Source organism: Pituophis catenifer, unplaced genomic scaffold, assembly GCF_029215685.1.
Source record: "Pituophis catenifer annectens isolate HBS135680 unplaced genomic scaffold, rPitCat1.0.hap2 SCAF_8, whole genome shotgun sequence".
Lineage (NCBI taxonomy): Eukaryota > Metazoa > Chordata > Lepidosauria > Squamata > Colubridae > Pituophis > Pituophis catenifer.
Window position 1 is genome coordinate 34,188,650 of NW_027256888.1, and position 261,750 is coordinate 34,450,399.

Here is a 261,750-nt window from a genome sequence, read left to right on the forward strand (position 1 = left end):
AGCAAATATAAAGATATTAAGATTAAGAATGAATTGTTAAACTTTAAAGAATAAAAGAGAACAAATATGAATAAATAGCAATAATTAGAATTTAGAAACACACATACAAACATGCAATGTATTTTCTTTGAACAGAATATTTGGCTGGTTCACAAATTTAAACAGCGTTTAGTCATTTCAATTAAATTTACAATTTCTATATTTCCTTTTTGCCATATTTATTCCTCATCTATTTTTTTAAAAAAACAATATTACCCTTCATCCTCATCTCTAATCTTAATCAAATTCAATTTTTCCCTTCTATTCTATATTATACCCCTTCCCATTGTCATCTATTTTTATATCCATCCTCACATTGGTTAATTATGTAATTATGTAATACAGTTGTTTAATACAAATTCAACATTTTAATATAAATCAATTAGTTATATAACTATATTTTTTTGTATATTAATCAATATGAACATGAATATTCCAATTATTTCCATGCAATCCAATTTCTTACAAATCAATTAATTATATTTACCAATAATAATAAACCAAATAATTTCCCCCATATATTCCTCCAAACCACAACTTAACCATTTCTGCTTTCAACACAATATACAATTATTAATAGTATCTCAATTATTACAATTCCCTAGTTAAATAGAGCTTTTTTTCTTTTGTGTTTTAAAATCTTGAACTCTCCTCTTTTGCCCAAAATTTCCCATTGGTTGCAGTTTTGTACCTACCTTTTTTGGTGAGGAAAAAGAAAAAGAAAAAGAAAGAAATCTCTCTCTGCCTCATTTTGTCACGTTGCAGGTTTAGTTTCGCTTTCGCCTTTGTTTCAGTATAGCTGGGGGGGGGGGGAAATCTGCTCCAGGAACTTTTTGCAGCTTTTTGCAGCTAATTAACCTAGCGGAAGCTGTTAACAGGGGCTGTTTTTTCTATTTTTGCAGGCATGGGTCTATTCATTTTTTTTTTTAACACTGATCAGCTGTAGGTCGGCCCTTTGAAGCCCCGCGGCAAGAGTTTAAAGAGTTTTTTTTTCCCTCTAGCCATCAGCGGGGATTCAGGAGGCAGAATGAAAAATCGGGACTTTTTTAAAACGCCGCGGGACGCGGGACAAATTGCTCAAAAGCGGGACTGTCCCGCCAAAAGCGGGACGTCTGGTCACCTTAAAAAAGATCCAAAGACTTGGCTGTGCAGTATTATGCTCAGAAAGTTTCACTTTCATGTTGTACTGCTTGTCTGCTTGCCCCTTCCTCCTCACACTTAGTTTCACTTTCTTCTTGTGCAGATCTATTCCACTCCAAACAATCAGAAAAATATTGTTTCTATTCTATTTACTGAACTTCTTGAAACTTAGCACTGAAGGGATTGATTCTGTATTCATAGGTTTGTAGAACAATAGGATTAAGGTCTTTTTCTCAACTCTGTTCATGTTATAACATTTTTGCTGTGAAGAAGAGGCATGTGATCTCTGCTGAGTCAAATTCAGTTTTGAGAACTACAAAAGTAAACCAAGCATCTGTGATAATATCTTGTAGGCAGAGAAACTGCCCAATAATCTTACAAAAACCTCTGGAAGAGCATGACATTGTGAATGGATTAATGGAATTTATTTACCAAAAAAATTAAACACATACAGCCTTATTCTACATAATTAAAAAACTAATCTTTATTTCATGATGGAATAATCTTTGGATGGTAATATATTTTCCTCAAAAAGCATTTTATTTAAAAAAATCCGATTTAAATCAAAAAAATCCAATTTAAATAAAAAAAATCCGATTTAAATAAAAAAAATCTGATTTTTTTTTATTTTTTTAAAAAAATTATTGATTTTTATCCACCCAACATTGCTGTGAAGGTTTTTTTGGTATTAATTTATTCTGCTTGATATAAACACATGGACCTAATTAGTATACTACAATGAATAATTACTGAAATGATAGTTGGAAATGGAATTCAGGTTCTGGAAGCAGTCCTCATCCATTAGTGAACAGGACAAATTATCTTCACCGGCACCTGGATGAAGCTATCTATCTAGACCTGTACCAGTCGGGCTTCAGGCAGGGGTACAGCACAGAAACGGCATTGGTCGCGTTGGTGGATGATCTCTGGAGGGCTCGGGACAGGGGTTGCTCCTCTGTCCTAGTCCTATTAGATCTCTCAGCGGCTTTTGATACCATTGACCATGGTATCATGCTGCAGCGGTTGAGGGGGTTAGGAATAGGGGGCACTGTTTTGCGGTAGTTCTCCTCCTTCCTCTCCGACCACTCGCAGTTCGTGTTGGCAGGGGGACAGAGATCGACCTCGAGGCGTCTCGCATGGGGAGTGCCGCAAGGGTCGGTCCTCTCGCCTCTTCTGTTCAACATTTATGTGAAGCCGCTGGGTGAGATCATCCGTGGTTTTGGGGTGAAGTGCCATCTGTACGCTGATGATACTCAGCTGTACATCTCCACCCTAGACCACCCCAACGATGCCCTTGATGTGATGTCTCGCTGCCTGGAGGCCATGCGGGTTTGGATGGAGAGGAACAGGCTCAGACTCAACCCCTCCAAGAGTGAGTGGCTGTGGCTCCTGGCGCCCCGATATAGTCAGCAGGTACCATCGCTGACTATTGGGGGTGAATCTTTGTCCCCCACGGAGAGGGCTCGCAATCTGGGTGTCCTCCTGGCACGCGGCTGTTTTTAGAAGAGCATATGACGGCCGTGGCCAGGGGGGCCTTTTATCAGGTTCGCCTGATTCGCCAGTTGCAGCCCTTTCTGGATCGGGACGCCCTGCGCACGGTCACTCATGCCCTTGTTACTTCCTGGTTGGACTATTGTAATGCTCTCTACATGGGGCTCCCCTTGAAGAGCACTCGGAGGCTCCAACTGGTCCAGAATGCGGCCGCGCGGGTGGTTATGGGCGCAACCCGTTGTGCCCATGTGACACCCCTCCTGCGCGAGCTGCACTGGCTCCCAGTGGTCTTCCAGGTGCAATTCAAGGTGTTGGTCACCACCTTTAAAGCGCTCCATGGCATAGGACCCGGGTACCTCCGAGACTGTCTTCTGCCACCAATAGCCTCCCACCGACCAGTCCGTTCCCACAGAGAGGGTCTCCTCAGGGTGCCATCAGCCAAGTTATGTCGGCTGGCAACGCCCAGGGGGAGGGCCTTCTCTGTGGGAGCCCCAGCCCTGTGGAATGAACTGCCCCCGGAAATTCGTAAGATCTCCGACCTCCAGGTGTTTCGCTGCGCATTGAAGACCCTGTTGTTCCGCCAGGCCGGACTATCAACACAATAGTTTTAAATTGGGGTATTTAAATTTATTGGGGTTTTAAATCTGAGCCACTTTATTTAATTTTTTTAAATTTTATATTGTTGTTTTGTCTGTGTTTTTAAATAGGCTGTACACCGCCCTGAGTCCTTTGGGAGAAGGGCGGTATAGAAATAAAATTATTATTATTATTATTATTATTATTATTATTATTATTATTATTATTATTATTATTATTATTAATATTTATTGGTTAATCTTTAGTGAGATTCACAGCCTTTGAGGCTGGTTAATAGTTCAGCAGCTCGAGTCCTAACCAAGGACCTAGGAACTGTTAAGGTATCGTCGGAGGATGTAAGCTGTTCCGAGTAAGGTGGTTTTTTGTAGAGTCAAAATGTTCAAGTCCGGCAAATTTAGAATTTCTAAATAGCGGGGTAGCCCTTTGGGTATTGCTCCGAGGGCTCCAATTACAATCGGGACAACACACGATTTCTTTTTCCACAGTCGCTCAACTTCAATTTGTAAGTCCCGGTACTTTGTGATTTTTTCTTGCTGCTTATCTTCAATTCGTGCATCACCAGGTATTGCAATGTCAATGAACCATACTTTTTTCTTTTCAACTATTGTTATGTCAGGTGTGTTGTGGACCAAGTGCCTGTCAGTCTGAATCCTAAAGTCCCACAAGATCTTGAGTTTCTCATTCTCTAAAACTTTCTCAACCTGATGTTCCCAGTGGTTTTTGCTGTACTCAAATCCAAACTTCTGGCACAATTTCCAGTGAATGATTTTAGCAACACGGTCATGGCGTTGTAGGTAGTCAGTTTGTGAAATTTTGCTGCACCCACTGATCAGGTGGTCGACTGTCTCATCTTTCTCATTGCAGAGGCGGCATTTGCTGTTGGTGGTAACATGTTGAATTTTTGCCTTCATACAGTTTGTGGCTAGGGCTTGTTCTTGAGCTGCCAAAATAAAGCTTTCAGTTTCTTTTTTCAGTACTCCTGATCTTAACCAGTTCCAAGTTAGTTTCTGGTCAGCTTTGCCTTCAATACTTTTCAAGTATTGGCCAGGCCAGTTATTATTATTATTATTATTATTATTATTATTATTATTATTATTATTATTATTATTATTATTATTATTATTACTATTATCTGCCAGTATTTAGCATTTCTTTTTTAGTTACTTGATAGGCAAAGTAAGTATGTGCTTCTGTGTCTAAGCCAAAACTAAATACAATGTTTTAGATTTGATAAAGTTGTAGAACACATAAAAATTTTAAAAGGGTACAGTGTCTTTCAAATGCAATACACATACATTTTAAATAAATCCAGTTAACAGAAGATTTTAGGTTTCAAAAACTTCAGATTTTTAACCCATCATTTTAAGCACTTTGAAAAGGAAGGTAGCACTGTTAGCACTTAAGGGGTGTGAGAGGGTCTGTCAGCTTTGGAAGCCATATTAGCAATGGAAGCTTCCACACTGCCACTTTCTTATGTGTGGGAAAGTAGGAGGGGGGATTTAGTAGAGGGAATGTAGTTAGACAAAATAGCATTCTTCTTTTCAGTCAAGGTCATGACAGTCCTGTATCTGGAGAAGAAGTGGTTGGAGTGATATCTCGAGATGGGACGGATGATGATTGGACAATGTGATGGACTGATGGGTGCAGGGGATGGATTTGGGGATTTTGATTTACCTACTCTAATAAATGGAACTTTGAGAAAATGCTTGCCTCGGAGGTTTTAATTGGAGTTGGGGTTTTCTAGAATGCCAACAGGGTGAAGTGTGACTGAAAACAAAAATTAGGGTATCCAAATTCTATTTCAGATGGAATCTAGGACAAAAAAAATAGGTACTAAATGAATTATAAGCATTTTTTTGAGAAGATGTAATAAGCCTCTTGCAATTAATCCAAGTAACAGGTAATGAAATAAAACTTTGTATCAGCAAAAAAAGGGGGGTTGTGATGCATAAATTGTCCTTCGGGGTGTTTTGTATCACTCTCACGTTCAGACCTATGATGCTCCCACAAAGGTTGATTTCATTACCCGTTACTTGAATTAGTAACAAGTAATACATGTTCTTGATGCACAAAAGTGCTACTTGTTAGTTACACAGGAATGCTTAGGAGGGATTTGGGGATATTGCATTGAAAGTCAGCATGTGCAAAAAAACCCACTCTTTTTAACCAAATATTTTTTAAAAAAATCCATCTCAGCTTGGGCAACTCATTCCAAAGTTTTATGGAGGACAGTTGATTTTTGATTTTCCTCCAAAGAGCCTGGAGGAAAGCCTATTTCTGGATTGAAAGAATTTATTTTTTTTTCCTTTGGAAGGGTTATATTTAATTACCTTTAGCTAATGTTGTCTATTCATAGTGTAGTAAGATCTGTTAGAAACTGGTTCCCTGGTTCCCCAAAGGAAATATTGTTCTCAAGAAAATAGTATAATTAAATTGCTAGGATGTTTTTTTCTTTTAAAATCTCTATCGTTTGCCTGTATTGTCTAAAATAAATGTTAGAGTTTTGGAGCTTACTGTGAAATCTCAAGTCTTTGAGTTGATATTCCAATTAACTCCTTATTATCATGATATTTAAATGATTTTGACCTATTGAATTTGAATCCTTTCCATATGTATTTGTTAATTTTTTAATACATTCTGATCTTGCTAATCCAATGTTAGGTAAATAAAATGTTAGATAAATAAAGATTTTGTTCTATGTTCCAGGTAAAATTATGGGTCCTGTAAAAGTGCTCCCAACAACCAACATGATGAATGATGGCCAGCTTTTGGAGTTTGGTTTTAAAAGGGCCTTTTAGAATTAAAAAATTGGCCTTTTGAAGAAATTATTAATAACTTCAATTTTGGTATCAAAGAGAGATAAAACCTGAGTTGACAAGGTAACTAAGTTATTTAGAATCACTTAGGAAAGGTATACAGGAATACGGCAAATACAGTAAATAAATTTCACAGTTTTATTCCTGAGTTTTCACTTTTGGTATTAATAATAATCTATTTAAAGTATTATATTACACTGTAACCAAATGCTGTTCATGAACTTAGATTCATGAACAGCATGAATCCCAGTGTTTTGTATTTATATTTGTTTGTTTTTGTTCACCCTATTCTTTTATTACTCTTCTCTCTTTTTTTTTAACACTTGTCATTGACTAAAAGAGTGGTTTGATTACATTTTTAAAGCACTGGTCTTTGACTGAAATAGAGCAATTTAATTTGATTATTTCAAGAAGAAGCTTGCTAAAGGTTGATGTTATAAACACTCAGAAATAGCATTAACAGTGGTACAGTACAAATGACTGTTACAAATCCAGAATGAGCAAACTGTTTAGGCATGAACTCAGTTGATATCTTTGGTGTCTAAAGGTTGTAAAAGACATGGCAGTGATGTCAGTGAAGAGATGAGACCAGAATATTCAGCCTGATTCCAGTCTTCCTCCCTTTCAGATGTTGACTTAAAAAAAAACATAGAACCTATTTTATTTTAATTTTTCTCTATAATTTGATACTATTCTATTGAATTTCTGCAGTGTCAGAAGATAAAACACTGCCTTCTGCATGGGTTGCCTGTTACATGCTTCTGACATTTAAATGAATAAAGAATTATATCTTGAATATATCTTGAGTTATATATTTCATTTGCTCTTATTTTCACAGTTAAGATGAATAATGTAATCATAATATCCCTGAAAAAAATTCTCAGGTAAGGATATAACAATTTATAATATCACTTCTGTGATATCTGTCTAATCTAATCTAATCTAATCTAATCTAATCTAATCTAATCTAATCTAATCTGTGATATCTTTGACAAATAAGAACTTCTTCAGAAAAAAAAGGAGAAATGAAACACAGACAATCAATAACTACACAAAGTACACAAGTGTATTTATTACATTTTTGCAAGCACTTGGTTCTACAGTTCAAAAACGCCACCATCAAGCTGTTGGCACATTTATGTACAAAACAGATTAATTATAATGCCTGCTACAAAGCATTCTTTGTGAAAATACAAACTCTAATACAGAGAAAAGCCAAAAGCATCAACATCATTACATGAGTTTAAAAGACATTTTAAAAAGCATCACAAACTGTTTTAAACACAAAACTGAAACACTACAATATAGAATAGAAAGAAGTTAATAATACCTCTGCAGAACTGTAAATACTGGTACTGCACATTTTGGAATGTTGACCTCTTATAAGACAGTAAAGTGTAAAAAATAAAATAAAATCAAAACAAAACAAATTTAAAAAATGCAAAATGAACTAATACAACTTGATGCATAAACATGCCACAAGTAACTATTGAATTACCCTCTACTTACTACAAGAATTGGTAAAAATTACTGATGATGCATGACTAGTAATTGTACAAAGAGTTTTACTCAAGAATTTTTATTAGAAATGCACTTACACTGAGAAAGAATTCACAATGATCCAATAAGTGCACAAACTAGCTAGGTTTTTTTAAAAACACTGACAAAAATGTCTTGTCAGAATACATCACTTTAAAAGACACTTTACAGCATTCTTGTAGCATTAGAAATAGGCAAAATAAAAATAAAAACACCAAATTTGGTCCAATAATACTTTTTTTCATTTTTTGTAGTTTTTATGTGTTTTTGTTTGTTTTTAGACAGGTACTTCTTTCAGATTAACATGACTGACTTTTCTCTTAATACTTTCTTACTGAAAATAAAGGTTCAAATATATTACTAACATTTCCAAACAATAGCTCCAGTAGCAGCCATTAACTCAACTTTAACATTATACAGGTAAACCAGTATGTGTGTAGGAAAGCTACAAGCCAAGCTATTACAATTATGGAAGCCTCCTCAAAAAAGATCACATACATTCTATGTATAGTTCAGACAGGTGCAATCCACTTAATTGTTTAAAGCAGGTAAAAAGACTCTGGCTCTTAAGATTGCTGTATTATAGATATAGCATTTTTATAAATATAGCTAAGCGAAAATTGCGCAGATCAGCACATGAACAGCTCCAGTTTAGCATAGCCATTTTGGGATTACAGAGGTCATTCTGTAGAAACCTATACATAACTCTATGTAATATTTGTCTATACACTGCAAATCTTGAAGGTAACTGTGGTCATCATACGCTTTGAAAAAGACGCATGGCCATGCATAACAAGCACCACGGTCTGCATGCTCACAATATAAACAGGAATAGCTATCAATGAAACTTTAAAATAGTGAATACTCCATTAAGTACATCAAGAATAATACAATGTTAACAAAGATAAGAAGCACTTCTTTTTGTTTTTTACCTACTCTTACAAATTTAGAAATTGCACCTTTGATTGTTTTTAAAATGTTCTCAGGACCCTCCATCAAGATGCCCACTGGTCCATCTGGCAAGATTTCCAAATCTGAAGGAATGTCAGCAGTGTGCCTCCTCAAAAAATTGTACATGGTGTACGACTGGTCCCTTAGAAGTATACCTGTAGTTAAAGTACTTACTAAAATCCAAACTAAAAAGTATAAAAAGCCATTTGTTCTTTTTCAAAAACATATAAGAAAAAAAGTGTTATGCATAACACATATGAAGTGGTTTTTAAAAAAACACATCTCTATCTGACAATAGTTAGTATTCTGGATCTAACAGAAAATCATTTTAGGATGCAGGAAAGGCTGTTTCAGGAGCTTTGTAGTAGAAACTGATCACATAAGCTATTAACTAATTAAGAAACCAAGTGCTGGACAACCAAGAATTATTATAGGGGCAATGTACAAGTCACCCTACTATGTTTTGTGTGAAGCACTTTTTCATTTTGATTTTAAAAATGGAAAGATGGGTGGCCTTTAGTTAAACAACAAAGCAAATAATGGTAGAAAGTAAGACAAGGTTTCCCTTATGTGTAGGCATTAAGCCGCTCTTTGGAGCGGGTAGAATGAATATCATGTAATTCTTGCTCTTCCTTTGATTTAATATCTTCATACTTCTGCATTCTGCAAGCATCTTTCACATAGGCCCAGTTAGCAGACAGAACCATAAGATAGTGGACCTGAGAAGGAAGGAAGGAAGTTTGTGGTTTTATTCACATTATTTAATATTACATTTTATCATACCCACTTGAATACTTTTAGAATGTGTGTACTTTAAAAGCTGTTTACTAAAATAATCAGGAATTTTAAAAAAATTACATTCTTAAAATAAGTCATGGCAAACAAAAAAACAAATAAAAAATACTAATTTGCTTGCTATTCTTAATTTTGCAATTATTCCTTTTCTCTATGGTTTTTGGCTTGTTGGAAATATGTTCACACATATTCCTGTTTATGTTTTTTTTTAGTTGTTCAGCAATTATTTAGCCTTTTGGCTATGCTCTAGCTCATTTATTCACTTTATTCCTATTGACTATGAAAACCCAGAAATGAAGATTTGTTTAAACTGCAAAACGTTTGTTGAACCGGTTGTTAAGCCAGGAGGATCCCACCACTGACTTACACTGGTGGTCTCATTTGTACCTGTTACTGGCATCATTCAAATATAGTAACATTGTTTTTAATGTAGAGTTTGAAAGTTATTCTTATTGGCAATTCTTTTCTGTTCATAATCATTTGAAAATCTACAATACTTCTATGTGCCAAATAACTTTCTATGATATGAAAGATGTTTATTGTGTTTACTATATGAAGCAGTGAAAATTTTATCTTAGGTGTAAAATTTTATCGTTGTGAACATTCTAACTATAACTGTTTTAGCAGGAATTGTTTTTATACAGCCAAGAGTAAAAGAAGTACAAAATTATAATATAAAATAATTAAATGTATTATATAGTGAACAAAATTGTTTACCTGGCACTCTTAAAAATTAAGCTACTTTAAAGAATCATTCCTGTTCTAGTCTGAAAAATATAATAATAACAACCACCAAATTTGGTAGTTGTGCATGGAGTGTACCCCCAAACATTAGCAATTCAAAACCCCAAAATATTAGCCCTTTTGGGGAGTGTTAGGAAGATTTGGGAAGAGGTTTAAGGATTGAAAGGAATATACTATGTCTCAGAAGGTTTAAGGCAGCTACTCTCACTCTTGATTTTGCTAAAAAATATAAAGAAAACCTTTTGTTGGCCAATTTTGGTAATGTTGCCATTCAATTTTGGTGTTGTGATATCAGTTTGTTCTGGAACTACACGAGGTCCATAAAACACTCAAATTTGAATTGGGAAATTGTTGAAATTAGTAAATATTTGTTGCCTATTTCAAAAGAGCCAAGAAGGAATAATTAAAATAAAAAAAAAAGTTTAAGGTTTGTAGGATCAAATGACTATTATATGCTAAAATTATTACTAAAATGTTTTTATATCTTTGATTTTGTGTATATAATTCTTTGAGTGCTTAAAACTGCATTCCAAGCAATCATCAATGAATTGTAGGATAACTGAATAGGGTGTTATTATTTGGACTAATAATTACAATGTTTACTAGAGGATATTGGGCTAATTCCCTATTGTGTTCATATTCCCTTTCTCTTTAGACATGTATTTCCACTCATTTTTACCTGATGGAGCCTCAAAATTCCTGTGATTAGCTTTAATGTTATAACGATCCCGAGGATGTAGATTACAGTTTATTATAAAGGCAAAGTTATCTAAATCTTACCATAGCAATGACTGCTGCTCCAGCCCCAGCAAGGGCTACAATAAACAAATGGAATGTCATGTTCAGCTACAAAAGGAAGAAAAAAAATTACAAACTAAGAACACCAACTGAACCTATACTATGCAAATATCACAGTGCACACACAAATAGTCATATTGTTAAAGTTTTTAAATACATCGATTTCTTCAATTCACTACTATTATTCATTATTTTCTTTACAGCACCTTTGAAAATTGGAAAAAGCTGTCTTACTTTCATTGATAGCAAAGCTATCAGTGCAAAAACAAAGCATATTTTAGTAAGTAAACAGGGGTTGAACTTTTTTCCTCAGTATTTTCCTGCTGCCTTTTGTTCTCTCTTTTTCCCAGATGGAAACAAAACTACATTTATCTGAAGAAGAGAAAGATAGCTATGTCTGTACTGGATAAACTATGAGCTAATCAAAAGTGCAATCCAGTCAAAATGTTATTTCTCCTCTTCTCTTCTTAAATAAAAAAAATATGAAAAGCTAATATATGATTTAACTGGAGCAGATGAGATGGGGTATACACAGCAATATAATTTTAATCTTCCCAATCATGGCTTGGAAATTAAAGATAATTATGTCTTAACTGGCCCTATGGCTAAAGAAATTGCTCCAATGAAAGTTCAGGTTGATACATTTTATTATTTTCTATACCAAGACATGGAAAGTGTTTGACTAAAAGATAGTGGCATGTTGCCCACTGGGTTTCATTTTCAATTGAAAATGAACAATAGTATGTACTTAATTAATGTGTAAATCATTCATAAAATATTTTTTCCTCATATTATTATTAAAACATCACTTTTTGTATTAATCATTCAGTAATTTGTTCAATCAAAAATATGATGGTATTAAAGACTTTATTTATGACCATTCAGATCAACACCTTCGTCAGTTGAAAAGGATTTACAACAAACAGAATAATCAGAATTAACTATTTAACATTTTGCGTTAAATATTAAGGAATTGGAAAAGCATTAGTTATGTCTTTATACAATAACAAAACTTTTCATAGTTTTGTTTACCTCAGTAGATTCACACATCCTGAGGAAATTTTCAGATGCTGTACAAATCTTTTTTTCCTCTCCAATTGTTACAATTCCTGGAATAGATGAAACAGTCAATGATTTTTGATGCATATTTATCATGTATTCATTAGTGAAATTGACAATTAATAAACATAAACATAACTTTATGTATAAGAACAGCCAATTAATTGGTAGCATGACATTTAAAAACAATTCAAAGAATAACCTTGTTTTAGGAATCAGGCGGTTGTTGCTGATTGCAATTTTTTGTACAAAAATGTTTTCTGCTTTCACAAGTTTAATATAATATGGTCATGAAAAGGTTAGTTATATATTCCTTCATAATATTTTTGGCTGCCACATTGTAAAGTTAAATATTTTTTAAACAAGAAAATGAATTAAATTAAATTCAGTAATAATAAAAGCAATTTATAAGTATAAATAGACCAAAATGCAGAATTATCAAAATTAAAAATAGTTTAAGTTTTTAAAGAAACCAGTAAAAATAAGAAATCAGAGTCCTATCTATGACATGGAAAGCTATATAAATTTGGTAAATTATTTTTTTTTAATTGAAAAGTGACAGAAAAAAGGTATGAGGTGTATTTGCTGCTCCCTGAGTTTGGTTCAGAGCACCAAGGACCCCTCAGCTAGAAATATTTTCCTTTTTACCACATATGGGAGAAAAAAGGTACTCAATAAATTCTAGAGATCAATCCACTACTGTGTTTACCAGTCAAAAGTGCTCTTACCCATAGATGATAAGGGTAGAAAGGAGCTGATAAGGACAGGCAAGTGCTCTAAAGAACAAAACTAAACAGATCCATCCAATTTGATATGCAGTAAAATAATATTATTAGTTTAAAACCAGGATCAAAATAAAGATAGCAAAGTCAAAAGCCTGCTGCTAATAAATTTAGTCCGCAGGAGAATGATAGATTTGGAATAATATTTGTATACATCCAAAATTTCAAACAGTGAAATGTGCTTTTTAATTAGTATTTTACTGATGGAATTAATCAATATTTTAATTGCTTACCAAACTGACGGAGATCCAAGCAGAAATTTGCTCCTTCCACCAGGGTGGTGTTTTTACAAATGGTCCACAGGTTGAAATACATGTAAACGGGCAGAGAGGTGAAGGCTGTAACTCCCAGCCAGGCCAACATGAAGATATAAGTCAGCATAATAAACTGTAACAAATATGAACAAATAAGACAAAATCTGGCAAATGTTAAAGCATGCACAGAAGAAAAGTAATATTTTCCACAGAATAAAATATTTATATATCTATCACAATTGGTATAAACAACTAATTTCTTATGAGACAGAAACAAGACTCAAGATGAAATTCATATATTAATCACTAAAGTAATTTAATCCTATATTTAGGCTTCCACAGTTAAAGAGCTATGGGATTCATTAGTAGCAGCTCTGACAAATACAAAATATGCTATAAAATGGAATAGTAACTGTTCTGTTTCTATCTAGCCACTGCATTTTATTGATTCATTATTTTTCTTCTTTAAGGGAAAAAGTTTTAATATTTTAATATTTAATCCATTGAGAGAATTTTGAATGACTTAGAAATACAATATACTATGTAATAAATGCCTGTTCTATGAAAAACACAGAAACAAAATGTGTCTCTGACAAAGCTGTTCTATCACCATTGGGGAAACCATACAAAGAAGACACCATATTTATCCCTTGCTTTATGTTCTGTCAGTGATAGAACTTTACATTAACTTGAAACCTGGACAAAGTATTCTAGCCAAGTTACTTTAATTGCATAAGGAAATGATCATAGCTGCTTCTACATCAATGACTGCCCTCTCTCTATATATATATATTTGCTTTAATTTATATGCCACCCTTCTCCGGAGACTCAGGGCGGCTTACAATGCGTTAAGCAATAGCCTTCATACTTTTGTATATTTATACAAAGTCAGCTTATTGCCCCCACAATCTGGGTCCTCATTTCACCTACCTTTGAAAGGATGGAAGGCTGAGTCAACCTTGAGCCTGGTGAGATTTGAACTTGCAGTAATTGCAAGCAGCAGATGTTAATAACAGTGCTTTAGTCCACTGTACTACAGGCTCTTGCTATCTTGTTATTATCTTGCTGGAGAATAGAATACATTGAAATCACCAATATTTAATCCCCACATACGGTGATGTGAGACAGAATTGGATCCCTGGTTTGGGGCTACATCTTTCAAACTGCATGAAGACATTTAGGCATTACAAAAAGGCAATTTCATAAGAACACTCCATCTTACAAACACTGCTCTCATAAAATAAAGGCAATCTTATACACATTAATACAATTTTTTATATTTTATTTTGGGGTTTTTAAATCAAATCCATGAAAGTAGCTGGAGAATCAAAGGGTTGCACCTCAAGCTAGTAAGCATTACTATATAACTTCTGCAATTGATACCCATGTCTCTGCCATTCATCTCCCTTTGCTGTATATGAACACCTTTGATATCTATAATGTCCCAATCCCATATTTTCCTTCCAATTGTAATAAAGAGTTTCCTACATGTATGTGATGCATTCACTCCACCTGAAAGAATCACAACTTTAAATAATCAGAACCTTTTTTAAAAATAAATCCTTACAGCATCACAAAATGCATGGAGCAGAAAAACCAGAAATCCACAATGGGCTGAATTAAATATTTCATTTAATTTTCAGGAAAGTATATTCAAGTCATTTCAATGATCCTCTCTCAATCCTATTGGGAAAGGTCAAGGCATATCCACTAGTTGAACAACAGGTTTGCATCGCTCATTTTTATCTTTCATTTCATTAAAAGTATGAACTACATTTTAATTCTTGCTATTTTTCTGTGTGTTCTCCTTTCTTCTCTATTCTTTTTCCATGCTGACACAACAATGACAAAGGTGAGCCAGTAGATTATTAATTTATTTGCTTCAGGCAGGTTCCTATAGCTCCTGTTAAAAGACTGATAATAAACTGTTATACAACAATTGAAGATATTAAAAACAGCACTGTGCCCAAAGCCCACCTTGTCTACTTTTCCTTGTCACAATGAGGCTGGGGAGCTCGTATGTATGTAATGTGCTTTCTCTATCCTGGCTAATAAAGTTGTTTATATAGCCCAGGCAATTGCTCCTTTAATAGTTGAATATACAGTAGTAGGTAGAGATCCTGTATGCTATTCTAGTAAGATGCTGCTTTTGCAGCATCTTACTAGAAGGATTAACAGAAAAATAACAATTACCTAAAATTACCCTAAACTTCAACTCAGTGTGATATGTGATATAAGTTATTTTCATCAGGATTTAATACTGCCTTGGGAGCTTAATTAAAATAAAAAAAGTAAATGAACATCTCATTAAAAAAAGATTGAATTTTGTCTTAGCCTTCTTATATCATTTCTGTTTAAGAGCTCCATGACACTATAGCATAATGCAAATAAATAAGGCATTTCTGCCAAATTTAGACACTTTCTCTGCAAAAAGTAGGTGGAAACCAGAACTCATTTTAGAATCTGAGAATATAGAATATAAATAAAAGGCATCATTTGTTCAGCTCAGGAAAGAGATGTAGAACTGGAGATCCTCAGCATACTGATGATAGGATATGATGATTTCTACCAGATGCCAATAGATAACATCACCCAAAAGTTCCAAATAGATTAACATCTATTTAAATAGATTAACAGGAATGGAAAGGGAGTCAGGTCCTGAGGTGATCCACACAGAAAGAGTTTAGGCTAGAGCTCTCCCTGCTACAAGTGGAACTGACATTAGAGGAGAACTACTACAAAATTGTGCCTATCACTCCCAACCTTATAAACCAATCCAAAAGGTTGTCATAATGGTACTCAACATTGCTAAGTGAGGGGAGGACACATTCCATAATATAGTAGTTGTATAATTGTTTTTTTTTCTTTTTAAAATATGATTATTATTTTTTTAAACAAACTAATGTTAAAAACTAACAAAAAGGATTTATAAAGTTATCTAAAGTTAGTGGTAATGACCCAGTAAGGTTTATATCATGCCATGAATTTGAGTCTACCAAGTTCTAATCCACTATCTAAACATTACCTGACGTTAAAGTTCTATCAAACCACTATGCATGATATTTGGGATTACAGGACAATTTTTTTACAATTTACTTTTTTTTCTGCCCATGATCTACTATGTCTGCTGTCTGAGCAATGAAATATTTAAAACTTTAATTTTTTGCTTTCTGAATTCTATATGGTAATATAAAAATTGTTATTGCTATAATTCAAAAATATGATTTAAACCCCATTGGTGTAGTGGTTAAGGCATCAGGCTAGAAACAGGACATTAAATTCAAGTCTGGCCTTAGGAACACAAGTAGCTGGGTGACCTTGGGCCAATCACCTTCTCTCAACCCTAGGAAAGAGGCAATAGCAAATCACTTCTGAAAAAAACTTTTATAGTAAAACTGTAGGGTTCTGTCCAAGCAGTCTCCAAGAATTGGACATAACTGAATGGAACTAAAAATAATAATTACATAAGTATCTTATGTAATAAGCAATACAATAAATTAGACGCAGGATTTTATGTTTAATATTCTTGCCTCAAAACTAACATGCCTTGCAAAGGCTGCATTACGGATGTAAAAAAACCAATATTGATAGGTAACACATTCATTTGAGATTTTTCTCTTGCTAGTACCAATAATAATTTCTCATTACTAATACTAATCTTTTAAAAGTGGAAAAAATATGACCACTGTCCTAGGTAAGGGTCTTACAAAAATAAAATATTATGTACACAGGTAAAATGACAGGAAGCTAACTAAACATGAATGAAAAAAATCAGAGCAGCAACTATTTCATTAGCATAATGAACCAGAAGAACAAATTGGCTCTTTAGTAATTTAATTAGATCCCTTAAGAAAGAACATAAATGAAGTGACAAAAAGAATGCTTATGATATAGCTGCTATTATTATGCAAATAGCAGGGCTTATGATAGTCTATTCTACTGTTAAGCAGTCATTAGGGTGATGGAATAAATCACTAGCTGAAAAAAACACCCTGATCCAATCTAAGTAAACATCATAATTATACATAGTTATCTACCTACAATGTGTTCTACCTGTTAATAGATAAGTAATATTTTTAAAACATAACTATTTCAACAACTTCTACAGGACTAGAGTAGGAAAAGGCTCCTGTACAATACTGCTATAAAAGTAAAAAGGGCCAAGAACAATTGGAAAATATCACATTCTTCTTAACGTTCTTCTCTAGCAGCATTTGTCAATCCCAGAAGTCTCCAACACTGTCAGAGAATTATTTTGGGGTTTTTTTTCACTCTTCTTTCAACTTTTACCAGAAGCACTTGCCAAAGCTGAAAAAATCAGACTCTCATGAAAATACTTACCTCAGACATTTCGTGAAGCACCTGTCAAAGTTGATTTGACTTTGGTGAATGCAATTGGTAAAGTTGAAAGACAAAGCACTTACAAGGCAATGCTCTCTTCATGACATTCTCTTTCAGCACTTACCAAAACAGGAAGATTTGGTGTTTGTAAATTAGAAAGGTAATTGCTATAAATAGCTTCACAATGATGTACAGTAAATTATTCATTGAGGTAAATTTTGAAGTGTTGTCAACCAATATTCTTCATCAAAGCCAATCTAATGCAGTCAGTTATAAGATTCTCTTCATTTTAGTTTCATATGCCAACCAGAATAAATTCTGGATCCGACAGTCAGCCTAAGTATGGACTCATCCTTAAAGAAAAATGCAGCTCTGTTTATCCATATGCTCTTAATCCCCCAAAAGCTTCAATTCAATTTCTACTTCCAGTCTCATCAGTGCACTTGTGACAATTAATTCTAACCCAGCACATGAGTGGCTTCATATAAATATTATATAACACAGGAGATAAGTTGGAGCCTTACAGGATCATTCCTAGAGAACTGAATAAACAATCCTTATATTTTCTAATGATAGTACTTAAAATGGAGGCACCCTTATTTTCTTCAGTTGTTTGAAGAAGATACTATGGTCAGTATTATCAAAAGCTGAGGAATTATGAATTATTGTGGATGGTCACACTAAAACATAATCTAATGGAGATCATCCATCAGGTTAAGGCATTCTCCATGCAAAAGTAGGTTAAAATTCCAAAATGGAAAATAGCTTTAGAGAGTATTTACATTTTTTTTTGAAATAATATAAATAAGGAATATGGGCATCTTAACATAAAATTATTTTAAAAATTGTCTGCTATATTCTGGATATTCCAAATCTCTCAAACAACATAATGCAGAAGAAAAGACAGACTAATCATAGGATAAAATAATATTGAACACAACAAAGCAGTTCTTCTAAATATATTTAAATGTGGAAAGTGTATGGTTATTGTTTTTATGAACTTAAAACTTTTTTTTTTCAAATTTTGCTGAATATTCTAAGGTACAATGTTGTCAAATTTGATCTCTATAACGTACATTATAGCACTGCTTTTTCCTCTCTTTTACCAGAAAGATTGCAATGTTTTTATTTTATTTACTTTGTATTCTTTCAGAAAAAAGTAAATTTATGCATTATAAAAATGGCAAAACTATTTTTTACCTACATATGAAATATTTGCTTGGATTCTGCATTTCATGACAATATTATAGCTTGCCAGTGTTCATGGGTAATATAAATCGCTGATTATAAATCATCGATTAGCTATCTGGAGGTGAAGAATATATCATGACGAAACCAGGAGACAAACATAATCTGAAATTATGGACCCAAACGGTTGGAATTAGACATATCATCATTTTTTAAAAAGCAATTAGGTCCATATACTCTTCTTATTCATTTCTTGATTTTTGGCCTTTATTCCATTTTTACTGTTTTTTAAAAAATATATCCTCAGATTTATATACAGACAGATTTATATACAATTATTATACCAAAGTTATCATTCTTCAAGCCTACCCATACTCTTTTTATATATAAACTGAGTTAGCTCAGGGGTCCCCAACCCCGGGGCCGGGGCCTATTCAGAACCAGTCCGTGTGAGAGGTGGGCTGGCGTGCACATGTGTGCTTGCAGCTGAACTCACATGAGCAGCGAGCCGGCATGCACATGCATGCGCACCAAACTCCACTTGAAGTTGAGCTGAGTGTACATGTCTGTGTGTCCCAGACCACTGCGCATGTGAGTTGGGCTGCATGCACACATATGCACAACTATCACATGGCCTGGTTCCCCTCTCCTCCCAGGCGTGCCGCCAAGCGGCAAAGGTTACCTGATATTTATTTAGATAGCTAAATGTTTTTTAAAAAATCGTAATTTTCCAAGGATTTAATATACCTCATATACTTACAAAAATTCTACAACTGTGAATGCTTCTGATCAGAAAAAGAAAGAAAAAAATCATTTTAGAAAGTCCAAGTCAGAAAATGCAATTCAACAGAATAATTATTCTAGGATCAGTATGTCCTTCAGTTAATAAGTTATATAATTCAGTTATATAATATTCAGGACAAATAGATAATTTATTTTTTTATTTATTTCTATTTCATGTTTCTAGATCACCCATTTCTCTCAAGGGAATTAATAGTTGCAGGAAAATGTATCTGTACTTTTCTGAATGTGCAGAGATATACATATATAGGATAACAAAATTCATGAAGTACAAGTACTAAAATGCATCAGATTATTAAATTGGTATGAGTAGCTCAAAGGAAGATGCTTGCAGCTGATAGAAGAGAGTTTTAATGCCAATATTGCTATCTCATTAATGATTAATAATGCCTGCAAATTTATTACAAAAATCAATAATCAATTTTGTGGTAAAATCAATTTATTGAGAGACTAGGTTGTCACCAAATGCTACTAAAACAGTAAGCCTCACTTTTTTCTGAAACAGACACTATGAATAATGAAAGGATTCTGTTACACAATTAGTCAATTCTGAGCCTCTTGAGAAATTGAAAACCAAAGATAAGAACCAAAAACATAAAATGAAGTAAAGATAAAGTAGAATATATTTGTCGATACGTTTTCTGAATATGGAATGAAAAATAAAATATCTCAGGAAATTTACATGAGGTACAGAAATTGCACAATAAAAACTGGTGTTTATTATCAGATTAAATTTGAAAGACTGACATGTTTTTATACACCAACTGAATTAATGTGGTATTCATACCAAAAATGGAACCAGTTAAAACTTTTTTCTTTTTGAGTTACTTTTTAAAATTAAAACCACATTTATGGCTTCCCGTGCTTGTAAAATTTAGAGATAAATTATTATAAATGTATGGTAAATATCTTGCTCAGTTAATATATATCCCCAAAAGAGAAAATATGAAATCTGATGTTTTTCTGGCCATTGCACTATGTTTGTCCCCTCAGATAGTATAATAACCATAATTAAGACCCAGAGTGTGGTTATTTTTTATTATTTAATTAAACAGACCATCTTGCATTAGTCTTACATACTGTATATCTATTAAATGGACTCTGATAGGCTACTCAAAATATGTTTAGTAGAATGGATAAGCATGGCTCAATCCACCTTCTTGATAAATCAGTTTACTAAAGTTACTTCACAGCATGGGTTTTCCACCCAGTATTTACTATCGACAACCCTCCAAAGGACATTTTTAAGCAGAGTCCTAGATACCAATACGCAAACAGATAGCGAGTTATTAGCAAAAAATAAGTTTTTAAATTGGCTGACTGAGAACAAAACTATTTTCCAAGTCAAAAAATACCTGCCAGTAAGTTTGACACAATTCTTAAGAAGGACCTATTCAAGCACAAGATTTAAGTTGTGGGATTCCATGACAAATATGAGCAGTCTCATCACTTGCCATATCATGAGAGGATGTGTATATGTGGTGCCCTAGTCATTGAAGATATTGCTCATATTTTGTTTGGCTGCCATTTCTATGTCACTTTTAGGCTTAGATATTTAACATCCCTATTTGAAAGAACAACCTACTGGGACCAGAATCATACATTTTCCTATTCCATCCTGTACTGTAAGGCATACATTATGAGTAAAATGCTAAGTTTATGGTCAAGGCAGTTCAGCTAAGAACTCACATATTGAACAGATTGGATTTTCTAGCCAGCAAGTCCCAAGATTGGATAAAAAAGAGCTACAATATATACAATATACAATATAGTTAAAAGTATCAAGTGTGTAAAATTTCTTCTGTAACAAAATACGCTAGTGACAAATAAATATTTCTGATAATGAATAAAAATATTATCACAATTCCAAAGAGCTGTTGATTATAACTTGAAATTTTAATTAAATCTTAAGTATAAGTCTATTTTAGTAGACATGCATTCTGAGAGATACTTGGAGTCTGTCTGACTTTGGATTAAATTAAAGCACATCGATCCTTCTGAAGTTAGCATATTATGACAACTATGTCATAATACATACCCAGGCACTGACACATCTGCCGCAAGTGGTGATTTTGAAATCTCCATAGAGATCCTTGATGGCACCAGTTGTAAAAAATCCTTCCACCATTAACAAAATGCCATAAACAAAGAAGGCAGCTGCTATTCCGTAGATCACATATTTGAAAATATCAATCCTGCAATTAATAGAATTCAATGTTAATGAGGCTTGAATGATATTCAAACAATTTGAATTTATTTAAAAAAATACATTTCTCTAGTTTATACCAATTTTATCATAACAATGCTACATTTATAGGTTTTCACTTATGAATAGCAGAATATGAGGAATATTCTAATCACTAAAAACTATCGTATTTTTCGGCATATAAGACGCACTGGAGTATAAGACATACCTTAGTTTTTGGGGAGGAAAATAAGAAAAAAGCTGATTGGTGAGTGGATCAGCCTCCCGGAATACCCCCAATCAGTTATTTCCAGAGGTGAATTTTAGCAAAAGATTGGTTGGTTGGTTGTGAGCTCTGTGCCTTGCTTTTTTCCCCTGCCTCTGAAATTTCTGAAACTCTGTTTCAGAAAAAACCTTTTTTTCTGCCTCTGAAAGCCTCCGAAACAGAGCTTCAGAAAAAAAGGCTTTTTTTTCTGAAGCTCTGTTTGGAGGCTTTTTTACTGAAGCTTCTTTCAGAGGCTTTTATTCTGAAGGACTATCTCTATTCAATCTCCTTTCTTTGGTATTGGTATGTAGATTAACCTCTTCCGATCTGTTGGTTATTGCGTCATTCTCCAGATTTGTTAGCATAGTTTGGTTAGAACCTTTACTGATTCTTCTTTTGTTGCTTGCCATATTATTTTAGATAAAAACCTTTCAGAGACTTTTTTTCCTGAAACTCTGTTTGGAGGCTTTTTTTCTGAAGCTTCATTTCTGATGCTTCATTTCTGACGCAAACCTCCATTTGCGAGGCTGGGCAGGGCTACATTCGGAGTATAAGACACACCCAGATTTTCACCCTCTTTTGTGGGGGGGGGGGTACAGTATTAAGGCATTTATGCTATAGAATGAGATTGAGTCCATAAAACACCAAACACATAACAATGACATATATGACCAAAACACAACTGACATAATATCAGAGTTTATTCAGAGCAACATGACATTCTTTCAAAATAATCATACCACTGGATATTTATTATTATTATCTGATTATTCTGTTGTTAAAGTGTTCAGTTTTGGTGATAGTTCTGGTCTTTTTAAAGTCAATATCATGTCCTGTGGCTTTAAGGTGTTGGACCAGGGAAGAAGTTGGTTCCTCTTTTCTGACTGAGTTCTTGTGTTCTTCTATGCGTGCACTTATTCGTCTGTTGGTTTGTCCGATGTATGTGGTGGGGCAGGCGGTGCATGGGATTTCATATACTCCTTGATTTTCTAACTCAATTTTGTCTTTGGGGTTCCTTAGGATGGTGGATATTTTTCGGTTTGTGCAGAATATAAACAAACATAACATCAAGACAGCATTCTCAATAATCAGAGAAGCCATCGAGATAGAAAAACGCCCACACAGCATGAACAAATGAGACGATACCTCCTGCCTACCAGCCATTTGGAAACCCGCCCTTATTGACAAATGAGTCCCTAACACGACGAATGACACCAGACCCACACTCACGAGAGCCACACAGGATGTTACCACCACACATCCACGCAGAAAGCAGACTCAAACCCACACTGATAATGAGCCATGACCAAGGACCAGAAGCCAGACCGCAGCTGCATCATTAGCCACTTTAAACCCCTTCAATCCATACATGAAGCAGACTGACACCCACCATGAAGAGCTCGCACGGCCACAAACACGAAGCCAAACAACAACAATGCAGCTCACCAGCTCAAATCCCCCTGCAACTCAGACTAAGCTGAGCACAACCAAGCCCCCACCCAAACAGAACACACCCCCAGCCAATCAGAGCACAACCAACCCCCCATCCAATCAGAGCACAGCCAAGCCCCTAACCAATCAGAACACACCTCCACCCAATCAGAACACAGCCAAGTTCCCACCCAATCAGCTCACACCCCCACTAGCAATTAAAAGGAAGAGACAGCTGCGATCTCACATTGCTCCTGGAAGCACGAAGCCGAGAACACCAGCCTGAAGATGACGAATGAGACTTCGGCGAAACGTCGCCAATACACTTCCAATTTTACGTGGAAGAAGACCCGAATAACCAAAGACCTACACACACACACACATATATATATATATACATATATATATATATATGTTTTCTCAGGTTTTCGCGGGTGTTTGTATGTAGGTCTTTGGCTGGGGTTGTGTTCTGTTTGGGTGGGGGCTTGGTTGTGCTCAGCTTAGTCTGAGTTGCAGGGGGATTTGAGCTGGTGAGCTATGTTGTTGTTGTTTGGCTTCGTGTTTGTGGCCGTGCGAGCTCTTCATGGTGGGTGTCAGTCTGCTTCATGTATGGATTGGAGGGGTTTAAAGTGGCTAATGATGCAGCTGCGGTCTGGCTTCTGGTCCTTGGTCGTGGCTCATTATCAGTGTGGGTTTGAGTCTGCTTTCTGTGTGGATGTGTGGTGGTGACATCCTGTGTGGCTCTCGTGAGTGTGGGTCTGGTGTCATTCATCGTGTTAGGGACTCGTTTGTCAATAAGGGCGGGTTTCCAAATGGCTGCTAGGCGGGAGGTATCGTCTCGTTTGTTCATGCTGTGTGGGCGTTTTTCTATCTCGATGGCTTCTCTGATTATTCTGTTGTTAAAGTGTTCAGTTTTGGCGATAGTTCTGGTCTTTTTAAAGTCAATATCATGTCCTGTGGCTTTAAGGTGTTGGACCAGGGAAGAAGTTGGTTCCTCTTTTCTGACTGAGTTCTTGTGTTCTTGTGTTCTTCTATGCGTGCACTTATTCGTCTGTTGGTTTGTCCGATGTATGTGGTGGGGCAGGCGGTGCATGGGATTTCATATACTCCTTGATTTTCTAACTCAATTTTGTCTTTGGGGTTCCTTAGGATGGTGGGTATTTTTCGGTTTGTGCAGAATATAAACAAACATAACATCAAGACAGCATTCTCAATAATAAATAACTATTAATAATTAATAAATAATAAATAAGGTGAGTTCTTTTACCATATTTCTAGTAATGATTGTGATTTTTAAAAAGACAGATTAGATTATACAGGGTTTACATGTTTACATGTGGCAGCATTTGTGCATACTATCAGAATTTTAGGAATTACACAGATAAGGTGGAGTTGAAAGAGAAACATGAACTGGAAGAACAGGGAATTGAAATGTATTGGTATATGTATGTGCAGATACAAACAAGATATGAAAAAGATATTAAACTACAGGGTTTTTATTTAGAGAAGAGTGAGCTTGATAAGATACTCACGGGAACAGAGGATAAACTAATTAAAAAATGTTACAATTTTTTACTAAACATGGAACTAGAGGAAGAACAAGTAAAAGAAACAATGATAGCCTGTGCAAAAAACTTTGGATACTCAATTGAATTGGATAAATGGCAACAATTATGGGAAAGAAATTATTAATTAACAATGTCCACTGCATATAAGGAAAATCTATATAAAATGTTTTATAGATGGCATACGCCCCCTGAGAAACTGGCAAAAATGTTTAAAGATAAATCAGCTAAATGTTGGAAATGTCACCAGTTACCAGGTTCATATTACCATATGTGGTGGACATGTCCTGAAGTGAAAAACTATTGGAAGAAAATTAAGTTATGGATGGAGGAAATGATACAACAATGTATAGATTTAAAACCAGAGCTATTCCTATTGGGTATCTTACCATAGAAAACTAGTAAAGATAATATATATTTGATTATACATGTAATAACAGCAGCAAGGATTGTTTATGCACAAAAGTGGAAAGCAGAGAATATACCTTCGGGGGGAGCAGTAATTAAAAAAATCTTAGATTGTGCAGAAATGAATAGATTAACTATGATGATAAAGGAAAGATACAGAATATTTTAAGATATGGAATAAATTTTACTATTGGTTAGAAAAGAGATACAAATAAGTTTTTAAAAGAGATTGAAAAAAAATTGGTTGTAATTAGAATAATATATTAATGGAAAATCTTTGTAATGGATTTGGTGAGATTGAAGACAGAAGAGGAGAAGAAATGTTTGAAGATAACACTGAAATGTCACATGGAAGAAATGAATGATGTACTAAATGATTGTTTGTCTTAAAAAATTAAAATTAAAATTAAAAAAAAAGAATTTTAGGAATTACACTGCATAATGTTGGCAAAGGGATGGCCAAATTTCAGTGGTGGATTTTCAGATCTTTTCATGTTTATTTTAAGAGGAAGATTAAAGATTGGAATGGTAACAGTTTGATTCCTTATCTGCTTTCCCAATTTTAACTCTCAATTCTTTTCCACATGTTAACTAGATGTCTCCAGAAGTTTTCAATATTGAGCAGCCATAGGTGGGGCAAAGTGGCACATGACTGTGTGTCATGAAGTTGTGATTTTTGTACTTGTGTTCAGGTATCGCAAGTAAGAATGTAAGGAGTGGGGCTTGCATTGTGATATTATGATGCAGTTTTTGTTGATAACTATGTCCTATCCCAGGACCCTGCTTGTGGGAGGGAAACATTGAAATAAGGTTTTCTATAGCTCCAAAGCATCTGCTGCCTGAAGGATGTCTCTTGTTTTAGTTAATGGGACAGTCAACCCTGATCATGAACATATTTCTGACTCTTAATAAAAGTTTATTTTACTTGTATAAAATTGTATTTTATCCAATTCCATTTTAAATTGTTTTTATCAGATTTTAGTAATAATTTGTATCTGGAACTCTGCACTTTGATATGGCCCAAGGGCTAATCAATAAAGTAAAGTAAAAGTAAATAAAAGTTGCTCTATTAAAATTAATGCTAAAAAAGGCAGGGACTCTTTTCATAGTCCAAATTCACACAATTACTATTACTCTTGAGCTCATATTTCAGCTTTGCTTAAGAATGTGTTAAAGAAAAAATAAGCAAAGATATTGACCTCAGAAATCCATGACTTGAAATGCTAATGGATGATAAGCATAATGAAAACATTTTTCAAGCTCTGTCTGTTTATGTTCATGTCTCTCTTGAGACTTGTATATAATCAAGATATATTCAAGGATTTTATCTTGCAATTCTGCAGCACAACCTGTATGTATATTTAAACAGATTTGTCTTTCCAAGTAAAGAGCATTACAGGATACAATCTTTAATAATTTCATTTTGCTTTTATTGAATAAACAACTGAATGAATACTATTTAGAATAAAAGGATATATTTCTTAGTGGGGCTAATTATTTTTAAATTGCTCTCAAGATTATTCATTCAAGAAACAGTATATTTTCCCAACATCAGCACTGAACCATTTGGCTTGATTATGCTCTAAAGGAGGATTAAAGGCTGAGGGATCCTGACGTTATTAATATTTTATAAGCTTAGAGTTAGGATTTTGTTTTGTTTTTAAATCATAGGGATAGAAAAATAGAGATAGAAAAATAATGAACCAGACAGCATGAAATTAGATAATTTCCTATGAAAGCTGCCTTATGGTAGGTGACAATGTATCATATTCTAAACAAAGGAGCAGATGCCTTATACGACAAAGAACCACATATGCATACACTAAGTAACTGTTGATTACTAACTGTTAATATGGAATAAGAACACAATTGATTGACTACAGCTTCCTACTTTGTGAAGTATAAGAAAGAGGTAACCAGCATTAGAACAATGGAGGCATCGGCCTGAGAGCTAAGCAGTGTATTTCACTGAAGATGCAGTTAACATATTTTCATTTGTATTTTTAAAGTATTAATATTCCTGCCATGCATATGGGTAGTGAGGAATAATACTTCCCTTCCCAATTGTAATTTTCCAGTGTCCAATGGTGGCATCAAAGTGGATGATGATACTGTTTTTCTTATTTAGATTTTTATCTTTCTGTTCCTCCAAAAGCATCAGTTTGCATTCATAGCATTGTTTCCTCTAATTTTATCTCATAACAGGTTGAGTGACTGGTTCTTAGTCACTCAAGAGGTGCCATGGTTAATGACTGATTTGAACTGTTCCAATTGCCTTTGGACACCTTAACTTTCCTGGCATAGAGGAGACCTCTAAGTGTGCCCTTGGCAGAAAGAATCCCCAAACACAGCTAAGCTGGTTTATCACACTTTGAAGGAACTGAAGTAATGCACATTGCTGATTAAGGAAGGAAAGGAACATAATACCAGAGTCTATTCCCCTGCAGTTATAGACTGAAATTAAACTAAACTAAACTAAACTAAACTAAACTAAACTAAACTAAACTAAACTAAACTAAACTAAACTAAACTAAACTAAACTAAACTAAACTAAACTAAACTAAACCCAAACCTACCTACCTATCTATCCATCCACACAAACATACAAGACATACAGAAAGTCCTTAAAGTATGACTACAATTGGACTGAATTTCCAGTCATAAGTTGTTACAGTGGTAAGTTGAGGAACCCACACGACTGGATCTAGTTTTACAACATTTTTTGCAATATTCATTAAGCAAATCACCATGCTCATGAAAGAAACGTTGTGGTTATAAGTGTGAACTGGCAAAAAACTTCAGAAATTGCAGTCATGTGACCACAGGATCTTACAGAATAGTTCAAATGAATTTATATCCATTTCTTTATTTTGAATCAAGTAGTACAGTTCCATAGAACTAATTAACATGTGGCCTACAACAGGGTCATGAGAAGTTCAGATCCCTTGAATGAAACAGCAGCTTATACTTATTAGACCAATCAACATATAAAGAGCATGGTAAGGAGAATTGCTAAAACTTCTATCTCTGCCTATGGGTTGGTAAGAAGGAACAAAAAGAGAAAAGCAGCACCTCAAGCACACCCTGCCTTTGTTGTACATATATGCTGCTAACTCATGAACTTGCCATAACTACAATATTGAATGTTTTTCACGTGCTTCAGCATTGAGCCTGAAACCAGTGGTTTTTCTTCCTAGTCTCCTACAATATGAATCCTTTAGAGTTTATGAAGTTCTTATCAGCTAAAAAGTTCTGCCAGAGGATTTGATTAATTATTTATGATTTACCAATAAAAGTGATTCAAGCAATTTTAATCTGCAGCAAAGTTTTTCCAAAATTATTACAAAAGATTAAATAATATTTGATGTCTGGAAAGACAGAAAACAAAGAGGCAACAAGTCAGATCACATATCATCATATAGAACAGAGGGAAAACAATTTGTGGACATTTTTTGTAAATTAGTCCTGATTAATTAATCCTCATTCTCGCTCACTGAGAATGATATATAACACAATACTATGCAAAACATTTAGGGCCTTCAAATGGAGTTTTGGACAACAAAAATGCTTTTTGTCCTTTTTAGCCATTTTATTTTGCATCAACTTTGTAAAATGAATTCCATTGTGTACAAATAGCCAACCAATGTTGCACAAATCAGTTTCAATTTATATCTCCCCTCACTGGTTGTATTAAAACTTAAATCTTTCCTAGGAAAAGCAACAGAAGAAATGAGAAAGAGTGAATGATGGTCTTTTATATTTTAATGATGAATATAATGTATCACTGATAATTGAGTTATTTATACATTGCTCATGTAACCTATTGTACTAGTCATGATGTGATTAAACAGATTCTTTAAGCAATTGTAGAAGGTGTTTCATGCTGCAAAGAGCAGTGGAAAAATGCCAGCAATTGGAGAGGGCCCAACAATCATTTTATTAAGTTGGCAAGCAACAAATGAGTTATCATTCTTCTACTGTTAAGAATGAAGTATACCTGAGACTGGTCAATGAAGATTGATGATGGATACAGTGTATGAATACATTTGACCACTGAAAAAGAATTGTTTTAAACAGTGAGGAGTACATATATGGGTATGCAGGAAAGAGAATATTACGTAATTCATGGTACTTATAGCCTTTGGGAAAGATGAAGGTCAATCAAGCTTATTATTATTCTAATGGTTTGACCCCACATCATACTTTAAATAGGGAGAGTGGTAAATACTTGTATTGTCAGTATCCTTCCACAAGTGCATTTTGCCTTTAAATTTAAAACACTGCTAATCCTAGTGTATATCTGTTTTTCAGACCAAAAGCCATTAAAAGAAACGATTATATAAAGAGAAGTGTTTGATACTCCTTCTATTTGACAGAATGTAAGATATTATAATTAGCTTGCTTTCTCAACAGATATTCTGGAAGAGGAGAGTCTAGTCATTACATTTATTCTTACAGCAGTATTTAAACAATGTAATAAACGATTAGGCAGAGACTTACATTGTGAAAACATCAAGAGTGTCTCCAGCAGCTCTTGCCATCTCAAAATAGGTTTGCAGAATGTTCACTGTTCCTGAGAGTGCTTCATGTCCACACCCACAAAAGAGAGCAACCCCAGCATACAGCAAGATGGTGGCAATCAGAGAGGCATAGGGAATGCCCCCCAAGCACTTGATACAGCATTCAAAACAACCTGAGGAGAGAAGAATGTACTTAATACATGACAACATTCTTTTGCCTCAAAACAATCTAAAGGTTGTTTTTTCTTTACTTCTGGTATTTCTTTTAAGGCTAGATAGGTGGTATGCCTAGGTTACCTGAAATATTAAGCTTGTGTGAAACCAGATCCCCTCCCCACCAAAAATTGGAAAACTGCATGGCTTGTGGAATGGTTTTCAATCCATTTTCCATCAATGGCCATAAGCGACACCAATATTTTCTGAAGAAAATGAAGAAACATTCTGAATCTGTTTCTGCTACGTTTTCTGCTTTGCCCTCATGTTGCAGCACTGTTTGTGTCTATGTGTGTTCTGGGGAAGCACAGAGTGGATTGCATATATTCTTTTGGATACCTGACCAGGAAAAGAGAGATCAGGTCAAATGAGAAGTCAGGAACATTTCATGGGAATGTCCAACTGCATCTTCCATACGGATACATTGTGTACTTTGCCTTCTTTGTTGACGACCAATTTCATCCCATTGTATTCAGTTTTTAAAATAATATCCAGATGACAGATTTCCCTTTCATATTTTTCCAACATTCCATTCAATTGGAAAAAATGTTCTTATAGTAGACAGTAGCATGCCATTGCAATCATTAAAAATTAATGGATGTGCCCCTGATGCACCATAAGAAGATTTTTAATCTTCTTTAAGAAGATTTTATATTTACACTGCCTAAACCATTAGAATAAACTCAGTAGGAATCTTAAAACGATTATTTCAAACAAACAGCATTTTAAGTTGTCCTGGACACCTAGACTTCTAGTGAAGAAATTATGAACTGAAGACAGCTCCACTAAAAGCAGAGCTCACAGCCATGATGGAATGAAGAACTGCCAAGTAAATTAGCTCTTTGTAATTCCTTTGTGAATAAGGCAAGGACTTGAAGTTACACACAAGTGCTCCAGATAGTTACTCCTCACAAAGAGTTGTCTCCAGCAATAAAGCTCTGACAGATAATAGCCATCTTGCTCAAACTACATGTGGGGCTTTTAATCACTAAATATGGGATCCTTAAACCCACAGTCACTCAAACTTGTCACAATTAAGTTGATTCCATGCAAATTATTAGAAAGGGATCTCTCCCTTAATTATATTGCTTACTGAATTATCCATGACCAGAAAAGTTTAAAAAGTACAGAAAGATTATAAAACAGGCTATCCAACAAACTAATTAAGATAGGATAATCAAGATAGAAAATGAAAATCTAAATATTTTTTCTGTAGAGCAATATTTAAAATATTATACAATCTTTGTAAGGTTATTCCTTATATGAGGTTCATCCTCTTGTGGTGCCAAATGTAATACATGCAGGAAATAAGATATGTCAACTAAACTTGCATTTTAAAATAAATCAAACTAATTCAGAATATAGTAAAATAAGATCATTGAAATAATGTAACATAGGTTCTAAGAGTAATACTTAACATGTCTACAGAATTGAAGTGCATGTTGTATCAATAATACTTAAATTTCTTATAAAATAATATTATTCATTGGGATGAAATCAATGAGAAAATGAAAAGATTCTCAACAAGATTCAAAGAATTTAATTCTACTAAATAGGAAACTACACAAATAATTGGTAATTTTTATAGAATTCCATACCAATTATAAAACTATTGTTACATAAACATTTAAAAATCCGACATCCCTTTAAGTGAAGGAATTTATGTTTATAACATATATGGTCAATGTCATTGATTAATATTACCATCTTTAGAACCAGTGATTTGTCTATAAAAATAGTTCAGCTTAAAACAACTATCATTAGAAATGATGGGCTTGCCTTTTGTAAAGGTATCAAATATTGACTAGCTTAATCATGATGAACAAGTAGGCAAGTCAAAACAAAATGCAGATGTTTATTAAAGGTAGTTGATCACCAGAAACAATGAATAACTGCTCATAAAATTCCTGGTCACGGTGGCTGGAAATTCAGGAAGATATAATCTCAAAAGCTCTAGAGTATGAACATGCTGAAGAGGTTATCACAGACAGTTCCCTGAATGTATAATTAATCAGCTGAGGTATTTTATGAGACAAGAGCTTAGTTGATGAGAATATACACATGGGACATTATTTCTGGAGTTGAATTTGTATTGAATAATAGACAATGTTTGAAGTTTTGATTTACTTCAGTATAAGATATCTTGATTAACTAAGACTATACGATCATAATTAATATTATATTTACGTACTGCTCTTCAAGGAATCACTTTTTCTAAAAGATTTATTGCTAAGTAAATACCCACTTGCTTAAAGTATAATCTGCTTGTAGCATTGTATTTTGACTGCTTATACTACTCAAGGGATTGGGAGAAATAATATGATTCATACTGAATTACAACCATAAAGCAACATAAAGAAGTTTGTGATGTTAGTTGGAAATAAAGAACATAAGTGCATTTTAAAATGCACTAGATATCTTGAGCTGAGATAATGCACATGCCCTTACATTAACTATTGTCCTTCTTTTAAAAAATCAGTACATTCCTCCCACTACCTTTATAAAAAGATGAGAGTGGGTGGGTGGGATGTGATCAAAAATTGTCTGCCTAAGCTTCCATCTAAAAGTAGGGGGGAATCTAGCTTTCTTTCATATTTTACATGTACAGCAAAATTATATTATTGAAAATATTAAGCATATTGCACACATAAATGCCCAATCAATATATTTAGTTTATATATTCTGCTGTCTTACACTTTTCATTCACACAAATACATCAGGTTACAGATTTCAGTGTGCCCTGATAACATAGAAAAATGGCCTTTTACAATATTTTAACAAAATGCATTACATATTACCAAAGTAGAATAACAAGAAAAACAAAAATAATACTTATGCATTCTTTAAATCCCAAGTTACAGATGTTGTTTTTAACAAGTATATAAGCAAACATATTGTAAAATAAGCAAATACTGTAATTCATTTTCCTTTCCACTGAAATCTCATACCAAAGAAGTTTTTTAGTTTTGTTTTTTAAAACAATTTCAATGGCAAAATGTTGTGGTTTGTGCAAAACAAAGTCCCTCACAAGCATCAGTCACCCAACGCATCCCAAATTGCCTATATAAATACCACCATTAATCTAAAAACCATGTGACTCTACAATCATTGATTTTGTAATACTTTGTGAATTTGAATAACTTAATTCAAGTTCCTGGTTTCTTTCTTTCTTTGTTTTTTAATGCTTTCCTTTTTTAAAGTAATTTCTCAGTTTGAAATATTGATATTTTTTATTATTGTACATAATTTCTTTAAGAACTGGTCTATTAAAAATACTGCTATTGGATGTTAATTTTTTTAATCAGTAAAACAAAATATTCACAAATATCTTTTAAGGTGATTTTTTAATTATTTTCATTCCAAACAGTTATGATAGTCCAATGTTAGGATTTGATTCTACGACAAATGTTGGATCTTAAATCAGGTAATCTACTGAAAATCAGACATTTCCAACAAAAATAGTTCCTTAATTTCCAAAAGATAAGATCAGATATGATAACTTTTATTGTCGGGTTTTTTTTTTACTGTGAACACACTGGCCCACAATAAAAATGAAATATTGTTGCCTGCTCTTCAAGGGAAATACATAACACATTATGTACATCCATAACACAGATATAAAACAGAGACGCTTTTGTTTCATAAACATGAATTGTACAAATTTTCCAATGCTGGATCTAAAAAATCATTCTGTGCATTGAGAGGAATTTGAGAAAGCTTTACAATTGAGCCAATATTTATACAATTATTCCTCCTGATTGATGAGAAGATCAGTGCTCTTATTCCCACCATGTGGTCATATGTTGACTGAAATGGAGAAAGATTTAAAAAAGGAGCAGAAATTCAATTGGAGTTCAAGCAATGCAATGGCCTATGGTTGAACCACCTACTGTATATGTTACCACGTAACAAATTTCAATTTCGTTTTTGTTCCTGGGTACAAAAGTGTGTTTTCCTAATTCTTTATGCCTAAATTAAATAGAAAGTAGCTATTGTTCCACCAAAACTGTGCTTCTGTGGTCAGGACAATGATATTTTGAAATTTATCTGTTTTTGATTCACATTCAATGCTGAGGAACTTCCAGAATATTCCAGAACTGTGAGAACTGTCCTGAAGTTTCTAGAATTGGCCAGAATTTTCTAGAACTTTGTAAAATATTTTAGAACTTTCTAACACTTTCTGGGATCATCCAGGAGTATCCATAGAAGTATAACAGTACAAGTGCCTTAAACCAACATTTTAGTGTGTCTAATTGCTCAGTAAGAGAACAGTGAATTTAATTTAGATTGCATCAAGAAGTTGCTTGTACCCAGCAATTGCATTTTGCTACATGTGTGGACAATTTATCAAGACAAGAGTGAAAAAATACTCCATGAAAGCATCTGTTAAGATGTGTGAGGTCTACAAAGCATAATTCAGCATCCCTATCAGGAATCAAGACAACCCCTGGGCACCTCATTTCACATGCAAACACTGCAACAAAACTTGAAGGTAAAGCAAGAAGCAAGTCAGACAGTGAGGAAGGTATTGCAGACACAGATTACAATTTCACAGATGTGGTTGAGGAGAGAAAGCCATACTTCCTCAACCAGAAAGACCTCAACAATCTGATCAGAGAATTTGGTCTTATCAAGTTCTATGCTGAGCTTCTGACATCCAGGCTTAAGGAGTAGAACTTGTTGCACGAAAGTGTACAAGTCACAGCTCAGAGAACATGTCATCAACATTTTTCCAACTTCTTCAGTCGGCAAAATGGGCTGTGTTACTGCAACAATGTGGCCAGTCTATTCAAGGCTATAGGAATACCTGTAACCCAAGTGAATGGCACCTATTCATAGACAGTTCATCCAGGAAACTCAAAGCCATGCTGCTTCATAACAGGAACAAGTTCCCATCTGAATAAAAAAGAATGCTGTGCAGATCTGGATGGGGAGAAACAAGCGCAGACTCAACCCCTCCAAGACCGAGTGGCTGTGGCTTACGGCATCCCGGTATAGTCAGCTGGTACCATCACTGACAATAGGGGATGAGATCTTGCTCCCCACAGAGAGGGCCCACAACTTGGGTGTCCTCCTGGATTCACGGTTATCTTTGGAAGATCATTTGACGGCTGTGGCCAGGGGTGCCTTTTATCAGGTTCGCCTGATCCACCAGTTTCGTCCCTTTCTGGATCGGGATGCCTTGCGCACGGTCACTCATGCCCTAGTTACCTCCCATATGGACTACTGTAATGCTCTCTACATGGGGCTCCCCTTGAAAAGCACCCGGAGGCTCCAACTGGTCCAGAACGTAGCCGTGCGGGTGATTATGGGTGCAGCTCGTTATGCCCATGTAACACCTCTCCTACGCGAGCTGCACTGGCTCCCGGTGGTCTTCCGGGTGCGATTCAAGGTGTTAGTTATCACCTTTAAAGCGCTCCATGGCTTAGGACTTGGGTACCTACGAGACCGTCTTTTGCCACCAATAGCCTCCCACCGACCAGTTCGTTCTCACAGGGAGGGACTACTCAGGGTACCGTCAGTCAAATTATGTCGACTGGCGACTCCCAGGGGGAGGGCCTTCTCTGTGGGGCTCCAACCCTTTGGAATGAACTGCCCCCGGAGATACGGAATATCCCTGATCTCCGTGCTTTCCGCCGTGCTCTCAAGACCCTGATGTTCCAACAGGCGGGGCTAAACATACGAACATGTGAATGATTTTTTAAATGTTATCTAATTCTGGGTTTTATTTAATTGATCAAACTAAGTAATAATTTTAATTAGCAATTTTATGATGTTTGTGTGTCTATATTTTTCTTGACTGTACACCGCCTTGAGTCCTACGGGAGAAAGGCGGTATAGAAATATAATAAATAAATAAATAAATAAAAATGCTTTTTCAATACTTAACCGATAGGCATGGCATAAGTATCAAGATTCCTGCTTTTTATCTTACCTCCCTCTTAGATAATATATGATACCTCTACGATAATTAATCTATGACGGGGTGTCAAACTCGCGTCCATGGGCCAGATGCATCACATGCTGGCCATGCCCACCACCGGTTTAGCAAAGGGGGGGAAAGTTGTGATACGTCACATGATATAGGATGCCACAAAACTAGTCTACTAAATGTCCCTTATAGACTGTATTTATGCTTGTTCAAACATAGGTCCTCTGTATCATATGGCAAATCATTTGTGAACACTGGGATACTTCTGGGATATTTTTCTTTAAGGAAGTTAAACTCTGGTATTTTGAGAATATATAGCTCCCAAAAATGGGCAACATGGATTTCTTTTAGCTTATACTGGTCAATTTCTCGACTGACAATTTCATGCTGAGAACATAGTTGTTAGTAAAACAGTAAAATCACTTTCTACAATGGCACAGAAAAGTACTTTTATATATTTTAGTTTTTAAAATATTTAATATATTCAATGAACACAAACAACAAAAAGAAATGTATCAATATACCCAACAGCTAATTGCAGAGTATATATTTCATTAAACAGAAAACTCTCATTTGTGGCGTATTAATGGTTATGAAATGCAAAGCAAATTGGGTTCTGATTAGCTTTTATATGTTTTCAGTACATTAAGTTTATTGCAATTTAAATGAAACATTCTACTCCCACAACTAATAAACATGAAAGATATTTAGCATTGCCTAGCTGCATGTATGGTAAATTAGTCACAAACCTGCAGACGGACCCTCTAATCTATAAACTACCCTGTGAGTTGGTCTTATTTGTTTCTCTGTCATATCAATCTAAATAAAGAGGATTAATCCTTTTATTCTATAATAATTTCCTTTGTTAGGTAGAACTTTATATTCTATCAATATTCCTGGTAACCACTAATAATTTTGCCACTGCACTGTTAGATTTCTATGAACCAACAATTATTGTTTTGAGACAGGAGACTTGGTCCATTATTTGAAAACTGGATAGCGGTCCTATTCTAATTTAATTTATATCCAGATGGAGAATCAGAAGCAGATATTAAATGTTTTCCTGTGTAAATGTTGCTGAGAAATATGATGGTAAATGGTCCTGAACAATGGTAATTGGAGCTTGCTGCAGGATATCCTGAGGGTATGATTAAGGTGCCAGGTTTTTGTTGTTTGTTTGACCATTTTACTGTTCTATGTTTTAAGTGATTGGTTTTACTGCTATTGTGAGCCACCCAAAGTTGTTTAAGATAGTAATACAAATCTTATAAAGAAATAAACACTGAACACTGATATTTAAAAAAAAATAGAATGTAACTGAAAAACTTACTTGATCCTTAATCAAGTAAAAAAACATCTTTGAGCTAAGCTTCCCTGCTGATGACTTTATTTATTTATTTATTTATTTATTTATTTATTTATTTATTTATTTATTTATTTATTTATTCATTCATTTATTTATTTATTTATTTATTTATTTTGTATACCGCCCTTCTCCCAGAAGGGACTCAGGGCGGTGAACAGCCAAAATTAAAAAACATACAAATGCAAAAGTTAAGATAATTAAAAGAATTAAATCATTGGCTACCCAATTTAAAACCCCAAATCCATAAAACTTAAAATCCCAATTAAAAACCATTTAGGCTAGGCCGGCTTGATGAAATAAAAACGTCTTCAGGGCTTTACGGAAGGTCCGGAGGTCCGGGATCAATCGTATTCCAGGAGACAGCTCATTCCACAGGGCGGGTGCCCCCACAGAGAAGGCTCGCCCCCTGGGGGCCGCCAGCCGACATTGCCTGACCGACGGCATCCCGAGGAGGCCCTCTCTGTGAGAGCGTATTGGCCGGTGGGAGGTTATCGGTAGCAGCAGGCGGTCTCGCAAATACCCTGGCCCTAAGCCATGGAGCGCTTTAAAGATGAGAACCAACACCTTAAAGCGCACCCGGAAGACCACCGGGAGCCAATGCAGCTCGTGCAGGAGAGGTGTTACGTGGGAGCGCCACGTCGCTCCCATAATCACCCGCGCGGCCGCATTCTGCACCAGCTGGAGCCTCCGGGTGCTCCTCAGGGGGAGCCCCATGTAGAGAGCGTTACAGTAGTCCAGGCGTGACGTAACCAAGGCATGAGTGACTGTGCACAAGGAGTCCCGATCCAGAAAGGGGCGCAACTGGCGTATCAGGCGAACCTGATAAAAAGCCCCCCTGGCCACGGCCGTCATATGCTCTTCTAAAGACAGCCGTGTGTCCAGGAGGACGCCCAAGTTACGAGCCCCCTCTGTGGGGGTCAGTGACTCGCCCCCAATAGCCAGTGATGGCACCAGCTGGCTATACTGGGACGCCGGCATCCACAGCCACTCGGTCTTGGAAGGGTTGCACCGAAGCCTGTTCCTCCCCATCCAGACCCGCACGGCCTCCAGACACTGGGACATCACTTCGAGGGCATCATTGGGGTGGTCTGGGGTGGAAATGTACAGCTGAGTGTCATCAGCGTACAGATGGCATCGCACCCCAAAACCACGGATGATCTCACCCAGCGGCTTCACATAAATGTTGAACAGGAGCGGCGAGAGGACCGACCCTTGCGGCACCCCGCAAGCAAGGCACCTCGAGGTCGACCTCTGCCCCCCTGCCAACACAGACTGCGACCGGTCAGAGAGATAGGAGGAGAACCACCGCAGCACGGTGCCTCCCACCCCCAGTCCCTCCAGCCGGCGCAGCATGATACCATGGTTGATGGTATCAAAAGCCGCTGAGAGGTCTAACAGGACCAGAACAGAGGAACAACCCCTGTCCCGAGCCCTCCAGAGATCATCCACCAATGCGACCAATGCCGTCTCCGTGCTGTACCCAGGCCTGAAGCCGGACTGGCACGGATCTAGATAGACAGTTTCATCCAGGAACTGTGGGAGCTGTCGCGCAACCACACTCTCCACAACCTTCGCAACAAAGCGAAGGTTGGAGACCGGACGATAGTTTGCCAAAACGGCCAGGTCCAGAGAAGGCTTCTTGAGGAGGGGCCTCACCACCGCCTCTTTCAAGGCGGGAGGCAAGAAACCCTCTCTCAGAGAAGCATTTATGATCCTCTGGAGCCAGCCTCGTGTTACCTCCCGGGTGGCCAGTACCAGCCAGGAGGGGCACAGGTCCAATAAACATGTGGTTGCGTTTAACCTCCCCAGGATCCTGTCCACGTCCTCAGGAGTCACAGGGTCGAACTCATCCCAGGTAACATTCTCAAGACCAGCCTCAGTCACCCCGCCGGGATCTACCCAGTCAGAGTCCAAGCCTTCCCGAATCTGAGCGATTTTATCATGCAGATACTGTGCAAAATCCTCAGCCTGCCCTTGCAAGGGGTCTTCCCGCGCTCCCTGATATAGGAGGGAGCGGGTCACCCTAAACAAGGCGGCTGGGCGGTTATCTGCTGATGCAATAAGAGCGGAAAAGTGGTTACGCTTTGCCGCTTTTATCGCCACTAGATAGGTCTTAATATGAGACCTAACTAGTGTTCGGTCGGATTCGGAGCGACTAGCCCTCCAACCACTCTCTAGGCGTCTTTTCCGGCGCTTCATCTCCCTCAGCTCCTCGGAAAACCGAGGGGCTGGGCAGGTTCGGCGTCGGGTCAGAGGCCGCAAAGGCACGACTCGGTCCAGAGCATTGGCGGCTGTCCTATCCCAGGCAGCCACCAGATCTTCAGCCGAGTCGTGAGCCAGAGTTTCAGGAACTGGCCCAAGCTCCCTCTGGAACCTATCAGGATCCATCAGGCGACTGGGGCGGAACCACCTGGTCGGTTCCGCCTCCCTGCAGTGGGGTGCAGCGGTCGAAAGGTCCAGTCTCAGGAGAGAATGGTCCGACCATGACAGGGGTTCAATAACTATATCCCCTATATCCAGACCACTCTGCCACTGACCAGAGATAAAAACCAAGTCCAGAGTGTGTCCTCCCACGTGAGTGGGGCCATGAATTAATTGTGTCAGGTCCATGGCTGTCATGGAAGCCATAAACTCCTGAGCCATCCCAGATGTATATCCCAGATATATGATATTTCCACATAATCTTCTTCATAAAGGGGATTGCCATTACTGTATTATTGCAGCTTCAGTCAGGCCAGATCTTTAGACTAAATTGGGCACTGTTATCCACCTATCAAGTCCTTTCCAGGACTTTGCATAGGCAGATGCTATTGTTAAAGGATGTAAACTGTTCGGAGCAAATCTGCCTTTTGCAATTGACTGAGGGTGATTTTGTCAGTGTTATTGTAGCTGATGTTATTATTATAATATTCACAATAATGAAGAAACTCAAGTTAAACAGAATAACAGAGTGGAAATGGATCTTGTAGGTCATGTAGTCCAACCCCCCACCCAAGCAGGAGACCATACACCATTTCTGACAGATGGCAATCTAGTCTCTTCTTGAAAGTTTCCAGTGATGAAGCACCCACAACTTCTGAAGGCAAGCTGTTCCATTCGTTGATTGTTCTCACTGTCAGAAATTTCTCCTTATTTCTAGGTTGAATCTCTCCTTGATCAGTTTCCATTATTTGTGTTGCCTTCAGGTGCTTTGGAAAATAGGTTGAACCCCTCCTCTCTGTGACAGTCCCTCAAATATTGGATCACTGCTGTCATGTCTACCCTGGTCCTTGTCTTCAGTAGACTAGCCATGTTCCTATAACCATTCTTCACGTTATAGTCTCCAGTCCCCTATACATCTTTGTTGCTTTTCTCTGCACTCTTTCTAGACATCTCAACATTTTTTTATAGTTTGGTGACCAAAATTGGATGCAGGATTCTAGATGTGGTCTTACTAAGGCTTTATAGAGTGGTATTAGTAACTCACGTGATCTTGACTGAATTCCTATGTTAATGCAATTTAGGATTGCATTGGATTTTTTGGCTGCCTCCGCACACTGTTACCTCAAATTTAATTGGTTGTCCACTAAGACTCCAAGATCCCTCTCACAGTTATTGCTATTAAGCTAATCTATTTTTTATAATAAGTGATATAAATGGATTGAGAATAGAAAAAAAATTAGATAAAATAGGATTGAATTTAGTTAGAATGTATAGAGTATAAGTGAAATATAGTAATATGTCATGTAAATGGTCAGTTATGCAAAACTTTCTTCTTTTTGTATTTTAATTGTTGAAAATCAATAAAATATTTATTTTAAAAAAATAAGCCAATCTATGTGCGTACTTTTGGTTTTTCTTGCCTAAGTGTAAGACTTTACTTTTCTCTACATTGAATTTTACTTTGTTAGATAGGGCCCAGTGTTCAACTCTGTCAAGATCCATCTGGGATCTTGAGTTTATCGTCTAGGACAGAGGTGTCAAACTCGCAGCCCATGGGCTGGATGCATCATGCACTGGCCATGCTCATGCCCAGTTTAGTGAAATGGGAGAGTCGAGATATGTCATGTGATGACTTTGTTTGACACCCCTGGTCTAGAGTGTTCACTATTCCTGCCAGATTAGTATCATCTGCAAATTTGATAAGTTCCCCTTCTATTCCCTCATCAAAGTTGTTTATGAAGATATTGAAAAGTACTGGCGCGAAGATGGAACCTTGTGGTACACCTTTCCTCCGTCTTCTTGTGATCTTTTCCCTTCCTGCCTTCTTGTGAACTTTATTTATCCCTTTATTTTCTACCTTTATATGTTCCGTACTTGCTATTGTCTACTCGGCTTTGACTTGTTTGCTTTGTGTTCTGTAGTTGTTGTCTTTTTATCCTCTCTTCCTACTTGCTTTTCGCCTGCCACTACCAGATATTCAGCTCTCCCCTCAGTTCTTAAGCTGATGTTGGCATTCCTCCACATCAAGCTCTTCCCAAGAACCTAGGATGTCATAATGTATTATCATTATTATTATTATTATCAACCCCAGTTCCTATCTAAGCAGGACCACCATTACCTATTCTGATATTTGCCACAATTGTCTAAGTGTTATATACCCATGTTGTCAAACTCCTCTAACATGCAAGAAAAACCAAACATGTATAAGCAAATAAATGAAAAGAGCAATAAAAGGATAAATGTCCATATGAATGTAGATAATAGTTATGGCCAAAAGCCGAATGGCTAAAATATTATGTAATGACCAGTTTTCTCAATTTTGATCCTCAAGTTACAAAGCTAAAGCTTTTATTATTTTAGATATATTACTGTATAACTTTCCAACCAGTAAGTAGGATAGCAACTTCTCTGAGAATTATCTAGGGCTGATTTGATCAATCGTAGAACACAAATTTCTGCAAGAGAAATGAATATATTGCTAGAAGTAACTTAATGTATTTAAATCTAGTCATTAAGAACATGCCCTAGAAATCTGTAGAAATATGGATATGGACTGGGGAAAGGTAATGGAGGTGACTCTAGGGATTAATATTGGGAACTGTATTCCTTAAGTGAGCAAAATGGATGAAAACCACCAATTCAAACCCAAATAGTTCAAGCCAAAAATCTGAAGAGTTATACTTTGGGATTTTTCAGTGGGCATATTAAAAAAATTAAAATGGTTTGCCATTTAAAAGAAACTAAAAAGAAAAAAGTCATGAACTGTCCTTTCCCATGTAGCAAGTTCTTTACTGTATTTAGAAAGCATTTTCAAAATTTAAAATACATTTTGTATTCACCTAAAACGACATGCATGGTTCTAATCATCATAATTATTCAGAAATGTGTCTGTATAGGAAACCCAAAATGACCATCTCTTTTCCAGTAATACTTTTTGCACTTATGACTGGTTATACTTATGACTAGGACATCCGCTATAAAACTTAGTCTAACACAGTGTACCCTAACCTCATACTTACTGCCCAGGGGTGGGTTCTACTTACCTTTACTACTGGTGCGCAACGGGGCCACACGCATGGGCGAGTTAATCGAGCATGCACATGTGCTCTTCTGCGCATGCAGAATGATGTGTTCTGCACATTTTAATGATGTCGAGGTTGGTGGGCGAAGACTCCCGCCGGTTTTACTACTGGTTCTATAGAACCGGTGCGAACCAGGGACAACCCACCACTGTTAGTGCCCTAGTATCCTTCAAATGTACTGACTTACACCTCCAATTCATCCATGCCCAACATAATCACTATTTATTTTGATGATGGAAGGCGGGATAAAACTCATCTGAAAAATATCATGTTGAGAAAGGCTGCTTTAAGAAAAGTTCAGTTTGTCCACTTAAGACATAATTGTTTCAGAAATTTCATCATCATTATTATCTGTTTGTAGATAGTTGAAGCCCCAAAAGAATAAAACAAAATTTAATTACTATTATTGTTAACAACATCTGGGAAGAACTAGATAAATGGATAAAATACCAAATCCAGTCTAAATATCTGGTTGACTATTTGCAACAAATCATAATAACAAATATATAGCACACTGACCAATTAGATTGATACATTTTTATAGAAATAGCTAGTTTATATTATTATGAAAAAACAAAAAGTTGTGGTTTGATGTTAATGCTCTATTTTACTGTAACAGAGGGAGTCGGGAGTCAATGTTTCTTTTCCCCAGTCCCTCCTTACCTTTCTTTCCTCCCTTTCCCCCCGCCCCCACTGTGTCTTCCTATTTACTTTTGTATTCTGTATTTTATCTTATAACCTAATAAAATGTTTAAATAAAAAAAAAATATCAGCACACTGAATGCCATACCTAAAAATCTTTAATGGCACTTAAAAATTTCTATCTGCCAATTGCAAAATATTGTTTGTATTTCATAAACACAAGCAAAAAGAGGGAGAATCTATTGATGCATATTGTGCCAAACTGAGAAATATTCTAATTTGCTAATTTGGTGAAGTACTAAATGATACATTAAAATATAAAGCAAGCCATGCACATTTGAAATATAATATTCAAAACAGAGTCCTAACAGTTAATGTTAACTGTTAACAGATTTAACATTTCACACTAAAATTTGAATATCCATGGAAACTGCTCTAGAAATACTATAGAGTTGCAATCAGGAGTGAAAACAAGTATGAATTAGCCTGCAATAAAATACAGAAAGGAAAATTAACTGTTCTGTTGTTATGGCAGAGGTTCACACACTAGAGGTAGAATTCATATTTTTTTACTACCGGTTTTGTGGGCGTGGCTTGGGTGGCATGATGTGGCTTGGGGGGCATGGCAGGGGAAGGATACTGGAAAATCCCCATTCCCACCCCACTCCAGGGAAAGGATACTGCAAAATCCACATTCCCTCTCCACTCTGGGGCCAGCCAGAGGTGGTATTTGCCGGTTCTCCAAACTACTCAAACTTTCTGCTACTGGTTCTCCAGAACCTGTCAGAACCTACTGAATAGCATCCCTGGTTCACACATACCAGCTCATTGCAGATTTAAAAAATAAAACTTTCAAAAAGCTTTTTACTCAAGAAAAAATAATTTGCTAAAAAAATAAACAACCAAGCCACTTGAAAAGAATGTGACAATGTATGCCATGCATGAAGAATCTGATAATCAAAGTGAACCAGCGATAGTGAACCTGGAAATCTATAGTATAAATTATAAAATGATACTAGTAATATCGTTCACACCTAGAAGCAAATTGCAAAGCTGTATTAATGCAGTTGGATACTAGTTCTGCTCTATCAGTTATATCAAACTGAAATTGAGCAGCATTTCAGAGGTGCTAATCTGAAGCCATCAGATCTACAATGGACAAAACTATTATTCTCAGTGGAGATATACATATAGAGTAAATGTAAAAAACAATGAAGTACAAGGTTTTGCCTAGTTAGGAAGGTGCTACTGGATTGCAGATATATATTCAAATAACCCAGATAGAACCAACAGGGAAAACACAACACATTAAATGGATTCACTTGGAACTTTGATTAGGAGAACAACCAGATCTTTAATGCTTTGAAAAAAGCATATAAGGTCAGAGTCATATGAAACTCAGAGGTACATGTTTTTTGAGGGGCAGCTGACACTACAGATAAAGCTTACTTCCCGAGTCCTGCAAGATGGCATTGTTTTAATAAATGGGTCCCAGACTGTGCCTAATCTATCAGTAAGTAGGGCAGAAGTAATTCAGTATAGTCAATCCAGCAAATAAATCAGCCTACGCCACAAAGGGCTTTGGATGTGACCACCATATTCAAATTGGCACTTCAAGTGTATCAAGAACCCAGTTGGGAGCCACTGAAGCTTATGGGTTAGTGATGTAATGTGGATTACCAAGATGTGCTCATAACTACTCAGACTCATGCATTCTGGACTAGTTGCAACTCCAACTGTATCATCCCAACTAGGGCTGCTAATGATAGAGTGAAGCTGCAAGTGGTGGAAGTGATGAAGATGGGATGCGGGCAAGTGGGAAAGAGCAGACCCTGGCTTTGTCTCTAAGGGATGCAACCACCCACAGCCTTCCCTGATCTTGGTTGTTTTGTTTTCTTGGCCTTGCAAGAGGCCTCAGGCAAAGAGGCCTCTTGATGGAGATATAGATGGAGGTAGCAAGAAGATTCCCAAGTCCAATGTAGGATAATGGCCTTCCTTTGGAGTCTGCAGAGCTTTTTCATTAAAATTTCTGGAACCTCTTGCTTGGAGCCAATGTCTTTGATTCTCTTACTCATTTTCAAAGCAAGAAATACCTCCAATGTGAAATGTCAAAGAGCTTTCTTTTGGGGACCATATTTTATAATTAACAGTTATGTTTATGACATAGCATCAGATATGACTCACTAAAGATTTTAGTATCAGTGAAGGTTTCAGACCATACTAATTGTCAGCCGCTCAAGGTAGACCATATCAAGAAAGAGATACCACATAGGCATATAATAACTTTCATTAAAAAGACTATATTAACAGAATCTTGCAAGTCTGAACATTCTTCCTTCCTCCCTCTTTTATCTTCTTGAGAATTAGGGAGGTGTCTCATATGTTTTCATAAATTTTCTTTATATGGATTTAAGCCACATTTATCTGTTTGTAGCCTTGGTAACAGTCATTCCTCTTTCCATGAAAGTTACCCTGTATAATCATTACAGTAATAAAGCAGTCCTCATGAGGATCTTGTGGTAATTTTGAGTATGAGGAAACAACCTGAATCTGATATGTCTTTCTGTACTATGAACCAAATCCAGTAGATTATATGTAATAGATCTAGAACAGCTGGAATAGATTATATGTAACACATCTAGAACAGATGAAATTGCATATGTGTATAAAATTATAAACAAAAATATGCATAGGCTTATGTATACCATGAAGTAGAAACACATGTGTCAAATAATAACTATTTAGTTTTCGGTGATAATTTATACCTTCATGAAACAAATTCAGGAGAGGTGGGCCAGCTTCTCTATCTACTTGTTTTAGGGAATCAATAATAAGAAATAATGCTTGGTATAACAAGAAATAATTTGATATATTGTGATATAGTTTAATAAATTACCCAAGCTTTTTTTTTGCTTGTTAGAAATAATATGGAAATCCATTTGTAGTACACATAAATAGACACACAGACATCTGTGTGTGTGTCTTTAATAAAAGGAAAAGAAGGTAAGGTAAAAGAAAAAACTTAATTTTTCTCTTTATGTCTGGCCTGTAGAAAAAACAACAAACCGACAAAAGAACTATAGTTGGTAATAAAAAACAGTCCTGTTATCCAAGAGGCCAAAGAGTAAATTTAGTAGGAACTCAGGCAGAGTGCCCAGCTATAATAACACTGTTCTCAGTTTAGCAGTGCACAGTGGTTTCTTCAGTTACACAGAAACACAGAAAACCAATTAACAAATAATGGGTTTTTAATGGGCTTTCCCTTGAGAAGAAACAGAAAGATGTTATGCCCAAATATCCACTCATATTTCATAACAGACTTCCAACGTATTTTTTAAAGAAAAAAATAATAGAAGACCATACAGAAAAGAGATCTCAGAATTTTTATCTCAATCCAGTTAATATAATTAAAAATAAAAGAACCATTTTAGAATATGTATTGGGATTGTTTATATTCAGTTTTGGCTTTTGGGATGGCTGGAGGCAAGTCAGCAATGTGAAGTTCAGTATCAGAAAGACATGGAAAAGACACACCCATCAAATTTGAGTTAGGAGTCAGCAGAAATTCAAATCAAGACAAAAAAGCTGCTTACAACAAGTATATATGTATTTTTGAATCATATAAGAGTTACATGATCATGGACAAAGAGACAGTTGTGCTACAGAGTTGCAGACAGATGCAACTTTATATTTTCTGAGGTACTTGTTTTCCTTTGAATCTAGAGGCCTGAAGAGTATGGCAACTTTATGACTTGTGGACTTCTGAGAGTCGAAGTCCACAGATCATAAGTTGCCGCAGTTGCCCACACCTGCTGTTACCTACGCAAGTAGGTACTCTTCCACTGTGAGCTTTTGACCAGAGCTATAGCCTTTGACCATTTTTATTTTTGAAAGAACTTTTGAGGATATATTGTAATTTTCAGGCTAACTTATCACCTGATTTGCAGGAACATGAAGATTTTAGTGTTACCTTGATTTATTTTGTTATTTTGTTTGTATTCTTATTTTCAACAGTTCTGAGCTTGCTGTTTTCAGTGTTGTACACACAGACAAGTGAGATAAAAATAAATGTATATATTATTATAATATTGTCCTATATATTAGTGATAGTGTTAATAATTCATGCATTATTAGACATGCTGTTATGTTTTCTTCCAGTCCACTCCCATGTCTCGTATGTTCTCTAGCCCTTAGTCTTTGTAGTATCACAATGCCTTTAAAGTCTGTAATATACAGATGCCAGGGTAGAAAGTTTAATTCAAATTCTGTTTTCCAAAAATACCTTTTCCACATAAGCTTTTTAATAGATGCACACAATTGATGAAAGGCAATTCTTCTCTTTACTGCCCAATCAAGGATGAATTGAATATCTAAAAAGAAAGACTGGCTTGCATTTGTGCAAAAATAGCCTCTGCAATAAACTCTGAACATGTTCTGAGAACCAAAAGTTTACTGACCCCTACAAGTAATTAATTTAACTGTATTGAATTTATTTGGAATTGGAATTGGAATTTATTTGGATGGTATGGTTGTTGCCTGCCTTTGCTTGTTGTGTCGTTCCTGAATAAACTCTTGTTTATCTCTAAAGATTCATGGGTTTAATAAGGGAATTTCTCATTGAAAACCTTCCATGTGCAACACCACATACCATACTTTTCGGAGTATAAGACGCACTTCCCCCTCCCCGCAAGAGAGGTTGGAAATGTTGGTGTGTCTTACACCGAATATAGCTGAAACCCCACCCCGCACGTCCCATTTTTGCCAAAAACAGGCTTTTTCGCAAAAACACAGCCTGCAGAGGGTTTGGGCGGCCTGCAGAGTGGTGCTGGGAGCCGGAGAGGGCAAAAATGTGACACATGGGGGGTATGGGAGGCCAAAAATGGGGCCGTTTTTCACAAAATGTGTTTGCCCTCCCCAGGCCCTAGGAGCACTTTGCAGGCCACCCAAACCATCTGCAGGTCCCATTTTTGTCCTCCCAAACCCCCTATGCGTCATGTTTTTGCTCTCCCCAGGCCCCAGGAGAACTCTGCAGGCCTCCCAAACACTCTGCACATCCTGTTTTTGCGAATAACAGGACACACAGAGAATTTGGGAGGCCTGCAAAGTGTTCCTGGGGGCCAGGAAGGGCAAAAACTTTTTTTCTTGTTTACCTCTTCAAAATCTTGGTGTGTCTTATACTCTGGTGCGTCTTATAGTCTGAAAAATATGGTAGTTTCAGAGTTATCTTTTAATTATGATTGAAACTTCTGGCAAATTTAGATTCCATGATAAGCTTGGTATATTGAACTAACTAAAGGATAAATGGAACAAATGGGTATTGGTCGGGGTGAAATCCACTTACCTTCACTACCAGTTCACAAATGGGAACGCTCGCGTGAGACACCTCTGTGCATGTGCAGGACCTTCTGTGCATGCGCAGAGCGTCAAAAAAGGGACATGATGACATCCGGGTGAGTGGGCGGAGCCTCCCGCCGCCGGTCCTACCGGTTCAACCGAGCCGGATAGAACTGGCTGCATTTCACCACTGGTATTGGTAGACAGTGAGTATCTGGAGGCATAAAGAGTTTATATAATTTTGATATAGAGAGTCAATTGGTATAGTGAAAGAAAGGAAGGTGCACATTGATTAATTAACATTGCAAGCCCACTATTTCAGCTGAGATCTTGCAGATGCTGTCATTCAGAGATGTTACTGAATTCTAACTCCCCTCATATTTAACCTGTGTGATCAATAATAGGCAACTCTAAGAGCAACATTTCAATATATTTTTTTTTAATTTGATTTATATGCTGCCCTTCTCCGGAGACTCAGGGCGGCTTACAATGCGCTAAGCAATAGCCTTCATCCTTTTTGTATATTTATACAAAGTCAGCTTATTGCCCCCACAACTGGGTCCTCAATTTACCTACCTTAGAAAGGATGGAAGGCTGAGTCAACCTTGAGCCTGGCGAGATTCAAACCTGCAGTAATTGCAGGCAGCTGGTCTTAATAACAAGGTGCTTTAGACCACTGTACTACCAAGGCTCCTCATTTCAATATTTGGGAGGAATAAATGTTGTCCACTGTTGTTCTAAAGAAATAACTATTAAACCAAGCTGCAGTTCATTTTTAACATTCAATATAAATCTTAAGTTTATGTAAAGTTTATATAAAACTAAGGTTTATGTAGAAATTACAATATTCCATGGCCAGAATAGTGTGAATGGTTGTTCTAAACAAAAGTAATTAGTCAAGTGTTTAGTTTGCACAGATTCAATATGGTTGAAACCTACCAGATAGATTTACTTTGCTGTGAATATTCACAGTAGAACAAAGCTACCAGGCAGGTTTCAAAAATATTAATTCTCTTCGGTGCAGCTCTAATCATAGAGTTACCATGTAGAAAGTGAATCTTGTTTATTCAGTCCAAGGCATCAGCTTTCTCTAGTGACACAAAGGTCTTATAACAGTCTGTAGCAACTACTTTTTAATATAATTTTTTTTGCTAGCATGGGCAAATGTATTTCCAGTTTTTATATTTATTTTGAGGGTTTTTAAATGAACAATGTAGATTATTTAATAGCCTTCCTTATCTTGTCCCAAGGAGAAGCTTTGAAAACAAGGACTCTTTAAACAAAATTGTGCCAGGAGCAATAAAATCCATTTCACACTGAATTATATTATACTTCTGCAATCTAACATTTCCATCCTTATTTCAGATAGATATCTTTTTTGTTATCCTTATTTAGCCCAGAAAGTAATATCCAGGTTCTTCTGGCATGAAAGCAAGGTAAATCAAAGACTTTTGGCCTTATTTGATTACAGTTAAGGGAAGTTTGCTTATCTTCAAAGCACTAATTCAACATTTTACAAATCTACAAGCAGCTGATCAGCACTGTATTTTAATTTTTTATCCAAAAATATTTTAGACAAATATGAACAAGATGTTATGTCTATGCATTTCATTTTAATTAAATCTTTCATTTGAAACAAGTATTTAATGGCATCCATTTGTGTCAAGACAAAAATTGCTTGTTTATTGGCATAAAAACAAAACTAAACTACAAGATACCTGCTGTACAGCTAAGCAGTAAGAAATATCACCAGAAGGAAAAATTTCTACTCTGGAAATAATGCATTTGCCCTACTGCCTATTTGTTGACCTGTTAGAATTATTAATGCCCATGCAGCTAAAATGAAAAGGTTGTCTCTTAATTCCACTTGTCCCTGAGGATCCATCTGCAATCCCACTAGATTCCAAGCCTCTACTATTAAACATTATCTGGCAAGATCTAGGAAGTACCTACTCTATGGCACAACCTCCTCCCTCCCCCAAGATATGGCAGTTTCTAATCTTTTTGCTTTCTAGGAAGGCCATTACCATGTAAACTTTCAGTTATATCAGGATGGGAGGTGAGCCTGCATTTTTTGCCTGTGTTTTTCTTGATGTAACGTTATAGTGCAGGTGATATGTTTAGAATTTTAGTCTTGTGTAGCATTAGTATTTCTTTTAGTATTTGTGTACTTGTTCAGTATTTATGAACCTATACATTTTTCAAATAAATAAACAAACAATACATTTTTTTCCCAATCATATCATCTTATCTTTGAAATCATGAAATGGATACTAGAGAAATTGGTGCAACATTATTGTTACAAAGTAAAATAGGTGTAATTTAAAATCTTGCTGGCAGACACTTTTGGTCAAGAATTCCCCAGTAAATATATTTAGAATAGCTAGGCTTTATCTCCTGACACATTTTAATCTCTCTAGCAATTGATTTTTGTTCTTTCTACTAAGGATTTCTTCTTTAGCTCAATCTAAAAAAAACCAAAAGGAAATAGGGATGGCCTTTATTGCCTAAAGACCCAAAATAGAATGTAAACCTTGTACTAATAAGGTGACCAACCGTCCTCCTTTAGGGAGGACAGTCCTTCTTTTCTAAGTTCTGTCCTCTCTTGAAAAGTGTCCTCCTACACGTCCTCCTTTTCGATATTTGAAGACTAATCTGTAAATCTCCATATTCGATCGATGCCATGCCGATCCATTGCGTGTGATGTGACGTATTTGTATTTGACATGAAGATTCAACAAGGCTCAGTACAGTGCAGCGAGACGCAATTATGAGACGCATGCGCTCCGCACAGGAGAATTGTTTTAAGAGAGTGCGCCGTGTGCAAGAGTGTGCCGCGCGCAAATGGCTTTGTTTACTTACTGACACAGAACACACGCACGTGTCCTCCTTCTCATTGTAAAAAAGTTGGTCACCTTAGTACTAATCCTGAATCAAAAGAGATATTTTGTAAGTATAAATTCTCCTCCTCTCTTCCTTGAACACTGTCCTCAGTTTTATAGAATATGAAGGATTCAGGTCCACCATATATGATAATACGTGGCATCATCACATTCGCATCTCCAACACTTAGGTTGCAAACTTGGATACATACAGGCTAACTTTTTGGGATCTAGATGCCATCTATAAAACATTTTATAAAAATTTTCTCTTAGGTTTTGGGCTTGCGTAAACTTTACATTTCTAACCCATATTTTTTCTCACGTTTCCATCATTATTAGTTCTTCAATATTTTGTGCCCACTTTATCATACAGTCCTTAACTAACTCTGTTTCTGAATCTATTTCTACCAATGCATTATACAATCTTTTTATATGCATTTGACTCTAATTTCCTGATTTCGCTTTTGAATAATCTCTTTAATTTGAACTATCTCCTCAGCAATATCTCGAATTGCTCGATATTTCGGTATCCTCAAAAACCGAAATATTTTTTTTCCGTAACAGAGGCTTGTGTTTTAAGGGCTTCCTGCAACATTTCAAGTGTTAATATTGTTGGTATCGTTGGAACAGAGAGAGATTGCAATTTGGACTTTTGAGCTGGCGAGCTCCCAGCATTTTGGGGGACTATAGTCTTTATTTGTTTTGAAGCCATTTTTAGTTTCCAATTTGAATTTATTCAGCAGCCAGAACAATAAATCCACTAAATCCAAAAATTCCCAGTCTTTAAATAATATCAATCCTTTTTTTAAAAAAGATCACTGCTGTAGTCTTTTTAGCCTTTAATCTTCTTCTTCTTTTTTTTTAAAAGCAGAAATCTATAATTTTGAACAGGGGCTGCCAGCGCTAAATGAAACTTTCCTTTTTAACTTTTGCTTTCACGCCCCATTAAAGCTCAATCGCCATCTTGGTTTCACTTTCTCCCCTTAATAAATCAGAAGGAAGTAATACACATTTGGAGTTAAAGTTCAGTACTTGCAAATCTGATCTCTCCTGAGTTTGCTCAGCCTGCTTCCGAATGATGTTTATTCCAAGCGTTGTTTGCAGGGGTGGTCGCGGTGTCTTCTTCTGCTTAAAGCAGAAACATCCCGGATCCAGAGCTCTGTCGGGCTTCCAGGGTGCTCTTACCCTTCGAGCCCCAGAATTGTTCCTGGGGCTCCTTGGGGAGCTCTACCTATGCCCGTCTGCTTTCTTCCTGCCCTTTTCCCGGGGAGAAAGTTTCCAAGCCACTAGACAGCTGATTTGCGCTGTTCTAGCGGCTTTATGAGATCGCGGGGCTGGCGCTCACAAAAGGAGCGTCTTCGGCGCCTGCGGTGCCACCGGAAGTCCCGAATATGAAGGATTCATACACACAATCATTAGTTACCAAAATGCAGGTGGTGTGAACCCCATAGAATACAAACTGGCTACATATGTCTATTGATTCCCAATATGGGATGAAGCAGGCCCTGTACTGCCACCTGTTGGTCAATATAATTGAAATCTATTGCACATGTCAGAAATAATAGGATGTGTCTATAGAATTAAAAATTCCTAATGGGAAAACAATGAAGCATTTTCGGCATAACAAGCTAGTAGTGGAATAAGAACCATAGTAGCTTGAATAAGAGCAATGCAGCTTTTGTCTAAGCAAGGCTATACTTCTGCAGGCTAGAAATAAAAAAAGCAATGTGTTTTCTTAGCTGCTTAACAAATGCAACAAATGAGACATCCAAGGGATCCAAGATGGATGTAGATACATTCAGCAAAAATGCACAAGATGCTGCAAATATGTTCCTTTTAAATAAAACTCCTACTTATACACAGCAGAAATACCACAAGCCAACATTCTTCAATGAGAGGCAATGCAGGCACAATAATGTTCCTTCCTTATGTAGAATAGATCTAATGGAAACAAACCACTTTGTCATTATGTAACCTCACATTCCTTAATAGCTGACATTAGAAGCATCTACGGACATCTCAAATATGACATCACCAAATTTAGAAAAAGAGCTCTATTGCAGAACATTTTCTTAGTCATAAACATCTAGCAATCTTTACTATGTTTGAGTATCATATTGCCAGATTTAGAATTTTCTATAGAGAGATACAGCTGTTATCCTCCCTCCCATCTCTTTCCAATAATCTATTGTACTGAGCTGATTATATATTGTAGGGGCTGAGTTTGCAGAGCTGCCCTAGAGCAACAACTGTAATTACAGAAAGGTCAAAGATTGCATTGTGTTATGCTGCCCTTTTGCAAACACAGAATACTAACAAGCTCCCAGGATGCTACTGTCAGGAACTACCTCAAAGAGCACAGAGAGTTTTTAGGTTTGTGCATGATTGTCCTGTACGATGAGCAACCAAACTATGTATTTATTAGGCTGCCCATCCTCACTCCATGTTCTCACTTCCTGATTTACCTTTCTGGCCTAAACAGAGATAGATGGGAGACCCATTCTATTTTCTTTTCCTAATAAATTGATATTGTATTCAAAGAATACAAATATCATAATCCTTATTTTCAGAGGCTACTTGGAGGATGTTTGAAATAGAGGCTACTGACCAGTGGAAATATGTGTAAGTTACTCTGTTTTACGTGATATCTGCATAATATCAGTATGCAAATAATGCAAGTTGTGTCAATTTATCATCATTTGTGTAAATGATATCAATTTGAAAATGGCATTAATTGCCTCATTTAATGATAACATTACCTAAATGATTTCATCAATGAAGACAATCAGTCCATTCCATATGAAGACCATTGCATGGAGGTCCAGTAAATATGTTTCACTCAAATCAGCACTTTCAAGAATTCTAAACTATTTCTCTCTATGCCAAGAATTCCTAAACTTTTTGCCGTCACACCCCCATTTAGTGTAATCTTAATGTACAAGCCTTAAAAGCATAATGTATGTGCCATAAAAATCCAAACACCAAAATGCACACAAATGAACAACAAAAACAATGTAATGAAAAGTGCACTTATTGTAACCATGTATGACCAAAATTGAGCCCCAAATTTTTGTCGCTTAGCAAGTCAGTTGTTAAGTGACTTTTGTCCCATTTTATGATCTTTCTTGCCACAGTTAAGTGAATCATTGCAGTTGTTAAATTAGTAACATGATTGTAAATCCCCATTGTTTTTGCTTGTCAGAAGGTTGCAAAAGTAATCACATGACCCCAGGGGAATGCAACCATCATAAATATGAACTAGTTAACAAGCTTCTACATTTTGATCATGTGACCATGGGGATGCTGCAACAGTCATAAGTATGAAAAACAGTCATAAGTCACTTTTTTCAGTGCTGTTGTAACTTCGAACGGTCACCAAATGAATGGTTATTGTTACTATTTGTAACTAAAAGGCTCTTCATATCTCTCTTGGACTCCCTTTGTATCTCCACCAAGTGGGGAGATACACCTCACAGTTTGGGAAACATCTGCGTATTCGCTCCCTGAGGCTCTATCACACAGCTACACTCTGCCACATAATTGGCCTATTAGTCTTCTGATAGTATTTTTGCTGTGATGACGCTTTAAATATTGTATCAAGCTTACAGTAGACCTCAGTACTCATCGTTAATTGGTTCTGTGAAGTGTGATGAGTACAAGCTGCATTGGCTTCCAGTGGACTTCCAGGTGCGCTTCAAGGTATTGGTCATCACCTTTAAAGTGCTCCATGGCTTGGGGCCGGGATACTTACGGGACCGCCTTCTGCCACCAATAGCCTCCCACCGGCCAGTTTGCTCCCACAGAGAGGGCCTCCTCAGGGTGCCGTCGGCCAGACAATGCCAGCTGGCGACCCCCAGGAGGAGAGCCTTCTCTGTGGTGGCACCTACCCTTTGGAACAATCTACCCCCAGAGATACGAGTGATCTCCGACCTCAGGACTTTTCGTCGGGCCCTAAAAACTTACTTTTTTCAATTAGCCGGTTTGTCTTGATTTTAGGGTTAGTTTTTAAAATTTTGATACTGATTTTAAATTGACAAATTTTAAATTATGGGCCAAATTTATTAATTATTTTAAATCTGTTTTTAATTGTAATGTTATGTATAAATGTTTTTATTTTGGCTGTTCACCGCCCTGAGTCCGAAAGGAGAAGGGCGGTATAGAAGTTTGAATAATAAATAAATAAATAATAAAAAACAATTAGTACTAAATTTTTCCCATTAGTAGTAATGTAGTGAGTTGCAAAGCAGCCAACACCAACAAGTTCTAGCTTGTGCATTGAGTACCAAACGAACGATGAGTACCGTGACAAAATTTTAGCGTCAAAATGTGTTGAGTTCCAAATTTGATGAGTTTCAAAGCACTTGAGTATCAGAATATCAATAAAACCAAGAAGCAACTGCAGGTTGGCGACTAGTTTTTATTTATTTATTGACATGAACTAATAAACTAAAGAATTCTCTGGCAAGACCCTGTTCATAATAAAATGTGTATGGTAGAGTCTCCAACCTGGTATTTTTCACATTTAGTAAATTTCAATATAAGGCTGTTTTTTAATAACTTTCAAAGATGTGTGTGTGTGTGTGTGTGTGTGTGTGTGTGTGTGTGTGTGTGTGTAGAGATAGTCATCAACTTATCATCAGTCACTTAACAACTGTTTGCAGTTATGGATTTCAAAAAATCTACTTATAATCCATCTTTGATGTTATGATTGCTGTCCTCCTCTAAACATGGGGTCAAATTTAAGTTGCTTGGCAACCAACTCACAACCAAATGTGGCATTCCACCAGCATATGACCACAATATGTGATTTATTTATTTTTTTTACATTTTCCAGCAGAAAATGACTAACCCCACACATTGGATATGTTGGGTTCACTCAATGGTTATGTGATTTGCTTAAAGACTGTGCTTATTCACTTTACAAGCATTGTAAAAACAGTTGTCAAATCACGTCTGGTCATGTGGTGACTCATTTAACAATTGCAATGACTTATGACCAAAATTCTGGGCTAAACTGACATTGAAAATTGAGGATTATTCACCTACAGATACACAGAAAAACATGTAATAGCTTCTTATGGATTCTTAGTATGGGAGCTAGCAATACGTCAAGTATATATTAAACTTTGTTTAGCTATTGTAACAGATAGTACATATATTCTGAGAAAATAACAAAAAGATGCAAGATTGTACAACCTCAGACGGAGCTGGTATGCAATGTGGTGTTTCTCCTGGATTCGCAACTCCTGCTCAAACAGCAGGTGCAGTCATGGTTAGGAGAGTCTTTGCACAACTCCATATTGTGTGCCAATTGCAAACTTTCTTGGATCGCAAGTCCCTGCTTTCAGTCATGCAAGGCCTAGTCATCTCATACCTGGGCTATTGCAATGCACAACATGGGGCTACCTTTGAAATGTATTCTACAACTGAATAAAGTGGCACAGGCAGTTCTTGGGACCCCTAGGGTGACCATGTTACACGAGCTGCATTGGCTGCCAGTTTTCTGGGTGCAATTCAAGATCTTCAAAGCCCTTTGTGGCATAGGTCCAGGTTATCTGAAGAACCATCTCACCCCAATGGGATTGGTCTGCTCTACCCATGCTGGCAGAGGTGACATGATGCAGACCTGTCAATCAAGGAATGTCAACTGACAGGGTCCAGGATAAGCTTTTTCTGCCATGGTTCCTGCCCTTTGGAACATCATATCCTCCTGAGGTGAAAACCACACCCACCCTTTACTTTCCATAAGTGCCTTAAGACCTGGCGCTGCCAAGTGGCCTGGCCCCCAACAGTAGCACACCATTATGGAGGTGGCTATTTGATAAAGAAAGACCCCACCTCTCCCTATGTACTTTGTGTTTCTCTCTTCCCCATCCTTTAACAGTATTTATTACCTTTGTTATTTTTTGCTTTACTATTTTAATTTGTAGTAGTTTTAATGTTTATAAGCCACTCAAAATCATATCCAAACATTATGGGCAGAACATAAAATAAATAAATAAATAAATAAATAAATAAATAAATAAATAAATAAATAAATAAATAAATAAATAAATAAATAAATAAATAAATAAATAAATAAATAAAGTGTGCAATATATTTTTCAGACATTCTCAATGATGACATTCAACCTTGTTAGCAATCTGTACTGACAGATTTTTCTAGTCAAACAATATATAAGGTAATACTGCAGTAACAAGCAGTAAAATCTGGTTACAGGCATCCCTGAATATAGATTACTACATCTGAGGTGGGAAAAAAAAAAAACACCTTCATCTCACTTTCGGTCTCACTGTCGCAGACAACATGTATTTTTAGCTTTTTGACCATTATCAAATATGATGTCATTTTCACTACTGTGTCTTACTTCCATTTCCTTCATTTTAAAATTAAGCATTACCTCATGCAAAGAAACTATATGATCAATGCTAGCAGGTTTCTTGGATGTGAAAAACAGATTATAGAGAAATAATTATGTAATAAACAAACTTATAAAAATTAAAATGTCTGCAGTTCTAAAATGAAACATTCTAACTGAAATATTAATAATTCTGAGCCAGCAGAATTTGAATAATTTATATTCCATTATTCATCCTGAATTATAGGTGAACTGAGGTGGAATAGATCCAACACAATGTAGTAACTGCAATTAGCTGCTACAACAATATTTACTTTTGTTATCAAAACAAGAGTCTCGACATCTATACAAAATACAGATAAATGTTGCTGGGAAATAAAATTGCATGATATTTATTTTAATTTATATATTTAACTTATTAAAAGCCACCTGACTCCAAAATAACTCTGAGCATCTTACAATTTAAAAACCATAAAAATAATAAAGCAAAAAATGTTCCATATTAATGGTCCATGTTAATGTCTCTTCATGTACTAAAATGCATAACAATGAATCGCTGAGCAATATTTTTTCCCAGATGATTCATAAATCACAACTAACACATTTGGATTCTTCCACAAATAAACTTGCTAACTATAGAGTTAATTTCCTCTTGTGTCTGGCTGGGAATGCTAAGAAAATAAAGAAGGATAGCATGATCCCATTTTATCACAAACTTAAACTCTGTCCTTCAGTCTGTTTTCAAAATTTCTGCAGTTGCAAATATGAATTAGAGTGATGTACACAGAACAAATCCAGTAAATTATTCTCTTTTCTTCACTATAGGGATATAAAGCTAATTCACAGAAACATCTGGGTAAATGGTGGCTATAGAAAACATGTTAACCACTGATTTGTTTCTTTATTTAATAGCATTTTTATTCTTTACATCTCGACCACTGCCAAAAAAAAAATCTGAGTAGTTTATCTACTGTTAGTGACATAAATTTAGGATTTGAAAGTCATGATAAAGAAAAAACAAATAGGGTGTGAAGGGACCCTACAAGTTTAGGCACAATCTTAAAATTAAATACATACAGACAATATCCCAGTCAAAGAACTGCCAAACAAGCCAACAGTAAACAGTCCAACTAAAAAGAAAAAAGAAAAAAAACCACATAGATCACCTACTGCCAACATTGACCAAGCCACTAGAATATAAATTGAGACCAAACCCGAATCCCTACTAGCACTGATGACATTATCTAGTTTGGGTAATGGTAATAAACATCTGCAAGAAAACAATCAACCTCAGGAGCATGAAGGATCCTGTAAATACAACTGAGGACAGCTAGTGTTTCTGAAAGCCAAATCACCAAGCTCCATTTTCTTTTTCTTCTCCTTTATGTGAAAATTCAGAATATTGCAGTAGATACTCAAACAATTCTCAACAGTCTTATAACAGTATTTCTCAAATTTGACAACTTGAAGTTGTTAATACTTTAACTTACAGAATTCTCCAGAATTCTGGATGTTGAAGTTCACATATCTTCAAGTTGCCAAGTTTGAGAAACACTAATCTATAATATATATTTTATTTTATTTCTTTTAGATTTTTCTCCAATTTTTCTTGTAGAAGTATCTTTACATAGCATTTCCATAGTATATTCCCATAGCATTCTATATTCCATGAACATCCATAGGAGGGGGTTGAATGGATTCTGAGTCTTCCAATCTCTTAATAATTAATGGTCAGGTCAGTTGTCCTTTATTAGTTTCCTATTTGTATAAATGATTATTATCAACACTTCTACATTGATATAATTCCATAATATATCAGGTGACATACTGCTTTTATAAATCTTCTGTATAAAGGATTTTATTTTGCACAATCAACAGTACAGTTATTGTACACTGTCTATTGAATACTAAATCCATGCAATGGATCATGTATATCATTCAGAAATAAAGAATTACACAAAGAGAGGGCTTGACCCTTTCACTCATAAACTCTTTTGGCTATTGCAGTTATATGTATAACCTTTGAGTTCTTAGAAGTACTGTAAGATAGAATACATTTATAAAAATAATTAAATACTATAAGCTACTATATTGAGAATGGACTTGTATAACTAGAATTGGTCAACAACCCCATTAAAGCACCCATGACAACATCACATGTCATAAACACTGAACTACTCTTCTGATTCATGTTCTACATCCAGCAGCAATCTAAATTTAATGGCAAAATTAGTAAAATATATTGAAGCCAGCCTCCAAAATCTATTAATGTGCTTGGCTCCCTAGCTCAAAATAGTCATTTGTGGCATGTGAATTTCACAGCAGATGTCTATGGAGATTCTCAGTCATCCAGGTCATAGTTGTCCCAAAGGTGCTTTTTCAAGAGGCAACTGGACTTAATTGCTTTCCTTTGAAGACGTTTTGCTTCTCATATGAGAAATTTCTTCAGCTCTGACTGGATGGTGGGGAATGGAAGGATTTATATTCCTTGCAGACAGCTGATCATTTGCATTCTTTTAGAGAGTCATTGAGGCCACCTTGAGGTTTATTTGTGTCATCAGGGTCACCTGAGTAATGTAAATTGGTGTGGAGTCTTCTTGGAACCATTGAAAGGACAGTGTTATGGCTTGGAGATAGATAATGTCATATCCCTCTCCCTTTGTTGAGAGAGGGCTGCTCAATTTTGACATAGATGGCCTCTGTCACCAAACATATCAACTCTGTGGACAAATACATTAAATTCGCATGGGAAGATGTTAGGGAAAATAGTCTACCTTCCTGGACTTGGTAGCACACATTAAGGAAGACAGAAGCCTTAACATTGAAGTTTACAGAAAACTCACACAGAGAGATTAATATTTACATTTTGATTCTCATCACCCACTGGAGCACAAAATGGGAGTTATCAGAACCTTACACCACCAAGCTGAAGGCCTGCCTACCAACAAAGATGGGGAAGAAAAAGAACTAAAACACATCAAGGAAGCCTCAGAATGTGTGGCTATCCCAAGTGGACGTTCATCAAATCTCAAAAGAGACCCAACAGGAGCTCCTCCATAACAGACAAAGAAGAGAACAATAAATGAAGCAACATTGTCATTCCATACATTGCAGGAATATAGGAAAGGCTCAGAAGGATCTTCAGACAACACAACATACATGCACACTTCAAACCCAAGAATACACTAAGGCAGAAGCTTGTCAACCTCCAAGAATAAAGCACCCAGACACAAACTGAACAATGTGGTATATGCAGCACAAGGCAGTGAGCCATGTGCAGATCTGTACATTGGGTAGGTGGGTGGGGGAAGCAACCACTTCATAAACGCATGGCACAACATAGGAGAACAAACCCATCAGGACAAGATTCAGCAGTCCATCTGCATTTAAAAGACAAAGACCACTCTTTTGAAGACAGCAAATTCCACAGTTTGGACAGAGAGGACTGCTGGTTTGAAAGATGGGTCAAAAATGCGATCTATGTCAAAATTGAACAGCCTTCTCTCAACCGGGGGGGGGGGGGGGGGGGGGGGGCGGGGAGAGGATACAACATCATCTACCTCCAGTCTAGAACCACAACAGTTGTAGTTGTGAACAGTTTCAAGAGTTCCAAAAAGGCTCCACATCCATTTGCACTACTCAGGTGACCCTGAGGACACAGATAAATCTCCAAGTGGTGTCAATGATTCTCTAAAAAATGCAAATGAGATGACTGCAAGGAGTATAAATCCTTCATTCCCCACCATCTAGTCAGAGCTGAAGAAGTTTCTTAGATGAGAAGCAAAACATCTTCAAAGAAAAATAAGGAAGTCCAGCTGCCTTTTGAAAAAGCACCTTTGGGACAGTTCACAGTAGATGACATTCACAAGTTTTAAATCATATAATATAAATAGGAAAAAAAAACCCTAAACTCTGAGTTTGCAGAGTTACAGAAATGTTTGCAGGCAGGATGGGTGTGCCATTAGCTAGACTTGCCACCATTTCTTCTGCAATTACAGTCACTTGTATGGGCAAGTAGGACATAAGGAACTTATTATGAGCAGAGAATGGTCATGAATATTTAGCCACATCATTTTAATAATCCTAGTGACTAAATATTGAGTTAACATATGGGTCATCATGATAATTAATATTTTCTGCATCATTTTAATAATCCTAGTGACTAAATATTGAGTTAACATATGGGTCATCATGATAATTAATATTTTCTGCATAATTTTAAATGTGTAGCATTGTTTGAATGCAAAAACAAATCCCATTACCTTTTCAGATATATTTTTAATTTCATTACATCAACTATTGTTTTTACTGATTCCTTCTAAACTGATAAGGTCTTCTTTTCAACTTGTTCCATTCAAATATTTTTAAAGCCAAATATAAATTTAGGTTATTTTAGTTGGGCTAGCAATTCTGCTGCACTAACATATGGACAAGTTACATTAATTTATTTATTTACATTATGTATCTATGAATGGCAATTATTGTGACTCAGCAATGTATTCATTATTTGAGGTAAATCACTCTACTAATTCCATCAAAATGTTTTCCTTTGTCATCAGCAATCTTTAACTCAGGTTCAGCATATTTTACATTCAATTTCAGTAATGTTGAAACAGACTAAATTGGACCATATATGTAATCCTGAAGGTTCTTTTTCAAGAGACTTTCTGGTTTTTCTTTCAAGACATTTCGCTTCTTATTCAAGAAGCCTCTTCGGCTCTGGCTAAATGGTGGGAATGGAAGGATTTATACTCCTTGCAGACAGCTGGTCATTTGCATTCATTTAGAGAGTTGTTGATGCCACCTGGAGATTTATCTGTGTTGTTAGGGTCACCTGAGTAGTGAAAATGAGTGTGGAGCCTTCTTGGAACTGTACACAGAACTGTACATGCAGCCAGAGTTGAGAAAGCTTCTTGGATGAGAAGCGAAACATCTTCAAAGAAAAACCAGGAAGTCCAGTTGCCTCTTGAAAAAGTACCTTTGGGACAACCATGACCTGAATGACTGAGAATCTCCATAGACATTGATCATACTGTAAATGTAGAACTGAAACTGTAAGAAACTCTGCTAATATATCTTCAAATCTGGCAGGTTTTGCTGGTATTATAGTCTGAACAATCTGAGTGAGTAAATTCAGTTATAATATGGCTGTATCTGTCCTGCTGAACATAGATTACATTGTTCTTTGTTATTCTCACAATACACCTTATAAGGGTTTGCAATCATTTATCAGAATGGTCAGATTATTGGTAAGAGAACAGGTAACAGTAGAGCTAAGTATAGGACAGGCAAGTATGTTATTGCTTAATTAATAGACTTCAGAGGTACAGACTGAATTTAGAATGGTGTTAGGTGGAAATGCTAGCAGGATATGGTTTCTATAGCAACTGAACAAGAGATAGTGTGGTACCAGTAACTGAATATATGTAAGCAAATCTGAAAACATGTTCAATTTAAAAAAAAACCTTCTAGAATCTTTCTCTTTGCATGTAATTAATATAAGATGGTCTGATTACTATTATCTTTGTCTTTTGTGTGATTAATATAAGATGGCCTAGTTGTTGTGCTACTGTACATCTGAAATATTCCTGGATGCCAAATCAGCTTTCAAACACCAACAATGGCCCTATTGATTAAATGTGACTGATATCTTCCTCTAAAACCAACAAGACTTCTCACAGATGTCAATTCTGCCTTGTTTGAAATCAGCCTTAATTTTGATAGCTTTACACAGTTGGAACAGCCAGAATAGTAACATTTTCCCTGAAGAATTGAACATTTTATATCACTGTGTATGAAAGGTCATTTTCTCTCCACAAGTTTTCTTTTACAGTGTGTTTCCCTGGACACAACGGCAAGGAAAGCGACGGAGCTTGAAAGGTAAGACCTGCGTCCCGCTTCTCACCCGCCCCACCTGCCATCCCTAAATTGCATCCCTAAAGGGGGCGGGTGGCTAAGCATTTTTTCTAATGCTTTGAAAAGCCTCTGCCGATCAGGCAACTCAGTGGGATCGTCAGAGACTTTTCAAAGCATTTTTTTTATCACCTCTTCGGCCAAGAGGTTGCAGAAAAAAATGCTTTGAAAAGCCTCTTGATGATCCCAGCTGAGCCGCACGATCATCAGAGGGTTTTTTTTTTTACTTTTAAAAGCATTTTTTCGTCAGAAGAGGTTGTAGAAAAAATGCTTTTAAAAGTAAAAAAAAAAAAGCCTGTGATGATCAGTTGGGCATGGGAGGGGGGGTTCAGGGATTTTTGCTACTGGTTCTCTGAACCACTCACCGCCATCGCTACCAGATCAGGCGATCTGGTCCAAACCGGGAGCATTTCACCCCTGGCAGGAGCCCTGCCATGCCCAGCGAGGGGGGAGGAGAAGAGTCGGCAAGAGAACCACGTCTCACTCCACGTGTTTTGTTTCTCCCCCGCCCCACCTGCCACTCCTATCAATAAAGAGATGGCAGGGAAGGGAAACAGCTGACGGAGCTGGAAAGGTAAGACACGTGTCCCACTTCTCACCCACCCTATCTGCTACCCCCAAATTGCATCCCTAAAGGGGGCAGGTGGCTAAGCGAGGGGCAGGAGCCCTGTCATGCCCAGCGAGGGGGAGAGAAGAAATAGCAAGGGAAGCCATGCGTCTCGCTTCTCCAGTGGGGTGGGAAGTGTTGGGCTGCTCGGCCGGCGTGAAGAACAGGGAGGGGAGCTGATGGCAGCGACGGGACATCCAGTCCCATGCTTGCTGCCTCCTGCACCCCCAAAATAATAAGACACCCGCCCCCCCCTCCCCCCTGATAATAAGGCTTATTTGGGCGGTCGAAAGAAAATAAGACCCTGTCTCTTATTTGGGGGCAAACACGGTACTTGATTTATTTCCTAATCAAATCTATTATGCACTACATCTATTACACCAAAGAAAACCTAAATATAGTTATAAAAATACATATGACATAATATGTTCTAAATAACAGGGGGAAATCCATATTATAAATGCAGATTATGTTGTAAAATGAATTCAATCCTAAAATTGCAGATTATACAATATAGTAATGTACTAATACTGTAGATTATACAGAGACATGCTGCATCATTTTCTCATTCTTTGAAGGCTTCAATAAACAAAAAAATGTATTTTTTATACATAAATTTCATGTTTAAATCAGGAGTATGTCATATTTGTTAAGACATGAATTCATTGATTCTCCTAAATTATATATTCACATTCTTTATGTCACAGCACCTCCCACCAGCCAGCTGGTTTTCAGGTCTCTGCCTTGCATGTGTGGGGGGTGGGGCGCATGTGGGAGACACACGCTCATGCGTGGGGGCAGGGCGCATACAAGGGTCATGCATGCATGCATGGGGGTGGGGTGGTCACGCATGCATGCACGGGTGGCGTGGGTGCATGCAGGGGTCACACATGCATGTGTGAGGGTGGGCGCAGGGGAGTCGTGCGCCCATTGCATTATTGTGTATATGCATGCGTGCTTTTGCTACTCGGTGCCGAAAAGGTTAGCCATCACTGCTCTATACCATTCCAGACAAGTGGCTAGCCAGACTCTTTCCTTAATGCCTCCAGTGATGGAGCACCCAAAACTTCTGAAGGCAAGCTGTTCCACTGGTTAATTGTTCTCACTGTCAGGAATTTTTTTTAGTTTTAGGCTGCTTCTCTCCTTGATTAGTTTCCATCCATTTTTTCTTGTCTTGCCTTCTGGTGCTTTGGAAAATAGATTGACCCCCTCTTCTTTGTGGCAGCCCCTCAAATATAGGAACACTGCTATCATGTCAGTCATAGTCCTTCTTTTCATTAGAGTAGACATACCCAATTCCTGCAACTATTCTTCATATGTTTTAGCCTCCAGTCCCCTAATTATCTTTGTTGCTTTTTTTCTGCTTTCCAAAATCTCAACGTCTTTTTTATAATATGGTGACCAAAACTGGAGTATTCTAAGTGTAGTCCTAAGTGTGTACTAAGGCTTTATAAAGTGGTACTAATGCTTCAAGTGATCTTTATTAATGGAACCTACGATTGTGCTGGCTTTTTTAGCTGCTGCACACTGCTGGCTCATATTTAAGTGATTGTCCACTAGGGCTCCAAGATCTCTTTCAGTTACTTCTATTGAACCAGGGTTCATCTAATCTGTACCTGTACAAAGTAAGTAAGCCTTACTTTTCTCTACATTTGAATTTCATTTTGTTAGATAGGGCTCAGTATTCAAGTCTGTCAAGATCCATCTGGATCTTCTAGGGTGTTGGCTATTCCTGCCAGTTTGCTGTTGTCTGCAAATTTGATGAGTTCCCCTTCTATTCCTTCATCTAACTCATTTATGAAGATGTTGAAGAGTACTGGGCCTAAAATGGAACCTTTGGATACCCATGGCTTACTTCACTCCATAGTGAATATAGATGTACGTAACTCCAATAAAGGACTACACATTGAGTATAGTTTGTCAGCCAATTACAAATCCATCTGATACTGTCTATCCCACATTTTTTTTAGTTTACCAAGAAATACTTTGTCAAATGCCTTACTGAAACCTAAGTATAGTATGTCCACTGCATTTCACTGATTCACTAATTCAGTCACTTGCTCAAAGAATGAATAAGATTTATTTGGCATGATCTGTTTTTGACAAGCCCATGTTGGCTTCTAGTTATAACTTTGCTTGTTTCTAGGTGTTCACAGATCTGTTGCTTTATTATCTTTTCCAGGATCTTTCCAGTTATTGATGTCGGGCTGATTGGTCTGTAGTTTCCTGTATCTGGTTCCTCCCTACTTTTTTTTTTTTTTTTTTGGAAGATAGGAACCACATCAGCTCTTTTTCAGTTCTCTGGTTAATTCCCCAGGATCTTTGAAATATATGGTTCAATGATTCTGAGATCACATTTGCCAGCTCCTTCAGAACTCTGCAATGTAATCCATCAGGTTCCAGTGATTTGAACTTGTGTAGAGCGGATAAGTGTTCTCTTATCATATTCTTGCTTATTTTAATTTGTATTCCTAGCCTATTTTTTACAATTATGTTTTTGGTAGGTTGGGCTGTGTTATCTTTTTGCATTAAGACAGATGCAAAGAATGAATTAAGCAACTCTGCTTTATCTCTACTACCTGTTACTTCCTTGCCATCTTCTCTCATTAGTCAATCGATTATTTGCTGGACATTTTTGCCTTGTTTTTTATATGTTGAAAACAACTTTTTATTATTATTTCTGACTTTTGTTGCAATTTTTTCTTCATTCTGAGCCTAAGCATTCTCTTTCCTAATTACAGTAGTTTCTCAGATAGTTCTTTGTGTAACCATGCTGGTTTCTTCCTGGATTTCTTGTTTTTCTTTTTCAACCATATTGAACTGGACTGGGCTTTTATAATCATATTTTTCAAAGTTTCCCAAGCTTCTTGAATTATTTTCCCCATTAAGATTTTTATCCATGGAATCTTTCACAAGCTCTCTCTAAGTTTGGTAAAATCAGCTCTCTTAAAGTCTGAGTCACTGTTTTGGTTATGTTTTATTGTTTGTATTTGCATTATACTGAATTCCAATAAGACATGGTCACTTTCCCCCAACATTCTGGTAATTTTAACTTCCTCTATCATTTCTTCGTTAGTAAGAATTAGGTCCAGTATACCTGTCCCGCTAGTTTCCTTCTCTACCTTCTGGATGACAAAGTTGTCAGCTACCGTAGGTTGGTCAGGAACCAGTTCGATCTCCCACTTGATGCAGAGTTTGTATCTCCAGTTGATGTCAGGGTAGTTAACATCTCCCATGTTTTTGGAATCTGAATTACATTGTATTGATTTTCTTTTCTTTTGTTATATGTGTGTTTGTGTGTGTGTGTGTATGCATGTGTGTGTGTGTGTGTGTATGCATGTGTATGTGTGTGTGTGTGTGTGTGTGTGTGTATCTGTGTGTGTATATACGAATCCAAATAAGGGTATGGCTAGCTGACGAGAGCTAAATAGCTTGAAATAGATTTATACTAGTCTCCCTTTATTTCTTTATCAGCAAATATAAATTTGATATATATATATATAGTTAGCTACCTGGAGTCACAAAGTTGACATGGGCCACCTTATAAATTCTTTAAATAAATAAGGGGGAAAAACTGTAAAAATACTCTACAATGCCACTTCAGAAAGGAGAGGATATGAGCATAAAATTTAAATCTGCCCAATTCACAGCTCTCAAGAATCTATAAAAGGACTCACCCTGAGATCTTAAGAGTATCAGCATGGCTAGCTTTATTCAAATAATTTTGCTGATAACAGACACTTATTCATTTTTCTGATGGAAGCTTATATGTCCTCATTTGAAGTACTTGGAGTCAGCTTTCAATGTGTACATTAAATTTATAAACAAGAGATCCAAAGAAATAATAAACTAAGAACAAGGATTAGGCAATATTATCATTTAAGACATCCTTAATTTAACTGCAAATATATATCATGTTCACTGTATTTTAAAATTAAATTTTAGTCATAATTACAAGCGCCTCACTTTCACTTGAGTTTCCAGGAAATGTCCCAATTTTTCAATCAATATTTCACCATAAATAATGGCAATAGTTTTCCTAGAAAGTACAGTAATTGCCATAATTGCAGTAAATGCCATATTCACTGAAACATGCTCTTTAATTTTCATGCATATCTTCTGTACTGAAACATTCTATAAGATGCTAGAAAACTAGCCAATCAGGCCAGGAAGTCACTGATCCTATCCTATCCTATCCTATCCTATCCTATCCTAGCCTAGCCTAGCCTAGCCTAGCCTAGCCTAGCCTAGCCTAGCCTAGCCTAGCCTATCCATCTACAGTCAAAGAAAGAGTTAACTTATTTCTATCAGGCAGCTTTCTCTGGGAAATTGATAAGAAGAGAGCCTGTATGCTTCTTTGATATGGCTAACTGTATTGGCATCCTCTATGACTGTGAGATAGATAGATGATAGATCGATCGATCGATATTGATTCTTAATTCTTTTAAATACTCTCATGCTTTCAGGAAGGACTTCATTTTTTAGACACTGCCATTCAGTTAACAAATAGTTGTTAATTCTTTGACATTAAGCTATTGCTTGTATATATCACACTATGGACCGCTATGGTTATTATTTTAACTTTCCTTAGCTAGATCCTGATTACAATTAATTAAAAATGTATTGTTCTCTTGTCATTTCCATAGCCATGTAAGATAGGAGTTCTCAAACTTTGTGATACTTTGACCCCTTAAAATGTTAAAATGAATTTGTGTGATTCCCCACCCCCATGAATAAAACTAATGATTTCATGAGAATTGGAATGCAAATAATTATACCATTTTTAATAATTAAAGATTATTTATATGTCAAAATATATAAAGTATAAAAGTAAAAACTATTTAATAGAAATAATAGAAATAAACAAGACTCCAATGAAAATTAAAAGCTTATTTTTAATGGGTAGGATAGGGTTGTTTATATTATATTATACTTTCGTATAATTCCAGAAATCTGAGCTGCACTGTGAATACAGCAACTCTCATTCACCAAGAATTGGAATGGCAAGTGAGGTGAGTGTTTTCTTAAAATGTTGCAACTTGCAAAATGCTGCTTTTGGCAATTTCCCATTGTAACTGTACTGAGATAACGATTACAGTAGGTATCATCCTGCTGTACAGGTTATACAGATAACCTGTCCACAGGGAAACAACAATAAACAAGTAATAAAATATTCATTGCAATGGTGCAACACACACTTATTTATCTATTTATTTGTAATATTATTGCAAAGTATAAACTTGCATTGTAATGTTATCATGTGTATTTTGTTATTTTGGCATTATTGTAGTTTGGACTGGATGCTTGTGAATCATATCTTTGTTTTCTTCTAGCCTTGTGCTTGGTGCTTATAAATCACACCTCCAATTATTCCCCTCCTTGCAATATATTGTCCCACTTCCATTCCCCTCTATATGTATTCCTGCTGCAGAAGTGTCAGGTCAGATGGCCAGAGCATTGTATAAGAACCCCATATAATCCATGCAATGTTACTCCTTATTACATTGAAATATAATGTGGTTTTTTTAAAAAACAAAAGCAAAAATATCACATAAGTTTCTGATAAAAGTTCTGGGGAGCTGTCATTTTGCATTAAGCATACTTTTAGATTAAATTGTTCAGTCTGCTTTAAAAGGACTTGTGCAGCAAGTATCCTTCTATGCAACCCGCTGGTGGCTATGACCACACTTTGGGAAACACTGTTTAAATCAGGGTGTCAAACTTGATTTCATTGAGGGCCACATCAGGGTTGTTTTTGACCTTGGGGGCCTGGGGGTGCATGGCCAGGGTGGGTGTGACCACCTTGACATCACTCATCGAGGCTCCATTTTTGGCTGTGATGGCCTCCTGCAGCCCTCTGCCAATGAAAATGGAGCTTGGGGAGGTAGCGGGCTCTCTTTTTGCTGGCAGAGGCACCGCGGGCCGGTCCTTCGCTGTTTCCGCGGGCCAGATCTAAGTACCCCATGGGCCAGATGCGGGCTGTGGGCTTTTAGTTTGATACCCCTGGTTTAAATGCAGATATATCTGGGTAGTTTGTATATAGTATAATGAACTGAATATGTATGTATGCATGCATGCATGTATCCTCCAAACTTGTGGATATCTATGGTCTCTGAAGCAATCTATGCTTCTGAGAAGGGTAATAGTACATACCTGCCATTTTTTAAAAAAATCAGTGATTTTCACCCATTATTTATGGATTTAATTATTGGATTTATTGTTACTCTAAAGAGCTATATTCAATAATCTTTTAGTACACAAAGCACCACTTTCATTAATACTAATTCATCTCTTCCATAAATTTTATAGCCAGTAAAATTTAACTGAAATTTATATTTACGAAATTATATTGGTGAAATTCACAGCACATTATCTTTTCAAATACTTTTTGTAAACTTTTTGAGCAACTCTGAGCAATACTACAGTAAAGGAAAAAAAATCCCAGCTGTATATCTTGACTCTTAATGCCTTAATATTTTTAAGCAATTTCAACTACTCTCCCATGATTGCCATGCAGCCAGCATCTCCACTGAGTTTATTTGCAGTTAAAGTAAGTAACAGCTTTTTCTTTGTAACAGTGATGACAAAGTCAAGGAAATCTGACAAAATATTCTGATTAAATTTAAGCCAGTTTTTCAGTACCAGTGTTGAGAAATACACACATACATATACACCTCTGCACACATACCGACACACACACATTCTACAGAATTCTCTGTTGATGAAACCTACAGGCCTAAGTGCCTCTATCTGGCTAATGCAGCTAGATTAGAGGTTCCAATTACCAAGTTTTGTCATAAAGTAACCTTCTATTGCTGTTTTGCTTCTATTCTGCATCTTCTCTTTGATTCTATTCTAATAACAAACATGGCAACTTGGTAGCTCTTCCTTCTTCCAATCCTTGTTCCTCTGACGACAACTTCTGCTATTTTTAATCAGTTACAATTATTCAGAATGTGAAGTGGAATAAAATATAATCAATAAAGCTGCTACCTTCTTATATCAGTATTTGCACAGTATCTGCACGATAAAATCGCTCAGATTCGGGAAGACCTGGACTCTGACTGGATAGATTCTGGCGGGGTGGCTGAGGCGGGTCTTGAGAATGTTATCTGGGACGAGTTCAATCCTGTGACTCCTGAGGACGTGGACAGGATTCTGGGGAGTTTAAACGCAACCACATGTTTACTGGACCCGTGTCCCTCCTGGCTGGTACTGGCTACCCGGGAGGTTACGGGAAGCTGATTCCAGAGGATTATAAATGCTTCTTTGGGGGAGGGTTTCCTGCCGCCTGCCTTGAAAGAGGCGGTGGTGAGGCCCCTCCTTAAGAAGCCTTCTCTGGACCCGGCTGTTATGGCTAACTACCGTCCTGTCTCCAACCTTCGCTTTATTGCGAAGGTTGTTGAGAGTGTGGTTGCGCAACAGCTCCCGCAGTACCTGGATGAAACTGTCTATCTAGACTCGTGCCAGACCGGCTTCAGGCCTGGGTACAGCACGGAAACGGCATTGGTCGCATTGGTTGATGATCTCTGGAGGGCTCGGGACAGGATTGCTCCTCTGTTCTGGTCCTATTAGATCTCTCAGCAGCTTTTGATACCATCGACCATGGTATCATGCTGCACCGGCTGGAGGGATTGGGGGTGGGAGGCACTGTGTTGTGATGGTTCTCCTCCTATCTCTCCGACCGGTCGCAGTCTGTGTTGGCAGGGGGGCAGAGGTCAACCTCGAAGCGCCTTGTTTGTGGGGTGCCACAAGGGTCGGTTCTCTCGCCACTCCTGTTCAACATTTATGTGAAGCTGCTGGGTGAGATCATCTGTGGATTTGGGGTGCGGTGCCATCTGTACGCTGATGACACTCAGTTGTACATCTCCATCCCAAACCACCCCAACGATGCCCTTGAAATGATGTCTCAGTGTCTGGAGGCCGTGCAGGTCTGGATGGGGAGGAACAGGCTTCGACTCAACCCTTCCATGACCGAGTGGCTGTGGATGCCAGCATCCCGATATAGCCAGCTGGTGCTATCGCTGGCTATTGGGGGCGAGTCATTGACCCCCACAGAGGGGGCTCGCAACTTGGGCGTCCTCCTGGACACACGGCTGTCTTTAGAAGAGCGCATGATGGCCATGGCCAGGGGGGCTTTTTATCAGGTTCGCCTGATACGCCAGTTGCGCCCCTTTCTGAGTCGGGATTCCTTATACACAGTCACTCATGCTCTCATCACTTCTCACCTGGACTATGGCAACGCTCTCTACATGGGGCTCCCCTTGAGGAGCACCCGGAGGCTCCAACTGGTCCAGAATGCGGCCACGCGGATGATTACACGAGCGACATGGCGCTCCCATATAACATCTCTACTGTGCGAGCTGCACTGGCTCCCGGTGGTCTTCTGGGCGCGCTTCAAGGTGTTGGTTCTCACCTTTAAAGCGCCCCATGGCTTAGGGCCAGGGTATTTACGAGACCGCCTTCTGCTACCGATAACCTCCCACCGGCCAATACGCTCTCACAGAAAGGGCCTCCTCAGGGTGCCATCGGTCAAGCAATGTCGGCTGGCGGCCCCCAAGGGGAGAGCCTTCTCTGTGGGAGTACCTGCCCTCTGGAACGAGCTACCTCCCGGAATATGGCTGATTCCAGATCTCTGCACTTTCCGTAAGGCGTGAAGACGTTTTTATTTCAGCAAGCCGGCCTGGCCTGAATAGGTTTTATGGGTTAGTTTTTTTTTAATTGTATAGCTAGGGGTTTTAAATTGGGAGGCCAATTAATTTATTTTTAATTATCTTAACTTTTATATTGTATGTTATTTTAATTCTCGGCTGTTCACCGCCCTGAATCCCTTCGGGGAGAAGGGTGGGATATAAATTCAATAAATAAATAAATAAATAAATAAAATATCATTGTCCTACTTTCATGCCACATTTCAGGAAATCAATTGAATGCATTTAAATGTATTTCTATTGGCTACATTATATATTCAAACTGTAAACAGAATACAACTAATATTTTTCCCATATACTGAATAAATTATTCATGTCTCATTTATAAATGCTCAGTTTAAATATAGCATGTAAATAAAATGTTAAAAGATAACTCATTTCAATTATTTCACATGAAGAATTTTGTTTCTTTAGCTTTCCCTGCTTTTTGTGCAAATACCCCCCCCCCCAAAAAAAATAGCATTTAATAAATGCTATTATCTTTTCCATTAATTTTACTTTTTTATACTAGGGAAAGGTGATATATACTGCGATTCTCATCTTTTAGTACAATATGAAAGGAGGCCAAGTTCATCCTGTAGCTTCTTTGCTTTATAAAAAAAAAAAAAAGTTCAGCAGTCCTCAAGTGAAGCTCAACCAGTGCTGATTTCATCCAGTTTTATCAAGAGTAAGAAGAGATTTACCATTGCCTTGGTTCTTTTTTTTTTTCCAATTGAAAGTCATGCCTACACCTCTGGTATTCCTTAGAGACATTCTACCTGAGAAGCAATTATGTAAAACTAATTGTATGTGATTTTACTTAGCTTCTAAGCCTAGGCAAGAATGATCACATGCTAAAATATGCTGCAGGTTGAAAGAGACAATATGGCAGCCTCCTCTCCTCCCCAAAAAGTCGTTTGTGATCAAAAAGATACAAGCCCTGTACAATATGGCTAACCTACTAACCAGAATAATTAATATCATGATCCATTGCTGGAGGCTCCTAATCAGATATTCTCCAAACATGTGACTGCAGGACCCAGAATTTCCAACCAGCATCTCCTCTACATTTGTGGTATACCAGGTTTGGAAATTCTCCAGGAGAAACAGCCAAGAAGAAAGCAAATTTAAGCACTTCCTATTGAGTGATGTTGACTGTGTGAACAATCCTGAGACTGATGGGCTGTAGTTTTCTTTATATCTTGTGAAGAAAATAACTGCTATTAGTGGATCAGTGATCACAATAAAATGTACTGTATGTGCGATTGGTGCGACCAGAAAAGTGAAGTTAAAGACCTAGGCAATTCTTTGGCTGATACAGACTTAAATCAAGGACATTAATCTCAAAGTTATGCAGCAAACACTGTACATTAAATGAAATTTTGTGTGCAATTTAAACAAAACTTAGGGTTACACTTGATCTTAGAGTAGGGTGTCTTGTGTCACTTTCCAAAAAAATACACAAGGACACAAATTGAAATTTATTTTATTTACATGCAGGTCTTGAGGATGAAGCATACATAGCTCATGGCTTTAGTGTGGGCAAATCCAGATTAAATAATATGAAGCTAATAAACACAGCAGCATCCTTCAGCCGTTCTGATGATAGTAGGAAGTTTAGCTGTTGAAGGACATACACAAGAGCCAAGTCAAGTTTACAGTACAGAACATCTATGGAATTTTCTAACTATATTGAAGTCATGCTTGTCAAAATCATAACCATAGTCCCCAACTTACAACTGGTTTGCTGGCCAGTTCCTTGTGTAAGATTATTGTTCCTTTTTATTTTGGAAGGAGAAACTATGTTCATAGAAATTAGGCTATGCAAAGCAAGTTTTGTCTTTATGCATATGACAGAAAACCCTATTTGATGAAGAACTAAAAGAGCAAATGTACAGCTTACCTAAACGATGACAAGTGAGATGCATGTTAACCAAGCAGATTTCTTCCTCTCTCCCTGTCCTACTTCCCATATCTGAAAGGTGTAAACACCAAGCAGGCAGAAAAAAAAATAAGTACATGACTAATACAACTGATTTAAATAAACATGGGTGATGGATGGTTTAAATATGGAAAATTCCTGAATCTAAGGAACACTGTTTATTATCTTAATACAAGATCCAACATCAGAGATTTTTTAAAAACCAGTTATACAAAACTGTAAAATAAAGATATTAACAAAGATATATTAATATAGAACTGCACATAAAAATCCAAGTTTAATTCATTTGTAATAAATCTTTCTGTAAAATTTTCTAGTAACCACAATCCTGTTTTATCAAATAATAAAACTGAATAAAAACAAATATGTGAATTCCTCTAAATAATGGATGATAGAACATCTGATTCTAGCTCCCAAAACACAGAAGAATAAATTTAGGGATAATCTGAACCAGTAACACTGAAAAAATTGGAGTAAGTTGTCAACTAGCTAAAAAGGAGATAAACTTACATAAAAGTCTATATATAACATAAGTTTACTGCAATTTTAGCATATAAAATTGTGGTAGAAGGCTGCAGCTATCCTATACGTTATAATTTATATATTTTTGATCAATTTATATATATTTGATAAAGTTAATATCAAATAATAAAAAACAAATACTATAATTTTTAGATAGACAATTATTTAAATGACTATGGAAATATAATTTTATATTTCAGGGTTTGTTTGTTTTTTAATTTCTTATTGCTGTTGAAAAAACTCTTTTATCACATGCCTGAAATCATTTTTGGAGGCTTGGAAACTTTCCTGTAATGAAAGATACATCCGAGCTTCAGCAGTGGGAGGAGAATTATTCAAAATCATACAAATACGTGTCTGATTTTAAGAAATTCTTTTATCAACTTCCAACTGGGGATTCTGTAATAATCCCCAGAATCTCATTTTATCTCTTAAAGATAAGTTTTACTCCTGTAGTCAATTGCACTGGATTAAAGAAACATTTTCCATCATAAATGTCTTTTTATTAATTTATTTTCAGATTTTATACAGATTTTTAAATATCAAAATTAAATTTTGAAGTTAACACTTGTTATACACAAAATAAAACTATGATTTGAACATGTGAAATTAGTATTTTACTGAAAGAGTGTATCATAATTATAGTTCTTTTCATATGCAGAAGTTCCAATGGATTTATGGAATTTTGTATATAGAGTAATCTATCTATATTCTTAGATTTATCGGTAGTACAACATCATTGTACTCTTTTTCCCATATGTAATTTAGAAACATAAAATGTCAACTTCTTTGCTTTCATTTGTGATGCTAGCTTTGGCTCTTTTGCTAATAGTTGTGTATTGTATAATTTAATATTTATTTATTTTGTAATATATATGCTAGTTCTGTGTAATTCTATTGTCATTTAGTTAGCATCTGGTGAGGCTATGCAAATTTTTAAAAAGCTTTTTCCAGTAGTCTCCACATATGTTTACATGCACAGCCACTTTCCTTTACTGGGAAAAAATGAATCAAGTGACTGAATATGCACAGGCATTCAAACACAGTTGGAAACAGTTCACAAAGCAGCTGTGCAACTGTGGAACAAGACATGATTGCTTTAACAGTTCAAAAAAAAGAGTTCCTATGTCTGCCTCTATTGAAGTACTTGTATAGCTTTACAAAAACAAGTGGATCTTAGCATGCAAGGATTGAGGGATCCTAATCTGAATCCTTGGACAAACACCAAAGCATGCAAAAGGAAAAGAGAGAGACAACATTTAACATAGCTACATAACAAATACTGAAACTCATTGAAAAACATTAACAAGTGAGAAAAGATGAAGTGATCCTAGAGAAACTGCAAGAAAATATTACAAAATGAAAATACTACAAAATACCATACTATATGCATAAATGCTACCCATACATATTTCAAGTTCACCTGGTCATAAATTGTCCTTGGTTTTATTGTCACAATTTTCTCATAATAATTGTCTTCAAAATGTATATATGTGTGTGAGTGTGTGTATAATCTAAAACAAGGGTCCCCAATCCCTTTTTCGAGGACCGGCACTAGTTTGTGGCATGCCAGCACCTGGGCCTCACAAACAACTGAAGCCCCATCAATAGGATGCAGGCATCATGTGAAACCATGCCCCTCCGGTCCACGGAAAAACGTCTCTCAACAGAACTGGTGCCCAAAAGATTTGGGGTTGCTGCTCTAAAAGAAAATGTATAACTACATTGAAACACTCAGAAGAATTTTTCACATCATAAGAAAATGATGAATAATTATAGTTTGTTGTGTTGTTGCTTCATCCACACTCTGTATTGATCCCGTATGATTCCAAAGAAAGGACAAGCAGTTATCCAATGATCGGAAGCTTTACTTGATAGCTTCAAGACTGAGAAGTTCAAATGGTAAAGCCACAGAACTAAATAAATATTTTTTGAATTTTTTTTTGAAATATTCCATATTTTTTGAATAGATTAACAGTTCTCCTCTTTTTTCTCTGCTCTCAATTTAATTGAATGTGTTTAACAGCAGAAATTTTACATTTGGTGATGCAATTGAAGGGCCCTAATATATCCATAATTTATTATTCTTTGCTAGTAAACCATGATTGATTTTTCTGTTGGTTCAAAGCCACACTTTTCATCTCTTTGATCTCAGTTCATCAACAATAGACAAACCCTATGAACTACAGGGCATCTATCACCATTAAAATTCTCAAAATTCCAAATTTATCTGTTAATGCTACAACATCATCATTAAAAATCATCATTAAAATTGCATCAACATTAATCAACATCTGTATCAACAAATGTTAGCAAAAATGTATTATATTTTAGTGTTCATAAAAATGACTTCATAAAATTTTAAAAGACAATTTATCTTTCTAAAACATGGAACATTAATTCACATAAACCCAGTGCATATGTTAGATAGGTTCAATTTACTATTTTCTCCTTATAATAGTAAAACTTCTATATTATAAGCATTATTTTTAAAATAGCCCCTGCCACTGTCTGCTTTGGATACTAAATATTATAGCATGTGTAGTTGATATTATACTCAGTATAAATGTAACCAGCAACATAGGTGTGAATTTCCTGTGACAGAGAATAGCAAATTTGATTAATTTTATATTTTGATAATTTTTTGTTCCATATGGGATGTCTCTTTAAACAAGGTGTGGATATCTGGACATAAAATGTGCCTATGTAGATTGAAACTTGAAACATTTGATTCTCACTAAATAATCCATTATTATTAAACCCCCCTCTTGCAAATTATGCATCCATGCTGAAACCAGTTTTTACCTTCTAATTCTAATGCTGCCCTATCAACTCCTGAAATGACAACAGGTTAAATTACGATCTGAAGATTATCAACTTCCATATGTTTTTAAATGTCAGATGAATACATTAAAATTAAAAAGCAGCTTTGCTTTTTCTCAAAAATTATATTAGTAATTTGCTTACCTCTTGTTGCTAGTATCACTATTCTGGAACCAATCAGCACACCAATCCTGACATAAGACCACAGTGAAACTTTTGCACTACTTTTATAGTTTTATCACAAGTGCTGAATGCATTTTGGTGCAACACTTCACTAAAAATTCAGGCTAGAATTAAGAATTAAATACAAGTAGATTGCTTTCCTCAAGGCAGTTATACCATATATGTAAATACTATTTAAAGGCAAGAAATACCCAGTATCTGGTAGAATATAGAATGTAATCTATATGTTTGCATCTGATTTAAAGTTTTACTGATATTTCTTAAGACTTGACTGCTTTAGACAAAGAGTCACGCATCACATAAACATTAGTGGTGGTGTTTTCTTTGATCTAGTAACTTGTCTACTGTGTTTCTCCGAAAATAAGACCCAGTTTTAAATTTTCCTTAACCTTGAAATAAGCACTTGGCCTTATTGCCATGCGCTCAAAAGCCTGATTGGTCTTATTATCAGGGGATGTCTTATTTTGGGGAAAACAGGGTAGAACATTTACATGTTCTGATCTTTAAAATTATGAACTAAAATGTAAACCAGGGATGAAATGCTCGATCCGGTAGTGATGGAGGTGGGTGGTTCGGAGAACCAATAGCAAGAATCCCTGCCCTCCCCCCATTGCTCAGCTGAATCGCGCAATCATCAGAGGCTTTTTTTAAAAAAACATTTTTTCTACAACCTCTTTGGCCGAAAAAATGCTTTTAAAAGTAAAAAAAAAAAAGCCTCTGATGATCGCGCAGCTCAGCTGGGATCACCAGAGCTTTTAAAAGCATTTTTTCTACAACCTCTTAAGCCGAAGAGGTTATAGAAAAAAATGTTTTTAAAAGGAAAAAGAGCCTCTGCCGATCAGGCAAGTCAGCTGGGATTGTCAGAGGCTTAAAAATAATAATAATAATAAAAAGAAATAAAAAAAGCTTCTGCCGATCAGGCAAGTCAGCTGGGATCGTTGAAGAGGTTCAGCCGAAGAGGTTGTAGAAAAAATGGTTTTAAAAGTAAAAAAAAAAAAAAAAAGTTGGCCATCGCCACTCAGTCTATTACCCACCATCACCACCAAGCCACGCCCACAGAACCGGTAGTAACAAATTTTACATTTCACCACTGATGTAAACTCAGTACATTGTGGCTTATTTACTTACCATACTTGAACAACCCATGGATTAGTGCCATATGTGTACCAACTTAAATCATGTGAATTGCCAAATCCTGAGCTTTGTGGATTATAGTGTGTATCACCAATACATGCTGAGTGGATTCTTTGACATCTGACTAGCATTGAGTGAGCAAGAGAAAACTACCTTTCATTTCATCTCACCACCACCCCATACTTAGTTATTTTTCTCCCACAACCCTGTCACCTGTTAGCCAAGCAGCTTGTCAGATGGCTACACTGCTGTTGTAAGTCTATGTCTGGAAAGGTGATTGGTGGCTGTTTCCTTGATAAAAGGTGAAGGTTGTTCAGAGGGGAATCCACCATCCCCTTTCCTTAAGTTGTCCCGCAGTATGGGAAAAAACACAGCACTGCTCATATAGGAATAGTGTATGGCAGGAAAAGGATCTGCAATTATGTAACAAATGCTATGCAGGAGTACTTTTCTTCCAGCCCAAGGAATGGTGGGTAGAAATTTAATTTATCCATGAGAAAGGAGCTCCAGATTAAACTGAATTGATTTTTCTGCACATTGGCCTTTTTGGTTTTTGGTTTGTTTGTTTTAAGCTGCATTAAATAAGGCACTAGAAATTATTATTTTTTTCCCAGAGACAAATAATGTCATATTATTTTAATTAGGTTGTTTTCATCTGCTGTTCATGATGATTTATAGATTGAATTTATTTTGTTTTGTGGTTATGTTTCAGATTCAAAGAAAGCAATTCAACATTAGTTATTTTTCTGTGAGTGGACTTTCTCTCTCCCCCCCCTTTTTTTTTTTTGCCTAGAAGATTGCCATGTTAAAAAACACATCAATTTTTTGGGGGGAAATTGTCTTTTTATATGCTCATTAAAATATTTTTTTCCTTTTAACAATCTATTTTGCAGCATTGAAAAACCATAGGCTGATGATGCCTCTCTGCGGATGTTTAATCGACCACTATGGTTGTCATGCCAACTAGTCAAGAGAATTCTAAGCCTACACTCGGTATTTCAATGCAGTGACCCAATTACTGTCTGTCAACAAATTCACCAGGACAATGAAGTGTAATACATTACTGAGATTACAGCCCAGAGACAGAAACATAAAATGTTTGGAACTAAAATCTTAGTCCATTTCACAAGGCAGAATAATATAAACAGAGTTAACGGCAATGTTTTCTAATCCTTCAAATGTACTACATTCTTTTAGACAACTATATATTTTTTTTAAAAAAAAAAATTCCAATCATGATTTTAGCCTATAGACCTTTTGTGGTCTCTTTCTTGTAAATGTTGCTATATACCTTTGCCCATTTTTGTTGTGAATGCTTCTAACTTGAAAACAGGAAATATGTAATAAACACAAATATTCTTTTATCAATTCCAGCACTAAACACTAAATGAAATGTTACATAAATTCTTTGTGCAGAAATGCTATTATAGCTTTTAATAAAATAGTCAGACATTGTTCCCACCCTTGATAATAAACCAAAGTTATATAAAAGAAAAACAATTATTATATTTCTTAGCAAACACTAGCAAAACAGCTTCTTCAGGATGTAAGATATTCTGCTTTCTTTAATTATTGCTTCACCATTGTTTTCTATTCTACATCTCTATTCTTAACATAAATTGTAGCGTCCCCCACCCCATTGTAGCCAGCAACCCGCGAGTGCTTCTTATTGGCTACAAGGGTGACAGCTCTCCAGGTGGGAAGTACAGGTGCTTGCTATTGGTTCTCCCCTGTTGACAGCTGATATATAAATAGCGGCTCTGTTGAAGTGTTCCAATTCAGATGTTCGGTTATTTGTTAGCTGTTAGCATAATAAATGGAGTTGTTTATTTATTTATTTATTTAATTTGTATGCCGCCCTTCTCCCAGAAGGGACTCAGGGCGGTGAACAGCCAAAATTAAAAAACATACAAATACAAAAGTTAAGATAACTAAAAAGAATTAAATCATTGGCTTCCCAATTTAAAACCCCCAAGTCCATAAAATTTAAAATCCCAATTAAGAGCCATTTAGGCTAGGCCGGCTTGGTGGAATAAATAAGTCTTCAGGGCCTTATGGAAGGTCCAAAGGTCCGGGATCAGTCGTATTCCAGGAGGCAGCTCATTCCACAGGGCGGGTGCCCCCACAGAGAAGGCTCTCCCCCTGGGGGCCACCAGCCGACATTGCCTGATCAATGGCACCCTGAGGAGGCCCTCTCTGTGAGAGCTTATTGGCCGGTGGGAGGTTATCGGTAGCAGCAGGCGGTCTCGCAAATATCCTGGCCCTAAGCCATGGAGCGCTTTAAAGATGAGAACCAATACCTTAAAGCGCACCCAGAAGACCACCAGGAGCCAATGCAGCTCGCGCAGGAGAGGTGTTACATGGTAGCGCCACGTCGCTCCCATAATCATCCGCACGGCCGCATTCTGCATTAGCTGGAGCATATGGGGGCTCCTCAAGGGGAGCCCCATGTAGAGAGCGTTGCAGTAGTCCAGGCGTGATGTGACAAGGGCATGAGTGACCGTGCACAAGGAGTCCCGATCCAGAAAGGGGCGCAACTGGCGTATCAGGCAAACCTGATAAAAAGCCCCCCTGGCCACAGCCGTGATATGCTCTTCTAAAGACAGCCATGTGTCCAGGAGGACACTCAAGTTGCAAGCCCCCTCTGTGGGGGTCAGTGACTCGCCCGCAATAGCCAGCGATGGCACCAGCTGGCTATATCGGGACACCGGTATCCACAGCCATTCGGTCTTGGAAGGGTTGAGTCGAAGCCTGTTCCTCCCCATCCAGACCCGCACGGCCTCCAGACACTGGGACATCACTTCGAGGGCATCATTGGGGTGGTCTGGGGTGGAGATGTACAGCTGAGTGTCATCAGCATACAGATGGCATCGCACCCCAAAACCACGGATGATCTCACCCAGCGGCTTCACATAAATGTTGAACAGGAGCGGCGAGAGGACCGACCCTTGCGGCACCCCACAAGCAAGGCACCTCGAGGTCGACCTCTGCCCCCCTGCCAACACGGACTGCGACCGGTCAGAGAGATAGGAGGAGAATCACCGCAACACGGTGCCTCCCACCCCCAATCCCCCCAGCCGGCGCAGCATGATACCATGATCGATGGTATCAAAAGCCGCTGAGAGGTCTAACAGGACCAGAACAGAGGAGCAATCCTGTCCCGAGCACACGGGCTGCAGCGGCTGCCGGCCTAACAGGTGTCAGTTCGTGGCAAACTAGTGTAGCAGTGGACATCCGCCTTTCTGCCCGCGTTACGATGTCCACCCCGGCCATGTTCGCGCGGTTCAAACCCGCCACGGAGTCCTGGGATGCCTACATGGAGCGTTTTGAATGCTTCCTCCAGGCAAATGACTACGCAGGGCTCTCCAGTGACAGGAAACGAATCCATTTCTTGAACTCATGTGGCCTTGAGATATTTACGACGGCCCGAGCTTTGCTGGCCCCTCAGCTCATTACTACGGTGCCCTGGGACATTCTCTTAGCCAAACTACAGGCACGTTACACACCGGCTCCATCTCGCATATCGCAGCGATTCACTTTCCGCCAAATTCTCCAGAGGGAAGGCGAATCCATTAACCAGTATATGGCTTCCCTCAGATCCGCAGCAATTGAGTGTGAATTCCGCGATTTGGATGACTCCCTTTTAGAGCAACTGGTGTGCAGTGTGAGGGACATCCGGCTGCAATGACGTCTTTTAGCGAGGAGTGATATTAACCTCCAGACCGCAATCGATGAAGCCTGTGCATTGGAGATGTCAAACAAATCGACAACTGAGATGCACCAAACTCCAACAGTGATCCCTTCTATCCGCACCATTGGAGTACATCACAATGAGGAATTCTCAGATGGCACTACCAATGAAGAAACCGAAGTGAGCCGCCTGAAATCATCCCTGCCTGGAAAAAGGGTGCCAGGCAAAAGGACCCTACCATCGATCTGCCTGAGCTGCAGCGACAATCACCCCCGGTCCCTATGCCGTTTTAAATCAGCAATCTGCTGGCGCTGCGGAAAAAAGGGTCACCTTGCTAAAGTCTGCCGAGCATCTGTGCTGGAAACCGTCTCTTCATCAGGCCAACATCCCATCAGGAGAACCCAAAAGGGTCCAGCAAGGCCCCGGGAAGACTGTTTCACAATCTTCCGAGATGACACCCACACTGCGGTGTTGATCAATCATGCTTCCTCAGCCTTCAGGAAAAAAAAATTACCTCATAGTTAAGCTAGAGGGTGTTCCCTGCCAAATGGATGTGGACATGGGCTCTTCTAAGTCTATCATAGCCTGGGACACCCTGCACAAACTATTACCTACCCTACCCAAAAGTCACCTATCTGCCTGCCATACCAGGCTTCATGACTATCAGGGGAATACCATTCCCATTATGGGACGGGCTAAAATTCTGGTGGAAAAGAGTAATTTCTCTGGTCACTCCCATTAATCGTAGTCAAGGGGAACCTTCCCAGTTTGCTTGGGCTGGACTGGTTTGAGGCTTTAGGCCTCACCGTCACTGGCATCCACTCTACCTCCACAGATGATTTTGAGGCCCTGACCACCGAGTTTGCTGAGGCCTTCGATGATATCTTAGGTAAATATACAGGATCCCCTATTTCCCTTAATCTCGACCCACAGGTGGCCTCTATTTGGCTCAAGCCCAGGCGTGTACCATTTGCCCTCCGCCCGAAGGGGGACCAGGAACTGGATAAGTTGGTTGCTCAGGGGGTGCTTGAACCCTCAGACCACTCTCCATGGGAGACTCCCATTGTCATACCAATCAAACCCGATTGGTCTATACATATCTGTGGGGATTTTAAATGCACACTCAATCAGGCCTTACAAGCACACCTGTGTCCAGTTCCTGTGGTCCAGCACCTTCTACATTCCCTGGGTCGGGGCACCATGTTCGCTAAGCTAGACATAGCCCAGGCATACCAGCAACTTCCCGTGGATGATGCCACAGTGGCCACTCAAACAATTGTCACTCACAGAGGGGCCTTTAAATGTCGCAGCCTCCAATTTGAAATCAGTGTGGCCCCAGGCTTATTCCAGAGCCTAATGGAGCACTTATTGCATGGTATACCCAGTGTCATTCCTTATTTCGATGATGTTTTAATTTCTGCGATTAGCGAGGCACAACTACTCCAACGATTACGTCTTGTCCTAACCCATTTCAAGCAGACAGGCCTCAAACTCAAAAAAACAAAATGCAGGTTTGGTGTTCCCAATGTAGAATTCTTAGGGTTTTTAATTGATGCAGATGGCCTGCACCCCACACCCTCTAAGGTGAAGGCTATAAAGAAGGCCCCAACTCCCACATGCAAAGTGGAGCTGCAAGCATTTCTTGGCCTGCTTAACTTTTATAAAGTTTTCCTGCCACATAAGACATCTGTGGCAGAACTGCTCCACAGGTTGCTGGACAGCAAGACACCCTGGTCTTGGGGAAGGTGCAGGCCTCCGCCTTTGCAGCTGTCAAGGATCTCCTTACTTCGAATGCGGTACTTGTCCAGTACTCTGACTGTCCTCCCCTCACACTGGCATGTGACGCCTCTCCCTATGGTGTTGGCGCAGTCCTGAGCCATCTACTGCCAAATGGGATTGAGGCTCCCATAGCTTACTTTTCAAGGACTCTGTCCTCGGCTGAATGTAATTATAGCCAGTTGGATAAAGAGGCCTTGGCTATTGTGACAGCGGTTAAAAAATTCCACGATTACCTCTATGGCCGTTTTTCTCAGCTTTTCACAGACCACCAGCCTCTTCTGGGGTTGTTGTCTGGGGAAAGGCAGACCTCCCAAATTATTCCACCATGTTTGTCTCAGTTGCCGGTGTTCTTGGCCGCCTATAACTACCAACTTATACACCGCCCAGGGAAAGCCCTAAGCAACGTCAACGGCCTCAGCCACTGTCCTTTGCCCTTACCTGTTTCTGACCCAGTCCCTGCTGCACCTGTCTTCTTGGTAGATGAATGGGAAGTCCCTATTACTGCATTAGACATAGCCAAATCCTCGCTGAAGGACCCGACAATAGCCCAAGTCAGACTGGGTATGGCGGGGATGGCCTCCAGGACACATACCCAAGGAATTCCGGCCCTACAAGATGACACAACACAAAATGTCTGTTTTGAGAGGCTGCCTTCTTTGGGGATGCAGGGTATTGGTTCCCCCGGCCTTACAAATACCCATTTTACGTTGCCTTCATGAGGGACATCCGGGCATTGCCAGGATGAAGGCACTGGGTCGCAGCTACGTCTGATGGCCAAACCTAGATAAGTCCATATCTGAGTGGGTAGGAGGGTGCCAGAGTTGCCAACAGTCCGCCCAGCTCCCCCTGTAGCCCCCTCCAGGGAGTGGGAAGCTCCTAGGAGCCCTTGGTCTTGGCTTCATATCAACCTGGTTGGGCCCTTCCAGGGACAGACCATATTAATAGCCGTAGATGCTTATTCTAAGTGGGTAGAGATAGCTCACATGTCATCCACCTCTTCAGAGGCCGTTTTCCGGGTCCTTTGTACTTGGTTCGCAACCCATGGCCTGCCTGACTTGATTGTTTTAGACAACGGCCCACAGTTCACCTCTGCAGCTTTCCAGGTGTTCCTGGCCGAACTGGGCATCTGCCATGCCCCGGTGGCCCCGTTTCATCTAGCCAGTAATGGACTGGCAGAGAGGGCAATTAGATCAGCCAAGGATGTCTTGTCCAGACTGGGGCCGGCCAACTGGGGGGAGAAGATCACAAAGTATCTCCTGGCGCAACACACTACTCCCTGCCCAACGACTAACCGCAGTCCGGCCGAGCTCCTCATGGGCCGCTGCCTCAGAACAACCCTCGACAGGCTACACCCGAACTATGCAACGGATACCTCCCTGGACTCTACTAGTAGGGTCAGGACCTTTAACATAGGAGACCGAGTGTATGCCCGGAATTACTGGGGAGGGGGGGGGAACCTCGCTGGTTGCCAGGTCAAATTTCCCTAATAACAGGGCCCTGTTCTTATAGGGTCCTGCTCGAGGACGAAGTTGGCGCCGACACATTGATCAGATCCGAGGGCGACTGTTTGCCTCCTCTCCTACCTCAGGTGAGTCCGAACCTGGGCTAATTGCAGTGGCAGATTCTGAAAACAACTTCCAAGCCGAAGCCGTGCCCCACACTCCCTCCTTCCTGGTGGCCCCATCGTCTGACACACCTGGTGAGTTGGTTGTTCATCCGCTGGTGGAGTTTCCAGACGAGGCCAGGCTACAGGCACCGAAGGAACCAGGGGATCCTGGACAGCCAACATCGATTCCGCCACGCAACGAGACTCACACTCTGGAACTGCGCCGTTCCAGTAGAACCCGCAGGCACCCAGCATACTTGTCAGACTACGCATGCGCTATCCAAGGGGGAAGGAGTATAGTGTCCTCCGCCTCATTGTAGCCAGCAACCCGCGAGCGCTTCTTATTGGCTACGAGAGTGACAGCTCTCCAGGCGGGAAGTACAGGTGCTTGCTATTGGTTCTCCCCTGTTGACAGCTGATATATAAATAGCGGCTCTGTTGAAGTGTTCCAATTCGGACGTTCGGTTACTTGTTAGCTATTAGCATAATAAATGGAGTTGTTTGAATCCGTCTCGCCTCAGTCAATATCCACGCTCAACTCTCGAATAATAATATAAACAGATGAATCATTTAATATAAATAAGTACAAAATTAATAATAAAGTTGTTATATGAACAAAGATATTTCACTATCATGCAGATAAAATAAATTAACATATCACTGATACAAACCCCTATTAAGAACCAGTGGTGGGATTCAAGTAATTTAACAACCGGTTCTCTGTCATAATGATTTCTTCCAACAACCAGTTTGCCAAACTGCTCAGAAAGTTAACAACTGGTTCTCCCGAAGTGATGTGAACTGGCTGAATCCCACCACTGTTAATAACCCTATCTAATCTAATAATAACTATTTCATGTACTTTATAAAATTATCTGACTCTTACTAAGAGAAGCTTGTGTAGTAAAGCAGCAAACTTAACAATAACAATATAGGAATAATACAATCCTGATCTATCTTACAATAAGAAGATAGGCATACTTTTAAATGCTTTAATCATAATTTAATCACAACTACTGTAATACCAAAATCTGTCTTCCAATGCCCTTCCCCTGTGAAAACAGCTTGTATTCATCTATCTCATATGCATTAAATTTATCTAGAATTTCCTCTGGCTTGAATTTTGCTTTATTGTGGTAGACAATTTTTCCATCTATCCGTCCATCCATCCATCCATTTTCACTATAATGCAGCTTACCTTGAGCCTATCTTCCCAGTACTGAGAAAAATCCATGAAAAAAGTTTTGTTCATGGTATCTAATTTTTGGAAGCCTGAAAACCACAGCAAACCACTGAAAAGCTTGCTGTAAAATAAAAAGCAGGACAGTCACAATGAAACTCTTGCCACCATGTAAGAAGAAAGCAAGAAACCTGCCACATACTTTGGAAATTTAACCTTGTTGTAAAACAAAACAAGGAAACAAATAAGCAAACAAGATCATGAAGATTCTCCATGAAAATTAATGAAGAAAAAATAAGTTTAAAAAGGCATTAAAACCTCTAAAAGTCCTGTTAAAAAAAATGAACTGGGCAACAGGTGATATGAAAAACTTTAATTTGCAACCCTTTTTATAAACTGGATTATACCATCCATGCTTCACATAGTGTCCTCTATACTTATTCTCTCAAGTCAACTACTGTAGACCAATACAAACAGATGAATTCTGTAACATGTCTTGGTACAGATGAGTTTCATTTGCAATATTTAAAATTTTAATTATTTATAATTTTAATTAACACTATTAAATAGCATCTACACATTCTACAGTATGCTGTATATTTTGCAAAGTTAGCATCTTGCACATGGAAAAGGTAACCAAAGAAATGGCTTATTATTTCCTTTTCATCTATGTTCTCTGTGTGAATATTTCTGTTTAATGAATGAATTTGAACTACTGGATCACTCAACCAAGAAATCAGTCAATGCTATTGATATAATTTATTTGGACTTCAGTAAGGCATTTGATAAACTAGACCATAACCTACTACTAGATAAAATAGAAAAATGTGCGTTAGACAGCATCACCACCAGATAGATTCATAACTGTCTGACCAACTCAATGTGTAGTCTTCAATGGAACTGTATCTACTTTGAGGGAAGTATGCAATTAGGTACCCCAAGGCTGTTTTAGGCCCAGTACTCTTCAACATCTTCATCAATGATTTAGACAAGGGGATAGATGGGGAACTCATCAAATTTGCAGATGACATCAAGATGGCAGGAATACTCCAGAAGATAGGCTTAAGATACAGAAGGATCTTGACAGACTTGAACATTGGGCGCTATCTAACAAAATGAAATTCAGTGATGAAAAAAGTAAGGGTCTACATTTAGGCAAGAAAAACAAAATGCACAGGTACAGTGTATGTGGTACCTTGCTCAATAGTAGTAACTGTGAGAGGGATCTTGGAGTCCTAGTGGACAACCATTTAAATATGAGCCAGCAGTGTGCAGCAGCTGCCAAAAAAGCCAACACAGTTCAGGATCACGTGAAGTGTTAATACCACTTTATAATGCCTTGGTAAGGCCACACTTGGAATACTGCATCCAGTTTTGGTTGCCATGATATAAAACAAGATGTTGAGACTCTAGAAAGAGAGCAGAGAAGAGCAACAAAGATGATTAGGGGCCTGGAGGCTAAAACATATGAAGAATGGCTGCAGGAACTGGGTATGTCTAGTTTAATGAAAAGAAGGACTACGTGTGACATAATAGCAGTGTTCCAATATCTCAGAGGCTGCCACAAAGAAGAGGGAGTCAAGTTATTCTCCAAAGCACCTGAGGGCAGGACAAGAAACAATGGGTGGAAACTAATCAAGGAGAGAAGTAACTTAATTTCTCTTAAAGAGAAATTTCCTGATAGTTAGAACAATTAATCAGTGGAACAACTTGCCTCCAGAAGTTGCGAATGCTCCAACACTGGAAGTTTTAGATGTTGGAAAACCATTTGTCTGAAGTGGTGTAGGGTTTCCTGCCTAAGCAGGGGGTTGGACTAGAAGACCTCCTAGGTCCCTTCCAACTCTGTTATTCTGTTTTACCATTATATTTCTCAACTATTTTTTATCAATATAATTATTAGTTAGTGCCAGCTCTCCTCAAGCTGGTATCTCCAGATTTGTTGACATTTCATGACAAGATGAAAAGGTGCTGAGACTGATTACAAATAAACAATAAGCATTTATTTCTTTAGTTTGCTAGAAGAAAATTTTTGGTTTGATCCAGGTTTTCTAGAAAAGCACAGGACAGTTGCTTGAAGTAGAGGTGAATTTTATTCAACAGCATAAGAGTCAATGCAATTGAAATTAATTCAAAGTTAGAGTTTGGAAAGGTTACTTTAACAGAGGAGCCTTTCTATTGTCCTCAGAAAGCATGCAAACTCAGCCTCCGTTCTAGGAATTACTGGAAAGCATTTGTTTATTTTATTTATTTATTTTATTTGATTTCTATATTGCCCTACTCCCGAAGGACTCAGGGCGGTGCACAGCCAAACAATAAAACACATACATACAAAATTTAAAAGTAGAATAAAATCAAATTAAATAATTTTGGCCCCGACAAATTTAAAACCCCAAACTTTTAAAACCAATTTAAAATTGAATGTATAAAATACTAAAAGATATTTAAAAATTAAAAATCTTTTATAAAAGAGGGAGAAAATTAGGCCAGTGAAATAGTAAGGTCTTTAAAGCGTGGCGGAAGGTGCGCAGATCCGGGATCCTCCGTTTCTCTGGGGGGAGCTCGTTCCAGATAATAGGTGCCCCCACAGAGAAGGCTCTCCCCCTGGGGGCCGCCAGTCGGCATTGTTTGGCTGACGGCACCCGGAGGAGCCCCTCTCTATGGGAGCGTACCAGTTGGTGGGAGGCTATTGGTGGTAGTAGGCGGTCCCGTAAATAACCAGGTCCTAAGCCATGGAGCACTTTAAAGGTGGTAACCAAAACCTTGAAGCGCACCCGGAAGACCACCGGGAGCCAGTGCAGCTCGCGCAGGAGGGGTATTACATGGGAACGCCATGTCGCTCCCATTACCACCCGCGCGGCCGCACTCTGCGCCAGTTGGAGCCTCCGGGTGCTCCTCAAGGGGAGCCCCATGTAGAGAGCGTTGCAATAGTCCAGGCGGGAGGTGACAAGGGCATGAGTGACCGTGCATAACGAGTCCCGATCCAGAAAGGGACGCAACTGGCAAATCAGGCGAACCTGATGAAAAATCCTCCCGGTCACGGCTGTCAAGTGCTCTTCTAAAGACAGCCATGAATCCAGGAGGACACCCAAGTTGCGAGCCCTCTCTGTGGGGACCAATGATTCGCCCCCAATAGTCAGTGATGGCGTCAACTGACTATATCGGGACGTCGGAAACCACAGCCACTCGGTCTTGGATGGGTTGAGCCTGAGCCTGTTCCTCCCCATCCAGATCCGTACGGCCTCCAGGCACCGGGACATCACTTCAAGGGCATCGTTGGGGTGATCCGGGGTGGAGATGTACAGCTGGGTGTCGTCAGCGTACTGATGGTACTCCACCCCAAAACCATGGATGATCTCGCCCAGCGGCTTCACATAAATGTTGAACAGGAGAGGCAAGAGGACCGACCCTTGCGGCACCCCGCATATGAGGGGCCTCGGGGTCGACCTCTGTCCCCCTGTCAACACAGACTGCGACCGGTCAGAAAGAAAGGAGGAGAACCACCGCAACACAGTGCCTCCCACCCCTAACTCTTCCAACCGGTGCAGCATGATACCATGGTCGATGGTATCAAAAGCCGCTGAGAGATCTAACAGGACCAGGACAGAGGAGCACCCCCTGTCCCGAGCCCTCCAGAGATCATCAACCAACGCGACCAATGCCGTTTCCATGCTGTACCCAGGCCTGAAACCCAACTGGAACGGATCCAGATACGTCGTTTCATCCAGGTGCTGGGGGAGCTGTTGCGCGACCACACTCTCAACAACCTTCACCACAAAGCGAAGGTTGGAGACCGGACGATAATTTACCAACATTGCCGGGTCCAGGGAAGGCTTCTTGAGGAGAGGCCTCACCACCGCCTCTTTCAAGGCGGCGGGAAAGTCACCCTCACCCAGCGAAGCGTTTATAATCCCCTGGAGCCAGCCTCGTGTCACTTCCCGGGAAGCCAGTACTAACCAGGAAGGACACGGGTCCAATAAACAAGTGGTCGCGTTCAGTCTACCCAGAATCCTGTCCACATCCTCAGGGGTCACAGGATCAAACTCATCCCAGATAACATTCTCAAGACCTGCCCCTGTCTCTCCCCCTGAGACTACCCAGTCGGAGTCCAAATCTTCCCGAATCTGAGTGATTTTGTCATACAGATACTGAACAAAATCCTCGGCTCTACCCTCCAAGGGGTCCTCCCGCGCTTCCTGATGGAGCAGGGAGCGGGTCACCCTAAAGAGGGCGGCTGGGCGATTATCTGATGACGCAATAAGAGCAGCAAAATAGCTACATTTCGCTGCTTTTATCGCCACTAAGTAATTCCTAATGTGGGATCTTACTAGTGTCCGGTCAGATTCAGAAAGACTGGCCCTCCAACTACTCTCTAGGCGTCTTTTCCGGCGCTTCAACTCCCTCAGCTCCTCGGTAAACCAAGGAGCCAATTGAGATCGGCGCTGGGTCAGAGGCCGCAAAGGCACGACCCGATCCAGAGCTCCAGCAGCCACCCTTTCCCAGGCGGCCACCAGGTCTCGTCGAGGCATGTGCCAGAACCTCAGGAAATGGCCCAAGCTCCGTCTGGAATCTGTCATGTTCCATCAGGCGCCTGGGGAGGAACCATCTTACCGGCTCCGCCTCCCTGCGGCGGGGTGCAGCGGTTCGAAAGTCGAGACGAAGGAAAGAGTGATCTGACCATGACAAGGGTTCAGTAACTATATCCCCTATCTCAAGATCCCTCGACCACTGTCCAGAGACAAAAACCAGATCCAGCGTGTTTCCCCCTGTGTGAGTAGGGCCATGAATTAACTGGGTCAGGTCTATAGCTGTCATGGAAGCCATGAACTCCCGAGCCATCTCCGATGTCTCACCCACGGACAGCAGGTTGAAATCCCCCATGACCATAAGCCTAGGGGTATCAACTGCCACCGCGGCGATGATGTTGAGTAGCTCGGGCAGGGCTGTTGCCACGTGGCAGGGAGCCAGGTACGTGATCAGCAAACCCATCTGAACCCCATGACCCCATTTCACAAAAAGGGATTCACAGCCGGCCATCTGAGGAACAGTGGCCTCCCTCGGTCTCAGACCTTCTTTAATGATAACCACTACCCCCCGCCCCTCCCCTGTGACCTCGGCTGATGGAATGCTTGGAAACCTGGCAGGCATATTTCAACGAGGAGAACCCCCCCTCCTGGCCCAACCAGGTCTCCGTAATACCAGGTCCTCACCCCCCTCTTGAACAAGATCACAGATGAGGGGGGCTTTATTTACTACGGACCTGGCATTGTACAGCATCAGCCGAAGGCCTGGGTCCTGAGGGTCTATGCAACCTGAGGAGTGAGTAGAGCCTTGGGGGCCAGAGCACGCCACTGCTCATAGACAGCGAGTGCGCACTCCCCTAACACGATATGGCCCCCTGCTCCCGCCATATCTACCCCTCCCACCTACAGTACTGATGTTCAAAAAACCATCCGGACAAGCTCTAACCCCTCTCTCGACCCCGGGTCCCCCACCCCCCATACCACGCTTCACTGCCAGACCCAACCCTCCCCCTTGTGGGTTATCCCCCATACCCACAACCCGAATTCCAATCTGACCCTCCCCCTCCCTGGGATCCCTTAAAAATTTGACTAAAAATTTCGATAGAAAACCTCTCAATCCCCTAGTTTGCACATGCCACCTCTCTGGGTCCCAAAACCCGTCCTTGAGGTGGGCCCTCGGTAGTGAGGAGGGCCACATCTGCGAGAGGGGGGAATCTCGCAGCGCAAGAAGATCCGCTGTCGTGTACATCTCCAAGATACAGCGATGGAGGCACGGAGCTCAAGCAGGGGACTTCACAAAAGATGTAACACAGCCATTTGTTCATTGATGTACTATTGGTATCTCTACTGTCCTCCCATGACAGTAGGAGGGTCCTGATTATTTCATCCAATGGGAACGGCCTCCGGCCCGCCCTCTCACGGCAGGGCCCCCAGGGGGCTGTAGATCGAAAAAACTTCTCCGACAGACGAGACTCATGATGTAATAAAGGACCCCTCAACAGTTGCATCAATTGGCTGACCCATGGTCAGAGGAAGAGTTTATCAGTCTATCAGTCAGTCAGTGAGTCACTTCAGGGGCAAAGATGGAAAATCCTTGGCATAGTCTTATACTCAAGATCACATCCGAGTAAGTCCCGATGAAAAGTCCCGATGAAAAAAGGGGAGGGAGAAGAAAGGAGGGGGAAGAAGGGAAAAGGGGAAGAAAGGGGGGGAGAGAGAGGACTCACTCAGGGCAAATAATGAGCCCATTTAGGCGGACACAGTACCCGGGAGGGGGAGGAAAAAGGGCTGGTATCCAAACGAGGGAAAACCCTCTGTCACCCACCAGCCCTATTTTCCTCAGTTCTTCCAGACCCCAACCTCCATTAAATGTCACAGGAGGCCTCCAGGTCCTCTGCAGCCACCAGGATATTCAGGATATTCCGAGGGGGGGTCTCTCTTCTCTTCTCCAATCCCAAGACCCGTTTATACTCCTCTCAGTTTCTGAGTGGGTTAGGTGGAAATTCAACGGGCTGCCACCACTCGCTGCCCCAAAGCCATTCTTCCTCCTTCATCTTCTCTGCCAATGCCTCTGGGCTTATCCAGGGGCGAGGGAGGTCTTAAAAAACCCTCGCCCCGAGCTCCACTGACTGAGCCCGCCGCCGCGATGATAAGCCACCATATCTCCGCTCTCTGCGCTGCTCTGCTCTCTTTTCTCACCCTTCTCCACTCCAGCAGCGCTTCCATTCTCAATTCTCCTCTCTCGGTTCTAGCCCGATAAGCCATCATGCCTCAGCTTTCGGCTCTGCTCTCCGCTCCCCTCCAGCAGGGCCTCTGCTCTCGGCTCTCAGCTCTCTCAGCAGCGTCGGCAGCATCGGAGTGGCACAATTTCCACTCTCCCTTGCCGCTTCTGACTCCGGGAACGTCCAGGGGCGAAGAAGATCTCAAAACCCTCGCCCCGGACCCATCTGACTGAACCAGGGGTTGCTGATGGTCGAGCTCCCCTGTAGTACCCCCTAAGGCCCCGAAAAGTCCTCCATCTCACCGCAGCACTTCACCACGCGACCGCCATCTTGCACATGCACATTCTTAATCTTGATTTATTTTACCAGATCTGCTACTAGGGAAAAACATGGCCTGACTCTTTGAGGCATTTGTAATCTTTATCTTTTGTGTGTCAAGGTTGTGACCTTGAGCGATGGGTCCAGGGTTAGGGAATCTTATTGAAAGTATGTGAAAGATTTCCATATCTTCAAGGGATTTTCTTATTTGGTTAATTTGCTGGTATTTGACAATTTCACCTAAGTAAAGATATGCTTTATCAGTTTCAGCCTTGGTGTTAAAAGGCTTCAGTGGTCTTTTGTTTTACTGTCTGGGGTTCACTGGAAGGTCAGATAAACAGCAGAGTCAGGATGATATGGGCGGAGGGTCTTCCTACAATTTTATTACAATCTCATTCATTAGCTATGAATGCACAAAAATCCATAAATTCTTTTAGTTATAAGAACAAACTAAAGGTAACTTATGTAATTATACCTTTTAAAAATACAAAACAGAAATGGATGGCTGTTGAAATGATTCTTTAAATGTGCTTATAGTCTTCTCTCCTAAAATGTATTGATTTGTCATGGCCCAGAATTAAGCTGCTAATAAATAAATAGTTTAGTGCCGTGATGGCAAACCTATGGCACACGTGCCAGAAGTAGCACGCCAGCTGTCGCCCGTTGCTCTTCCAGGTTCCAGCTGGTCTTCACGCACACATGCGCGCCAGAAACTGGAAGACCAGATGACTGGTGCCTATGTGCACACCAGAAACCAGAAGCTCAGCTTCCCAGTATACACATGCGCACCGGGGAGCTGCTCTTCTGGTTTCCGGCGCTCCCCCCCCCCCACGCGTGCATGTGCTTCCATTTTGGCACTCGGTGTCAAAAAGCTTTGCCAACACTGGTTTAGTGTATATTAACTATCTCATAAATATTTAATAGCATCAATAACAGATATTTGCAGTCCATCCTAAAAATATTTAATTTCAAATGTATAACCAGTTCTCACAGCTTAATTTATACTTTCCCTATCAAATTCATGACATTTTTAATCTGCATTTATTTTTTTTTAAAAAATGTTCCTTGGCCGGACTTATTTTCTCACACCATTATCTACAAGATGTTCTACATATGGCTGCTTTTAAAAATCAGTTAAAAGTATTGGTCCAGAATTTAGTGGTCCATGTGCAATCAGTTTTTGGGAACATAAAGTATTATTGCTGTCCTTTGGACCCTGTACTTTATAGGCATGGAATTTAAAATGCTGCCTTTGATCTAGAAAGTTCTGCACCTAGTTATCTTCATGGGCACCTATATTTACTGGAATTGACCTAACCAAAAAGCCACGGTTAATAATTCTTTATTCTATGAACTAAAGAGGACTAAAGCTAAAAAATACTCAGCAGTAGTTTAGTCTTTTGAAACAGAGTTCCAGTGAAAATCAGTCTGGACCACCCCCCCTCTGAATTTATTCCAGAAAATGTTAAAAATGGTAGAGAAGTTGTTATTTGTTCTAGAATTAACATATATATTGATTCAATATCAGGATGCACATTTTTCATATATATGCTTGATTTTCTTGTGGCTTTACCAATTTAGATGTTTTTAATTAGGCATTCTACCTATTTTGTGTTTTCATTATTTTATTTATTTATTAATAAATAAATTTTCTATATGTTTTCTAAATGTCTGAAAGCTGCATTTGATTGCAGTGAGATAATAAATAAATCCCCAGCTGATACTTCCATTATTAATCAGACCTATCCCATCCTTTCAACTATAGATCATATGTTTTCAGATAGCCCCTCTTTAATCCCAACCTTCCATGAAATTAATTTCTAGTTATGGCTTCTGGGTCACATATCTGGAGAGAATCAGGATTATCTATACTGGCTGGTAGAAGGTCTAAGGCTTTCAGATCATAGTTCAGTACAAGATAAGCTTTTGATGATAATGCTTATTATATGTAGTTTTATAAATTAAAATTATGACAGTTTACTAGTTCTTTATTAAATTAAACCTTTTAATCAATTAGCAAATCAAAATATTCCAGTTCTTAGAAAGCTGCCGTCATTCTCTCATAGTTTCAAGGGATTTAAGAAGCCCACATAACCTAGCTATGCAGATAGTCCTCAAATGATGACTGTAATTGAGAGCAGGATTGGCATAGCTAAGTGATCTAGTCATAAGAGCATGACAACACATTGTGGCATTACTTAGCAATGGCAATCCATGCGGTCCTGGTTGCCACTGCAACCCCAAGGCATGCAGGTTATGATCATTAAATGGGAAGCAGAGGAAATCCCAGGTAAGGAGTATAGGATACCATAGAAATATGGGGAAATCCTGGGAGGCTGGGTAAAGACACACACGTTAGAGAATGGGATGCTTGGTGTAATGTAAGTTCAGAAAAGCTGAGGAATGAGGGTGCATTCTGCACAATTGTAGAATGACTGTGAAAAGAGAGGACAGAGTGCATGTGGGCAATCAAAGTCAGGCTATGGAAAGAGGGTGCAGGGGTATATGTGTGTTACAGTATGTGGGCAATCTTAAGGAAACTGTGAAAAGAGGGAGCAGAGTGTATATGTGCATGTAATCGCAGGGAGCCAGAGTAACGGGGTGCACATGTATGCAAGCAAAGGAAGACAAGTAAAAAGAGTGCAGTATGTGTGCAAACACAGGAAAGCTATGGAATAAGATGTGGCATGGTTTTGTGGGTGGGTGTATTGGTTTGCATTTGCACGGATGCCATGGAAGGAGGGCATCAGATACATGAATGTGCAATCACAGTGAGGTTATGGAAAAGAGGATGTAGGAAGTTTGTGTGTGAGCAAAGTGAAGAATGTTGGCAAAAGGCTGGGGATGGGGAAAGGGGACTTATCCCAGCGACTTTTGAATTTCCTTGCTGGTTTCCCATTCTTTCCCATGTTTAGGCTTTCCTGAGGCAAGGAAGGGTGCAAAAGGCAATCCTGTAACCATGGAATGCTGCCAGTTGGTTGCCAGGCAACTGAATTTTAGACTTAAGACACGGTCTTAAGTCTCTTCATGCAGCACAGTTGCAACTTCAAATGGTCACAACTTGAGGACTACCTGTACTGAGCTTACTATGTCTGTTTCACTTTTGTCTCTTGCTTCTATGTAAGTAAAATCTAATACATTTTATGTGCAAACTACAAGACTCATATTTGAAAATAAGCACCCTTGTTTTCATCCATTTTTATTTATTTCCATTATAGGATTCAGCATATGTGTATTCAGCCAGAAAAAAAGGGAATGCTTAATGTAATTCAGATATGTAGTGTGTGTGTGTGTGTGTGTGTGTGTGTGTTGTTGTTGTTTTTTCTGAGGTTTTCGCAGGTGTTTGTATGTAGGTCTTTGGTTATTCGGGTTTTCTCCCGCATAAAATTAGAAGTGTCTTAGCGACGTTTTGACAAAGTCTCATTCGCAGCACGAAGCCGAAAACACCAGCCTGAAGATGACGAATGAGACTTCGTCGAAACGTCGCCAAGACACTTCCAATTTTACACAGGAGAAAGCCCAAATAACCAAAGACTATATATATATATATATATATATATATATATATATATATATATATATATATATAATTACATATGAAGTTTCAAAAATCACTAACTTACTATGTGCCACACAGACAGACCTGTACAAAACGAAAATATCAATGCCATGCTGGAAAATTTCAGAAGGCACCTAAAGGATATTTGAGTTTTGCTCTATATATGTTATTGAACCAACTTAATCAGGAAGAAAAACATGTGGTAACTCTGTCATTATTTAGAAAACTATTGATATACAGTGTATATCTATGCATACTCTGTGCATTGTACATGGTTTACACTCAGAGTCACTTTTATAATCTAACTATTTTACACAAAGATCTATACCTGGCAGTTCATTGTCAACTATATAGAAATAATCTATCCAATGATATAACAGTGTGTAGAACTATTTTTATTATAAGTGCAATTGATTAAATCAAAACAGCTCCATTCTATTAAAACACACACACATGCCTTAAATTAAATACTACTACTACTAGTAGTAGGCATTTTACTAATAAGCATGACAATTTAGCAAAAGTAGCTCTCTTAGCTACTTATATTTGTAACAAGTAACTGTTAACAGGATTTCTGAAATCCATTTTCAGTATTGACTATTAACATATTATTATTGACTATTAACATATTATCAACCTTCTATGTTAATAGTCAATCCTAGGCACTCAGAATAACACAGGAGATATTTCATTGCAGCACTTACTGTTCCATTTCAAAGAAAAGGTAAAAACTGTAATTTAACTTAGATGTAGCCGTGAAATTGGTTCCATTGTACTCTGTAAAGAAAAGTGGATTTTTATTTATGCCAGTCAATTAAGAAGAAAATAACCAAAAAAAGTGATATAAACAGAGTGGAAATGGATAGAATGAAATGCTTCTAGAAATCGGTCAAAACACAGCTCTTCTTAATTAATTAATTGGCACAATGTCATTAAGGTCTGAAATGCTGTCAGTTAGCTGTTTTAATTTCAGTTAACAATAATGTTTGCTATGGTTTCATTATTTTGTAAATAATTTGTTCTGCAAGCCATTTAGTGTCTCAAAATTGATTAGGCTTAAAGGTCTAACTGAATGAACAAATAAAATTTTCAAGTCAACCCAACTCTTGTTGACTTAATGGACATATCCATGTATTATTCTTGGCAAAAATACAGAAGTAATTTGCCATTGCTTCCTAATGAGTTCTATTTTCAACTTCCTAGGCTAGCTTATACCATTCCAATGAGTACTAATTAGCTCTGACCCTGCTTAGCTTCTAGGCCCAGATATGTTGCTAAGTGCTACCCAGGGGTGAAATGTAAAATTTATTACTACCGGTTCTGTGGGCGTGGCTTGGTGGTGGTGGTGGGGGTAATGTGACTGGGTAGGTGTGGCCAACTTTTTTTTTAACTTTTCAAAGCATTTTTTCTAATGCTTTGAAAAGCCTCTGCCGATCAGCTGGGATCGTCAGAGAGGCTTTTAAAAAAATATCTCTCTGCCAATCAGGCAACTCAGCTGGGATCATCAGAGACTTTTCAAAGCATTTTTTTTACCACCTCTTTGACCAACCAAGAGGTTGCAGAAAAAAATGCTTTGAAAAGCCTCTGACAATCCCAGCTGAGCCGTGCAATCATCAGAGGCTTTTTTTTTTTTTACTTTTAAAAGCATTTTTTCATCAGAAGAGGCTGTAGAAAAATGCTTTTAAAAGTAAAAAAAAAAAGCCTCTGATGATCGTGTGGCTCAGCTGGGCATGGTGTATGTGGGGGGGGGGGGGGGCGCAGGGATTTTTGCTACCGGTTCTCCGAACTACCCGCTGCCATCACTACCAGATCAGGCAATCTGATCCGAACCGAGAGCATTTCACTCCTGGTGCTACCACTGTTGGTTCAATTAAAGTCATACTGACATACTAGAACAAAAGCATAGGTTGTTTCTGTCCTGTGCATTTGTAAACAATAAAGTAGGATGGATAATAGTGGCCAAACCCGAGTCACAGATGTCCAATCATAAAAGAGTTAGGGAAAACATGAGCAGTATATAAGGATGCTGTCTGCTGTCAAGTTCAGTTCTAGCATCATGACTGGTGAAATGTCAGCACATTTCTTTATTATCACACACAACACCTGGAAGTTATTGTTACCAATAAATAGCTGTGAAAACCTATATTCTATAATTAAGTAGCACATTATTTCCCACTTTGAACCTGGCTTTAATATTAATATTTAGGAAGTTTCCATTGAAAGGATATGTAATATATTTAATTAATTCTTAGTGACAAGAATTATTCACCCAGCCTGATCAGTTAAAGCCAAAGTCTACTAAAACTGCCCCACAAACTTTCACAGCTCCAGCAAATGGTTCTCCTATTATGTACTTGTATTCCTTCTGTAACTGAAGTCACAAGAAGGCAAGGCATTGGTAGCAATTAGTAGAATAATCGTTCTGCAAAATGTATGTACCCTCATTAAATTACAAAGAAATGCAGAACCCTCTAATTCTTTTTTCAAATGGAATCTGGATTTTTGCAATCTAGTATGGTAGTCTTAAAATATAGTATGAGGCTTTGAACTACCAAGCATTGACTTAAAATCAGTCTACTTGCTTAGTTCAAATCTAACTGGGATGGGGAGGGATGGAGTTTTATGGGTTTATATGTTGTAGATTTTTAATATTGTAAGCCACTGGGAGGCATCTGTTATGATTTGGTCCCCATATAAATTATATGATAAAAAATAAAATTGCATTAGAAATTAGAGCATTATATATCAAAATACTTCCATCTTTAACAGTAATGCAATATAGTAAACTTTCATTTTAACAGATTTTTATTTAGCACCCTATATAACATATAAGCTTTTCATTTATTTCCATCTCTTTTTAACTGGCTAAAATCTATGCAGATACTGTCAGCATCTAAGATTTAAAAATGGGGGGGGGAGGCCTGTTACCACTAGTAACAATGTGGGAGTAACTGATCCAGGAGCTGCTATAAATATGAATAGATTCCTAGATTTAGCAGTAGTTAATCTTATACCAAGACCATATTTCATATGTTCAATTATATGAGCCTCATTTTTCCCTTGTGCATGTATTTATTGCAATGTTTTGGGTTAAACTCCAATAGCAAGAATGGAATATTACAACATAAGATATTTTTTTAGTATAGTATAGTCAACAAAGGATGGGAAAAAATATGAAAGTAATAACTGCCTTGCAGTTTTCAAGAGATCTGGTTCATCAGTAACTGCTTATTTCAGTTCATATAAAGTCATGCTAATACTAGTCATCTTTTCTTTTGTCAACCTCATTTTGTTTGATTTTCTCAAGCATCAGATCTTCTCCAATGATCTGTGCCTTTAAATTATATGTCCAAAATGTCTACACTTCAGTTTCAGTATTAGTGTTCTGCACCAGCAGCATCGTTTCAATTGATATAATATTGAACTATTTTCTTCTTTGGTCCAAAAACATTTCAACAATTTTATTCAGAAACATTAATTCAAAAAGTATTAACTTTTCTTTATTCAAACTTCTGATAGTCCAGCTTTCATAGCTATATGTTGCGACATAATAAATCATAATCTTGATCAGGGCCGGATTTTCCTATAGGCTAACTAGGCTTCAGCCTAGGGCCTCAAGATCAAGAGGGGCCTACATTCAAATTGTTAGCAAAATTAAAATTACACTTTCACTATAGGTGAAAGGGCCTCATAAGTGGAATAGCCTAGGGCCTCTTTTCATCTAAATCCGGCCCTGATCTTGATGATGTCTGCTTTTATTGCCAGTATTTTATTGCCCATCTATTCACCTGGCTTTAATTCCAAATGAAAGCACACAGGTCTGACATGTATTATGGAGACCTGGCTAAGAGACAAAATGAAAGTTCCCTCCCAGCTCTCTCTACTGGATTCCTCTGTGGTGCAATAGACTAGGATTGGAAGATCAAGAGGTAGTAAGACTGTAAGACTATAGTAATAGGACTGTAATAATAGGACTGTAATTATACAATTTTAATATAACTGAGCAGAAATTCCATTTATCACTTTGCCAATTTTGAATATTTGTTACAGTTTTTCAGTGATCAAGACCCTGATGTGCAACTGTTTCTCTGTCCAAATTAACTAACATAAGAATGGGCTCTGGTGAAGCAGCAGACTATCACAAACTTCTGATTAGGATTTGTTCTTTAATATCAGCCATGAGGATCTGTCCCTATTATACTACTAAGCATTATTAGTGGCCCAGACAGCTATTAAAAACTAATTATCCAGAAAAAGGTGTGTGTGTGTGTGTGTATGTACATACATACATACATACATACATACATACATACATACATACATCACAAAGGCAAAAGAAACCTAAAAGAATAAAATTCACAAGGATGTACTAATTGGTTTTTCATGGTAAAGTATATGTGTAATTTGAGATTAACCTGTAAGAGTTTGAAAGCCTAGATTAAAATCTCTGATTAGCGACAGCAATAGCACAGAATTTGTTCTGAAGGATTCTGCACATGGGTCTGCCAAAAGAACAGCATTTTCTGCTCGTGTTGTCAGAGTAATTTTAAATAAGGGAATTATTAGGTTTGAGTACAAGTCCTTATAAAAGAACAGTGAACTAGAACATGAAAGACACACTTGGTATCTCCCAGGGACATGTTTGGCCGTGACTGAAGTGTTTTATTCTGGTGCATAGAATCCAGTAAATTAATCCTTAATGTGGAATGATTTCTTTGGTGAAGCAAACACAAGTTATCTATCTAAAAGGATTGTGTTGTAGACTGGAGATAGATGGTATCATATCCCTTCCCCTCTGCTGAGAGAAGGCTGTTTGAAAGAGGGGTCAAAGAGGCCAGCTATGTCAAAATTGAACAGCTCTCTCTCAACAGAGGGGGAGGGATATGACATCATCTATCCCCAGTCTACAACACAGTCCTTTCAACAGTTCCAAGAAGGCGCCACACTCATTTGCACTACTCAGGTGACCCTGAGGACACAGATAAACCTCCAAGTGGCCTCAAAGACTCTCTAAAAGAATGCAAAGGACCAGCTGTCTGCAAGGTATATAAATCTTTCCATTCCCCACCATCCAGTCAGAGCTGAAAAACTTCTTGGATGATATGCGAAAAGTCTTCACAGAAAAACAAGAAAGCCCAGTTGCCACTTGAAAAAGCACCTTTGGGTATTGCTAGAAAAGAAGATATTATAAAGAAATTTCAAAATGATAAGATATCTGCATAAGAATCACATTTGGAAATTAGGTATGAATTCATATGTATCTGGGTATATAAGCAAGTATCATATTTTTGTAGTGCACATGCACGTGTATATGTGGGTATATTTGTATACACAAACATATATATAAAAAAGTAAAGGTTCCCCTCGCACATATGTGCTAGTCATTCCTGACTCTAGGGGGCAGTGTTCATCTCCGTTTCAAAGTCGAAGAGCCAGCGCTGTCCAAAGATCTCTTCATGGTCATGTGGCCAGCATGACTAAATGCCAAAGGTGCACAGAACACTGTTACCTTCCCACCAAAGGTGGTCCCTATTTTTCTACTTGCATTTTTTACATGCTTTCGAACTGCTAGGTTGGCAGAAGCTGGGACAATGTAAAGTAGGATCACATTATAAAAACCATCAAAGTAAAGATCAGGAAATCCTTATCCTGAAATATGGCTAATCAATCTACTGCAGCAGACAAAGGGCTGCAGGAAATATGAAATATCTGTAAAACTAAGGATGTGTTCCTCAGAAATAAATATTTATGAAATAAATCTACTTATTTCATATTAAAGGGTATACTATATTTTGATCCCACACTTAAATTTACAGGCCCACAATATGTCTTTTAATATAACCTTTTAAATACATTTGCCAAAATTTCTGGCAGATCTTTGCCTCTATCTATGCACACACACACACACACAAAATCACTGACAGATTTTTCACAAGAGGAGAGCTTCAGAAATATCTTAACAAATTAAAAGCAACTTAACAATATACTCAAACATGAACAATTTCCAACATTTTTTTTGCAGTGCCCTTGTGTAATTTAAAAAGAATTGAAACTGATTTGTCCTTATAATGACATATTCAGGAAGCCAGTTGATAGCTAAAGAAGTATGGGTTCTTCTTCAATAGTTTTGCAGATTTATTGTACATTGATAATGAGCAAATAAAGCAAAATGTCGTAAGTATATGTCTAAAATCAATGAACCAGACAATGGTATGCTATGATATTTGCTGGGAAGAACAGTTGTAGCCATAATGGAAGGTGATGTTAGAGACAAAGGAAATTTTACAGATGGCACAAATAGAGCACAGCTGTTTAATGGAAGCAAAAAAAAAAATCCATCTTTCCAAACAAAGGAAAAGGCCTGGAAAAAATATTCCAAATGTCCATGACAGCTTCCATAGTACCTTCAATTTTTAATGATTGTGCCAGATGGGGACAAGTCTATTCTAACTGAACCATTAATAAAAATGCATCTGATCTAAAAGTCCTGTCTGTAATTTAGCTATAATACTTTAGCTACTAAGCAGTAGCCTGGTAAATTCAGAACAAATTATACAAAAGCTGAGCACATTTTGGTTCAAAACATTTTTGGTTCAAAAAAGAGCCTTGATAGTACAGTGGTCTACGCACCCTGTTATTAACACAGCTGCCTGCAATTTACTGCTGGTTCGAATCTCTCCAAGGCTCAAGGTTGACTCAGCCTTCCATCCTTTCTAAGGTAGGTGAAATGAGGACCCAGTTTGTGGGGGCAATAAGCTGACTTTGTATAAATATATACAAAAGTATGAAGGCTATTGCTTAACGCATTGTAAGCCGCTCTGAGTCTCCGGAGAAGGGCGGCATATAAATCAAATTAAAAAAAAAATGTAAAGTATTGTATAAAAAATAACAATATGTTAAATCTCCTTTTAAAAGAAAGATTAGAAATCGAATATGAAGTATGAATTAGCTCCTGTTATTTAATGTCATTTTATTATTTTAACTAACATAAATACTATCCCATATTCATTTTATTTCTGGTCCAATCTATTTGAATTCAATAAACTTGCCTACTATAGGTATCATCATGCTCATGAACAAGTCTTTGGGCTACTCTTTACCCTTACGGAAGTCACATATGTGAATCTCAAGAATAAAGGAGCTACAGAAGTATTTACTTATTTAATTTGTATCCTGTCTTTATTATTTTTACAAATAACTCAAAATGGTGAACATATGCAACACACCTTCCTCCTATTTTTCCCACAACAACCACCCTGTGACATGGGTTGGACCAAGAGAGAGAGAAGTCACCCAGCTGGCTTTTATAGCTAAGGTGGGACTTGAACCCATGGTCTCCTCATTCCTTAACTCCTAGACTAAGCTGATTCTCTAAGAATAGATAATATTGCTTAGCATCTTCTGTGTGATCTAATATTCAATACAAATCTTAATCTCTACCTAGAATAGCATGAGAAAACCTAAATTGCATATGCAATGCAGCTTTGTTGCACATAGCAATAAAAAGTTAAACTCAATAAAGTCATTCAAAACATTTATAAACCTATGATTTAAAGCTCAGGTTCTTTATTTGTCCTTCCACCTTTCTAAGTTAATAAATATTCAGCAATTTCTTTGGTGGCTTAGGCAGTTGCAATGGGCTGGGGGAGGCCCATGGAGGTCCAAATTCAGCATCGGAGGGGCGGATATGCCCCTCAGAAGCTCCATCTTGGCCTGCAATGTGCCAGGCAAGGCCTCTGGAGGCCCGAATGGAGTGCCAGAGGGGCGGAAGCTCCATTTTGGCCAGCAACGTTCAGGACAAATGTTGCCGAGCCTCTGTGGTTTTTCGTAAGGGCGACCAACTGCCATTGTGCTGCAAGATTCTAGTTTCGGGACTAGTTCGCAAATGCTAGGGTTGCTTATCGTGTAACTTTGAACATTCGCTAAGGGAATGCTCGTAACCAGGGGATTACCTGTATAGAGTACCAGATTCTTACCTTTGTAGATAATTATCTTTGTTATAATTAAAGCTATTTAAATCTGCAATCAAGTATCTTATAAAATCAAATCTTCATGTTCCCATGAGAACTTCTTAAGAGCAAGAATTACTGCAGTGGCCTTGGGACAACATTTGACCAACCCCCCCACATCTGTAGCTTTTTATGTAAATCAGGGGTAGTTCAGTAACTACACAAGCATATTTTGCTCATATGGTCCAACTGTGAGAAAGAAAATAAATGGATCTGTGAATAGAACCTATTCACTGAGGTATAACAGCTTTCATTGCACTGCTAGGTCTGCATATGAACATGGAAGACATATAAGGTTGAACATTTCTTTCCTAGCAATGATGTGGTTAACCAACACACCATGATGTAATGTAAATTAACTCTAAAATCTAAAACTGAACAATACTATAGATAGTCCTTGACTTAAAACCATTGATTTAGCTATTCTTCAAAGTTACAATGACAATGAAAATTATGACTTACAATGTCCTCACACTGACGAACACTGCAGCATCCCCATGGTCACATGATCAAAGTTTGGGAATTTGGCAACCAGCATATATTTATGAGAGTTGCAGCATTCTGGGGCATGCAATCGCCATTTCTGACTTACCAGCTGACAAGCAAAGTCAATGGGGGAAGTTGGATTTGCTTAACGATCATGTGATTCACTTAACAACTTCAGTTACTTGTTTATTGATCATGACAAAAAGGATTGTAAAATCAGATGTGACTCAATTTTCTTAGCAATGGAAATTCTGATCCCAACTGTGGTCATAAGTTGAGAACTACCTATACTTCTGTTTCATTTTATTGTAATTATGAAGGCCTTGCAGTTTATATAGCATGTCTACCATTCATATAGTTCATTTCTATTAGGTTTACATAAATGTCATATGAACAGAGGTGCAGAGAGGAACAGATTATTTCAAATTCACTGATTATTTATGAATTATTCATTCTGTTTTGTTCAGCTACATGGATGCAAAACCTACCTGGTCAGATATGGAAGAAACATATCCCACATATTGTTTGGGATATTCAACCTACTGGAACTACATCTGTATAAAAATATGTTTAGAAGGGATTGCAACTGGTTAAGGAACAGGAGCGCACAATACTACCTGTGATATATTATTTAAGAATTTAAGAGATGTAATAGAAGAATCTTTAGTGGATAAAAAAGACAGTGTATGAAAAACACTGCCTGAAAAAAAAAATTCTGAAGAACAAGGCTGTCCCAGATGCATATATGTAAATAGGATCAATGCATAGAAATAGACTGCATATAATTTGCAGAGAAACACAATGGGAACTCTCGCTATGGAAACTGCATTGATTTCACAACTAACGAATGAACTCCAAGGTAAAACTACTTTAGCATCATATAAATTATATGCTTAACTGATCCAGAACATTTTGAAGTGTTGCATTATCAATTTGTATCAGGGTTAACAACAGAATTTTAACTGCTTTGTTACTGAAGATAATAGCAAAACATATTTTCAAGGTAAATGCACAGTGGTGGAAATTAATACTGCATTTTAAAAAGAAATAGAGGCAAGGATGCAAAGAAGAACTGAAAGACAGGTCAGTACGTGGTCATCCACTGACCACTGTCACCATCCGCTGACAGTGGACTTGAATCTGGGCTTCCCCAGTTCCAATCCAACATCATCACTACTACACCTCACTGGCTCATACAGTTCTATATTTCACAATCAGGTGAGTTCAGCTGATAGAGATACCCACCTTAAGTTCTGAATCTGCCTCTCTCAACATCCTATGCAAAATGGACATACTGTAAATCTGGTAACACAGTAAAAATCTAGACTCTTACAAACTGACATTTGAATTGCTTACTCCAACTTTGCTTGCAACAAAAAGAGCCTTTTAAAGATATTATTGGAAAATATGATTTCATCTAGTACCTGTATGTGTACATAGAATATGTAATAGAATACATAGAAAATATGAGTCGGAGGTGTTTTAGTTTTAGAACAAGGAAGTATATATTCAGACTTATTAGCTTTGACTGATGCATTATTATGCATTGAAAAGGGTGATTTATGGTCCTTCATTTTCTTGAAGCATGACTAAAAATATCAGTTTGTTCAAACATCTGGATTTATAGGCAGGAAGTCTGGAGGAATTTTTAGCTTGAGTTTGTTTTGTTTTGTTTTGTTTTTGTTTTCTTTCCAGTGTGAAGAAGAAAGTTATTCTTAGCTAACTTGCTGGCTAGTAGTACACTGGTGATACAGTTTCCAGCTGTTGTATTTTCCTTAGATCCCTGTAAATATGTTGGTTCTAGTCTGGATTTCGGATTGTGGCATGATTGTTTATAAAGAAATAAATAGTCCTTTTCCAAGTTCTTTCTAAAATAGAGAAAAGAACTTCTACATGAGAAGCCATTAAGTCTGATTTTTGTTGAAGCAACACTTTTTTGAAAACACAGTTGGGAATCAAAATGATCCAAAAGGCCGAATTAATAAGCATTGTTCAGTACAAATTCTGCAAACTGAGGGAAGGGAAGAGGGGAGGGGAGGGGAGGGAGGGTTTTTCATTGTGTCAAACATTTGACACAAATATTAACTCAGGCTTACTGAAACCTTTCTATAATCATCAATTTATTTTTGGCCATACTACCACTCTCTGTTAAAAATTTTGCTTTCTTACAACTAGAAAATTTAAAATATTTCAAAGTTTTATTGATAGTATTTTGAAGAACCGTCATGGCAAAGTATATGACAGGACTCAACATATTATATTAATATGAAAATCATTATACTAGCAACTTCCTTTAGTTTTCCAATATCACAATTTTATATCAATTTATTTTTAAGCAGAATAAGAACAACACTAAAAATGAAATTAGATTTGATTGTGGAATTACTATATTGGGTATAAAGATTCTAATCACATAATGGAAGAACTGTAGGCTTTGAATAAGAAATAGAATTTAATTCAAAGTAATCAAATTAATGTTAATCTCCTGGATGAATATCACACTATCTCATGATACTTCTGTTTGAAATAATTGCCTCGGAATCAATGAATGTTATTTGGCAGTCCCTCTTTAACAAGGCTTTCTCAGAAGTAGATGCTATTACATGCCAATATGACTTCATACAAGCAAACATAAAATTATAGGATTTTTGTTAGTTGCAATATTCATGTACCATCTGTTGTTGACAGTCAAAATAAAACTGTAGAAACAGTTCTTGCCCTCAATGTAATGTAATGTTTATTTGTTCCAAAAGTCTAAAGTTGATGATATCATAAATTCATGTTGGTTAAAGCACACTTGCTATGCAATGGTAGTGAATATCTGTTGCTTGGGTATAGGATGAGCGTGGAGGTTCATTCTTTGAGCTTGTGGGTTGGTTTCTGAATGTTTCATTACCAGGCTGGGTAACGTCTTCAGCTGAGTTTAGGGGATCTCAGTGTCAGTGTTCCTCTGTTTATAAGGACTTCTTTCTCTTACTATCTTTTTTGAGGTGGGATTTTTTTTTCTTACTATTTTCAACACTTTTATTTTTTTCTTTTTACATATTATTTATTTGTATTAGGTTTCTTTGTTAGCTTACCTGTTTTATATAATTCTTAATAACATTAATAATAACATTTAATAACATAAAAACATTAAATTCCATAGTTGAAGTAAATACCTAAAATTTAATATTTGAGACCAATGTCTTCATGCCAATGGGAAAAAAAGAAAACCATTTCCAATATATAATATCGATGTTAGTTACAGTAGAACTTGAGACAGATTATTGTTGCCATTGTAGCACCACTCAAGGCAGCCCCAGATGGAATTTGATGTTCTGATATCTTAGGTTTTCTTAGTATACAGATAGTCCTCTCTTTGCTGAGGCAGTTGCTATCATTTTTAGGTGTGACGTTGATTAAAAAAAGTTGCAACCAATGCCTATAGTTATGACATTGACAAGTCTTTAAAGCAAAGGAAAGCTGAAGAAAGATTATAAGCATAGTTTCATTTAGTGACCATTTGGCTTAATGAATAAATTGCTGGTCCCAAATGAAGTCACTAAATAAGGACTACTTGTATTAAGATATTTTTCCCTTTTTTCTCCAGGTTTATACTGGAAACTTATTGATTATTTGTCCTTTAAGTATCTCTCTATAATTTCTTTAATAAAATAGTGCCATTTTGGTATATTCAAGGAAATTAGATAAAAAAATCACCATTAAGGTCAATTCAACATTAATTTGTCCATTGAGATTCATTGAAAACAATGAAGTGCTCAGAATCTTCAAAAGGAAACAACAACATGGACATACTGAAAAGCCCTAAAAATAACTTTGTCGAATTTGGGTATGCAGTTGTTGATGATGATATTAATGATAATACCTTCTCTATAAATCAGCTTTTGGGGGAAAAACACTGGAGAGCTATATTTGAAAAATATATCATATGGAGTCTTTATATTAAATAAGTAAGCAAAGAATAGAAAATTCTATTCTTTTGAAACTGAAAAACTTTTCAGTGGAATAAGCAGAGTATGTGAAAAAAAAGGAAGACTGTGTTATATGCAGAAGGGCATGTGTGATTTAACAGACAGTCATGAAAACTGGTAAGATGAAATTCACAAATGGAGTGCAAACATTGAAGCATTCTATTAAAAATGAATAGACCAGAAAAAATGAAGGAAGGGTGGCATTATATGTGAAGGAAGGACCTCTAGGAATTTAGATGCATGATTTTAAGCATGAGGGTGCAGTCAAATATACCTGGATAAGTAAGGGGAGGGGAAAGGAAATAAAAAAATACTTTTACTTGTCATTGATCTAAAAAAAATACCGATAAAAGACACTGGGACAGATGGTGTGCTGTCAAGTAAACAATATTCCCATGAACCAAATTACACAACTTTAAAGGAGGAGCTTTTACCGATACCATGTTTCCCCAAAAATAAGACCTTGTCTTATATTTTTTGAACTCTGAAATAAACACTTGGCCTTTTTGCCATGAACTCAAAAGCTCGACTAGGCTTATTATAAGGGGATGTCTTATTTTGGGGAAAACAGGGTAGAAATTTGCTGAAGAGCTAACTGAGACAAGATTGCTCAGTGTCTGCATAGTATTGGTTTTTCTATATCTATTCTAATCAACAGAAAAGAATTGGCTAAAGAGACAGGCAATCGACTTACCACCACAATTGACCCCAAGCTTTCTGCTGCTAAATGAGGCGGTTGTTAAATGAATTTCCCCCCATTTTACAACCATTTTTGCCACAGGTGTAAAGTGAATACCTGCAGTTAAATTAGTAACATGGTTGTTAAGTTAATCTGGCTCCCCCACTGACTTTGCTTGTCAGGTTACAAAAGGTGATGACATCATCCTGGGCCACAGCAACTGTCATAAATATGAGCCAGTTACCAAGTATCTGGATTCTGATCAAATGATCATGGAAATGCTGCAACAGTTGTAAGTGTAAAAAATGATCATACATCACTTTTTTCATTGCTGTTGTAACTTTGAATAGTTACTAAATGAACTGATGTAGGTCAAGGACTATCTTTAATGACTGTGTTATCTCAGACTTCAAATACTGGAGAAAGACACAATGGATCATCCTTGTAGATACATAATAGATTTCAGAAGGGTCAATTTCAACAAGCTTAGAGTACACCCATGAAAGATTCATAGACACAAATCTTCAGATCAAAGTAGAGCAAGGTGCTGGGAACTGCTAAAAAATAAGATATTGGAAATACACTTGCACACCATTCTAAGGAGAAAATAAAAGGGGCTAGATGGACAAAGATACCATATTTTTCAGAGTATAAAACATACCTTTTCTCCCCCTAAAAGGGGGTGAAAATTTAGGCGCATCTTATACACTGAATGTAGGCCCAGCCACTCACTGGCCCCCACCCTTTAGTCTCTGCCTCACAGCAGTTACCTCCTTGCAAGCAAACAGCAAGAAAAAACAGCTCCTTTCAGGTTCAGCACAGCCTAATTAGCACAAGTTGATTGGATCGGCCTCCTGACTGTCAGTTGATTTGCTCTCAGCTGTTTTGCGCAGGGCTCTGCTGCTTGCTGCAAAGAGCAGATTTTTTTTCCCCTTGTGCTAATCAAGCTATACTGAAAACGAAAATGAAAGTAAAGCAGGCTGTTTGCTGTTTGCTGCAACGAGGCCAAATTGCTCAGAGGCAGAGGGAGATTTTTTTTTCTTCTTTTCCTCACCAAAAAAGGTAGGTGCATCTTATACTCCGGTGTGTCTTATACTCCGAAAAATATGGTAATTGTAATTGTTTTTAGTAAGAACTAAAAAGAACATATATATGGAAGGTGGGTGTAATAGTAAAGGAGCTAATATTACAGAAAGGAAGTTAGAAAATATTAATGGTAAGAGGAACTTTGACTTGAAATGAGAGTTAAGAGAAACAAAAGAGAAAAATGTAGATGTGCTAGCAGAAGAAGAAGGCCGATAACAACAGAAGATGGGGAAGATAAAGTTCTTTAATTCCGGAGTTTTCTCAGTTATATCCATACACGGAAACTGTATTTATATTGGACCTATGCAAAACAACTGACAAAAGGAGAAATGGCAACCCAGGTAAATAAAGAGATAAATAGGGAGCATCCAGCTTATCAGGAATGAGCTTAAGTCTCCAGAATTAGATCCCATTGAAATTTGAAAAAGCTTGTAGATGATACTTTGTAGCTCCTTTTCTCAAATATTTGAAAAATTATGCAGAACATTTTTGTTGAAATTCCTCTGTGAAACATGTGGTTCCTAGGCTAACTCCAGAATTGTATGAACTCATCTATCTAGGCGTTCCTTTGCTTCAACACACAGAACATGGAATGAACTATTTTGCAGTTATCTAGATATTTTACAATCTATTAATAACAATATCACATTTGGGGCTTCAACCAAAGTAATAATTCCCTAAACACTGACAACCAATATAGAGCGCCTTTCTCTACTTGATCTGAATTAAGTTGTGAACAATTTAATCTATTAATTAATCACCAATAATAAAATAATAAACATAATTACCTCTTTATTGCTAGTTACATAACCTTACTGCCAGACTAGAACTTGGCTTTGAAATTTCACTGACTGATGTAGCCCAGGAACAAAATTAAGGTCAGGACAAAATGTAATGCATTCATCAGAACATAAAGAAAAGCTTTACTATCTTTTGTACAGTTTAAAAATAAACATTATATGCAATGGAAGGCATTGTATTTTGCACTCTACCCTGCGCTTCTAAAGAAGTAGGTAGCCATATGAGTGTAAAAGTGAAATATCTAGCCTTTCTGCTTTGAAAATTGCTAATTTGTTCATTGTGGCTTTATTTTGTATGTGTATCCAGCTTCAATTACTACACATACTAGTTCTTGTAACATTTCTAATTATCTATGAAATACTTCTTACGTCTTTGACTTAACAGCTAACAACAACCCTGGGATACTCTTGCTTGTTCATTTTTCTATGCATTACAAGATAGGCAACAAAGTATCATAAACACTTTCTTTGGATACCCTGCCCTACTAAACTTTACTTTGCTATCTGAATCTGTTTGTGCATGGGACATGCTACAGAGTAAAGCCACATCTTCTAATATAATCTTTATTGGAATTATTTTGGGCTCACACAGATCTCAAACTACATCTTTAGAAATAAAACTGGGGAATAATTGAACCAGTTCTTTGCTAGGAGTAGATTAACCAACCCAGAAGAAAAACAAAGAATACCAAGCTGACAGTGTCTTGTATTACCTAAGAAAAAAGAAGTCAGCCTAGGCCCGTGATGGCAAACCTATGGCATGCGTGACAGAGGTGGCACACAGAGCCCTCTCTGCTGGAATGTGTGCCGTCGCCCCAGGTCAGATCTCCGTGGCGTTTCATTCATGAGCTTCTGTTTTCCTGCAAAGAACGAAACAGAAGCTCCTGAAAGAAAAAGATCTTACCCCTTGCTGCGCTGCCGGTGTTGGGATGCCCATCTCTCACTGGCCAGCAGAGACCCTCTCTGCTGCACATGCACACATGTCAATGCATGCACGCGCTTATGTCTGCACATTTCCCGCTTAAGTCAGCACACATGCGCACTTACGTCTGTGCATATGTCCATGCATGTTTGGGCACTCGGTGTCTAAATCGACCATGGTATCATGCTGCACCGGTTGGAAGAGTTAGGGGTGGGGGGCACCGTGTTGCGGTGGTTCTCCTCCTTTCTCTCCGACCGGTCACAGTCTGTGTTGACGGGGGCAGAGGTCGACCCAGAGGCCCCTTGTATATGAGGTACCACAGGGGTCGGTCCTCTCGCCCCTTCTGTTCAACATTTATGTGAAGTCGCTGGGTGAAATCATCCGTGGTTTCGGGTGAAGTACCATCAGTACTCTGATGACACTCAGCTGTACATCTCCACCCCGGATCACCCCAATGATGCCCTTGAAGTAATGTCCTGGTCCTGGAGGCTGTACGGATCTGGATGGGGAGAAACAGACTCAGGCTCAACCCATCCAAGACCGAGTGGCTGTGGTTTCTGACATCCCAATATAGTCAGTTGGTGCCATCACTGACTATTGGGGACGAGTCATTGGCCCCCACGGAGAGGGCTCACAACTTGGGTGTCCTCCTGGACTCACGGGTGTCTTTAGAAGAGCATTTGACGGATGTGGCCAGGAGGACTTTTTATCAGCCTGATCCGCCAGTTGCGTCCCTTTCTCATTGGGACTCATTACACACGGTCACTCATGCCCTCGTCACTTCCCATCTGGACTACTATAATGCTCTCTACATGGAGCTCCCCTTGAGGAGCACCCGGAGGCTCCAACTGGTCCAGAATGCGGCCACACGGGTGGTTACGGGAACAACGTGGCGCTCCCATGTGACTCCCCTCCTGCGCGAGCTGCACTGGCTCCCGGTGGTCTTCCGGGTGCGCTTCAAGGTCTTTACCACCTTTAGAGCGCTCCATGGCTTAGGACTGGGGTACCTACAAGACCGCCTTCTGCCACCAATAGCCTCTCACCGACCAGTACACTCCCATAGAGAGGGTCTTCTCAGAGTGCCGTTGGTCAAACAATGTTGACTGGCGGCACCCAGGGGGAGAGCCTTCTCTGTGGGGGCACCTGCCATCTGGAATGAGCTCCCCCCGGAGATATGGAGGATCCCAGATTTGTGTACTTTCCGCCGCGCCCTCAAAACATTCTTATTCCAGCAGGCTGGTCTGGGCTAACCTCCCTTTCAAATTGTTTTTAAATTTATTTTATAAATTGGGGTGTTTTAAATTGAGCCAAAGTATTTAATGTATTTTAAATGGTTTTTAACGTTTGTATTATCTGTATTTTACCTTTTTGGCTGTTCACCGCCCTGAGTCCTTCAGGAGTAGGGCGGTATATAAATTTAATTATAAATAAATAAATAAATAAATAAATAAATAAATAAATAAATAAATAAATAAATGGTTCACCATCACTGGCCTATCCTACCCAACGTCATATACCAAAATAACAAGACCTGAGCCCCAACAGAAGCCAAAATCAGTGCAGGCTAGCCCTTGATTCTAGGCTTCTGATCCAGCAAGAATCCTGATGACCACCAGAGTTAGAATTTTCTGTATTCCATTCATTTAACACCAGAACAAGAAGCCATAACATATCTGAACAGCAATTCTCCCAACTTGAATGGTACTTGCTGTGGGTATGATATAGAAGGAAAATGGTTTTGTTAGGGGGAAGAGCACCTTGGGAATAAAATATGCTTGACAGCAGTTGTATTCACTTAGATGCCTTGCAGCTAAATCAGGCTAGTTGAATATCAGTTGTATTGGGGAGGACTGATTTAGCTTTCTTTCGAAACAGCTCAATGTTTAAAGCAGAACATCTTATTTATAACCCTGTGTCAGACTTGGAAGCCATCATTCTACCTTTATGCCTTCAGGCTTCAGGCCTGCCACAAATCCTACTTTGGGAAATTGGGAAGAGGATTGCTTAGAGGGAAGAAGATATGTAGTCACAATAAAATTCTTTATAGAAAGTCAAGGCCATTGTGCCCTGGAGCTGTGCTGAGAGGAATTAGGATGTATCTTCTGTTCCGGACAGTACCTGATTGGAAGTGTGGTGGACATGTGGGAGAGGGGCAAAGTCTTGAATTTTCATTTGGGTGTGGAAAACCCAGAAGCTCTCAGATTCGGGTTTTCCCAGATGTGCCAATATTACATCTCTAATAAAAGTTAGCTTTGAGGAAGCCTTGGAGTTTGATTTCGTTGGGGGTGTTACTTGGAACCCTGACACACTGTATATCCTATATGTATGACGCGTTGGCTCAGTGGCTAAGCTTGTCAATCGAAAGGTCAGCAGTTCAACGTTTGAATCCCTCGTGCTTGTCCCAGCTTCCGCTGGCAGTTCGAAAGCACGTAAAAAATGCAAGTATAAAAATAGGGACAACCTTTGGTGGGAAGGTAACAGCATTCTGTGCATCTTTGGTGTTTAGTCATTCTGGCCACATGACCACAGTGACGTCTGTGGACAGCACTGGCTCTTCGGTTTTGAAACGGAGATGAGCACCACTCCCTAGAGTCGGGAACGATTAGCACATATTTGCGAGGGGAACCTTTACCTTTATATTCTGTTACGTTGCCTTTTGAATCCTAGATACCTGTTAAACTTCCCTGGCTTATTGAGTCTTTACTGCTCTGACCTCAACTTTGCTTCTTCTTCACCCCTCAAAATTCGACTTTGATTTGGATCAATTTGCTTTTGAGTTTCAGATTAATTTGCTGAGTGCAGTTTCTGTACCTTTTTGGCTATTGGTAGTCTCTTGAGAATTAGACTTGGATTGTTTGACTATTCTTATACCTGTCATTTTTCAGAGGGGAGAGGGCTACAAGGCTAGTGAAATTTATATAACAGGCACAATCCAATCATTTTATAACATTCTGTTAAAATTGGTCACAGCCCAGCAAAGTTGCTTGTTTTTCTTTTAGGAATTATTCTAACGAGGAGGCTCAGCCTTTTACACCAAAAGGATCCTGATGGAAAGAGAGAATTCAGAATTTAGTTCTGAGGACAAACATAAGCACATAACCTCAAGCTAAATTCATTCCTCCTCCAGAGATACTATTAGGCAGCAAAATCGGCATTCATTTGCCTCCTACCCTAGAAGCATATGATTACTGTGCATTTGTCTGTCTGTCTGTCTGTCTGTCTGTGTTACAATAAGATGGGTTAAGATGGGGGAATAAACCACACCAAAGGAATTCAAACTATGGTTTATAGAAGATATTTTTCTTTATCTTCAATATTTTCTTGAAAAAATACTTCTGTAACAAAAACCAGGTCTTTGTTCTGAATTGAAAGTTCATGTATTCACCTAATTGAGGCAAATCGTTGAGCAAGTTAATTTTACAGTAGTTTAGAAAAGGCCACGTGGGAAAGAAATGATATCCTCAGTCTCAGTTATGTAGTTTTTAACTTGGTGTAAGAACCACTGTTTTTTTTCTAAAAGAAATGATAGATAAATGAATACACACATTTAATGTACCATTTTCTTTGACTCTGTATCTTGGAAATTATTCTTTTTTTGATGGACTCTGAATCTAGAATGAAAAATGGCATGCAATTTTAATCCCACTTCATCTTCACCCCATCAATATTCACTCATGACTAAGTGTACAAATTAGATTATGCAATCAGAATTCTACCCAATGACTTTTTCTGCTAAAGTTATGCAGCAACTTCAGATCAGATTTCCAAGAGATCTTTGGAAGAATGTGAACACTGCATCTGTCTGCAACAGGTGTCTTTTTTTAAAAAAAAATCTTGCAACTGTTTGATTGCCATGTGATCTATACAACCCTACTTCCTACTATACCTAAAACAGTCATCGTCAAGCTATTGGCCTTCAGATGACAGTTTGCATATGAAAGCCTTTTTCCATCTGGAGAGCACCAGTATATTTGAAGAATACCAGACTGATTCAGGGAACAAGGAAAGGTGAAACTGGTTTCCCTCATTTATATTGTCCCCAGAAGAAGAAGAAATGTGTAATGATGTGAATTGGAGATAATCTAGAACATTGGGTTAGATAAACTGTAGCATCATTCTTCCCTGAAAGACCTGTAAATTTAGACAATTTAGATATTATCTTTGATATTGTTCATTCTGGATGGATAAATGTAAAAGTAATTACTTACTAGAATATTTGAATAATTTCATTTTTCATACAAAAAATAGCATACAAGAAAACAAATATTGTTCTTAAATGACTTTTGCCTATTGATTCGAGCTTGAAGCTCCAAATTCCAAAGTAATTAATTCATGCAATAAAAGACCTTTCGAAAAGAATACTTGTATCATTTAATATTTTTTTTGCAGCACTTGCATTGATTAGTTGAAATTTAGCTATCTTGTATTATCATGCTTTATAAAGAATATCTGAATGATTATTCCCCATATGATAGATTGACCCAACCAAATGAGTTCATAATTTAGAATCTGTATTATGATTCAGTCAAATTGTTGGTTGAATAAGTATATACTTATGCCACTGCTTAAAGGTGTATATATGAGTATGTGTGTCCCACTCACGCCCATATTAGAATTTTAGTGGCCTTGATCCTTATTATTATTATTTACAGTGGTTCATTTCCTGCCTTACATCAGCAAATAATGAGAACACAAATAATGAACCTTTCAAAATAATTATCATTTTACAAGTGTAAAATGATCTATCATTTTGAATATGTATAATATAACAAAAAAAAATAGGAAAACTCAAGAATGTCTGAACTGCAATATTAAGGTCTGATTTTTTTAAAAAAGCCCAGAAAATGACACCATATGTAATGGAACTATGGATAATGAAGTTCTCCTCTACATATCACCATTTTAAACTGATATTTTCTACAGGCAATGGACCCAATGATTAAATATTATTGAAGAAATAGAGAGGCATCTGTCTCACCTGTAAAGTATAAATGTGTGTGTGTGTGTGTGTGTGTGTGTGTGTGTGTGTGTGTGTGTGTGTGCGCATGCTGATAGCAGCTTGATAGCAGTTTGCTGTCTTATGAAGGGGAAGTTCAAAACATTCTGATGATGTAAAGAATGGAGGATTTCACAGTGATGCCATATATAATTGAACTGGTTTGCAAGGAGAAGGGAGAAAACAAATAATTTCAGTGATTATGGAAGCATTTTTTGACAGCCTTTATGGTTCTCTCATCAATAGCAGTGCTTCTATGGAAAACAACAAAATGAGCTATAGTCAAACCACAAAAAATATCATGCAGGCTAAAAAATGATGAATATATCTTGTACATGCTGATATAAGAATTTCTTACAGACACAAGGGTTCAAGATTATTGCCTCTTCTGAGGCAAAGGATTATTTTTAGATTCCAGAGCTTCATAGCCTGTGTTTGCCATAGGAACACCTTCCCAGTTCAGATCATAATGTTTATGTTCCTAATTTTCCGAAGCTGCTCTTTAAACAATGCTAGATTAATGGTCATCTTTCCCTGCTGTCCAGCTAAAACAAAAACAAAAGTATTCTTCCAATGTCTGTGACCACAGCTGGGCTTATGTACAGAGCAAAAGGCTTTCACGCATGGCAAATTTTGTGTGGGAAAAGTCTTAACTGAGGCATCCCAGTATCAATCACAGCATGCAAAATAACAATTGATTATTTCAATTACCTATCATCTGAATAAGGACTTATCTTTGTCTATAACAGGCATTACTTGGTATATGTCTTGTTAATCGTAAATATTTTCAGGGTCTGCTCCCCCTAAGAATATTCCCAATTGGGATTTATACTACTTTTATATTACATGTTCGGAATATGTTTTCATATGAAGAATCAGTAATTGTAATATTGGGCAGAAAAACATGCATATATTTTACAATCTAACAGAATGATCTCAGAAAATGGCATTTACTACCCACACAAATACCCATACACTATGTTCTGTTTCTGATTTTTCATAAAATTTCATGTACACATGTTGCTGTCAAATTTTAAAATTAAAAAAAACATAATTGCATATGTTTATGCTTTAGAATTACAAATAGATTTTGAAAAACATTTGACACTTGGAAACACAAAAACGCACAAAAAAATCAGACTGCTGAAAGAAATGACGATTTTTATATAGGGGCAATACACTGGTCAGAGAGTAGGTAAACAGTGAAAGAATAAATGCAATCTTAGTGGGTCAACTGTAAAGGAAAATCATGACATCTACATGCAGCAAGAAGACTAACATGGACCTAAAAATTAAAACATGGAAGCCACTGTTATATTAGGGTTCTGAAATACTGAGCTGTTTTAAGTAGTTCCTAAAGCAATCTTCTGAAATGGGTTATAATATCTGTTATGTTGCTAAACCAAATCATATTGGGCTTAAATATGTTCCTATTACTAGTGCATTGGATATTCCAAATGTGTTCTTTAGTATATCTAAGGAATCCCACAATGCCCAGGCAACACAAAATGCACTGATGTAATAGCACAAGATTATGAAGGGGATGGGGGTAGGGAGAATTAAACAGAGAAAAATGCAGAATTATCACCTGATATACAAAGCAATAAGCATAGTATGCCATGTAAATGGTGGCACATTTCAGCTACATACAATGCTCATGAGAAATTGCACACAAAATAATACGGGAACACAGTCGGCAGACTATTTTATTCAGGAACAAAAAGATTCATTGTGCATAATCCAATGGAGGGAAAATCGTCAACCTGCAATCTTTCAGCATTTACAACGTTTTTTTCACCATATAACAAAGCCTTCTCAACAGACAGTGAAAGGAAAGGAGAGAGGGAGGGAAAGAAATTAAGACAGCTCTACCAGAAATTTACCAAATATATGTAGACTCTTTGTTTATCCTAGAAAGGAAACCCATTCAGAGGTGTAAATAATGGCCACTTCGTTGGATTCCAAATGCAGCTAACTACAAATGTGTGTGTGAGTGGCTCTCTCTTAATTCACCCTGGGATCCCTTGACCCAGCTAGACAAGCGTGAAAACACGAAATAAATGAAGGTTAACAAAGACTGGTCTGGGAAACAGTACAGATTAAAATGCTCACCACATGAATTATTTTATATATAAGATGGTGTTGTAAATTCCTTCAGCCTGTAAATGTTGAAAGCAATCTGGCAAAATGTTAACCATCTATCTTGTTGCATAAACCACAAATGGAAGAAAAAAGGATCTTCCTCATCATCTATGCACAATTTACACATTAAGGCAGGAATAGCAAGAGCAAATGGAGAAATATTACGCGACTCATTAAAAAACAGAGCTCAAGCAGCTATCACAATACCTTTTTGTGTCTGTCCCTCTTCCATATTTTCTTCCATGGCTACCTTTCTTCACTAAAAACTGTGGCACAGGTTGAGTCAAAAGCTTCCCTCCTATGTTGAGGAAGCTGTGAATTTATTTTCCCCGGGAAGCTCCAAGTGCACCGATTTTAGGCAAGCCTTTAGAGCTTAGCAAAGACTCCTCTCACTCTCCTTGCTTGCTTGGAGACAGGCTGTCAAGTGTAATTTCATTCAAATTACTCTTCCATGAAGATTATCAATTTTTCTTCTCAAAGCTGTCCATTGTACACCACTGTAAGCAGGTATTCAAACGAAAAGCCTGTGAATTTGGGGAGGGGAGAATTTGGTTGGGGTCCCGGTAGCAGTAATGCTGCGATTCATAAGGCTCACTTTGCATATAAAACAGGGAAATAAATTGATGCTTGCATTGAAATCTGTGCTTTAAATTGGAAAAAGGCTGCACTGTGAACAGATGGAGGGGTGTCTCCCTAACATGAAGGAACTGGGAACCTATAATTCCCCCTATTTGCTACCAAAATGGGAAAGCCCAAATGCCTGTAGCTTTAGATGCTGCAATACTGCAATGCTTATTTCTTCCACACTATTAATACTGAATACTAATTTTCATTAACAGTGCTCTATTACCCATTTAAAATAAAATAGTTTTAAATATAAAGCTCTATTCTAAAAGACTGCAAAATATTTTGGAGAGATTTTTGTATGTGCATTCACAAACAAATATACCCTTGCTACTGAACACAATTCTAGTCTTGATTTGTTAAACGTTTGACCAATATGTTTTAAAATAAATTATTCATTCCCATTCCCAAGTAGGTTCCAAACATAGTCTAGATGTGAAAAATCTAATTTGTGAGTTAAATATGCTTCCCATTATCAAATACTTCTTACATGATACAAATAAATGGGGTATCCTTGGAATGGTAGTTACTTCATTGGTAAAATAGGGCTTACTTCAATATGTTGTAAGAAAAGGAGCTATGATGGTATGAACTATGGAGGAAATACAGAGGTTAAGTATCTTATGGGGACAGACACTCCTTTGAAAGACTCTGAAATTGGATTTTGAATGCAAATTGATGGAATACTGCAGTTTGGAGGTAATTTGCATTTCTGTACCTTATGTCATTGAGTAACAGAATTACTCTGATGTTCTATCACAGGGAAAACCTATGATAAGTACCCGCTATATATTTCAATTTCTATTCTACTATTTCTATTTATTAGGGAGCATTATTATCTTCTTATGAAAAACATTTCAAAAACATAGTAAGGACCTGTTTTAATATATTAAAAAGTGGTTTATACCATAAGCTTTTTATGTTCTTTCTTATGGGGAGCAAAGAAGATTATATCACTAGCTTTCTATAGAAATGTTCATGTTTCTGTGAGTACACTTCTATAATGAGAGTTGACACCAAATTAAATTCAGTACTAAATAAATAGTGAATTTATCTTTACAAGCCTGTATCTCATAGACATAGATCATCTTCAAATTACTTCAGTTAAAGTATAAAGGAGCTAACTGTGATTAGTTCTACAACATTCAATGCACTATGATAGTTACCAGGGAGAGACAAATAAGAGCATAGTGATGCATTGACAGAATGGAAAGGCAGGTTACAATATGGCATTTGGCCATGGAACAGGTTTTTTTTCTTGCTTGCTTGTCATGAAAGTAAATACTATTCTAGCATTATGAGGGTTATCTCAAACCCTCATAATGGAAATATGAATATCAGTCTAATAGTCTATCTCAGAAAGATCTAAAATTTCATAATTTACTTTCTACTTTGTTGTGGCTACTGTATAAGTAGTAAACATATGGTGGCACTGCACTAAATGAAGTATGAATGCTGGGAACTGCAGATAAATACAGTCAAAGTGAATATACATTTTCTTCTAACCAATATCCATTCTATGTAATTTCAACCCTGTGAAGTCAAGCACAAATAATGATAACCCCACATTGGCAGGTATTGGTTCATGAAAATATGTGCAACCAGAGTTTTAATTTACAGAGGTAAGACAGTGAAGATACTTGTTGCTTCTCTACACCGGTTTCCCTTCCTAAGGGGGATGACTAAGAAAAGAAACTGATGTTTCTTTCCCATCTGCAAATTAGGGATAAGAAACAAAAGAGATACTAGGGTAGCAACTGCTCTTTGGCTTCTTCTTATATAGTTTTTCTTGAGTATAAATAGTGCAGAGTATTGACATTCTGGGGAGAGAATGGGTTGCAAACCCATGGGACATAAAACATGAAGAAATATTGTACAAGGCTGCTACACACAACTATAAATCAAAGATACCATCTTGCTGAAAGCAAAAAATAATAATAATCTTATTTCAAATGTATTAAAATGCATTATACCACAACAATTAAATAAACTTTCATTTAAATGAGGCAGAGGAGGGAGCGCAGGAATTAAAAGAAATGCTCAAAACTTGCCTATTCAGTTCAATTATTTATTTAGTTCACTGAACTTTCCAGTACAGCCTAATTCTTGTCTGAAATGAACTGTAACCATTTCATCTTCATCCAAGTACTGATAACAGCCAGATACTGTGCAGAATCAATCAACCATATTAGTAAGTCTTGATGCAAAAGTGTCACAGAATTGACATACTGACACAGTGGTCTACAATCAGAATACATAGACCTAAACTGCATGTTTAAATATTATAGTTCTATCTCCATCAATACTTTTGACTAAATCACAAAATCAACCAAGATATATTCTTTTAATAATAAACTAGAGGGATCTGATTGTTCCATTATATTAATTCTTAACTATAAGTATATCTTAAAAGAAGTTACATATCTGAAGTCCTGTTTAACTGTAAGTACTACTTCCTCTAGAAATTTTTCTTTCTTTCTAACGTTGTTTGAGTGTTGATCCATTGGTTGTGAGATGGATTGATCAACCAACTTGTTGCCTGAACAAGATGTCATGGGCTGAGAGAGAGAAAACAACTGGCTCAAGTCACCCAGTCAGCCTTAATGGCTAAGATTACAACTAGATAGAGTTCCCAGTCTCCTAGTTTCTAGCCTGGTGCCTTAACTACTAGGCCAAACTGTTACTTCCTCAAGAATTTCCTGACATATTTTCGTTTCAAGACAAAGTATCAGGAACAAAATGCTACCTACCTTTTTAAAAAATGTTTCCTGCAAGTTTTGATGAATTATTAAGTGAAGCACAAAAACCTAAACTTTTGGGGAAAAGTAGATGGGGACTACCTACTTTTCTATCAAATAAAATGATGAAAGCTGTAGGATGAATTGACTTCCCATACAAAGCCATTTCGCTTTATTTTTACTTGTGTATTTTCATATGTCTGTAATATAATAAACCATATTCTGAAATCAATACCAATAAAAAAATTAAATATTAAAAGATAGACAAATAGATAGACACAAAGAGAAAATTATTACAATTTTTCAGAACACATAAAAAAAACAAAATTAAGCCAAACTTTAAGAATACACTTGAAAAAGAAAAGCTAGCCCAAGGGTTGCCTAGGAATATTGCTGAGTACGTTAATACCACATTACCACAGTGATCTCAAGAGATTCCAGTCTTATTTCAAAAAAGCATTAGTTAAAAAAGAAACCCTGAATCATCTGAAATGTAAATGAAAGTAGTGAATAACATATAGAATATGAAAGATAGCATTTATTTTTCCAAAACATTTCAAAATATGGATCCACCAAGATAGTATGGATCCATGTTACTAAACCATCTTTTGTAAATTGTGTGATAGGTACTTTTTTGTCTTTTAAAAGATTCAGAGATCTTAGAGCTTTCCCAGGGACCTGAGTACAGCAACCAGATCACATATTATTTAAGTAGATTTAAGTACAATTTTTCATTATTACTTATTACTATCATTTACTGGCCTACATTATACAATGACTAGACAGCTAATAACAAACCATAAAACATAGTTAAAATATAACTTCCCTGGCCCCAACAACAGACCAATCATCATCACAGCTCAGTTGCCTCGTCCAGCATTCTAGTCCAATGCTTTGGGGAAGAGTCAGGTCTTCATAACCCTATAGAAGACTAAAATGGTAGGGATATCTTTGTTCTCCAGTGGGAAGCTGGAGTGGGAAAGCATTGGATAGCTATCCTGAAACCATGCCTCCAAGATTCCATCACAAGGCAACATTTAAGGGAGGAGTCCTAGAGTGCATCCATTTTATCTAACCTAGGAGGATAAGCAGCGAGATCATTCCAATAATGCACTGTCCCATATAGGGCTTTCAAAGAGATAACTCGTGTAAAGCACATTGCAGTAATCCAAACGGGAAGTAACTAAGGCACTGTAAGGAAGGCCTCCTACCCCAGGAATGGGTACAAAGTGGTTTCTACAACGGATCCACAGTCAAGGCTGCCACCCGCTCTTCCAGAATGAGCTATGAGTCCAAGATAACCTCCAAATTTTGCATCAGATGTGTGCAGGGGGATGTGATGCTATCCAGGGTCAGAGATGTCCACTCTCCCGACCTGGGGAGTGAGGGGGGGTGACTACAACAATTCTATTTGCTAGATCGAATCACAATTGGTTTCTACCCATGTAGACCATTAAAACCTCTAGACTCTGAGCCAGCATCCCTTCCTTCTCTTTCATTCATACAAGTCTCACAAAGAGAAAAGAAACACGAAAGGAGAAGCTAAAAGCAGCAAAAAATAAAAAAATACTTCATATCAGCCTTCTGGTTGAACTACTCCTGGAAGGGTTAAAAAGATTTGCAAACTAACACACTTCATACATGCTAAACTATTTAGAAAGTCAGCATTAGTGAATTGTGACTATTTACAATTCTTTTTATTGTAGATACACTGTAAAAATCATACATTTTTATATTCTGATATTGCCTAAAGGATAGTTAATCTTTGACTTTGATTTAGTTTGCTTGTGCAATGAAAGTTGTCTAGAATTGCAAGATTGCCTCTGTAGAGTACACAAGTATACAACTTCTGTAGTCTAGTCTACCACTTTATCTAATAATATTACATGTTTCACCAGCTTTCTTGTAGTTATATCTTTAAAATACCTGTGTATTTTAAAAATACTAGTTCTTATATTTTCTTAGAATCATATGTCCAGAAGGGACCTTGGAGGTCTTCTAGTTCAACCCTCAGTCCTTATTCCATCCCAGACAAATAATTGTCCAATTTTTTCATAAAAACCTCCAGTGATGGAGCACCCACAACTCCAGGAAGCCATCTGTTCCACTGACTATTTGTTCTTACTGTCAAGAAATTTCTTATTCGTTCCAGGTTGATGAGTTTCCATTAAAAAAAAACACTCAAGCTTCTCAAGTGCTTTGGAGAATAAATTGACCCACTCTTCTCTGTGTCAGCCCTAAGTATTGGAAAACAGCTATCATGTCACCCCTAAGCCTTCTATTCATTAAGCTAACCATACCAAGTTCCTTAGACATTTCTCACACAGATTAGTCTCCAGACTCCTTATATGTTTTTTGCTTTCCTCTGCACTCTTTTTAGGGCCTCAGCATCTTTTTTATATTGTGGTGACTGGAACTGGTTACAGTATTCCAACTATGGTCTTACTAATGCAATTTAGAATGGTATTATCATGATCTTGATGCTATTTCTCTGTTGATGCAGGCTAGGACTGCATTGGCTTCTCTCTTTTTTGGCAGCTACAGCACATTGCTGGTTCATACTTAAGTAGTGGTCCACTAAGACACCTAGATCTCTCTCACAGGTATTAATGTTAAGCCCACTACTGCCTATTCTGTACTTGTGTGTTTCACTTTTTCTGCCTATGTGCAGGACCCTATTTTTCTCACCATTGAACTGCATCTTGGGCCCAAGTCTCTGAAGATCCTTCTGAATCTTGAGTCTATCTTGCAAAGTGTTAGCAATTCCTTCTAGCTTGGTATCATCTGCAAATTTGATGAGTGCTCCTTCAATCCCCTTATCTATATCATTTATGAAGATATTGAAGAGCCCTGGGCCCAAAATAGAACCTTGAGATACCCCATTGGATACTTCCTTCCATGTAAATGTAGTGTCATTGAGGACCACTTGCTGAGTGTGGCAAGTCAGCCAACTGCATATCCATATGGTGCTGGTACTATCTATTCCATGTTATTCTATTTTACCAAATAAAAGTTGTGGTCTACTTTATGAAATGCCTTACTGAAGTCTAACTAGGCTATATCCACAGCATCTTGCTTGATCCACACCTTATCAGAAAAGGCAATAAGATTTGTTTGGCATGACCTGCTTCTTACAAACCCATGCTGGCTTCCAGTAATCATCTTGTTCATTTATAGATGCTCACAAAGTTGCTGCTTGATTATCTTTTCCAGGATTTCTCTAGATATTGCTATCAAGCTGATTGGTCTGTAGTTTCATGGATCCACATTATTTTTTTGCCCTTTTTGAAGTTTGAAACCACACCAACCCTTTTCTAGTCCTCTGGCAGTCCCCCCCATACTCCAAGAGCTCTGAAATATTTTTTTTCAGTGGATCCAAGATCACATCTGACAACTTCTTCAGTAGCCTGGGATGTAAATCACCTGGTCTCAGTTATCTGGACTCGTCCAAGGGGATAAGTATTATCTAATTTAACATTTTTATTGAGTTATAAAATATTATAGCATACAAAATATAAAAGTAAATAGGCAGTGGGGAGGAAGTGGGGGAAGAGAAGTGAGCAAAGATAAGGGGGAAAAAAGAAGCATTGGGGATAAGTATTCTCTTACCAATTCCTTGCCTATTTTGGTTTGCATTTCTGCTCTATCTTCCATGGTGCTGCTTCCTTATGGCTGTCATTTTCATAAATTTAAATCAAGCCCTAGTTGTCTTCAACTCTGGCAATCTCAATATTATCAGAATAGGCAAAGATATTATAAACCCTCAAGATGCCAACAGGAGTGTCAAAACAGGCATTCAAATAGTACTTCACTCACTGAGTTGTTGCTGCTTCAGAATAACAAAACTCTCCCTACCCAAAATCCAAATAAGAGGATAAAAAGGTTAGTGTAGCCATGTTTCCTCCACACATTCATATTTCTATTTGCTCACCCATTTACAAAAAAAAAAAAAAAAAAAATCCTGGATAGTTTCTATGAGCTTCTGTTTTTATTTAAAAGTCTATGTAAGATATGAAGCCATAGGTATTTTTGGACTGGGTGTTTTTCACAATAGTTCTGACCAAAGTTATTTGTTGCTGTGGTAGGAAAGAGGAGTACAATCCAAACTCAGTGTTTCAACTTGGAGACAGGGAGTTCTAGGTCTGCCTTAGGCATGAAAGCTGGCTGGGTTACTTTGGGCCACTCAGTCTCTCTAAATTAATGAAGCTGGGATAGTAAATAAATAAAAAGGCCAAGTAATTGTTCAGAGATTTAAAAAAATTGTTTAGAGAGACTGGATTTTCCTAAAGAGAAATTTTAAAAAGGCATTTCTGCCTTAATTTTAGAAGCCATGGGACAGAATTAAGCACTTGTTCCTCCTAAAAGGGATAATGGAGTGTCTATTATCTCAGCATTTCAAAGGATCGGCAAAATAAAATATTTGTTTTGCTGTGATTTTAAGTATGTTGCAGGTCAGAAATAACTTCTCATCCTGTGGTGATCAGAGATTGAAAACTACTTTCAGACTGGCACAGAATCTTTCTGCAGAAATGTCCTATGGCTCCTCATCTTCTAGTAAACATTTTTCTATGAAATGTCACCAATTTGGGGAGGGGGAGTCAGTCATGATTGATAATACACTAAGCCTCAGCCAGAAGAAGCAACTTTGCAATAATAAAGGACCACATGGAAGTAGTATTTTTCTCTCTATACATTTCCGTTGTTCTTGAACATTTTATCTCACACCAACACACTTAAGCTCCCATACATGAGTGGAAAACAGGGTGGATAAAAATCAATGATTTTTTTTAAAAAAATCAAAAAAATCGGATTTTTTTTATTTAAATCGGATTTTTTTTATTTAAATCAGATTTTTTTTATTTTTATTGAATTTATTTTAATAAAAAAACTTTTGGGGTAAAAATCTATCGTAAGATAGTTTTCTATTTAAGATACTTAAATAATTTAGTTTATTCAGCATGAAATGGAGCTTAGTTATGTAGCACAAGGCTAGTATTCTGCAACACTGGGACTATCGGTGAGTCAACAGCGGGTCAAAGGAGTAGCAGAGATGACAGTTGCTCTTTAAAAATTATGATTTAAATCGAGTTGATTTAAAACAAGTCTTTTTACTAGTGATTTAAATCATGATTTAAATCGACTCGATTTAAATCAAATCCACCCTGGTGGAAAAGGAGGCTATTCCCAGAGAGATGGTCTAGAGATGAAGAATAGCAGATAAATCCAGACAGGCAGCTGATACTGACTGCAAAACTGTAAAAAGAAATTAAGCTAATACCTTCATGGTGACTCTGGGTTACCAACCCTCTATTTTAAGGATAGGAAAAGGTGAATTTAAAATTAAAAACTATACTTAAAGTTTATATAACTGGAATCCAGGTTTCATAGACAGCATTATTTACTGGAACTTACGGAGGTATATATTTGTCAGGCCCCGCAATATTATATGTAAAATCAACTTGATGTCTTCAAAACTAACAAGTGATTTACTATAGCCAGTGCTATGGCCTCATTCATAGTGAAAAAAGGAATCACAAAGACAAGACAAAAATAATACTCAGCCTGCATAGTCTATTGGGGGGGGGGTTTCCCTTCCTCTTTTCTTAATATATTTAAATTAGGCATCTCTTTGTGCAATATAAGTAGCAGATTTTGTTAATCTGTAAAAGCAAACAACAAATACAGATTTGAGATTAATTTTTAAATGTGTAATTCTTCCGGTATATATAAAGATAAGGACAGAACTGACATACCCAGGAAAAAAAGAGTTAATGGATAGTAGTGTCATTGCAATATGAGCTGCCCATAAATTATCATCTTTAGAGTAGAAATGCTGCAATAACAAAGTGTAATGGTTAATATTAATTTTATAACTCATTTTCTCTAATAGGCTAGCATTTTCCATTAATATTCCTCAGAAATACTGCAATTCATATACATTCTTGTAAGCCTTGTATATAACAGTCTCCGATCATTCACATCTACTTACTTTTCTTAGAAGTTGTAAACAAATAGAATAGAATTCTTTAGAATTAGAATTCTTTATTGGCCAAGTGTGATTGGACACAGAAGGAATTTGCTTCTGGTGCATAAGGTCTCAGTGTACATACAAGCAACAAGTGATAAATCATGATCATAATAATAAAATACAATAACCATAAATCATAAGATACAATACTCAATGATAGTTATAGGATACTAAATAAGCAATCAACATACATCATAAAAACAATCAAGATGAATTATGAGATATAAACAACAAAGTTATAGTTATAAGAAGCTAAGGAAAAAGATGAGAAGGATAATAGTAATACAGCCCTAGTAGGTGACTTGACATCCCAGGGCATAAGACAATATTGTGGGAATTAGTTATTTAGCAGAGTGATGGCAGGGGGAAAAATCTGCCCTTGTGTCTAGTTGTTTTGGCACACAATGCCATATCAACATCTTGAGGAACAAGTTGAAACAGGTTATATCCAGGATATGACAGTCTGTAGATATTTTCACAGCCCTCAACCAGACTGTCAGACCTATCCCAATCTGATTCCTTAGGAAATTAAGATCCTCAACTTCATTTGGTTGAAGCAAATGTTGTTTTACTAGAAGATGTTGGCTGTAGTAGTCATGCTAGATCTGGGTTTCCTGTGCTCAAAAGATACAGAAAGGTTTCCCTTCATCCCAGCACTCCCCCCCCCATGACCAGTCCATCTTTAGCAACTCACCGAACTGTTTTGAGAATGCTGAGATATTTTGGGGAAATCCACATTCTTTCTCAGGTGCCTGTCCTTGGATGCTGGTACAAACTGGTTCTGAGCTTCTCTGGTCTTTTCACCTATCATTCCCCCCTCCCTATTTCCCATCATGTACACACACCTCTTTATTGCCCATCTAGCCTCCCCCCTCCCCCCGCTTCTAGCCTTTGATGGCAGGATGCCTATAAGGCGCAAAGGTGAACTTGGCAGAACTGATACAGTTATAGAGGCGCAAATTACTCAATAATTCTTTTGTAAAACTGTACAGAACTGTATCAGCAGTCCTTGGGCAATCTGAGTTTTCTGACTTGGCGCAGGAGTTCTCAGAATTCTTTGCGGTGCTTTTTTTAATGATATTTTTTATGTTAGATGTCCATTTTAAATCCTGAGATGTTATAGAACCTAAAAACTTGAAGGTCTCTACTGTTGATACTGTGTTGTCTAGTATTGTAAGGTAGACTAGAAGGGCTTCTCCTAAAATCTCCTATCATATCTACAGTTTAGAGTATGTTCAGTTCAAGATTGTTCTGGCTGCACCACAGGGCCAGTTGTTCAACTGCTCATCTGTATCAGAGGTGGGATTCACTTATCTTCCCTATCGGTTCGCAAATGTGAGTACACAGTAGTCACGCATTACATCAGGGCAGGTGGGCAAAGCATCCTGCAGTCACCGCTACTTCGTGTGATCCGGACAGAACCAGCTGAATCCCACCACTGGTCTGTATGCAGATTCATCGTTGTCTTGAATGAGACTAATCACTGTTATATCATCTGTAAACTTCAGTACTTTAACATATCGATCGTTTGAGATGTAGTTGTTGGTATAGAGAGAAAAGAATAATGGAAAGGGCGCACAACCCTGGGGGAGCACCTGTGCTAATTGTACTGGTATCTGATGTGATTTTGCTTAGCTTCACCTGTTGCTTCCTATCTTTTAGAAAGCTTATGATCCATTTACAAATGTGGTCAGGCACAGCTAGCTGAGCCAGTTTAGTGAGAAGAATATCTGGAATGATACAATATTAATCTTCTTTCAAGGACATATAGTATACTTAACTGATGATTATTAAATACATATATATGAGATGTATAATCTGAGGAGAAATTTTGGTAAACATGTTTTTAGTTAGTTTAAAGACATGAGATGTTTTATTCCATATAAGGAATAAAATTTTCTTGTAGTGGTCAAAGTAAACCACCAATAATTACTATTACAACTACTACAACACAGAGAGAATTTTAGCCAAGGAACTGAGAAATGCAATGGGCAATGAAGTAAACTGAAACAAGGGAAAACATTTTAAAATGTTTTAGGAACCTCAAAATATTTCCTATTTTCAACCTGGTCATGAAGGAAATACTCCTCTTTTTTTTTTTTTGCCACTCCAGGACGAGGAAACATCTACAGCATAAAATCATGAAAAAGGAAAAGAGGTAGATAACCACATTCCTCTGAATATGAATAGTTTTTAGTGAATCTAAATAAATGTAGATGCATAAAAATATAGATGAAAGTTCCTGTGGCCAAGATCACTTTCTCACCCTTGGAGGAGTGATTAGTGTTGGACTGAAAAAGGAGGATCTATTACCAAATCCATACCTGAATATGAAATAGGAGACTTCACAACCTTCTATTATCTATAAATTTTTTGGAAACATTTGTGATTTTTGTCAGATATCTACTTGAGAAGCGTGATACCAATATTACAAGGCAAGTGGCAAAATTTGATACACTGGTGAATGATACTGCATAAAAAAGAAAAGAAATTTGGAGAAAAAAGATAAACATGTTCTAGGGATAAGTAGGATAGTATTTTAGCAGCTTAGTACTTTTGTATTTTAGAGTTTTTAGTATCTTAATATCTTAGCTTGTTAGTTTTCCCAATTATTTTAGTATTTAGTATTTGCACTCGTTGTCGAACCCGAAAGTTGGCATGTGTAGCCATTTTAGTTAGCCCTATATTATACTCATTTATTCCTTCTCCTTTTCTTTACTTATGTAAGGGGTTTTTTTCAGGCTTGCCATATTCTTAAGGTTGGGAGGAGGGAATAGATAATGAGGAGTGTTTTGGCTAGGTGACTTTCTTTCCCGTGGGAACAGAGGCTGTCCTTACTGAGAGCTGGAGGTGGAGTTTGAAGACACCGGGCAATGTTGATTTTGCTTTCATTGAGGAATGTGACTTTTGTGGGATGTTTCTAATTTACAATATTTTGTGGTGTAATTCTGGTTTGTTTCAGATCCGGAATTACAACAGACTTTGCCAATTTGATGTCTACCTAAATAAAAGAAATTTGTTTTTGAAGATGGACTTTGCATATTTCTTTTTTGAATGGATTTCATCACTTGGAAACCTGACACTCGTATTTTAAAAAAATCTGATTACTGATTGTATTAAACAATATCCTGATAGATAAAATATTTGTAATTATTGCATTACCTGTATTTAATGCAAATAATGAAATCACATGATATTTTTTAATCCTCGGTGAAGTTCTTAATATACCATTTAATAACTCAGTAGAGCCCATAACTCACAAAAGTTAGATGAATAGGTAATGAAGAAATTATGTAATCATTAATAAGTCCATCACTGTTTTTTGTCTATCTGGCTTCTCATTCCATATCAAATTGTGTGATTGCTTCTTAAAAGATAACAGAATTAACACTTGGCAAGAAAACTACTTTTACTTTTCAAAACTTTCTAATACAAGGCAAGCATATGAATAAAAACTAAGATCTGGTTTGCACCAAATAGTAACTGATATAAAACAATGGAATATTTAATACAGTGAGAAACGTAAAAATATGACCTGGTATGCAAATCTTTGGATAACTACCCAAAATACATGATCCAAGCAACTGTGAAAAAGTGAAGGAAAATGAAAGAAAGTGAAAGAAAAAATGAAATTGAAATGATAGCTTTCACTGAACAGATATTGCTGAATTACCTGTCTTTTTATTTCCTTTCACATTTCAAAGGAAGCTACGTCATCAGTATAATATTGATCACAGCTCTTAAAATCTATCCCCAGAATCCTATCCATCTATATTCAACCAAGCTGTCAGTAACCCTGACTGAATATTCCCTCTGCACAAAGGCCATGGATTATATAATCTTCTATTAATTAATTCAAGGATTGATGTAATTGTCAAACCTAGAAGATTTTCAGAAGAGTACAGCTGGGGAAAATAATGCTCATTTAAAGGGGAGGGGAGTATTAAAAGGTTTAGATTTCCTGCAGTTAATAACATGAGCACACAGCTTCCCATCAAAGGGAACATCAGGTATATTTTATATGCCACCACTACAGAAAGGGGTTTGAAGATAACAAAGGTGAAAGCGACAGGATAGAACTAGAATTCCTTACGACAGGATTTCCTATTCATGCACTGATATATGTGGATCTTGCCAAACTATGAAAACTGAAAAACAGCTACAAACTATGAAAAAGTATATTTTTCCCCATCTTGAGATAAAGTGAAAAGGATGACATAATAGGATTATAATCTAGGATCTCTGGAATATTCTGTATAAAATAAGGAATTGAAACAATGTTTTAATTCTCTATTTTATACAGAATAATCTAGAGATTGAGAGAAAAGGAAACTAAAGTGTGGCATCAAAGTGTAAAGAAGACGGGTCATTTGCTGTGTGTGCATTTATATATTTTTCACAGAATCTGTATTTCTGCATTCAAATATTTTTTTGTCATTACTTCATTCCCAGTGTCTCAGTTACAATTAACCAGAAGATTAAGTATGGGTATTAGACTGTTTGATTGCAAAACTCTGTGACCTATGGGGGAATTCCTTGGTCATTTCCATTCAGGGACTCCAACTTGCTTAGCTGGGCCATATATACCTTTAGGCCAAGCATAGAGTAGTGGAACAGACGTACTATGTTTATTAAAATACTCACTGTAAAATTCTAAGATTTACTGCTATTGAAAAACCAGAAGTAATTTGGAAGTTCAAGAGAATTGACCTTAGCTTCAAAATTCCCCATTAAAAATTTATAAGGATTTATGTAGATGAGATACTAATAAGATACAAATTTTGTATATATGTATATAAATAAATAAAGTGGGTACATTGGTTGTTCTGCTTGCTCCTTTAGTAGGAATCATATACTCTTTGTTGAATAATCATAACGTGAATATAACAGCAAAATAATTTCCATGAATAATCTGTTTGACACTATATATGATTAAAACATGCTGATAAAATAATGTAGCCCATATACTCTAGTAGCTTCAGAGATACATGAAAAAGTGAAAGTTTAAGAGATGTTAATTGAAGCAAAAACAATAATCCAATTTTATATGAAACCAAAAAAAGAGGACAAAGGCAAAAACTAATACTAGAAGCCCTAGCACGTTTCTAGTTATATCTAAATGGACATATATGCTTCTATACGTTATTTGTGATAAGAAACCTAGCCTTATAAGTATTTAGTCAGAAAGTATATATGTGCTTGCAGTTGTATTTGTATATATATATTTAGCTATCATGCTAAACACAATGCCTCTTTTTCTCTCTGTGTGCCTTAAAATAAGTTCCGAATTGAACTTAAAATAGCAATAGCAATAGCATTTAGACTTATATACCGCTTCATAGTGCTTTCCAGCCCTCTCTAAACAGTTTACAGAGTCAGCATATTGCCCCCAACAATCTGGGTCCTCATTTTACCGACCACGGAAGGATGGAAGGCTGAGTCAGCCTTGAGCCTGGTGAGATTCGATCTGCCTAACTGCTGGCAGCCAGTGATCAGAAGAAGTAGCCTGCAGTTCTGCACTCTAACTGCTGCGCCACCACAGCTCTAAAATGTATCTATTAATGGAAAAAGTATATATTCAAGAATGCTCACAACCTGCTAGGAAAGAATGGAAAGGATATTGCTCCTATGGGGGCATTGTGACCTGTTTGCCAGAAATTTTATAGATAACAGCATTCATATTTCTTCATATTATATGCCATTTATTTATTTATTATTTATTATATATCAGTCCGTGATGGCGAACCTATGGCACGTGTGCCCAAAGTGGCACGCGAAACCATGTCGGCCAGCATGCGTGGCCTTGCCTGTTTGTCTTCTGGATTTCTGGCATGCATGTCCTTTGCACGTGCAATAGTGCTGAAAACTGGTGTGCACATGGGCGCTGGCCAGCTGATTGTCAGGTGTGCATGCGTGCCAGAATCCAGAAGTCCAGCTTTTCTGGAGCATGATCCTTTCACATGTGCAGCAGTGGCGAAAACTGGCATGCGCATGAGCGCCGGCCAGCTGATCATCAGGCGTACATGTGCACTAGAATCTGGAAGTTCGGCTTTTCAGGAGCACGGTCCCGACGAGCATATGCGCATGCATGCAACATTTCTGTGCAAAGAAAAGATTCGCCATCACTAAAGATAGAAAACAAAGCAGGTGAACAAGTAGATTATTTTATGTACTGGGGATGTGAAGTATGTATAACTGCTGCAGCACCACAAGTGACATATTGACTGAAAATATGTCCCATGTTTGTAATGGCTATTCCAGCCCGTAAAATGAAAAAAAAATATGATGTACAATATATAGCTGTGATGGCAAACCTATGACACATGTGCCAGAGGTGGCATGCAGCACCTTCTTTGATAGCACATGAGCCGTTGCCCCAGTTCAGTGCTGATGCGCATGTGCATGTGCCTCCCACCAGCCAGCTGGTCTTCAGGTCTCTGCCATGCATGCGTGGGGGTGGGGTGCATGCTGGGGGGCTGTACGCACATGCGTGGGGGTCGGGGCATATGCGGGGGCATGTGCGCATGCGTGGGAGCAGCCCACATGTAGGGGGACATGTGTGAATGCACGGGGTGATGTGCATGTGGTGGCTAAGCGTGCAAGCACGGTGTGGTGTATGCAGGAGCCATGCATGCATGCACAGTGGTGCTTGTGTGAGGTCCATGGCCACATTGCATTTGGGGGGTTCGGGCCCACACTTGGGGCACTTGGTCAGGAAATGGTTAGCCATCACTGATCTAAGTAATAACTTTTGGACAACTGTGATTAATTTCACCCTGTGGAGGCCAAGGACATGAATAGGAATCTCAATAGTGTGAACTTGGACAACTGTAGACTTTGGGCAGCCAAGAAGTGTGTTTGTTTTTCAGAGGCAATTAATGTCTGTCTTGGAGAGGATATGGTACCAGCAGCCTTAAATGAATAATGATGTATCCATTCCTGAAGAACCACATAGTAGGATCTCTGGTCCTACTATATAAGATAGCTTCTATCTTTTTTTTTTTTTTTTTGCTTTAATTTATATGCCGCCCTTCTCCGGAAACTCAGGGCGTCTTACAATGCGTTAAGCAATAGCCTTCATACTTTTGTATATTTATACAAAGTCAGCTTATTGCCCCCACAATCTCATTTCACCTACCTTTGAAAGGATGGAAGGCTGAGTCAACCTTGAGCCTGGTGAGATTTGAACTTGCAGTAATTGCAAGCAGCAGATGTTAATAACAGTGCTTTAGTCCACTGTACTACAGGCTCAGTTCTATTCTATCTATTCTTTAAACACCACTTTTGGGAGAAGATTGTGGAGAAGAATGGTAGAGAAGCAGTTGTCAAAAATCCTAATTATTGCAGATCACTTTCAACAATATTCAGTCCCCTCTGGTATTCCTGAGGATCCTTTGTGAGGATCTTGATTAAATGAATGCAGCTCAGCTGGTCCAATCAGAGCTCTCATTGGCATTCAGTATTATCAACCACTGTCTTCTCTTGGACAGCCTGAGAGGTTAGGAGATAAAAGGTACTGTTTAAGGTGGTTCCTGTTCTGAATAAACAATTATAACTAGAAATAATAGGAGTAGAAGAGTCATGCCTCTCGATGTTCCAATATAAGAAGCCACAGAGCTTGGCTCATTTGCCATGTTATTTAATACAAACATGATGTTGTTAGAATGAGACTGTCATGCCCCCATTGGAGCCTGAATCTGCAGAGGAGGATGAGCCGGAGCTGGAGCTGACAGAGATTGAGGGGGCAGCTGCATTGGCTTCGGAGGAATGTGGGGAGGAGCTGGACGAGGCAGCCAAGGCCCCTCAGGATTGTTAGCAGGCATGGGGCAGAATAATCGAGAGAGGGCAAGCAGTGGAAATGAAGAATGAGAGAGCTCAGGCGATGAGCAAGGACCGCCCCCTCCTGATCCCTTGTTGTGGCCCTGCCCTCTGAGCCTGTCCCATCGGAGGAAGAAAGCTCCGAGCATGAGGAAGAGGAGTCAGCCAGGCCTCCCTCTCCAGGCCCCTCCCCTCTGGCACTGTCTCAGGTGCCGGCCGAGGGAGAGGAGATTAACAGGGAGACAGGTGGCTCGGATGAGAGTGAGGGAGAGACATCATTCCTGGACGCACGCCTCTGAACGCGTGATAAACGATTGCAGCAGCTCAGGAGGCGTGCTAGGGATTAGAACTGAGTCACTGGACCACACCCCAGAGACTATATAATAGAGGGTGGTGGCCAGTGATCCTTGTGACGAACAAAAATAAACCTTGGATAGTCACTAAAGCCTCGTCCGGAACTGCTGAGAGGGATATTTATTGTTGTTGGACTTTTGGACGCTGAGTATATTATCTTTCTGTTTCTGTGGAAATAAAGCACTTGGCAGACGGTGTGTATATCGCTGCCAAGTTGGAGATAAAGACCTGGGTGTGTTCCAAGTGCTTCCTTAACCCTCGGCTGGCTGTGTTTGTGTGTGTGTGTGGACGGGGACAGATCATCCCTGAGCATGGAGAGTGGAGAGAAGGTGAGAACAGCACAGGCTGACCCGATGTCTCGGGAGGAGAGCGCCCTGTCCCTCTTTACAAGGCACACCTGGGGACTAAGATTTAAGGAGATGCCTGTGGGGAGGGATATTTGTTGGGAACAAACACTGAATTTTTGGAGTTTTGTGTGCCATTGCAGATGTCTGGCATTTGCAGGACTGCTTGCTTCTTCCTTGCTTCGTTGACTGAGTGCCTTGTTCCTTGCTTCATGGACTCATTCTGTGTTCCTTGCTTCATGGACTTATTGTTTCTTCCTTGCTTCGTGGACTCATTGCTTCTTCCTTGTTTCGTGGACTCAGTGCCTTGTTCCTTGCTTTGTGGATTCATTTCCCTGTTCCTTTGCTTTGCTGGACTGCTTGCAGCCAGAAGCTGCTGTGTGTGTGTGTGAGTGCACGCTTTGCTCTGGGACTTGCCAAGAATGTGGGAGTATTTGGGGGAAATTTGGAGCATTAAAGGAGAGTTTGAACCAGGGGTGGGTTCTAAACTTTTTACTACCGGTTCTGTGGGCGTGGCATATTTTGTGGGTGTGACTTGGAGGTCATGTGACTAGGTGGGCGTGACTAGCTGGTCACAGTCATTTCTGGAAGGTCCTCACACTTACGACCAGTCCTCGCACTTACGACCCGATTCATTTGTTTGCTTTTAACACTGATCAGCTGTAGGATGGCCCTTTGAAGCCCGGCAGCAAGAATTTAAACAGTTTTTTTCCCTCTAGTCATCAGCTGGGACTCAGGAGGCAGCAATAGATTGGGGGTGGGGCCAAATAAAAGGTAAGAATAACGTGGGGGGGTGGGAGGGCGGGGGGAGAACCGGTTCGGTGACGTCATATCATCACCGCTACCGGCTCGGCCGAACTGGACCGAATCAGGAGGAACCCACCACTGGTTTGAACTCTCAGCTGGCTGTGTGGCCTTCGTGCCTTGTCCTGGATCATCACAGAGACAAAACAAACAAAACCAATGTACTTTTTGAATATAAACAATTTGGTTCCATTATGGTTCTAATGTCGGCTCTGGATATAGTTCTTTTTGACTCACATTTAGGGGGCTAAATTGTGATCAGGTTGCCTTATGTTGCAGGTTTAAGGCTATACTTGATATTTATTATCTGGCTTTTTAAAGTATTTGTTGAAGTATATAGCCATTGTTTCATTGAATATTTATTGTAGTTGCTGAGAACAGTACAGTCTTAAGATATGGTGGTATATAAATTCTTGTGATAAAAAAAAAATTCCTTGTAGGAAAATTGTTTCCTCCAGAGAAGGAAGAAACAATTCTTTTATCCACTGTTTCCATTTTGCCCTGTAGTTTCTTATTGTTTTCTCATATCTTCAGATAACTGGAGTTAACAAGGAATGGTCTTGGAACATCATAAGAAAGAATGGGGATTGTCATCCCTTTAAGGTGTGCCAGGTCAAGAGACATATATGGCAGAGATTCTTGTAGTAAGGTAGGCTAACCGGCTTTCAAAATCATCTTCATGTTTTTCTCTGTCTCATATTACACTAAACAAAATCAAGCTGAGTTTAATTTTGTTTCTTAATCACACTTGTCTCTTTCGCAGGAGTACCGTATGTAATTTTATCCTCAAATACTATCCCCACCCCCAGCTTGGCCATTCTTTCCCTATGGCCAAGGTCAACTCTCCATTTCTTTACAAGGTGAGAGAGATCATTCAAAAGAACAGCATTCAGTTAGTGAAGAAACACTAAGGAATAACAATCATAACTACAGTGACCAAAAATCAATTCAATTTCCATATTTTTCACCCGAATGTGAAAGACAGTGTATTAAGTGATAGTATTTAAATAGTTAAATGACCAAAATAAGAAACAAAAGTGAATTTTTGAAAAATAAATAAATCTAAAAGACAGCTTTCTGAAATAAAGGACTGTCCTTTATAATAAAGTATGTATGATCACTATAATCTTGGCTAAAATGAAGATTAAATGCGATAATACAGATGTGCTGCTACTATACTAGAAATCAGTACATTATGAGCTAGATAAGATACCACAGATTCCAGTTTGCAGGCTGGAACTATTATTAAAAGATAAATAAAGAAAAGGTAAATAACATGCTATTTATTCCTTTAATCTGAAACAGTGTACTACAGGATAAGCAAATGAAGAAAGCCAAGGCCCAAATTATGCTCAGCTAAAGCACCTATGGTAAATTAAGCTAGTTATCACTGTCTAACCACCATGTGCTGGTTATTGACAGGCCACTATGAATGTCCCAATAAACCCAAATTCTTCCAATATTGGTAATTAGACTATCCATTTGGTTGTCTTTCATTCCATCATCAGAAGAGTAGAAAACTGTCCATTAGCATGACACCCAGGCTAGGATTATTCAAAACAATCTATCAACAAAGATAAATTGACAATTTAAACAACAAAATTTGAGAAGAGGTTTCTTATCATAGAATTGGTTTTTCCTACCAAATGTTTTAAATCCAAAATACTGATTGATTTGTATATTTTGAACCTATAACTGAGATATAGCCGTGAACATTTACCTGAAAATATGTACAGCACTATAATGAATAGAAAAGTAAGCATTGTACAGAACTGTTTTGGGTGGTTTGTATACACATATTTAATTTTTTGTAAAATAAACTGCATGACAAAAATATAAAGATATGACAATAAATGTGTCATCTTCTATACCTCAAGGATAAGCTCTATCATACAATCAATTGGAACTCGACATATTAAGATCTTACATCAGTCCTCAATCCTAGGTGTTTATGAGGTTATTATCTGATGTTTATTGATATCAAACAAAAACAAAGGAATATAAAAGTAGAGATTTCTTGTCTCCTTGAATGCAGGGATCCTGCTCAAGTGAATTTACTCCAAGAACCTATAAAATCTTATATAAAAAGCAAACCAAAGCAGATCAACCTACATGAAAATCTCCATTGCCATGACAACAGAGACATAGCATTAAAGGGCCAGAGCATCTTTAGAGAACCTGATTGCCAAAACATAACAATATTGTTTTCAAACGTTATTCTTTGAAAAAGCAAAGCTTATTTCTCAACGTATAGCATGTTGCACAAAAGAATGATGGATAGATAGCTTGCTTTAACACAAAAAACAGTATACATTTTATAGCCTATGTTAGAAATGACCAGCTGTAGTGTGAGTTTCAAAAAATGAGAAAGAAAAAATGAGAAAGAAAAAATAATGTAATATGAAAAAAGCAGAAATACTATTCTTATTGTTAGTAGAATTGGATAAACATTGCAGATGAGGTGTAATGCAGCGCATAAACTATGCCCAGTTTGAAAGATTACCAATAAAGAAATTAAGAGCAGCATTTTTAATAACGTATTTTAAGACAAAATGTAATGAAATGAAATTTGCAATGACAGTAGTCCCTTCTGTCAGAAAATCTGTGCCAATTTGTTGGTACAAAAGAAAGGTGCTCCTAAAGCGGCTTCACATAAATGTTAAACAGGAGGGGCGAGAGGATTGACCCTTGCGGCACCCCACAAGTGAGGAACCTCGGGGTCGACCTCTGCCCCCCCTGTCAATACAGACTGCGTGCAGTCAGAGAGGAAGGAGGAGAACCACCGTAGCACAGTGCCCCCCACTCCCACCCCCTCTAGCCGACGCAGCATGATACCATGATCGATGGTATCAAAAGCCACTGAGAGATCTAGAAGGACCAGGACAGAGGAGCAACCCCTGTCCCGAGCCCTCCAGAGATCATCAACCAATGCGATCAATGCCGTTTCCATGCTGTAACCCGTCCTGAAGCCCAACTGGCATGGATCTAGATAGACAGCTTCATCCAGGAATCGAGGAAGTTGTCTCGCCACCACACTCTCAACAACCTTCGCCGCGAAGCGGAGGTTGGAGACAGGACGATAATTAGCTAATACAGCCGGGTCCAGGGAAGTCTTCTTGAGGAGGGACCTCACCACCGCCTCTTTCAGGGCGGATGGGAAGACACCCTCACTCAGTGAAGCATTGGTAATCTCCTGAAACCAGCGTCATGTAACCTCCCGGGAGGCCAGCACCAACCAGGAGGGACACGGGTCCAGTAAACATGTGGTAGCGTTAAGCCTCCCCAAAATCCTGTCCACGTCCTCAGGAGTCATATGGTCAAACTCCTCCCAGATAACACTCTCAAGACTTACCTCCGTCATCCTGTCCGAGGCTATCCAATCAGAATCCAGGCCGCCCCGAATCTGAACGATTTTATCATGCAGGTATTGTCCAAAATCCTCAGCTCTACCCTGCAAGGGATCCTCCGTCGCTCCCACCTGTAGTAGAGAGCGGGTCACCCTGAACAGGGCGGCTGGGCGGTTCTCTGCAGATGCAATAAGAGTGGAAAAATAGTTAGATTTCGCCACTCTTACTGCCACTAGGTAGGTCTTAATATAAGACCTCACCAGTGTTCGGTCAGATTCGGTGCGGCTGGACCTCCAATCGCTCTCTAGGCATCTTTTCCGGCGCTTCATCTCTCTCAGCTCCTCGGAGAACCAAGGAACCAATTGAGAACGGCACCAAGTCAGAGACCACAAAGGCGCGACGCGGTCCAAGGCTCCGGCAGCCGCCCTGTCCCAGGCGGCTGCCAGTTCCTCAGCCAAGCCGTGAGTCAGAGCCTCTGGGAATGGCCCAAGCTCCGTCAGGAACATCTCGGGGTCCATCAGGCGCCTGGGACAGAACCACCTGGTCGGCTCCGTCTCCCTGCAGCGAGGGGAAGGTCCGAAAGTCCAGCTGAAGGAGCGAATGATCTGTGCATGACAAGGGCTTAATGATTAGGTCCCCTATTGTAAGATCATTCAACCACTGACCAGAGACAAAAATCAAGTCCAACGTGTGTCCCCCAGTGTGGGTGGGGTCATGAACTAACTGGGTCATGTCCATGGCCATCATGGAAGCTATGAACTCCCGAACCGCTTCTGACGTTTCACCAACGGATGGCAAGTTGAAATCCCCCATGACCATAAGCCTGGGGGTATCCACCGCCACCCCGGCTATTATATCGAGCAGTTCAGGCAAGGCAGCTGCTACATGGCAGGGAGCCAGGTACGTAGTCAACAAACCCATCTGCACCCCATGACCCCACTTCACAAAGAGGGACTCACAGCCGGCTATCTGAGGAACAGTGGCCTCCCTCGGACTAAGACTTTCTTTAATAATCACCGCTACCCCTCCGCCCCTCCCCTGGGCCCTCGGCTGATGAAATGCATGAAAGCCTGGTGGGCACATCTCCACGAGGGGGACCCCTCGTGGCCTAACTAGGTCTCCGTGATCCCAGCCAGGTCTGCACCCACCTCCTGAACTAAATCATGAATAAGGGGGGATTTATTAACCACAGACCTGGCATTGCACAGCAGCAGCCGAAGGCCTGGGCCCTGAGACTCTGCACAACCTGGATACAAGAGGCGCCTTGGGGGCTGGAGCACGCCACCACTTGCAAACAGTGAGTGTGTGCTCCCCGAACATGATACAGCCCCCTGCACCCACCATATCTGCCCCTCCCCACTATTTTGATGGAATGGCCCTTCATCTCGCCTCCCGGCTCCCTATCAAACCCCCCTCCCTCTCTCCTCCCACCATGACCCTCAGACCCATTCTGCCGCTCTGCGGTTCTGTGGACCCCCCCAGGTCCTACCACCCCTTCCTAAAACCCCTTAAAAACTTTACATAAGTCTTAGTCAAAAAACCCCTCACTCTCCTTTTTGCTACATGCCACCTCTCGGGGTTCCAAAATCTGTCATCGAGGTAGGCCCTCGATAAAGTGGAGGGCCAAACCTGTGAGAGGGGGGAGTCTCGCAGCCCAAGGAGTTCTACTGTCGAATACATCTGATATCAGGAGTGAAGGATGGGCTATAACCAGGGGGTCAGCCATGATGGTTTAAAAGTCCAACGGAGGAAATATAGAAGTCTTAGGTAGTAGTAAATTGGAAGACACCACTGCCATTCATGGCAGTGGGAGGAGTCTCAGAATAGTCCAAAAACGGTGGAAATGATCAATAATAGCCAAAAAGGCCGACTCCCTCAATACTCATATCCTAAGATAAATCTCTCCTTTCGATTAGGGAGATAATCAACTTATACCATCCCAAACATATTGCTTTATGTAAAAGACAAAAAATGTGGGTTTTTTTGTAGCAGTGGTTGTAACATCAACGTTTGCAGCCTTTCAGAGACATAAATTGTGATGGAAATTGTTAATTTCTAGAGTACAATAAATGTAGGTATTTATTTTTCTGCTTAAAAATTCAATAATAGTAATAATAATACTGAAAGTCAACAATTTTGCAGTTGAACTTTGGTACTCTGGTCTGGCAGATTCTTTCGGGACCAGTAACAAGGTCTAAGGCAAAATGCAGCCAACTTAGTTAAAATTATTTGTGGTCTGAGATGAAATAATCATAGCAATGTAAGTTCTTCAGATAGAACAGACTAAACTATAAAGGAAAACATAAAAAAATAAAGCAGAATAAAATAGTTTAACAAAATATCAAGATCTGTAATCTGTGTAATCTGCAGACAGAGAGCAGAACATAGCTAACTTCATATACATGAAATTAGCTATACATATACAAGATCTTGCAGGGCAGACCTGAGGATTTTGTATAGTTTCTGCAAGATAAAATCGCTCAGATCCGGACTGGGTTGGACTCTGACTGGGCAGAGTCTATCAAGGAGACAAGGGCTCATCTTGAAGGTAACATCTGGGTTGGGTTTGAGCCTGTTTCAGTGGTTGAAGTTGACAGGATTGTGGGTCGGCTCGGTGCCTCCACGTGTTTATCGGACCTTTGTCCCTCCTGGCTTGTTTCTGCAGCCAGAGAGGTGACTGGAGGCTGGATCCAAGCTGTTGTCAATGCTTCTTTAAAGGAAGGGGTCTTCCCCGCCACACTTAAAGAGGCGGTAGTTCGACCCCTCCTTAAGAAACCTACCCTGGATCCAGACTCCCTTAACAACTATCATCCAGTCTCCAACCTTCGCTTTATACCGAAGGTTGTCGAGTCCGTGGTGGCACAACAACACCCTCAATTCCTGGAGGAAACAGACTACCTTGACCCGTACCAATCAGGTTTCAGGTGCGGTCACAGCAGGAAATGGCATTGGTCGCCCTGGTGAATGATCTCTGGCAGGCCCAGGATGGGAGCTGTTCCTCCATCCTGGTCCTACTTGACCTCTCAGCGGCTTTTGATACCATCGACCATGGTATCCTGCTGCAGCGACTCGGGGGGGCTGGAGATAGGAGGCACTGTTTTACGGTGGTTCTCCTCCTACCTCTCAGATTGCTCGCAGTTTGTATGGGTGGGGGGACAGAGATCCTCCCCAAGGCCCCTCACATGTGGGGTGCCTCAGGGGTCAGTTTTCTCCCCCCTGCTCTTTAACATCTATATGAAGCCACTGGGTGAGATCATTCATGGTTTTGGGGTGAGGTATCATCAATATGCTGATGATACTCAGCTTTATATCTCCACCCCAGACCACCCTGGGGATGCCCTTTCCGTGATGTCCCGCTGCCTGGAAGCAATGCGGGCCTGGATGGGAAGAAACAGACTCAGACTCAACCCATCCAAGACCAAGTGGCTGTGGATGCCGGCATCTCTGAATCTAGTTGTTCCGTCACTTGTGATAGGAGGGGAGGTACTTACTCCCTCTGAAAGGGTTAGCAATCTGGGTGTCCTCCTGGATTCACGGCTGTCTTTAGAAGATCACTTGACAGCCGTAACCCGGGGGGCTTTCGCACAGGTACGCCTGGTGCGCAAGTTGCGCCCTTTCCTAGACCGGGATGCCTTCGCCACGGTCACTCATGCCCTTGTTACTTCTTGGTTGGATTACTGTAACACCCTCTACATGGGGCTGCCCTTGGGATGCACCTGAGGCTTCAGCTAGTCCAGAATGCAGCTGCGCGGGTTGTTATGGGAGCCTCTCGTTACTCCCGTGTAACACCTCTCCTGCGCAAGCTGCACTGGCTGCCAGTGGTCCTCCGGGTTCGTTTCAAGGTGCTGGTGTTCACCTATAAAGCCCTACATGGCTTAGGCCCGGGGTACTTGCAGGACCATCTTCTGCCATCCTCCCATTGTCCTGTGCGCTCTCACAGAGCGGGCCTCCTCAGGGTGCCATCAGTCAGACAATGTCGGCTGGCGGCCCCCAGGGGGAGAGCATTCTCTGTGGGAGCACCAACCCTTTGGAACGGTTTGCCCACAAAGTTTAGGACAGCCCCCAACCTCCTCTCCTTCCGCCGCGAACTGAAGACGTGGCTTTTTCATCAAATGGACTGACCCATTGAGGGGGTTTTTACATTGTAATAATTTTAATTAATTTTAATTGGATTTTAACTTATATTTAATTCATATTGTTGAATTTTTTTTTTATCTTGTAAGTCGCCCTGAGTCCCTCGGGAGAAGGGCGGCATATAAATTGCAATAAAATAAAATAAAAATCTGTAATCTGTGTAATCTGCAGATAGAGAGCAGAACATAGCTAACTTCATATACATATATACACAGAGACACATACACACATTCACACACATATATAAAGGGTGTGTCCTTGTTAAGGAAATACAATTGGAAATTTGATTGTTAAGTGAAGCAATTGCTAAGTGAAACCATGACTGCACTTATGATTTTATTTCAACTTTGCTTTGCTTTACAGATCTGCAAAGGTCATAAATATAAGGACTGGTCACAAATTACTTTTTCACAATTATTACTTTGAACTCTCTGTGTATGAATCAGTTACTAAAAAAGGACTATATGCAATCATAATGGCATTAAGAAGTATTGTAAGAAGTGTTGTAAATTGTTAATTGCCTAACAGAAACAATAGTTGTACAAAGCTTAGATAGATCCTACAGGAACTATATCAGCCAAGAGAAATTTTCTTCTCATCAGAATATGCATAACAGTTTAATAATAAAAGGGCTACCAATCTGCATATGTGACTAACAGACTCAAGAATTCCCATCTAATAGGAACATATCAATTCATATTTATTTATTTATTTATTTATTAAATTTTTATACCACCCTCTCTCCCGAAGGACTCAGGGCGGTGAACAGCCAAGATTAAAAAACATACAAAATAAACATTAAAATACATTTAAAACAAAATTAAATCCAAAATGGCTCCCCAATTTAAAACGCCTTACCCATAACCCTATAATTAAAACAAATTTAAAATTTCCACATTAAAAGGGGGAAGATTTAGGCCAGGCCAGCTTGATGAAATAGAAGAGTCTTAAGCGCGCGGCGGAAGGTGCGCAGATCTGGGATCCTCCGTATCTCCGGGGGGAGCTCATTCCAGATCGTAGGTGCCCCCACAGAGAAGGCTCTCCCCCTAGGGGCCGACAGCCGACATTGTTTGGCCGATGGCACCTGGAGGAGCCCCTCTCTATGGGAGCGTACTGACCGGTGGGAGGCTATTGGTGGTAGCAGGCAGTCCCGTAAATAACCAGGTCCTAACCCATGGAGCGCTTTAAAGATGATAACCAGAACCTTGAAGCGCACCCGGAAGACCACCGGGAGCCAGTGCAGCTCGCGCAGGAGAGGTGTTACATGGAAACTCCACGTCACTCCCATAACCACCCGTGCGGCCGCACTCTGCGCCAGCTGGAGCCTCCGAGTACACCTCAAGGGGAGCCCCATGTAGAGAGCATTGCAATAGTCCAGACGAGAGGTAATGAGGGCATGAGTGTCTGTGCGTAGGGAGTCCCGATCTAGAAAGGGACGCAACTGGCGGATCAGGCAAACCTGATGAAAAATCCTCCCGGTCACGGCCGTCAAGTGCTCTTCTAAAGACAGCCGTGAATCCAGGAGGATACCCAAGTTGCGAGCCCTATCCGTGGGGGCCAATGATTCGCCCCCAATAGTCAGCGATGGCACCAGCTGACTATATCGGGACATCGGAAACCACAGCCACTCGATCTTGGATGGGTTGAGCCTGAGCCTGTTCCTCCCCATCCAGATCCGTACGGCCTCCAGGCACTGGGACATCACTTCAAGGGCATCGTTGGGGTGATCTGGGGTGGAGATGTACAGCTGGGTGTCGTCAGTGTACTGATGGTACTTCACCCCGAAACCACGGATGATCTCGCCCAGCGGCTTTACATAAATGTTGAACAAAAGGGGCAAGAGGACCGATCCCTGCGGCACCCCACATATAAGGGGCCTCGGGTCGACCTCTGCCCCCCTGTCAACACAGACTGCGACCGGTCAGAGAGAAAGGAGGAGAACCACCTTAGTACAGTGCCTCCCACCCCCAACTCTTCCAACCGGTGCAGCATGATACCATGGTCGATGGTATCAAAAGCCGCTGAGAGATCTAACAGGACCAGGACAGAGGAGCACCCCAACGCGACCAATGCCGTTTCCGTGCTGTACCCAGGCCTGAAACCGGACTGGAATGGATCCAGATACGACGCTTCATCCAGGTACTGGGGAAGCTGTCCCGCAACCACACTCTCAACAACCTTTGCTACAAAACGAAGGTTGGAGACTGGACGATAATTAGCCAATATTGCCGGGTCCAGAGAAGACACCCTCGCCCAGTGAAGCATTTATAATCCCCTGGAGCCAGCCTTGTGTCACCTCCCGGGAAGCCAGCACTAACCAGGAGGGACACGGGTCCAACAAACATGTGGTCGTGTTCAATCTACCCAGAATCCTGTCCATGTCATCTGGGGTCACAGGATCAAACTCATCCCAGATAACAGTCTCAAGACCTGCCTCCGTCACCCTCACTGGATCTACCCAGTCAGAGTCCAGACCTTCCCGAATCTGAGTGATTTTGTCATGCAGATACTGAACAAAATCCTCGGCTATTCCCTCCAAGGGGTCCTCCCGCGCTTCCTGGTGGAGCAGGGAGCGGGTCACCCTAAACAGGGCGGCCAGGTGATTATCTGATGACGCAATAAGAGCAGTAAAATGAGTGCATTTTGCTGCTTTTATCGCCACTAGGTAGTTCCTAATATGAGATCTTACCAGTGTCCGGTCCGATTCAGAAAGACTAGCCCTCCAACTACTCTCTAGGCGTCTTTTCCGGCGCTTCATCTCCCTCAGCTCCTCAGTGAACCAAGGAGCCAGGCGAGATCGGCGCCAGGTCAGAGGCCGCAAAGGCACGACTCGATCCAGAGCTCCAGCGGCTGCCCTATCCCAGGCGGCCACTAGGTCTCCAGTCGAGGTGTGAGCCAGAACCTCAGGAATTGGCCCAAGTTCCGTCTGGAACCTGTCAGGTTCCATCAGGCGCCTGGGGCGGTACCATCTTATCGGTTCCGCCTCCCTGCAGCGGGGTGCCGCGGTTCGGAGGTCAAGGCGAAGGAGAGAGTGATCCGACCATGACAAGGGCTCGATGACTATATCCCCTATCTCAAGATCACTCAACCACTGTCCAGAGACAAAAACCAAGTCCAGTGTGTTTCCCCCTGTGTGCATAGGGTCATGAATTAGCTAGGTCAGGTCCATGGCCGTCATGGAAGCCATGAACTCCCGAGCCACCTCAGACGCCTCACCCACAGACGGCAGGTTGAAATCCCCCATGACCATAAGTCAGGGGGTATCAACCACCACCGCGGCGATAACGTTGAGTAGCTCGGGCAGGGCTGCTGCCACATGGCAGGGAGACAGGTACGTGATCAGCAAGCCCATCTGAACCCCATGGCCCCACTTCACAAAGAGGGACTCACAACCGGCCGTCTGAGGAACAGTGGTCTCCCTCAGCCTAAGGCCTTCTCTAATAATAACCGCTACTCCCCCGCCCCTCCCCTGTGACCTCAGCTGATGGAATGCGTGGAAGCCTGGTGGGCACAGTTCTACCAGAGGGACTCCTCCCTCCGGGCCCAACCAGGTCTCCGTAATACCCGCCAGGTCCGCTCCCCCCTCCTGAACAAGATCACAGATGAGGGGGGCTTTATTTACTACGGACCTGGCATTGAACAACATCAGACGAAGGCCCAGGCCGTGAGGGTCTGTGCAACCTGGAGAACGGGTGGAGCCTTGGGGGCCGGAGCACCCTACCGCTTGGAGACAGCGGGTGCGTGCTCCCTTAACATGATATGGCCCCCTGCTCCCGCCATATCTACCCCTCCCACTCACAGTACCGATGGTAAAGACACAATCTGGACAATCTCGACCCCCCCCCATTGCCCCCAGATCCCCCACCCGCCCCGCCGCGCATCATGGCCGGGCCCTCCCCTCCCCTTGGTGGGTTATCCCCCAAACCCACGACCCTAGTTCCAATCCCACCCCCTCCCCCTCCCCAAACCCCTTAAAAGATTAGACAAAGACAATTTTAAAAAACCCCGCAACCCCCTCTTTGCGGCATGCCACCTCTCAGGGTTCCAAAGCCCGTCATCGAGGTAGGCCCTCGATAGAGTGGAGGGCCAAGCCTGCGAGAGGGGGGAGTCTCGCAGACCAAGAAGCTCCGCTGCTGAGTACATTTTGATCATAGCGGATAGACATGACCATATCCTGAGGGTCCTTAAAAAGGACAGGGGAGAAGACAGAGAAATGGGGGATCTCAAACATATTCACAGGACCAAGTCCACTGTTCCCTCACAACAGAGGACACAGTCCAAATCCACGACGACCACAATCCAAGGGGGAAAATCGATCCAACCACCCTCTCACGGTGATTAGGTCAACTGGTCTGCCCCCTCTTGTGGTGAGATGGCAGCAATGGAACCAGTGCATACAAACAGCGTCCAGGGATCAGGTCCAAAAACCGCCCTCTCACAGTGGTTGGTCCGATGGTCAGGTCCCCACCGCTGGTAAAGTGCATATGTGTAAACACATCCCGGTTCAGCCCTCAGGAGGCCCCGACACCAGGCCACCCTCTCACGGTGGCCAAACTGGTGTCTAGCCCCCTTAGCCAACGGGATGCAGCTGTGAACCAACCTCCATTTTCAGCTGGAAATAGCCCTCTCCACAGTCAGGGGGTTCAGATGGTAATAAAAAACATAGCGAGAGTGAGTCCCACAGGCTAACCGTTGGTCCGAGTGGGCCCTGTCTTAAAAGGGAACGCTGGAGGGGAGAAGAGTGGGGCGGAAATGGGGCAATTGTCTCAAGTCCCCAACCCCCGCACAACCACAATTTGAGGCCACCCAAGGCCTGGGAAAAAGTCACACCAGGTCCTTTTCACCCCAACCGTGGGGCGAAATATATATATATTCCATATATTGGAATGTTATTATATCAGCCCTCTGTTAGCTTAGAAGCCAAGGAACTTAATCCTCCCAGGGAATGACTTGCTGTGTAGCATGTTCATAGCGTTCATTAGTTAGATACCTGAAATAAATAGTCTGTGGGAGAAATCTCCTCCAAAATAGCTGTAGAAATTACTTGTCCATAAATCGGCATCAAGGCTATTCTGTTCTGTGTTAGCCCCCTCTATCTCTAGAGAGATCACACCAGGGGTGGGTTCTACTTACCTTTACTACCGAGTTGCAACGGGGCCACATGCGCTCGCTCACTTCACTTGTGCGTGTGCTCTTCTGCACATGCGCAGAAGTGTTTTTATGATGTCAGGGTCAGTGGGCAGGGCCTCCCACTGGTTTTATTACCAGTTCTATAGAACCGGTATGAGCCAGGGGCAACCCACCACTGGATCACACAATTATTGAAAGCCACACTGTCTAAGATCAAGACCAATACCTATTGGTCCACTATGGCTTTTAGAAAACCAACAATTTCCCAGGACCCACACCCACTGACCATTTCATAGTTATTCAGTCCTAGGCACAGAATTTAATGAAAATTCAAAAGAACTACGAGGCTAGCCTAAAGGCATGGAAGTGCTAACAGGAGAGCAAACACTGTAGGTCCTGTGTGATGTACCTAAATTGTTGCTCAGTGTGGCTTATCCTCCCTTTTCTCAGCAAAATGCCGAAAAAATGCTGTTCAAAAATCAGCTCCCACCTGCTTATATGTTGCTTCGCCGTCATCTTACACACTGGAATTTGTCTCTTGCTTGTCTTCCGGATTTGTTGCCTGATTGTTTACTTGTCTCAATTCATACCTGACCATATCTGACAATTCATACCTGACTATAGACCATTTGACCATGAGCAGAGTTAGCAACAGCCCTGAAAAACTACTATTTATTTTCTACAAACTATGAAATAGCCCAAGATTACAGCCTACTAATTAATATTAGATAGATAGCCAGCACAGAAAATTAAAATCTTAATCTGCATCATCCAGTCAAACTATTTCCAATACAGATGCTTTATGTACCACTTACTATCTAGAATTAGGAGACCATAGACAGCAGGTGGAAATATCTAACAGCTTTTTATGCAGAAGACTGTCTTTTTAAAAATAGGGCACGTGACCAAACTAATCTGAATGCACATTAGATAATCTAGAAAAGTGTTTCAAAATAATGTTTGATGGCAAAAATGTTTCTCTTTCCATGCTATTTTGGAACTTCCTTTGGAAAAAGAACCATTATTCCACTTGCTTATTTGGACTTTTATATGGTTTAACATTTTCTATTTAGAAAGAGATGGTCAACTTGCTTTTACAATTTGACATCCTTCCTTTCCAGTTTAATTAGTTGGGTGTAGTAAAATATTATATTATTTTATAGGTCTTGCATTATCTTTCTTTTTTTATAACTAAGTTATAGCTTTTTATTACATTTTTTGGCAATTTTTCTCTCATGGAAGAATGCATGGCAAGAACTAACAGTTTAAGGAAGACAGATTCTGACTGACATTTAAGCGAAAAATACTAATAGCAAGATCATTGTGACAGTGGAATTAACTGACTAAAAGATGTACTGGTGGGGGCTGTTCACTGGATACGTTCAAGCAGATGCTAGATAGCCAGGGATGTTTCAAATTATAACTGCACTAAGCAGGAGCTCAGACTTAATGGCCTATATATCCCCTTCAACTCTGATTTTATGTGCCCTTAAGCTGCTTTAAACTCTTGGGGGGGGGGGACAGAGGGAAATGTTTTAAATAGTTCTATATGATAAATATTTTTGAGGAAAACAAAACAATGACAAGCCCTTTTTTAAACCTTTGTTTCTTAATATTCTAGGTCAATACACTCTAGCCTGAGCTCATCAATTCACTGCAGAGACCTCCTAGTTGATGGGACCAAAGAAATACTTTGTTGGTTTACAAACTAATCTTTAGATTAAAGATCCAGTTTAGATAGAAATGCTTGAGTAAAAGCTTCACTCTGGTCATGTTTATGGAATACTGGCCAAAATATTCCTAAACTGAATAAACTGTGTTTGAATTATGGGCTGTTTTGAAATTGAAAGTTGGTTGCTGGATGTAATATCCATTTTTACACCACGTCTTGGCAGTAATTCTTGGCTTTGAAGGCACTTTATTCCATATTCAGAACTGCATGCTTTTCAGAAATGTCTTAAACACCCAAGTTAGATTAGACTTTAACATAGGCCATAAACACAAATTATGATTTGCCAGTCAAAATTTTTGTGTACATCTATGTTCCAGAGTATAAATTCAGAGAAGGGTGGAGATGTTTCATCCTGCTTTGTTTCTGACTATTTGCACCTCAGTTGGTGATCTCCAGCAACTTATACATTGTTATGTAATAATAGGGGATGAGGCTAACCATAGGCAGAGGATAGTGCGCTCTCTGCTAAGTATTTATCTAATATAGCCAATTTACCTTATTAACTATCTTACCAAATATTGAAATAATTTAAGCAGGATGTTAAGGAAGGAAACTACAAAAAGGGAAAGGGATCGAAGTTTATTTGGTATGTACCTGTTTCCAGTAATGAAGAAGAGGCAGTAGGAGAAGAAAGCATTGTGCGCAGACACAGATAAGACATCTAATATAAAAGTAATTAAACAATTAATACAACTTTAAAACAAATGAAGACAATTTATCCCATTGCTGTGGGAGTAACTAAAGTTTTGACAACCATGTCTGAGCAATTCAAAAACCTTAAGAAAATGCTATGAGAAACAGCAGATATAGCCCAGGCTGCCAGCAAAGCTTATGATACGGCTACAAATATCTAAGCAATAGACAAGGCTCAAAAGAATATTTCTGAAATAAAAGTTGAATTGGCAGATTTATAGGATCATAGCAGGAGAAATAAGTTATGGATCAAAGAGTGTCTGTCAGAGAAAACTGGAGCAAGGAATCAGACTACTTATTTCATTTCTAAAATTAGTGGAACATTGATTTGACTTAACACATAAAGATACTGAACATGCCCTCCTAGAAACATATGGAAACCTAGACACATTATGGTTAGATTTCTAAATCCAAATGTAAAAGATAAAATTATGAGAAAAATCTCATGAACTGGAGGAGGTAAGAGAATATTTGCCAAGATATCGGTGTAGCTACATTGAAGTGGAGAAAAAATTCAAACTGCTGACCAAAAACATATCCAGAATTAGATTTAATAAAAGTTGAGATTCCTTTCAAATTAATTGTTTCTACTTTGACTGACATGCATATGTTGTTGGCCCAACTCTCTAACAGGGTATGAGCGCTGGTGGCATAGTGGTTAGAATGTAGTATTGCAAGCTAATTTATTGCTCACTGCCAGGAGTTCGATCCTGATCAGCTCAAGGTTGGTTCAGCCTTCCATCCTTCCAAGGTTGGTAAAATGAGGACCCAGATTGTTGGGGACAATATGCTGACTCTGTAAACCACTTCGGGACAGCTGTAAAGCATTATGAAACAGTAAGTCTAAGTGCTATAGTGCTATTGCTATGAAGGAAGCAATCTATGACTTGTACTTGGAACTGTAGAAAGCAGGGTCAACTACAAAATGAAGATCAGATAAGAATGCTGCATTGAGCTGCAGAATAAAAGAAAGTATTTTAGGTTTAGGTGGTTTAAAGGAAACTTGGGATACTGATACTGTAATCCCATACAGAAAACAATTGGCAGAAATTATGGAAAACAACAGTATTCACTTCAGCTTCAATGTAAGAACTGCACTGGAAGATTATACATTGTTGGCATTTTACTTCTGTTAGTGTGACACATATATAGCAAAATTATCTTTCTAAATGTTGGAGAAATTATCAAAAATGTGGAAGGGGATCATTTCTTCATTGGAGATGGTCAAGGAATAGTTTTTATCAGCTTTACAGTATAAAAGACAAAAGCTCAGTGGAAAAAGAAAACAGCATAAATCTGGTACAGGTAGCCCTGGATTTACAACAGTTCCTTTAGTGACTGTTCAAAGTTACAACATCACTGAAAAAAGTGACTTTATATCAATTACACCACAGATGTGGGCCAACCCTGAAATATTGCAAAGAAGATCTGATAAATAGTTGATCATCTGAACACTTTCACAAAGCTTTTTATTCTGCATATTTACTAAGATCCAAATACTTGGCTTCTACCAGTGGTGGGTTGCTACCGGTTCGCCTGAGATCAGGCAAACTGGTAGCAGTGGCAGCAGAAGGCTCCGCCCACCCGCCCGGATGTCTCTGTGCATGCACAGAAGCGTCACGCACATGTACGTGGCCATGAGCAAATCGGTAGCGAACAAAATTGAAACCAACTACTGGCTTCTACCATACTCACTTAAAACTAGCAAGAGAATTGTTAAATTGCAGCAGGACATAGTTTTAATAAACAAATTGCAAACAAAATATTTAAATACAAGTAGTCTTCAACTTACAACAGTTCATTTAGTGACCAAAGTTACAACGACCCTGAAAAAAGTGACTTGTGACCATTTTTCACACTTACAACCATCCAGCATCCTCTTGGTCACGTCATCAAAATTCAGATGCTTGGCAACTTGTTCTTGTTTAGGATGGTTGCAGTGTCCTGGAGTCATGTGATCAAGTTTTGCGAGCTTCTGACAAAGTCAATGGGGAAGCCAGATTCACTTAACAACCATGTTACTAACTTAACAACTGTGGCAACAAAGGTCATAAAATGGGGGAATATGTCACTTAACAAATGTGTCACTTAGCAACAAGGTGGCACAGTGGTTAGAGTGCAGTACTGCAGCTACTTCAGCTGACTGCTAGTTCAGCAGATCAGCGGATCAAATCTCACCAGCTCAAAGTTGACTCAGCCTTCCATCTTTCCGAGGTGGGTAAAATGAGGACCCAGATTGTTATTTATTTATTTATTTAATTTATTGTTTATATTTATATACCGCCCTTCTCCCGAAGGACTCAGGGCGGTGAACAGCCAACAGATATAACACAAGAAACACAAAATTTAAAAACAGTATTAAAATCCGATTAAATTAATTTGGCCCACAATTAAAAGCACCCCTGTATTAAAACCCATAATTAAACAGTTTAAAAATTAAAACAATTTTAAAAAGTTAGGCCAGCCCGGCTTGTTGGAATAAAAACGTCTTTAGGGCACGGCGAAAGGTGTGTAGATCCGGGATCCGCCGTATCTCCAGGGGCAGCTCATTCCAGAGGGTATGGGGGAAATATGCTATTTAGTATACTGTCTTTGGTGTAAGCCGCCAGAGTCCTCGGAGAGTGGGCGGCATAGAAATATGACTAATAAATAAATAATAAACATAAATTTTGGACTATTTGGACTACCTGTACTCCTTTCAGCCTTCCTTGCTAATCTTTTTGTTCTATATCCAAGGTTACTTAATCATTTGTTTCAAATTCAAGGACTACTTTTGTGTTGCAAGATTTGGGGATCAGCATGGATAGATTTACAACTTCAAAAATAATCTAAGATTGATTTGTTTTTGCATTTCTTCTTTGTGAATTCTTTTTAGATTTCACCTTGCCCAGTGGAAATGAAATCTAAGTCATGTTTTCAAAGCCATTTACCTGAAAATTTGCTTTTTATATTCAAACAAATCTTAACATTTTTGAAACAATTAATATTTGAGGACCCATCCAATTATCCTAATGTCATTTGATTACTGAATTGTATGTACTCAGTGGGACCTTTCAAGTATTTGTGACAAAGCAAGAAGACGACCTTTGGTATTTTCCTTTCACTGAAAAAAAAGACACTTTACATACTTCTAATTTTCTCCCATTTTATCTGTAGTGTTTTCTCCCACATATTCCACTACTTTTTCCCTAGCAAAGCCCTCGGAACAATTTTGAAACTCTAACCTCATATTCCTCTAACTCATTTCCTATTCCAAAGCCGACAAATATTAATTGACCCACATAAATTCTCACTTAAGATAACCTTGTCATTTTTTTCTGTGAACACACTGGCACACATTAAAAGTATAAAATGTGTGCGTGTGTGTGTTACCAAAGGTAACAAAGAAAACCAGGCAAAGAGAGGATGTTAAGTTTCCCTGACAATACTGCAAATCCTGTTCAAGTGATGCTTGAGTCAATAGCATAGTATATGCTATTTCCTCGATAGAAGGAAATACACATTCAATAATCTTTTTTACTGTTCTTATCACTCTCTCCACAGCTTTCCTGTCCAAAACAGTAATACTTCCAACCAAGACACAATATGACAGGATGCTTTCAATAGTCCCTCTATAGAAAGTGGTAAGGACAGGGAAGGATAGTGTGCTTTTCTCATACAATGCAGCCGCTGCTGTGCCCGCTTCACCTGTGTCTCCCTGTGGAGCAACCAAGCTAACTTGCTCATCAACTGCACACCCAGAAACTTGAAGCTAATAATCACTCCACAGCTGAATCGTTTATACACAGAGGTATATGGCTGTGCCTGTCTTTTCCGAAATCAACAGTGATATGTTTTGTTTTGTTTCCAGCTTTCTCTCTGTTAGGATTATTAAAAGATATATTATGGTCCAGTTTGGGGACGTAATTTTAATTTTAATTTTTCTTAAAGGTAGTTTATGGTAAAATAGAGGACTCTGGTAAAACATGGGCACTATTCAACATTAATGACAAAATTTGAGCTTACTCTTACAATTTTAATTATTCCTTTAAGTATGTGGCTACTAAGAAAGATCCATTTATTCTCACATTTATTGTAACATATTGGAGAAATGGGGCAAATGGCACACCATAGAAGTGGTGCTAAGAATGTCTATTAAATATTTAAGAATGTTTGGGAATAAATATTAATATATTTGGGGGCACTTATTTAACCATAATATTTTTGAATGGTATACAAATTAGTATGTATGTTTCTAAGATGCAGAGTAGATGGAATTGCATCACACAGATACATTAAACTGCATTTTCCATTTTTTTCTTTGGTTTGGACATGAAAGTTTGCAATAGACGTGTTAATGTGATTTTTATTTTATTTTCATTTTATGTTTATGTCTTCCCCCCCCCAAAAAAAAACCCCTCGTGCTGCCATTTCACAGATGACAATTAAAACTTTCAGGGGACAATATCCCTGCCTTATCCTAAATCTTACAGCCTTTTTTTTCTTAAATGGCAGTGTTAAATAAATTATAATTCTGAAACTTAAACTAAACTGAGTTTCTTATAATGCAACAATTAATTAGTTGTGGCTTAATAAGTAAGCATTTTGCTTCTGCAGCTTTCCTAAAGTTTCTCATTATTTTTCCCTTAAAGTTAAAAAAAAACATTATTGAAGAATCATACTCAACACTCTAGACCTGAGTGGTAGAAGAGAAATGTTAGTCAAAGAAATAACTTAGGAAAGAGATGGAACACCAAAATATCGCTAAGAAAATTGAACAATCATTACAAACTGTTTACCACAATTTTGGCTAAAAGGTTGAAAATAATTTTACAGGATCTTATTCCTGAAGATCAATGTGGGTTTTTACCTAAAAGACAACTATGAGATAATATTAGAAATGTTTTGAATATCCTGGAGCAACATAATGACCAACAAATTGCACTGATGTTAGTAGATTCTGCGAAAGATTTTGTCAACTTGAAGTGAGGTTTTTTTTTGTTGCTGTTTAGAGTTCTGGAATATATGAATCTTGGAGATAATTTTATTAAATGGGTTTATTATATATCTCAAAAAGGGGGGATTTGCTTTACCACAAATTGTATTTTGTTACTTATTCTTTGGATGATGGTCTGGATGTTGGATGTGGATGTGGATGTTGCTGAGAAACAAGAAACTTACATTTAGAAGATCATGATCTGATGGCATGGATATTTATGGTATTATGGCATTTATGAAATTAATGCTAAGACTTTAATCATTTTACTACATGTGCCATATTGAGAATATGAACCCAGGTTGGGTTTATAAACCCAAAACACCTTTAAGGATCCTAGCTCAAGAAGTATATTATATAAGAGAAATGAAAGATAAATGGTTGACATACTTGGGCCTACTGAAAATTATCAGAAGGAGTTAAAATCAAATCAGGGGAACAATGAAGGATATAGTTGTCAATAGCTTTCCCATTTACACTTATCTGAAAGATTTAAAATTGTTAAAAAGACATGGTATGGAACAAAGTAAGTCAGAATGAGATAAAATAGTGTATTGATGATGAACATGTAATTCCTAAAATACACAGTTAAAATTTGTTTAAAAGGAGGGGTTTTTTTTGGTTTTTTATTCATTTTCACATTTTGGAACCACCTATTTCCCTCAGAGAGTATTAAATAATGTATGGTTATGTGTGCTAAGAATTTTGGTTATAATATGCAGATGGATATATGGAAAGTATGTGGTTAAAAGTATTGAAATTTACCTTGTGTTATGATCTCAAAAATAATTTTTATAAAATGATATGTCATTAGTACATGATGCCAGAGAAATTATCTAGAATGTATAAAAGCACTTCAAGTGTATGTTGGAAATATGAACAATATGAAAGGACATTTTATCATGCATGTAAAACAAAAATAGGATTCAAATACATAATTAGAAGCAGAGGATTTTAAAATCAATATTCATTTGAAGCCATATTTTTTTCTTTTAGGAATGAAACAATAATTAGATTATTTCAATATAATGACTGTGGTGAGATTAATACATACACAGAGATGGACAGATAGTGTACACCAGTGGTAGTCAACCTGGTCCCTACCGCCCACTAGTGGGCGTTCCAGCTTTCATGGTGGGCGGAAGGGGTTTTGTCCGATACTGAAGCACTTTCCTTTTTTTTAATTTAATTGACTTTTTAAAAAAATTTCATAGCATTATTTAAAAACATTTTCATTAGGTTTTCACAAAATTCCCCGTGACAATTTAAATTTCTGAAAATATACTATTTGTATCGCCTGTGCATAATTTAGTTCACGTTACATAAGTGAAACTAAATGGCGCTATAGTGTGACCTCAAACAAAAGAGCCTCATCCCAGATGCTCGCGCATCTCCCCCCCACACCACCCAGCTGTAACAGACAAGCAGAGCTGGTAGCCGGCGACCCCCCCAAAACCCAATCCATGATGCGCGAGAGGCATGCGCAGACGATGATACATGGCACAGGCTCTTTTGTTTGCGGTCACACTGGTCAGTACGCAGTTAGATTTGTGAGAGTGAGCATGTGCCTACAGCTTCAAACAAAATATTGTGAAATATTGTGAGCCCATGTCTCAAAAAAAGAAATACGCTCATGGCTATTTGCCAGAGTATCTGAAGATGGTTTTCATAGAATCAACATCCAATGTGTTTATTGTGTCATAAAACATTATCCAATGAGGCAATGAAGCCAAGTCGATTGCGAGAACATCTTTCTACAAAGCATCCAAATGATAAGGACAAGCCTATTGAATATTTTCAGGAAATATATAAAAAATTTCAAAATCGTTCAACAATCATTGCATCATTTAAGAAACAACATGCTGCAAATGAAGATGGATTAATTGCCGCTTATTGAATTTCACAATTAATTGCAAAAAGTGGTAAAAGCTATAATATTGGAGAAACTGTAATAATACCCTCTATAAAAGAATTTATGTCAACAGCAATGCATCAGGATATACCTGAAATTTTAAAAACATTGCCCCTAAGTGATAGCACAGTAAAGCGACTAATTGAAGAATTGGCAGTTAATGTTGAAAAAAAACTTACAAGTATTCTCCAAAACTCTTCATTTTCCATGCAATTGGACGAGTGTACCATTGCAGATAATAATGCTTTATTGATGGCATAGGTATGTTATTTTGATGAAAACAATACATTACAAGAAATGCTATTCACAATAAATCTCATTACAGATACAAGAGGATTATCTATATTTAATACTGTGAAATCATACTTTACAAAAAATAATATTCCTTTGAATAATATTGTTGCATGCGCTAATGATGGAGCACCATCAATGGTAGGTAGTTATCGTGGATTTGTTGCTTATTTGAAGGAAGACGTGCCAAATGTTTTATGTATTCATTGTGTAGTGTACAGACAACATCTTGTAGGAAAACATCTAAGTACAAGTCTCCATTCATCATTAACTATAATAATTCGAGCCATAAACAAGATCAAATCCAATGCAAAAAAATGATAGAATGTTTCGACAGCTTTGCCAGGACAATAATGAAGATTTTATTATGTTACTTTCGCACACAGAAGTTCGGTGGCTGTCAAAGGGTACATCTTTGGCTCATTTTGTAGCATTATATGATAGTATCATACAATTTTTTGAAAGTAATAATGAGACCAATCTGTGTCAACAGTTAAAAACAGTAAAGAATGATGCCATTTATTTGGCAGATATTTTCAAGAGATTTAATGATGTCAATTTGCAACTTCAAGGAGCTAATAAAACTCTTATAGGTTGTCAAAGTATTGTGTCATTATTTATTGAGAAACTTGAAGATTATACTTTTTTATAATCTATTGAAGAAAGAATTTCATCAGTTTCCTGAATTATCATCTATAAAAGATGATGTAACTCCAGAGGATATTGACAGATTCAGTAGCCACCTCAACGAACTTAAATTGGACATGGAAAAACGATCTGAAGATATTTTGAAATTGAAGGTGTATGACTGAATGAAAAATCCTTTTACTGCAAATATTGAAGAGGCTGATACAACTTGCCAAGAAGAACTGTTAGAAATTAGATATGATGAAGAAAGTAAACATAAATTCGATAGTGGTGGATATGAAAAACTTATGGCAAAATAAAAAAATGCCTGTCTTATATCCAAATATGTGGAAAATGATATTCAATTTATTGATACCTTTCCCTATCTCATATCTTGTGGAATCAGGCTTTAGTGCTATTAATCATATTATGACCAAAGAAAGAAACTGCCTGAATATTTCCGAAAGAGGAGACCTTCGTTTGTTCCTTACAAAAATTGAGCCAGATATCTAGTATTTAGTTTCGCAGCCTCAGCCTCAGGGATCTCATTAATAATTTAATTAATTAAATGTAATTTCATCAGACTTCATGCTTCTATGTATGCAAAGTATAAATAAAAAGATAGATTTAACTACAGTAAGTTGTTTTATAAAGATTTATTCTGCCAAATTTAGCGAAAGTCCGACATAAAGTATTTGGTAAGTAATTATTATTATATGGTTTAACTTGCTGTAACTCTGCTTTATAAATTTTATAAAGTAAAGTTACTTCCGTACTTTGTAAATCACCATTACTGTGGAACCGGTGGGCGCTTAGAAAATTTTACTACTAACAGAGATACAAAAGTGGGCGGTAGGTATAAAAAGGTTGACTACCCCTGGTGTACACTATCTATGTGGAGAATGGTTGGTGAAGTTTATAGTTTTGCTATATATAAATTGACTTATTTGATTAAAGAAAAGACATTATCTACAATTATTGCCTCTATTGTTCAACATTTATGTGAAGCCGCTGGGTGAGATCATCCGTGGTTTTGGGGTGAAGTACCACCAGTACGCTGATGATACTCAGCTGTACATCTCCACCCCAGATCACCCCAACGATGCCCTTGAAGTGATGTCCCAGTGCCTGGAGGCCGTACGGATCTGGATGGGGAGGAACAGGCTCAGGCTCAACCCATCCAAGACCGAGTGGCTGTGGTTTCCGACATCCCGATATAGTCAGTTGGTGCCATCACTGACTATTGGGGGCGAGTCACTGGCCCCCACGGAGAGGGTTCGCAACTTGGGTGTCCTCCTGGACTCACGGCTGTCTTTAGAAGAGCACATGACGGCCGTGGCCAGGGGGACTTTTTATCAGGTCCGCCTGATTCGCCAGTTGCGTCCCTTTCTGGATCGGGACTCGTTAAATACGGTCACTCATGCTCTCGTTACTTCCCGCTTGGACTACTGCAATGCTCTCTACATGGGGCTCCCCTTGAGGAGCACCCGGAGGCTCCAGCTGGTCCAGAATGCGGCCGCGACGTGGCGCTCCCATGTGACCCCCCTCCTGCACGAGCTGCACTGGCTCCCGGTGGTTTTGGTTACCACCTTTAGAGCGCTCCATGGCATCGGACCGGGATATTTACGAGACCGCCTTCTGCTACCAATAGCCTCTCACCGACCAGTACGCTCCCATAGAGAGGGGCTCCTCAGGGTGCCGTCGGCCAAACAGTGTCGACTGGCGGCCCCCAGGGGGAGAGCCTTCTCTGTTGGGGCACCTACCATCTGGAACGAGCTCCCCCCAGAGATACGGAAGATCCCAGACCTGCGCACGTTTCGCCGTGCTCTCAAAACTTTTCTATTTCAGCAAGCTGGCCTGGCCTAACTCCCATCTTTTAAATTTTTAAATTTTTTAATTCGTGATTTTTACAAATTGGGTGTTTTAATCTGTGTTTCGGCCGAAATATTTAATAATTTTAAGGGATTTTTTTTAATATTTGTATTATCTGTATTTTATCTTGGCTGTTCACCGCCCTGAGTCCTTCGGGAGTAGGGCGGTATAGAAATTTGATTAAATAAATAAATAAATAAATAAGGAAGCCTCTTGTGGACTTTTTACATAAAAATGAAAACAATGATTTTGTGATCTATGATTTTGATCATTAAACAGGATTAATTATACAAAAAGCAATATGATGTAAATTTAGAGAGAGAGATTAAAATATATTTGTAGTTATAACTTCTGTGAAGACTATTGGAAGCCGCTACTTTATATCTTTATCTTTAAAACAAAAAATGCAAGAAAAGAAAAAAAGTTGATAGAAAATCAGATAGAAAAAGAAAAATAGAAAATAAAAAAAATCTATTTTCCTTCACCTGTTTTCTTTTCTTGCCCTTTTTGCTTTTTTATTTCTTTTTTCTTTCATTATTTTATATTACTATGTGTTAGTGTTTATCTTGTTTAAAAGTTTTAATAATAATTATATACAAAAAATGGGAAAAGAAGGCTGTCATAGTAAGATAGTAAGACTCTCACCCTGGTCATCACTTCTTTACCGTCCTACCATTGGGAAGGAGATATAGAAGTATAGCCAGCCGCACAAACAGGCTGAAGAACAGTTTTTATCCATGGCTGTCAGACTCCTGAATGAGAAATATCTTCATAACTATGTAGTATGATGGACTGCAGAGCCGGCACAATGTGTAACATGTTCACACTGGTGCAATAGGACTGGGTGTTTTGTTAGTATGATTTATTGGATTAGGGATTTTCTATCTTCACTGTATTGGGGGGGGTGCACTGAGGGAGTTCAACAATCTCATTGTACATATGTTGTGCACTGACAATAAAGATTTGAATTGTTTGAATTGAATTGAATTGAATTGAAGATATAGGAACACATATTCCTATATATAGGATATATATATATAAGATATAGGAACACATATTTGCAGTTGCAAAAACACCAGCTATTAAGCATAACTGGACAGAGGGTATACTAATGGATGCCAAACTGCTTCCCTTCCCATTTTCAACACTCTTCTTTGCACAATATGAATTGCTATTATCAAGTGAGAATTGCTTTTCCAAGTTCTGTTAAAAAAAATTTCAATGTGAGACTCAGGCCCATTTTTTTCATTAATTACAGGATTATCATTAATTACAATGCGAGTTTTGAAGTCCCCAAACATCTGCACTGATAATAAACTGGCTAATTAAAATAAGAGTCTTCATGCCAGCACTTTACCTTTTTTTTTTTTTTTAGATATTAAGAGCGACCTGTTTTAAACATGGGGTGTCTGAATTACAGTCTGTTTTGAATGTATCGTGACTATTGTCATCATGCTATAAATAGAAATCTGCCAAATAAATTTCTTGGTCAGTTGTCAGTAAGGGCCCTTAGGAAAGGGGAAATGTCAAATATGCCCACTTCCAAAATACTATGTCTTTAAGAAGATTTACTGTCTTAATCTGATGTTGCTTCACTGCTTTTTCCAATATTTTTGCTTTAATTTATGATCTCAGATATTTTCATCACGTAAATCATAACTAGTTACACAAAACTAGTATAAACAATTGAGAGTGAAGGCCATATTCAAGAATTTTCATAAGTTTTACTATTGAGAGAACTATTGAGAAAGATAGGATATCCAATTATCCTATTTTTCACTTGGCAAACCTTTTTCTCCTTTTCCAATGCATAATTTAAAAATCATGGAAAAGGCAACCAATGCTTACAATTATAAAGTATATCTGGCTCCATGATAGTAAAAACCTGATAGAATCAAAATTATTCAGTGCAGGCTTAACTGTTTTTGCAGTTTTATTTATTTATTTATTTATTATATTTCTATACCGCCTTTCTCCCGTAGGACTCAAGGCGGTGTACAGTCAAGAAAAATATAGACACACACATCATAGTTTTGATTCTTAGATTATTTTTTATGAAATACCAAAAATGATACAGAATTATCATGAAATTCAGTGATATAACCTGGACAGTTCTCAAGGTATAATATGAGTTTGTGAATCACCTGTAGATTATTTAACCCAGATAGTTAATAAAGAGTGTATTTAATACAACTAAGCCAGCTAGCAATACTTACAAATATACTAATCAACTGTAAACTGACTTTGTCAATTACACAAAAAATCTTACTAATTTCTAATTTATATTTTGACTGCTATGATTTGGTGCTCACTAAATTTAATTTAAAGTGTTCATTTAATTGGACAGCCTAGAGACATTAATTCCAAACTGTACCTTTAAATTCTTCCTGCCCTGTGTTTATATTGACCAAGAATAACCTGTCCAGATTGACACAATTTGGAAATAATCTGTAAAGCTATATATATATTTGGTGGTTCCTTGATTATGCTGTTGTTTATTAGTAGCTTGTTTGACTTGATGGTTCCTTAATTGGGGTATTTCATGGCAACCATATTTTTATATCGCCTGCTGCTACTGTAACTATTACTTTCCATAAGATGGGCAGCAATATATTAACTATCATTGAAATAAAGCCAGATTTTGCATTACAAAATAGTATTAAATTGTGGCAACTGCAGTACTAGACAGTATTTTTGTTTTTTGTCTTAGTAGAGGTTTACATTGGATTTTACTGAATCAGACTAAATCTTGATTTCCATGATATAGAATTGAAGAATCTGAATCAGCCTTTGGCTTCAACGAAGTCTTCATCTTGGTTTGTTTCTCTGGGATGAGGTTCTACAAAGCATAGAACCATTACAATTTTAAAAAAAAAAACCTTTCTAATTTCATGGTTTACATAAAACATGACTGTACTGAGAGGAGAGATGTGTATATTAGATTTCAGTGACTGATAGACCAGCCATCCAAACCTCTACTGATTACATCTATCATGGCATCATCAGTAGTAGAGCTATCCTGAAAATAAGTAGATCCTACACAATTCTACCTCATTGTCATCAAGATCACATCCTTAGAAACTATTTTTTTCTGATATATAGCAAAATTGCTAATTTTATTTAATCCTTAATAGTTCAATGATTCTGAGCCTTTTCTGATTCTCCCCTTCCCCTCCTTCTATTTTCATATTGAGCAAGAGCATATAGAAAACCCAGAAATGATGAAAATCTTATTCCTTACAACTACATTGTATACAATTACAAGTACACATTAAAACATCCTAAAAGTATAGCCCTATATTATCAGTGTCTGTTCTGCAATTGATTATAAAAAGATGCAGTTGCAGTGGCAATAAATACAATAAATAAGTACTTTCAACAACAAAAAAATCATTAAAGATGTATGAGCAATTTGGAGAAGAAAAGTGTCAAAAGGTTAATGCAAATGATGCAGTGAAAAAGGGGCAGACAGATGGCTTAATCTTCCTGTGAGAACTAGTATTCTAAAATTGACACTACTGTATTATGAAGCTATAGTTTGTGCACTTTCTTGCTTTCTTTGTAGTGATATTTACTAAATTAATCTCCAAAAATCTTTCTATAAGGTAATAACTGAGTGACACCCGCACCTTGGTTTTGATCCTCAACGCCCCTCTTTGCTTTGACAAAGACAATTGTGCTCTTTTTAAATGCCAGTGAATTTAACTATGTGCACCAATCTCCTGCTGTCATCAGTGACAACATAACACAGAATAAGAGAATACATTCAAACATTTAATTGGGCCTACCCAGGAATTAAAATGGATTCTGATGCAGGTCTTTTCGTAGAGATCTGAAATAGAGATTCATGAGCATTTGGTTCAACACAAGATAACCAAAATTGTTTTAGCTACTACATGACTTCTAAGAAACACCTTGGTGGCAGGTAGCCACATTTAATGTTTTTTACCGACAATGAAGCCTAACTAGATTAGCTAATCATACACATATGTAGGCCTAAATAACACTCATGGGGAATGCTGAGATCTTTGTGATTTGGATTGTTAGTTGCGATAAAGATCGATTCAATATAACAATTGTAGGGCCCTCAAGAAAATGTTTTTAAAAAAGTATAATGTTGCCTATTTTTAATCCATACCCACTCTTAAAATGGCTTACACTAATTTTAATCAAGATGATACAACCCAGTAATTTAAGATTAAATTTAAGTTTTGTTTCACATGTCACTAATGTATTACACCATTTTAGAGTAAAATTTTAATTATCTTGTTTGGATAATTAAATTAAATTAAATTTAGGACAGGACTAATTAAATAGTGTTCCATGTAACTGTAGATGAGAGAAACAAAGTCAATTTCTCCCACTATTGCTTTTTTATCTGTTTTGTGATTTTATTTTTATTCTGTATTCTGCAAACTCTGTATCTTGAAAAAGCTTGAATACCTCTGAGCTATAATTTAAAAAACCTCTAAAAGAATGCCTTGCTAGCTGGGACAATAAAATAAATGGTAGAGAGAAATGACCACAAGACTAGTACTAGCATTGATACACCATTCAAACCAAGCCTGAGTTGCATACAATTTCCAAAATTAACTTGGATTAAAAACAAACAAGATAAAAACAAACAAGATAAAAATGTTTTCACTCAATGTTTAATTATGTTTAGAAGTTATTAATAAATTTGGCTTATTTTTGTAAATGTTTTTAATTATTCTCTTTTTTAAGAAATTCAAAAATCCAGGTAACAGATAACAACTGTAACAAAGTGATCATAAGTGATTCCAAGTGATTGAGAGAGAGAGAGAGAGAGAGAGAGAGAGAGAGAGAGAGAGAGAGAGAGAGAGAGACACAAACACACCTACCTTGGGGCTCTCTGAGATTGCTGACTTGCTTACAGATATTTCTTCAGCCAACTAAATAACATCATCCATGGGAGTAAGTGTGGTATTCATTTCCTGTTTATATACAATAATTTGCCCTGCCAGTTTTAGTAGGAATATGTTTTTTCCTTGGTAGGGAGAAGTGGGAACAAACCCCACATTCACTTGCACTGCTAATGTTACCTGGTCAGGTAACAAAATGTCAGAGAACTCAGAAAGCAACCAAGATCAGAGAGCATCAACGACTCCACAGTTCAACTATGAGGTACATATATTTCATTTCATTTAAGGAGCCTGGTGGAGCAGTGGACTAAAGCGCTGTTAAATAGCACTTAGCTGCCAGCTGCCTGAAATTACTGCAAGTTCGAATCTCACCAGGCTCAAGGTTGACTCAGCCTTCCATCCTTCCGAGGTAGGTAAAATGAGGACCCGGATTGTGGGGGCAATAAGCTGACTGTATAAAAAAGAACACCGCTTAGGGGGGGCCAAAAGCCCTACTAAGCAGGTATATACAAAAGCAGGTATATACAAAAGTATGAAGGCTATATTGCTTAACGCATTGTAAGCCGCCCTGAGTCTCCGGAGAAGGGCGGCATATAAATCGAATAAATCAAATAAATCGAATAAATCAAATAAATAAATAAATAAATAAATAAATAAATAAATAAATAAATAAATGTCATTATTTGTAGCCCACCTTTATTATTTTTACAAATAACTCAAGATGACAAACATATCTAATGCACCTTCCTTCAATTTTCCCCACAACAAGGGGAGGTGAGTTTGGCTGAGAAAGAGTGACTGGCCAAGATCACCCACCCAGTTTTCATAGCTAAGGCAGAACTTGAACTCATGGTCTCCAGCTTTCTACTTTGGTGCCTCTAAACCAAATTGGCTCTATTGTCTGCTAGAAGACAAAATTTCAAGTTTCAGATGATTAGGCTCAAGAGTGTCAATCCATATTTATCCTCTGTCTTATTTTAAGTCAGAAATAAGCAAAGGACAAGAGTTTTCCAGAAAAGAAAACTGACGGAAAGGGAAAAAAAATATTTTGATGGATTTTTATTTGGGAGAAGGTTGGGAGAATGAAAGAGAAATCAACAGATTAATGACCTGCAGACAGATTTAACATATAGACCACTAATTGGATCCATGCTAAAGGTCAAACTAATAATTATGGATAAAAGGGAATGGACTTGGGACATAACCAACGATCATAAGAAAATGCATAAGACATTTCTCTTTATATATGTATCTCTCTCCAAGTGAACTTGCCTAAACAATTTTATCAAAAATATGGTACAAATAGCAAAACATTTTGTGAAGTATATTGATTTGGATTCTATGGGAAATAAAGCACATCTCAGAATCAGAGAGGGCATTAATTATACAACCACCATTTTAGCTTCCCCACCCCCAAAGTTTTGTTAGCTCCATCTCTGTTAGTATTCAGGAAGTCTCTCAAAACCTGGTTATGTCACCAGCCTGTATACTGCACGAGTCAAAAATAGGGTTGTGGGATTATCTACAGACCCTCACATCCTGCACACCAGAACCACAAGATACAAGGACAGCTTTTTTCCCGAATGTCATCACTCTGCTAAACAACTAATTCCTACAACAGTGTCAAAATAATTACTAGGACTGTAGTTCTTCTCATCCTTACTAGTACCTAACTAAATAAATAAAGCACCCCTCATTTGTGATCTTGTTCAGGAGGGGGGTGCGGACCTGGCAGGTGTTACGGAAACCTGGTTGGGCCAGGAGGGGGGGTCCCCCTCGTTGAAATGTGCCCGCCAGGTTTCCAAGCATTCCATCAGCCGAGGTCACAGGGGAGGGGCGGGGGGGGTAGCGGTTATCATTAAAGAAGGTCTGAGACCGAGGGAGGCCACTGTTCCTCAGACGGCTGGCTGTGAATCCCTCCTTGTAAAATGGGGTCACGGGGTTCAGATGGGTTTGCTGATCATGTACCTGGCGACCTGCCCGAGCTACTCAACATCATCGCCGTGGTGGCGGTTGACACCCCCAGGCTTATGTTCATGGGGGATTTCAACCTGCCGTCCGTGGGTGAGACGTCTGAGGTGGCTCGGGAGTTTATGGCTTCCATGACAGCTATGGACCTGACCCAGTTAATTCATGGCCTTACCCACAAGGGGGGAAACATGCTGGATCTGGTTTTTGTCTCTGGACAGTGGTTGAGTGATCTTGAGATAGGGGATATAGTCACCGAGCCCTTGTCATGGTCAGATCACTCTCTCCTTCATCTCGACTTTCGAACCGCTGCACCCCGCCGCAGGGAGGTGGAGCCGGTAAGATGGTTCCGCCCCAGGCGCCTGATGGAACCTGACAGGTTCCAGATAGAGCTTGGGCCATTTCCTGAGGCTCTGGAACATGCCTCGACTGGAGACCTAGTGGCCGCCTGGGATAGGGCGGCCGCTGGAGCTCTGGATCGGGTCGTGCCTTTGCGGCCTATGACCCGGCGCTGATCTCAATTGGCTCCTTGGTTCACCGAGGAGCTGAGGGAGTTGACGCGCCGGAAAAGACACCTAGAGAGTAGTTGGAGGGCCAGTCTTTCTGAATCTGACTGGACACTAGTAAGATCCCATATTAGAAATTACCTAGTGGTGATAAAAGCAGCGAAATGTAGTTATTTTGCTGCTCTTATTGCATCATCAGATAACTGCCCGGCCGCCCTCTTTAGGGTGACCTGCTCCCTGCTCCACCAGGAAGCGCAGGAGGACACCTTGGAGGGTAGAGCCGAGGATTTTGTTCAGTATCTGTATGACAAAATCACTCAGATTCGGGAAGATCTGGACTCCGACTGGGTAGTCTCAGGGGGAGGGACTGGGGCAGGTCTTGAGAATGTTATCTGGGATGAGTTTGATCCTGTGACCCCGAGGATGTGGACAGGATTCTGGGTAGACTGAACGCGACCACTTGTTTATTGGACCCATGTCCTTCCTGGTTAGTGCCGGCTTCCCGGGAAGTGACACGAGGCTGGCTCCAGGGGATTATAAATGCTTCATTGGGTGAGGGTGACTTTCCCGCCACCTTGAAAGAGGCGGTGGTGAGGCCTCTCCTCAAGAAGCCTTCCCTGGACCCGGCAATGTTGGTAAATTATCATCCTGTCTCCAACCTTTGCTTTGTGGCGAAGGTTGTTGAGAGTGTGATTGTGCAACAGCTCCCCCAGCACCTGGATGAAATGACGTATCTGGATCCATTCCAGTCCGGCTTCAGGCCTGGGCACAGCACGGAAACGGCATTGGTCGTGTTGGTAGATGATCTCTGGAGGGCTCGGAACAGGGGGTGCTCCTCTGTCCTGGTCCTGTTAGATCTCTCAGCGGCTTTTGATACCATCGACCATGGTATCATGCTGCACCGGTTGGAAGAGTTAGGGGTGGGAGGCACTGTGTTGCAGTGGTTCTCCTCCTTTCTCTCTGACCGGTCGCAGTCTGTGTTGACAGGGGGGAAGAGGTCGACCCCGAGGCCGCAAGGGTCGGTCCTCTCGCCCCTCCTGTTCAACATTTATGTGAAGCTGCTGGGCAAGATCATCCGTGGTTTTGGGGTGAAGTCTCATCAGTACGCTGATGACACCCAGCTGTACATCTCCACCCAAGACCACCCCAACGATGCCCTTGAAGTGATGTCCCGGTGCCTAGACGCTGTGCGGATCTGGATGGGGAGGAATAGGCTCAGGCTCAACCCATCCAAGACCGAGTGGCTGTGGTTTCCGACGTCCCGCTATAGTCAGTTGGTGCCATCACTGACTATTGGGGGCTAATCATTGGCCCCCACGGAGAGGGCGCACAACTTGGGCGTCTTCCTGGATTCACGGCTGTCTTTAGAAGAGCACTCCTGGCCGTGACCAGGAGGATTTTTCATCAGGTTCGCCTGATTCGCCAGTTGCGTCCCTTTCTGGATCGGGACTCCTTACGCATGGTCACTCATGCCCTCGTCACCTCTTGCCTGGACTATTGTAATGCTCTCTACATGGGGCTCCCCTTGAGGAGCACCCGAAGGCTCCAACTGGCGCAGAGTGTGGTCGCACGGGTGGTAATGGGAACGACTTGGCGTTCCCATGTAACACCCCTCTTGCACGAGCTGCACTGGCTCCCGGTGGTCTTCTGGGTGCGCTTCAAGGTTTTGGTTACCACCTTTAAAGCGCTCCATGGCTCAGGACCTGGGTACTTGCGGGACCGCCTACTACCACCAATAGCCTCCCACCGGCCGGTACGCTCCCATAGAGAGGGGCTCCTCCGGGTGCCGTCAGCCAAACAATGCTGACTGGCGGCCCCCAGGGGGAGAGCCTTCTCTGTGGGGGCACCTACTATCTGGAACAAGCTGCCCCCGGAGATACGGAGGATCCCGGATCTGCGCACCTTCTGCCGCATTCTAAAGACCTTTTTATTTCACCAGGCGGGCCTGGCCTAATTTTCTCCCTCTTTTATAAAAGAATTTTTAATTTTTAATATTTTTTAGTATTTTATATATTCAAATTTTAAAATTGGTTTTAAATTGATTGGGGTTTTAATTTGTCTGGGCCAAAACTATTTAATTTGATTTTAATTCTGCTTTTTAAATTTTGTATGTATGGATTTTATTGTTGGATGTTCACCGCCCTGAGTCCTTCGGGAGTAGGACTGTATATAAATCAAATAAAAGTAAAGTAAAAGTAAAAAATAACTCTTCCCACTTATGGCTATATCCATGTTGTTTGCATCTTTACAACTTAGATTGGTTTTATTGTTTCCTAGTATGATTTAATTGCTTATTAGTATCCGATGATTATCACTAAGTGTTGTATCTCATGATTCTTGACGAATATATTTTAATTTTTCTTTAGTGAGAGCATATGCACCAAAGACAAATTCCTTGTGCGTCCAATCACACTTGGCCAATAAATTATTCTATTCTATTCTATTCTATTCTATTCTATTCTATTCTATTCTATTCTATTCTATTCTATTCTATTCTATTCTATTCTATTCTATTCTATTCTATTCTATTCTATTCTATTCTATTCTATCCCTATCCCTATCCCTATCCCTATCCCTATCCCTATCCCTATCCCTATCCCTAGTCCTAGTCCTAGTCCTAGTCCTATTCTAGCCTTGAGGGTCCCAGGGAACTGTTGATGTTTTAAGGCAGCTCCCCTATTGTGAATGATATGTGGTTGCTATACTTCTCTCTACATTTGTAATTTATGTGCTTTAATTTTTTTATGGATTTTTGTAATTTTTACTAATGATTGTCTACATATTTTATAATGATTGCTTGTATAATGATTGTTTTTATTTCATTATTATTTATTTTATTGTTGTATGCCACCCAGATTCACTTCTGACGAGATTGGTGGATATATGTCTGTCTGTCTGTCTGTCTGTCTGTCTGTCTGTCTGTCTTTGGTTATTCGGGTTTTCTCCCGCGTAAAATTGGAAGTGTCTTGGGGACATTTCGATGAAGTCTCATTCGTCATCTTCAGGCTGGTGTTTTCGGCTTTGTGCGTCTAGGAGCAATGTGTGATCGCAGCTGTTTCTTCAGCTCACCAGCTCAAATCCCCCTGCAACTCAGATTAACCCAAGCACAACCAAGCCCCCACCCAAACAGAACACACCCCCATCCAATCAGAGCACAGCCAAGCCCCCAACCAATCAGAACACACCTCCACCCAATCAGAACACAGCCAAGCTCCCACCCAATTACTTCACACCCCCACTGGCAGTTAAAAGAAAGAAACAGCTGCGATCACACATTGCTCCTAGAAGCACGAAGCCAAAAGCACCAGCCTGAAGATGATGAATGAGACTTCGTCGAAACGTCCCCAAGACACTTCCAATTTTACGCGGGAGAAAATCCGAATAACCAAAGACCTACATACAAACACCCGCAAAAACCTCAGAAAACGTGTGTGTGTGTGTGTGTGTGTGTGTGTGTGTGTGTGTGTAAAACATATATATATATGTTTTCTGAGGTTTTCGCGGGTGTTTGTATGTAGGTCTTTGGTTATTTGGGTTTTCTCCCGCGTAAAATTGGAAGTGTTTTGGCAACGTTCCTGGACAACTTCCTCACACACCTCAACAGCCTACACCCCAAAATACAGTTCACCATGGAAACAGAAGCTAACAACCAACTTCCCTTCCTGATGTCTTAGTCTACAAGAAATCCAATGGCTCCCTAGGACACACCATCTACCAGAAGAAAACACACACAAACCGCTATCTGCACGCACTCTCACACCACCACCCAGCACAGATCAATTCTGTAGCCAAGACACTCATCTCCAGAACAAAATGCTTAGCTGACAAATAACACCTTAAAACAGAACTACACACTCTCACTAATGTACTAACATCCAACGGATTCCAAAGAAATAATATTACCAACCTAATCCAAAAAGAAATCCCCACTAAAACCCAAGACAGAGAACAAGAAAACGGCAAAGTCCTCCTCCCATACATAAAACGCACCACAGACAGAATCAGCAAGATCCTCCACAAACACAACATAAAGACAGCATTCTGCACAAACCGAAAAATATCCACCATCCTAAGAAATCCCAAAGACAAAATTGAGTTAGAAAATCAAGGAGTATATGCACCCATATGCATCCCATGCACCGCCTGCCCCACCACATACATCGGACAAACCAACAGAAGAATAAGTGCACGCATTGAAGAACACAAGAACTCAGTCAGAAAAGAGGAACCAACTTCTTCCCTGGTCCAACACCTTAAAGCCACAGGACATGAAATTGACTTTAAAAAAAACAGAACTATCGCCAAAACTGAACACTTTAACAGAATAATCAGAGAAGCCATCGAGATAGAAAAACGCCCACACAGCATGAATAAACGAGATGATACCTCCTGCCTACCAGCCATTTGGAAACCCACCCTTATTGACAAACAAGTCCCTAACACAAAGAACGACACCAGACCCACACTCACGAAAGCCACACAGGATGTCACCACCACACATCCACGCAAAAAGCAAACTAAAACCCACACCGATGATGAGGCACAATCACAAACCAGAAGCCAGACCACAGCTGCATCATTAGTCACTTTAAACCCCTCCAATCCATACATGAAGCAAACTGACACCCACCATGAAGATGTGGCACGACCACAAACGTGAAGCCAAACAACAGCAACGCAGCTCACCAGCTCAAATCCCCCTGCAACTCAGACTAACCCGAGCACAACCAAGCCCCCACCCAAACAGAACACACCCCATCCAATCAGAGCACAGCCAACCCCCCCATCCAATCAGAGCACAGCCAGGCCCCCAACCAATCAGAACACACCTCCACCCAATCAGAACACAGCCAAGCTCCCACCCAATCAGTTCACACCCCCACTGGCAGTTAAAAGGAAGAAACAGCTGTGATTACACATTGCTCCTAGAAGCACAAAGCCGAAAACACCAGCCTGAAGATGACGAATGAGACTTCGTCGAAACGTCACCAAGACACTTCCAATTTTACGCGGGAGAAAACCCGAATAACCAAAGACATGGAGAGAGAGAGAGAGAGAGGGAGGGAGGGAGGGAGGGAGAGTATAATTTTATTAAAATTATATCATACAGTAAAACTTATTTAAATACAAAATGAAGAAATACATGTTTAAAAGTAAAATTTTAAAAACAGAAAAAAGAGGAAAAAATAAATAGAAAAAGAAACCTCCTCTTTCGCTCCCAACACATGTAGTCAACATTAATGTCATTATATGTTAAAATACTACCAAACATCAGTCATTCTGTATACCCAGCTCAAAGTGCACAGAAATCCTAATCAACAAGCCATTATACATCCCCCCAAATAGCAGTCTATTATTTTAACCAAGATCAAATAAACCAATTCTGTATTCTTTTTTCTTATTGTGAATGATCTTTACATTCCTCAAAATAAGTTATAATAAAAGAAGTAATGCTTGACTTACAGTAATGTGTTTAGTGACCATTCAAAGTTATAACGACACTGAAAAGTGACCATTTTTCACACTTAAGACCATTGCAGGATCCCCATGGTCACATGATCCAAATTTGTATTTATTTATGACAGTTGCATTGTTCCAGATTATGTGATTGCCATTTGTAGCCTTCCCAGCCGACTTCTAACAAGCGAAATCTATGGAGGAAGCCAATCTAGTTAACAACCACATGGTTCATTTAACAACTGCAGTGATTCACTTAACAACTTTGACAAAAGGGTCATAAAATGAAGTATAACTCACAACAACTGCCTTGTTTAGCAATGAAAATTTTGAGCTCAATTGTGATCATAAACTGAGGACTATCTGTACTGTCTTCTGATACTCTCTTTCTTTACTCTCTTTCATATTTCTCTTCACTCAGAATACTTGCCATCTTTTCTGCCACTGCAACTCCAGCAAATCCTTCTGGTAAACCACCATGAGGATTAATCTGCATCACTCATCCAACATCTTATTTATATATCTTTTTCAATTTATAGTCGTATTTTATTTGTAAATTCATCATTTCTGTCTTTTTCTTGTAAGCTGAATTCTTTAATTCACCTGTAAGGTAGATTCAGAATTTTTTTTTTATTGGGACTCATTCCTCTTCAATAACACCTTCCAATTCTAATGTAGAGTTAAATAGTTCAGAAATCTCCTGTATTCATAAACCAAATGTTTCTTTTAAGATAGCCACGTTGTGCCCTTTAGTGTTCAATATTGAAAGTCATGTCATTGGTTTTAGAGTTTAAACGAAACAAAAATTCCCATGTGAAAGGATCCCTTCAATCAAGTCTTAAATCAAGTCCATTTGAGCCCAATCTGTTTAAAACGTACTAAAGCCAAAAATGATAGTTCTTTTGTTGTATATTTCAAAAAATACAAATCTTTAAAATTATAGTTGAACTTTCTTTAAAAAGAAAAGGATTGAAGGAAGCTTACCTGGTGAATTCAATAAAGCCTGTTAAAAAAGATTGAAAATTCTCAATATTTAAAAAAAGCTAAAGAGGAAAAAATAAGTCTAAAGTGATTAAGAGATGAGTCTCAGTTGAACTTGGAGTCCATATAGGCAACATTAAGAGCTATGAGCACCATGGAATCCCATGACTCCCAGCTAATCCCAAGAAGATCACAAAAAGGCAGTTCCTGGCAAACCCTCTCCTCCTTAAAAAAAACCAAAACCCACAGTTGTACAGAGTATATGGTGAGTACTCTGACAATTTCCTTTTAATTCCAGAGAGATTTCAACAATATGAATCCTGCATTTGGGCACCATTTCAGCCACAATGTGTTCTTCTCTTTTAGAGGGATGTCAGGTCACCATTATAGATCACCAGAAGCAGGTAGGTAGATTGGTAGATTGGTAGATAGGCAGGCAGGCAGACAGACAGACAGACAGACAGATCTGCATCTATTTTTCTCACGCTGCAAAGATAGAGAAACCACTGAATTACCAATTTCCTCAAAGAACTCTGAATCCATTTAAAAGCCCCAAATCAAATTGAAGTTTTGGTCTGAAGTTTCTTTTAGAATCCTTATTTAATCAAATATCCTTAGAAGGGTATTCAATTCAAAGTTTTGCATTGCTTATACAGTAAATCACATAGTTGCAATGTCAGAATTATATATACAGTATATGAATGCACCAAACTTGGCTAAATTCTGTATTAAATACAGGTCACTGCTTTCTCCAAAGATAATGATAGAAACAGTATCGCATCACAAGCTCTGTTCCTTTGGTACACTTTTGTACCATTTAACACTCATAGAAAACTCATTGCTTTCATCAATAGGATCTTCTTTTCCTCTCCTTGTGAATATTTCAGTGTAAGAATATTAAAATTAAGCCACACTCAAACCAACTGTCCTTCAGAAGTGTTTGGTAAGGTAGGTAAGATAAAACTTTATTACAGTTTTTTAGCAACATGTTGCAGAGGTGTTTGATTTCTCTAGTCTGCATGGCCACTGAATGTTCCATTTAAAGAATAAGTTCAAAGTTTGTATAGAAGATACTTATTATGGAAACCTGATATAATTGATCAAAAACAGGATATAATCCTGTTCTCAAGACAATATCAAGAGCAAAAATGAAAAGTATAAAATGCTTATTTAGAATAATATATAATTCATACTGAAAACATCTAAGCCATCAGATGTGGCATTATGTCTTGCCATCATATGTAAGATTTTACATGATGACCAACCTCAAACATGAGACTTAAATAATGTGACATCTCTAGCTCTATGGTCTGAGAGCTTAAGAAATAGACGTGCATTCAATTCCCGATAAAAAATTTGAAAGCTTTAGAGAGATTTGTGGCTACACCTGATGAGTCCCAAGGGGATGAAACTGTCTTCCTGTATTCAATATTACTCAACATTATACTGTGTAGAAGCAGAGAAATTTTATGTATACACTTCCCCCATTTCTCTGGTCTGAGAGCTTAAGAAAAGAAAAGTGGGCTGTATATACCATTTGAAAGATAAATCTTATGTATCATTTCCTGCAACATTATGATATCAGGGTCTGGATAGCTCTTAAAGCTAATGCATTGTATAGAGATAATGAGAGTGCAATGGCCCACAACTTCAATTCCCAATAGAATTTGAATGCCCTAGAAACATTTTTGGCTACATTCTATATAAATGATGAACCTCAAACAGATAAAATGACATTACCCCATATAAAATTACATTATATGTAATTATTGTATTTTGGTAATGATCTTATGGTATTAGCATATTTAAGTTTCTGCCTAATTATAATTAGAGTATATTGTAACCAGAAATAAATACAATGCATGGAACATTTTTGTCATTCTATCCCACTAAATGTTTTACACAACTGGCAGTTAGTTAAAATGTCTGCCAAGCTATCATTTAAACTGAAAAACTGCCAGAGGACCAGGTAGATGAAATAAGATGTAATCAAAGGCAGAAACTATAGAGGAAGTAGTAATTGCCCTCAAACTCAAACTACACTGACATTCAAAGAAATCAAAGAAAGTATCTATCTTAGAATAAGCAGTAGCTTTTTAGGCTAAGCAGCTTGGATTCAACCCTTTTGCAATCTAATCAATCACTCTGGGCTAGAAGAAATATTTAAAAGGAAACTATTCTCCCTTAAGGACCATGTTTCTTCAAATGATACATTTTTATTCAGAACAGCAATCTATTAGAAAGCAAAGCAAAACAGAACAGAAAAGCTGGATCTTTCAAAAAATGAGTATAATTTCACAAAAAATATTCTTTTTGTTTGTACGCTCATCTCCTATATTATGTATTAATCAGTTACTTCACGGCTCTTGTTTTTCAAGAAATAATAAAACAAATTTTAGAAAGCTCATCATTTTAAATTTCCTCGGTTTACATGCAAAGTTATTGATCTAAGAATTATACTTTTAACAAAAGAACGCCAGAGGGATATTGTAATAAAATCTACTGAAGAATTATTATTTTTTTTATAGAAAACTAAATCAAGGCTAACGGGTCTGTAGATCAGTAAAATGAAATCTAGGAAGATTCTATAATTGATATAATATAAATTAGGATGATGTATATGTGATATAATATAAATTATATGTGAGTTCAAATATAGGTAGTGTGCATGTTATGACCAGAATTGAACCCAAAATTTCCATTGCTAAACGAGACATTTTAAAGTGAATTTTGCCCCATTTTACAACTTTCATGCCGCAGTTGTTAAGTGAATCATTGTAGTTGTTAAGTTAGCAACACGTTTGTTAACTGAATCTGATTTCCCCATTGACTTTGCTTGTCGAAGGTCGCAAAAGACAATCACCTGACTCCAGGACACGGCAACCATCATAAATATGAGTCATTTGCCAAGCTTCTGAATTTTTATCAAATGACCATGGGGATGTTGCAGTGGTCGTAAGTATGAAAAACATTCATAAATCACTTTTTTCAGTATCTTTGTAACTTCGAATGGTCACTAAATGAACTGTTGTAAGTTAAGGACTACCTGTACTTCAGATACTTCATCTCCACTGCCTTATAATGTTTGCAAAAATCCAGTGGTGTAAATCAATATTATTACTCTCTTCTAATGGACTCTTCAGGGGAAAAAGGCATACCTAACCAATTTAACAAATCCACAGCACAGATATCACTAAAATTATGTTCTCATGCATACATTACTTATTCTAATCTTTTGGCTACCACAAGATCCTCAGCCACTATATTACAGTAGCTCCTAAACTATGTTGATTTACTTTAAATACTTATATTTCCTTTCATTATACAGCTCAAGATGATGGTCCATAAAACTGAAATAAATGCAGTACAAAAACATAAACTCAGCAACAAAAACTATTCAGAACACCATTGGACAAAATCAACTCAGTTAAAGCTAGGAAAAACAATAAAATCCATCTTTTTAAAACAAAGATCTTCCTGAACAGGAAGATTTTAATAATAGAAAAGAAGGCAAATAGGAAGAGGGGCAAAGTGAATCACAAGTTTCTAAATTTGAGCAAGAGAAAATAGGAAAAAAAAAACACTTTTCAACAAAATATGAGTTTGAAGTAGGGAGAGAGACAGCTTAATAACTCATTTCATGTACTGTATTATATTAAACCATGATTTTACATAGCTTATGGTGAGATAATTAATTCAATGAACTCACCATGGTTTGTGAACCTATTCAGTAAACAGGCTCAAATAAGAAAAGATTATTCTCCAGGTACACCAATCTTACATTAATTTTAAAAATTATTTGTACATATTGAATTGTTGGTGCATTAAAAATATGTGTTGTTAAACATTCCTGTAAAAGGAGAACTACTTTCAATACAAGAGATGGCATTACTGATAAAATAGTAAGAAAATATTGTATGACATCAATAATATTGTATCTGATATATTCTTCGGGGCCAGGTAGGAGATTTAGCACAACTTATTTTAAACAGTATCAGTAACTGACAATAAGAATACGTACTAGAAATATTAAACAAAATTTAGTTTTGAGTATGAATTTAGTGAATTTATTGAGTATGAATAAACAAAATTTAGTATGACCGTGTAATAAGGCATCATTGCTATTCTCATTGCTGTTCAAAAATCCTTATCTTTAGTTCCCAAACACATTCAATGTTTTCGTTAAATATATTTTAATCAAATTAGTTGATATAGTACAAAGATTTTTATACTGCTCCCAACCAATGGTCTGTAGTTGTGGTCAACACCTATATATTCTGCTCCAAAGCTTTTAGCCTCAGTATTTTAATTTATTTTGTTATTTAGTTTATTTAGTAGGTAGGGAGTTCCTATAGCAAAAGGAAGGATATACATGTTTAAAAATAAATAAATAAATAAAAAATATCCTAGAAATTTGTTAGGTCATGGTTCTGTCTTGGTACGGTGTACATTCAGTTATTTAAGTACATAATAAAAGTAAAATATTCATCCTAATATAACACTGATATGGTAATTGTGTTTATCTTTTACTTTTTTTTTCAATTATGCAAAGCATTCAAAAGAAGTTATGTGCAAACCAACTTGACCCATTTGAAAACTTGCATTCTTTGCAAGGCACAAGCAGAAAACTCTTTCTCTGGACTAAAACAGTTTTGCACAATCCTAGTAAATCTTCAGCAGAGGAAATGGCATTATTATAAGAAATAGGGCAACACATGTGGGTTGTTTAAAGAATATCAGGGAGCAGTTTTTAATACTCTCATTTGCAAATTGCCATCTGTTTAATCCTGATCTGGTTGTGCAGCTAGCGTATGTTAACCCTATTCCTGGAAAAGATACGGCCTTTAGGTTCAGCGATCCAGTGGCTAGAAGTCCATCAATGTTCTAAAGAGTTTGCCATATGTTAACTGAACTGTCTTGTGACCTCTGCAATTTTAAACTTGTTCTTTCTCATTCCAGAATTCAGAACATGAAATAATAGGTTTAATTTACATGATGGCAAATTCCAATTTGAATGTCAGGAACAGATTACCTTACAATAAGAGTAGTTGGACTGTGAAACAAATTATACAGAGAAAGATTGGGGGTTGGAGGCTAGATGTATGAATGCATCTGGATTCCTGAAGTGAGCAGGGAAATGGACTATAACTTAAATGCATAATTTCAATGGCCCCTTTGTTGCGTAATTTTAAGGATCAGACTCAATAAATGATTCAAGAATGAAGTATTCAAACATAACACTATTTATTTACAATAGGCATTCTATATTCTCTGAATGATTGTAGATAGAAGCAAGGAGGAGGTGCATACATCCCCTTTTATATTAACAAGGCGGAGTAAAGGATGGGAGTGGTTACATATGAATATATTAAGGGAGGAAGAATAAATTAACCCCTGATACCCCATGTATATACAATTCCCCTATTAGAGAATAAGGCATTTACTTGTGACAAATCCCCCTCTAAATGCCGATTCGATATACAGCAATAATTACATTCAGATTCAGAACAATACAAAACTTGTAATTTAGAAGTTAAATATTTGTGTTGTTTAGATGGCAAAGGCTTAGTCAATATGTCAGCTATTTGTTCTGATGTTTCGCAGTGAACGGCTTTAATAAATCCATCTTGAGATAATTGTCTTACGTGCTTAAATTTGATATCTATATGTCTGGATCTTTGACCAATAGCATCAGATCTAGATATCTCAATAGCAGCTTTGTTATCTTCATGTATGATAAATGGTAATGAAGGATTTTTCCAAATATTTGATAATAAATCATTAAACCATACAAGATTGTTGGAGGCTTTAGACAAACAAACATATTCTGCCTCGGTTGTTGATGTAGCTACTAAATCCTGTTTTCCAGTATACCAGTAGACTGGACAATCGTTAAGAAAAAATATATAACCTGATGTGCTTTTTCTGCATTTAGTATCACCTGCCCAATCCGCATCAGCGTAACAAGTGAGAATGGGCTCTTTAACATTATTAGGTTCCAGTAGTAGGCAGAAGTCTAAGCTGTGCTTTAAGTACCTTAATATTCGTTTAACGGCTTCCCAATGATACATTAACGGTTTGCTAACATACCTGGATAACAGATTGAGGGGTAAAGCAATATCAGGTCTAGTCCAATTAGAAATATACAAAAGGGAACCAATAACTGATCTGTAAAGTGTATTATCTTTAAATTCAGGGGATGATTCATCCATGTTTCTTAAGAAATCTGTCTGCATAGGAGTATCACAAGTCTTAGCATCATTCAGATTACATTTGTTTAGGAGTTCTATAATTTTATCTTTCTGAGAAAGTTTAAATCCTTTTTTGGTTTTACTGATTTGAACTCCAAGATATTTATTTACCTTTCCCAATGATTTTAAAGAAAAATGTTCATTTAGTTTTGTTACAAATGTATCTCTTTTCTCTTTATGTTTACCGATATATAAAATATCATCCACATAAATTAACACAAATTCTAGAGAATCACCCTCTTTTTTGACAAAGAAACAGTTGTCTGCAGTGGTGGCATTGAAATTCATAGTTTTGAGTACGTTGACTAAACATTCATACCAACGTTTGCCAGATTGCTTTAATCCGTACAAACTTTTATTCAATAACCAAGTTTCATTTTTGTTTGTGTATTGGCTATGAGGTGCTCTTACATATATCTCTTTATCAAGTTTTGCGTGTAGATACGCAGTCTGTATGTCATATTGAAATACATCAAGGTTAAGTGCAGATGCTATAACTAAAGCTGTCTTAACACTCTCAGTCCTTACTGTGGGAGAGTATGTGTCTGTGTAATCCTCAGGATATTTTTGAGCATAACCTTGTGCAACTAATCTAGCTTTATATAATGTGTTGCCTTCTTCCAGATTTTTAATTTTGAATATCCACCTGGTGCCTATAATAGTTTTGTCCTTAGGTGCAGGGGTAGGTGTAAATACACTTAATTCTCGTAAACTGTCCATCTCTTTGGCCATGGCTAATTCCCATTTTTTTCTTTCTTCAATGGGGAGCTTTAATACTTCCTCGTATGTGTTTGGTGTTGTTGCTTCATTATTCATGTACATTATGTAATCCTTGTATTTGCTTGGCACTTGATTTCTGTTACATCTGATTGTTTTTTCTGGTTTGCTATCGTTATCGTGTAGGTATCTTGCTTCCTTTTTTGTTAATGAATCTGTTTTTATTCTGTGGTGACTATTTGTCCATGTTTTATTTTTGTTTCCATGTGTGTTGTGATTGAGTTCTTCTCTATCTATTTTATTTTGATGCTCAGTGTCTAAATTTGTGGTTGGGAATATTTCATTAAGATGTATTTTAGACCAATTGGCCTGTTCATGAAATACAGCTGTTCTAGAAATTATGAATTTGTTGTTATTATCAATAAATCTGTACCCTTTTGTGCCTGTTTCGTATCCCATGAATCTAAGTCTTCTGGATACGTTCTCTCCTTTACGCCTCAATTGTTTTGGTATGTGTACATCCGCTGTGACTCCAAATATGTGCATGTGTGCTATTTTGGGTTTTCTATTGTACATTAATTCGTATGGCGTTTTGTTTATGATGCTGGACCAAGTTCTATTTTGTGTATAATTGGAATATAGTAATGCTTCTGACCAGAATTGTTTTCCTAAGCCAGCATCTTCTAATGTACACCTAATCATGGTTTGTAGTGTCGAGTTCTTTCTCTCTACCACTCCATTTTGAAATGCAGAGAAAGGGCTAGATGTGAAGTGTAGCATCCCTTTGTTTTTTAGCCATTGGGAGAATTCTTTTGACATGAATTCAGACCCCCTATCTGTCATGATTTGTTTTATTTTAATATTATGTTGTGTTTCTACACGTTTGTAAAACTCTTTAAATTTTTGAAATGTTTCATCTTTGTGTTTCAAAGTGTAGACAAATCCGTAACGACTATAGTCATCTACAATAGTCAGAAAGTATCGTTTTCTATATGTGATTGATGGTGTTAATGGACCAACCAGATCCATATGTACCAGATCAAAAATTTGATTAGTTGATCTTGTTGCCTTTCTTGGCTTGGGATTAGTTCTGAGTTTTGTGGACTTACATACTGAGCATTCCAAATAATTTTTACAATTTTTTATTTTAACACCTTCAGCATGTTCAATCATTTTTTGTACTACAGGAAAACTAGCATGTCCCAATTTTCTATGTAAAATATGTGCACATTCATCGTGGATTGGTTTTCCAATTGTAGGTTTTTTGTTATTGAATGTGTCATTAATAGATGTGTCTTTGTGGTTATGAATTGTTTCATGTTCCTCATTATCACTATTGCTATTGTCTTCATTTTCTATGTTAGTGTCATCTTCCATGTTAGAATCAATATTGTGTAACCATTTTTCTTTTATGACTAAATATGGTAGACCCCCTTTGATAATCACACTATCCAAGCTTGTTTTGTTTTTCTCTAGTGTTGCTTTTCCTTTTGAGAATACTATATTTATGTCAGAATCTCTACTTAGTTTTATTGCACTAAGTATGTTATGAGGTATTTCTGGTATTAATAATACCCCCTCTATTTTTCCTAGACCGGGTAAATTTACATTTCCTCTACCAATAACTTGAACTTTTTCTTGATTGGCTACCTTAATTACAAATTTATCTTCTATAAAGGAAGATAATATATTCTTGTTATGTGTTGTGTGATTAGTTGCCCCAGAATCAATGAGCCAATCATTATCCCCTGAATGTTGTATGTTAGTTATATTATGTTTATCTAATCCATTTAGTGATCCAGACTTTCTATCTCTCGAATTATCTCTGCCCCCTCTATGCTCTCTATAATTAGGTGAGTTTCTATATCTATATCTATCAATGGATGATTGTCTGTTATGGTATCTGCTTCTATAGTCATGTTTTTGCCTTTCTCTAAGAAATTTAGGACAATCTCTTCTACAATGTTCTTTGGATCCACAATTGTGACATTCAATTGATTCTCGATATTTTTCTTGAAATACTATTCTCTTACTTTGTCTATGTTCTATGTGATTATTATAGCGACTCCTTCTTGAATTATCTTCAGCTATTAGCTTATTTGATAAATTCTCTATGGATAAGTATCCTAAATTAATTGTGTCTAAATGTGATATGTAGTTATCCCACGATGGGTCTAATGAATTAATGATAACACTTTTCATTGTTTGATCTGAAATTATCTCTCCCCTTAAATGTAGCTCTGCTCTGATTTTGTTTAGAGATATCAAATGTTCACTTATAGTAACCCCAGGTTTTATCCTAGCTGAGAAGAAATCTTTAGACATTCTTGTAGTGGTTGCTATACTTTCACTATGAAACAATTTAAACATGCATTGAATAATTTCTGAGACAGTCAAGTTATGCTTAATACTATGGTACATAGCAGGAGATATACTAGATATTAATAAGTAGAATGCTCTGTGGTGCAGGCAGTCCAATTTTAGAGTCCAAGGCCTTTTGGGGGGGTTAGTTATAAAGAATAATAAGTTCTCTTTTAGAAAAACAACCTGAAGTTGTTGACACCATTCCTGCAAATTAATACCATCTATTCTCAGTTTTGGGAAATCATTGGGCAAGTTCCCAATATTATTTGTTCCATTACTTACAACTGGAGGTAGTCCGTGATCTTGCAAATGTTGATAGTTGCAGAATGGTGTGGGTATGCTTGCAATGAGTCTGAATGGTTCTCTCTGCTCTTCATGTCCTCCATAGTTGTCTGCGTGTGTTTGCGCATGCGCGTTGCTCATTTCGCTTCTGAAGCTGTCGGGAGAGGTTCTCGATGCTGCAGCTCCCTCGTAGTGTTCTTCTTCCGATGACTCGGTCTCCGGTTCGATCTTGGGTGTCCAGGTGACGACTGGCGCTTGTTTCTTTTCGCTGAAATAGTTCTTGTTGAGGTCTCTGGTTCCTGGAATCGTCTGTGGCGTGGGGGAGTATTTACAGGGTTCTCTGGGTTCAGGCGTCGGTGCTCTCGTCGTTTGGATAGGAGCGGGTAGATTCTGAGATGTTTGCTTGCTTGCTTGTCTTTTCTTTATTCCTTGATTGCTAGCTTTTGTTGATTCTTTTGTAATTCTTAATTTTGGACTGAATGTTGCAAAGAGAGTTTTCATTGCTGATTCTATTTGCATTTCGATTGAAGTTTCTTCGATGTCTGTGTCAGATTCTTCTGAAGAGTAGATTTTTTCTTTTTTGCTTTTTGCATTATGTAGGGCTTTTCGTGCCAGACATTTTGAATTCTGTTTTCTGATTGGCTCTGCTTCGCTCATCTTAGTGGTCTGTTGAAACCAAGATGGCTGCCATTCAAAATTTTGTGTGGGACCGTTAGTCTTCTTTTTTGTTATATTCTTATCTACAGGCAATTCGCTCACCATTTTTAGTTCTTTAGATTCATCTGTTACGATGTGTTTTTCTCTCGCTGCTCCGCTGTTTTTTATGATGTCTTGGAGGTTCGCGATGAGATTTTCGTCATCCTTTTGGCTTTTCAAAAGTCTCAGTATCTCTGATCTGAGTTCATTGTTTTCTATCTCGTTCTCTTCCTGGTCATCAGTTTCATCGATTATCTCCTCGTTGTCTGTAGTGCAGTCTTCAGATTCTTTTGTTATTATAGTTGTGGATTCATCTATCATTTCTTGATCCGTTTCCATCTCTTTATTGTGTGCCCTGGTGTTGGGTCTTTCTCTTTTGTTTCTGGAGTTTTCTCTCTTAGGCATATCTGATTTTTATTGAGTCAATCCAACCATCCTCTGCTACCAGATTGTTGCGTAATTTTAAGGATCAGACTCAATAAATGATTCAAGAATGAAGTATTCAAACATAACACTATTTATTTACAATAGGCATTCTATATTCTCTGAATGATTGTAGATAGAAGCAAGGAGGAGGTGCATACATCCCCTTTTATATTAACAAGGCGGAGTAAAGGATGGGAGTGGTTACATATGAATATATTAAGGGAGGAAGAATAAATTAACCCCTGATACCCCGTGTATATACAATTCCCCTATTAGAGAATAAGGCATTTACTTGTGACACCCTTTCCCCATTTTTCATTTTATCATTCAATGGGATTCATATCATTTGGCAATAATACAAACTACAAGGAGGCTGGTGTAATTCCATTGAACAAAACAGCTACTAAGGCAGACCCTAACCCTAACCCTTACCATAGCAGAAGCAAAGCTGGCAGTAAGTGGCATGTGCCCCATTTCACAGGTTCCATGAAGACAAAAACATCAAGGTCCCTCACACTTACTCTCACATTTATCTAACAAAACAGTCTCCACCAGAAGATTCCAATATTTGAATTGCCTCATTATTTCATGTGAAAATTGAGGTCAGTTTACAATAAAGTTTAATTCATTTTTAGCATTTCCCTTAATAAAAATAGATAAATTAAAAAGTGACCCAGTATTTCAGGTATATATGTACTCATTTTAGGTCTGGCTATGCTGAACTGCATATGGAAATTGCTTCCTATCCACCAGGGAATAATACATTAACAGCAAGGAGCGCCAAATGAAAGTCCAAAAGGCAGCAAAGCTTATAGTGTGGTATCACATGCCTGCATCACTTAGCAATGACAATCCTGGCAGTCATGATTGTCATCACAATGCCAAGGCAGGGATGAAATCTGACCAGTTCGGGCGAACCAGTAAATAATGCATGCCACCCACTCACCTTTCACCTTGGGTCGGGGGCCGGGGCCCAGGGATGCATCATTCCCCGAGGCCCTGGAGCCGCCGTCCACTCGCCGCCCGCTCACTGCCCACCTTGACTGAATCGGGGAATGCACCATTCTCCAGCTCCAGCCTTGCCCTGGAGCCGCCGTTCGCTGCCCGCCTAAATTGGGTCGGGGAATGCACCATTCCCCGGTTCCAGCTTTGCCCCAGAACAGCCACCCGCTTGCCGTCCACCTTGACTGGGTCGGATAATGCACCATTCCCTGCCTCAGGCCTTGCCCCGTTCTCCGCTGCCTGTTCGCCACCCACTGCCAGCTCTCCCTTTGCCACATGGCACGTCCTTACCTTCCTCCCACAGCTGGCTGCCAGGAAAGGCAAGCCAGAGTTGAGCTGTCACCGCTGGGCTCCCTGCCAGCCCGCATCTTGCCCCCCTTGTCGCAAGATGGCTGCAGCCATGGCCTCTTTTTTTGCTGTGCCTGGAGGTGCTTCTTGTGCCGAAAGATGCAGCAGCTGCAGGCTTCTTGCAGCAAAAGTTACCGGAGCCACTCCCCTTCTTGAATGCACAGCCAGTATCGCTGCCCTGTTCCATGGGCCAGCTGCGCACACGCACATCATTTATTTATTCATTCGTCAGTCATCAGCGGCAGCAAGGCAACGGTGTGCCTGTGAGTGGCCAGCGCATGGAACAGGGCAGCGATGCGGAAGCAAGTTCAAGAAGGGGAGTGGCTCTGGTAACTTTTGCTGCAAGAAGCCTGCAGCCACTGCATCTTTCAATGCAAGAAGGACCTCCAGGCACACCGAAAAAAAGAGGTTGCGGCTGCATGCATCTCACGACAAGGGAAAATAGGCAGAATAGAATTTTTAAAAAATTTCCTAGGGGTTCTGTGGGTGTGGCTTGGTGGGGGGGGTCATGTGACTGAGGGGGCCTGGCTGTGAATGACGTCAAGTTGGCCATGCCCACTCAGTCACAGGACCACCACCACGCCATGCCCACAGAACCGGTATGGAAAAACAAATAATTTCACCACTGCTGCATCCGCTGCATCTTTCGGCACAAGAAGCGCCTCCAGGTGCACCAAAAAAGACTGCGGCTCGCAACAAGGGAAAATAGGCAGAATAGAATTTAAAAAAAAATTCCTACGGGTTCTGTGGGCATGGCTTGGTGGGGGTGGGTCCTGTGATTGAGTGGGCATGGCTATGAGTGACGTTGTTGGCCATGCCCACTAAGTTACAGGACCTCCCCTCACCAAGCCACACCCACAGAACTGGTAGGGAATTTTTTTTAATTTTACCACTGTGCCAAGGCATATAGGTTAGTGAAAGAGAAATTGTGAGAATCCTATGTAAGGAGTACGAGGGAGCTGTAGGAGGGAGGGACAAGGAGGAGGGAAGAAAGCTGGGATGATTTACTGGAGCAGCTTGCAACCTTTCCTGCTGGTTTCCCCATTGACTCTGCTTGTGAGAAGCCAGCAGAAAAGGTTCAGAACTGTGACTCCCTATGACATAATAATCACAAGCTGGATCACAAGTGCTCATATTACAATCATGTGACCACAGAATGCTGGATAGCCAGAACTTCAAGGATTAATCATATGTCCATCTTTTCAGTACTGCATAACTTAAATGAATGAACGTAAACTGAAGAATACCTGTAAAAGATACCACATCACAACCATAACACATTCAGAAAATAATTTTATTTTTACTCTCTTTAAACAATACTCTCGCTGAAAAAGAATTTTATTTTCATATACTAAAAATTATTATTTATTTTATTTATTTATTTATTTGTTTTAATTTGTATACCGCCCTTCTCCAGAAGGACTCAGGGCGGTGAACAGCCAGAATAAAACAGAACATACAAAATTTAAAAACAGTTTAAAAATAATTAAATATTTTTGGCCACAATTTAAAACAACCCAATTAAAATCAATTAAATTTAACCAAAAACTGTGGGATCAAGCCAGCCCAGCTAGGTGAAATAAATAGGTTTTCAGGGCCCGACGAAAAGTCCGTAGGTCTGATATTGTACGTATCTCTGGGGGGAGGTTGTTCCAGAGGGCGGGCGCCACCACAGAGAAGGCTCTCCCCCTGGGGGTCGCCAGCCGACACTGTCTGGCGGACAGTACCCTGAGGAGGCCCTCTCTGTGCTAGTGTACTGGCCGGTGGGAGGCTATTGGTGGCAGAAGGCAGTCTCATAAATACCCCGGCCCTAAGCCATGGAGCGCTTTAAAGGTGGTCACCAAAACCTTGAAGCGCACCCAGAAGACCACCGGGAGCCAGTGCAGCTCGCGCAGGAGAGGTATCACATGGGAGCGCCCCGTCGCTCCCATAATCCCCGGCGTGGCCGCATTCTGGACCAGCTGGAGCCTCCGGGAGCACCCCAGGGGGAGCCCCATGTAGAGAGCATTGCAGTAGCCCAGGCGGCAGGTGACGAGTGTCTGAGTGACTGTGCGTAGGGAGTCCCGATCTAGAAAGGGACGCAACTGGCGTATCAGGCGGACCTGATAAAAAGCCCCTCTGGCCACGGCCATCATATGCTCTTCTAAAGACAGCCGTGCATCCAGAAGGACACCCAAGTTGCGAGCCCTCTCCGTGGGGGCCAGTGATTCGCCCCCAATAACCAGCGATGGCGCCAGCTGGCTATATCGGGACGCCGGAAGCCACAGCCACTCGGTCTTGGAAGGGTTGAGTCAGAGCCTGTTTCTACCCATCCAGGTCCGCATGGCCTCCAGGCACTGGGACATCACTTCAAGGGCATCGTTGGGGTGGCCTGGGGTGGAGATATACAGCTGGGTGTCATCAGCGTACTGATGGAACTCCACCCCAAAGCCACGGATGATCTCACCCAACGGCTTTACGTAAATGTTGAACAGAAGGGGCGAGAGGACCGACCCTTGCGGCACCCCACAAGCAAGGCACCTCGGGGTCGACCGCTGCCCCCGTCAACACAGATTGTAACCGATCAGAGGTAGTAGGAGACCCACCGCAAAACGGTGCCCCCCCACCGCCAACCCCTCCAATTGGCGCAACATGATACCATGGTTGATGGTATCAAAAGCCGCTGAGAGATCTAATAGGACCAGGATAGAGGAGCAACCCCTATCCCGAGCCCTCCAGAGATCATCCACCAATGCGAGCAATGCCGTTTCCATGCTGTGTTCAGGCCTGAAGCCGGACTGGAGCGGATCTAGATAGACAGCTTCATCCAGGTACTGTGGCGGCTGCCGTGCCACCACACTCTCAACAACCTTCGCAATAAAGCGAAGGTTGGAGACTGGACGATAGTTAGCCAAAATAGCCAGATCCAGAGAGGGCTTCTTGAGGAGGGGCCTCACCACCGCCTCTTTCAAGGAGGCCGGCAGGACAACCTCTCTCAAGGAAGCGTTCATAATCCTCTGGAGCTAGCCTCGTGTATCCTCCCGGGAAGCCAGCACCAATCAGGAGGGACACGGGTCCAATAAACATGTGGTCGCGTTCAGCCGTCCCAGAATCCTGTCCACGTCCTCGGGAGCCACAGGATCGAACTCCTCCCAGATAACGCTCTCAAGACCTGCCTCAATCATCCCGTCCGGACATACCCAATCAGTGGCCAGCCCTTCCCGAATCTGAGCAATTTTATCATGCAGATACTGCACAAAATCCTCAGCTCGACCTTGCAAGGGGTCATCCCGCGCTCCCAGATGGAGGAGGGAGCAGGTCACCCTAAACAGGGCGGCTGGGCGATTATCTGATGATGCAATAAGAGCGGAAAAATAGCTAGATTTTGCTGCTTTTATCACCACTAGGTAGGCCTTAATATGAGACCTCACCAGTGTTCGGTCAGATTCAGAACGTCTGGTCCTCCAACTGCTCTCCAGGAATCTTTTCTGGCGCTTCATCTCCCTCAGCTCCTCGGAAAACCAAGGAGCTGGTTGAGTTCGGTGCTGGATCAGAGGCCGCAAAGGCACAACTCGGTCCAAGGCCCCGGTGGCCGCACTATCCCAGGCGGCCACCAGGTCCTCAGCCGAGTCATGAGCCAGAGTCTCAGGGATTGGCCCAAGCTTCATCTGGAACCTGTCAGGATCCATCAGGCCCTGGGGCAGAACCACCTAGTTGGTTCCGCCTCCCTGCGGCGGGGTGTAGCGGTTAGAAAATCTAGTCGAAGGAGTGAGTGGTCAGACCATGACAAGGGTTCAATGACTATATCCCCTATATCAAGGCCACTCGACCACTGACCAGAGATAAAAATTAAGTCCAGAGTATGCCCGCCTATGTGAGTGGGGCCATGAATTAACTGAGTCAGGTCCATGGCCATCATGGAAGCCATGAACTCCCGGGCCACCTCAGACGTTTCGCCGATGGATGGCAGGTTAAAATCCCCCATGACCAAAAGCCTGGGGGTATCAACCGCCACCCCGGCTATGACGTTGAGATTGTATTCTCTATTAAATTAATAGAGAATTAATAGAGAATTAATTGTATTCTCTATTAAAGCAGTTTTTTATTAAATATTTACTAAACATTAAACAAACTCTTTTACATTAGAGCATCCCATTCTTTTAGAACTGGGGGCATCTTCTACTTTTTGAGATTAAATCATTGGCATTCAAAGTGATTGCTTTAGTAAATATGGCCACAAACCAAATATCCACTTGCCAAAGGAAAACTACTGAGCTTGTTTCCCATCCAAAGCTCTCTGGTCTCCCAGGATGCTGAAATTCTTCAATTTGTTTCTGCATTTTTTATAAAAAGGAAGATGGCATTCTCCTAAAATAAAGCATCAGTCTGCAGCCACTATCATGGATTTCAATAAATAAGTTAAATACAAAACTCAGAAGCATTTTCAGAGAGATTTTCCTAGAAGCTAGAAAGCTGTATACATACCTGGTTACATCATTGCAGTTAAAGAGTAAAATTTAGTCAGGTGTCTGCCATATGGTAACATAAATGTCTGATCCTTGGCAAACAGTATTGTTAAGAATATTCTTGGCTCATAATCAATGTTGTGGGTTATTGAGCAGAGTACCCTTTGAGTAAACGCATGAAAAGTAACTGGGAGTGGTTGTGAACAATCACAGTTAACATACAAACACACTGAGTTGTTGTAGTCTTTTACTTTTAGAAAAAAGTAAAGCAAAGTCCAAAAACAATCCAAGTCATACACAGATAAGACGAGAGTTAAAAAAATCAATCCAGGGATATTTCAAATACAAACTCTTCTTACAGTTGTAGTCATACACAATAAAACAGTTCTTCTTGAGTTTCAAAACAGGAACAAGTTCAATATAAAACATTCAATAAATAATAGAAAGCAACATTTAGCTATGATCAAACAGTGATCATGCAGAGAGATCAGGTAGAGAGTTACAGCAAATAAGCAGGTAAAATGGTGTAGTATCCACACAAGCCATGATCCTGACTTCCCTTAAGTACATTGGCTACAGAGCTTAGCCAATCAGGATACAGGATGATGCAATACAGTCTTAAAGCAATATAATACCTTTCTGACTGCAAACATACAGTGTTGGTTTATATATTGCCTAACCAACTAGTTAGACAAATAACCATTTCCTAACAAGTATGTATGCATCTTGTTGGATGCATACATATTCTAGATTATAATGGCATGTTACTTGCAACAACAATCTGATTATTTAAAATCTGCTGAATTTGCAAAATAGAAAAATTATAATCAGTTACGGGCATGAGCCATTTTTCTTCAGCCACTTTTATCCGATAATGCAATTCAAGCACCTTAAACAGATGGGAACCAAGAAATGCCAAGTTTGTAGACTAGCCTTGAAGTTGCAAAAGAATCCCACAAAAGGCAGTGCCCAGTACAAGCTTGAGTTGGAGAACCTACAGAAGAATGCTGAGGTGGTATTTTACTTTGGATAATATAGCACATTAATCAGAAGAATGATTACATAGATGCAGTGTCTGGAAGAATACCATTTAATTTTTAAAAATTAGTTTTTTAATTAAGTTACAAAATACAAGTCAGTTTACAATCAAACTACAAAGCATTGTGATTATGCTGTAAAAACACCTCTCCTGGATCAGTATCAAAATATTAACAGTCAAAAATGCAAATGACACATTTTAATGAGGTATTCTATTAGTATATATAGAGTTATTCAAGAAAAAATATTTATTTTTAGGATAAAACACTATAGTTCACATTATTGAACAATAAATTATTTACATTTTCAACTCTCTGTGCAAGTTAAAAGTCAACATTTAGATATCACTGTTGGTTAGTGTACATTGTTCAAACTATCCCATGAAATAGTAGTAATAGTAGAAATAGTATGGGTTCATCATTGCTTTACTTCATGTTACACACAAATTTCAAAATGTGATTTGTCGTACATAAGCATCTTCCAGTGGCAATCCCAAACTGAATTCTTGACAACAATTCTCACAAACAATTACAAATTGATCCATTATCCCCAGGATATGCCAAAAGTACTCCCTTACCCTTACTTTAAAAATCACTGTTCTACAGAGTTTGGTGGCTTTACCACTTAAGGAATCCCACAAGATATTTGAAGCAAGGTGGGTGGGGCTTGGATTCTATGGTATTTCCTCCACAAACAAGTTTAGGGTGGGAAATTATAAAGCTAGTTCTTGACTTACAGCCATTAAGTTAGCAGCCATCCAAAGTTAAAAAGGCGCTGAAAAAAGTAATTTATGACCTATAATCCTACATAAAGTAATAACATAGTAAATAAATTCCAGCAGTTTTGTGAATGTGTAAACAAAACCAAATAAGCAATTGTCCAATAGTCCAAATAAAGTAGCACAATCTGCAAAGATGACACATAGATGGCAATGCTAAATCAGCTATTTTTGTGCCAAACAGTTGATGAATATTTTCAATTTTGGATACTCCTGTTCAAATTCTTACTACACATTTACCCTAGGTGGCTAAACCTCTTCATGGTATTCTTATAGTAACTATGATTTGTCTTAAATTAAACATAACAAAAGCGCCTCCAGGCGCCTCTTCTTCCTAAATCTTGCACTATTAACCAAAATGAAGAAGGAATTGAACATATTCTATTAATAGAATAATTTACATTCATTACATTGTCACTGTGGCTACTCTGTTATAGGAACTTCATAAATGGGCAGTTAACTCTTCTATGAATATTACACCAATCACCACCATCACCACCACTATCCTATCCCATCTTGTGCTACAATTTCAAGCATGTTTTTACACACACAGACACACACAAATCACCATCATAGATTTTAAGCACCAATAGATAGATGTCACATATTAATTTTATTTTTTATTCACTTTATAGGATGTTCTATTAGTTCAGGTTTTGTGATAATAAAATACTAAAGAACAAAGCTGCAAGTTGTTTGTGACTTAAGATACCCAAGGAATTAATTTTATGCTGGCATATAGTGTACTGTAATTAGAAATGGCTCTCTGCATTGTGATTAACCTAGTAACTATAGTAACCAAAGCAGAAGAAAATGAGCAAAGTAAGACTAAGCTAGCAAAAATCCTTTATTAATTTATTTCAATATATGCAGAAATATATCTTTGGATTTATATATAATATTAGACATTATTGTTAGTATTATGGTTTGTCACACAGTCAGTTAGCCAGATGGATTTTTCATTTTTATGCATCTATCAAGTCCCCAAGGATCTGGGATAGACAGATGTTGTTGTTTGATGTGTTAAAGATATGGTCCCAAGATGTAAGCTGTTCCAAGCCATCCTCATCAAGTTCTTCCCAAGAACCTAGAATATTGTAATGCATTGTTGTAATATATGTGTGAATCCAAGCAATGTGGCCTTTTGCAATTCAGATGGAATTTTTGTCAAAGAGCAGATTTTCTAAGTGCCGTCCAAGATTTTTTTGTATGGACTCATTATGGTTTGGTCACAGAGTCAGCCAGGTATTTAGATTGGATTTAGCGTTTTTGTCTATCTGTCAAGTCCTTCTGAAGAGACCTGGGATAGACATTGTATAATTATTTGAAGGATTTGAAAGAAAAAAGAAAACAGATTGTTCCTGCATATTAAGGTAACCATTGCAAGGTTTATATCAGAACATGTCAACCCTAAACATGTCTAAAATGTTATAAGTATACTACCTTTTAATTAAAAATGCCACATTATTTTTTGTAGTTTTCAAAGAGCAAAATAGACATTGGACCAAGGGCCCTCTCATTTGTCAAAAAAGAATATTTGCTGTTGCTATATTTTCTACAGAAATATGTTAAAATAAAGAACTGAAATATAGTATAATATGAGAATTCCATATGAGTGTGTGGTAGTTTTGAAGGGGAAGGGGATAAAATTATAACCAGCTACCTGAAAATAATCTTTGCAAATCTGAATTATATATTTGTATATAAATTCAACTTTAAACAACATGAAGGATTTATGAAATAGCTATGAGTATCTGTTAATAGATAGGATGTTGATTTATTTGAAAAAAAAAATCGTGAGAATTATAGAGAAATTAAATGTATGGATGAAAACTTTGAAAGTTTGGATGAAAACTTTGAAACTTTGAAAGCTGGTGTTACAGGAAATGGTTACCGAAATGCCATCTTTGTTTTTTCAAAAGCAAAAGTATTTGGGCATGCCATAGAAATATTTGTTGGTTCATCAAGAACATTTCTTCATTTATGTGAGAACAAGTTTTATGTCTTAAAATTTAATCAAATGCAGACATAATTAGCTTGTTTTAATTAAAAACAGTATTATTCAAGGTTATCCCAAGTACCCTAGGAACTTGTATATATGTCAAATTGAGATGCACATTGATTTCCCAAAGCAAGCGTATTCTCATTCTCTCGTTCTTCTCTTTCTCCCTCTGGAATGGGAAGCAAACCTTTAAAAGAGACTTATTGCTTGCTTCTTATCTTCTCAGAGGACTTGAGGAATGCTGGACAAAAATCTCAATGGTATTTCACCTAGTAGTGCTGAACTTAGAATTAGTAAGCAGCAGTCTGAGCTACATACTCAGCTAAGCATTTCAATGAATCAAATATGTTGAATGACTCTTTAATTATTGCATCATACCTGCTGAGTAGCTTATAGAGAATGAAGGCCATATAGAAGGAAAAGTATCCATCCACATTTGAAAAGGTCGACCTTTTAAGAAGTTCCATTGTAGGAGCAAGGGGATATTGCTGAAGGAGTAGACTCAGGTCAAATATACAAATCCTTGTATATTAATCAGAAACACACACACATATACATATACATATATACATACGTATGTATGTATGTATGTATGTATGTATGTATGTATATGATAAAAGATACATGATCAGTATATTATAAAGGTTGTTATTGGAGGAAAGTGCTCCCCGAAGTGATATATTCAGATATGCATATTGTTCTTTTTATTTTTTTTTATTGTAACCAATTTGGAAATTGGATGAAATGTAAGACTGGAATATGAAGAAGTAAGTGAAACTAAAAATGCCAATTTTGTCTTGGTTTAGAAGTTAGTTTTTCTTAATTCCTATTCTAATAAGTGATGCTGCAACTAGTTAGGCAAGACAGCCTTATGGTTCCCAATTTAATTCATTTTTGTACCTGGATATTTGACTCTATTGTTTTAAAATGGATTTTGAAATATTCATACTAAACCTCCTTAACATGTAAGGCTGCATGGTTGCTAAGCTACACCTTCTGTTCTTAAGATGTTCACAGTGTATTGTTAAATTCTGTGTTTTTTATTTTAGTTTAGCTTTAGGCAAGAGAAAATAAATTTCTCTTCAAGATAAGTTAAAGAGAAGCGGCTTTAGAGAGATAGGTTTTCTAAGGTTGCTAACATACTTAATCAAATATTAGAGTAAATCCCGAAATTGAAAAGAAATGTTGGGTAAGCATCCAAATGAGCATATGCGTTGTAATAATAAATAGATTCAATTAGACTCACTTAGATTGGAAGAAAGCAAGCCAGGGTAACTAAAAAACAAAAACCAATATGACAGGGACGGTGCACAGTAGCAGCAGCAGGGGGAGGGAATGGGTTCACGCACTCAACCTAATCCCGTGCATGCACAAATGTATGCATTTGCCAGCATGTCAGCGTTCTGAGTAACACACCCAAAGAAATCAGAACTCCGAGGCAGGTAAGTGCCTCAAGGAACATGTTTATCGGATACATCATATCGGCATGGCAAGTGAAACCAACTCTGAGGTTTCCCACGTTAATAGCATAATTAAAAGAGTAACTATTTCCCTCCCCAAGTGTCCCAAGTCACATTGTCCAATTAAAACAGTTGGTGGGCTCCCTGGTCACTCTTCTCCTCCTTCAACTGCCACCTGCTGGGATGAGCTTGATTCTCATGGGAAAGCTCATTGTTTTTTCTATGAGTCTACCTACTTCCCCTGCCCCAGAGTAAGTGGCAACTATGAAGCAGCAAAAGATGGCTTCAGCCAGGTTCGATTCAGAATTGACACAGCACTTGCATGGTCCAGTTCCCAATGGGCTGCACCCCGGTAGCAATCCGTGGCCTAGGGGTTGGGGACCCCTACTCTGTGTGATTGTAATTTTATAATGGAGAAGAACAGGCTCTAGTCTTATATCCCTTACTGCTGATTTTTGCCCATTCATGCGTTGTTGGGGATATTTATGTAAGGAAAGCAATTTTGTATGTGTGGATGTCTCTGAGGTTTGGAAACCTAACTATATATCTGTATGTGATGGAATGCAATAAGGAGTGAGATTCCCATGAATGTATTCCAAAGGAGAAAGAGGCACCTTAGTCATAGCAAGAAAGAGGGTGTATGTATGACAGAATGGACGTTGTCTTACCTGAACGTCCCTTTTCTGGGCACTGTGTACACTATCCAGGAATGGGTTAATGCTTCAGCCTTTGGCAAACAACTGAGTGTTAAAAAAATACTAAAAATAAGGACTTCCCCTTTCCCCTCTGCCTAGCCACACCCCCACTCCCATGATTCCCCAGTCTGAGCGAAGGTGTGGCGAAAAGGACAACCAGTGACACGACCATGATGAATTAATAACCATAACTTTATTAACAACAAGTTTCAACATGTTCAAACTGAGAAACGGGGAAAAAAATTCCCACCGGGCAGGAAGCCCAAAATATACGGGCGGGACTGGATAGTGTACGCAGCGCCCAGAAAAGGGACGTTCAGGTAAGACAACGTCCATTTTCCTGTGCGCTGCTCCCACTATCCAGGAATGGGATATACCCAAGCTTAAATCTCCTGGGCGGGGGGCTGACTGCCCGCTGGGTCCATTCCAGTCACGACCCGCTGGAGCACTCGGCGACCGAATGCCGCCTCGGCTGAATCATAGGTGTCAATCTTGTAGTGCCGGATGAAGGGCGACACGGAGGACCAGGTTGCTGCTCTGCAGATATCAGCAACAGAGGCCTGAGTAGCCCAGGCTGCCGAGGTGGCCGCGCTCCTAGTTGAGTGGGAAAGAATGTTGCCTGGTAGAGGCTTGGAGTTCAAGTCATAAGACAGCTCGATGCAAGCTCTGATCCATCTGCTAACCGTGGGGGCTGAGATCTTCTGGCCCATGGACGCCGGGTTGAAAGAGACCAGGAGGGCTTCTGTTCGACGGAAGGCTGCCGTTCTGCTTATGTACGTCTGGATCGCTCGCCGGACATCAAGGGTGTGCCAGCGTTTCTCCCTGTGGTCCTTTGGTGATGGGCAGAAGTCCGGCAGAATGAGTTCCTGGGCTCGGTGGAACCATGAGTTCACTTTGGGGATAAAGGTCGGGTCCAGCCGGAGGACCACCAAGGAGGTTTTGAAAATGCAGAGGTCTTTACGCACGGAAAGTGCTGCTAATTCTGAGACTCGTCTTGCTGAGGTGATCGCTAGGAGGAAAGTCACCTTGAGAGTCAGGTGTTTGAGGGTGGCTAAGTCTAGTGGTTCGAAGGGAGGGCCTGTCAGGGCCTGTAGGACTAGAGACAGATCCCAAGAAGGGTAACGGTGTACCGTTGGTGGGTGCAAGTTTGTTGCCCCGTGCAGGAACTCCCTGATACGCGGGTGATGTGATAGAGTCCGGTATGGAGCGCAGGAAACGACCGTCGATAGGGCTGCGGTCTGACGCCTTAGGGTCGCTGGGGCCAGCCCTTTGTCTAACCCAGACTGTAGGAACAATAGAATGTCTTGAATCATGGCCCTGGTGGGATCCACATGGTGCACGGCACTCCAGCTGCAGAAGGCCCTCCAGGAGGCCTCGTAGATACGAGTTGTTGATGGGCGTCTGGCCGCCTGAATAGTGCTGACGATGCTGTCAGGTAGATTGTCCTTCTTTAAGATGACCCGCTCAAGTGCCAGACGGCTAATTGGAGCCACTGAGGCTCTGGGTGGTTGACCTCGCCTTGGCATAGTACAATCTGATGGGGTGGAATCACCCATGGTTGCTCCACCGACAGTGCCACTAGGTCGGCGAACCACGGCCTTCGAGGCCAGTTTGGAGCCACCAGGAACAGGTCGGCCTTCTCCGCCAGTAACTTTCGGATCAGGCGAGGGATCAACGGTACCGGAGGGAAGGCATACAGAAGGCCCGCCGGCCACTTGCAATGGAGGGCATCGTGGTCCTCTGCTTGTGGTGTCGGGTAACGAGACACGAAACGAGGGAGTTGGGCGTTGGTTGGGGACGCAAACAGGTCCACCCCGGTCTCCCGAATCTGGAGGCTAGCTTCCTGAAGAGGTGGGGGTGGAGCTGCCATTCCGCCTGGTCTATCGTTGTTCGGCTTAGCCAATCTGCTCTCGCATTGGCTGACCCTGAAATGTGGTCTGCCCTGATCGAGAGCAGATGCCCTTCCGCCCACTCGAATAGGGCCTCGGACGCTAGCATCAGGCTGCGAGATCTCGTGCCTCCCTCTCTGTTCACATGCGCCTTGGCCGAGATGTTGTCTGTCAGGACCAGAACGTGTTGGTCCTGAACTGTGGCCTGGAAGTGGCACAGGGCTAATCTGATCGCCCGGAGCTCCAGCAGGTTGATGCTGCTGTGTTGTTCGCTTCTGGACCACTGACCTTGTGCCACCCCATTGAGGTTGGCTCCCCACCCCCGAAGACTTGCGTCCGTGGTGAGGACCAGTCTGTCCGGTTCCAAAAAGTCTGAGCCCTTGAGGATTGAGGTGGAAGTCCACCATCTGAGGGAGAGACGCACCCTGGTGGGGAGTTGAACCTTGCGTTTGGAGTTGGACCTCCCCGAGCGTTGGAACGGAAGGAGAAACCACTGGAGGGCCCTCGAGTGTTTGCGTGCCCACGGAACGATGCCGAAGCAGGAGACCATCTTCCCCAGTAGGCACGATAGTTGCAGAAGAGAGGCCTTCCTTCCTGACAGAATCTGAAGGGTCAGTTGCTGGAGGCTCTGGACCCTGTCCGGGGATAAGAAGACCTGGCCCCTGGAAGAGTCTATCACTGCGCCTAGGTGGAGGATCCGCGTGGATGGTTGAAGGTGACCCTTCTCGAGGTTGATTGTAAAACCGTGGTTTCGAAAAGCTTCGAGGACTAGGTGTGAGTCCCTGGCCGCTTGGTCGTGAGACGATGAGAGTATCAGGATGTCGTCCAAGTAACAGAGGATTCGGACTGGGATGGTTCGAAGCCTGGCTGCCACCACCGCCACCAGCTTGGTGAAGGTGCGGGGAGCCGACGATAGTCCGAAGGGCATGGCCCGGTACTGGAAGTGTTGGCCTCCGTATTCGAACCTCAGGTACTGTCTGTGGTCCGGGTGGATAGGGACGTGGAGGTAGGCTTCTCGAAGGTCAACTGACTGGAGAAGGTCCCCCCGTCTCACCCCCATTAGAATAGACTGGAGCGAGTGCATTTTGAACCTGTGATAGCTCACAGACAGGTTCAACTTCTTCAGGTTCAGAATGACCCTCCATCCCCCCGAGTTCTTGGGGACTAAGAACAGGCTTGAATAGAACCCGGAGCCTTGGTGGGCTGGTGGTACTGTCTCTATGGCTCTGATGTCTCGCAGATGCTTTAATTCTTGGGACATTAGAGCTTGTAGCTCGGAGGACTGTGGGACCGGGCACCGCACGAAGCGCTGAGGCGGCAGCCCTGCAAATTCTATTGATAATCCTAATGAGATGGTGCGCCTTACCCACGAGTCCGATGTCAACCGGGCCCATTGTTGGTGAAAGAGATGTAGTCTTCCCCCTATGGGCCCCTCGGTCTTGGAGTCACTTCCCCCTTCTGGCGGGTTTGAAGCCTGCCCCCCGGAAGGGTCTTCTGGAATGTTGGTTCCTGCCCCGGTCTCGGAACTGCTGTCTGTCGTGTGATCTGTCGCCTCCCATGTAATTGGAGCGGTGCGGGAAGGACCCCCTGGGCCCTGGGCCAGGCCGAAAGGGCTGTTGGACTGGATACTCCGTTCTTGGCGGCGGTAAGCCGACGGCAGTACCTTCCTCTTGTCCTTGTCTTCCACGAGGACAGGATCCAGGGCTGCTCCAAAAAGATTCGGTGCTTTGTAGGGAGCTGAGGCCAGCTTCCATTTAGCTTTAAGGTCCGCTTTCCAGGGCCTGAGCCAGAACAGCCTCCTAGTCGTGACGGTAGAGGCTAGGGCCCTTGACGTGAACTTCGCCGAGTTCAGGAAGGCATCAGAGGCGTACTCGGTGGCCGCAATGATCTTGTTGATATCCTGTTGCAGCCTGGTGTCTTCTGGAGGAAGCCTTTCTTGCATCTGGCGTAACCAGATGAGGGCCGCTCTATTGAAAAAGGAGGTGGCTGTGGCTGTTCTGATCGCCCAGGCCACTGCCTGGTGTGTTTTACGAAAGGCCCACTCCGTCCTCTTCTCCTCCGCTTTGAGCCCGTCCAGTGCCTCTGTGGAAACTGGTGATGGGGATAAGAGCGCTGCGACCGGCTGGTCCACCATCGGGAGAAGTAACAGATCCTCTAGCTCCGGGGCTGAGCAGTAGAGTTTCTTGTCCAGGCTGCTCGGTGTAGTCTGAGAAGCCCGTTGCCCCCAGGCGTTTTGGATGACTTCAGAAAACAGCTGTGGACAGGGGATGCTGTCCTTTTCCTGTTTGGATGACTTGAAAAGGGCATCGTGGGGCCCCGCAGCAGGAGGTGGAGCTGGGTTCACGTCCCCTGGCACCCCCAGGTTAGTTGTAAGGCGTGCCTTGTGCAGGAGTGACCGAAACAGTGCCGGTCGGAAAAGCCCGGTGAAAGCGGGGGTGTCTGGGTTTAGCCCTTCATCCTCAGAGAACTCGATATCCTCTGGAGCGTCATCTGCTTGATCTGATTCCTCAGAAGAGGACTCGCGTGCTGGTTGGGCAGATGGCTTGTTTTGAACTCGATGATGATGAGACCCCTGGGCCTGTGCTGGAGGCATCGTCTGCTGCCAGCTGGCGGCTAAAAAGGATGAGAGGGCTGTGGAGAACATGGCTTGAAAGTCCATATGTGGTGGTGGTGGGGCCCCCTGCGTTTCAGCGCCCGGTGCTGGGCTGCGTGATGAGGCTGCAGGTGAGATAGGTGTCTCACTCCGGGTCGGAGCTGGAGTTCCGTCCATCTGGGGCCCCTTCTCTGTTAATACTGGGGTCACCGGGGTCTGCATTAAGTCAGTCCAGGTGGCCATCGCTGAGTCTGACTCCCTAGGCGTGGGCGGAGCAGTGCTTTGTGGTCTTAGGCCCCTGTTGGGAGACATAGCCAGCGCTTTTTGAGCCTTGGCGCACTGTCTCTTGAGCGCCTGGTGGCGTCTTTGGGCATCCTTGTCTTGGAAGGTCAGCCCCGTCCCTGATTTTGACCTGTGGCTGGACGCATCAGACCGTTTTTTAGTACTCTTTTTGGATGATTTGGCCCCCTTGCGAGGTGGGCTCAGCTCCAGATCAGGGTCTGATGAAAAGGGGAAGTCAGACATGATGACTGAAGGGAACCGGGCCACCCCCTTTCCTCTCTTGCCTTGTGATGGAGTGCTGGCTCTGAAGGTACTCCGATCAATCCGCCCCGGAAGGAGGGATAAGAGTAGCTGAGAGCCCGGAAGTCTCACCAGCTAACACTTATGGTAACAGGCACCGCTCTTAGGAGATTGCTGGACTGGGCTTCTAAGTGGCGATGCAAATTTAGGCCCCAAGATGGCGGCCCGCGTGGCTTCAAGATGGCGGGCGCCACGTGGTGCGGGGCTGGTGCCTGTTGGAGGCGACGGGCTTATGCTGGAGGCCCGAGGGTCCAGCCAGCTGCCGTGCCTTGCTTCCGCTTGCCGCGGATCCCTTGTTGGCCCGTGGGAGTTCCTGTAGCGCAGCGGCGGCTGGCAGAGCAAGCCGGGCGAACCGCGGCTGCTCGCTGCTCTTCCGGAGCGATCGGCGTGAATCCGAGCCGATCGCTCTCCTCTTCGCCCCACGCGGCCGCTGTTATTGAATTCCGGGGCTTCAAGCACTTTTGAAAGTGGCGCCGCCGCGGTGAGCAAGGGAGAAGCACTGTGTGGGCGGCTCGGCTTTCCGAACCCGACGCCCAGCTGATCAGCGCTGCCGCTGCAGGCGGCGATAGAAAAAAAAGAGGAACAAAAAGAAAAAGGAAGGCAGAAACCAAAAACAACACCGGGGAAAGGAAATAATCAAAAATAAAGTAAAGTCCTATGCGCCCCTGTGGCAGGGGATGAGAAAGAAAGGAAAAATAAAGAAATCCAGGAGACAAATACCTTTAAAAAAGCAGGAGCTCCCAAGACACACGTCAGCGTTTGCCAAGCAACTGAGCGAAGACTGGGGAATCATGGGAGTGGGGGTGTGGCTAGGCAGAGGGGAAAGGGGAAGTCCTTATTTTTAGTATTTTTTTAACACTCAGTTGTTTGCCAAAGGCTGAAGCATTAACCCATTCCTGGATAGTGGGAGCAGCGCACAGGAAAAAGAGGCCTCTTTCTGTCTTCACTTCCTGACAGTTCAGAATATATTGTAGATGCAGATAGCAGTGTTCAGTCTGGCAAAATTTTGTCTATAGGTATGAAACAATAAAAAAACCCAGCTTGAAAGAATCACCACTTGTATTTGTTGGTTTGGGTTTGGGGCTGACCAGAGAGAGAGAGACAGAGACAGAGACAGAGACACAGAGAGAGATAGTTATATAGATACAGTTATAATTTTATATATAGTTATATATAGAATCAATCTCTCTCTCTCTCTCCGTTCTTCCCTCCCTCTCCCTCTCCCTCCCTCTGTTTCCAAATGCATGAGATGAGAAAGTTGGAGACAGAAAGATACAGCACCACAACATATCATTTTAACATGAATGGAATCACACCAAAGTAATAGATTGGTTCTTTCTGTTAGTGGGTGTGTTATAGTTGTTTTCAAATTATTTGAAGTAGCTTCTATGTCCAATTATTATTTGACAGGGGTGAATCTATTTTATAATACTTTTTCATATAGGACTTGTACTTACTCTATATGTAACCATAGTTTCCTTCATTCTTTTCTTTCATGCCGACTTTTCTCACAATCTAATATTGACACTACTAAATAATTGTCTGTCCCACATTTAGAATTTCTCATTATCATTGTCCAACAATCAAATCAAGTTATTCTTTTCAATTTAAAATCATTCTCATGCCTGATTATGCATAAAAATACTTAAACCCACATTTTCACTGAATACATTATTCCACAATATTTGACCACCTTTATTTAGGTCCACTACATCCTTCCCTTTTTTTCTCAGATTCACAATAATAAAACATACCCATTTTTTTCTTTGATTTCATGTGGCAATTCAATTTCCGTATCATTTTTTTCCCTTACATTTCAAGTTGCAAATGTCCACATGCCATAGTTACTGAACTCTACAGATATTGAACTCTGCTTGCCATCATAGATTTGGTCAATTTATTCTTTCATAAAAGTCTTGTAATAAAATAGAGATATAAATTGATTTTAGTCATATCAGTGCCACTTGCTATATTCCCTTCTAACAATTTTGCATATTAACAGAATAGCAGAGTTGGAAGGAACCTTGGAGGTCTTCTAGTCCTAGCCCCTGCTCAAGCAGGAGACCCTATACCACTCCAGACAAGTGGCTGTTCAATCTCTTTTTAAAAGCTTCCAGTGATAGAATCACCCACAACTTCTAAGGCCAAGGTGTTACATTGGTTGATTGTTCTCACTGTAATTTTTCCTTAGTTCTAGGATGCTTTTCTCCTTGATTAGTTTCCATCCATTGCTGTTTGTCTTGCCTGCTGGTGCTTTGGAAAATAGGTTGATCCCCTCTTCTTTGTGGAGTCTCTGCAGATTTTACTCTGCTAGTCGTCGTCAACTCTACAGGGTGGTGCTCATTTCTGTTTGAAGACCATTGAGCCAGTGCTGCTCAAAGATATTTCTGTAGTCTGTAGGCATGACATCACGGGGTGTTGTTACCTTTCCATTGAAATAGTACCTATTGATCTACTTACATTTGCATGCTTTCAAACCGCTAGGTTGGCAGGAGTTAGGGTGAGGACAGAAAATCACCTCGCTGCATGGAATTCAGGTCTCAAACCTGGGCTAAAGGCTTTCCAGCCAATAAGCCCAGTATCTTAACTGCTGACGCTCTACGCCATATCTTCTTTGTGGCCAACCCTCAAATATTGGAGGCAGCCCCTTAAATATTGGAATTCATTACAAATATTGAAATACAAGTACAACCAAAATCCAGCTTTATGCTAAGCATGCTGACATTATTCTATACAAGTTAGGATCTCTCAGTCAATGCCAGTTAGGAAAAATAGCCTTAATATGACCTTATGTCTTTTAATATGGATGAAGTGAAAGGCAACATACTTTAAAACTCATAGACTCTCTCAAAGGATGTTACCAAATTATTGTCAATTAGGTGAGTGAAGCAAGAAGTTATGCATTTTGCTTCTCAGTCATAAAATTACATAGTATTTCATTCATATGGCCAAGTTAGAAAAAGGAGATGGAACAAAGTGACAAGGAGGTATCAGGAAATGATTTGACAGCTGGTTTAAGCTAACACTGAAATCATTATTTGTCTATTATTTATAATATTGATATTGTAGTGTGATTAGAAAACATACTACAGCTCCTTTTTATATATTATTATTGACTCAGCCTTCCATCCTTCCAAGGTCAGTAAAATGAGGACCCAGATTGCTGGAAGCAATATGCTGACTCTGTAAACCACTTAAAGAGGGCTGTAAAGCACTGTGAAGTGATATATAAGTCTAAGTGCTAATGCTATGAAATAGTTTTATTATGACTTATCTATAGAGTCAGAATCCTTGATGACACCAGAGGTTTTTCTTATCTAATGCCCTAGGAATATAGTCATTATCCCATTGATGGGCCAATTATCCAGGTCGTAAGTATCTAAATGTGCTTGGAACAAACAAATTAAATTACTTTTGCCCTTGAACCTATGCTACTTAATATAGCAAAAACTAATTAATTCATGGGTAACAAAACCTTAGCATGGGATAAAGGAACCCCATGATGAAAAGCCAAAACAGATGAAATTCAACTTTTGTTTCCCCAACATGTTTTTCCTCATATAAACCCATTTATATTAAGGCACAATTGATGAAAACTAGATTGTGACTTTATAATTCTATCAAAGATGCTAGTTAAATCTAGAATATCATGGATGGACCATTGATCTTAATAAGGGAAGGCAACTGTTAGCTCACACATACAGAAAATTTAATTAATTTAATTTAATTTAATTAATTAAATTTATATGCCGCCCCTCTCCGAAGACTCAGGGTGGCTCACAATACAAGTGTATTATGAGAAAAGTGAGAGTGAAGGTTGTTTAGCAATTAAGAGAAAACCCAATTCTACTACACTTTCATCACCAGAGCTCATTGGATTACTCCTTTTCAGCCCAACCTACCTCACAAGGTAATTGTGAGAAAAAAATTGGAGAAGGGAGTTCTATGTAAATGAATTTGTTCCTGGAAATGCAGAAAATAAATCTAATAAATAGCTAATTAAACTGAACTAAAAGGGAAAAGGCCTGGCTGCTACTATCCATGCAGGAAATCCAGATTATGTCTCTCTAGCCATCTCCTCTGCAACAAATGTGTGTTTCTCCTTTTTCAGTGAGAAAACAGACAATTAGTTGAGCTTATGCTGATTGCATTTGGAATTATCTGTGAAAAAGGATTTCCTTACTATGTTTCCCTGTACTTCTCTTTTTTTTTTTGTATCTATAGATTTGACATTATTAGTTTATGAGGAACTTTCTAATTATATGCTTCTCTATAGTCAAGATTCCTTAGCTACATAGCTACCTATTGTGTTCTAAGATTAACACAACGTTTTCTTAACTTCTATACCTACCGTGTTTTCCTGAAAATAAGACATGTCCGGATAATAAGACCAATTGGGCTTTTGAGCACACATGCTATAATAAGCCCCCCTGAAAATAAGCCCCCCAAAATACTTAGACGCCTGCGCAGCTGCCGTGAAAAGAGTATGAGGTAAGGAGGTGAGGCGGGGGGGGGCAAACAGTGGGGGAACATGCCCCACGTGCACCGGCCATCCACCTGGAACAGCCTCGCAGAAGCTAGCAAACCCTAGCTCACACACCCCTTCTCTTAGTGACAGCCGCAAAGAGCAGCTGCAATCAAACTCTTGTCAGCCTTAGCCCTGTTGACCTGGGGGGAGGGATACTGGCGCCAGAGCTCCGAGCAGTGCAAGTGTGGGCTGTCTGCGCAGCCATGAAGTGGGATCGGCATGGTCGGTTCTTGCCCGTAGCATTGCCGGCGAGGATTGGGTCAGAGCCGTTGCCGCTCAAGATCAGGCCAGATTCGGTGAGCCGGATGTACCACTGCCACTCGGGAGAAGAAGAAAGAGAGGAGACGCTGTGAGAGAGCCCATTTCTGACATTGTTCTCCTTCTGGGTGGCAGCAGCATGTTCAGTTCCCCAAATCAGGCTTTCCAATCTCGGCTAGCGAGGGAGAGTGGCAGATGGAGAGGGGTGGGGAGGCAGAGAAGCAAGACGCATGGAGTACTGTCTCTTCACCCCTCCCTTGCCAGCCATGGCAGGAGCTGGAAGTCAGGTAAGACACAGCGGAGAAGTGAGATGCAATCCAAAGTACTTCATTGTAATACACCATTCCCATCCCCTGTATACAAACCCCAACTTAAGTGGCAAGCTAAAAATGAAAATAAAAAACCTGAATGTTTTAGGCAACAGCTCACCCAAAGGAAGCTGCTATGCGTTTTGAGTTTCCGAGCCCACCAAGTGCTGGAATTTATTGCAGCGAGTAAAAACAGACAGCTGACATTAAAATCCTGCAGGTTCTAGCCAGTAAAATTATTTATCAAGCTAACAAGGAAGGACTTTTTCATGCAGCAACAGCCCGATGCAGGGAGGGCATGTCTTTATATTTCACCTTTGGGCTGAAGCCCTGTCTCGTTCCATGCCTTTGCTTCTCCGCTTTATCAAGCTAACAAGGAAAGGACAGGCTTGCCGATCTCGGCCAGCAAGGGGGAGTGGCAGGTGGGGAGGGGTGGGGAGGCAGAGAAGCAAGAGGCATGGAACGAGATGGGGCTTCAACCCAAAGGTGAAACATAAAGGCATGCCTTCCTGGGAAGCAAATTAAAAGCTGCCACAACTGCTGGAGGCAATGGCCTGAACAGCACCAGCGAAGCAGCTGGTCAGCGCTCTGGCACCAGTCACCGTGCAGTGGGCCAATGTTTCGAAACCTCAAAAATAATAAGACACCCCCCCCCCAATAATAAGGCTAAGGCCATATTTCAGAAGTCAAAAGAAAATACCCTGTCTTATTTTCGGGGAAACACAGTATTTCTCTATTTTCTTAGAGTGCGATGGATGGTAAATCTTTGTTCTCAGAAATTCACAAAGCACAGAAAGCAACAGAAAGCATTTCAATAACAATTGCATATGTTTATTGATTCAAACTTCCAATATAAATGTTCCTATCGCACACTTCTCTATTCCAGTACAAACATCTGAGGGATATCTTCAACTGATCATCACACTGTTTTCTCAGTGGAATAAACAGGAAGGTATGTGTCCTTATTGTGTTTACTAGCTATCTTCCCTTTTCAGGAAGGCAATATGCTCAGACTAATAGAGAAGATGAGCACTGAAAATCAACTCAGGTTGACAAATGGAACAGAATTATTGATCCTCAGTCATCATCTATCACCCATTCATGCCTTTTGTCCTGATATTACTCCTATTTGTGTAGTGCTTGAATGAAAATAAGTGAACTGGAAGAACAGGCCACTCTTGTTTCTTGAATTATTACACTGGATAGTCAGTGTGGATAAGCCACCACTAAAATTTGAGCAGAACTTCAAGGAGATTCTCTCACATGAAGCACATTTATTTATATAGTTACTCTGGGAAGCTTAGTGTTTGAAAACAATAAAACAGTTAAAACAAAAACAATAAGCAGCCAAGATAGGTAACCAACTAAAGTTAAGAAATAGTACCCTTAACATATTCCAGGCCCCATGGTATAGTGAAGTTTTTAGAGCCTTGTGAAAGGCCAAGAAGGATGGGGCCGTTCTAATATCTGAGGGAAGAATAGTCCACAAACAGGGGCTATAGGATAGAAGGTCTGTCTTCTAGTTCCTGCCAATCGACACTCCTTGGTTGACAGGATCTGCAACATGCCCAATCTGCTGGATCAAAGTGGATGAGTGGCAGCCTGTTGTTATTAACATTTTTTACTGGAGAAACCTTCAGGAAGGGTCTGCCAGAGAGCTTGTCATTTATTCTCCCCTAGTTACCAACATTAATTTGTTGCCAGTATTGTTTTGCCCTTCGGCATGACCACCAGAGATGATAATATGTCCCTTTCTGTGATTTACATTTCCAGCACATTGGAGACGTATTTGGGAACATCTTGGCTAGGCGCGCCGGTGGGAGGTGCCATCGGTAGAACATTTTGTAAAGGTTTTCCTTATAGGGTATAGACAATGTCATCTTATAATTTATCTTCCACAAATTTTCCCACTTATCCAATTCAATAGTATATCCTATATTTTTGGCCCATGTTATCATATTCTCTTTGACAACCTCCTCTTCTAATTTGTATTTTAGTAGGTACTTATAAATTTTGGTAATCATTTTCTCATCTGTACTTTGTAATATTTTATCCAATTCATTTGGTTCATTTTGGAATCCGAATTGTGCCCGATCAGTTTTGTATCTTGATTCTATTTGCATGTATGGCCACCAACCAATGTCTATACCCTGATTTTGTAATTCTTGTCTTGTTTGTAATTCTCCTTCACTGTTCAGTAGTTCTTTATAAGTCCTCATTTTCTCTATATCCATGGCATTGGGATATATTAGTGCTTCCATTATCGATAGCCATCGTGGAATCTTGGTATAGTGTTTTCTAATCTCTTGCCATGATTTGTACAATGATTCTCTGATAATATGTTGCTGGAAATATCCATGGTGCTTGTCCTTTCCCTCCCACAAAAAGGCGTGCCATCCGCGTTGTAATTCAAAGCCCTCTAGTAATAGCATTCTTTTATTCTTGAGGTCTATCCAATCCCTTATCCAGTTTAGCGATGCTGCTTTGTAATATAACTCCCAGTCCGGTAGGCCTAAACCTCCTTTTTCCCGAGTATCTTGCATACACTTTATTTTGATTCTGGCCCTTTTCCCATTCCAAATAAATTTTGTTATTATTTTATTAAGGTCCTTAAAAAAGTTCTTTCCTGGCCAGATTGGGGTTACTTGAAAAAGGTAGAGTAATCTAGGCAGTATATTCATTTTTATGGATGCAATTTTCCCTAGAAATGACAGTTGTAATTTGTTCCATGTTTCCAGATCTTTTCTAATTTGTTTCATTAATTTGTTATAATTGTCTTCTCTAATTGTTATTGCTTTAGCAGTAAGCCAGATTCCTAGATACTTTATTCTCTTTACAATTTGTATTCCTAATTTGTCTTCTAGTTTTGTCTCCTGTACCTTTGTCAAATTCTTTGTTAATGCTTTAGTTTTTTGTTTGTTAATTTTAAGCCCTGCGACTCTTCCATATTCCTCTATCTTCGCTAAAAGTTTTGGTTCCTGTTATTTCCGGTTGCTCCATTATAAATACCACATCGTCAGCGAAGGCTTGCAATTTGTACTCTTCTTTCCGTGTTCTCAAACCTTTTATTTCCGCATCTTTCCTAACTTCATTTAGTAATATTTCCAATGAAATTATGAACAGTAGTGGGGATAAAGGGCAACCCTGTCTCACACCCTTTTGTATATCCAGATTTTCAGTCATATCTCCATTAATCATAATTTTGGCCGTTTGGAGGGAGTATACTTTTCTAATCATATGTAAAAATTTGACACCGAAGTCCATGGTTTCTAGTTGCAATATGAGAAAATTCCAATTTAGATTGTCAAATGCCTTTTGTGCGTCTAAAAAGATTAAGGCTACTTGTTTATCAACTCTTTTCTCATAATATTCCAGGACGTTGATAATTGTTCTTATGTTGTTTTTGATCTGTCTTCTTGGGACAAAACCGTTCTGATCTGTATGTATGTATTTATAAATAATTGTTTTCAGTCTTTGCGTTATAACCAACATGAAGAGTTTATAATCTACATTGAGCAATGAGATCGGCCTATAATTTTTAACTTGTGTGGGGTCCGTGTCTTCTTTGGGGATGAGTGTAATAATGGTTTCAGTCCAGGATTTGGGAATTTCTGCTTCTAATAATGCAAACAGGGGCTTTTCATTTGAAATAAAATTATTTATTTTATTTCATTCATCTACCATCCCAATTATATACTGTATACTGGGCAATCCACATTCATCATAAAAACCTAAGAATAAAATGTAAGAAGCAAAAAAGGTGCTGAGCAAGAAGCAGTTTATTTGGGCCAACAATCCAGCTTCCAAACGCTCTACCGAAAGCCTTCCTAACTTCAGCAGGAAACTGCTCCACAGGGTCAAGGCCAACACAGAGAAGGTCTACTTCCAGACCCTGGACTCACTCCTTTCATAAAGAAAGTTAATACTTAGCAAATCATCCTGGCTTGCATGCACAGAATGGGTATATGCCACATGAAAGGGAGTATCCAATAGGACTGTGATGGCAAACCTATGGCATGCGTACCGGAAGTGGCACCCAGAGCCATCTCTCCAGGCACACCAGCCATCGCCCATTGCTCTTCTGGGTTCTGGCACACACATGTGTGCTGGCCAGCTGGTCTTTGCGTGTACATGCGTGTCAGAAACCAGACGACCAGGTGACCGGCACGCATGCGCATGCAGGAAACCAGAAGCTCAGCTCTTCTGGTTTCTGGCACTCCCACGCATGCATGCCAGGGAGCTGCTCTTCCAGTTTCTGGCGGTCCCCCACCCGCACCTGCGCACTCTCATTTTGGCACTCGGTGCCAAAAAGGTTCGTCAACACTGCAATAGGAGATGAGCCATCAAGGACTTTTAGGTAATGACAAATATTTTGCACTGTTCTTTGGAAAACTATTGTTTATCAATGCAATGTCTGCATCGCAGGTGTGCTTCCGCTATAACTACATTTGCCCAATAGCAGCCTTACCTACCAACACAGTTTCAGAATAGTTGTCCAAGAAATCTCCTGATAGAATGTACTATTAGTAAACTTTTTAAGAAGCAACTGGACTTTCTTTGGTTTTTCTTTGAAGACATTTCGTTTCTCATCTCATCCAAGAAGCTTCTTCAGATTCAAAGCTTCAAAAATGTCTTCAAATAAAAACCAGAAAGTGCAGCTGCCTCTTGAAAAAGCACCTTTGGGACAACCATGACTTGGATGACTGAGAATCTCTATAGATACTATAAGCAAACTTCATATGATAGTTAAGGTATTTTCAGCAAAGCCTGTTTTTAGCTTGGGAATCACTCCTCTGAAGCTATATTAGAATGAAAAGGTTCATCAATATTTTCGGATCAATTCCTAGCCACAGAATCTATGAATACTTCTTGATCCCAAAAGAAGCATTAGAGAGAAATATGTCACACAATCACTGTTTTTATAAATCTATATTTTATCTGAAGTAGGATTTCTACTTTTTTTATTCCAAAAACCTAAGCAATAGTGTCCACAGGGGATGGTAGGGGAGGGTGTCAAAACAAGTAAGATGATGGTCACAGAATCATGATTGAAGCTCCATCCCTTTTGCATGTATACCAACATAACCCAAGTGTAGAAAATGACAAGGCTTCCTTATAATGCCAATAACCACCATCTTCTATGGATTCTATTTGCCACATCCTGTAGCAATGACAAAAAGTCATGATGCAAAATTAATTGAATCAAACTTGAAATGGATTTAAAGAAAATGATCCCTTAGTATTGTTACCTTAAAAGCAAAAAAAAAATGACAAACTGTTTTTAAATCATGCAACTCCAGAATATGTAATTAGTAGGTAAATATATACTGCCCCCTACTGGCTGGAATGTATATATTTTTGCTTTATTATTACAACCAACATCTAAACATCTATAGAAAACATAAACTATTAAAAGAATTTCTAACCATTTTCTAGACTTATTTAATAATCACCTAGAAGTCAAATATAAGGAGAAGAGAACATGACTCACTATCTTTACCCTAAGAAGCCAGTTGTATTGTAGCATGCTTTATTAGATATACCATATTTACTAACATCAATTGGTTATTCTTGATTTACATTTTCATTGGCTTAGACAAATAAATTAAGTAGAATTTAGTGCTTCTTTCTGCTGTCTTCAATGGCCATTGGTAGAAATAGTAGTAGGCATGAAAAATGGAAAGTTGAGATTTTTACTCTTTATTATTTACAGACTTTACAGTTGGTATTATTAGCAACAGCAATAACAGAAAATCATGGCATTGCAATTGAATATAGAATAGAATAGAATAGAATAGAATAGAATAGAATAGAATAGAATAGAATAGAATAGAATAGAATAGAATAGAATAGAATAGAATTTTTATTGGCCAAGTGTGATTGGACACAGAAGGAATTTGTCTTGATGCATATGCTCTCAGTATACATATAAGAAAAGATACGTCCATCAAGAATCATAAGGTACAACACTTAATGATAATCATAGGGTAAAAATAAGCAATCAGGAAACAATATAAATATAAATTGTAAGGATACAAGCAACAAAATTACAGTCATACAGTCATAAGTGGAAGGAGATGGATGGTGGGAACGATGAGAAGATTAATAGTAGTGCAGACTTAGTAAATAGTTTGACAGTGTTGAGGGAATTATTAGTTTAGCAGAGTGATGGCATTCGGGAAAAAACTGTTCTTGTGTCTAGTTGTTCTGATGTGCAGTGCTCTATAGCATCATTTTGAGGGTAGGAGTTTAAACAGTTTATGTCCAGGATGTGAAGGGTCTGTAAATATTTTCACAGCCCTCTTTTTGACTCATGCAGTATACAGGTCCTCAATGGAAGGCAGGTTGATAGCAATTGTTTTTTCTGCAGTTCTAATTATCCTCTGAAGTCTGTATCTGTCTTGTTGGGTTGCAGAGCCAAACCAGACAGTTATAGAGGTGCAGATGACAGACTCAATAATTCCTCTGTAGAACTGTATCAGCATGTTGAGGCCCTAGAAAATGTCCCTATTTATTAGTGATTTATATGTATTTATAAAAACAGCAAGTGGTAAAATTGAGGAAGGACACTTTTATAGTATTAAGGAAAAGTATTTAATCTCAATTTTATCTCATCAGAAACAAATTAAAAATTTAGCAGAATTGGAATGTAGCATAATTGGAATGAAACATGATATATGATCTTCAAAAAATACACTAAAGAGGACATATAAATAATGGAACTACTTTATTCCCATTGGCTTTTTTCTCTGATGAGCCTTGCCTCCTGCAAAGGCTAGCCAAATTACACCTTGAAAGACTCAAAACAGGATAGGATCAAATAAACAGAATGTAACGTGTCTGTGGGCTAGTCTGTGAAGTGAAATAAAAAACAAAACACTCCTGGAAAATTCTAAATTGTTCTAAGGAGATTTGATTTGATAAATTAAACACAAAGGAGCCATGCTTTATCAGTAATGGTGCAAGTTATATTTCCTATAATCTTGATTTTAAATTTTATTTCCAGCCAAAGTAATAAAAAAAACTATACTATTAATACTTGTGAAGATCTCGTAATATTTTCAGCCAATAATATGCAAAAACTTGGGGGGGCTGGGCGTGTGTGACCAGGGGGGGCATGGCCAGCATGACATCATTCATGTCAGGGGGCACCGGTTGTGGCCCAAGCGCTCAAGCCAAGTGGACTTGCAAGCTCCGTTTTCGGCTGGGATGGCCTCCTACAACCCTCTGCCAGCGAAAATAGAGCTTGGGGGTGCTTGCACGATCTTCAGGAGCTCTGTTTTTGGCTGGGATGGCCTCCTGTAACTCTCTGCCAGTAAAAATGGAGCTTGGGGGGATGTGCACATTCCTCACACGCTCTTTTTGGCTGGGATGGCCTTTTGCAAATTTCTGCCAGTGAAAACAGAGCTCGGAGGGCCCTTGCGAGGGCCGCGAGCACACGCAGCCCTCGCGAGCTCCATTTTCGGCTGGGATGGCCTGTCAAGCCCAGTGTGCTCGACACTGACGGGATGGGAAAGAGGAACGGTGAAGGATACAAACCACAGGGACACCTCTGGCGGGGCAACAAAATCCCATATCAGTGGAGGTGGCATTAGGTGTAGGCGACATGGTTCCGGGTGGTGGAGTGTCAGGAATAGGTCTGCAATACAAGAAAGCCGCTGTACGCGGAGGAGAAAACGCTGGAATACCAGGAGCGGAGCCCCGGAGCAAGCTTCCACAGCTGATGGGCAGCCGCCCGATCATTACAGGAGGGGCAGGGCACCGAGATAAAAAGCGCTAAGAGGCGGATGCTCGTAGCGCCAAGTTTGAAAGGCTTTGTAGTTCAGCGTTGTCTCGTATCTGACGAAAGCATTAAACCAGCATTCAACCTCTGTTAGATGTGTCCAGCTGCGTTCTTTTGCTGTCTCCGTGCTGTGCGGGATAAGGAGCTGAGAGGGCCTCCTGCAGGCCTCTGCCAGTGAAACGGAGCTCTTGCAAGCTCCATTTTTGCTGGCAGAGGCACCAAGGGCCAGCCCTTCACTGTTTCCAGGGCAGACCCATGGGCCAAATCTAAGCACCCCATGGGCCGGATCTGGCCCCCGGGCCTTGAGTTTGACACCCTTGCTCTAAACAACATGTTGCTGTGTTGTACAAGGAATTCCCACCTATCGTAGTTTAAGATATCCCAAGATCAAAATTAGTTACACATAAAAGACAAGCAGAGTAATTGGCATTACCTTAACCATCAACCTTCAAAGAAGTAACCAATACCTTCCAATGGGACTCATCAGGCCCCAATGCATTTACTACAGAGCAGTGGTTCTCAACCTTCCTAATGCAGCAACCCTTTAATACAGTTCCTCATGTTGTGGTGACCCCCAACCATAAAATTATTCCTAAAACCATTGAAAATAAGTGTTTTCCGATGGTCTTAGGTGACCCCTGTGAAAGGGTCGTTCGACCCCCAAAGGGGTCATGACCCACAGGTTGAGAACCACTGCTATAGAGTCTTTGTATGAGTCCCGATTTCCTACACATTGGAGCAAATTTTATAGGTTAATCATACTAAACATGCATGACTTGAAACTTTATTCTTTATGTAAAATAACTATAGTTATTTTATAGTTATTAACTATAATATCTCATCTAAGACACGTAGACTCTTTTATGGTCATTCGCAGTTTTTAGAATTTTATGTGTCTTTTTATTTGTATCCTATAAATAATCTATGAGAGAGATCAATCCAGCCAAATGATAAACATGTAACTGGTAAATGGATTCAAATCAAAATAATTTGTATTTTTTTCTTTAAATATCTTGCCATTAATTCATAAATAGGCATATACGGTATATTTACTATTTTTGTGGTGAACCCAGGACCTGTTTTGGCACACACCTTTGTGAAATCCTCTGGTATATTTTTCTAACAAGATCTCTAGGCTTTACATAGTTAGGGCTCCATCAGGTCTAAATTAGGCACTGGACTGTTTTCTCCCAATTACTCTTAAAGCAGCTATTTCCCATTCCCAGTGATAGGATTTAGGTTGACTTCCAGGTGAACTTTTAATCCTAAAGGACACATTCTTTTGCTGATTTTTTATCTTCTGGCAAATTCTCTCATGCTTTGGGTTTTTTAAAAAAATAAATCTCCTAAAATTAAAAGAAAGCTATGATCTAATCTGTAATTTTTTAGATTGATTCATAACAAAATGGAAGTGTTGTGAGGGCTGAAACTGGCAAATCAGATTTTCAACACTATAGCTGAGATCAGGCAGAACCATTACCAAACATGGGACGTGTTTTTACATACAAAGCAGGAGTGGGCTCTACTTACCTTTACTACTGGTTCGCAACGGGATTGCGCATGCGTGGTTGCTTCACTCGTGCACGCACCTTGCTTCTGCACATGTGCAGAAGCTTCTGCACATGCACAGAAGCTTCTGCACATGCGCAGATCACTGATGACACCATCCGGGGTGGTGGGCGGGGCCTCCCACCGGTTTTACTACCAGTTCTTGTAAACTGGTCCGAACCGGGCGCAACCAACCACTGATACAAAGCCAAAAAATGAGTGGCAAGAAGTCAATCACCATGTAAAAGTCAGAAACAGGTGGAAGATTTAAACTCTGCTACTGTTATAGGTAGAGGGCTTGGCTGATTCTTTCTATTGTAGGGCTTACAGTATCTGCAATAATTATAATTTAAAAACCTGATCTCTCTCTGAACAGTATTCTTCATCTACATTGCAAACTCCTAAATATGGTTTTAACTTTCTAGAGAAAGTTGTAATAGTTAGCTCCCACTGCTGGGTGAAGCTCCCACTGATTAAGTCTGAGATAACAGAATAACAGAGTTGGAAGGGACCTTGGAGGTCTTCTAGTCCAACCTCCTGCTCAGGCAGGAAATTCTATACCATTTCAGACAAATGGCTGTCCAATCTCTTCTTGAAAACTTCTAGTGTTGGAACATTCACAACTTCTGGAGGATTGCAACAGTAAAACCAGATCCAAGTCCCAATTCAAACATGGAACTCATTGTCAACTTTCAGTCACTTGCTTTCTCGAAATACAAATGTTTTAAATAGTCACTGCTTAAAATAATAATCATATAGGCTGGACTTGCATAAACCCTTTAACCACAAAAAATTACCTTAATTATTTGGAATCTAATTTACCTTATTGTAGAAATGCATCTACTACTACAATGTGATCCACATATAGCCACAGATTTGAAGTATAAATAAGATGAGGACTATACACCACTTTGAGCTACTCAGAAAAAAGGCAGGATATAAATCTAATAATAAAACAGGACACTATTTAAAAAGGAGAATTCTTCTTTAATGGATACAGCAAATGAAATACTTCTTCTATTACAACATTAAATAAAAATACTACATTATTCCTACAACCAAAAGAGAAAACATATTTTCCTCACCATTCAATCAATTTATATAGTAACCAAGTTTTTTTTTAAAAAAAAGTTAGATTAAGATTAATATACATAACCTGTACATGACATGAGATACGTAACTGAAAATTGTTATATCATTATTTCAAACTACCACCTGATAATTCTGAGAGAGCAATACCAAAGGGAAGGAATTGGCCCTTTTAAATGTACCTGTTTCTTGATTAAAATCTGCCTGTCCCATTAACTCCTGTGAAGAAGAAAAAAAAGTCACATACAGGTAATCCTCGACTTATGACCAGAATTAAGTCTAAAATTTATGTTGCTGAGACCATTCTTAGGTGAGTTTTGCCCCATTTTGTGACCTTTCTTGCGACAGCTGTTAAGTGAATCACTGAAGTTGTTAAGTCAGTAACATAGTGGTTGTTAAGTGAATCTGGCTTCCCCATAGTCTTTGCTTGTCATAAGCTGGCTGGGAAGGTTGCAAATAATTATCAAATGACCCCAGGAGAGTGCAGCTGTCATAAATACAGGCCAGTTGTCAAACATCAAAATTTTGATCACGTTACTGTGAGAATACTACAATGGTCATAAGTGTAAAAATGGTCATAAGTCACTTTTTTCAGTGCTGTTATAACTTTGAATGGTCATTAAATGGAATGGTCATAAGTTGAGGACTACCTATAATATACTTAGTGGTTGGACTATAAAATCTCCAAGTTTCCTTCCAACCCTATGATTCTATGATTATTTACAGTATTTCCATGTTGTCACTAGCATTAACTCAAATTAGTGATTTCCCAAGCCACTATAAAGTAGATAACATGAATCAGGAAATGAGATCATAGTTAAAAAAACCTATCAAGAACCCTTTTGAAGCAATCCAAGTTTATTCTGTTCACACAGTAGGTAAGTTACAAGCAAGACATGACAGCAATAAAACTCTGCAAATCATGTTCCCTGGTAATTTGTATTCAGTATTGCTTTTGATATAGATATTATAAATCTTACATGCCATGTGAAATCTGGTCCTTAAAAACTCTTTGTCACTTCTACAGATTATTATTCATGGAAACCAGAGATTTACGCAGTTATTTATTCAAAGGAGAAGAAAACCGTACACCCTACATAATAAAGTATTAAGAAACACCTTCATCCATTCAAATCAATAGAGTAGCACAATTCTGTAATACTAACCACATATTGGTTATCATATTTTACAATATGTACTCTAGCAACAAGTATTTGACTAGAAATAAACAAAGGAAAGAATTATAACTTAATAAATTGCAATTGGTGTTTTATATCCCTTTCTTTTTTTAATGTGTTTTTGTTGCTGTTCTTTATGGAACCTTCCAGATTCCACAATTTATGAGAACTGTTACATGAGAAAAAGAGGGGTTTTATTGTTTTATTTAGCAGTACTTGTTGCATTTCAGAAATACATTGTGACTAAGGAAATTCTTTGGAAGCAGTGAAGTGTTGCTGTGTTTCCAAAGATGGGTTGTTTATTAGTAGTGGAAAATCAAACCAAGAGAAAAGACATTGTGAAACAGATATGCAAATTATTTATCAAAACCAGCTCTGTTAACCTAAGCAAACGCTTTTTAATGTGAGAGATTCCAATTGTTACTAATACATTAGAAGTATACAGCCATCAAAGAAAACCTAATTATTATCAAGCTAGCCCATTCATACCCAAACTAGACAGAGCAACAGGCAGATTGTGTTTAATCTATGTAATCAGAAAAATAATCTATCTATTGGTAATTCTCAATTTAGAATCATTTGTTTAGTGACTATTCAAAGTTACAACAGTGACACAACTGGTCCTCACACTTACAATCACTGCAGCATCCCAAAGTTCACCTGATCAAACTACTGGAACTCAGCAACTGGCATGCCCTTACAACAGCTGCAGGGTCTCCGGTCAAGAAATTTGCCTTTGTGACTTCCCCAGCCATCTTCTGGCAAGCAAAATCAAGGGGAAGGTTGGATTCACTTAACAACTGTGTGATTCACTTAACAACTGCAGCGATTGGTTGTTTCATTGCTAAAATATTCTTATGTGACATTAGTAAAAGAATACGTCTTTCAAGATCACTGTATACAATTTATTTTTAAGAATACAAACCTCACAAATAAATGAGAAGGCATAAGCTTCATATGGTGAGAAAGCAGTAATTTGAGTAGCCCAACATTTGGGCTATTATATTTATGAGAAGGAAGGATTAACAGTACTAATTATCGGCATTATTATCCACAGTGAGCCAAACAATATAATATAATGGGAAAGAGAATATAATACCACTGTATAATATGCAGTAGTGGACCAAGTGAAACATGCACACAAGGGAAGAATAAAAGATGTATGTAGCAAGGTACATTCCTCAAGTTTCGATCATGCTTCAGTCCAAAATTTATGTTGCTAAGTGAAACATTTGTTAAGTGAGTTTGCCCCATTTTATGACTTTTCTTGCCAGAATTATTAAGTGAATCATTGCATTTGTTAAGTTAGTAACATGGTTGTTAAGTAAATCTGCCTTCCCCACTGACTTTGCTTGCCAGAAAGTTCCAAAAGCTTGAATTGTAAAACATGACCCCAGGACACTGCAACTGTCATAAATATGAACCAGTTGCCAAGTATCTGAATTTTGATCATGTGACCATGGGGATGTTGCAGTGGTCATGTGAAAAATGGTTATAAGTCACTTTTTTCAGTACTCTTGTAACTTTGAAAAGTTTGCTTTGGCCAAACTTTTCAAGTATTATTTTGAGACCAACACAACCTTTGCTGTGAAACCAGAAATCAGAATATGGCACATGGGTTCATCTAAAATAAATTGGTTCCATTATACAAGGAAGTCAGTCATGTCAAACATTTTTTTTTAAAAAACCCTGGCGAATCTTTTCCCAATGTAAAGATGCCACAATTAACTAACTGTAACACTGACTACACTGAAAATGTGGGAGAGGATTTGCCAGTTATCTATACATGCATGTTTCACATTTGTTTCTTATATTTCACTTTTCTTGTAAGAAGCTTTATATATTGGTGAATGATCTCATTTGTTCAGTAACTTCTAACTAACCATAGAAAAGAGCAGATGTTATTTTTTGCCAGGATTTTAAAAATACAAGGCATGAATTGAAATTTATTTAGTGGGGACTTAAACTCAACACTGGTGCCAAAATTGCAACAATGCCTGGGAGAAAAGGAATGTCTTAGCCTGAGGTCAGCCAAAATGACAGCATGTGGGTGCCAGAAGAGCCTCTGCAGGGCGGGGGGGGGGGGCATTCCACCAACAAGTCTTCGCAAAGAGAAAGGCTTCTCCCGGTTTACTTTCCTTGGCAAAGACACCAGGAAGAGAACTTCCAAAGGCATCCAAAACATCCACCCAAGTTCATAAGTAACTTTATCCGTACACCCAGCACAGATAAACCAATCTGGTCTCCAATCCAAACACCAGCAGGTGTTTCTCTCTCAAATGCAACCCAAAGCTTGCTTTAAACCTTCCGAGACTCTTGAAAGGAATCAGATGCAGGAAAAATGAGGCTACACAGCTCCTTTGCAGGTGCAGCTTCGGGATCTCCTCTTCTATTACTCTCCCAAGACCGAAATCCCGCCCTCCGTTTCAGGGGCTCTCCAAACCACCTCCCAACGCTCGGAAAGACGCGAGGCTCTGAACACCCCCCGCCCCCAAATTCACTTAAAGGCGGGCTTGTGGGAAAGAAAGTAGAGCGCCACACCTCCCCCCGCCTTCACTCTCTTCTCCGTCTTCCCCGGCGGTAAAGAAAGAAGCGGGTGGCGTCCCCCAGCTGGGAAACCTCTCCCGCAGGCGAACGGGAGCGGGAGCAAACTCCAGCCCTTGAATACCCATCAAGCGGGATTTTGCCAAGTCGGCGCAAACTCGGCTCGAAGTTTCCATGGAAGTGGACGGAACACGGCCCTAACTAAACGTTACAGCGTCGAACAGACACGGAGCTGCATAGCTTCTTCCCGACTAACTCACCCATGCCGCTGGGCTTCGTTTTCTTCTCCGACGGCCGAGCCGAGAGATGCTGTCCCAAAGAGAAGGAGCAGGAACTCTCCGCCACCCGCCTCTAAAGCCACCGCTTTCTCTACCCGTTTCCCAGGCCGGGCGTCAGCAAAGCGGAGGCGGGTTCAGAAACCCCTCCTCCGTTTGCCTCATCCCACTTGACCCGGGGCTGAGTCCCAGAGCGCTGGGGCGTCAAAAGGCGCCTTTCCCAAGTCGAACAGGAAGGCACGTTCCGCTTGCCCTCGACAGATGGCACATGAACCGTACACTCGTTTAGAAGTTGCGAGTACACCTTTATAAACCCTGCTTAATTTAACTGCCACTTTTACTGCACTGGAAGACCAGCAAGCGGCTATGGGTGCGAGAAGAGGCAACATGCGCCCCTTTCTCCACCTGCCTCGGCGAAGGGGCTGGAGGGGAAGGGAAACCATGCAGCCGCGCCTCCCGTGTCTCTTGTTCGATTCTCGGGACTCTGCAAAAGGAAAATACGGGCTGTGAGCGTTATTTAGATTTGCTACTCCCCTCAGCCGGAGAACAGAACAACTCACGCATGGAAGGAACAGCCACTTCCATCTCTACCTGTTGACTTAAGTTCTCCTTTTGAACAGAGAAACATTAGGATCTTAGCCCTCAGCAAATGGAGTTGGATCCTTCTTGTGATGGTTTCTCTTTGGAAAGTTAAAGGCATCCATTTTCTTCCCAAATCACAAACACCTTAAATCTCCCCAAACAGAGAAAAGGGAATTTTTTTGTACCCACTTGGAGGAGGGGGGGGAGATAGTTTTTGGAAACTGCCAATGAAATACGGTATTTCTACCTTACATACTTGTTACATGTTCATGTCACATATGTACCTGAGGTTAACTGATCTGTAGATTACTCTAGTTCTCTGACACATTGAGCCATACAGTACATACATTCACAATAAGGCTAAATTATAATGTGGATGGCTAGTTGATGGTTTGTCAGGGTATTTGACAAACCCACATAATTGTGCTAATTCAGTAAATCATAGATTCTTAATCACATAAATCGAATTCAATCTCTTAGTACAATTACAAATAATATTTATTAGACTTATAACACTTCAATTATAACACTTCAATTATAATTGACTCAAAGTAATATACTACCATATAAGACCTGGAGTCTTATAATCAGAATCAGGAGAATCAATGCACCATTATGCATTGGTGTATTAAATCAAAAATCTAGTTGATCTAGTAAATGCTATCCCCAATTGTACAGAATTTAAAGCAGGATTTGAAAACTGGGGTTTTGTGTGGTATACAGCAGCAAATAAACTTGAAATGGACCCATCACACATTGTCAGAATCCAGCAATATGGCTAATATGCATTGTTTGCAGCATCCCCATGGTCACATCATCAAAATTCAGACACTTGGCAACTGACTCATTTATGATGGTTGCAGTGTTTCAGGTCACATGATCACCTTTTCTGACCTGACAAGCAAAGTCAATGGAGAAACCAGATTCATTTAACAATCATGTGACTAACTTAACAACTGCAGCGATTCACTTAACAACTATGGCAAGAAAGTTTCTGAAACGGGGCAAAGCTCACTTAACAAATGTCTCACAGAAATTTTGGGCTCAATTGTGGTCGTAAGTCAAAAGGAACCTGTATTAGGTTATTAGATGGATATTTTGTGAATCAAGCCCACTAAACTCACTAAGTCCATTAAACTATTTACAGAATTAAAGTCTGTAAATATCTGTGATAAGTAGTCTAAGCTATTGCTATCTCTAATTACATAATGAAAAAAATATGTTATTACAGCACTGTCATTGATTGCTATAACAGTTATAATAAGTTACTGTTATAACTTTATTGTAACTGCAGCATACAACACTGTTTGGAAGGACAGATTGTTATACATATAATCTACTGCAAAACTGACTAATTAATAACATGCTGAGTGATACGTCGCCCTCCACAAGGCTCTGTAGGGCACCTGCCCTATTTGATTTATACATATCCAATATGCCAGTGAGAAGGGAAAGCAAATTTGGATACACTGATAAATCGGTCACAGCAGTACAAGAAAAACACATGGAGGTGGCTGACAATCTCCTGTCCAAAGATCTTAACATCTTGGGAAAATTCCTCTTGGGGATTCACTCCTACAATTAGCAAAATGGTAACTATATGCTTCCACCTTAACAACAAACTAGCATACGACGCCCCGAAGGTCTACTTAAACAACAACTTACTCCCCTATGATCATCCAAAGTACCTTGAAGTAACATTGGACCGGACTCTCTCATACAAGATACACCTAGAGCAAGGGTGTCAAATTCAAGGCCTGTGGGCTGGATTTAGCCCGCAGGGCCGTCCTGGAAATAACAAAGGTGTCAGTCCTGGAAACCATCTTTTACTTTGGAACTTCAAGGCTGCCACATTTAGTGCTGTGGGAAACAGGGAGGGGGGATTGTATGCAGTTGGAGAGATATCTAGCCATAATAACATTCTTTTCTCTGAGAGTCAAGGACATCCTGCCCTGCACCTGGAGTGGTGTGACTGGGAGGCATCTCCAGTTGGGATGGTGTATTGATTGGACTATGTGATGGACATGTGGGTGCTGGGGCAGGGACTTAGACTTTCTTTTGGGTGGAGAAAACCTGGAAGCTTTTAGATTTGGGTTTTCCTAGATGTGCCAACATGACATCTCTGATAAAATGGAACTTTGAGGAATTTCTAGCCTCAGAATCTTCTTTCGTTGAGGGTGTTACCCTGACAAAAGGACTGGCCCGTGATGCCTCTACTAGCACCCCCCTGTGGCCTGTTTTTAGCCTGTACAGCCTTCTGCAGCACTCTCCCGGCCAAAACGGGAGAGTGGGGGCCTCCAGAGGCCCGTTGCTGGCCAAAATGAAGCTTCCGTGGGCACATCCAACCCTCCGAGGCCTCCACAGGTCTGTTACAGGCCAAAATGGCACCTCCACAGGCGTCCCCTGGCCTGTTATTTCCTGTATAATGAGAGTGAGGGAGGATCTCAGGGAAATCCTACCTTTGCACTTGGCCACCACAGGTACCCCCCACAAGTCCTGTGCCACGCCCACTATGGCCACGCCCCTGGGCATGCCCCAACCACGGCCCTCTGAGGTCAAACACAACCCTGATGCGGTCCTTAATAAAATTGAGTTTGACACCCCTGACCTGGAGAATACAGCAGCAAAAATCAATAGTAGGAATAGGGTTGCCAAGTGTCCACTATTTGAGCGGACAGTCCGCTTTTTTCACATTATGTTCACTATTTTTTTTCACAAAATAGTGGATATTTTTTTTTATTCAAAAGCTTTATGATGAAATGGCACGTAAGTTTTGCGAGTCAGAATTCCATGAAGGTTTGCGCCATGTTCCAACACATTGGTTAAGTTTGTTTAAAGCAGTCGAAAGACTTCTTTTAAACTGGATACCTCTAAAATCGTATTTTATTTCTCTTGGATCTGATGAGTGCCATAAGGTTATCTGGAACCTTATTTCGGATCAGGAAAATGAACTCGCAAAGGACGATGAACCAACAATTTCAGAATTGTATTTATATTTCACGCACTTCTCCATGTCAATAATGCAAGACACCCTACTTCCGGCGATATGGTGTCAAGTGAGTGATCGCTACTCCTCGACACCCTTTATCACCGTGTTTTGGGGATCTCTTTGGGGGCGCGGGACCCGGAGAGCCCTGCGGACAAAAGAGAGAGCCAGGCAAGTGAGAAAGTGGGGCACAACCACTTCTCGCAAGACTGGGCGGCTCTGTCGATCCAACGTGGTGAGCCGGTCATCTGGTGGCGGGCCTGAAGTTGCAATAGCCAGTAAAAAGACGGGAGCTAAGAAGAAGATCGGAGGTGCCGTGTTAGATATGGAATCACGTTCCCCATACCTTGGAGTGATCTAGCATCGAGAGAGGAGGTCGGTGGAGTCGGGAGAGGAGTGCTCGGTGCGGCGAGAGGCGGCGACGGAGAGTGCAGAGCAGATTGCAACGGCGGAGACCCGACAAGCCGACGAGAGATACGGAGGGAGTAGGTCGCTTGTATAAAGAGCTCTGGAGGGCGTGGTGAGAGGGAGAAGAAAATGAATACCGGTGTGGCTGGCGCTATGATTGATAAGCGAGGAGGAAAGTAAGCAGGAGATTGAACTACTGAACGTTTTTTTTTGAGTGCTTCAGCGAAACAGGAAGTGTGGCCATCATTGAATCGAAGGAGTGAGATAGCAGAGGACTGACAAGGAGACGATCTAGCAGCGAGACTCACCATAGAGAAGTGTCGGAATTCATTAGGAGCGGAGAGGAGAAGACTCACGACTTCGCGAACACTATCCTTTATGTCTATATACTCATAACTAAAGGAAAAAAGTAAGAAAAAAGAGAAGAAGAAGAAGACCTCCATACCCTTACTGTATACATAATTTGGATACTCTGATACTCATTCCTCCCCCAACTCTTTTGAGTAATTGGGTTTCTAACACTTGAACTTTGGTTTTTTAAATATTATCATTAATAAGAATTACTAATTGTTAAGGAATATAGAATATAGAAATATAGAAATTAAGTGTTGATTCTACCTTGCTGTCATCAGGCATATTTACATATAAGGATCCAGATTTATAATTAACCAATTAATTAATTAATTATATTTATTCATATTTATCTAGTTATATTTATTTATTTCAGAATATTTATTCTTACGGGTAATATTAATTTACTTATATCAACTTTCTATATTAAGGCTCGAATTTAGCTATATAAGAATTACAGGTAGTACTTATCAACTTATTTATATCAACTTTTTATATTAAGGTTTGAACTTAGCTATACTAGAATCATAATATCTATTGGGATATATAGGTATAAAAATCTTGGTTCTGTAATTATATGTGAGAATTAATTTGGAACCTGGTAATGTGATTTAACCCATAAGCTTTAAACTATTAAGGAAGTTTGAGAACTTTGGTGTGTTATAAGGATTTGATTTAAGAAAGATACTTTGATGAATTGATCCCTTCTAGTGAAGATAGTAAATCTTTTAAATAGGCTTAAGAAGTGGAATTAACAGAGGAAATAGGGGCAAAGCCCCTATTTGGAAAAATATCATTTGGAAAAATATTGAGAAAATTATAAGAGAACAAAAGCTAACTCTGAAAGAAATGGCAACAATGACATCGGCAATCTTGAAATCTGGCAAAAAAGCTCCATCTAATCCTACTTTAACAACGATGTCCCTGGTGATTCAGAAGCCCTTAGAAGGCATACAGAAGTTAGACAAGCCACCAACAACCCCAACTCTTCAAACAGTACAATCTTCTTTATCGTTGATTCAAGAGACCATGTTAGCAATGCAGGAGAAATTGCTAAATAGTCATTCCGAATTAAAAATGGACATTCACGTTTTGGATTCAAAAATGACCGAGATTCAAGCCTCTATTACGAACAATGAGAGAAGAATTCAAAATGTAGAACAAAGGATGGAACAAAGTGAGAAAAAATTAGATATGGTGGACCAGACATTCGCGATACAGAATAAAGGAATCGAAGAGTCTCTGATACAATTGGAAATGGACAAGGCTTCATACTACCTTCACTTCCAAAATATCTGCGAAGAAAAGGAAGAGGATTTAGGCAATAAAATAGCTGAGCTGATAGCGGATGCCCTTCAGCAAGATAAACAAGATATTATTAAAGAACTTGATGAGGTTTACAGGGTCCAAATGAATTATGTGAGAAGAAACAGGCTCCCTAGAGAGGTCCACATGAGGTTCGCCAGAAAGAAAGTGAGGGATATTCTATTCAACATAGCGAGAGAAGAACAGATTGTATTTAAAGGAAAGGAGGTGAATATTCTGAAACAAATACCAAGAAGAGTGAGGGAAGTGAGGAAATATTACAGGTTTCTTGTGAGCCAATTGAACAGAAGAAATATCATATTTAGATGGATCCTGCCAGAGGGGATGCTAGTTTCATGGCAAGGAAGAAAAATCAAAATTGATAGTTTAAGTGTAGCACAAGATTTTTTAGACCAACTAAGAGGAGGGGAAGAAGAACAAATTAGCAAGGAAGAGATCGATACGGTAAACACGGAAGAAGAAACCTCACAAGAGCAAAGCACAAAGGAAGAAATAGAGGAGGAGAAGAAAAAAGAAGAAGCAGAAGAAAAAGGAAAGAAGACTAGACCAGTAAGAGCAGTAACGTTAATGCAAATAAGAACTAAGAACCGGACACAACACAAGAAATGGACGGCTTAAAAATCTTATCCTTAAATGTTAACAGTCTAAACGACCACAAAAAAAAGAAGATAATTCTATCAATATTGGTAAAACAGAACCCAGACATAATTTGTATACAGGAAGTTCATATAAAAAAAGATGAGGCAAATTGTCTAGAATTTACTAAATTTGGCAAATTATTTATGTCATTAGCAGAGAAAAAGAAAAGGGGAGTGGTTATGTATGTGAAGAAAGGAACTGAGGCAGAATTAAAATATAAAGACACCAAAGGGAGAATTTTAATGGTAGAAATCAAGAGAGGTAATTCAAAAATGATGTTGGTGGGGGTATATGCCCCGAATAAAAAACAGGGACAATTTTACAAAAAATTACATGAACAATTAGGAAATTGGGCCCATGTTGAAATATGTATGTTAGGTGACTTTAATGGTATTGTCAACCCAGAGAAAGATTATAAAAGTGGGGAAAGGAAAAAAAATAAAAGGTTACCTCTGCCAAAAAGCTTTTTTGATCTGGTGGATGAAATAAATTTAATTGATATGTGGCGTACACTACACCCGCATGATTCCCAATATACCTTTTACTCAACTTCACAGAACTCTTGGTCCAGAATTGACATGGTATGGACTACTAGAAAACTAGGTCTAGAAATTAAGAAAGTGGATATAAGTACAAATACCTGGGCAGATCATAAATTTCTTGAAGTAAACTGGCATCATACAAATAAGAGAAAGCAACAGAGATGGAGTCTAAGGACTAACCTTTTGAATAAAAAAGAGTTTATAATTAAATTAAATGAAGAAATCAAGCGCTTCTTTATTGAGAATGGCAAGCAAGGCACGGCGAAGGAAATTGTATGGGATACCATGAAAGCGTATGTGAGAGGAGTAGCGATATCACATATGGCGTTCAAAATTAAGGAAAAAAGAAAAGCTAGGGAGGCTTATAATAGGAAGCTAGAAGAAGCAGATAGTAAATTACAACAAAACCCGGGAGACGAGGTGGCTAAACAAAAATGGATGATGGCAAGGCATAATCTCAATATTCTGGATCAGGAGGAGTTGGTGCAAAAAATCAAGAGAATAAAACACTATCATTTTGAGAATGCTAATAAGTCTGGAAGGTGGCTGGCGTATAGATTAAAAAAAGAACAGGAAAAAAATCAAATTCTTACATTAGAAGATTCCAATGGTGATATTTTGACAAAAGAAGAGGATAAATTAGAAAGAGCGAGAGAATTCTATGAAGCCTTATATAAAGATGAAGGGATTGACCCAGACAAAACTGAACAATACCTGATGGAAGCTAACCTGCCACAGATAACAGGAGAAGGAAATGCTAAACAATAAAATCACAATAGAAGAATTTAAATTGGCTCTTACCAAAATTAAAAAAAATAAAACACCAGGCCCAGATGGTCTTCCGGGGGAAATATATATAAAATTTGAGGAAGAACTACAACTAGAATTGTTAGAAATATTTAATGAGGTTTTAGTTGGTACAAGAATCCCAGACTCTTGGAAGGAAACTTACATTACACTCATATTGAAAGAAGGTGCTGACCCAAAACAAATAGCAAATTATAGGCCCATTTCTTTACTAAACTCAGATTACAAATTATTTACAAGTATAATTGTGGAAAAACTAAAAAAAATTCTAAATGGCTGGATTCATAATGATCAGAAGGGATTCCTCCCAGGGAGACAAATGAGAGATAATCTGAGGACTGTAATAAATGTCATAGAATACTATGAGCAGCACCTGGAAAAACAGCTGGCGTTAGTGTTTTTGGACGCCCAAAAGGCGTTCGATAACCTGAACTGGAAATTTATGGTTAACCAAATTGATTTAATGGGATTTGGAACAAATTTTAGAAAGATGATCGAAAATATTTACCATAAACAGAGGGTGAGTATTCTAATAAACGGGGACAAGACGTGGACATTTTGGATACAAAAGGGAGTTAGACAGGGATGCCCCTTGTCCCCTCTACTTTTTATAATGGCGCTGGAAATTTTACTTAGAAAGATCAGAGATAACAAAGAAATTAAAGGACTGCAAATAAAGAAAGAAACATTTAAAACACAAGCCTTTGCAGATGATGTGGCCTTAATAACAGAAGATCCCTTGAAATCTGGCCCCAAATTACTCCAGGAAGTACAACAGTATGGAGAAGTCGCCGGCTTTAAACTTAATAAAACAAAAACTAAAATATTAGTAAGAAACATGACAGAGGCAAATAAGAAAGAGCTAGAAAAGTCCTTAGATCTTCAGATAGTGAAGAAAATAAAATACTTGGGAATATGGATTACTTCAAGATATTCCTCTTTAAAGGAGGATAACTACATCCCATTACTACAAAAAATAAAGCAGGATATAGATAGATGGAAGAAGTTAAAATTATCCTTCACAGGTAAGATCTCAGCAATTAAGATGAACATTCTTCCCAAAATTATATTTTTATTCCAAACTATACCAGTGAATCTCGATAAAAAATATTTCCTGGATCTGAAAAAGAAGGTGCGAGACTTTTTATGGGAAGGGAAGAAGGTGAGGATTGCATATAAGACACTGCAAGGGAAAAGAAACATGGGTGGCTTTGGATTACCTGATTGGGAAGTATATCAGAAGGCGGCTAAACTAGTATGGATCAAAGAATGGGTCACATTACAAAACAAGAGAATCTTGACATTAGAAGCCACGATCTACAGGCAGGCTGGCACGTCTATTTATGGGATTTAAAGAACAAAAAAAAAATCATATTTCCATAAACACAAATTAAGGGAGACCCTTATTCAAACATGGGAAGAAATTAGGCAACGATTTTATGTGAAAGTACCAAATTGGCTTTCAATCATGGAGGCCCTGACCGCCTCAAATAAAAGAGATATTCTAAAATTTGGCACGTATAAAGACATATTAGATGATAACGGTATCCTTAAATCTCGGGAAACATTAAGAAATCAAGGCTTTAATTTAGACTGGTGGAGCTACCTACAGATAAGCTCAAGATATCAAAAAGATAGGGACCAATTTGGTATAGAGGTGAAGTACAATAATTTGGACAAAATTATGTTGGGGATTGAAAAGAAAATGTTAGCGAAATTCTACAACTTTCTACTAGGCAAGGACAGGGCAGAAGGAATAGCCAGAAATCAATTAAATATTTGGGAAAAAAATATTGGTTATAGATTAAATTTCAATGACTGGGAGGAGGCCTGGAACAGAAACTACAATCTGACTAAATCAGCAACCTATAGGGAGAACCATTATAAAATTTTCCATAGATGGTATCTAGCGCCAGCTAGATTAGCAAAAATATTTCCCAGCGCCTCAGCAACATGTTGGAAGTGTGGAAAGGAGGTTGGCACCTTCTATCATATGTGGTGGTCCTGTCCCGAGACAAAAAAGTTCTGGATAAAAATACAAAACTGGTTACAAGAAATAGTGGAAGAAGAAATAGAATTATCTCCCGAAATCTTTTTATTAGGAATGATCGGAGATGGATTTTCTAAAGATAAGATACATCTTATAATACATGTTATAACAGCGGCCAGGTTAATTTTTGCAAAATACTGGAAGGACAAACTAACCCCTCCAGAGGTAATAATAATAAACAAAATTTTAGAATGCGCAGAAATGGCAAAATTAACAAGTGATCTTAACAATGATGTGAACTCAAAATTCAATGCAGTATGGGAAAGGTGGTACAAATGGTGGAATAATAGAATGAGATTGTAAGGTTACGTCTATTTTCAATAATGATAGATTCGAATGTATTCGATATGTATATAATGTATATAAATATGTAATTACACAACACCTCAGATGTTAACAGAGATTTGATGTTTTTTAAAATTTTAAAATCAATAAAGTATATTTAAAAAAAAGACACCCTACTGAAGCTGGAAAGCAAGAAAATTCTTGCATGTGATCTTCACATTATCATGTGTAAGCTGTGTGATTCTTTGCAAAAAAAATATGATGAGCAGTTGAAATGAAAGTTTTATTTGCCTTATGTAAAAAACATTTGCCTGAGATTGCCATGCAAAAGTTCAAGAAAGAAGCCATCAACGTGTATCAAAGAGCCATTGTGTACCTAGAAAAGTGGTATAATTTCACTGATTCAGTATATGAGACGCTAAATTATTTCAATCTAATTGATCGCAATAATCCTCCAACTTTAGAAGAAATGACGAACATCTGGTTATTATCACCATGGCGAGAAGAACTTCCACCCAACACTCTCAATGAAATTTCTGCCTTAGAAGAAGTTTATGTTCATCTGCAGGGCGATTCATCCCTTGATAAGTGGACATACTTTTTCAAGAAAGAGCCAGCTCCGAGTTTACTGAAACTGTTCCAGTATTGTACATCAATTCCGGTATCAAATGCAAACGTTGAACGAATTTTCAGCGTCATGGGAAATTTGTGGACTGACGAACGTAACCAACTGCTTGTACCATCAGTTCAAAGTGAACTTTGTATATTTTTTAATATTTCTCAACATTGTACTGAAATTAAAGAATTATTCCTTAAACACAAAGAATTGATCAAAGCTGCGCAGTCAAATAAAAAATACACACGACAGCAAAATAAAATGTAATTTAATATTTTACATATTATTATAATATATTTGATGTTTTGAATTTTAAGTAAAGTTTTGAAGTGATTATTTTAATAGTGTTAAAATGTTTGTAAGAAAATATATAATTTAATTGTAATTTTTTTTTTTACTACTTAACCCCCCCCTCCCCCCGCTTGTCCGCTATTTTTTGGAAGCAAACCTGGCAACCTAAGTAGGAAAGATATACTCAAGAAATTATGTGAAACTAAATGGGGAACTTCAGTTGTCATCCTCAGGTCATCAGTACTAAAGTTGATCTACTCCACAGTCCCTGTGCACCTGTGTAGCTTAACAGCTTCCGTATTAGGTAAGTAGATGCCAGACACAACAACACCATGAAAATTATAAGTGGATGTATTAAAACCACACCGACTTGCTGGCTTCCTGTTCCAAGCCATATAGCACTGCCATCTTTATGAAGGCAAGATGCACTAGTGAGAGAATACAAAAAAATATGAACAACTCCTTCCTACCAGTGCATGCCAACCTTCCTCACTTATCAGCTGGAAGACTCAAATCCAGGAAGCCCCCACTGGACTTGCACGACACCTGCCCAACAACTTTAACAACTTTCCCAATTGAAAGCCAAATGGGTTGCTGAGTGTTGATATAAGTGACCTCACAAAAAAGGTACCAGGCTTTGAACTACCACATCAGCAATAGACAATCTTGCATAGGATTTGCACCTCACACAGCATTTACCAGGACTCTCTGTATAAATCACCATAGTATCTTCCTTTCAATGTGACTGTGGGGTCCTTTGTCAAACTGTAGATCACACTGTGACCAGCTGTAAGCTATGATGACCCAGGGCGTGGCACAAAAGCAACACAGCCAGAGAACAGGTCTAACTCCCTTTACTGCTCCAACTTTGCCCCCAAATGTCCCCACGTTTACTACAAGTCCTGGAGCAAAGCTCTCACATGAACCTTCAGCAGCCTCTGGCTGCAAGTAGTCCAGTAAGCAAAGTGAGCCAAAAGTAACCAGGGCCAGCAGTCCAATAAGCCAGGTTAGCCAAATAGTAACCAGAGCAAGAAGTTCAGCAAAGCAGGCAAACCAGGCCAGCCCCACAAGACAGAGCACAGTAATATCCAGGCATCGGCAAGTGCACACAAGTCTCCACAGATTCAACACTTTTTCACAACAAATGCCCCTCCCACCAGCACCTCCTTACATCTCAGTTCCCAGGTGTGCCTTGTGAAGGGGGTGGGGCACTCTCCTCCCTTTTTTTTTTTAATAAAAAAGTTTTTATTTTCTGATCAAACAAGTATACAATATAAACAATCATTCATACTATCATCAGAAAAAAAGAAAAAAAAATCAATTTGGTAAACTCAATCTTCAACCCCTCCTCACCACCCCCCACCCCCGACTTCCCAGAACAAAAACAGGGCATAGATTTCACCAAACATTCGCTAAAATAAACTAGCTAACTGCAAGATTTAATAACTCCCAAGACCCCTTAACTCCCCTTTTACAATTTCATCAACCTCCCTTTATATAAACACAAAGTAACATGTAATCCAATAACTCTAAGAATTTTAAAACCATTAACAAATCTTAAACATTCAAACCTAAAAACATTTTTCCCCCTCCTACTTTTCTCAAAGTTCAGATATTTTGAAATCTCATAACAAAAAATAAACCTTAGATATTCACTAATTAAATTTCTACATTTTTATAATTAACCATTAGTACATTAACTAGAAAACCAAAAAAGATTAATCAACCATTAATACATCATATTTAAAAATCAATATTCAACTTTATACTTTTTCCCCCTCAGTAGTTATAAAAAACCAAAAAGGATTAATCAACCATTAGTACATCATATTTAAAAATCAATATTTAACTTTATACTTTTTCCCCCCTCAGTAGTTATAATACCTACAACATAATCATTTTTAACCATGAGTAGAACAACTACAAAGCCAAAAGAAAAGGTTAATCTTCCATTCTTGCTTTCTTTTTATATTTTTTCCAATCTTTCTGCATCCCTCCTACTTCTATTTTGAGGAGGTTTTTCATTTTAATTTGAGGTTGATATAACTGCAAAAATTGTCCCCTTTTTAAAAAGGTTTCCTCTGATTTAGAGCCCCCAAATCGCCTCTTCATGCTTATATAAATCAGTTCATTCCTTCGTCTGTAAAACCAAAGTTTGTCAAGAGTTTGTGAAGAAAAGTTCAATTGTTTCTTTTCTATTAAATGTATAGATGCCACTGACAAGTCTCCTTCATCTTCTGAAACTTCGAAAGTCTGGTCATTTACTACTTTTTTCCAAACCAAGTCATAATTTTGAAGGATTCTATCAATTTTTCCGAAAAGAGCAGAGAGTAAGCTCGAAAATTCTTGAGAAAATTCTTCCACCCTCTCTGCTGCAATATCTCCTGAGTTGTCATCATGCTCCGTAGTTGTTTTGATTTCCTCAGTCATTTCTGTTGTTATCCCTTTAAGAATTGCTATTTGGTTACTTATAGCTGCAGTATGATTATTCATGGCTTCTTTTATAAATTCTATAAGTTCTGCATCAAAATCCTTACAACTCTGTAAATCAGACAACTGTTTCGTTTCTGACACCTCCAAATAGCATCCAGCACTTTCAAGATCTCCTTTCTTAGAAGCCATTTTATTTTAAAGAAATTTTCTTTCTTCCCACAACCATAAAATCATAAAGTCAGAGCCATCCTTTTGAGCAGCATTCAGCAATTTCTTTATAAACAATCTTTTCCCAAACAGCTCTTCAAAATCTATTCCAGCAACTTAAAGCCAGTCTCTGAGCACGAGTCTATTAGCAAAAACTTTTTCTAACTTTCCCTTTTAAAATCGCAACAAAGAAACGCCATCTTAACTTCCAGCTCAGAAAATCCAATTAGAAATATTGTATCCCCGGAGTTAAGTGTTATACTTGCAAAAAGCTTGTCCTCCTGCTTCTGTTCCGCCTGCTTTTTTGAAATCATTTAATCTTCTGTTTGACAGCAGAAATTGGACGCAACACCTAGCTCTGTAAAAAAAAACAGAGTCCCCCCGGATCCGGAGCTTCAGTGGGCTGAACGGGGAGCTCTCACCCTCCTAATCCCTGGAATTAATCCAGGGGTTTTCAGGGAGCTCTACCCTCACCCACCTGCTCTCCTCCCCTTCTTTTCCCGAAGGGGAGATTTTCAAGCCGTTTGACAGCTGATTAACGCTGTCAGAACGGCTCAACGGAATCACGGGGGCGGCGGTCTAAAAAGACCGTCAATGGTGCTGCGGAGCCAACCCGGAAGTCCGGGGCACTCTCCTCCCTTGTAGCCAGCTCAATCTGCGTTGGTCTCGCCTTCTCTCTTCTCTCTGTGCTCTATGATCAGGAGGGAGGTGGTCCTTGCTCTTCGCCTGAGCTCTGTCTTTCCTGCTCCTCCCTGTCTGCAAGCCTTTCTAATCCTGAAAAGCCTTGCCTGGATTGATTTTGCCCTTCCCCAGTTTCCTCCAAGGCCAACGGAGCCACCCTCTTGATCTCTGTCGGCTCTTGTTTCAGCTCATCTTCCCCTGCAGGTTTAGACTCCAACAGGGGCATAACCTGAGGGCATATACTGGTCCAGTGTCTGATTTTTTTAATATAAACCATTCTGCACTTCAATGGTTAGATGACCTAGACATTGGTATTTGAATATAAATCTTTATCACATTTGTATTTTTATTGTGTTCTCTCTAATCTAGATGAAATATTAATATATTTTGCTAGTGCCATGCATGATATGCCTTATGCTAAATAAACTGTGTCCTGTCATACTCAGAAGCAGGCAAATGTCAAAGCATATTGGGTAACATCACAATTCAAATCACATAACTTATATACTTGTTTGTGATATCACAACATGAGTACAAAAGTCAGAGTTTATGCCTTAACATTATTAACATTTCATCATATTTGTATCATGATAGTTTCTACCAGATCTTCATTTCATTTCAATTTATTTGTTTATTTGATTGTTTGTTTGTTTGTTTGCCACTCAACTCTTTGCAAGGCAACACTGGGTAGCTTAAATCATATTCTGAACTTATTATATCCCCCCCATACCCCTGGGCAGTATCCCAGTGGTGGGTTGCCCCCGGTTTGGAACGGTTCTATAGAACCGGTAGAAAAACCAGCGGGAGGCTCTGCCCACTGACCCTGATGTCATCAGAAGCAATCTGCACATGTGCAGAAGCAAGGCGCGTGCGCGCTCCCGTTGCAAACCGGTAGTAAAGGTAAGTAGAACCCACCCCTGCAGTATCCTATGTGCATTGATGTGAGAGCAGTAAGATTACCTAATAGAGTAGGATTACTCTTAAATAACCATGCCTATCATTGAGCCAGATGGTATTAATATAAAATTGAATATGTACAAATCAGTACTATTCAATTTTCTTAAAGAGAACCAAATGTAATATTTGTAAAATCAGACAGACTTTGCCCATCAGTGAATCAACCACCAGTTGTAATACAGGTAGTCCTTGCTTAATGGCCCGTTATTTAGCGATCATTTGAAGTTATGATACACCTTCCCAGAGCTACTTAAGATCTGGTTCCAGATTTCTGACAGCCACACACACATCCCCATGGCAATGTGGTCACATTTTGGGCACTTAGCAAACGGCTCACCTTTATGGCCATTTGCAGTATCCCACAGTCAGGTGACCACATTTTTCTGCATTTTTTTCTGGTTTGCTTCTGATTTCCAGCAAAAAATGCTGAACAAGTGGAAGAAAATGGATTTGTTTAATGACTGCTTTTTTCTTAATGACAGTATTATTCGCTTAATGACCACCATATTTGCTTAATGACTATGGCATTTGCCTAACACCACCAGAATAAAGGTTGAAAAATTGGGTGCAGTCATGTAGTGACCCACCTAACACTGCTATGACTTGAGATTGTAATTCCAGGCTCAATTACAATTGTAAATTGAGGACTATCTATGTTTTTAATCTCCTGTTTTGCTTATACTTATTTTAATTTTTAAGTGTTCTTGTATCTGTTCTTTTGTGAACTGTAATAAAAATTTGATTCTATTCTGAAAAGAATTTTGCCACAGTCTTTAAACTAATTATTAAAAAAAATCTCCGCATGCACACATGGGAAATACAATCTTATATCACATTTATTTTTCTTTTCTTTTTTTTTTTTAATATACTTTATTAAATTTTTCCATTATAAAAGAAAGAAAAAAAAGATATACAATCTCTATCTCCTTCAGAGGTACAGTGTTTATACAATTTACGGAATCATACATCAAATAAACTTCATCCTTAGCTGTTCAATATTCTATGCAATATAGCTCGTACTTCGAGTGCATAACAAGTCATATCCTAAAATCATGTTTTTGTCTTGTTCTTCAACCAATTGTACCAATATTTTTCTTTTCTTAATATCTGCTGAATTGTTACTCAAATTTATATCTGGAGAAATTATTTCTAGAGAAGTGATAGTGCTTGCTAACTACAGTTAGTCCTCGACTTATAACAGTTTATTTAGTGATTGTTCCAAGTTGCAACGGCATAAAAAAAAATGACTTAGGACTGTTTTTCACACGTACGACGACCATTGTAGCATCCCTATGACTATGAGATCAAAATTCAGATGCTTGGCAACTGATTCACATTTAAGACGGTTGCAGTATCCCAGGGTCCTTCTAACAAGCAGTCAATGGGGAATCCAGATTCATTTAACAACCATGTGACTAACTTAATAACTTCAGTCACTTAACAACTGTGGCAAGAAAGGTCATAAAATGGGGTCAAATTCGCTTAACAAATGTCTTGCTTAGCAGCAGAAAATTTTAGGCTCAATTGTGGTCATAAGTTGAGGACTACCTGTATATCTCAATTCAGTGTAATAATCAGAAAAATATTCCTTTCAATAGAAGTCATGCCATCCTATAAATGTCTAAGGTTCTAGGTTCCAGCTAAGTAATGATAATGGGATTATCCTGCTTAATTATACACACTATTGAAACTTTAAAATATTAATTCTGATTTTTATTCATTTTTAACCTACCATAAAATGGTAGCATTCTTTGCTGTACTATATTTTTTAAGTTAATTGCCTTGCCTGTGAGTTTTACTACAGTAGTTAGTTCATATAGAAATTTCTCAGGCTCATGATAGATCAGCAGATATAGAAAGTTCAGTGCTACTATCATCAGTCATCTGTGGAAAGAAATATTTTTCATACTATTTCATGTGTACCCATCTGAGCACAGTTCATTTTGCTACGCACTGTCCATACACAGTAGATGAGCACAATGAAATTCCTATAATTTATGCTGTATGTATGCTAGAACATGCTCTAAAGCACAGTGATACTAAATGATCTCTTGCCACAGTCTTGCTCCTGATGAAACTAGTTATTTAAAAAAATCTCTGCGTGCACACATGGGAAATATAATCTTACATTATATTTACCTTTCTTTTCTTAATATCTGCTGAATTGCTACTCAAATTTATATCTGTTTTTTATATATATATAATTTACAAGTTATCTTCTAGAGAAACGATAGTGCTTGCTAACTATATCTCAATTCAATTTAATAATCAGAAAAATATACTATTCAATAAAAACTGGTTAGAATTGGTGTCCACTGATATTAATATGTTTGTGATTATCTCATTACTTATCTAGCTCTGCACCACTGATTTTTATTTTAAAAACTTGTTTTTAACTTTAAAAAGATTGAGAAACTATGTATAAAGGTAGCAGTTTTTAGCATTAATCAAGAATAGACATTCTTAGAAAATAAAAAAATGATGGATACAATTGAGTAACTTGCTGTGAAACATATCTATCTTCCTAGAAGAAAAGCTGTAGAATGTCTTGCTGAAAATCCTGAGATGCAGTCAAACAAGCATTACCTAAATACGGCACAAACATGCTTTTATACAGGTAGTCCTTGTCTTACGACCATTCATTCAGTAACTGTTCAAAGTTACAGCAGCATTGAACGAAGAGACTTTGGACCAATTGCAAAGCTGTTGCAATGTCTCTGCAGTCATGTGATCAAAATTTGGACACTTGATTGCTCAGCCAGATTTATGACTGCAATGGCACTTCAATTCCTCTTACCTGCCTATCTCTCCCCATCTTTTGGTCCCCTGTCCCTCTGCGCACCATCGCTTGACAGACATGCTGTGGCTTGTATAAGGCAAGTCTTCCTCCCACTGCAACATGCAGTCTCCTCCCTCTACACATCTGTCAGCTGATAAATCATAGCTGACAGTCACATGGAGAGGAGGTAGAACACTGTGGCCAGACAGCTGCAGTTCACAACCCAGTGAGGGTTCTGAAACGCAGTGAGTCATTCCTGTTTCATCATGCAATCCTGGTAACAGGTCATGCAGTGGAACTTTTATTCCCACAGTTGCAGCACAAGGCCTCTGTTTCCCATTAGTCTGTCCATTGTTTAGGCTCAATATGAAGGGCTGAGCCCAATCCAGAGCCCAGATATAAAGGACTAAAATTCAGGGTGTCGGCTGTCGGGGTTACAACTGGGAAAGTATAATAACCCTGGTTGTAGAGGATTACTGGTACCTCATAAATTGTTTCCTGAAAAGTTAGTGCTTTGTGTCTTCAAAGGCTAAATTATCATGTAAGCCATTTTACTAGTATATCCATGACATATCCTTCTCTACATTTGGCCTACTCTTATGCTGATTGGGAAGCTCAGTTTCTTTCTCTTTGCTTGTGTTATTTTGCTTTTCTAAGCTGAAATGATATGAAGAATTAGGTATGTATATCTTCTTGTCCTACATAGGGTGGCACCTTTCCTGTATTTTTATATAGCCTTCCCTAACGTACATTCGTTTAGTTTACAGTCTCTCCAGCATGGTCAACAGTTAGCAACAATAGAAACTATATGGTACTCCAAAACTTCTTTTTTAACATTTTGACAGTCCTGGAAGGGTTTTTTTTAATGACTTATTTCAGGATACATTGGGGGGGGGATTAATGTATGCCTTGAGTAAGGAATGTATGATCAGAAATGAATGTGACAATAATTAAAAATGTTCTTTTCCTTTCTGGTTCTGTTTGATGCTATTATTCAATATATATCATAGCAATGAAAATGCAATAAAATACTGATTAAGGTAGCTATCTTCCTATTTCCCACACAATTCATTTCTGTCTAGATTAGACTACATAATCTTATCCTAAATTTAGAAAACTATTTAATTGATTGATTATGTGCCATCAAATAGTGACACATAGATTTTATTATTGATGATTTGTTTCTAACCCATTCTTTCACATCTACCAACAGTGCTGTCATTGCCACTGTAACTGAGTCCATCCGCCTTTCTGCTGCTTGTCATCCTCTTCTCTTTCCTTCCACCTTTCCCAGCATTAGAGTGTTTTCCAGACAGATTATTTAATAAAGTTGAAACAATTCTTATACATAGCAAAATATTCTATATTTCTCTACACTGATTTTGCTTCTTTCTCATGGATTAACTTCCTAAAACTTTCTCTTTCTTATGAAGTGTCATTGATTTTATTATTCACTTTATAATGAATTGAGTATATCTGTAATTGTATAATAAACTCTCTCTCTTTCTCCCTGATGGGTATGTGGTGCATTTCATTGTATGGCTTTCCATTTGCTGTTTATTATGTCCTGCTATAAATAAAACATTGGCAATTCTTTCATTGTGCTTTCAGTTTTATTCTGTAAAACTGCTGCTGTTAATTTCCTGTTAGCTACCTACCAAAGACATATTGTAGTTTTCTTTGTAGATCAATCTCAATGAAGTTATTTTGCATATATTGTGCTTTTGAATATGTACTTCTATTGAAACATTTTTCATATCTGAATATTCCATTTCAATTACTTTGATATAATCACAGTTTTGATCACACTTACTTCTAAGTGTGCTATAAATCCATTAAAATTATCCCTTAATTGTAGGAAAAGAGAACAAGCGACCTCTGCTGATCAAGTGATGGAGAATAACATTAAAAATTCATAAAAGAGTTCGATTTATAATATTAGGTTATTGAATATTATACAAAGTCACTACAGATTTCTCAGGGTCAGTAATTAGTTATTGGCCAAATTGAGAAGTGAGAAATTCTATCAAAGAAAGGATGTAAAAATTGTTGCCATATTCCAAGCTGCCATGGATCCTGCAGTAGCAAACAAACAAATAATTCACTCCTACTACTTCCACTCAAGAGGAAAGTAAACCAAATGCACTCTATTGCAGGAAAAACAAAGACTCATCTTATTGCATCTTTACAGAAAATATAGGATTATATTACAGTGTAAGGTGCCTATTTTCTGGCTTTCTACTTTACGGAAAGATTGTGATCCTCACATATCGTAAGCTATGAAACAGCTAATTTTTTCACATATTTAAGTCCCATCATAGGTACTCTTTTTATATCCCTTGCTATTTAATTTTTATACTTTGCCCCAGTGTACAAACCACTGTGAATATATACTATATACGCTATTACACTCCAAGCATTTGGTGATAGGATTTGTATTTCATTAAAAAAAACCACCATTTATTTTTAATGAGGCACCTTCCTTCGAGGCAGCTCAAGATAGCAAGCAGAAGCAAATAAACTTTGAAGGGAATTTTGAGAGTGTATCAGGATATCACATGCACTTTTAAGTTGCTGGGATGCAGGTAACAAATGTTGGATTGCAAAAGAAGCCTATAGATTCCAGATTGCATAGAATATTGTTAGCATGTTCGGGGTAAAATGGCTTTAGTTGCCCAGTTTTGTCATTCTGGCAAAAAAATGCCAAAAATGACCAGTACTACCAGTGTGGAGTAAGGCTGGTAATGTATATACACTTTTTCTGTTTTACTAGAAAGCATTATGTGAAAGCTTCATGTGAAGGAGGCCATAATGGGTAGCAGTGATTAATGTGTATGAGGCCATCTGATGACATTCATGTCACATGAAACATTGCAATTCAGAATCTAAAAGGAATAAATTGCAAACAGCATTAATTAAAAAGCAAAATGAAAAAAAACAAAGTTGTGTGGCTATGAAAAGAAGAAAAGGGGTAATATAATAGGCCCAGTACTCTTCAACATCTTCATAAACGACTTAGATGAGGGAATAGAAGGGAAATTTGCGGATGATACTAAGCTGGCAGGAATAGCCAACACCCTAGATCAGTGGTCCCCAACCTTTTTATCGCCGCGGCCCGCTGAGCGCGCGCAGGGGTGGGGGCACGGCCCAGGAGCTTTTGCGCACGGCCCATTGCGCACGGCCCAGGAGCTTTTGCGCATGGCCCAGGAGCCTTTGCGCTGCAGCGTTTATGTCCCCCGGCCGCTGCGTGGCCCGGTGCCAGGTACTCCACGGCCCGGCACCGGTCCGCGGACCGGGGGTTGGGGACCACTGCCCTAGATGATAGGCTCAAGATCTAGATGGAACTTGACAGACTTGAACACTGGGCCCTATCTAACAAAATGAAATTCAATGTAGAGGAAAGTAAAATCTTACACATAGGCAAGAAAAACCAAAAGTATACATATAGACTGGGTGAAACCAGGTTTAATAGCAGTAATTATGAAAGGGATCTTGGAATCTTAGTGGACAATCAGTTATGAGCCAAAAGTGTGCGGCAGCAGCCAAAAAAGCCAATGCAATCCTAAATTGAATTAACAGAGGGATACAATCAAGATCAAGTGAGATACTAATACCACTCTATAAAGCCTTAGTAAGACCACACCTAGAATACTGCATCCAGTTTTGGTCACCACACTATAAAAAAGTTGTTGAGACTATAGAAAAAGTGCAGGGAAGAACAACCAAAGTGATTAGGGGACTGGAGGCTAAAACATACAATGAATGGTTGCAAGTACTCAGCATGGCTAGTCTAGTGAAGAGAAGGACCAAGAGAGACATGATAGCAGTGTTCCAATATTTGAGGGGCTGCCACAGAGAGGAGGGGATCCATCTATTTTCCAAAGCACCTGAAGGCCAGACAAGAAATAATGGATGGAAACTAATCAAGGAGAGATTCAACCTAGAAATAAGGAGAAATTTTCTGATAGTGAGAACAATTAATCAATGGAACAACTTGCCTTCAGAAGTTGTGGGAGCTTCATCACTGGAGGCTTTCAAGAAGAGACTGGACTGCCATTTGTCAGAAATGGTGTAGTCTCCTGCTTGGACAGGGGATTGGACTAGAAAATCTACAAGGTCCTTTCCAACTTTGTTAATCTGTTAATAGATTTCAATAAAATTATTCTAATATTATGGAGTTAATTAGTATATGCAGGGAACTGAGGGTGTAGGGTTAGTTATGACTAAAAAGTATTTCAGTAATTATATATAGGTATAGCCTAACATTGTCAGTGGATATGAAAGCAGAAATCCCTATGTCACCATTAAACAATGTGCTCCACTAATAACAATAAAGAATCAGAAATTATATTTTGAAAAATCATGTATGAATGAATGAAATTCTGAATAAATGAATGAAAAATTGCCAAATGAATGACTGAATGAAATTAAGAGAAAAATTCATCATCATCATCATCAAGGCTTGGTGGTGCAGTTTTTGACATTTAAGTAAGATAGCTTGACATGTAAAAAACATGCATTCCACCCATGGATTAGATCCTGATCAATGGTCGAGAGAAGTAGGTGGTTACGGTTTTTTTGCTGGAAGTTCTCTCATTCCACAAAGTGATCTCTCCATGGATGTCAGATCTGTCATTGCACCGCTTCAGCTTCGCTTCGCATCGATGGCATCCTGCCATAAAAGGGGGGGGGGGAGAGAGGGAGAGCAAAGCAAGGGAACACAGAGAGAGGGGATGACAGGAACCAGAGATGCCAATTTGACACAATGGTTGAGAGATCCAAGGACACAATAGTGAGAACAGAATGCAAACATCAACCACAGAGGCCCAAACGCAGGACTGTTATCAAAACAATTAATTTGAATACTATTGGACACTGACCAGATGACCAAAGGGGGAGGACCTGGAAGGACCTGAGAGAAGGGAAATATACTGAATTTATGTGGGAATATTCAGATCTGGCTTTGCTTATGCTGCAACCACTTGGCCTTAGTAAAAGTCTACCTTTTCTCTAAAAAATGGAGTCAAGGTTTTTCTTTCCCAAGTGTCCAAACTGGGATAGGGCTGACATTGGGATTGGAAAATTGACATCACTTGAACACTTTCAATATAACCCATGATTTAGAAATCATAATGACTGAAAGTAAAAATAAAACAAATCATAGTATACTTTAGATTAGTGCGTGTATTCAGACATTTTTTGTGAACTATCTTGTCAAGTTGTTATTTCTGTCTTTGGTAAATTCTGTAAGTTTCTTCTTTTCTTGGCATTTTTTCCCTTGGCTTGACTTCTGTGACAATAGTGTGCATTATCAAATCATTATTAGAGGATTCATTCAGGTTTTCAAACATAAGGTAGATGGTTATGTACTGGGAATTACATAGTGAATTCTGCAATGCTGTATGTAGGGATTTGGACTTGATGATCTCTCCTTTTTTTTTAATCAGGTTTTTTAATTATTTTTTAAAAAATTTATACATATCATTGTGTGAATGGCGTGATGTTTGAGTATCATACATTTCAATACATATAAACATATTCCTAATTATTACATTCCATTTTCCTTATTTCATATTACTTACTCCTACCTTTTACACAAAACTTTAATTTTCATATAAATATTAACTAGTGTGCAATAACATCTAAACCGATATGCTTTAGCATCCATATTATCTTCCATTAATTTCAATAGTATAACCCTCAAGAAAAAAAAATACGAAATTGTCCATCTGTTTTCTTTTCTCCTGTATACCTTATTTCACCCATTTTTACAACATCCCTCTCCTTTCCTCTTCTTTCTCCTCCCTTTTCTCTCCTTCTCTCTCCTTCCCTCCTTCCTTCTCCTCTCCTTCCCTCTCCTTCTCTCCTTCTCCTGCCCCCTATTTCCCCTCTCTTCTTCTCCGCTTCTATCACCTTTCCTTTCTACTCTTCTCCTCCCCTCCCCTCCCCTCTCTCCTTTCCCCTCTCTACCCTTACTCTTTCTCCCCTCCTCTCCTACTCCCTTCCACTTCATTCCATTTCCCTCTCTCTTTTCGTTGTTGCACATAATATTCCCAATACCTATAGAATATGATGTATTTTCCAATTAATATCTCTTTCAACTATAACCATACAACTTCTTTAAATTGCATTCAAAAATCAAAGAAAAAGACTTAATCACTTACGCATATATTGTTAAAAGTAATCATCATAACTATACTATCATAATATTAATTGATCTTCATGCTAATAATTTTATTTACATCATCATATATATATGCAATTGCAATATTATTCTTTTAATACTAATATCATTTCATTAATCAAACAGCATACCGTCTAAATATCAGTTTCTTACATCCTCACGTTTCAAGTTTACCACTATTTTTATTCTTTGTGTCTATTTTTCATATTTCTTTTCCTAACTTATTTGGCTTTGTGATACATTGCTTTACACCCTTCCATTCTAAACTTCCACTAATATTTTTCTCCCCCCCTCCATATTATTATATTCAAAACATGATACGCTGTTTTATCATTCATATTCCCATTCTCTAACTCTTCCTTTTTATATATTTTAAAATGTATTTAATATACATAAATATATCTACTTTCACTTTACCTACACGATATTTTATACACTTTTAATAATACCATCATTCAACCTTATCATTCTAATATTAATACAATTATTACATGTAATCATGACATATCTTTAACTCTTTTTCTCCCCTTAACCATTATCTCTTATCCACATCCCTTCCTTTAATCCTACCCTTTTTTTTAAATTTGTCTCCCCTGTTTTCCTCTTAAGTTCTTTCATTCCATCTACTTCGAGGTTTATATTCTGAATCCATAATTTAATTTTTCCTCCTTGACCTGTCTTTCCCCACTGTTTGAGAGCTTTCTGTTCTAAATCCTATCATTTCCCAAGCCTCTTCTTGTTCCTCCCATTTTTTAAAAAATCTTTTAAAGTGTTTTCCCCCTGTTTTAATTCCTCAATTCTTATTAATGTTAATAGTGTCTCCTCCTTGTTATCTTCTGTTTGCTGGTTTCTCAGTTCTAATTCTCCTTCTATTCCAGTTGACAATTCTATTTTTCCTTCTTGTCCTGATCTTTTTTGTTCATCTCTTGTATACAATTTTCCAATCTTCTATCTATATGATCCAATATTTCCACCATGTCTTTGTGCAGTTCCAAGATAAGGTCCTTAATGTCTTTGTTATTTTGAGTTATTAACTCCATTTCGTTTACATCTCCTCAATCATCCGTTCAGAAACAAGCTCTCCTAATCAAGTTTAAATGTCTCATCAATGTCCATTGGAACAATGTTCCAATGTTTGGAAATGCAATTTATTTGAGACGACACCGAAACCTGACAGTCCAATCAAATCAGTTAGTTACTTCAGGGATCCTTTACTCCTCAAGTCGTTTTTGTATATTCAATAATATTTAGGGGTCCAGACACCAATTCTTTTTTTTAATATTCCAGTCTCCAGTGGTTAGAAAGTAAATATTCATCGTTCAACAGTTATTTTCCTCCATTTCAATATTTGCTCCTGAGTCACAAAAATTTACTATCATCAGCAGATGGCACTCTTTACTTCACTCTGCTTCATCTTTGCTTTTATTGTGACTCTGTTGCTGTTCTACTTTTATTTTGACACACCCAGTTTATTTCTCTTGCTTAGTTTATCTTATAGCACCATTATTTGAAGAAAAGGTAGGTTTATAGTTCCAGCATCTTAATATGCCTTCTTAATATCATGCCTTTTATTTTGGGGGTTCCATTTCCCACTTAATTTTCTTTTTAAACAGATAGTTATTTCTTTAAATTTCCAATATGCTTTTTTTCCACAAAAGTTGCACGCCGCTGTAGCAAATTATTCTAATTTATTCTAAATTTTTTGCGGGGTCCAACTTCAGCTGTAAATCTTTTCTTACCCAAACAACACACCATTCAGCATTTCTCTACTCCTGCACAAACTTATGGTTCTGGCTGTTCCCCAGCTTCATGGAAGCCATTTTGACTGCCGCTGCTCCTAGTCTTCAGATGAGCAGGTTTTCCGAGTCAGGGAGGGGAGATATGGCTCCCCTCAACTTGCAAGGCAGCCCCTCTTTGCTTCACCACCCCTCCAAGGTGGCTATGGCTTCTAGTGAAGCCCCCGATAGGGAGAGCTTGAAACGGACCTGCAGAGGTCGCAGATCTCGCACCGAAAGCACTGAAGTTCAACCGGAAGCTCTGGACTTGATGATCTCTGAAGCTCCTTCCAACTTCCAACTCCTTCCAGTTCTATGATCACTGCCACCAAATTTCTTAATACACTTAAATATAGGCAGCAATGTAGCAACATAGTGTACATGAACAGAAACTTCCAGTACCAATATTTTGACCTGCATGTTTTAAGACATCATTCTTTAACCCAATTAAAATAAGGAATTCTGTCCCTGTTACTTTTCAGATAATATTCCAGCCAGCCTTCCTTTTTATATAGGTGTCTGTTCCTAATCATGATCACGCCAAATAACCAAACATGTGTCATGTTGTCATTATGCAAACTCCTCCCTTTTGTACTTGTATGGCGATGCTGGACATAAGAAGTTTTTGCACTGCAATTCCGGTTATGGCCGTGAGTATTCCACTTCTTGTTGTCCTGAGCTAAATAACTAGAGCTATATTCACACTTCATACTAAGCTATATTTTGCTTGTAACTACAAATTGTTTTTCTTAAAATCAAATTATAAATGAATAGATATAAGACCCATTTCATCAAGAAATAATGCCATATAGCCGAAACGGCTATTAAACATGCTAAATTAAAATTCACAATCCATTTTTTTCATTTAGTTTCAAGGCTGCACTTGCAAATGAGATAACTGGATAAAACTGAATTAGTGAGCTAAACCAAACAAGAATATCTTGGCTTAGCATATTGTGTAAATCTTATTTTAGTGTTTCTGCTTTTTAGATATAACTTTTCATTCGCATTATCCTTTTAGGAGTTCTGTGATGCTCAGGCATGTGCTTGCTCTGGACTTATTCTACAAAATCCAATACCAACAAAGAGTAACTAACAACATTTCCTATAATCATTATGAGACATGCACCTTTATATAAGCTATATGAAATGGTATTTATTTATGACAATTGTGTCCCAGCATTTCTATAGGGCAGGCATGTTGTCACGGCGGTGTCACATGACATATCACGACTTTTTTCCCCTTTGCTGAACCGGGCATGGTTTGGCCAGCGCGTGACGCATCTGCCCCATGGGCCGTGAGTTTGACAGCCCTGCTGTAAGGAGTTCAGCATAATGTATATCAAGATTCTGCCTATCCTTCTATACTCTCAACAACTAGCTTGAGATATAATCATTTAGTTCCCTCAACCGATAAAACTACTGAGTTGTTTAACTATACTTTGTTAAACAATCTAGTTGGCTGGATTTGTTCAAAACAACCACCTGTAAATCATATTCTACTAACCCCATGCTGAGTTCACACAATTTTCAAACTAAAGGCAGATAAGCTGTATTAAAGTCACATGTTATGTGAATTAGGCTAGCAGCCAATCTTTAGATGCTGTGATGTTGGTAGTCAAGTGGAATTTGAACATAGTCCTCCCTAATCCCAATCTGGTTATACTAACTCAATGTTTCCTCAACTTTTTATAATTGTGGATAACTAAAGATTCAGGAAAGGTGGGGATTATTCAAATCAATAACCTATGCCCTTTGTCCATATATATCTTTAACAGTAATTTGTTGATCAAAATATATTTAAATAGAACTCTCAGAGAATGAAAAGATTAGGAGCCTAGTTTAGTCTCATTTTTGATTATTCATTATTTTACTTCCTATTCAAAGTTCATTTTTCTTTATATATTACTTGTGCACATGGGATTCATGGTTAGTAACCACACATCTGTCAGTTTTCTGAGATTTAATGCTCACGTCACTACTTTTGGAGAATCATCTGATTGTCAAGACACCTGGGAAATGAGGCGGCTTTCACCAATTGATTGTCAGTACATGGATGGAGGTAAGGACAGAGACACTCCCAGACTGTCACCAGCTTTGATGCACCTAGGGAGAAGAGGCTGAGATAGTGAGCTGCTGTGGCCATGACTACAAGGAGCAGGCCATCCAGTAAACCCAATAAATTGACCACACATCCAGGGCCGGATTTTCCTATAGGCTAACTAGGCTTCAGCCTAGGGCCTCAAGATCAAGAGGGTGGGACAGCCTACACAGTGGTGGGATTCTGGGGGTTCTAGGGGGTTCGGCCGAACCCTTTGTTAAATTGCTGGCTCGCCCACCCCTCGACTCCCACCCGCGCGGCGCCAGCCTACCGTAGCCAGGGGTGGGCAATTGTGGCTCTTTTACAACCTGTCCCTTCCCTAACCTGAGTTCCGCTGCCTGGGATCCACGTGGGCTGCCACGTGATTCCCCACCGGCTCCGGACGCAAGAGAGCAGGATGGAGAAAGCAGCTTCCACGCCTTCACTCACCCTCCCTCTCTGCCGTTCGCTTACCCCGCCCACTCCCCATCTATTGCTGCCTCCGATGGCTAGAGGAAAAAAAAACTTCAAATTCTTGCCGCGGGGCTTCAAAGGGCCGCCCTAGAGCCAGTGCTGCAGCCGAACCCTTTGTTAAATTGCTGGCTTGCCCCGCCCCTCCGCACCACTATTTATTGCCAATAAATAGTGGTGGGCGAGGGGCGGGGGAGCCAGCAATTTAACAAAGGGTTCAGTGTTTTTTTTGTAATTTTATTGGCCCCCGGAGCTTCAGCATAGGCTAATTAGCCCTTGCTTAGATCGGCTCCTGACCCCCAGCTGATTTGCTCTCAGCTGTTTTGCTCACTGATCTGCTCCTTGCTTGCAAAGAGTGCTGATTTTTTCCCCCCTAGCTATACTGAAAAACGAAAGAGAAAGTAAAGCAGGCTGTTGGCTTTGCACGTTGGAAAATTAGGCAGGCAGTTTTCTTTTTCCTCACCAAAAAAGGTAGGTGCAAACAACAGGAAATTTAGGGAAAAAGAGGAGATTTTAAAACACAAAAGAAAAAAAGCTCTATTTAACTAGGGAATTGTAATAATTGAGATACTATTAATTGTATATTGTGTTGAAAGCAGAAATGGTTAAGTTGTGGTTTGGAGGAATATATGGGGGAAATTATTTGGTTTATTATTATTGGTAAATATAATTAATTGATTTGTAAGAAATTGGATTGCATGGAAATAATTGGAATATTCATGTTCATATTGATTAATATACAAAAAAGGTAGTTATATAACTAATTGATTTATATTAAAATGTTGAATTCATATCAAACAACTGTAATATTACATAATTAACCAATGTGAGGATGGATATAAAAATAGATGACAATGGGAAGGGGTATAATATAGAGTAGAAGGGAAAAATTGAATTTGATTAAGATTAGAGATGAGGATGAGGGTAATATTGGTTTTTTACAAAAATAGATGAGGAATAAATATGGCAAAAAGGAAATATAGAAATTGTAAATTTAATTGAAATGACTAAACACTGTTTAAATTTGTGAACAGGCCAAATACTCTGTTCAAAGAAAATACATTGTATGTTTGTATGTGTGTTTCTAATTATTGTTATTTATTCATATTTGTTCTCTTTTATTCTTTAAAGTTTAACAATTCATTCTTTATCTTAATATCTTTATATTTGTTTGGGGTTGGCTTTCTTCCCTTTCATCTTTTTTATTGTACAGCAATCTTTCTCCTCAAACCTACCACCACTCTCTTTTCTTTCCTTCTTACTTTCTCTTCCCCCCACCCTCTTTTTCTCCTCCCTACTTCCTCTTCCTTTCTCCTTCTCCTCCTCTCTTCCTCCCTCTCTTACCCTCACTCCTACTCTAATTTCCATTCCTTCATCCCTCTCTATTGCTGTATCCTTTTATGCATATGGACTACTCAGAGGGCTGAAAAAGTTATTTCTGACTGGTCCTCGCACTTTTGATCAGTCCTCGAACTTACGACTTTCCTCACATTTTACATTTTTGCCCTATCTTGTCACCATGGTGAAGAGAAGCAGTTGTGAAATGAGTGACATGGTTGTTAAGAAAGCTGCACGGGCATAAATGTGAGGATGGTCATAAGTGTGAGGACCGGTCAAAAGTGCGAGGCCCAGTCAGAAATGACTTTTTTCAGCCCTCTGGGTAGTCCTTTTGTGCATATGGACTACTCAGAGGGCTGAAAAAGTTATTTTTGACTGGTCCTCGCACTTTTGACCAGTCCTCGAACTTACGACTGTCCTCACATTTTACGTTTTTGCCCTATCTTGTCACCATGGTGAAGAAAAGCAGTTGTGAAATGAGTGACATGGTTGTTAAGAAAGCTGCACGGGCATAAATGTGAGAGGATGGTCATAAGTGCGAGGCCCGATCAAAAGTGCGAGGCCCAGTCAGAAATGACTTTTTTCAGCCCTCTGAAAAGTCTATGCACATAGCCACGCCCACCCGGTCACATGACGAGCTACCCACACCTACAGTCACGTGACCAGCTAGCCACGCCCACCAGTCCCATGATTGCCAAGCCACACCTCCAACTAAGCCACGCCCACAGAACCTGTTGTTAAAAAATTGAATCCCACCACTGGTGAAAGGGCCTCATAAGTGGAATAGCCTAGGGCCTCTTTCAATCTAAATCCGGCCCTGCACACATCTTAGCAGGCTAAAGTCCGATTGGCTAATTTGTGATTCTGTGTCCTATAAAAATATAATCCACCACTGAAAATAATTGCTATCATAGCTCAATGGGTGACTTAATCCCTGTCACAGCATCTACCCGACTTGCCTTTTCTTGTGATTAAGAAGGGTCAGACTTAGTTATTACTCGGATGAGCGAATAGCTGGAAAGCTTAGGGCTATAAACTAAAACAGTCTCAGAAGGCAGTCAGGCAAACTGCATCTGGATCATGCACTAAAGCGTCACAATCTATTCACAGAGGAACCAAGCGTGACTGGAAGGATTCTTATTAGAATTAACTTCAAGCAGGAGCACCTTCTTTTCAACAATGATTTTCAAAAGAAAGGAAAGGTCAATTAAAACCGCGCAAACCCAGAATGTTCCCCGGCGCCCAAACATTAAATCCAGAACCTCCAATACAACGTAAAACCATCTTCCTTTCCGTTACTTCGGTGCTTTATTCCCACGCCCCGCCTCTGATGTCCATCAAGATGATGTCATCAGCCGAGGGTCTGTCTTCCTCCCGGTGAGAAGAAGCTGACAAGCGGCTAGGTAGAGGCGGGCTCGGATCGTTGCCGGGGAAACGAGGTTAGTTCTGTGCGACAGCTGCCTGTCCTTGGCAGGCCGCCTTTCTTCTTCGCGTGCAGGTTGAATCGGGAGCCCCGGCGTGGCTGCCAATGCCTCCCTTCGGGCAGATGGGAGCAGTCCGGGAGTAGAAACAGAGCCACGGCGAGAAAAGGGAGACCCAGGTACAGGAGCGAGGCGGAAACAAGCAGCGACTGGAGATACCCAGAAAAGCTGGGGAGGGAGAGCGTATTTGCTGGTTCCTCTGGTCTGTAACCCAACTTGAGGGGTGAAATCTTACTATCAATCATACAGGAGTTGGGAACTCCCTCATACAAATCAGGAAAAAAAAGATACGATGAAAGCAGCGTTCCTGGCATTTTATCAACAAGGGTTTACAACTTTTAGTGCGGTAGGGAGATTAAAATATGTATCATATAATGGTGCTTGGGCAAAGATTTCTGTGTATGGATTTTGTCTGGTTGTATATCATCCCTTAGGATATTATCCCTGGAGTATGCCAGGTTTAAAAAGGAATAAGTATGCATCGAAGATTTTTGTTGCATTATTAAGAAGTGTTGTGTTCAAAGGCTCAGCATACTTGAAGAGAACATGAAGTTGTTAGGGCATTATGACAAGAAAATAGAAAATAAAATCTCAAAATAAATGAATTGTAGAATGTGTATTTATAGTCTGTCAGATGTACCTTGACTGATCCAAGGACTCTCAACTGGCTTCATGGAGAAGAAAGGACTAGAACATCAGTAACTCCCAGCTGCTTATCCATTACTTTTCTTTTGCAAGAGAAAAATATGTAAGAATTTGAATCTTGATCTCCATGCAAAGAGAGCTTGCATTTGAAACAGAGCAAGTTTCATCATATAGGAATAATAAAAAATGTTCTTTCACATACTGGTTTATAACATGGCATTTTTTACATTTCCTTTAACGTATTTTTAAATGTGTCTAATTATAATGTTGAGAACTAGTTTAGTATATGGTGTTTAAGGCACCATATTTTGCATTAGAGAATGCAAAATTTCTACCTGTCAATGTACTAGTTAAGTATCAAGGTTTTTTTAATTGACAAAAGTATCTGGTTGCATTTCATCTGAAAGCTGAGAATAGTTTAGAAAGTGGCATTAGCTACTAATTGCCCACTGAACCAGGTTGTTTGGTTTATGATGTGTAAGATCTAAACAATTTGGAACCAGTATATAGTATATGATGACCTAAGTATTAATTTTTTATTGTGTATGTCAAAAATTAGAGTTTTGCCATTTTGCAGTTGTTTGGGTACGATTTTGGTGGTGTTTTTTCTGATGTCTTAGGCATCTAGAGGCAGAAAGGGAGGCAAGGAATAAAATATACATCAAAACTTCAAATTGCAACCTTGATTACTATGGAATTTGTGTGAGATATTACAACTCAAATATGAAAGGACAGAACTTGTATTTTGGCATCATTGTGATCAGAATGAGGCATATATGCAGAATATTCTCTCCTTTAAAGTTTATTAAGTGTCTACGATAAGTGTTTTAGGTACTGCTGTAGATTTATGTCTTCACCCATAGTAGTGCCCTATATAGCAAATGTGCCAAAATTCTGATTCTTATTTCTGAGTATTAATCTTCTTGCTAAATAATATTAGCCTGATTCCAATCTTACAAAGTATAACTACTTGATGGAGGAAAAACTATCCTAAATTAGGCTACATTCTGCCTCATCATAAGAAAAAAAAAATCCTCCAGGGCAGAAAACTTGGCATATAAGCAACATTTACACAAAATATACTAGCCAATTTTGTTAGCTATCCAAAATCCACATCCCTTATCACATACTTATTTATTTTTCATTACCTTAGTTACCTTAGTTACCTTAGTTTCATTCAAGCACTGTACATTCTGATAGGAATAGGGATGCTTTATTGTGGCTTTTGAAGCATGTATTCTTTTTCATTTTTGGATTTGTTTAAGTTTCCTTTTCTTAACATTTATTTGCTTGAGGTTCTGCACTGTAACAAGTCCTAAAGTAATGTAAACATTCTGAATTAGAGAAATTACATGACTGAAAATATTATTTGGGAATTTTATTCCATTGAAAGCTCAAGTTTGTGAATTCCTAAGATTTAATTCAACAAATTTGAGGCACACTAATTGGAAAGAAATCATAGGCATATATCATTTGTTAGTTTTATATAGAGCTAATAGTCTTTAACTTTCTTGTATAGGCTGCTAAAACTGTTATGATGCTATTTAGCTGCTTGCTCTATATGTTCAAAAGCTGATTAGACAGGACTAAGCTCTAAGATAACTTTCTACAGCTTATCTGCAGAAATATTGAACTTCAGTTTAAAAAAGGCATAATCTATACCCAGATTTGATAGAAACTAATCTTAAAATAAAATTTTATATGAGTATAAAATGTAAAATGCTTGTGATTCTCCTAAATCATATATATATATATATGATTTAGAAGAAAAAACATCAGTTATCATGTGGGCAAGTTTGAGCTGGGAAATTGCTTTCTTTTCATCTTGCCTATTGGTATAACTGGGATCTCTGGTCATGTAGAGCAGAGATGTAAAACATGGGGTTCTGAGTTAAATGTTCTCAGATTCTATCACTATATTGATACTAGTTAAAGAAGTAAGCAGCTAGCATTAATACTGGATTAGATTTGTTATGTGTCTTACTTGGAAACAGTTATATTCAGGATGCTAAACTATATACTACGAACAAATAATAAATTTTCCCATTCATTTGTCTTGGGATTTTGAATATGGGAAACAAGTTAAATTTGCTTAGACTATGGTAGTGATTCTTTAAAAAGAAGAAACTATTTAGAGCAGGCGTGTCAAACTGGTGGCTCATGGGCCGGATGCTTCATGCGCAGGCCACGCCCACCCCAGCTCCTCAAAGGCAAAAAATATCACGATACATCATGTGACGCATTTGACACCCGTGATTTAGAGCAAACTAAACAGAAGATGTGATAAAGTATTATATACTTAAAATATCAATACATGTATAATTTGCTTACAAGTTCAGTTGTTTATGCTCAGATCCTAAGAGTTTTTTTAGGAAGTAATTTCAGGAAAGTTCAAAAGTCAGAGATCTAGTGTTTTTCAATGCTTTGAAACTTTTCAATTCTTCATTCCTTAGCAATGTTTTTAACCCAAATTTGTATTTAAGTTGGAGTATCAGGAAAGAACAAGAACAAACTTGTTTACAAACTGTTTTTTTGTGTGAAGTTTAAATTTATAACTTCAAGTTTTCTCCCTTAAAACTGAATTAGTAGGGAAGCAGACTTCCACCAAGGATAGCCCAATTCAAGGAGAACCCATTGTAATTCAATCAGTCACCATTCTGAAGACAGTGATCAAACCCAAAATGGCAGATACTATTCTACTTCCTTGATCTGACGAAAAGTGGAAGCTGTGCCAATGCTTTTATGAACTGCTGAAAATAGGCTATAAGCTATATTAAAAATATACACACTACTTTGTGATATGAAAACATTAGGTGGCTTCAATGGTTCATTGGATCAAGGAAAAAGAACATCCTCCACCATTTTGAGTTGGATCACTTTGCTGGCCATCCATCCACCATTTTAAGTATTGTAACAGGTCAGTTGTCTGTCATTTTGTAACAGGCAGCCCCATTTATATCTAGGGTTCTCTTTAAGTTGAACATTCTTAACCTGGGGACTGTCTGCTCCTTTTTCTTAATGTCTTTTCTATAATGCAAGGAAATTAATGCTACACCAGATCCACTGTTCCATTTTTCTGGTCTAGCCTACAGCAGTTAGATTAAGTCAATGTGAAATGGAAGTGGCATACTAGCTTTGAACGTGGAAAGAACCACTCCTGTATTTTAAAATTATGCAGCTCAGGACATGTAACATAGTTAATCATTTCCACTCTCAAATCTATTTCCTAAATCCTTCATATCTTTAGTTTGCTTTCCTCTACCAATTCTCCTTCGACCAGGAAATAATATTTCATACTGGGAAAAGGAAACTGGAGCCAGCTTCTTGTAGTGGGCTAAGTTTTCAAAAAGCAACTTCACAAAGCCTGATACTATTGATGTAATGAGCTAAACATTTCTGCTGGGTTCTGGGTAACATCCTATTTAGTTTTAAAGCTTATTGTATTTAAGTGGGAAATCAGAGTTCTATAGAATCACTAGTATATTTCCCAGCTTTAATTTTAGTAATTTTTATGGACAGTCTGTTTCATACGATATTTGGGTTTCTGAGCACTGTGGCAGTAAATGTATCCATATTTCAACTAAATAAGTTTTTAGTATACTGATGTCAAGATAGTAGACACTGCATGAGATAAAAGAAGTGCTGCTATTGAAGCCACAGTATTGTCCAATTTTAAAGCTGGCCAGCCGGGTTCATTGGGACTTGGTTGGAGTGTATACTTATGCTTACTTGGAAGTAGATCCATTGGGTTCAAAAGGACAAACTTGGGTGGCATTTTATACAGTCTAAAACAAATACAGTATTGTTATTTATGATT

At 38.9% G+C, this 261,750-nt stretch overlaps 1 protein-coding gene across 2 annotated transcripts; it reads right to left on the reverse strand.

Moving 5' to 3' along the window:
* Positions 1 to 9,130: 9,130 nt before the first annotated feature.
* On the reverse strand, positions 9,131 to 226,077 carry GPM6A (glycoprotein M6A). Of its 2 annotated transcripts, none has more exons than XM_070948353.1 (7): positions 226,005 to 226,077; positions 29,690 to 29,882; positions 21,374 to 21,530; positions 12,985 to 13,138; positions 11,943 to 12,019; positions 10,893 to 10,958; positions 9,131 to 9,292 (listed from the first exon to the last, which is right to left on the reverse strand). In XM_070948353.1, the coding sequence occupies exons 1-7, from the start codon at positions 226,006 to 226,008 to the stop codon at positions 9,140 to 9,142; spliced, it is 804 nt and encodes a 267-aa protein (XP_070804454.1). In that variant the 5' UTR covers positions 226,009 to 226,077; the 3' UTR covers positions 9,131 to 9,139. The 2 variants fall into 2 exon arrangements, with proteins under 2 accessions (XP_070804454.1, XP_070804453.1); XM_070948352.1 differs by lacking the exon at positions 226,005 to 226,077 and adding an exon at positions 75,053 to 75,122.
* Positions 226,078 to 261,750: the final 35,673 nt, after the last annotated feature.

What these genes read in the sequence shown, in the direction of transcription:
- GPM6A (XM_070948352.1), bottom strand. Translation starts at nt 75,122, where the DNA reads ATGGGAAGTAGGACAGGGAGAGAGGAAGAAATCTGCTTGGTTAACATG. An exon ending in GCAGATGTGTCAGTGCCTGG is followed by an intron (nt 13,139 to 21,373) that starts GTATGTATTATG and finishes TATTTGTTACAG; the next exon opens with TTTATTATGCTGACTTATAT. An exon ending in GAGCAGCAGTCATTGCTATG is followed by an intron (nt 9,293 to 10,892) that starts GTAAGATTTAGA and finishes CTTCCTTCTCAG; the next exon opens with GTCCACTATCTTATGGTTCT.